The 288,358-nt window shown below is 40.3% G+C and overlaps 5 protein-coding genes and 2 long non-coding RNA genes across 22 annotated transcripts; 4 read left to right on the top strand and 3 right to left on the bottom strand.

The window, feature by feature from the left end:
* The first annotated feature begins 67,270 nt into the window (after positions 1-67,270).
* NDUFV2 (NADH:ubiquinone oxidoreductase core subunit V2) lies at positions 67,271-79,275 on the top strand. The gene is made up of 8 exons (XM_064433750.1): positions 67,271-67,434; positions 68,468-68,530; positions 74,136-74,198; positions 74,285-74,401; positions 75,964-76,132; positions 77,329-77,438; positions 78,165-78,241; positions 79,121-79,275. Exons 1-8 carry the CDS (start codon positions 67,393-67,395, stop codon positions 79,212-79,214), a joined length of 735 nt encoding a protein of 244 aa, XP_064289820.1. The 5' UTR covers positions 67,271-67,392; the 3' UTR covers positions 79,215-79,275.
* Positions 79,276-84,998: 5,723 nt separating this feature from the next.
* ANKRD12 (ankyrin repeat domain 12) lies at positions 84,999-143,648 on the top strand. 4 transcript variants are annotated; one of them, XM_064433599.1, is made up of 12 exons: positions 84,999-85,138; positions 104,173-104,310; positions 109,999-110,146; positions 117,520-117,666; positions 118,709-118,909; positions 122,127-122,269; positions 123,850-123,997; positions 126,368-131,049; positions 137,127-137,225; positions 139,346-139,489; positions 141,952-142,047; positions 142,376-143,648. In XM_064433599.1, the coding sequence occupies exons 2-12, from the start codon at positions 104,224-104,226 to the stop codon at positions 142,559-142,561; spliced, it is 6,081 nt and encodes a 2,026-aa protein (XP_064289669.1). In that variant the 5' UTR covers positions 84,999-85,138; positions 104,173-104,223; the 3' UTR covers positions 142,562-143,648. The 4 variants fall into 4 exon arrangements, with proteins under 4 accessions (XP_064289669.1, XP_064289685.1, XP_064289674.1 ...); XM_064433615.1 differs by lacking the exon at positions 84,999-85,138 and adding an exon at positions 85,811-85,833; XM_064433604.1 differs by lacking the exon at positions 84,999-85,138 and adding an exon at positions 86,244-86,335.
* Positions 143,649-147,834: 4,186 nt separating this feature from the next.
* TWSG1 (twisted gastrulation BMP signaling modulator 1) lies at positions 147,835-168,928 on the top strand. The gene is made up of 4 exons (XM_064433764.1): positions 147,835-147,968; positions 154,937-155,036; positions 158,658-158,924; positions 166,439-168,928. The coding sequence occupies exons 1-4, from the start codon at positions 147,846-147,848 to the stop codon at positions 166,618-166,620; spliced, it is 672 nt and encodes a 223-aa protein (XP_064289834.1). The 5' UTR covers positions 147,835-147,845; the 3' UTR covers positions 166,621-168,928.
* Positions 147,885-172,972, bottom strand: LOC135308604 (uncharacterized). 5 transcript variants are annotated; one of them, XR_010368990.1, is made up of 7 exons: positions 172,447-172,849; positions 169,714-169,874; positions 158,601-169,104; positions 155,948-156,036; positions 152,667-153,020; positions 148,843-151,601; positions 147,885-148,024 (listed from the first exon to the last, which is right to left on the bottom strand). It is a non-coding gene; the product is annotated as an uncharacterized LOC135308604 (long non-coding RNA). The 5 variants fall into 5 exon arrangements; XR_010368995.1 differs by lacking the exon at positions 172,447-172,849 and adding an exon at positions 172,870-172,972 and having other exon boundaries at positions 147,968-151,601; XR_010368987.1 differs by having other exon boundaries at positions 147,968-151,601; positions 172,447-172,846.
* A 193-nt stretch (positions 172,973-173,165) lies between these two features.
* Positions 173,166-206,073, top strand: RALBP1 (ralA binding protein 1). Of its 3 annotated transcripts, none has more exons than XM_064433710.1 (10): positions 173,166-173,343; positions 189,817-190,110; positions 197,205-197,663; positions 199,455-199,804; positions 201,211-201,372; positions 201,855-201,986; positions 202,494-202,601; positions 203,362-203,483; positions 203,895-204,018; positions 204,263-206,073. In XM_064433710.1, the coding sequence occupies exons 2-10, from the start codon at positions 189,867-189,869 to the stop codon at positions 204,524-204,526; spliced, it is 1,965 nt and encodes a 654-aa protein (XP_064289780.1). In that variant the 5' UTR covers positions 173,166-173,343; positions 189,817-189,866; the 3' UTR covers positions 204,527-206,073. The 3 variants fall into 3 exon arrangements, with proteins under 3 accessions (XP_064289780.1, XP_064289789.1, XP_064289794.1); XM_064433719.1 differs by having other exon boundaries at positions 173,192-173,391; XM_064433724.1 differs by lacking the exon at positions 173,166-173,343 and adding an exon at positions 196,848-196,942 and having other exon boundaries at positions 189,970-190,110.
* A 5,858-nt stretch (positions 206,074-211,931) lies between these two features.
* PPP4R1 (protein phosphatase 4 regulatory subunit 1) lies at positions 211,932-274,919 on the bottom strand. 7 transcript variants are annotated; one of them, XM_064433650.1, is made up of 20 exons: positions 274,756-274,919; positions 274,442-274,486; positions 259,806-259,941; positions 254,889-254,995; positions 241,257-241,399; positions 239,733-239,879; positions 238,054-238,161; positions 237,219-237,284; positions 234,987-235,145; positions 233,662-233,792; positions 232,020-232,540; positions 224,661-224,836; positions 219,909-220,004; positions 218,466-218,651; positions 216,827-216,988; positions 216,224-216,324; positions 215,753-215,873; positions 215,517-215,651; positions 214,548-214,689; positions 211,932-213,020 (listed from the first exon to the last, which is right to left on the bottom strand). In XM_064433650.1, the coding sequence occupies exons 1-20, from the start codon at positions 274,760-274,762 to the stop codon at positions 212,857-212,859; spliced, it is 2,853 nt and encodes a 950-aa protein (XP_064289720.1). In that variant the 5' UTR covers positions 274,763-274,919; the 3' UTR covers positions 211,932-212,856. The 7 variants fall into 7 exon arrangements, with proteins under 7 accessions (XP_064289720.1, XP_064289742.1, XP_064289731.1 ...); XM_064433672.1 differs by having other exon boundaries at positions 259,806-259,890; XM_064433661.1 differs by lacking the exons at positions 274,442-274,486; positions 274,756-274,919 and adding an exon at positions 274,235-274,414.
* A 1,869-nt stretch (positions 274,920-276,788) lies between these two features.
* On the bottom strand, positions 276,789-288,132 carry LOC135308616 (uncharacterized). The gene is made up of 6 exons (XR_010369011.1): positions 287,795-288,132; positions 287,236-287,501; positions 284,382-284,513; positions 283,539-283,713; positions 279,352-279,456; positions 276,789-278,511 (listed from the first exon to the last, which is right to left on the bottom strand). It is a non-coding gene; the product is annotated as an uncharacterized LOC135308616 (long non-coding RNA).
* Positions 288,133-288,358: the final 226 nt, after the last annotated feature.

Here is a 288,358-nt window from a genome sequence, read left to right as displayed (position 1 = left end):
ACATGGGTGAGGAATAAAGGAAACACTTCCTTTGCAGTCCAGGATTATCACTACCCATTCTGTGAGCCAGTCCTAAAAAAGACTGACTTTTACCAACTGCTCCCCAGTCCCACTTTTTCTCCAGTACATTAGGAAATCCTACAAGCCATCTTCTTCCTCAACACCCACAGTGGTTTCTAAATCCACTTCATATTTCATCCTTTTTCCTCTCCTCTCCTCTCCTCTCCTCTCCTCTCCTCTCCTCTCCTCTCCTCTCCTCTCCTCTCCTCTCCTCTCCTCTCCTCTCCTCTCCTCTCCTCTCCTCTCCTCTCCTCTCCTCTCCTCTCCTCTCCTCTCCTCTCCTCTCCTCTCCTCTCCTCTCCTCTCCTCTCCTCTCCCACATCCTCATTTTCCTCCTTATCTGCAATGCACAGCTGCAGGCTCACCCCACACTTGTGTTGTACCCAAGTTCACTGCCCCCTCTTCCTTTTCCCCTCCATCTATTCCTGTTCCAGCTCCAACCCATCCCTCCACTGGCAGTGCACACTGGAAGTGACCTTCCCTGCCACCCTCAGCCTCTTTAAAGAGTTGCCTTTTCATTAATCCAGGTTGTGTGTATATTTGTGACACTTTGTGTATCAGTCTAGACCGCTGCAACTTGGCAACCTTGCTGGAAGATCTCCATGGAGTTAGGTTTGTTAGCTGGTGGCCCCTAGTATCCAACAGGAAACAGAAATTTGACCTCAGTAACTAGACAAATGTAGCGTTAATTTCTGAAAGTAAATATTATCCTGCTTTTGTCTCAAATTTTCCTGTGTCACACAGATAAGCATATCATACTCATTATCTTTACAAATCTCATTTGGCCAAAAGATTGGCTTGGGCCTAACAGAGAGGTCCAACTAGGTCACATTTTTATAGGTGGTGCCTCTTATTTCCCCGTTCTGTCTGCACCTAGGCTGTCCCTCTGCTGCTGTCCTTAATTAGATACCAGTTTTCTAGGATAACTCTCACTCTACCTTTCTGGACAAGAGATTTTGATCCCTGACATAAATCCAGACCAAATCTGCATTTAATGCACTTAAATGAATATATTATGAAATTACAATTTTTCCTCTTATTAGACATAAATGAGCTACCATAGGTATCATAAATGGTATTTTGATTTAAGCTATTTCTAGGAAAAAGCATGCATTAAAACCAGAAATTACTTGCACCGATTTATGGAGCTGTGTTTTTAATTCTGTTAAGGAGAAGCAGACAAGAATATATGTCACATTGAAATTCACATGCAACCTCAGTGTACTCTCTGAAAATCCTGGTACCCCTGATTCTTCTTATGCAGGAACTTCAGCAGTTTGGAGAGCCCACAGCGTGTGCCAGCAGCCAAAAAGAAAACAAGGATGAGGGAACGATGCTTCTTTACATGCGAGACTTGGCCGTGCCTTACCAAACACAAACCCAATTCATCATCTTCCAGACGCTATTTCATACCAACAATTCTGCTGTCTCTTTAAAGCATCTGTCTGTTTATCTCTTCTCAAGCACCATCTGCTTGTCCCGCTCTCTCGCACCGCACATGTTCACAGCGAAGACACCTCCAAGGTGACAAATGAGCAGTCGAGCTAATTTCATTGGGATAAACAAGAAAGCAAGAGCCAGATGGAAAGCCATGGAGAGAGCCGATGTCATCTGGGGGGAGGAGAGAGTGTTTGCAGGAAGAATCACCATAACAACGGCAAGCGCAAAGAAGAGGTTTCTATTCTGTCTATTCCACTAATTACTATGAATATTTTATTCTTTCCCTGTGGTTTATCCATGTCCAGATCAATGATTTACTGGCAGATGGCTTATTTTGTTCTGGACCGGTTTTTTTCCCATTAAGTTTGACTGTTTTGATTTTCATGAGGTTTGGATTTCTTTAGTTCTCTTTTAAGAGTTTGGACTGTTTTTATCAGATGCTCACAGGGAAGCAGCACTTGAAGGAGTTTAATGACTTTGTGAATTCTGAAATGAGAGCACCCTTTTATTACAGATTTTAATTACTGTAAAGACAAGTTGCTTGTTGATAATGTTCATTCAGACCCTGCTTTCAGTCTACAGATAGTCTTTTGAGACTGTAGCTTTTCTATATCACCCTTCCAAGCCCTGGCACAGCATAAAGATCTTAAATAATTCTGACTACATTGGCAAAGGTCCAGCTAACTTCAAAGAACCAAGATCTCTCTGCCTGTCAAAACACAAAGATTGTAGCCATTTAACTAAACTGGTTTCAAAACACACTTTAAGGAAAAAAATGCAAAGCTTAAAGTGTGTGTGTGTGCATGCATGTAGCTTTAAAACTCTTTTACATTGCTTTAGCCTGCTTCAGCAAGAGACATATCCAAAAGTGACAGAAGAAAATTTAAAATTGAGCAAAATATATGTGTATAGGCTTTAAGAGGATATGGATTTTTAAAACATTATTTTAGTTCAGTTTTCAGTTCAAATTGTGGCTGGGGCATGTTTATGCAGCACAAAGCACAGCACAGGTACCTGTTAGCTGCTAAATGGAGAGCTAGCTTAGAGATGGAAGCAAAACTCCTTGGTCAGGCTAATAAAGTTTTTCAAAAAAGGCACAGGCCAGTATCTTGCAGAGATATTTGTGCTAGCTGGGCATTCCCACATGGTAAAAGTCAGTGATCTTACTGCAAAGGACAATCTGGTTTATAATTTCTAGTGACTCAAAAATACAGAGCTAAGCCAGCAGGTTGGGAAACCTCTCAAGTTCACTGTCATTGCATTCAATAATGGCTCAATGAATTTACCAGTACAGGCAGAGCAAGCACTTTATTTTCCTAAAATGAACAGACACTTAAAAAATGTCTCTGGTTTTTGTACAATATCAGTATCATTCAGTGTGAATTGGCTCCTATGGCTCAACATGTAATATTGAAAAAAAAAATTGAAACCACCATGATCTAACTAAAACACACCTCTACATGAGCTTCCCAAAGCTCAATTTCAATCCTGGATACACTGAGTGATTTTTTCAAACACTAATCTATCTGCATCAGAAACTCCTATTTCACGCTTTTCAGTGAAATGCCTCTCAGAAAAAAAAAAAATTGCTCCCTCTCCCAGTGAAATATAAACTTTCACTTTGAAGATACATTTTCAAGCAATCTGCTTTAGACCTTTGCTATAAGAAAAGAATCATTCTATATGTAATACAATCGTGTACTACAAGCATTGTCTTTTAAAATCAGTTTTAGACTCTGTAAAATAGGAGGTAGTCTGTCTTCATGAACAGGAGCTATTCTGCTGAATGGTGCAGAATCACACCATGCACTGGAAGACTTCACTCTTTGTCTCCCTTCTCACTAAACACATGATTCTCCATCAGCTTACTCAACCAGTTTGCTTTTGTTATGCTAAACACTCACGCAAAGATTAAGGCTCAGATCCGTCCTATATTCCTGTGTGTTCCAACTGCACTCAATGCTATTTGCATGAGAAGCACTATTTGATTAAATTTTGGGCATGGCATTATGTGGCAAGTTTGCACAATAAAGCAGGGGCCTAGGCTTAATAAACAGAAGGGTTCTTCCTCTTCTATAGCCTAAGATCCTAAGGGAAAGACCACTCATGTGGAAAAAGCCTGTTAATGATTAAATTTTATTCTTAGAATTTTATCTAAGTTTTTTTCTCTAAGTAATGTTTTTCTCCTTGGGAGACAATGCGCTGGTAAATCACATTGTGTGTTCTTCTACTTGTAAATAAACAAATCATATTATATGCCAGGAGAGCACACCCAAAACCTCAAAACCAAGATGTTTTAGGATGGAGAATGTTACATATCTCTATGTGTAAGTAAAAGAAATGTATACAGTTTGCAGATGGAACAAGAAAGAAATAAAACTTGCCATAAATATAGCTCTCACATGAGTGTCTGCTGGTGGACTGGTACTGTAGGAAGAAAGTTCAGGTTCCACTTTTATAGGATGAGTAAATTTTCTCCATAGCAAGGCATTTTCAAGAGAACAGGCACACCTGCCTACACACAAATTATTGCAAAACTTTTCGCCTCCTCAGCAGTCATGAGATGCCCAAAGTCAACAGAACAGAAGACCTTGAAGTACCACAGAACTTTTCCTGAACAAACATCAGGAACTCTGGAAGGCAGCTTCATCCAGGCCCATCCTGACAGGCCTCCTGCAGTCTGCAGGGACAGCAGTACAAGAGGAAAATATTTGGTCATCTCAAATGCAGGAGACTCGCTCTATTTTCAGCAGCACCCTCTCCTTTCTCCTGCCAACAGCACAAACGTCCAGGTGCTTCTGAGGATCAGACCTGGCCTGAGCAGCCCTCAGTATCTTTATAACCCTTTGACCTTTTCTTCTGCCTTTTTTAAGCTCTGTTATTTCTGTGTCAAACACTCTCGTCCATCTGGGGATGGATAGATGGATGGATCTGCAACTGGTGACCTTCCGTTCATTGCCAAGGTGGAAAAAGCCAAAGGCCTCAGTTAGCAATGGACATTTGCCCACCAGTACTGCTTGCAATTATTTTCACATACCTGGATGAAATGTCCATAATCCACATTCTCCCTCTAAATACACAAGACTTTTGGATGAGTAAGCCGCACCCTGAAATCAGTGAAGCAACTGCATAATGTGCAGCTGATCTGGGGAGAATTACTGCTTCCTATGGCTATAAGGATTGTATAATATTTAAAAAGATAAATCCACAGAACAAGGCTTACATAACTTTTTTTTAAAATGTCTCTTTGTCTACCCCTTTGTTAATCTTGCCTTACACTGACTGCACTTTGTTGAGGATCTCACTCCCACTGTACCTGAAATAAAACATGATATGTCTTTTGGCAAGATCAAAGCTGGAAATTTGTAACAGGACAAGAGCCTGGGAAAACCCTTTAAGAAAATTTCCAGTACAAAAATTTCCAGTACAAAAATTCCAATGCAATAGCTTCTATTTAATCATTTTGGAATGCATATTTGACTAAGATTTACATGAACATATAATATTTCAAAATGGTATAGCTCTCAAACCAAAGTACAGTCTTAATAAGCAATAGTCAGCTTTGTTGTTGATTGTAGTGATGGGCAGTAGAAAATCTGCTGCTGCATTTACCAGGTTCTGCAAATGGGTTATACACGTGATAAAGGGGGGAATAAAACAAAAAAACAAATCTGCAGTAAAGCTCTGACCCAAAAAACCACACCTGCTCCTGCAGTTGTACCATCTCAAATCACCTTTATAAGAGCTCTTTGCACAAACTTTACCATCCCACAGCCTGCAAAGCTGCCCATCAGGGAGTTCTGGATTAGGACTGGCAAGTGAAAGAAGGTTACTTTTCTGGTGGGTTCAGTGTCAGGACTAAATGCTTTAACATCACTACTGCTTTTAAATTGTTTGGGACTTTTCAGCTTTGATGCCTGTATCTAGAAATTCTCCCCAGAAGTACTGTCCTTTCTCACAGCAGCTTTGCAGGGTTTAGCAACCTGACACATGCAGAGCATTTTAGGATGCACATTATACACAGCTTTATTATTAACAGCACTGAATGCTCACTTTTCCTACACAAAGGTACCAGGTCTCCTAAATAAAATAATTTTAGGCACTTTATGGAAATAAAATATTAATAGGGCATTAAAGGACTATTTTGGACTGTCTTTTATCTCTGCATGTACACAACGGTCAAGCACAGCTCCATTTAATTCTGCACCAGCCTAATTGCTGGGTACCTTCCACATCCATCTGTGTGCATTGTGGTGAGTACGTGCACTGAGGCCTTAATGAGCCTGACACCTGCTCCAATGAACAAATGGGCTAGAATTATCACTGCTAATATCATCCATACATTTAAGATGCTCTTAATTTAAAAGGAGTGCCAGTGCACTGGCAAATAAATGAACTGGTAAGATTACTCCAGCCAGGATGCATCTGCAGGAACAGTGCCATGTCCCCGGGACCATCCTCTGGCAACGCAGCTGGAGAGACTGCACCCACACACTCCAAGAGTGAGAGCCCTTGAAGCAGGATAGTCCTGTTGGGAATGCTCCTGCCAGAGATACTTAGGAATGGGGGGGTGGGGAATGCTAGCTAGCCTGGATCACCACCATGATAGGGAGTATTTTAAATCTATAATAGCATGAAAGACCAAATCCCACTGACGAGAATGTTCTCTGGCGTTGTTCTGTTCATTGTGACTTAATTACTAGTGAGCCCAGAACAGAAGTGTTACAGTGCACAGAGCAAGGCAAGACGCTTCAGTTCAGTGCCCTTTACACAAAAATGACACTTTGTGTTTTCCATACCATTAATAGAATCCTTATGCAATTTTCTGCTCCCAGAAAGATTTGACTATTAAGTAGATTATACTCTGAGTAACTATAGATACTACTGAGTCAAGCATCTCAAACTGCCTCCCACAGCCAGAAGAGTTGTTATGGTTGTGTTTATGGTGACATTTCAGAAAAAAAATAATGCAGGGAAATAATCAACAGAAGCCCAGATACAACAGGATCATAAAAACCTGCCTCATACTCAGTATGTAAATGTTCTTCCTCAATCTTGTTTTCATGTATGTTACTCTAGTATTTAGCCGGCATTCCTCATGGCTTTTTTCCAAGGCCTGAAAGAACACAGCTTCCAGTAAAAGGTTTTTGTAAAGCAGATTTTGTGGCACTCAGATAATACTCTGTTCTTACCAGCAAGTTACTCCCGATTGCCCTCATTACCCTCAGCTACCAAGACTGTGAAATTCTACCTCCACAAGAGTCCACCTTCTGTCCCTGTTTGCACAGGTAGAAAGGCCCCAGCTGGTAGTTTTAGCTCAGTTCTTGATTATTTTACGTTCCTCTTTCCAGTCATTCCCCCTTTGAAAGCCATGTTCCTGGATTCTACCATTTCATCCCTCCCTTGTGCTCTTCCATAAAATACAAGTGTCTCTTCCTCATAACTCCTCCTCACTCCTCTTCTGCTCTGCTTTCTGAGAGACAGTCCTTTATATCTATTGAATCATCCTCCGGGTTTCCTTCACCTCATCATTATATCAGCCATACCACTGATTGATAATGGGAAAAATTATTAATTTCCCACTAATGTTTGATCATTTTCTTCCACAGTGACTGTGCAGACCCACTCCAGGCACTTCCACCAGAAAATACCTCAACTAATACCAGAATAAAGACTGAGAGGGTCTGCTCCACACCTGGAAGGCTTTTTATATGAAAATAAGAAGATGCTATCAAATTCTTGTTGGTACATGCTCAAGTACAGAATGCATATAGAACCATACAGACACAGAATCAGAGAATCATTTAAGCTAGAAAAGACCTCTAACATCATCAAGTCTGACCATAAACATGGCACTGCTGTGGTCACCACTAAACCAAATTAGCATTTGCATAGAGGTTGGGTGATCTAACATCAAGGTCTCAGTATTTACAGATTTATGAGTCAGTCTTCACATACACACATTTGTATAATTTTAGGATTTAGTGCTCAATAACATTTCTTTTGAATTTTCCCTGAAAGCTTAGGATCAGTTAGAATGATGACACTCTGGGGAAAAAAGGAGTCAGAGCATGCTAAAATATAGGATAAAAAATTCCATGAAGAGATGGTGTGAACACTGCAACGTAAAGTCTGTCCTTCATAGAGGACCACAGAGAAATTTAACCTCTGTCAGTTTAAGCTTCTCTCTTTCCCTTAGTTGTAGCCTCCAGCCCAGGTGGAGACATCCCTGTTCCAGCACCACGAGCTAAACTGGAGACGTGGCAGCCCATTGCTTTTGCTCACAGTGTGTATGCTAATGGCTCAGCTGGATCAATTCCTTCATCTCACAGAATCCTGAAAGGTACTTGTTAGTGCCTCGTTCCATTAGGACAGCACCATTAAAATGCACAAGCCTTTCCTCCAGGGCTATGTATATATTATGTGGCTGGCCGGGGCACCAAGCTGGGATTTATTAGTATGCTGTGCACAATAAGTAGCAATCAATACTTCAGTCTTGGCACAGTTTAACTCTGCAGAACAGTCTGAAGATACAGTTCATGCCAAATAGCAGCATAGGATTTAGTGCAGTACAGATGTATCTGAAATATTTTAGTATGAAGAAGGGTTATGGAAAACATTTGGCAGTTTCTGTAGCATGCAGCAAATACTACATTATATACCATCTATAACAGTATAGCTGAGCATGTACAATGTACTAAAAAGATGTTGCATCCATTTCCTATAAGAAGTTTCATCTTTCTGTAAAAAACATAGTTGTTTTAAGTTTTGGGGGGTTTTTTTACAGTTTCCAGTTAGGCTAGATTTGTTTGGTTTGTAAACAAAATCCTGTTGGTGCTCAGATGAAATTATTTAATATTCTTGAGATAAGACAAAATTTCTTAAGCTCTTTGCAAGACGTTCCATTCAATAGTCTTCAATTTAAAATGTTCTTGCTAGAGTATCCATGAGAAAATTGTATTCTGGACTCCAAAACCCAAATGTTTCTGCTGCTTTCTATTGTGGCAGCAGAAGAAAGCTTTTTATTCCATTACCTGGCTTCCAGATGAGGTAGCATTTCAAGGACTGCCACTACCATGATGAAATCACCTCATGATCTCAGTCATTAAGCTAATGCAACACACAAAGCATACATGTTAGAGAAAAAACCAAACTTATCCCTTAGTGAGCACTCAGAAGGACTCATGTATTAAAGAGTAACCCTTTAAGGTTCATGGCTTCCTTAGTGGTACAAGCAGCTGTAAAGAGATCCACAACTGAGAGAAAAAAGTGCTTCCCCCTGGGCCATTAGGGGTGGAAGAAGACTCTGCTGACCATCACTGCATTCATTCAGACTTGAAATCCTGTTGGTTTCCTCAATCTTTCCAAGAATGTGAGCAACAGTGGAGTAAGTAACATTGTAAAATCCCAAGTAAATATGCAGATGGAAACTTGAGCAAGTATCTTATTTACCAGATTCTGTTACACCCAGTCACAATTCTCTAAATAAAGCTAATCCTTTTCACACCAGACCATTGCTAAATGCTAACAACAGGGGACCATGGAAGAAATATAATTCCTCATGTCCCCTTCTCCTTTGACTTACTGCATCCCTAAATGTGCTGCTCTCACTGTTGCATCACTTCACATATGAACAGGAAGGCTACAGGATCTGTAATCCTTTCCATGTCTGCTCTGGGAGTCATTGGGGCATTGGCAACACATTGACATCTGAAGGAGCAGAGACTGGTGACACATGCACCCAGGAAAGGCACTGAAAAGCAGCAGCTCACTGCCTAAATGATGTATTCCGTAGTGCTTTCTGGATGCACTACAAGGCACAGAAGCAGGCTTGTGTTTCTGAGGTATGAAATGAAGGTGATTATGGCATGGGGATACTTTATCAGGTCTTTTACTGTCTTCTCACTCATTGCAAAATTGTGTCAAAAATACTATTGGGCAACATCTGCTATGTAGGAAGTAGAAAGGTGCAGCTGTTGTAGCCAATGTGGGCAGATATGATGATATTTTAGGTAAAATTGGACTGGCATGGGTCTTTCTATTGATCTAGTGTTCTTTGCTGGTTTTAGTGTCAAATGCTTTGCAGTGTCCATTCAGGGTTGAATCCCCACACATGTGAAGACTATCAGAAGCTGAAAGCCTGTTGGAATGATACTTCATGGTTAAGAGCCTATATTTTACTTCCTTTCTGGCTTACAGGTGTAGCATACTGGCTGGAACAACAATGCCCCATGGTTGTAACTCCATTCAGTTTTGGTCTAAGGATGACTTTTCTTTCTACCACCACGAAAGAGTTGTATGATACAGACATTGGGATTCAGTGCTTCTAAATTAGAGTCATATTTGAAGCAATCTCCTATGGTATTTGCAGAAGGTTATGCTGTGTGATGGATTATGTTCTGGTTTATGTCAAGGTTTTATGGCTGTATAAAAGCCAATGAGAGGTGTAGAAAAAAATAGCTGAAAATTCATTGTCTAAAAGATGACATTCCTCAAAGCAGAGGACTGAATTATTTAATGCATAGTAAGTCAGCAGTATAGATGAGTGAATTCTTTATGGAAACCTAGGAAATAGCTTATCTTTGACCAGTTGTCAGTGCTTTTACTTGTTAAATTTCAGTGTGCAGTGTTCACTCTGCTTTCCAGAACATTCTGTCTCAAAATATTTTTTCTTGAGACCCTGTAACAAATAAAGTGGGGGATTTTAAAGGTGCTTGTTTGGGTTGTTTTCTTTTTTTTGACCATTAGATTAATTTATCATCAATACTAATATTCCCTAAATGCATTATCATGGTAATGATGTCTTATCTAATAGTGAAAGAAACTTTCACGTCTCTTACTGAAATAAGGGAAAAACCTCATTGCTGGGACGTCTTCCATTTCTCCATGTTAACTTAGGACAAATCATTACTACAGACAGTTTTTAAAAAGCTGTGATATAACCTAAGAGGCCCACTGGAACTCCAGTGGCATTGAGACAGATGCTGTTTCTGATTATTAAAGAGAGAAGGATTGCAACATCCACAAATGGAGTGCAACATATAATGGGTTGAAAAGACTTACACTAATAAGTAATAATGCATTTATATATACGTGCATGCATATGTGCCTGCACAGATCTGTTGGGGTAAATTCAGAAAAAAGGCATGAAAAAGCTCAGAGAGATGGAGGACCTCTGCCATGGAGACTTCCTGAGAGACCTGGGGTTGCTCAGCCTGGAGCAGAGAAGGCTCAGGGAAGACCTTACAGACTTTTGAGTACCTGAAGGGGGCCTACAAGAGACCAGGAGAGAGACTTTTTACAAAGGCAGGAAGTGATAGGACAAGGGGAAATGGCTGTAAACTGAAAAAAGGCAGGTTTAGACTGGATATTAGGAAGAAATTATTTACTGTGAAAGTGGTGAGCCACTGGCACAGGTGGGCCTGAGAAGCCTTGGATACTTCATCCCTGGAAATGCTCAAGAGAAACCCAGGTTGGATAAAACTTTGAGCAAACCTTTCCAATGGTAGGAGGGTTGGAATTAAATGATCTTTAAGGTCTCTTCCAACCTAAAACATTTTGTGATTCTATGATCCTCTTAAGCTTAAGACTAAAAGTTATTATCTTGGTTTCATTTCACCCTGAATACTAATGTTCCCCATCTAGTTGTCTGGAGACGTGTTCATTTTGGAGACTTTATTAACACACCTGTATTTTGTCAGAAGACTCAAGGAGAAAAGTCATTAAGTTGGAGTGTGGAAAAAAAGTAGCATGATAGAGGGATTCTTTTCAAGTGAAAATCCTCACTGCAAAATGACTATGCCTTTGAAGAAGCACAGAGTGACTTGCAGAGCCAGCTACTATTCTTCACTAATTACCAAGCAATGATACACTTCAGTAGCACAAATGTTCACTTTCAGTGCCTACTCAGTACCATTTTTAGCTCCATCTACTGAGGAAATGAAACCTATTCTGTATCATTGGGAGGTCTATCTCTTTGTCCAACTCAGCAATACTTGGCTGACTTAAATAAAATCTGACACTTAAAGGCTTAAATAGATAATGGGAGACAATTCAATTGCTCAGAAAAACATCTAGAGCTATTTTAGATGTCCACATGAATCCTCCATCTGCTCCACAGGAGTGCAGGTCTTCAATATATTTTGTATCTTAGCTCCAGTCCCACGTGCAAGCCTCTAGACTAGGATGGCAGTTCTAGGCAATGACATAAATGTCTAGGCACCAAAATCTTGTCCTAAATCCCAACCATTTTTTCTTAATCCATAGCCTGCTGAGCTAATAGTCACAGCATAAAGCTGAACATTTATCTGTCATATTTTCAGTGCCAGTTCAGAGCTGACCACAGCCAGGTACTGCTGTGGGTGGATGGGGAAGGGCCTGGAGATACTGTGGGGAGGCTTAAGATTAAGTGGAGAGGGAACTGCAGGAATGACAGGACGCTCATAAAAGGCTGTGATTATTGCAGTGAGGTCAAGGCTGGAAATTAAGCATGGTCTTAAAGAAAACCAGACTTCCTTACATCCACTGTTTCCCTTGTTTACTGTATAATAAATTGCTTATATGGCCACTCATTAATCTCTCCAGACACAAATAACCCAAAAGGCCCTGATTCATTTTCAGACTTTGCTAACCATCTTTCCTTATAGCTTACCAGTAATGGTTTCCTAATGGCTGCTGAAGAAGCCCCTGCAAGATTGTTCCCACCCCTGGACTTCAGCCAGGGCTGTTACCTGTGCTACACAGACTCACTTCTGAATATCCCTCTCTGGGATGATTACTGTAATGAAGTAGAATATTTGCCCAATTTAAACTGAACTAATATCCAAGGACCCATTTAACCCATTGTTCTGTCTGCCTGGTTCTAATAATGCACAGATTAACTCCCAGAGACTGAAGTGCTTTTTTAAATACCCCTGTAATTAATTGGCCATACCCCAAGATAAACAGACCTTAGAGCTTTGTCAAATATTTCTGGCCTGAATGTTGAATACTGCTGATGGAGGAAAGATTCAGATTTAGTTTATATTAAATGTCTCATTTGTGCCTTACTGGGTCAGCCATATGCATTGTGATGACATTAGAGAACCAAAGAAGTGAAACAGCTTTGTAAGTAACCATGATAAAAAGGATGGAAATGAGGACAGCAAACATCAGAACAACCACTCTGAGAGAGAGGAGACAGAAGTGTGACTTAAAGTGGACATATGGTCCTGTTCTACCCTAAAGTATTATACTGGCTTCCCTGGAAATAACAACAGCCCTGTACCCAAATTCAGATCCCAACATAAGCGACATTCATCATGGGAACAACCAAGAACTGAGACTATTTGAGATCTTTTCATCTTACGACCCTCTTGCTTCTTCTTTACAACACCTTGGAGCAAAAGAACCACTGGAGCATTTACACACCTCCATTACAACACATGAGTTCTTGGAGATCCCTTTTGGAGTCAGGGGTACCAGCAGTATTTTATTTACACTCTGCCATGGAAGGGCAGGCCTGTGATCCCTAATCTCCTAAAACACTGCAGAAAAGTCCCAGACATTACCTGTCTCAGCAGAGAGGTTTAAGTGCCTTCTGCATGTTTTGGTGATCTACTGGACATGGATGTAAGGGTGCTGTGTTACCCTCATTCATTGGCAAGCTAAATAACATCATAACAATATACTCCTTTTTGCATTTGGAAAACTTGGAATAATTTTTGACATTAGGCTGCTTAAGATTGCAAATTTACAAAATAATTTGTCTAATGTGGTATGTTTTACTAACAATATTTTAAAAAATAAGCCTGGCAAGCCTGGCAAGTTATGTAACAGAAATGCTTTCAATGCTTCTTGCTATCTGCAGTTTGCAGTTCCTCCTGGCATTACTGATGGCTAGTCCATCTCTTTCAAAGCCCCAGTGCATTAAATCATTTTGTAAATTAAAAATGTGCTATCCCAGCAGACAAAGAGTGGATAGGAGATCTCCCAGGTTAACGCCAAGCCCTCAAAAAGCTTTTGAAATCTCATTACTCAAGTATCTAATGGACAGAGTAACAGTGAATGCATTATGTTTGCTGAGTATTGTGTATAACTGACATACATCAACCCTCACTGTGTTAGTAAATGGGGTGGATAATCTGCCAGATTTTCATTCCCTTTAATACTCTTTTACATAATATAGGAAATTAATGTTTACATATTATACATATATGTATCTATATATGTGCATGTTCTTGCATTTATCGATATAATTTACGTATACACATATATACCACTTACATATATAGTCATATCTATAAATGTAGTTTAAGAGGACTGCCATTCTGTATGTTAGTGTAGTGGCCCAATAAGTTGAATGTGTGGCCAGAAAGCCTCTTTTTAACCACTTCACTTTATCCATTTCCTAAAGTAACATAAAACATATTCGTAGCAATCTCAACTTCTCCCTCATGTCTTCTCAAAAATCCAAAGCCACTTAATCATGAGTAGGGTTTAGATTCTTTAGTCTCTAATGAAGCACAAGCTGTAGCCTTATACAAACTACAGTGCTGAAAATCACTTTCTTCCTCACCCTTTCCTTTCTCTCTCTTCCCAAATAAAGACTGAATTCACACTGGTATCTTCTTGACTACAGACACCAATATAATCTCCCTCTCCAGCAAATCTCCCCATCCTTAAAAATTAAAAAAAAAATTCAGAACTTAAAAACACTTTACATAAGCTTTTACTTCAGTTATATATGGATTCAAATATTACAGCACATACACAATTATTACTTCCTAAGTTACATTTTCTTTCCAAGTGAGGAGGAAAATCACTCCAGCAAAAATTCTGCCCATTTCTGAAATAACACAGCAGCATTTAGCAGAATATACTAACCAGGAGAAAACTGCATATTCCATAAGTGCCTGGACACGGATATTCTGGAAAAAGCAATGCAAGCATTTTCAAAGGTACATTACACTCATCTCACTCTGTACTACCGAGCCAGTGTGACAAATGATCCCAACAAGGCAAAGAACATTGTCAAGCTCTCCCAACTTCCTTCTGACTTCTGCAGCCTTTTGGCTGCAGAATTTGATTTGAAAAATTGCCAAAAAAAAAAGTTCACCATCCAAACTTTTGCTGAGGATTGGCCATGAAACAACCTTACTTCAATCCCTTTCCTTCTATTTGTGTTTTATTTGCCTTGGGAAGCATGTGAGAGCTGCCCTCTGCTGTGCACCCACCCTGACTCAAAAGCCCCAGTCCCAGTGCTCCAGGCTGCCCATGGACAGCCAGGCTCAGCAAGGGGAAGCTGTGGCCTACGTGGAGAGGTGTGATTCAGATCTGGAAGCCTCTGACACAGAGCAGATGGGATCAGCATGGCATGAGGAAACCAGCCCAATGTAATGGCTGTAGGGAACTACTAAGTATTGCAAATTTTGGCTTTGCTCTGAAGGGAGAATGAACACGTCTATTTGCTACCTCTGTTCAGAGTGAAGGGGATCTCTGTGCAAGCAGACAGAGAGAGCAATTACATCAGTTACTGGCTAATATTTATTGGACAAAATTTAATAACATGATCTTGAGTTATAAAACTCATGACGTGATGTGTCATTAGGACTTCAGCTAATCAAATTCAAATTTCTCTCAGGAATCTGCCTCATGAGCCAGCAGTGGCGTGGTAAAGCAGCTCTCAGCAGCAGTGTGCCACAGTGCAGGACTGCCTCACCACCACTTCCACATCTTCTGTCCTGGAAGCAATAACTTGAGAGGCCCAAAACCCTTCAGCACCCCAGTTCAAGATGAGATAGACTTTTGGATCTATGGAAGACCTCATTCTAGACTATGCCAAGTATGGGGCACCACCATCTGCACATTTGTTTAACAAATGGTTTTGTACGCCTACCTCCTGGGGAGGCATATTGCACTACAAAAATAACCATGTTGTTGGTGTTTGCTGTGTGATTTATTTCTTCATAGAGAATTTCTTCTAAAAATTTTGACAAAATTTATTTCATTTCAAACTGGAACAAACCCAAATGTCAAAATAATTACATGGTTCTCTGAAGAGCACTTTTCTGGGTTTGGCTGGCTCTGATTAAGGTAAACTAAGAATGAATGTCCTCAAACTGTACATCCACGATTTATCTTCCAGCAAGGAATCAGTCTGTTCTGAAAAGCCCAAACAGACGTGCTGAGCAATTCAAGTTGCCTGAACAAAGAGATTAATCAAAAGCTGAACAAAATGTGTACATGGGAGCAGGCACAGCATTGTGGCTTGTGAGCTACATTATCCTGCAATCACAATGTGACAAGCGGGTCCTGTGGCCAGACTGCACTTTAGTTTGGGAAGTATTTTGCATAGTCTGGTTTGCATCTTTCTTTGGGACTAACCAAAAGAAGATGGAGGACAGCCTTTGAAAGGCAGACACATTGATTTGTCATACTATTCAGGTGTCAGATTTCTAATTCAATGGGGAATTTAATTTACTTTAAAAATCCTAAGATTAATTCCCTTTGTTTACTCACTCCTTCAGATCCAGTTCTTGCAACACTTCATTCTTCTTACGTGTTTTTGAAAGCCATATGCATTCTTACTGGGAACAAGAATCATCTTAAATTCCTGAGGGACTGGGTGGCTCACCAAGATTTCTTTATGACTAATGAATTGTTTTCACTCCTTCAAACCTTCATCATTAAGGCCATTGTTTCCCCAAGGAGATGTCCTTGCATATTCAAAAACTGAACTACATTCTTCCCATGTACTTTGTGGCAGATGCAGCTGAGTTCTGAACACCTGTGGAGACTCAGCTCCTCTGTGAGCTGGTATCGGCCATTAGTTGGCAAGCTCTAAGGATAATGTCTGCTCTCATAACTGCACTCTTATTCCTTTCTTCCTGATCTCATTCTGCAAAGTTTATGGCAGGGTTGTATAATTTTTTTAAAAATACCTATGATTTCTCTCCACTAGGAACATGGTGAAATATGCTTATGAAACTGCAAATTGTGACAAAATGAGATTTCTGGATCCTTGTCTCACCCTTCCTCTATTCATCTGTCTCTGAACTCTCTGTGTAGCCTCACCATTCCCACATATTTTAAAGGAACAAACTTCTGGGGGAGGAGTGACAGTGTTAATCACAAAGGTAAAACCAGTCTTTTCTTTTCTGTTCCCTCAGAAATTCTGTTTCCTTTCAACACAGAAAGTTTTCTGTTTATATTTGTTGGGGTGAGGAAGTTAGTGGATATTCAGGCTCATGCAAGTCTTGAGTAATGGCAAGTGAGAGAAAATGTTTTTCTTTTCTTCCGGTTTTACTTGAGCTTCTGTAAAGAGGGAACACAGCCCTTTACTCTGAAAGAAACCCTGCCTGTTTGATGAGATGGCCACAGTAAATGACAGAATGAGATCTGTCTGACCTTTGTGTGTGACAAATTTAACTGATAGCTATAGAAGAATTTTTAAAGTGCCAGGAGAGGAAATGGTTCCCATGTATGTAGGTGTTATACCAGCTGCTCACATAGTCTAGCACCTGGTGGCTGTTACTGGTTGTTTTTGACAACTGTGCTTAAAAGACTCCTCCCTTAACCTTCTTAAAGGTTTTCCCCTTTCTCCACTGAAGAAACCTGTGGGCTTGTACAGCTTCACAACCTGACTTAAATGGCCAGGGCATGGCCTGAAGAAATCCCTGTCTTCTGTATGCAGCAGCCCAGATGAGTGCCATTAGAGCAGTCAGGAGGAACTCCTCAGCTTCTCTTCATTTCACCAACTCCTGCCCATCCAAATCCTTCTCCCCTTCTGTAGAGACAGCTCTGCCTAGTTGGTTTCTCTGACACTGCCCTCCAGATTAAGGTCTTGTCATAAATACACCTGGGAACTGAGACAAAAATTCCTTTGGGCCTTTTTGGTCTCAGCATATGCTTCTGCAAGCCCATCCTCTGCCAGGAAAAGAGGAGGTGTGCCTGACCCCAGGAGAAGATTGGTTGCTGGCAGGACCCAGAGAGACTGATCAGAGTTTCTGATCTCAGCTAACAGATTTGAGGGGGGATATGACTGTATATTTTAGCATATTCAATCTGTTAATCATTAGTGATAGGGGATCAATAGTGTCCTTTCCCAGGGAACAGAAGGGTGAAATCTGTCTTCTTTGAGGATTTTGCAGGGTAAGATGCTGGCTGACAGCTAAGTACAAAAGGGACTATTAAATGAAGCTTGCGTGGGTTTGGGAGAGGAGAGGGCAGAAAGAATCTTCATCAGCATTTATTCCTCCTTCTTTCTTGCCATTGACCCAGCTCTTTAACTACACACAAACATGCACAGCTATTGCACAATGCTGCTGGGGGTGTTTTCAGTGTGGTGGCTGGCAGCAGCCTTGATCTTAGCTTCTTGTCACTGTATTCGTAACTCAGGTCTAAAGAACATTGGCGACACCAGGCAGGATTTTTACAGAAGTCAAGGGCAAAAGCAGCTGAGTCCCCTTCAAGACACTGAAAATATAATGAATGTCAGAATCATACCGTGGCTGTTCAGAAATTGGTGCCATTAGCAGGAAAAAGCACATACTAATCAATAAGTGTTGGCACTTAATGGCTCTGAAGTATTGGTGGGTTGGCAATTTACATCTACTCACAGCACTGCACCGAGTCACAACAATTTACTGTCTGCTCTCCTGCTGAAACCCACCGATATAGATTGTCTGACTGGCACTTGCTAATTCCTCCTTCCAGTCTCATAAATTACTCTGTCTAGAAATCAATAAATCTTGTATGGGAATGGGTAAGGAAGCAGGGTGCTGTTTAATTAATAGCTAATTTTCACAAGGTAACATCACGATTTCCTCACCAGATTTTTTTATGCAACTCTACAGATTTAGTCAGAAGAGCTCTCAAGATACATGCACGTCCTTCTGAACTTCCAGAGATCATTTTTCACTTAATTCAGTCTTTTCTGAGGTTCTTGTGCTTCCCATATCTCTTGAGATCAAGCTTCCTTCCTTTATGAGCAGGATGTGCTAAACTCACAGCGCTCCATAACCTACCCAAATTCCAGGCTGGGAGCCCACCCTGGGGCAGCCCAGTGCCTGCCCTGTGCTTGCACAGGAGAAGGCAGAGCCCATCCCAGCAGGGGACTGGCTCTGCACTGCAGATTGCTCTGGTGGCCTTACACAGAGGCAAAATCCACCAGTGGTGAATTTCAACTTCTCCCACTGAAAACTTCACTCATGGGTTCCAGCTAGCCCACTTCTGAAGAGATGGGACTACTTTCTTTTAAGGAAACTTCCCAGAAAAAGGGCATTTTACAGAGAATTCCCATAAGTTACCACAATTTCTCCCCTAGTTGTGAAGCAAATCAGCAACGGACCCTCAGCAACAGAGAGCAACCAAATAATAATAATAATAAAAATAAAAAGGATTCCTACACAACTGAAAAAGCATTAATGTTCTTCACTGAGAAAATTTTCATATTGACATGGGCTACTTATACAAAAAGATTAATGGAAGGTTCACTGAGTCTCTTACTAATATGAGACAAAGTACAGGATATGTTCACTCACACTTATACTCCAGTATAAAATGGAAATGGGAGAATCACAACACCATTCTGAAATGTAGTGTTTGACACCCTACCTTCTCTTGCTCATCATTGTAAAAAAACACCATAAAAATAATATTTTATTATATTTTTGTTCCTTCCAAACAATACCTGAAATTCTGTCCCTAAGATAAGTTTATTAATTTTTGATAGCCTGTTCCCCAGTGAGTTCAACTTGATCTGGCTTTTGAACAAAATGTAATTATAGAGATGATAGCCAATTTCATGAATAGTTATGGTGTGTAGAACCAATTCTCTGTTTCTCTCAGGACTCTCCTTTATCAGCATATTAGATCACTGTCTCAGACACCTGATGTGGAAGAATGAAATACAGGTGAAACGACAATTAGCCTGAGAGATGGAAAAAGCCCATGACACACCATCAGTGGGGAATGAGACAGGAGACATTTATTTGATCTCTTTCTTCACAACTGAGATTTAAGAAATTGTATCCCATGGATCCTTTATTAAAGCAATTAATATCTGGCATAGAAAATTATTCCCAAGTTCACACACTGGACTGGAATTTACAAGACTTGGTTGTCATCAAGCAGTTCACCTAATCTGCTTGTTCCTGAGCATCCTGTAGAATGTGGACAATAGCAGTGCACTCTGAGGCATTTTGGGGACAACCATATGAAGACTCAGAGTGAGCTCAGAAGTTGTACTGTTAAGGACTTAAACAGAATTTATAAGAGTGGTACATATGTTCTGCAGATTCACGTTTTCACCCATTTAATTCAGCTCTTCTGTTTCATCACAGATGTAATAAGCTACTGAAACAATGTACAAAAATGCATCAGTTACATTGTGGCCAAGATTCTCAGCTCTCCACTGATTTCAAGGTGTTGCAACAGATCTAAGGCACACTGTAGGCCCCTTCAAGTTTCAAATTATTCTAAATATCACAGATCATACATACACAGGGAGGTAAAACAGCTGCAGATAAAACAGCTTCTCATGTTTGAGAAAATATAGCAAAAATGTAAACTATTTTATAATGTCACAAAATTATTTGCAATCTGAAAGTAAATGCCTGCTTAGCTCCAGCTGAACTAACACTTATGTTTGATGCACCCAAACAGTTGCAGATCCCCAGAAGACAGAGGAAAAAACTTAAATGATTGGACAAGAGGTATGAAAGCTCTGAAAATGTTTTGGAAGTGCCTGAACATGAGTACTGAGCAGAGACAGGCACTTGGGGTGGTGTGAGTGAGTCAGGACTCCAGAAAGTGCACCCAGCTATGGAACCGTTCTCATGCTCTGGTTGGATCTCTGACAAACTACTTATGAAAGCCTGAAGCTTCTGGTAGAATTAAATTTCTAAAAAGTGGGCTATTCACTCAAAAAAAAAAAAAAAAACCAAACCAAAAAAAGCCAGTTACAGGTGAGACTCCAGAGGGACAGTATCTCCAGATAGCTGGAGACTTACCTACAGCTCCTGCTTTCTAGACCTCATGTGCTGTGGGAAGCCAGGGTGGAAAATTTTGCCTCACTAGGTAGGAGATACAGAGGGAGAGGGCAAAATATCATGAAAGTTCTTCTGCATTCAGACAGCTCAGAATCACCACCCTATACAAAAGCATCACTCAGGTCTGGGGGAGTTTTTAAAATGCAAACCAGCATGTTCTCAGGCAGGTCTAGATTGTTCCTGCATAAGAAAAAAATACAGATTTCAATTTGACAGTTTCTGTAAGAATATGTGGTTGTAAGAATATGGTCATCCTCAGTGACAAAGGGTTTTGTTTGGTGTCCTGTCCCAGAAATTCATCTTTGTCTGAAACAATACAAGAAGAGAGGCACCTCACTGAGCAGTATGACACCTGTATACACCTACTGCACAGTTTGACTATTTACATATTTTCCTTAACTAAAGATCTGAATTCCTGTCACAGAGTTTAACATCTTGCATTTGGGGGCTTTCTCAGGCTTTTTTGCTTTCTATACATGCACTATACTCTTTTCAATTAGGGTTCTCCTATAGCCTAAATAAAACATTTACTTTAACATTAATTCATAGAGATTAATAAAAACACTAATTGAATACATCAAGCTTGCCTACAATATAGCATTTATTTGGTAATGTTCAAATTGTTTGAGGTCTTCTGGTCCTAGAGGTCACTCTGCTGTAAACTGAGGTAGCCACTTGCTGGCATAGTGCAGCAGGCACCAAATATCTGGCACAGCTCTAGCAACTGCTCCCTAGGGCAGGCACATTGGTGCTGAGGCTGGAGGAGTGGATGGGTTTGCTGCCTCTTGGCATGAAGCTTTTGGTGACCTGAGCAACCTGCCTGAGAGGGATGCACATACTATGTCTCTGCGCCCTACAGAAACTATCAAGATAAAATGTTCAGTGCTGTCAATCATTTGCTTTATTTCCTTCTCAGTGTTCAAATCCAGTATATTAGCTTATTAATAAACACCATTTGTCAGCTGCATCTCCTGTGCATTCACAGTGAAACAAATAAGCTGTGCCAGAGAAGCATTTAATGTTCAGAGTCACTGGTTTAATTTTATCCAGTTGCCACTACTGCCTCATAACTCATCCTACTAACAGATTTATGTCTGGATTTTTTGATCATCCAGAATTTCCTTCGCTATTCGGCGCTTTGCCTTTTTGCCCTTACTTTGAGCAAACGAGTGATGCACACACATCTCTCTCTGGGGCCAAAGACACTTTCAATTCTTCCTCCTGCATTAATAATACATACAGACAACTTGTCTTCTGAGGGTTTTTCACTGAATTTTGTTGCCTCTTATTCTACAGAAGATATACTGCTATGAAAAGACTCATTGCTTTCTTCTGCCTTTATCCTCAGGCTGCTGTCATTGTTATCTATTAGCTACAGAATAGCCTAAGTTTTTCATATCTCTCAATAGTCTTGCTTATTATTTACTGTTCTTTTCAACAGATATCAGCTCATTTCTGCAGTCTGCTGTGTATTACACTTCAACCACTATGATTTTGCATCACTCTTTTACCTCCTCCTATAAAACCACTCAGAGGGGAGAGCCCTTTTGATCCTGTGGCTATGAAAAACGCAACTGTGGCTTGTAGCAAGAGGGACTCCTCAGCATCAAATGAAGAACCTTTCTCAGAATTTGCCATAAACACTCATGTTCACAGGGTTTGCTTTTTTAAGTCTTTTGCTTTGCTTGAGACTGCCCCCCTTTGACAATGTAGTGAAAGTTTTTGACGATGTCTTTAAAGAAAGACCAAGGTTTTCTTCCCTTTTTTTGTCTGTGACTGGAACAGAAGCTCATGGGGTGGGGAGAACTGAAAAGAGGGTTGCTTGGCAGTACACCAGACACAAGGCTCCATGTGAAATCCTGCTTTGTTCACTGTTTAAATTCTTGTTGGTCTTGTTGTTTAGCATAATTCTGCCCCACATAACTATATCCAGCTGCCTCTCACAAGCCCTTCAAAAATGTAAGTATTTACATACTCCTTTTTCAGCAACATATAACAAGTAATAACTTACTGTTAAGCAAGTTTCAACATGTGTAAGTAGCCTGTTAATGTAAATAACTTGCAGGGCTGAAAAAACCTCTTAAGAGCTCCCTTAAAGGACCATTAAGTTTCTCTCAGGATTTTCTCTTCACCAGAATTCACAAACAAACAATGCTTTGCATAACACGGGTCAGAGGGTTTTGTTGTGGTGATGCTCTGTTCTGCTTTGTCAGCCTGACTGACAATAATCCAGCTCTGGGTGCTGCTCCACCCTTGCCAAATGAGACCCTATCAGCAACTCCCACAGCTCCTCCAGGCTTGACTTCAGTTTGGAGATCAGCACAGCTGAACGGGATATTTTTGTAGTTAGGGAAGGGTGGGGAAGAAAAGTACCTTATTATCAAACAGGCTCTTTCTGAAAATGGCAATAAATTGCTTATGGCAAATTTCAGCTAATGGTGGCCTTTCCCCACCAAAATTCTGCATTTCTTATCTCCAGGCTACACCCAAATCCCCATTCTCTGATATTGCTGGTATAAGGCCTTCAGGACGACAGCATCCAGGGAGTCATTGGTGAGTTTATTTATACACATCCTGCCCTAGTGCCTGCCTCCCAGTGCCAGGCATGGCTGGGCACAGACTCAGCAGCAGGAAACCTGGTGTTGGCTCTCCTCAGCTCACAGCCAGGGCATCACTGCTGCCTGCTTCCTAAGAGGCAGTGGGGCATTACAAAATCCTTCAGATAAAGACACAGCTGCCTTCACTCTGCCCCCCAGACTGCCCCTACTGAATTCCTTGCCATATGAAGCATCACACAGCCCCTTCTCCCCTTCACTCCTTCCCTCTTTCCACAGTAGTAATAGATTTTGGAGAAACAGAGGCACAACAGCAAATTCTGCTGCATTTTTACCTAACCTAGCTAAGAGAAGCAAACACAGCAGGGAAGTACAGAGGTTCATTCAGAGTGCTCCTTGGTTTTTGCTTGCAGCAAAAGATTTTGCTAGGCCTTACTTTGCATGTGTTTGAAGGCACGGAAGTGTATCAAGTTGAAGGCTTGTAAAAAAAAGAAAGCTGGGTCTTTTTTTCCCCGCATTTAAATCTCAATAATGTCCTTATACATTATTTATACATATATATGTGTGTGTGTGTACTATACACACATAATGCTGACTGCTTCTTATTCTGCTGCAGTCCAGCGAGCCCATTTCAGCTAACACACCTTTGTGCCACCTTATCACCTGTGTCTCTCTTATTCCACAGGTGAGTCCCAAGAGGACAGGGCAGGCAGGTAACCCACAGATATTTCTGCCACTAAACTCCTCCAAGCCCATACCCTCAGGAGAATTTGCCTCTGGAAGGGGGAAAAACCTCATCCCCTCCTCTTCCTTTTGCAAGTCTGACTCCCAGTCTGCGCAGCCCCCGAGCGGGTGGGCTCTGTGGGACATCCGAGTGCCCCGGGAGAGCCGAGGGGCACGAAACACAGCGCAGGACATCCAAGAGCTCGCTCCTCCCTTTGCCAGCACCCTGACGGCCGCTGCAAGGTGGGGATGTTTGTGTCGCCTGGCTTTGGCACCTTTTCCAGCGGGAAAGCCTCCACCGGCCGCAGCCGCCGCCGCCGGGCAGAGAGCGTCCGGCACCGCGGGGGCTGCGCGCCATCGTGCGACGGCACCGGGACACCGGGACACCGGGACACAGGGACACCAGGACACGGGGACACAGGGACACCGGGACACAGGGACATAGGGACACAGGGACACAGGGACACCGGGACACAGGGACATAGGGACACAGGGACACCAGGACACGGGGACACAGGGACACCGGGACACGGGGACACGGGGACACTGGGACACCGGGACACCGGGACACCGGGACACAGGGACACGGGGACACCGGGACACAGGGACACGGGGACATAGGGACACAGGAACACGGGGACACGGGGACACCGGGACACCGGGACACGGGGACACGGGGACACCGGGACACCGGGACACCGGGACACCGGGACACCGGGACACGGGGACACAGGGACACCGGGACACAGGGACACCGGGACACAGGGACACCGGGACATAGGGACACAGGGCCACAGGGACATGGAGACACGGGGACACCGGGACACCGGGACACCGGGACACAGGGACACGGGGACAGAGGGACACGGGGACACGGGGACAGAGGGACACAGGGACATGGGGACACCGGGACACAGGGACACAGGGACACGGGAACATAGGGACACAGGGACACCGGGACACCGGGACATGGGGACACAGGGACATGGGAACACAGGGACACCGGGACACAGGGACCGCGGGGACACCGGGACATGGGGACATGGGGACACGGGGACATAGGGACACAGGGACACCGGGACATGGGGACACAGGGACACGGGGACACAGGGACACCGGGACACCGGGACATGGGGACACGGGGACACGGGGACAGAGGGACACCGGGACACGGGGACATGGGGACAAGGGGACGCCGGGACACGGGGACACGGGGACATGAAGATGGGGCAATGCCAGGCGGTGGGGCGAGTGTGGGGCCGCGTCTAGGCGCTGAGAGGGAATGGGCTGCCGGCTCTGCAGGAGGGAAGGGCAGAGCCGGGCCCCGCAGCAGCAGGGACAGACCTCGCCGAGGGTCTCTGGATGCAGGCAGGCTGCCCCGTCTGAGTGGCGAGCTCTGCTTTTTTGGGATACCCTCTGATGATGCACTTTGCCCATTTCCCAAAGACCTGGCCAAAGACAGGAGTGTGACTAAAGTGCTCGGGTGAAGACGGAGCCAGGGGAAGTGCAGGGATGGGGACGGAGAGTTTGCTGTGAGGAGGGCTAATTTCCTGAAAACAGTTCCATGTTGTCACTCAATCCAAAAATATGACCCAAGAGATGAACACAGATGCAGGTACCCCATGGAGGTGACAGGCTACTGTGCCCCTATGATACTCCCTATGATCTCTAGCAAGTTATGGATGCTCCATCGGGAGAGCTCTGTGGCACCTCTGCAGTACCCAGGATCAGCACTGGCCCATACCCAGCAAGCTCTTAAGTGCAACAATACCAGAAGCCAGGTATAAGGAACAACATTTTCACTGGAGAGCATTTCTTTCCACCTCTTGCACCTGTTTGGTTCTGTTTAGTTGGGTTTTGTTTTCTCAAAATCTGTTTTTGCTCAGCAGTTTTCATTTGTTGTAAGCAAAACTTCTTCTTTTTTTTTTTTTTTTTTTTTTTTTTTTTTTTTTTTTTTTTTTTTTTCCAGACCACAAGCATCTGCACAAGATTCAAGGCAGAGATGTACTGGGGTCTTCAGGTGGTACAACAAAGAAAGGAAGAATTGAAGTGGGATAGCAGAGTGAAAAGCTACACAGGAAATTAATCACCCTCCAATTGACATTTCCCTCCAGAACTCTGAAAAGTGCTTGTGGGGGAAAAAAAGCAGCACAGGGAAGCAAAAGGTACACTGTTAACCAGTCCATGTAGACTTCTGGTTCTAAGGAACTGAGGAAAGTACTCCTTTGAGCATGGAATTAAATGTCCATTAAATGGAAAAACATTGTAGAGACCAAAAGGAAATGCAGAAAATAAGAAGCTTAGGAGCACAGAAATATCTATAAGACGAAAGAGTTAAAAATGAAAGGGTAAATGACTATCCCACAACAAAGGTGAAGACTTCTTTTAACATGAAAATGCACTTTTGTTGTAACATCATTCTCTCATTTTCACAAGTGATCTCAAAAAACACTTCTTTAATGCCACTAACTTTTGGATGTATTTGTCTCCTACACCCCTCCAAGGGAAGGTCAAAGCAGGTTTGGGAAAGGATGAACAAAAATACACAGAAGGTGAATGAGTATATTCATAATAAACTGATCCTGAGCATCTAATTCCTATGCATTTAAATGCACCTCAGGAGAGTTCATGACATACAACTTCTGTTTTAATTTTCAAACATCTCTGGCACTAAACACTTTGTCAAACACCCATTAATCAGAACTGGATGAGGGGATTTGGGGAATTTATTACCTCAATAAATAATACAGTGTACTTATTTGCACAAAGTATACAATAAAAATGTACACCATTTTATAATGTCCCAGAATTATTTGCAATCTAAAAGTAAATGTCTGCTTGCCTCCAGCTGAACTAACTATTAAATATAAAGTTCACTTGAAAATCTGTATGTTTTTGGATCTTAGGAGAGGGTTTCTCCTTTCCTAATGTTACTGGCTGATAAAACGGAACAATAAATCCACATTCCTCAATAAGTGAACGTGCATTTAGCCTTGTTCCAATACATAATTTCCATTATTATGTGATTCTCTGGTTATGATTATCATGAGTTTCTGCTTTGAAATATATCAAATTTATTTCATGACTTTGTGTTTGGAAAGAAAGAAAAAAAAAGGAGCTGGAACAAGTTAAGAAGCCCAGATGGGTCTTCTTCTTGATGCTCCCCTCACAAGCCAGCATTCCTACCATGAGTGCTCAGTGATCAGACTACTTACATCCAAAGCATTCAGCAGAGATTCAGGTATCAAACCTTAGGGATGATGCTTTGGAAATTGTAGCTCCAGCCAGATTCCTTGCATGGTGATGCAGGAAAGGGCTCTGTGCTTTTCCATCAATCCAGCAGGTGAACGGATTCTGCCTTGGTTCATTGTACTGGGCTGTAATGGCCCATATCAGTGTGCCATAAAATGGGTGCTGAGCTCTTCCCTGAGTGGAAAAACATTATTTGCAGTCATAAATCTCTAACTACCTATTGATGGAATCAGCACAGTCATTGTGAACTCCTTACAACTTTATATAGTATGGTATAATCTTTTATTTTATTATGCACTTTCAAGAGAATGTATTTTGTTCTTGGGCTCATTGATAAAACTCCTGCTGAAAGTAGAGAGGGGTAGTAGCTCTGGCTTAGCTCCACCATCAGCTCTGCAAAATTAATTAACAATTTTATTTGCTCTTCTCACTCCTTACTGTAGCAATTTTGAGCAAGCAGATCCAAATACGTAGTTTTAATGCAAGTGCTAGGGAAAGAATAAAGAGGCAACTCAGTCATAACTCAAGGGAATGTTTGTCACCTATAAAATTGATGTCAGGGAATAAAAATAGAAAGAGTGACAAAATAAATGAAATATGTGATAATGGGTGTCAGCATTGCAGACAAGGCAATGAAGGCAGAGCTTTGCCATAAGTCTAGTGTGAAGAAAAGATCATAGGGGTTGGCCGTGGGTCTTGAACAGCACCCTAAGTGAGAGGCATAGACCAAGTGACTGAATAGGTTAGCATTGAAATCAAAAATATCTTAATTTTGCTAGATTTTTCAAAAATATGAAGCATTAAATGATCATTTGTGATACTTGCACACCCCTGAAGTCTCTTTTTTGCCATCTGCTTTTTATTTGAAAATCTCAAGTTTATGGATCATATCACCTAACAAGAGTGTAACAATGTCTGTTACAATGTCTGATTTTTCCCCTTTCCATATTTCCTGCATACAAATGGAACAATAAATACAAAGAAGCTCAGGCAATGATTGATTTGTCATCAAAATATGTCACTAACTATCTGGGGGCTCATGAAGGTTTTTTGCTTTACATCCTGAGGTCTGTGAATTTCTTTGACTTCAGAGGGCATTTTGGAGACTACTTAGAGGGAACACTGTCTTTATGAGAGAAATGCTGCAGGAACCAGCTTGCAGCATGCTCAGGAGTGAGCTGGCTTGCTGAAACCCATCCCCTGCCAGCTCAGTGTGTGACAGCACAGGTAGACCCCTGCATGTGCCTTCCTCTGTGCAGATGTGTGCGTGCATAAGATGTGCTCATTAATATGTTCTAACTGTTAGAGGAAACAAAATTATAGCAGCTGGTAGGAGATGGCACTTTTATTACAGCTTGCTAATGTTTTCATAGCTTATCACCAAGCATTTTAGAGCAGTGGTCTTGCCAGTAAGTGCCATTTCTTCTTGTTCAGTTCAGTTTAATAGCTTAATAATGCATAATTTGAGTTCTTCGGTACTGGTAGTGAAAGGACACTACACTCCATTAAGTCCAGGATATTTGTTTTGAGAAAAATGAATGAGTGCACAATTTTCTGGGAGCACTAATAGACTTAAATGGATTTCGAAAAGCCTTTTACAATTACAGAATAAGACTCAGCTATGGATCACATGCTCAGCCCCCAGGATTCATCCAGAATGCAGTCTATCACTGACTGTTCAGCACTAAAGAAATTCTGTGAATCTTGCTGGGACTGTCCCTGATTCATTGAACTATGAATGGGATCACAGTCAGCCTTCTTATTTTTAGAACAGGCAGTACTCTTTATATAAAGATATATTATTTTCAGACAACATAATTCAACATTACAGTGGTGATTTGGAAGGCTACCCACTAGATGTTACCCTCCCCTCCCACCCCCCGAAATTCTGGCATAGTCTGATCCATCCACACAAAGGGATGTTGGTCTCAGGATGGTTTAAAGTTCTTTCATTGACTGGTGGGTTTTGTGTTCAGACTTTCAACACCCTCTCTTCCAGAGCTCACGTGTGATGGACTGTAACATGATGTAACCCCTTCCCTGCTGCTTCCTCTGGCCTCAGCACCATGGATTAGGTGGCTACTGGGCTATAGAGGTACTCACATGGACATTTGGAGCTAGTTCAGAGTTTTTCATGTCTGTGGAACATCACACCACACACTTCAGACATCTTAGGTCCTGAGTCTTCAACACAAATATCCACTCAGTAATGTGCAGTGCAGGAGATATTATTTTCTAATATCTGATTAATGTTTCTTTTGTGCCTGTAACATCTCAAGCTTTTCAAACTAGGATGCTACTTTGGCGTTAGAACAAAATTGCTAAGAATAAAAAGAGGAAAACTGGTCCAAAAGATCTGACACACACAATACATCCAGTGTGGCAATGCACAAGGCTTGTCTGTCTTTCTTTCATGTTGCTGGAGGGAAAGGGAAGTTGGGATATTTCCTGTTGCTCAAGCATGGGAACTTTATTTCCTTCTGACCAGGTTGGTTCATCACTTCTCTCTCCAACATCCCTCAGTCTGATACTTTGGTCACCTCTGGTTCACATTCCCATTTGCTAAATATAATGTATTCTCTTGAGGAGATGGGATTATTTTCTCCCAGAATGCCTGGTGTAAATGCCTAAATTAATTCCTGACTGTGTCTTGCTTCAATTTGAACTTGTGTCTCCTTTGCTGCTAGTGGTAGTAAATTTGGAAAATTTATTTGGAAAATCTACCAATTTTGTACCCATATCACTCATCTCATCTCATGTCTCAATAAGAAACAGATAAAATTCATGAGCCTCTATGCTGAGCTAATGCTTGGAATATAAACTATAGAGTATTAAAATATATAAACAATAGTAAAAAACCCTACAATATTTCACACTTCACTTTTTACCACTTCTCATTTTCACTTATCACATACATTTGGAAAAATGTACTATAGCAATATTTTCCTTTCCAATTTAATTTTTATTGACTTCTTTTTTTTTTTTCAATCCCACTCATATAAATATGACAATATGAGTTATGTATGGATGATTCATTTATCTTGCTGACAGCTAGCCAGTCCAATGAATTCGAAACAATCACAGCTCCATGACATCTATTTACACTTCCCCTCTGGTTTTGCTATATTTAAGAGGAAAGTACAGTCTTAATCAGCAATAATGCAGAATTAAAATATTTTCTCTTTTAATTTTGTAATCAGGCTGAAGACACGTTATTTTCTGCAAGGAGTTGCAATATTCTATTGAATGTCACAGTTATGATATAGTGTAATTATTGCATTTCTTATTTCTGGTTATTTCTCTCTCTAGCTCCAGTTTCTTCATATGTGATGGTGCTTGTATTTGAGCACCATAGACCACTTCACCCAGAAAAAGGTTTTTTCCATTCAGAGTTCGGTTTACATTGCTCTCCACAGAGGACCTTTGAGCCCCCTCAGCTCTTAGCACTCTTGACCTGGATTCAACCTCTGTCATATCCATCTCTGATGATTGTAAAAGCAGTGATGCTAGTGATGCTGAAAGAGTTTCCCAAGCATAGTTCCCGAGGTCATATGGAAAGCAGAATTTTTATCCATATTCCGTAACACTTCCAACTGCAGGGGAAGTCCTAAATAGCTTCTTTCATCACCAGCCATACTGAGGACAAAGATATGACTTCTTGTTCACAAGAATGCTTCTGTTGTGAGAACTCTTCCATGTTCAAGGACTTCCTTTGAGAAACAGGATTTACAAGTTTGTGTCTGCAGCTTCTATATGAAGATGATCACCAGAAACTGGAAACGTCGCTGAGCTGGAGCGCGAACAAGAGGATCTGCTCCTCAATTCTTCACCAGGAGGTGACCCACACAGGGCAATGCTTCTCTCTCCTTTGAGAAGTACTTGCTAAAGGAGGGGCTTCTGAAATGCCCAGGAACTTCTCTACTTTTACCTCCTACTGCCCCTTTTTGCATTGAGCACACTGATCACATATTGTCTCCGCTCTAGCTGAGACCCAGGAGGGGAATTGTTTTGCTGTGTTTAGTTACACATTTATACAAATGGAGTTAGTCCTACAAGAGCTTACATTTCAAGCTGGCAAAAAGCCATATAATTTATTTTACCTTACCTCCAGTCTTTGGTGAATGCTGTCATTGACACCAAGGTCATTGTGCCCTTGTAGGTACCGTTGTCATTTTTGCCAGAAGGACTCAGTGTCACCTTCATAGAGAGTTCTCTGAGGTTGGTTTTAATCCAGGTCACCAGGAAAAAAAAAAATCATCCACTGCAGGGTAAAATAATGTACAACAATACAATTGAAGGAAGCCAAGAGGAAAATCTAAAGATTGTCCCAAATCTGCACATGCTTTAAACTTAATAAAGCACCAAGTGTCAATAAAATATCTTGTGGTTGTGAACAGATGAGAAGTTCGAGGCTAGGAGCCATGAAATTATCAAGATTCACAGATATGTTTTGCATGGCTGCTAAACCTCAAAATAATTAGTATTGAATGTCTTTGCTAGTAATCTAAAGCAGATGTTGGAAATCAGAGGCTAAATCAAGTAATCCTGGAAACCAAAAGTTTATCCAAAAGTCCTATTTATGGCACACCATTATTTTGTTGTTTTTTATTTCATCAGTCATTGAAACGTGGTTTAGAACCCTAACTGACAAAACCTCACATTTTAATAACTGCTCTGTGTTTATCTCAATGCACATATGAGCATGCCTATTTGGAAGATTCCTGGCTTTCGTATGCCCATTTTAAAACTGTTACCAACTTTGGCAAACATCCATTTAAAAGCAAACATAAAATTTAAAGGCAAGTTGCTCATAATTAGTCATGTTATAATTTACATTGCAACATGCTCTGGGAGCTTGTTTGTGGGGCTATGGGATGCAGTCATAGGAGGACCTCTAAAAGGGATTTTATAAGTAGACAACAGGCCCAGCTCTGGGAAAACATTTGTTCACTTGCTTCAGTCTGTCTTTAGTCATGATGGTCCCTGCACATATTCTTAGAGGAGCATTTCCAAAATTTGGGCTGAATGAGTTAAAAGGAGAATTTCAGTGGCTTTGCTATGTTATGAAACTCAACGTGGGTTTTAAAAACAGGTACAGCCCAATTAAAAGAGTTATTGTTTTAAAGTCTGAGTACAGTGTCATTTAAATGGGACTTGTAAAGGGTACCTGCAGAAACACCATCTGACAACTTTCACAGTATTAACGTGCCTAAGCTTTAATGGAACTTGGAAGAAAAAGTTGGAAAATTATTTCTAGCATAATGCAAAGAGTATAGAAATACATTTCTTTTTAAAGTTCAGTGAAGGAAAAAACAGGCTTCATTCTAACAGTAAGGCAAACAAGCTCTATTGACAAAAACTTAATAAATAACTTCTTTAAAAAATTAAATATTTTTTTAATGTTTATTACCAGTAATACGTAAATCCCAGGCTCTTCTATCTGTCTATCTGTCTTACAAATCAGGACCACATTTGAGAAGGCAAGTCTTGAAATATTGACCTAAATAATTTGCTTGTGCTGAAATTTTTGGAGTCTGAAATACAGGTCCTGCATTGTTGCAAAAGCTTATCTCCATGATTTGTTCTACTTCAGCATGAAAGAAAATACACCGAGGAATAAATCCAGTGTGTCTTGTCTGTGATTCTTTTTAGCAATCCAGTTACCTAGGATGAGTTTCTTCCAGTCTTATAGGAAAATGGCACAGAGAAAATGTAGTCCTGACTTCTCTCACGTCAGGCTTTGTGCATAACAAAACCCTCATGCAGACAGGAGTCACGTCCTTCTTTTGCCTCAATTTTTTGGTCTCCTCAGCCTGGGAGACTCAGCCTAACCCCTGTGCCTTCAAGCACCAGCTCCCTGCCATTAGGCAAAAATTGCAGCATTTGTGCACAGGGAGCCCAAAACTGTTCCCAGGGGAGACAGCAGTGACCAGACCTTGTCACTGCTCTCTTTATTCCTGTCCCCATTTCTCTGTGGTTGGCTGCTGCCATGCTCCAGCCAGCTGCCCAAAGGTCCTGGGAATTTACACTGTCAGGAAATGCATAAAGCTTTCCCCTTCAGCGTTGAATCTGACCCACATATTAACCTCATTATTCCTACATTTGCATGACAACGAGCAGTTTGCTAGGGAAAAATAAATAAATAAAAAAAGCAAGCCAACAATAAATCTGCGTAAAAACCTCAGGAAAGATAATAACTGCAAGGCTGATGACTACAGTATGAGGACTATTTGCTCTTCTCGTGTAAGGCTCCACCACAGAAACAGCTGAGAAACACAGGAGGTAAGGAGAAATTGTAAACATTATGAAAAATTTGAGAAATTTATGCATTATCCCAGCACAGATACAATGGAATTTACAGATCTTTTCTTTTTTCCCTGTTCAAAAGCAAGAAACTGAAACATTTTTTCAGCACAAGCACTATGTTTTATACCAAACTGCAATTCCAAAAATTTGCAAACTGTATGCACTGGGAAATTCAGATCCTGGATAGTTCTGTTTAAATATTTTTATAAATAATATTGTATTATTTATAAATAAAATTTATAAATAAAAATATTTTACAAAATTATTTATTCCACAAGGAAAATTTTAAAGTTATGGATATGTTAATTGAACATGAAATTTTCAGAATTTCACTTTCACATAAATCATTTTATTTTGTATGCTATTCAGCACAGTGGCTGAAGGAGCTGTTATGTAAGTAATTACAGGACAGCTGCAGGTTGTCCTTTCATCATATTATTCAGATAAGCTCAGAGCCCAAGCACTGATAAAAGTCTTCAAAACTGTGTTCAAAACAAGTCCAGCAGTATTCCATGACAGAATCATCTCCACAACAGAGCAAGTAGTTACAAATATCTCTTGTGAGATGCCTCTAAAAACAGAGTTCCCCACAAAGATATTGCTGACTTGGTTTATGGAGTCTTTTAGACTGGGCTTTTAGTTTAACTGCAAATAATTCCAGCCCCATCTACTGAGTCATTCTAACTTTGCAACAGATCGTATATTTAGAGAAAATACAGAGAAAATATACAATACTTGTTTTCTTCACCTATTTGAGCTGTAAGATTTTCAGAGAAGAGACATTTTCTTTATGATTTTAAAACAAAAAAGGGCCCTACTAGCAGTTAGTCTCAAAACAATAAATAGAAATAATTAATGAAAAAATGTCAAAAAGTTCTAAGGCTCAGTGAGCCAAAAGTCTTTTATGTTTAAGAACAGAATTTCAATACATTTACTTTACTTCAGACTGTTATAACAGACACCTACAGCAACAGGGACAAAATCATTCTGCCTTTTCCAGAACTCACCACAGATATTCCAGTTAGGACAAATTCTGGATTTCTGTGAAGAAGTTCACACATCTTGGCAGTGTACATTTGTGATCTCCTGTCTCTGAGGAATAGTTCAGAACACTAAAAGGGACAGGCTAAAATGAGAATAAATACGCTATGCATTCACTAAGGAAGCATTACATATTGTACCTGGACAAGTCAACAGAAAGGGACAGATTCTGTCACCCAACAAGGCTTTCCTCTGCTCCCTCCATCAACACAAGGCTGCCATAAAGACTTCACAGGTGCCCTTATCTCAGCCCTGCAGAACTCATCTCACAGCTTTGGGTAGCAGACAGTTCCTGCTGCACTCCCCACTGTCTGCAGGCGAGGGGAATGGTACCAGATGCCCACCATCAAAGCCATTCCTTGTAGTCAGACCAGCTTCTGGAGTGTCAGACTGCTGCCAGGGACTGTGCCTGTGTTGGTCACCCAGCTCTGGAGGGTGGCACCGAGGTAGGAAAGCAGTTCCAAGCAGATATTTTATTGGAACAAGTCCTCCTGACTACTGCTAAAGCTCATTAGATCGACTAACTTCATTTTTCTGCTTTGAGAGGGAGCTCAAAGAAATCTCTTGCAGTATTAGGAGGGCCCACATGCCTCTCACAGCACAGGGCCCAAGCTGGAGTGTTCTTGTATACTTGAGCAGTCCCAGGTGTAGCTACAGCTGACCATGAGGTGTTGAGGTGATGGTGATAAACATTTAATCATTTCTCTGCCAATTGATGTTTCTGATAGCTGGAGTGAGTTGCTATGAAAGCTAGCACTTCTCGAAGTGCAGAAAGTTGTGCGGCAACTTTCTCCTTAATCCATGGCAGGCAAGTTCTTCGTGTCACAACAAAAGCCCTTCCCGTCTGTGAGAGATACAAGTTCCTCCAGCAGCAGAAAAAGGGCTTCCCAAAGGCACCACCTACAGCTTTAAGCTGAAATTTGGCTGTCACAGGCTGCGCACTAATGAGAGCAGCTGGGAGATTCAATGTGTGACTGTCCAGCAGATCCTTGGGCATCATCAGGGAAGGAAGCATAGCATGCCAGGTTAGAGAAATCCTTCTGTCACACCTGAATAATAACAATACCTTCAAACATTTTCTAAAAGTTCAAAGAATGTTATTCAACAACTCACATCTCAACATATTATTGCACTGCAAGTTAGTCATCCAAAGCTCTTCCCATTCGTTTGTTTCATTAACTGTGTGGGACAACATGAGGAAAAGGCTGCCTTTTTTTAGCAAGGAGAAATATTTCCTCAATTTCTTTGATAGCAGATAGCTTTCCAATCACACTCTCACAGACTGGCTCTGAGACTCTGTCCCAAACTCCTTCTTGTACTGCCTGTGTGCCTTCATACTGTTCCATGCAGACTGCCAGACTAATGAGATAAAGTGGAGCTCGGCGTGGTTTATATAACACTGGAGCTGCGTGGCTTCTGAAACTGAGATGGAACAGTGAGGTGCTCTAACTAAAGAGGGTGACATGCATTAGTGATGGGATTAGAATCCATTTATAAAATGTGAAGCAGGCACCTAAATTTAGGCGTGAACAGTGTAGTTCTCTATGATGAAGCAGCTGTCTGTGGCACCATTATACACAAAGGAGGTTGAAGGGTCAGTTCAGCTTCCTAAATTATAGGTGTTCTGGCTATCTGAGACTCTCAAGGGCAGCTATCACAGAAAGCTCACAGGGAATTTGTGTCCTGCTACAGGGCAAAGATCCTGCTAGAGACCAGGCAGGATGACCTTGGGCTAGGGGCTGTCTTTACTTGATCACAACTGGGCATGCATGGCCATTTCAGATGCTCCATGAAATCCAAGATTTGGAAAGGATCGGAGATAGGGCAGAGGACATCTGGGGGACATGTGCCCATCTGAAATGACAGACAAACAAGCTTGTGAAGGCAAGACACCCTGGCCATCTCAACTGGCACAAGATAAATATTTGAGGGTGATCAAATAATGATGTGTATGTCCTTGTCCAAGCAAATGGATCGCATCTCTAGTCAATGCAGTTGGGAATGCACATGCATTCAATAATCCTCTAGATCCATCCACTGCAGGGGCAGGTTACCCTGGAGACATGAAGAGGGTTTGTAGACACTGGTCTTGTATTTGCACTGGAGGTATCTTATCTTGCCTGGTGTCCTGCTGCTGTTCCAGTAGATTAAATGTCTCCTGAGGGTCCTGTGTCTTACACACACTGCATGGATGTTCCAGAGACAATAAGACATCTCACGCAGAGCCAGGAGCCCATTTTTAGGCAACTGAATCCTGCAGTAGCCCACATTGGTTATAATAGCATCCTCACCATCAAACACCTACTGATACCTGCCCTGTAGACATCTCATTGTTCATGGCTGTAACATTTCAGTCTACAGGTTGTTCCCTCACTTTGTGTCTACCACTGTGGCACCCTGACCACAGCTCCTTCCCCCAGCTATGCTGAAATAGAACCACTGAACCACAGAATCAAATAACAAAATATACAGAGTAAGAAGAGACCCACAGGGATCATTGAATCCAACTCCTGACTCCACACAGGGCAACCTAGAAGTTAACCATATACATAAAAGTGTTGTCCAAATGTTTCACAAACACAAAGTTTGGGGCCATGACGTCTTCCCTGGGACACTTGTTCCTATGACTTTCTACCCTCCCATTGAAGAACTATTCCTAATATTCACTTCCCCTGATGATTTAAGTTATTTCCATGCATCCTATCAGCAGAGACCAAAGGGAAGAGATCAGCACCTCCCTGTCTTTGTAAAGGAAGTCGTAAACAGCAACCTGTGCTGGCTGGGCCTGATGCCCTGACTGTCCTGCACATGCTGCATGATGGCACTCATGATGATCTGCTCCTGGATCTTCCCTGGTGTGGAGCTCAGACTGACAGGACTGCAGTTCCCTGGATCCTCCTTCCACCCTGGGACACGGACGGGCATCACATTTGCTCACCTCCAGTCAACTGGGACCTCCCTGGTAAGCCAGGACTGCTGACAAATGATGGAAAGTGGCACAGTGAGCACCTCCACCAACCCCCTCAGTGCCCTTGGGTGGATCCCACCCAGACCCAGAAGTTACAATGACTTTCATTACAGGCAGTAACTAAAACATATCTCACTATTGAGAGAATAGCAAGTTTGTTAGTTTGCTTGTTTGAGGCTGAGCAAATCTACCATCAGAGAAACTGCCCCTGAGCAAATTCCTAATTGCTGTGCCAAGTTCCGGGCAGCACCAGGATCACAGTGACACAAAGAGCAGAGACCTTAATGTTTTTCCCCACCCCCAACTCTTTAATGACTTCCAAATCTCTTCAAGAGCCCATGCAAGCCTCTCCAGCTGCAAAATCCCCATGTATTCCCTGCTTTACTAATTCAAACAAGTCTGCCTGAAAATGGATAAAAGGTGGTGAATACCTGGTTCACTGGGTACAGGTTTCAGAGTGTTCTCTGGTCTGGAGAGAGTATCCTGAGATGGAGGCCTCCAAGTGACATTAATTCTGCACCTGCTCAGTGTGCCCATGGTATCATCTGATTTTTTATTTTTGTACAATTTCTAACAATTCTCATTATTACCTTGGCCCCTGGGGACTGTGATTTGCAGGAAGGATCCTTTTCCAGGCCAGGCAGAATCATATTACACTTCCAAGTCTTGTTTGGCAACTGCTAATAGTGGCTGGCTATTTTTAGACACTTTTTCTGTTCTTCTCACAGTTCAGATCTGTCCTATTTACCCCCACCCCCTTTTTTTTTCTTTTTTTCCCCAAAAAACAGAGATTTTAGACTTGTAATAGTTTTCACTGAATTTTTGGAATATATTTTTACTGCTTTTAAAAAGTTTTTCTATTAGATTGCTTCCAGTTTGATTTTTCTAAAACTGTGGTATAATTATTTTGGACCTAACCCTGTATCTCTCCATGGTCTAACAGCATCTCTCAGAAAAAGGACTGAATTCCCATGTAAACCATATGTTCACAGTGGATTTATATATATATATATATCCAGTAATACCTGGTTTTGACATCTGAATATAAGGTTTAAATCTTTTCGAGGGTCCTGCCCCTCAGTCTTTGCTATTGATTTGCATGCTTTCCAATTTGGACTGTTCTAATTCACAAAGCCAAATTTAGTGACCCCCTCAATGTCTGAAAATGCCTGGGGCCATTTGCTGAGCTAAGAGTAACAGAGGAATTGGATTTTGGCACTTCCAGTATCAGTAGAAATAAGAAGAAAAAAAACTGCCTTCTCAGTATTATTTCACCTGAACCCACACAGGCAATTTCCCTATGTGGAGCTAATTTTGTCTGAAACCCATGGTTCTAAAAAATGAAGGGAAAGTGGGGGGAGGGGGAAGATAATTTGGAGGAAAAATGTACAGTGGATTTTCCAAGGCAGCTGCCAAAGTTTTCACACATGCATACACACAGAGGAAAAAATAGTGCAGTACTGATGCTAGATCCTCTCTCGAGACATTTTTAGCATCCTGCTAAGTGATGGCATCCCCAAAGGAAGGGGATGTACTCTTGAGTATACATTAAATGCCCCAACAAAGTACTAATTATATTAATGTGCCATGAAAATTTGCCTTGGCAAAGCCAAAAACAAAGATCTTGTTTACTTTCCATTTCACAGGTATCTCTGCTTTTTGATTACTGCTACAAGCTGATTATGACACTGGGGACATGTAGGCAGGCACCTCACTGCATGATAAATAAAAAAGGATCCATCTGTGACCTGCCATGTATCACACATACCAGAGGAATGTCTTCACAGAATATTTTCCCTGAATTATTTTTAAATCTACCTGTTTTTTTTACTGTCAGAAATACCCATTTTTGGCTGCTGGAATTCTCTTTAGAGTTGCTGTGCATTTGAGCACGACATATGATGAAAAAATCTGAAATGCTTAGTGGAGGGCTTACAGGTGGCACATTAGAAAATGGAACATGCTTTTCTTTTTCTTGGTAGCTCACTACTGGAAGCTTTCCCAATGATGTGAAAACATTATTTTTAAGGACTAATATTGCAACTGCTGCAAGTAAATTTACAGACAGGGAATGAGAAATATAGAATGACAACTTTAATAAAAGGTCTCCATCTGGAAATGTGAGGCTTAGGTCTTGCCTCGGCTGTTCTTGTATAAATCAGGATTATTTTACATTTAAAAGAAAGAACTTACCCCAGTTTTAAAAATGTGAGATCAGACTCCTGATCTGGGTGAATGAGAAAGATCTAGTCAAAAAAGGAACAACTATTATTAGTCTGTATTTACTTAAAATATTAATAAAGTGCCTAAGTACATTAGTTTAAGTAGGCTTGCCTTGCAATAAAACCAGAAAATTTCGTACAAAAGAAAGGATTGGTTTTGCAGTTGTGCTCCATATCCCTGGTAACTCAAGCAGCTTCCTTTTCTGCTCTGCATGGGAGGGCCCATATAGGGCATAAAAATCTGTGTAGGTAACACTCAGCATTTGGAGAGCCCTAATGCTGTCAATGTACTTGAGAGATAATATGAGAGGAAATCCCCATCCCAGCTTTGGCTTTATCTGCTAATCTTGCTTTCCAGCCAAGTGTGATCCTGTTCCTTGTAAGATACATCTCTGGCAAGAAAAGCATTGTATTTCTGCTGAGTTTTCTAACAAGTGGGAACAAGCCAGACAGTAGCTTGCAGACAGGTAAATGCCTAGCCCTGCTGCTTCTTGTTTTAAATATTAGACTATACTGGTGCAGAAACTTTGCAGATGCTGCAACTCCAATATTTGCTAGTTTTGCAAGTTAATTTCCTACTTGGTTCAGGGGAATTTCTGAGAAATTTTGGCTATCTAGAAGGGCTTGGAAATTTTGCCATGAAATAGGATGAGTTTGTATCCTGGTGGTGTTCTGCTAGTGAAATTTATTTATGTAGCTGACATGCCACAGACAGTTGCAACCATTTCCCTGCTATATGTTTGATTTACTTTTTCCAAAATTAGTACTAATCATAACTCAGTCTAGTAAGAATTGCCTTAAGTGTACTGTAAGAATTGCTATCTAATGGTCTGAAGAGAAAAAGCCGAAAGGCTGGAAACTCAACACAAAATGCCACTCACAGCTACCAAAGCCAGCTTCAAAGGCACTGAAACAGCTGAGAAGCATATCCAGGCCATTGGCAAAAAGTATGTAAGTTGTTTGCTACCATATCAGAGCTAATGCAAGAAAAAGATCATCCTTTTTTCCATTTTTCCTTTTTTTAGTTACAGTCTCTCTTCCTAGAGAGACTATTAATGGATGTATGTTGGAGCATAATGGTGCTTCCTGTTTCACTAGTTCTTCCTCCCATAATAAATCCTGTCATTAGATTTGCCTTCTACTTTCCACTAATGTTTTCAAAGCAGTAAATGCAGAGACTGCAGGATGTCTTTCCCTGGTGGTAATAGGTAATTAAAAAACTATCTTTGTACAAGCATAGGTAGGATTCTTTTTCTCTCTTAAAAGCATTACTTTGCTTTCCTCAATTTAATCTAATTTGAACTCATTATGGGTCTTCTTTCTTAGCTCATGGCTCCTGCTTCTTATGTACATATCTGTCTTTCTCTCCTTTTCCAGACACAACTGGCTATAATAACGTTGGCTTTGACACAACTCCCTAACACGGATATTTAAAATACAGGCTTCTTTCCAGCAAAACCAAGGCTTCAGCTGCCACAAATTTCATTGCCAGACTTCTGCCTTCTGCCTTGTGCTCCTGGCAATAGTTTAAAGGACGGGAGTGAGATCCTTGTGAAGACTGCCATCACAAACAGGGTCTTTTTTTGCTCCTGCTTGTACCAGGTGACCAGGCACTGACGTGCAGCATAGCTCAGGCAACGACCAGGGGTGACTGCCTGAACTTTAATGCAACTCTCAAGCCGTGGAAAGGAAGGCCCTTGACAAGGCTGCTCTTGGCTTTCCCACACAGCTCTTTTCACAGCATCCTGGTCCCAGGATACACAGTCACACCACATCAGGGCTGGCCTTCAACACACAGGCCACTAAATCCCTGTGGTGGCAAGGGAAGAGGCTGCAGGGCATCTAAATCCAGCCAGGACCATGAGATTTATATCTTGTTCCTTTACTTCCAAAAGATGCCCCAATGTCACCTGTGCTCCAAAGGTGTCATTTGAATACAAAGCTGCTAATGGATGATGGCAGCTTAGAACAGTCAAGTAAGCACTAGAATGAGTGCTACCAAATTCCTGGGAGAACATAGTCCTTGAATTCTCTGTGTGTCCTCAGGGCCACTGTACATCATTTATTAGTTCAGACAATTGTTATGGATTTCTCATTCCGTCCTGCAGACAGTATAAAATGGGATTCTTGGTATCTGGCCAAAATTTCAGTCATTGTCAGAAGTAATGGAGAAATCTGTGTTCCTCTTTGAATGATCAGAAACTGGTCATTTTAGGAGATAATCTAAGGTAGACATACATTTTCATGGTCATAGAAGTAAAATTCTATATTTTTTTCATTTGTCAAAGACTTAAACAAAAAATACAAGAAGCAAAGAATTTTCATGCTGTGTTAGCAAGGATCCATTCAATTAGTATGATTTCCTAAAGAGAAGGCTTTGAGTTTGCACACAGAAAAAGGTACAGAGTGTTAGTCATAGGAGTAAACTATCAATTGAACTACGCAGTTCACTGGGAATGAGGTGCTTTATATTCATTGAACCAGATGCTTGGATTGCATATGCTGTATCAATTTGCTACATTCTCTCTATTTTAGACACAATTCCTTTTTAACAACACAAATAAGACTTTTGAAGCCAGTGTGAAAAAGGAAGCTGCCCCCATCTCAGAGAGGGGGTTGCTTGGAAGTCTAGATCATTATTTTCATGGTAATGGCTTAATTCTTAATAGCTTAACTATCAGGCAGAGTTCAGAGAGGGCTGAACTCAGAATGCATAGAAGTAATCTAACTGCTTACATGGAAGTGAACCTATTAGAGCTCCCTCAATACCTTTGAAATGGCTAAATTATGCATGGTGTTGGAATGGGTTGTGCTGACTGAAAATCAACAGTGGCACTCTGGAGGAGAATAATAACTACTCTACTCAGTTTATATGTTGGCCTTGCTCTCACAGTGGGAAAGAATGTATGTGCTCCTTGTGAAACTGTATGGAAGGAGTGCAGATGCAGGCTGTTGCAATTTTTTTGGCCAAGATTGTGTCATTTCATGAAATTCCAAAATGAGGTCACAGTAAATTTTCTGCATCCAAGTGCTAGCTTCTTTTTTTTTCCTGCTGCTTCAGTTTGCCAGAAATGTGAGCAGTTGTAAATTTCCACACAAAGTTGAATCCAAAAAGGACAATGCAGATTTTCCCCTGCACCTGTCAGGCAGGCAGTCACATCCACTGGCTTCAAGAGACCAAAAGCTGTAACACCGAGTGCTTTGGGTATTGACTCTGGAAAGAACAGCAGTAAGCCAAGTTTGAGAGTTTCTGACAGTCTCATCTAGAAAGGATAAAAAAGCCAGTGAAAGAAGAGCTGTTTGGAAAGTACTTAAAAAGACACTCTGGAAGAAAGATTTAAATTACAGAAGGAAAAAATATCTGTTCTTATCACACAAGAATTACAAATAAACAATACATTCTGTGCAAGTATTTTGAGTATGGTGAAATCACATTGTTTGAGGTGTTTAAGATGACATGTTTGCACATGGGGCTTTTCACCCTGAAAACTATATTTTGATTTTTAGATTTTCCCTCCAGTGAAAATGAGGTTTACCATGGAAAAATTATGCTTGCTAGTTACAGGGGATTTTTTAGCTTTCATTGGCTTAGATTACAGCCATAACCTTTCAGTGAAATGAAGCCAGAAAAAAAAGACATGATTGCCCTCTATCAAGTGACCTAATCTCTTTATAATTCTCTCTTTATATTTTTCCCTATGGCTAAATGATGAGACTAACAAGCCTCTTTGTTGCTTTTTAAAGGCATGATACATTTTGATGGCCATATTTTTACAGTAAGCACCTGACTTTATTCCCAACTGGTCAAGCTAATGCATGTTACAATTTCTTTGGTATTGCTTGATTTAACACACTTGATTTCAACCAGATTTTAGCAGGAGCTATTTTTTTGAAAAAATACAGGAATAAGACAATGAAAAAATTATGAAAAAAGTATTTTTTACCATTACTTTTTAAGAATTTGTTATCTTTTTTCTCTCCTTGAGCTTTTTTTATAGTGCATATAGTGCAGTTAAGAGTTACAAAAATTAAAATAAGTTATCTTCTCAGATTTCAACAGATCATAGATTTTGATGGAATACCTGATTTAAACACACTCAGAAAATAGGAAATCAAGCTCAGAAAACTACTATTTTCTGAGTAAGAAAGTATTAGAGTTTTGACTTGATGTTCCTGCTCTCTGAAAACTACAAAGATTTTTTTATTAATAATTCAGGAGCATATCAGAGTTGGGAGCAAATTCCAAGTCTAAAAAGTATTTTATTTCCTCAAAAGCTGATTAGGAACCCATGATTATGTGACAGGTTCAAGAGCAGAACCAGAATATTCCTAAATCCATGGGACCTGACGAGATGCATCCCAGGGTACTGAGGGAATTGACTGATGTAGTTGCTGTGCCACTCTCCATCACATTTCAAAAATCATGGTAGTCATGCAAAGTCCCCAGGAATAATGGGTGAAAGGAGGACCCTGGAACTACTGACCCTTCAGACTCACCCCCATGTGCAGTAAGATCATGGACCAGATCCTCCTAGAAGATTTGCTGAAACACATGACATATATAGAAGACAGGGAGTTAATTAAACCCAGACAACATTGTTTCTCCAAGGACAAATCAATGCCTGACTAACTTCATGGCCTTCTCTGATGGGCTGACTGCATCAATGGACAAGGGAAGGGCTACAGATGTCACCCACCTGGACATCTGTAAGGCCTTTGATATGGTCTCTCCCAACACTATTATCTCTGAATTGGAGGTCTGATGCATGGACTGTTAGATGGACAAGGATCTGTCTGGATGGTTGTGTCCAGAGCTCCAGGCAATGCCTGAATGTTCAGGTGAAAACCCGTGATAAGTGATGTTCCTCTGGGGTTCCTACTGGGACTAATGCTATTTAATCTCTTCACCAGTGATATGGACAGTGACACTGAGTGCCCCCTCAGCTAATCTGCAGACAGCACCAGGCTGAGTGGTAAAACTGATGCACTTCAGGAAAGGGATGCCACCCAGAGGGATCTTGACAGGCTTGAGGAGTGGACCAACTTTTTACCAAGACCTACATGATAGAACAAGGGGAAATGGTTTTAAACTGAAAAAGGACAGATTTAGATTGGTCATAAGGAAGAAATTATTTTCTTTAAGGGTGCTAAGATACTGGAAGAGGTTGCCCAGAAAAACTGTGGCTACCCCATCCCTTTAAGTGTTCAAGGCCATGCTGGATAGGGTTTTGAGCAACCAGATCTAGGGAATGGCATCCTTGCCCAAGGCAGGTAGGCTCTCCCAACTAGAGATCTAGTTGATCTCTAAAGATCAACTAGATGATCTTTAGAGATCCCTTCCAGCCAAAGTCCTACTATGATTCTATAATTCTATAAAATATGTGGCTAGACAGATGTCTCCCAAGATTAGCATAACTGACCAAGGGATTAGCTGGGTATCTACCCCATGGATTAATAGCTCAAGGGGAAGGAGCTATTACAGCTCCTAGCCCTTCTTTAGGATGACATTTCAGCTCTTAGCTTGCACATTAGTCTTGATTGTTCCGGTAAAAGGAATAATCAGTTCTTATGTTCCCTGCAGGCTGGCAGCCTGAAATGTGATCTGCAGCCCAAGGGTAAAGATCTCATCTGAGTCACCTTTGTTCAAGATGAAAACCTAAGGAATTTTGTTTTAAAATCTTCTGGGCGAGTTAAGATAATATCTGCAGGACAGCATGACTGTTCAACCACTTTTGCTAATTTCTCAACACTAACTACATCAAACACATGTTTGACATTAAAAACCCCTCGAGAAGAAAAGCAGTGATATGGTTGAGGGGGAGGATTAGGATACCAATTTTGATCCTGAAATAATGATATCTCCCCTCTTCCTCCTCTGCCAGGTCTCTCATTCCCAATTTGGTGTCATGTTGTGATGATGGTTATTCAGGCTGCAGGACCATAATCTCTGCACTGCAGCAGTGTTTACAGCTACACTTGCTAGTCACTCAGGGAGCAGGTCTGTCCCTGCTTCAAGCTGTGCAGAAGGCAGGCTTCTCTCTTTCTGGGTCACAGGTGATAAACAAGTATGGCCACCTCCTCTCCAGGGAACTCGGGATATTTCTGCTTGTGTCTGCATATGCTCTCATTCTGCAGAAAGAATAAAACATCTGTGGAGAGATGAATACCTGAATGCATTTTAAAAAAACACTGGTGACATACTGAAAAAAAAAACAAACAAAAAACCCTGAAACAACAACAACAAAAAAATCAAAACCAAACCAACCAGATTTAATTAACAGTTGTTATAATCAACAGTGTTATGTATGGGCTTCAAAATGTCAATGACACCCTTGGCAGTGACTAAAAAGATGAGATTTATGTTCTACAGTAGAACAATCTATTCTTCAATAGATTCTACATTTACTCTGATTTACAAAGCAAAATAAAATTACTCTCCCTCCATTTCCCTAAGTGTCAGTTGTTAATCTCAGTATTCCAGAGGTTATTAAAGCAGTTAGGTTTTCAGCCTTTACAAAGTACTCCTCATTTACTGATACCACTTATATGAGCAGAACAAATATTAAAAGGGATACTGACCCACCTCTCTGCCCCACCAGCTTCCCACTGTGCATTTCCTACATCTTCTAAGCAGTTGTAGAGTGTGACAGTAGAATTAAATTTGTCTCAGTGGTCAAAAATCTTATCTGATCACCCAGAAGATCCTTAGCATAAACTCAGTCTAAGACCTTCTACAAATCCCAGGCCAGGACCTTGGGGTATACACTGGCTGCTGGCACTTTAGGCTGATGCCTGGTTCTGGGAGCAGCCTTCACAGTCCAAATGTGGATGTTTCTCTCTTCTTCCTTCCCCTGTACTTGGGTGCACATCCCAACCATTATGAAATTCAGTCTACCTCCCTAGACCAGGCTGAGAAAATGAAGGAGCGCTGGTTCTGAGATGTGAATTGGAATAATGAAGGCAATGGGCTGGATAAACCCTCTACAAACCAGGAGCTGCAAAGGACATGGAAAATAATTAGTACGATCTAGAATGTAGAATTTCTTGTAGTGAAATTAAATAAGATAGGGAAGAGTTTGAACTAAAAATAAGGTCAAGGATAGATGTTTAGATGGGAAAGATAACCATGATTCTGCTGCAAGAGAGGAAAGCCAGACTGAAAGTAAGCAAGGAGAAGAGTAAGAAAGTCTGAGTTCAGGTGGAAATCAGGCAAAACCAGTGACCTATCTGCTTTTCACAAAACATCATTCCAGAGACCTAGTGTGCACACTGTATAAAATAGATTAATACTACTCCAAGAATTGCTGTCTTTTGTTTTTATTTGTCAAAGTTAGCTTGGTCCTTAGGTTAACAAATCTGTGGACTTATCTCAGTTTTACCCCAAAATAAGCAAAGTGCTGGCTGTTTTTTTCTCAAACTGAATTCTTTCTCTTCAGGGGAAGCCAGTACCTGCTGCTAAACTCAAAAGCCAGATGGTGCATTTGGATGCATTTAGACACGACCCACTACACAGGAGGGAGTGTTGCCAATATAAGATGATGCCTTTGCCCTATGGATTTTCAAGAGGGACCAAACTTCAGCGGGCTGATAAGGCTGAATGCAGAACGATGCTGAGGCCAGCACTGTTTAGTGCAGGAGATTGATTGGATTAGCAGCTCAGCTGCATGCATCAGGAATTTAATGCCTTCCAAGGGGCAGCTTTTTTCCACCTTAGGAGCTAATAGTTCTTACAAATGAATTAACTGTAAAAGTATCTTCTTGGAGTGTCTTAGGGAAGAAGGGAAAACAGAGACAGAGTGGATGAAAGAAGCCTATCTTTCTTTTCACCCACATTCCTACCCTCAGCCTTTCAGAGCAATTCTTGTTTGGCTCTTGGTTTGGCTCTCCAACCATATAAAAACATCTGCTCTCAGTCTCTCAAAAGGAACTTGCTAATCTGTAATGTTTCATGCACACAACAAAACAAAACCTGTAATCCATCCTACCTATCATATGTAGCTATGTGGAAAGATGCCTGTGAAATTAAGCTGAGCAAGAGGCATGTATTTACTTATTCACAGCAATAAAACACAAATAAAGACTCAAATGTCTGTAAGGGCATTCACATTTCTCAAGCAATGCAAATCACTGGAGTCTGCTCACTTGTAGGTGTTCACTCAGGGGACAGTGTCTTAGAGTCACAGATTGGTCACAAGGGGCATTTAAAGGTCATCTAGTCCAATTCCCCTGCATCAAGCAAGGACATCTTCAACTAGATCAAGTTGCTCAGGACCCCATTCAACCTTACCTTGAACATCTTCAGGGATGAGGCATCCACCCCTGGGCAGCCTGCTCCTGTGTCCCGCTACCCCAATGGTAAAAAAAAAAAAAAACCAAAAACAAACCAAACCAACTTATTTCTTGTTTGTATCTACCTCTTTGAGCCTAAAACCATTACCCTTTGTCATATCACTACAGGTCCTGCTGATAAGTCTGTCCCCATCCTTCCTATAATCTAATCCCCCATTAATTTTGAAAGGCCACAATGAGGTCTCAGCAGAGTCTACTCATCTCTCTTTGTTTGCTTTTAAAGCTGATACCAAATTATTTTACTGAGTATTCTGTATACTTATACATATATATAATATATATATATATATATTTTATACTGTGAGAAATAGTGAACAGCCATTCCTCAACTCCCTTCTTTGTACTACTTGTGGTATTATAAAATTTAACACATCTCTCCCCCTTCCCTCCCACAGAATGTTTTCGAAGTTGGTGATCTTGAGATTGCTTACTCTTTTTCTTGTGGGAGTAGCTCCATTTTGCAGATCAATGTCACTATTCTTATCAGCACCCTTCCCAGCTCAAGTAAAACTCTTTCTTGATCAATGCCAAGAATTTAATTACATGAAAAATGTATTTGTGAAATCAGAATGTTAACTCCTACATGTGTTTCCTATTTTTCACATGATATTCATCCCAAAAAGATCTTCTGGTTTAGCTCATGATAGCTTTGCATGCCTTTGGTAAGGAATATTTTTAGTAGTTTTGAAAATCCATTTGTATGGACAACTTTAATGATCTGCTCATTGACACGTTCAAAAGACTGAAATAAACTTGCAACTGAAAAGAAATTGGAGCTGATGTTTCCCCTATATCTCATATTTACATTTTGCCCATGGTCTGATTTTATTCTCTCCTATAGTTCCTACAAATTTGCTTGATAAAAATGAGATTTACTGCTCTCAAAACAAATTCTGTAGCTTTTTTAAAGACCACTGCAGCATCTGCTTTTATTTTTAATAGAAAAAATAAAGTCCTTCAGTATCCTGGCCACAATTTTCTTACCCTTTTCTATTAATTTAAATAAATATCTCAGATTAAGAATACAAATGATTAATTAATCAGTAATATATACTTCCTGACTGAAAAATAGTTCAAGTAGACACTTTAGAACCAGTAATTTATCAGTCTGGGGAGACTTTCTAGCAGCCTTCCAGTACCTGAAGGGAACCTACGAGACAGAGAGGAACTTTTTACAAGGGCACAGAGGGATAGGACAAGGGGGAATGGCTTTAAACTGAAACAGGACAGGTTTAGATGAAATATTAGGAAGAAATCCTTTACTATGAGAGTGGTGACGCACTGAAAATGTTTCCCAGAGAAGCTCTGGATGCCCCATCCCTGGTAGTGTTCAAGGCCAGGATGGATGGGGCTTTGAGCAACCTGGTCTAGTGGAAGGTGTCCCTGTCCATGGCAGAGAGGTTGTAACTAGATGATCTTTAAGGTCCCTTCCGACCCAAACCAGCCTATGATTCCACGACACGTCTACTTTGCCTTCACTTTCTTTTAGATCTCAAATCTTGTATCGGTAGATAAATACCTTCTCAATAAAGTCTGCACATGGAGATTTCTTTTCCCTTTAACCATTCCAGTCTTGAGCAGAGGGTTCCAAACCATTCTTTTGCATGAGAATCTGAAGCCAAATGCCAATTTTCCCCCATGGAAATTGATAGGACTTAAGTGCAGCACAGTCTTAACATCAATGTTCTGAGGAGCCTGTGTCTTCATTGCTGCATTTACAAAGACCTGACAAGTCCTGGCAACAAAATTCATTATATAAATTAAAAACCCAAACATATACCAAAATCGGATCTAAAAGTAAGGATCTGCTGAGTTACTGATTGAGAAATTAAGAGCTGTTTCCAGGATGCTTGTAAGGATGTACAAACTATGCATGGCTACTTTGTAGTCCTCATTTGGAGGAAAACATACACGGGAGTCTCTAAGCTTGAAAGCACTAAATGGAAAACTGAGAAACCAGGGTGCAATTTTCCTGCTTGCAGGCGTCGATAAAAATCTCTTAAAATCTACATCTGTGAGTTCCCTGAGAGAGGAAAACAAGTGAATAGTGTGAAAATTTGAAAAAAGAAAGGCTATTTTTCTCACCTGAGCCAATATACATACATGTATATCACATGTGTCAATGCCATACCTTGCAGAAACATTTCAGAGTTTGGCAAGAAAGATCCACAATTTTACAAGAGCTTTTACTTAACATTGTCCTGACTCTCAGGAACAAAGAGAGGATGTTTCTCAGGACTACACTGAGGATGAAAGGTGCACCTCCAGTAATAAGACTCATGCAAGTATAAATAAAATCCACTTCTACTTTTACAGAATATTCTACCATCTGACTGATTGGAATAAAAATATCATTGGAGTCCCTGAGATCATCATCTGCAGACTTATGTAACAGCAGAAACTGTTTTTCAGGAAAAATATTAATTGCAGCCTATTATTAGCCATGAAAACATTATTCAGTGTTATGAGTCATGGTTCTTGTCATCAAGCTCAATGCTATTGAAATGTATTTCCTAAGAGCAATACCCTTAACTATACTCAACAGAGTGGTTGTGTTAACATGGTTAAATGCTGGCTCTCCAACATTCTGTTATGAAATAAAATGGGTAAATGTGGAAGGACTTGAATGGCATCACATATATTTGGACTTCTGAAGTGGAGGGCTGATGCTGCCATAGCAACAAAGCCTCTGGACTGTTTAAATTTAAAACCAACACAGTTAAACTCCCTGTTGTGATAGAAAACAGCTGTATTGGTAGCCTGGGGTCACCCTATTCTTGCAACTACAGTTGTTTGCAGTATGATCCATATTTATGTTATTAAGGGCTACATTTCCCTAGGATTTTACAGGCAGACTGGTGCCTCTCTTGTCCTTCCTCCCACCTGACCAAGAATTTTGTCAACACCAGATTTTCAGAAGATAGAGCTCCCTGTATATGTATTTATGTACATAGATACCAAAGCCCTGACTGAAGCTAGATGTCTCAATAGCAACATTGTCTCGATGTTGCTATCATTTGATATTGTAAGGTATAATCCCATGGCTTGTAAATAAACATATTAATATTTTGGAATCTTACTTTATGCAATATATGCATATATGCATAAAGTAATATTTTTACTGCCCCAATCACAAACTTGGGGCAGTAAAATAAGCCTTTTGCCAGACACATTTATCTGATACTTCTGTTCTTTCTGAACTTAGCAGAGGTCTGGTTTAGGAGATTGCCTCTCTGCTTAAAAATTGTGGTGTTTGAAAGTTGATGAGACATTTTTGATTTCTGTCTTTTCTGGAATTAGTGTTTACAATATGATGCTTCAGATTTTCTGGATTTTTTTACAATTCTGGAAGCAGTAATTATATTTATCAAATACTGATTTTTTTCATATGCTCAAGTGTTACATCTATTACAGTTGCCTACCTCACTGGAAATAGCAGTATGAGAATATGTATCAGTTTTTAATCCTTTTAATGTATTGAGTTCAGCTCTTGGGTTAAAACTCTCCATTTCTCAAGTGTTAGTACTTTACCAAGTAGTTCTGTATTTTCTCTATCTGCAACTGTTGCTACTCTGAACTTGGTTCTCCCTACTCTCAAGCTGCTTATGTCACTCTGATGGAGTAAAGGCTCTATCTAAAGGTAGATAATATTTTAATCTACCTATTTTCAGGTATTTTTATGTATAGTAATTGCACTGGGTATCTTTGAGATGAAAGAGAATCAGTTGTTCTGGCGTATTATCCAGCCCCACTGTAATTTGCAACTGTTCACAGCCAGAAATAGTGTATTACAAAAGAGCTGCTACCTATTAAAATATTTCTGGTGGGAATCCATTAGTGAAAATTTATGTTCCATTAGTGAAATTAGTTATGTAGCCAACATAGCTTTCTACTAAGTGCTGGATGAACACTCTTCTCCATCCCCACCTTGTAATTGGGTCACAAGTCATAGCAGAGCTTCCGACCACTGCTACCCCAGGGAAATAAAATGGGAGTATTTTTGGATATAAAGTCATTGCTACAAAGCAGAAACTTTCCTGTGGAGTGAAATTATCCATATAGATAGAGGAACACAGTTAAAGTTACACTGATACTTTTGACAACAGTTTCTGTATGTAGTTTCTCTTGTGATTTGGAATATCTCTTTTCAGCTTAATATATGTCCCTTCAAAAACACTTGAAGCCAAAATAAAAACAAGCTTAAAAGCACATAAAGGTTCACAAGAAGACTAAAATTAACTCACTGTCAGGGATATAATTAAGCTAACATAGATTAAAAACTTCCCCAGAGGAAACAATCTTTATCCAGTAATAAACAAGTTTATTATTTTTTAAAAAGGGTGTGAAACACAAACTCACTATCACATAAGCTATTATATCTCTTGGTACCCCAAGGAATTACATGGGTAGACAGTGGGTATGGCATTCACATGAAAATCCTGAATACAGGCATCTCACAGGAACAGTTACCCACTAGCTCACCTTACTGGGGATTTTTTTTTTAGTTCTGGCTCTGAAACTCTGCTGGTATTTGGGGAGCACTGGGCATTCAGGCTGCTGCATTTTCCCTGTGCTACACCAAAGGTTTCTTGACCTCGGTGCAATAGTGTGGAAAATAGATTATGACGCTCAATCCTCACTCGCGTTTTTAAAAATAAACACCTTTTTATCTTGTGACCAGAGGCTAGCACAGGCTGTTCTACTGTTCTTCATAAATTTCCATTGCCTCTGAAAACTAACCAGCCTGGGAATTCCTAATATATCATCATCATCATCATTACATTTGCCTTTGGTAAATTTACCTAAAATGTCTTTCCAGAAGACTAAATTACAGCATAGCAGGGGAGATGAGAAATTGCTATTCACAAGTTACTGCCTTGCAAAGGTTAGCTTATAAAAACGTGTGCTGACTTAGGCAGTGTTCTTCATTGCCATTTTGGGGATGAAGATTCAGTTACATTAAGATTTCTTAAGATTAAGAGGGTGTCCTCACACATATGTAAAGAAGAGGAATTGCTGAGCTCTGAAAAACTCACTTAGGTTTGCTTGCAGATTTTTAGGAAACTCTAAGGGCTGTGAAGATAGAAAAATTGCACAAAATGCTTCCATTTGTCTTACAAAATGTCACTTTTCAGTACTTTCTCTAAGGCATCTCCCAAGGATAGTCAAGACACAGCAGTGAAGAAACGAGTCAAGTGCCAGTTCTTGGTTGACAAGGTAATTTGGAAAAATCTGATACCCAAGATCTATGTAGAGATCTTGTCCCACCAGTGACTGTTCTTCCATGGACTACAAAGGATTATCAATAATAACAATAATAATAATAATAATAATAATAATAATAATAATCCTTAATAAAGGATTTTGGCAGCAGGTAACATCGAGGTCCTTACTTGGCCAGGTTTTACAGTTTTCTGACAACACTCTGTTTTTCAAAAGATAAAAATCAAGTAGAAAAGAATCTTTGTAAAGTTATAAGTCATTAAGTTGTCTGAACTTGTATGGGTGTATTCAGATGTTATGGAAGTCATTAACATGTTACAATGAAGAAAATGCCTAGGAGTTAATCTGATGATTTAGGACTTACACATGATGACAATTTGTTCCTATTATTTAGCATAATTCAAAATTTTATTATGTGAAGCTGCACATCCCTAGAATTTTACATGCAAATTAGTGCCTCTTAATTCTTCCTCCCATATGAACCAGAGTATTAGCTGCACCACATTTTTAATAAGGGGAGCTCCAAGCTCCATATATACATCTGTGCTTACATGTGCAAATCCCAAGGCTGTCCTTACAGCTGAATGATTTGATATCTGTTATTTGCATGAAAATTGTTGTTACTAAGGGTAAAAACATAAGTATGCTTTGTATCAAATTATAGGCCCCTATTTCCTGGAAAGATTTGTGCACATGAATTAATATCATATCATATCATATCATATCATGTCATATCATATCATATCATATCATATCATATCATATCGTATCATCATATCATATCATATCATATCATATCATATCATATCAATAACATATTACCTGATCTGTTATCTCCTTTAGGCTCATAAAAATGGTAAAAATTTACTCCACATTTGGGAAACTAAGACATCCAAACATCATATGCTGGCCAAAAATATTGCTGCATCATTGCAGTTCCTGAGCCACCAAAGTCATCTTGGATTGTTCAGGCAAGATTGTTCCATCTAAAGTGGAATTGTCCCATAAAATCTCAAATATCCCTTTTGTTGGCTAAGCAGTGTGAAGAAATGCACGTTCTTCCCAAAGAACTGCTGTAAATTCTCTTCCTGGTTACAAGGCAACAAAAGGGAAAGAACATGCTTTACAAACAAACATATATTTGAGGCACAGCACTTCCTTAAGCAGATCAGTTTGTATAAGACCTTACACTTTGCTCTTATCTCTTCTTGAGCATAGAGCTTTGCAGGGTCGGAGCAGCATGAACACATTTTTTTCTTAAAGTTATTCATTTAGTTGTAATACTCAGTGATATTCCTAGCTCTTTTTTAGGGCTCTAATTTCCAAGGGCTGTTTTTGTACTCACTTAATTTACACAATATTTCAGCTGTTGCCCATTGCAGAAAAAGTTATCTCATTGCATTGGTTACAGGACAAGCAAAAAGAGGCCAATTTCCATGGCTCCATTTAACCTGTGTGAATAGCACCTAATTTTTCAGTAGGGTTTTTTTTTCCCTAACATTTCCATTAAATGAACCATTCTAAATAATGAAAATATTTTTGACAAAGGAAGCCACAAGATCAAGCATAGAGTGCCTGGTATCTGTTCCACTTTTTCTTGCATGCTGTCATCAGAGGATAAATTTATAAACAAAGATTTTCCAGGACATATTCCAGATTTGTGAAGAACATTATCTCCTCAGTCTCCATCTTTCCTCTGTGTAATATGTTCTATAGCTTGGGAACGCTGAACACTGTCTACTGCAGGCATGTGTTTTGCATGTCGGGACATGATCTAAAATTTATGTAGGTGGATTTTTGCATTGTGACGATTCTCACCTTTTACCAATCTTTCCTAAGTACAGAGGAATGGATGGCCTGAATGGGGGTCCTTCTCAAAACACTGCTCCAAGTGGCAGAGAATAGAGCCATGTATTAATTGGGAGTTACAGAAATGTCTCCCTTCTGACACTCACAATGCTTTGAGAGCTTATGTGCCACCTTCTGAACACCAGCATTGCTCACAGGTTTTTATTTTGGTAAGTGCCATACTTCACAGATACATTCTTGAGAAGGAAAAGACCTAACTCCCACAGCTCCCAAGTGTGATTCTTTTAGCTATTAAGCACTGTAATCTAGAAAGCCTGTACAGGACTTTCTTCCAAATGTTAGGTAATGTTTGGTCCTCTCTAGTATTTAATTTAGTAGCTACCTAACAAAAATGTAGGGGTAATGTAATAAATTGCAAAATACACAACAGAACTGTCTTCTCCAACATGCTTTATTTATTAAAAAAAATACAAACAATATATTTTACCCGTCTGGACAGTTTATGCTACCATGGTTAAAGTGGAAATACTTTATTACCAATAGTTTAAAAAGACTGTACACAAGACCATAATGAGCCCAAAAACAGAAATCACTGGAGAAAATCACAGATGAATGCAAACAGAATCTTTGCACAGTAACAGCTAGTAGGTACTCTGTGTGATATATTTCATATGAAAATAAGTAGTCCTCAGTTTTTAACCGGGGAAAAAAAAAAAAAAAAACCACACCACACCAAAATAAAAAATGCTCTGCCAGCCTAGTATATTCCTGGTCCCGGATAAGGCATCGGGAGCGCTCGCCAGCCCCCGCTGGGTGGCACTCCATCACCAGGCGTGGAGCGAGCCCCGCTCCGTGTCCTCCCCAAGCCTACGGGGAGCTGCCCGCGGAGCTGCCCCGCTCCTCCTCGCCGTATTCTGAGCCACAGCTCGATGTTTTCCATCAGCTTGGCCTTTACAGCTGGCAAGTGCAGCACTGAATGCTCCTGGCGCAATTGGATGGCAGGATGCAGACAGCAGCTGTGACAGAACAAGGCACTGCCCCAGCAGCAGTCAGCACTTTGCTCATGAGTGTCCATCTCTCATATCAAAGCCTGACCTTTACTTCATCCTTTTGTTTCGTGATAACAAGTCAGAATAAATCAACCTGTCAAACCTTCACGGAGAAGCTCTAATGCAGTTGTGCCCACCATAGAGAAACAAAGAAAAGCAAACTTTATATCTGTTAGCATGCAAGAGTGCAGCCTCACAAATGCCAGCCTTTCAAGATTATGTGCATTCTTCAGGACTCAAACCTAGTCTTTTAACAAACACTAATCTTAAAAAAACTCTCTTTAAATGTTTCTCACTTTTTTTTTGTGAAGTGAACTTGCTTGAAGTGAACCAAATATCTGAAAAAACCTTCACAGGAACTTAGTGCTTACAATTTTCCCTGCTAAAACATGGTATCAGCATAGGCCTTTGTTTTCCACTTGTATGTTAAAAAACATTGTGTGTGAACATGGAATTGGCTGCGGGAGGTCACACTGAAGACCCATCCAGTCCAGCTGTGGCCAGCAGTACATCACTTTTTAATGGAGCAACCAAACACTGATGACATATGTTCCTAGCAGCCTGGAGCTCAGGCATTCACACAAAAGTGGTGCTTGTGCTTCATAGCTTTTGGTATGACTTTTGTTTATTTGGTGCGGGTACAAATAATGAACTTGTTTTATCTCCATTTTCTCAACGTGCATGCAATTTGCCTTTGGACACTCTGCATGGCAATATGTTCCACATTTAAGTACACATTGCTTGAAAAGGGGTTTATTTCTGTTTGTTTTGAACAAAAAGAATATTGCTGGATGTACGTGTTAGACACAAGCAGAGAAGTTTGACAGTTTTAAATCAGATGGGAGGACTCCCTAACCAAACAGACTTACACATGCTATTTGCTATCATATATGATAAAAGGAGTCACAATTATTTTTATATCTTTGAAGTCAGGTGATTACAGTATCTATAAGGCTTGCCTACAAAGCCTACAACCTTCAGTACCAAAGTAGCACAATGTTTATCCAGGCATAAAGATGCTGTGAGTGCAAAGCTCATTATTTCAGGCCTCTCCAGACTGAGAGAAAAGTGTTATATTTATAATGACATATGGGAAGTATGGTGATATAAAGCACTGAGGTGAGATTCTGTGCCATGCTTGAGTCATCTTGCAAGATCTTTAGATGTGAAGATAGTTTTACACCTACCCAGTTCTGAGGCTGTCTGTGCCTGAGGAGCTCTGCCTGTTAACTTACACTGTTTAAAACTCTCTGAGGCACTCAGAGGGTCACAACACTGCCTTGTATCATCTCCTCCTTCTAAAACTTATTTTGTAACACAGAATACATGTTGTATATTTAAAGTCAGCAAAAGGTTCAATCTCTTTGAACTGACTCTAGACTAAATCCATCAAGAAGCTCTGTGGTTCCTCCTTTTGACAACTTAAATCTTAATGTATTGCTTCTTCTAGAAGTTGGGTGAGGGTAATTATGAGTGAACCTGCTCCCTTAAATGGATAGGAAAAAGAACTTTTCTTTGGAAAACAGTTTAAAGACAGGTGGTTGAAAGTTTTTTTTAAAATAGAAAATAAAATTTAAATCTAATGATAAAGACCTGCAAGTTTCTTACATTTATTCACAAGTGTCATTTTTAACAAGTGAAAAAAGGGCCTTGGCATTTACCCATCCTAAGGCTAGCCAGAAGCTAGGTGCAGATCTGGAGAAAAATTAATTTTGAATAAATCTGTAAACAAAACTAACTGGACAACATTCCTTCCAGCTGAACCTACGTGAAGCCTATTGAATTAAGTCAACAGGGAAAAAATCTGACCTATCTTGTTTGTAAAACGTTGCGCAAATACAACAAATACATTGAGTAAACGGTTCCAGAAAGAGTGCAGCATCATCATCCAAAATATGTTCTAGGAAACATAAAGGTAGATGGCGAGCTGAAGACTTGCATCACGGAAAAAAAAGCTAAATAAGGATTCAAATCTGTTCTTACAAATTTAGCCTTGCTGTACTTACTTCTTTCTCTATTTAATTTAGAACAGAAGAAAAAAATCTACTTATCAATCAGACAGAATCAAATTCATCTCTGGTTTAACTCAGCTGAACTTAAGACCAAGACTGAATGAGTATTTTGATTGCCAGAGGATGACATAGAGTGGGCATGGGTAAAGTGCAGGACACAATTCTATCTACATATATTGAGTATCCAAAACCAGTAAGAATACTTAGTGTTCAATACATGGATGAAAACACTTCAGTATTTACTTGCACAGGAGACCTGGTCTACTGGACTCACAGATATCCTGTTCCTGTCCTCAGTTTCTGGGTGGCACTGCATCCCCTAGCAGGCGTTCCTTCTCAGGTCCTGCAAAGCCTGGTAAACTGGTGCTGGTATCAGAATCTGCTTTTTGCTGATGAGCAACTGAGCCTGGGGACCACTGTAATGGAAGAGTTCTGAGAGAGTGAGCCAGTCAATGCTTCAAGAAGGCATCTGTTTGTGCTCAGCTTTTAGGCAAACCTCCTGTTAGCAAACAAAAATCAAGCAATGTTTAAACATACAGACCTAAACACAAAGCCTTAGATCTACAATACTGTGACACTGCTGCTGCATTGTGCTTTCTGATGGTTACATCATTTAACAATTCTCAGCCTCCAAGGCAGTGGTGGCTGAGTTTGACAGCTTTCCAAGGCAAGCCAGAACTAAAGGAGGCATTACTCTCTCTTCCCTCATCTTCACTGTGTGTCACTTCTGTTCACACATAGCTTTTGTGTGGATCAAGACCAGTCTGGTCCTAAGGTTTGCTTCCTCTTTCTGTAGGTCAGAGCCAGTCTGTTCTGTCTGCCAGACAGATTTTACACTTTTCTGTGTGCAGGGCCAGTCCAGCCTCTGCAGGTGGGTGTGTTGCTGACTGCATGCTGACCATCTGATTCAGGTCTTTGCAGTCTGGGTACAATTATCTCAGCTCTACTATTTTTGTGTAACTATGCTGAGCAAACAGGTATTGCACAATATTTCACTTCCTAAGTCAAACAGTCTTGTGATATATCTGGGTACAAGGCAGGCAGGACGCCTCATGTTTCTGCTTTAACTCAAGCAGACTTGTAGCATATTTGGGTGCAACACAAACAAAATATATTTCTCAAAAAGGTCCTCTCACTACAAAGTTTTCCCTACTGAGTCTTGCTTCCTGACATTCTGGAGGTAAACTAGGCCATTCTGCAACTGAGCACAGCATGACTTTCCTTTTTTTTTGTCAAATCACCTTTTACTCAGCATGGATCTACTCACTGACTCATCTGAGAACACCCTCTACTCCTCCTCTACCTGAGCCACTCTAAACTGCCTTCTCCTATCAGTCAAAAGATAAATGTGCATGTAAATATTGGGTTTTCTATAAAAAGAAATAGGTAATTCATATGCCTAAACATTAAGATGACGATTGTGCACTTCTCTGACTTGCAACTTGGTAGCAGTAATGATTACTTGTTTAATGAGGGCTGGATACAAATACTAGAGGGAATTTATAATCTCCTGTTCTTCAACTGTGAACCACAGCAGATGGTTTCAGTCTATGCAGATTAAGAGCACAGTAACACATTTTGTATTTCCATAATAAACAAGAATAACTTAACACCAATTACAGTTAGATTGTGCAAAATAGGAAAGACAGCATTCCAAACAGTGAACATCTACTGATTTGAGCAGATTTGAGATAATAAATATTACATTTGGCAGTTTAGAATCATCCATACCACAAACGGAGGAGAAACTGTGAGAGAAGAGAATGCTTCTGCCAAAACTGGGATTTGGTTCTCCTTTCCTTTACATCACTCTTCCATTCAAGTCTTTACAGTAATTTCCAATATAGCTTTTTTTATGTTAGAAGTAGTTTGGTCACTGGAATAGTTCTCCTGAGTTCCCCTCTCTTACACCCCATGTTGTCTCCAGGAGGTTAAATCAAAGCGTAAACAGGAGAGGACAGATGGGGAAGTGTATGAAAATGACACATCAGTACCCATCAATGTGTCTGCTATCAGTTCCAGCAGCCTTAAGAGTTGTCATCAGAGCAAAGAAGAACTTTAACAAGGAATTTAAAGATTATATTAGATATTCATACACATAGGAAATTTCTTCCTAGTGGGCAGCACAGGGCAAACATGAAACAATTGGGCAACGCATATTGGAACAGATTTTCCACAAACACACCTCAACTAGACCTGCACAAGGGCCTGCCCAGGAAATCCCATGCACTTGGTTTTTGTTCATGCCACCATTCTGTGGCCCAGGTGGCTGAATTGAGGCCAAACATGAGCTGGCAATTTGAAGCCAGGTGATCTCTTGTCACTGCACAAGGACAGTGTCCAAGATGGAGAGGGACATCTGTATGTCTGTATGACAGCATGTGCAGCAGAGACAGGCATTTCTGTTGAGTTAGTGCCAAGGTAGGTCCTTTCTTGTCCTTCAGGAGTGATTGACAGTTAGCAAGCATTGTGCAGATTGAACCATGGATTTAGTCAGGAAGGGTCCAGGATGCAAAATGATACCTGGTGTCTTTGCTGGTCCCATAGTTCATGATGTCACCCAGTTTCTGACACAAAATAGCTAATGTACAATTGAATCAAAATAATTACAGGGGTTAAATAGAAGAAACTGTTCCAAATGCAGCTTGTCTTGAAAGCAAAAGCAATTTTCCTTTGGAGAATAAAGGAAAGTCAGAACTTCCCCATATTTTGTGGCCAAATTTAGGGAAAGTGTTTGCAGCAAAATTCTGAAGGGCTGTGAATGGGGAAAGATTGAAATCACTAGAACATTTGTTCAGGAGGGAGAAAAGAATGTGAGTGACAGAAATGTGCCAGAAAGACATAATAGAAGTCAGCAAAGCACGAGGGCAGAAGCTGCATTAAAGTGGGGAATTTTTTTTTATGAAACCCCAGATAGGAATTGTATGCTGAGACATGTAAAGAGAAAGGATGATAAAGCACTAAACAGAAAAGGCAGGTGAGTTCAAGGGCACTATTTGATGATAGGAGGGGTTAAATCATGCCTGGATCTGTGAAGAAGACAACCCAAAGAAGAGTGACTGCAAGGAATGACAATAATTAAAGACAGTGTGATGAGTGGGCAACAGAAACTAAAAGAAAGGATGCAATTAACTTCTTAGGAACACGATCAGAAGAGGAAGACAAATGGGAAATTTGAAATCTCACTATCTATCATGGAAGGAATAGCATGCTGCAGAAGAGTAAGAGCATATGTATTTTTGGGTCTGGAACACTCCTCTGTCTCTTCTCACACTCTGCAGTGTGAGCATGTACCACTGTGTCAGTTTTCATGAGAAAGCTGGGCCCAGGCTCTGGCAGTCACGCTGTTGGCACCCAGGCTGGGTGCTGGGTCCCAGAAAGGTGTGAGTGTGTAGGGGACACAGCTGTGGGAGGCTCTCGTGTTGCAAGCATGATCTGTGCACCAGGATGCTCCTCTCAGCTTGACAGTGATTTGTTTCACCACAGGTATCAGAAGTGTGGAACAGCTGGTTTCTAACAAATCACTACGGTATCAAATCAGCACGTCTGTTCCCAACACACTTAATTACTCTCCAGGCTTTGGATATAAGACAAACTTAATTCCTGTGTTTGTAATTATTATCCATAGAGCTGTGAAGGTAGGTCTGAGTAGGAAAGCATGTTTTGGTTTACATTAGGTAAAATAGATTCCTTCCCTGAGGATTCACTTTGATGCAAGGGAAAAGCAGATCTGACCTGGTGATAGTGAGAGCTATACCAACAGAAGCATAAAGTCCTGCCAGGACCATCCAAGGTGAACAGATCAAACATTAAAGAACAAATGAAAAACAGCTTCTGGTCATCTAGGATGGTGTCTGTGCAATCACTCAGGAAGAAAAGTTACTATAATACAGTATAATTATTATAATAGACATGCTAGTAGACAAGGAGGGCAGAAACTTACTGTGCCCTAGGATACCTGACAGAACAAGCAGCATTTGATTTTATACAAGATACTAATGCATTAGAAAGTCAGTGCCCTAGAAGTCTTACTAGGGAAAGTAAAAACAACCCTTTAAACTGCATAATAATAACAACAACTGCATAATAATAATTTGACCAGAAGTCAAATTAATTCCTGCTAGAATTTTGCTGCCTTTAGGGGTAAAATGAAAATGTTTTCTCCTTTCATGCACACATTCATTGTGTTGCATTTGTTGTTACTATTTTTTGTAACCTCAACCCCAAGAGGTGTAATGCATTTTAATTTCTCTTTAAGTAGGTCACTGGTTTTCCTTTTCTGCACTGCCCTCTTTCTAAAACAACTGGTAGTCTAAATCTTTATTTATTCTTTTTAAAATGGGGGGCAGGGAAAAAGCTCCACAGAAATTTCAAATCTATTTTGGCAATTCGACTGAATTTGACTTTAACGTCACCCACTCAATACCCACCAGTCTGTTCTCAAGTTCTTGCTTTTCCATCTGCTAGTCCTACATGGAGAAGGATTTGGGGAAGAAGGCATCCCAGAAAGAATAATCTGCATACTGCAGAAAAGAGGAAACTTGTTCTTAAAGACCATGACAAAGCAATGCAACTTGTTACTAAAGCTGTAACCATTCTGGTCATGCAGGGTTTTTGTAAAAAGACAGTGTGTTAGTGACCATCAGAAGCTTAAAAGAAAACTGCCTAAAACCCCATCCAATTATGGTCTCCCCATATTTATCTCCACTGCAAATTAGAGTTAACTGTTCTCCCATCTCTCAGATACCTTTCAGAACTTGGTAATAAAATAACTCACAAAACGTCAAAAAAATCATTTACCCAGCATGAGGTGGGGAGAGAACTCAGTGAGGGATTGACAAGAATTAGAGTACATGCAGGGAGTTGCTGTCTACAGAAGAGTTCATCTTGATTGCTTGCCTGAAAGGTGGAGAGAGATTGCCTCAGTAAATCCTGAGTGTGGGATGCTACAGGCTGCAACATCACTGCCTGCATTAGGTCAGCACCCTGAAGCCCAGATTACAAACCCAGGGCCATGCCACAGGGATTACTGTGTTGCTTGGAGCCTGTGAAAGCAACATTCAGACTCCTATCTCTGCCAACACAAGATGTGAGGTTCACAGGCACTGTGGGAGGAAGATATAAATAATAAATGAGCTATATAATGACAGCTAGCTGTACCTAATTATAGTTCTCGTTGCCCTTTTGAATAAAGAAAGTTCAAAGCTGCTGCAAAGAGAGGCTGATACCTTTTCTGAATGGTGTTTCAACTTCACAGACTATTAACATAAAATGTGAGGAGATGCCAATGGAAGCCACACCAGCCTGTCATAGCCTTGTCGAAGAGAGAAGCAATGTCTCTAACATCAGTTTATTTACACATCAAAACATTCTTCATCTTAAATTAATATTTGGCTTGAATACAGAAGCAATGTAAGAATGAAAATTAAATTGTGTACATTACTGGGAAGATGTTCTTCCTTACAGCTCTTGCTGACTTGGGAGACTAATTTAGGAAAGTAGCTCTGCAGGCTCTGTACACAGGGAGCACAGGGGTCAGCTAACTCCAGAAAGAGTGCAGGTGCCTAGCCTGGGCATTTAAGTATCTAATGCTAAGTGTGTGAATGTATTTCCCTCCCCATTCCTCTCTATCCATTTAGAAGAATTTGTTCCTAGTGCCCTTCCTATGCTGCAAATCAGGGATTATGAATGTCTGATCACTATTAACTTAATTTCTCTCAGATTAGGAGAAAAACACAGCCCATAGAATAGGATGCCCACAGAATTGGTGGCCTTGTGGTCTTTTCCAGCATCCTGGTGACTTCTTGTGGCTTACTGGGGGTCAGTACACATTTTCCTCACATTTTTCTATCTGTAAAATAAATTCAATAATTCCTCCTTACATTCTAAAAGAAATCTTTGGGTAACAAAGTTTTAATTACATACTATGATTATTTTGTTCCCAGCGTAACTATCTATCTGTATGGGTACATTTAAGTTATCATTACATATTTCTAAATAATCTGAGTAGTATCTTAAATTAGGATTATTTTTAAACTTCAAGTGCATTTACACTTTCATACATAATCTGAAATGTACTTTCATCTAAAAGTTAAATTACTACAGTATATTGAAACAACTGCATTTGTAGAAAGTCCAAATACAATTTCAAAGGACTTGTAAAAGTGCACAATGCCTTTGGGCAAATAGTTAACAAAAGTAATTGTGGGTTGTTTTTGTTCCATGTTCTATGTGCCTTCTCATTTTCTTTTCAGTCTCTGCCTTTTGTAGTTATTTCTCTACAGAAAAATCTTCTGTGGAAGTGGTTCCATGTGCAATCTCTACACTACCCATACAGTCATCTTTTGTTGGAGGAGTTCTTCTGTAATGCTAATAAATACCCATTTAAATTTTTAAGTTCTTGGGTGAGTGTGTTAAGCAAGCAGGCAATTTGCCTCTACTTTGCTTACAGAAATGGTCATATTTTACACTAATTTTCCTCTTAGTACATATCATTTTTTTATTAATTAAAGCTGATCTATCAAAAGGGTAACAACAGTTTTTAATCTGAAACACTCCTGGGTATAGAGGTCGGTTTTCTGTAAAGCACTGCAAAATGGAAATTGAAACTGAGAATGCTTTGTTTTCCAATGTTTTATGGTGTTAATTATTTAGTATGATCTCTTGTGTTTGTCCCCTGTGTTTTTACACTTCCTAAAATAGATCTCTGTACTGGTCAAATACAAACACACTAATGTATTAAAAAATATATTTTTTTGAAAGACCAAAGAGATCTTAATAGCCTTTATTTTTTTTCTCTTTTGAGAAAACATAGTTGACAGCAGAGCTCATTAGGTATTTTAATGGGATAAAAAGCCTCTGATACCATTTGATAGAAGTTAGGTTCTCTCCAGATGACTTGCTTTGAAAAGAATCTCTCCAAATGGCTTGCCAACATTCACAGTCCCCACACTGAAAATTACATACTATTTATATTACTTAATGTTAGAGCATGTATCTGTGGATTCCCCACCCCTGGAGGTGTTCCAGGCCAGGCTGGATGGGGCTCTGAGCAACCCAGCCTAGTGAAAGGTGTTTCTGCTCATTGAAGCGGGGTTAGAACTACATGATCTTTAAGGTCTCTTCTAACCATGCTAAGATTCTATGATTCTAAAATAATAAAAAGCTAACATTTTCATGTATGATTGGTTAATATTACTTGTACTGCTGTGGCTAAAAGTACTGCTTTTGAATGTCAGAAAATATACAGTGAATGCCTGTACATGTATACATGAATAATGGATTAAAGATTAATGAAAGCTGATTTGTTTATTTTTGCATTTCAAAATGGAGAGTAATGTAACAGCCCTTAAATATCCCCACTATTATTTACATTTAAGTCAAAAGCCTGAAAGCAATTATTTGGCATAATGCATACTAATAAAGAAATCCAACTACACAGACATTAATTATTTGGTTGTAAGTGAATAAATGACGTTTCTGAGCAAGTAAACAGTAAAAACAAATCAATGAAAATATAAAATACTGGTAGCAGTACTTAAATTACAAATGCTGATAGTATCTGTCAGCACTGAGGAAATGATGAATAAGCAGCAAGAACACAACCACTCACTACAGTGAACCCAAATGTAAAGGGCAGTAATCTAACCAGAGCTAGTACCACATCCTGCCTGATCCCCAGTGCAAATGAAAAATATTCTGCTAAAAGGACATCAATTGCACTAACAGCTCCCAAGCATATCTGTGCACAGATGTACATATACAATATGTGTAGGTACACATACAATTATCTGAAAGAGCAATAAATATCCTAAAATGTCCTAATACATGCAATGTTTCGTGTTTTGTGTTTTCCCTGGAGCTATCTGTTGAGATGGACAGTGGCACTTGTCTCCCCATCCACACAAGTTTCTTTACAGGAAACCTTTCTTTTTTCAGGTGCACTTACACAGGCCTGGCCACCCTGGCTCTCGGTAACCCGGCCTTTTGTCCCAGCAAGTGCCCTGATGGATCCTTTCATCAGTAAAAACTCATACCACAATCATGAAATCTTTTTAATACAATTCAGTTTGCCGTAGCATAGTTAATCCTGCCTTTTTGAAAGTTTATACGAAACAGAAGAGCGTCTCTGAACATAAGTAAGCAGATGAAAAAGAAGTTAATGCTTTGGATGAAGGAAAACACTGTAAGGAAAGCTGAATTTTTGTTCTGCTGTGTACTTCTTAAGAGTAATTGATACTCGCAGTGTCAACTGACAAAACATCAGAGTTTTAGTAAAAAAATAAAATACACATGGATAGATTTTCAGTGTGGAATTAATGAAATTAATAAGGCTGCCCCACTGAAAGCCAGGGTAAATGAGAGGGTGAGGACTATAGGGGAGACTCCTCCTCAGAGAGAAGGAGGATGTGGTAAGGGATGTTGGAACACCAGGTGATGCTTTGCCAGCCTGGAATGCTGAGTACTCATTGGGATAAAAGACTTCCTCCTTGGCTGCTATTTGAAAAACGTGAACTTATTTGACAGCGAAAAGGGTACATTTGCACTCCTCATCACAAAGCCTGAACGATCAAGGATGGACTTGTGAACCACATTCCTAAGAACCAGCTTCACCTAAGGAAGAGCCTGCTAGTCACATCTAGCCCAGAAAAATTGTGGATGCCTCATTCCCGGCAGTGTTCCAGCCCAGCTGGAACAGCCTGGCCCAGTGGGAGGTGTCCCTGCCCATGGCAGGGCTTGGAACCAGACGATGTTTAAGCTCCCTTCCGACCCAAACCATTCTGTGATCCTCAGTTCCAGCACTCGTACTGTATTAACTGGATTAAGGTGTCATACGAGAATGCTCACCACAGGCCAAAAAGACAATCCGTGTTTATCGTTTCTCCTAAAGCAGGACAAAACAAGGTGCAAGCAGTCCAAGCATTAAAACCCCAAACAAGTCGATAGGAAGGCGGGAAACACGGGGCTGAAAAAACCCTCACTAGTTCCCTGCCATTTTCCGCCGTTACAGCTCTTGTTTCTGAAGGAATCTGTTTTCCCCACGCTGGTGCGTGCCACGGGAGGCTGGGACTCCCTCGGACACCCTTGAGGCTGGGTTCCCTGGCGACCCAAGGCTGTTTCGACGGGCCAGGACACCCGTGACACCCTGGACACCACCCGGGACAGCCGGGACACTCGGGATACCCGGGACGGGCCCCGCTTCCAGAGCGGGCACGCGCGCTGCGGGCGCGCCCCGGCGCATGCGCGCTGCGGGTCTCCTTGGCGCGGCGCGGCGGAGGGCGAGCCCGGGCCTCAAGGAGAGGGATCGGGACGAGGAAGAGCAGCGGGAGCGGGGATCGCCGCCGCCGTCGCCATGCTCCTGTGCGCTGCCCTGCGCGCCGCGGCCGCACGCTCGGTAAGGGCTCCGTGCCACCGCCGGCCGCGAGTCGGAGACAGCGGGACAGCGGGGAGGCCGCGGCGGGGCGGGGGAAGCGGGCCTGGGCATAGCCCGGTGCCTGGAATCCCGGTCTGTGGACCGCGGACCCGCAGTCCCGGCTCTCCTGCAAAGAGGGCCGGGTCAGCTCGGTCTCTGTGTCACGCAGGTGCACCCGCAGGGTGGTGTCAAGGATGGTGGCAGCCTGTCCCTGTCACAGGACCTGTCCCATCCCTGGGAGCGTTCAGGGCCGGGTCGGATGGGACTCGGGAAGGTGTCCCCGCCCATGGCAGGGGATTGGAAGGACGTGATCTTTAGGTCCCTTCCACCCTAAACCGTTCTGTGATTCTACTTTAAGAAAGCTCAGAATTGCTCAAGACTTAAGTATAAAAATAAACGTAATTTAACATTAAAATAATTTTAATAGAATAAATAATTGGGGTAAAATTATCAAATCTTACTAATACCGGCCAGAATCTAGAAATCTTGATCTGTTCTGGCGTGTCAGAGAGTACAGAGGGTAGTTGAACAGAACTTGCATATGGGCCTGTGTTCTGTTCATTCAGGTTTGTGTTTACATTTGCCCTCCTGTGCAAATGTAAACACAAAAAAGTTCTCAGCGTTTCATTTGATAAAAGCTGAAGAAGCATGCAGATGCTTACTAGAGAAGAACTTCAGTAGCAGTGATGGTTTCTGCAAACTTTATATCAGATGGGATGTAAAGTCACAAATTGGGAAATTCTTCATTAAATGCTGGATGAGAATTTGTGTTCAAGGCACTTTAATTAAGCAGTAGCAGAGTTAAATCCTTTAATTTCTGCATTGTTTCAGCTGGCCAAGGCGGGAGTGGAGAGATTTGCTCTCCTAATAGTACTTAATAATCTCTTCTTGACTTATTTTAAATGATTAGTGATGGCAGTGGAATTAATGGCTTACAGTTAGGATGGAAGTCAGGCTGGTGCTGCAAGCAGCCACTGGCAGCATGTGCATTGTTAACACTGTACTTTGCTTGTAGGCGAGGCAGATCCGATACTTGCACGGAACAGCAGAGCGCAATGCCACCGGAGCCTTATTTGTGGTAAATAATCTGCTTTCCTCTAAGGGGGATGGGTCAGAAGAGTTTGGCATGTGCTTTTTCAAATCTGCCTAAAAGCTTCTGATGGGCAGAACTTTGCTGTAGAAACCTACTGGCATTTACAAAGAGAGTTTTTTTTCTATAGAACTTTCTATTAGAGTTGTAATGGAGTTTTATTTTATGTTTTATATTAGTTTTTGGCTCTTGTGTTTCTTGTCTTATATAGAGAAAATGCTCCATAATTTGTATGTGATTGCAGATGACACTTTGCTTAAACTTTATTTCATTATAAACCAGTTCTTGTTTCCTTTATTTATTTGAGTTTGTAATTGAATCTCATTAAACTTTTTGCAGGTGCGGTTTCTTGCTTTCTGAAATTTGCTGCAGAATTAGCAATGGGCTCAGGTCCTAGCTGTGTTTACAGGAGTTGAAAAGTACAGTTCTTGTTCATGTTCTTTGTGATGCAGCAGGTTGTACAATGAGTTGTAATTGAGGCCATTAAGCACTGTCATAAAAGGCATAAACAGTAGTAGTAATTGCAAAAAGTAAAAAGCCCTTGAATTTAAGTGTGTAAAGCAGCTGTGTTGTCTGTCTACCTCTGAAGAGAACCTGAAGCATCTCAACAGAGTGTGCCTTTTGTCCCATTCTGCTCCATTCAGAGTTTTAGCTGGTCTGCAGTTTCACAGCTGAATAATTTGGCATCTTCCCAACAGTTGGTAAAAATCAGCCCTTTACTAGAGAGTTGACCACTGTTGAAAACAGGTGCTCAGGATTTTTGGACACGTTGTTGTTATTTCCTTTCTGCAGCTGTCTCTACAGTTTTAATCATAAAATGGAGTTAATAGGATCTCAGTATTATATGCTTTGTGTACTTTTCCAGAAATCTGAGCAGGAATTGGTGATTTACAGGGTGAGAGCTGGTGTTCAAGGAATAGAGGAAATGCTGTAATCTGGCAAGTCTAGGGAACTTCAAGGGTAGTTGGAGGTTGGTGAAGACAGGCAAAAGATGTCTTTGGCACCCTAATTGCTGCTATGTCTGACATATAAAGCTAGATAGCTTTGTAAATTCAAGATTTATGTAATTGTTTAAATTATTTGCTGCAGGGAGGAGCCTGATAACAGAGAAAGGCAAGTAGAAAAGCAGAGTGCTTTGCAGATGTTTATTTAATAGCACCATTGATGACTTATTCCACAGCAGAATTTTTGCTAAAGGAGCATAAGAACTTGGTTCTGTGTGGGTTTAGTTTTTTCCTTGTTGATTTTTTTTCTCAGCTGTTGTTTTTTGGTAAGGTAATATTTGTTCTTCTCTGAAGTAAAAGGTAATGGGAAGAAGACAGGTGGATGTCACTATATGTATGTGTGATTTTTTGCCCTAACTGAATTCCAGATGCTACTTAAAATGGCACATTTCAAGGGAAATTTGTCCTGCTGGGTTGAGACAAAGACATTCTTTTCATCAACACCAGGTGTTCATATACAATCAGAAAATATGGACTCCCCCTGGATTTCTGTAGAGGAAAAAAAAATTAAAGGTTTTTGTTTTTAATTACAAGCAGAAGTGTCAAAAGTTTGTTTAAAAACTGCTTGTGCAGGACTAATGGGAGTAACTCAAAGCTGTTGTGGTGGTTGTCTTAGTATGTCAGTTTACACACAAGTGTCATGGGTTTGTTTTACAAAGTTTACTGCTACTGCTTCTTGCACTTTTCATGTATAAAATCTGTACGTGAGGAAGGTAAATGCATGCAGTGTATTTGTGTTGTAACAGCAGAGGACAGGCTAGCAAGGGACCTGGTTGTCATAAAATCTAGTATTAAAAGGCATTTCTGATTGGCACGGCTGTGCTTCCCTTTGCAAACTTGTTAGCAGAAATACACAGAAATAAGAGAACTACTGCTGAAATACCTTTGTATTCTGAAACACCCAGAAAGAGCTTGATTCTCTCAATCATTAAATTCAACTAAGTGCCATTACAGGCAGCTACATCACACTTCCAGTGAGAGGATATCAAGTACAAAATTAGGTAGATTGTTTGCCCATAGAAATGTAAGAGTGATGCTCCAAATTTCTTATGTTCTGATGGCTAGGGAAGGCCTGATTCCAGAGACATTTATTATGATTACCTTTCTTCATTGAAACATGCATTCTCTGTACTTGACTTTTACCTGATTTTAGCCTTCTTGTCAGCTAAAACTTAGCTCTTGTACTGTAGTGTTTTCAATACATGGACTGAGTTTCCTTAACACATCAACAGCCCTGATGTGGGCTTTGTCATAGGGCTGCACAGGGGATTCAGCACAAAAGGTTGAAGAATTGCTGTATTCGAGGTTTAGTTACTTGTGAAGTTGGTCAGTGAGATACTTGTGTTTGAGACCACTTCTGCCATTCTTAAAGACGGGTTTATATCTTGAGTTCTGCTGGAGTAGAGAATGTAGGGTACTTTCCCTTTAGAGGAGAAGTAATGCATGTTTTTTCAGTGATGATTTGATATGGATTCTGAACAGGTTGTTGCCCTAAACATCGCCCCTGCAGACCACCCAGTTCTGTCACTTTGGTTTACAGTGTTTTGGACTGGTGTTTACCAAAGGGCATAGGTCAAGTTTCAGGCCAGTGTTTTTGCAGTATACGTGGAAACTAAATTATTCTAACTATTCTTTTGTAATTCTTCAGTGCTCTTTAATAATTTTCTGTGTCAAGAAAGACATATGATTGGATCACTGGGAAAAAAGAAAGAATAATAATAAAATGGCCCAGGTCAGTGTAGCAAAAGGAATATGAGGTGACCATTCAGCAGCCTTCATGGCTCCCATGGGAGTGCACTGGAATCTGTGGCTGGGTAGCCTTTGCAGTGAAGGTGTTCCTACTTAAATAGGTTCTGTTTCTGCAGTAGAAATGTGATAAAATCAATGTATGAATGGCATGAAAACTTCACTTATGACTTGGAAAAAGACTTGCATGGGGGGAGGGTGCAAAGAGAACAGAGCCAGGCTCATTTCAGTGGTGCCAGGTAACAAGACCAGAGGAAATGGCCTCAGAGAATATCAGGAAACACTTTTTCACTATGAGGGTGACAGAGCACTGGCACAGGTTGCCCACAGAGGTTGTGGAGTCTCCATTATTGGATAGATTCAGAAGAAGCCATCTGGACACAGTCCTGGGCAAGCAGCTCTGGGTGTCCCGGCTGCAGCAGGGGAGTTTGACCCAGGTGACTTCCAGAGGTTCCTTCCAACTTCAACCACTCTGTAATTTAAAACAGTACTCTTTCCAATACTGTGTTCTTATTTCTGATCTTGCTTTCTAGAATCTGTATCCTAAAAAAACGTGGAAATGCACCCATGTCATTTAGGAGCATGTCAGTGTACGCAAGTATCAGATAAATGGCTCATTGTCACACAAATGTAAGAATAGAGAACATATAAATTTCTGACTGCTCAGCAGTCCTAGAACTGTGTAAGCTCTTGATGAAAACTATCAAACTTTCCATGGCCCAGAAGCCCTTTCAGGAAAAGGGAAAAATATAAAAGGTGGCATGACTTATTTATTGCTCACCTCTGCAATAGCCTTTACAATGTATTGTGAAACCTTGCTACAGCTACACCTGTATTTTCCAGTATAAAGTTTATTTTTCCACTTCACATGTAGGGCATTTAAGGATATCAGTTTAGAGATGATACACTGAAAAGAACAGCTGCTCCAGACAAAGAGGGAAAATTGTATAAATCAAATACATTTATTTGCAAAAACATTTGCAAAAGATGAAGTATGGTGGCTAATTATCAAATAGCTATGGAAGGCAAAATAATAGCAAAATAGGCATGCAGATTTGAGAAGGAAAAGCTAAGTTATGGAAATACCATGAATTGTGGAATTGATCTGTGTAGCTAAGACATAGAAAGGTCTGTAAGGGAAAAAATAATAAAAGTTGTACATTGTTTCCAATCAGTCTTCTCTCCATCAGCCTCTTTTTGAGAGCTTTTTTTACTCTTTTTCTACCAATAAAACTGGTAGAAAACATTCACCAAGACTAAATATGGGCCATCAAATCCTGTATCTGGAAGTGTGAAATAAAGAGAATTGTGTTCCTAAAAGGCCTTTTATGTTGTAAACCACACAATAAGCAAGAAATTAACTCTAAATAAAATATTAGTCTGTTCAAAGGGCATAATTTATCTTTCTGTAATTCCTGTTCTTATAGGAAAGTCGTCCTTGGTGAAGTATTTATCCAGGGTAGTTTTATATTGGACTTGAAACTGTGGTGAGGGCACAATGCTTTGAGACTGATGGTGGCAGTCATACTGTCTGCTTTGGGATATAGACAGGATAAGCAAAGGTAATCCCTGGACAGACCAACAGATGTAATTGAAGCATTTGCCCTTGCAATATTTCCATATTAATTTCTAAATCTGAGAATAGCTGTGGACCACACATGTTCTACGTTTTTCACTGATGATACATACTTCACTGTGCAAGTGTCTTGGCAATGCTGAGGTTTTCATTAAATCCTTTGCTGCTTCCTGAGAAGGGTGTAGTGTGGCAACTGCAAAATTACCCTCGGTTACTGGAGGAAATGATCCAGGTGGAAATCAGTCAAGGGGGCTTCTTTGTTCTAAATACACTTCTAAAGCTTTTATTATTGGCTAGTTGTGGATTACTTTTAACATCAAGCCTCAAGTATAGCTTGTGTTTTCTCACAAACTTTCCCTTTGATTTGAAATTTCCTCAATTTGAAAACCATATGAAGTTTGGAAATAAACTCAGCTATAGGTATTTAAAGGAAACCCAAATGAGCTGCTTAGAGACAGCTAAAAATGCAGGAACATTTTCTGGTGGAAAAGGATTTTAGTCAGAACGAAGATTTTACTACAGGAAAATGTTACTTTTTTTCAAGACCTCCAAATTTATATTTCCTGAATATAGAATAAATAATTAAAATTTGATGTTTCCCTAGAAGACCACCTTAAAATAACTTGTTATAATACCTTATTTTGGAAATACTAATTCAAAATTCTGCTTCTTACATTTTGATTCAGAATTGTTTATAAAATGAAAATGTTGAAATCCATTACAAATCAAAATAATATATTAAAATGGATTAATAGTGTGTTTGAATGTGTAAATGTTTTAATTCTACAGCAAACTTCTTGATGTATTGTGGAGCTTTTTTAAAATTAATGTTTCATGGTAAAGGGAAAAATGAACTGTTGTTTTAGTCTCTTGTTTATTAAGGTATTAACCAGAGCGTTCTTACTCTTTCTATTGTAAATTTGAAGATAATTATCAAACTATATTAACAGTTTTAAAAACTATATTTTGATAACACCACCATACATTTTCGTAATATATAATTTCATGTATTTCTCAGTAAATAATTTCTTTAATAGGAAGTAATAGGAATAGGTTATTATTTTTAAGATCAATATCAATATTTTTGATAACTTTCCCAAATATATTTAATCACTTTAGTACTATGACATTTTTATGTGGAATATATAGTTTTTATTCAAGCAGCTCAACTGTAACTGTGTAATGAGAAGGTCTTTTACAACAGTAAATATGTCCTGAATAATTTTCTAACAACCCATTTTTACACATTTTTCTTCTTTTCTTGAAGCATAGAGATAGTCCTGAAAACAATCCAGATACTCCATTTGAGTTCACACCTGAAAACCTAAAGGTATGCAGACAAAAAAAAAAAGTTCAGTGCACAGACTTTGTCTTTAGAGCAGTACTGATTTGTTTTCCTTCTTTCCCTTTAACAAGCGAATAGAAGCCATCATAAACAACTACCCAGAGGGACACAAGTCTGCAGCTGTCATGGCAGTACTGGATTTGGCCCAAAGACAGCATGGATGGCTGCCCATATCAGCTATGAACAAGGTATTTAGTACTTGATTTTCTTTCAAGCATGATTTTATTGTTTTCTTTCAATATCTTACTAGAATATTAACATTAATTAATGAAAGCTTACTAACATGGGAATTTATATGTGGTGCAGAATTGTGAGAATTCCCTATAAGACTACATTTTTAAAAATAGAAGGGAAAACTAATGCAGAAAAACTCAGGGCTCTGTTTATACAATATTAGCCCATTGCTAGAAACTACAGGCAGAACAAATAAAAAATTAGGTAAAACCTATTCAGATAGGCTCTTCTCCCAGAGTGATCACAGAATTAGGAACAGAGTCTTGATTTTGTTCACTGCTGAATGTGGAGGAAGGAAAAAAAAGGTAATGTCAGTGGAGTTTTCTTTCTCCTAGATTAATGGCATTTCACACATTGCCTGGATTATACTTAATCTCTAGACCTGTAAGGACTCTGCAGAGCAGTGTTAGTGTAGTAGATGTTGGGAGTGTTGAGTAACACCTCACAGCAAGTGCCCGGAACACTTGTCAGGTTAATTATTACAATTGTTTCAAAATAACCAGGCAAACAACTACACTGCTCCAAAGTGAGAGGCTGCATGACAGTAACCAAATACCAAGAAATAAAAAAATCTGGTTTATATTCATATGAATAAATCTGTTGTACTATGTGTTACCATCTGGCATACCATCAATTTTAAAGTGTAAAGTTTTAAATTCAGTTTAAGGTGAGGATTGTGAGCATTAGAGGAATGACTGAAGGAGGTGAATGAGCATTTAAAGAAAGGCAATTTATGGCTGCTACAGTTTCTACAGCATAACATAAAGCCTCAAAGCTCCATTAATGCTGGCAGTGTATATTAGTTTTTTTGAGATTGATATTATGTTTAAAATGATCTTAAGGCTTTTAAGTGAACAAATATTTTCCATGATTTGTTATTTGCCTGCTAGAGAAACTGGAACGTAAAATAGTTACACTATTGAAACCAGAGCCAGTTCTCAGCTTGAGCAGTTTGCCAGGGTTCCATGTTAATGAGATCAGGGATACTTGCACTAGAACCGGCTCCATGGAGATCATGCTCCACTCCCTACTTATTAGCTGAGACAGGAATCTGCAGATGTAGCCCTGGTGTGTCACAGAACCTGAGGGAGACCTGCTCTGTGTGAATTAGATAAGCACAGTACCAGCTTACAAGTATTCCTTACCAAAAGGCTTCCATGGATTAGTGTGAGCAGGCTTGTACAGGTTGATTCATTGACACAGCCCAAGTGCAGTGTGAGCTGGAGCTGACTCCTCCCATCCCCTTGTGTCTGACAAGAGATGCTGGAGGGGAGCTGACTTGAGCTCCTCGCTGTGCTGATCCACAGCTTAGTGGAGTTTGTGCTCAAGCAGGGTGATGCCAGTCAGAGAACTCAGGTCTTGGCACTTGGAATACATTTGTGCTTTGATACCCACTCCCACCCTCCTACTTACCTGTTACTGCAGACAGGACAGGTGCCTTCACTGAAATGGTTTGCTAAACGCCTTTACTGCTGCCCTGTGAGAATTCAATATAGCATGTTTTTGCCTGTCACAGGTTGCTGAAGTTTTAGACATGCCTCCCATGAGAGTCTATGAAGTAGCAACCTTCTACACCATGTACAATCGCAAACCTGTGGGGAAATACCACATCCAGGTGTGCACCACCACACCGTGCATGCTGCGAGACTCTGACAGCATTTTAGAAGCCATTAAGAAGAAACTTGGTATGACACAAATTTCTAATTTACTTCTTATATTTTTTTTACCTTTGCTTAATGATACTGAAGTAAAATTCTTCATATAGTGGAAAATTTGCCTTGTTCAGCTTCATAAGGTTCACACGGGCCCACGTCTTTATCCTGTCAAGGTCCCTCTGGATGGTAACATGATGTTAACATAATTTATGAGTTTTCCATGGAAAAAGTCAATTGAGAATGGTGCATCATGGGATATAAGGAGTTTTCTCAGGGGTTTTCTTTGTAGGTTGGGTTTTTTTCCTCCTTTTTGGGTGGTTATGGGAAGAAGAGAGGGTAAGATCAGCAACTGACAACTCTTCCCCTTCTATGAAAAGCTGTGTTAACTTTTTCTAAGAACGGGTGATAAGAGCTGCAGAACAGCTGCCAATTATCTGTTATTTCATATACTCTGTTGTCTGAAAAAAGCGTATTTAGATGAAATATCTTGTTACTGCATAGATAGCTTAATTTCTACTGAAAATCTTAGCTTGAGAAATCAAAGCAGAATGATTCTGTGATTTCTACTGAGACAGGCCTTACAACTTCCATTATTTCCAACTCCTTCCTAGTAGTAAATGGAGGAAAACAGTTTTTCAGTATTCTTCCTTCCATGGAGTATTTTGTAGAAATTAGACTCTTAAGATGTTATTTGGACTAACTTGCCTCTGGGGAAGGTCTGTATCTCTAGCAGCAGAACAGTAACATGCCATGGATTTTAAGTATGTGTACAGTTCAGTAAATAATCTTTTGTGTAAAAACTTGCAAGTTGTTTATCAATTTGTAGCTAACAATGTTTGGATGTTGGTTAATTTGGGAATATTCAACACTGTACTGAATTTCCTATCAGCACATAAAAGATATGTGTCCCTATTTTTCCATTTTATTGTATTGATTACTAAAAATGTTCTTGAGTAGATCTGTTGTGTTTCTTAGAATTGTCATTTCATGGTTATTTTTCCATGATTCATACCTGTAAACAAGGTCTCAAAAATGTAACTGAAGAAAATGGACTTAATGGTTTATTAGAAACTTCTGTTTTAATGGAATCATTTTGGTCTCATTTAAGGGGGTTTAACTTTGCAAATGCTTTTAAGGTCAAACTACAAGTAATGCAATGTCCATGATTCATGCTTTATTACTCTTGTTCATAACCATTGCTGAGCCTAATTAATTTATTGGTTTAGGTATTAAAGTTGGGGAAACAACACCTGATAAACTCTTCACGCTGATAGAAGTGGAATGTTTAGGTGCTTGTGTAAATGCACCAATGGTACAAATAAATGACAATTACTATGTAAGTACTGCATTCCCTTTTAAAAGATTAAACTTCTTTGCTGGCTTACCTGTATTTCCCAGTTGTTCCAGATTGTGAAGTTGTGGTCAGTTGTCCAATTCCTATTGACAGGAAGAACTCATTTCCTACAGCATCTTTTAGTTTCTTGGCCTCTTGCTAGAACACTTAATTTCTGTCAGGTGTATCAGTGTATTTTTCCTTTCAGTCACTGTCTTGATTATACAAGAGGAGCAATGCATTTTTCTGATTGTGGTCTGCCTGTAAATCTGGAATTTTTAAATAGGTATTTGATAAGCTTTTGAAAGTATTTTAAACCAGTCTGTTAGAAAGTATGGACTAATTCAGTAAGTGTTGTCTTGAACTGTACCCAAAATTATTTTTGTTGCAGCCAACACCATTCTGCATGACACATTATGTGTCATGGCATATGTGTAATGGGTAGGCAGAGATCAGCTCCCTAATATCAGGAAGCTGAAAACACAAATCCTTGGCCTGCATCAACATTGTTTGTTTTAAATTTCTGCAACTACACATGAAATAAAGTCTCAATATTAAAATGACAGTAAACTTTTCAGTTTTCCTAATTCTTTAAGCCACTATGTGTGTTAATGGATAGGATCCAAATTACCTGTGCTAGGGTCACACTGATCTGATAAATTTGAAGTGCTGCATTTTGAGTAACTGATTACTCAGTTTTGTCAATGATTTAATTTTTTTGTTTTACAGGAAGATTTGACACCCAAAGATATTGAAAACATAATTGATGAGCTAAAGGCTGGCAAAGTTCCCAAACCAGGCCCAAGGTATGCTATCTTTATAATAGGCTATAATATATAATTGCCTGTATTTATAAATTATATATATTATATTGGTAACCTACACGAAGGGTGATTCTTCTGAGAAACTAAATTACTTTTCCAGCGATTTGAGTTCACAGCCTACAGCTAAAAAGCATTCATTAATTTACTGAACAGAAGTGCATGCATTCAAAGCCAAAACAAACTGGAAAGAACTGAGAATTTGCATGTTCTTGATGACTGACCAGAGGAGCATGGAATGTGAAAACATGAATTCTGATTTGTCTTAGTACTTAATACGTGAATGATGTCACCTGTTGGAATTTTTGTCTAGATCATTTAAACCAACAAACTCCTGTTGGTTGGCTGGTTTGTTGTTTTTTCCTGATTTCTGATAAAACCCAAAGATTCTAAATTGGTGAGAGGGGTGTTACTGCTGAACTTGTCTAATCTGTTATTTCCCACTGTTCTTTGTTAGCCCACCAAGTTTGTGTCAGTGGGGAAATTAATTTGACGTGGGTGTTACCTATTCCTATTGTTTCTATAAAGATGCTTAGTGACAGTTACACAGGGAAGCACCTATTAAAAAACTGTGATTGATAAAATTTGATGCTGCCTGTCAAACCTGTACATGAATATAAAAGAAAACAAGTGGCCCTAGCTTGCATTTCAGTTACGAATTTTTTTTTTGTCACTACTTGGATTTGGAATCCTTTCACTTTAACAGCTACATCACACTTTTTCTGAACGTTGAAGGGGAAGAACAAAACAAAAAATAGTGGCTTCAGCCTTAAGTCAGATTTGTGACTGTCTTCTATCCAATGATTAAACAGAATCTGAGTTGTTATCAATACTAGCAGTGAATAAACTGCTTTCATTTTTCAGGAGTGGACGTTTTTCTTGTGAGCCAGCTGGTGGCCTTACTTCCCTGACTGAACCACCCAAAGGACCAGGTTTTGGAGTTCGAGATGACCTCTAAGGATTTTTGTAATATAAGATGAACTGTCTGAAAAGAATAAAGTATCTTCAATCTCATAAAATTATGTACATTCTGATGTTTTGGTTTAAAAAAAAAAACCCAGCAATTAGACTATCTAACTTACTGTGTTTTTATCTACACTGCAGTCTAATCATAATTCCAGATTGTAAGAAAAGTGATTCTATAGACTGTGTAAAGTGACTCCCTGAAAGTGTCCACTTACAGTCAACGGGAGATGAAAAGTTGCATCTTTTGATCTGTTATTGAAAATTCTTTCAATGCTTATTGCAGAAGCAACAAACCTAAATTACAAATCTGGCAAATAGACAAGGAACCAAACTGAAAGGAGATTATCTGACAAATTTCATCATGTTACTTTTATTGGCAATTTATAATCAAACAAACACACACAAACAAGAAAGGTTATCTGAGCCATGTTGTATACAAAATCGCGTAGGTTCAGTTAGAAGTGGTTCTTCTTAAAAGCTTAATTCTTCTTAGTATCATTCTGTAACCAGGAAAAATGTAAAGTCCCAAAGAGCAGTAGTATTCTACTAAAAGAATTAATAGCAACAAAAACCAACTAACTTCCTTTGCAAGTTTATTTAGTACAGACAAGGCATGGAGTTGGGGGAAGACAGAACAGTTCAACATGTGCTTACGGGTAATAATATCTGACACTGGATCTTTGATTCACAGATTCTTCTTTGACCTTATTACTGTGCACCAGCTACTTTCAAGAATTAATGTGTGTGAAATTGAGGAATTTCTTTCAATATAAAAAACAGGAACATAATTTTTTTCAAACTTGACTGCATACCTATGCTTGTAAACTGGGCAAATACTTTAGCTATACCAACAGACCTTTCCATGTAAATTAGGAAATGTGGACACAGCAGTCACCTGAGACCATATTGTGTCTGTCTCTTCTCAAATCCGCCATGGAACTTACATTTGTATTACAATTGACAAGATACATGAAGCTTAACTGTATCATTTATAATTTTATTCTGTATTATGGTTACTTTGTTTTGATTATCTGATTAATAGTACTTCACCAAACTATTCAGAGTTAAATTGTGTTTTTACAGATTATCTGCAAAATGGCTATCTCATGAAGTCTATTCATGCACCACCTTTATTTCAACATGTTCTGTGAAGTTCCTTCACACGCCATTAAAAAAGCAGTATTACTGTTGGTATTTCTGGGAACGTAATATATCTGTAAATCATTTGTAGGAGAAACTTGCTATCTCTTCCATATTAATATATTTATAAAATGAAATAATTTAATGGCATACAAATGGAAAACAAAATTCAATAAATACATACAACTCATGAGTGAAGCAGTTTCCAAACAAGCATGAAAAAAAATCCTGTGTAGAAGTAGTACAGAACATAGTGCACAGGAGAAAATAGTACATGGATTGAAATCTTATCTGTCATTTCAAGTCTCTGAATGCTCTTCTGAAAGGTCACTCCATGTTTGTAATAGCCTCAGGCCTTGTAGCAGGCCAGGCATCTGGCACTAGCTAGAGACATGAGATGAGGCAGACAGCATCTCACATCTTGATGCAAAGACAGACTCATTTTAGCATCCCAGTCTGACTACGCTGTTTGTTCCATTTTAACAGCAAAGCTGTATTCTAGTTCATACAACCTCACCTTGTTCTAACCTTTGAAGTGTAAGTAGAATACAAGTGAGGATGTTGCCTGCATTGTGGAACTATACTGTGCTACAGTTATTCATGGTTTTGTATTTAACAGTGAAATCCCATGGGATTGCGTAATTGTGTTGAAGGGAAACATAGTTTTGGACCTGCCAAGGTTGAAACATCCAACTATACAAAAACAAAGCTCTAGAATGTCAGACTCCACCCATTTTTAAAGCCACACAGAATTTGTAGCCTTATCCCACTTTCTCCCCAGTTTATTCCGTCTGCACGTGACAATTTTGATGTCTGTCTCAGGAGCAGAAGATGGAGCTCCACAGTTCCCGTATTTTGGAGATTGTTAGTGATGTTCCACAAACAAGCTGTCAGTCATTTTGATGCAACATGTGAGAATCTGCCAATCACTTGACTAGAATAGGATAATTTATCCCTACTGCACGGCACAAATCTGATACATCACTCTTTAAATTGAGCATTGGAGGGCAGCTACAGGACTGTCAAATGATTGTAGAGAAATAAGAAAATAACTATTACTTTTCTCTCTCATCTTACCCTCTTCATTCATTAATCAATTATATGAGGCTTTATAGTCCTGGTTTCTCCTCAAAAAAATTTGGGCAATCATTGTATTAAATGGTTAAAAAAAATAAATTGCATCTTGTGTTATTTCAGGTTTTGTTGAAATTTGAACATTTCAAACATCTCAAGTAGAAATACATATTTGCATTATTTGTTACACGTAGCTTTTACTATATACAATAAATTATTTTTACAATGCTAACTTATGCAGGATTGTGATGAGAATTAGCAAGGTGATCATTATGAAAGAGTTTCAGAATAGTACAAGAATTGATGCATCCCAGTTCTCGGTTCTGTTTTTCAATAGCTGTAGATAATACCTTGTGCTTGCTTTTACTAGTATTAAAAATGTATATTTTACCATATACATTTGCAGTCAGGCATTTTTGGTAACAAATATTAACGGGACAGAATTGTCATTATCCTCAATAGCAGAGGGTCACTAATATTAATTCTAGGCAGTAGCACTAAGCTGTCAAATAAAGACAATTGCAATTCTGCAGTTTCAATCAAGCAGTTAATATCCTGGATTATAAGAGTACTGGGTGGTGAGTTAAGCAAAAAATGAGTCAACTACTTCATCAGTCCACACATTACTGAAAACACAGAATCAGTTCTTTTGGTGCTGCAGTAACAGTTTCAGGAGCCTTGTTTGCCTCTCCTGAATGAGGCAAACAGAAAAGAAGTCACATACTATATTAAATCTCTAAAAGTGGAAGATAAAGAAGCAATAGAAACTGAGGAAGGAAAAAAAAAAGACTGCCTTGAGAAGATTTTAAAATAGGTAGTCTTGAGAAAGGAAATGTGATTTAAGACACAGAAGCACAAGACACCAAAAGAATCCACTGGACTGCTGCAAGAGTGGGAGATGACAATTCTTTCCATTGATGAAGACGAAAGTGTGGAGTAATGGTAAATTGAACATACCCAATGGAAGTGTGTGATGCTGGATAACAGAAAGGACTTCCATGACCACCACACACTGCTAGAAAAATGTTATCTGGAACAGTGTTCTGTCGTTAAATAGGGAGAAGCAGTGAAATCCCACTCCTCCTGTGCAGGAGGTTTGCTGGCCCCACGGGCTGACCTATCAGTTACCTCCTAGGGGCTGGTGCACATGCTCTCACCTGTGTGGCATCCTGTGAGTTCTTATGGCACATTTTGGTACTGCAGTCTGAAATTTTCAGTCCTTCAGTTACTAGACTGAATTCAGCAATGACACAGTTCAACCAGATGCTGGACCTGTTTGTCCTAAGACCAGCAGTTCACAGGGCTGGTGACACAGGATGGGAAGGTAGATCAAGGGAAGTCCTACACGCACCAACACCATGCAGCTACAAAAGCATCTTGCAGCTGTGCTAGATGTAACAGGGAGGGGCTGCTGGAAACAAGGGCAAAAAACAAATGTAGGGGTAGCAACTAGTGGTCAACCGATGCTTTTCATTAGTCCAAACAGTAGTTTTAGAAATAGCTTAAGGAACAGTATTTTTTCCACTTACTCACAGATATCATTATCAGATCTTAACATCTGCTGCTGCAGATATTGCTCATGAGACTCTTTTTCCCATTACCTCAGCTGCTGGTTATGAACACCTAACACACACCAGACTGGAACTCCACACTACTCGTGCACAAGGACCAAAATGCAGTACCACAATGCAGGCCACACCTGTAGCCTGTCATGTTTTACAGAGTGGATCCATATATAATACTATGAAAACAAAAATTATTTTAAATTGCTCTTACTCCATTTATACTGACATTCCATAGGCTGTCTGCTACTCAATGAGTTCTCCACTTCTAGAGACAGCCTCTGCCATCAACTGAACACAAAAGAATATGAAGGCAACTTGTGACATGGTCACTCAGCTGACAGCTGTTCCTGGCCACCAGACAGTACCCACTGTACACTAACCAACTAATCAAATTAAAGTGAAGGCAGTTGCTTTACAACACAAATTATCTGTAGCAGCATTCGTACAGGAAGATTGTGAAAGCAAATGAGAGAAGTTTGTCTGAACAGTAAAATGTGGAGCATGGGAATATGAGAGATTTTTGATGCTATCCTCTACGGCAAGTCCACACAATAGGTGTCCTCAATCAAAGTTATCATTTGATACTGAAAAAAAAAACCACCCACTTTTCAGATGAGTAAGAAATACTGAAGAATTTCTACCCAGTAACAGATTAAAGCAATCCAGTAGCAGAGTGACCACAGCAATTAAAACTATGCTAAAGGTCTTTGTTTAGCTGCGGTGCCAAAATACACCTGGCACCTCCCAGAAGCGATCTGGAGAGCATTCCTCGAGAACCGACGAGTACAGCACCAGACGCGCTCCCTAAGTCCTGCCACACACTGCTACTGTCACAAGCAGATGCAAAACCTTTCACGAGTGCAGATGAATGACTCCCTTCCAAGGCTGCAACTAGGGCTACATCGTCAGTCAACTCCGGAACCCCTTAGACGTCTTTATATGACGTCTGGATCATTTGTACAAGCCGAACGCCCCCAAAATCCAGTTTGGAAACCTAGAAGTTGTCTTGCCCTGCAGCGGCGGGCGGATGGGAATAGTGCCTGAGTGGGGGGTGGGGGACGCACTGATCCCCAGGCACAGCGGGATCAGCATCCCACAGCCTTTGGCCACCCCGGGCTTTGAGGCACCGCGCCACACGCACCTGCGTCCGGGGGCTTCTCCCAAAACTGCGGGGCCTTTAGCCGCAGCCCCTCCGTACCCGCCAGCGCCCGGTGACGGGATGGAAGACAGGACGGACCGGGATGGGCAGCGCCCGCCGCGCACGCGCACAGCGCCGGATAGTCAAAACTCACTGCGCCATCACCGCCGGAAAAAGCCCTCCCCGGGGAGGGGGCGGCAGCGGCGGGACAGGGCGAGGCGAAGCGGGGCGCGCTGCTGGCTGTAGGTCGGCTCCCGTCCCGCGGCACGGACCGGAAAAGCTCTCGTCCGCCACTTCGCCCCGTGACCAGCCGGAGCCGCCGCCGCCGCCATTTCCAGAAGGTTCCAGCGGCCGCAGCCCAAGAAGATGCGCGGCTGCCCCCCCCCCCCCGCAGCCCCCCCGCCGCGCATGCGCAATGCTCGCGCCCTAGTCCCCGTCCCAGCCCCGTCCGTGTGTGGCATCCCGCGAGCCCGTTATTTCCCGTCGCCCTGCGGGCGTCCGCGCCCGTCTCCTTCGGGATGGGGACGGCACTGGGAATGGCGAGAAGCGGCGCGCTGCCCACCCCGCCCCGAGCGCTCTGTCGTTGGCAGCGGCACCGCTCGCCCGCGTCCCGTGCCCTGCGCGAGGCCCACGTGGGCGGCGCGCGGCCAATGGGAGCGCCGCTGGGAGGGGGGCGGGGGGAGCCGAGCGGCGGCGCGGGGTGTGAGGAAAGGAGGGAGGGAGAGAGGGAAGGAGGGAGAGACGGGGAGAGAAGGAAGGAAGGGAGGAAGGTGAAGGAAAGAAAGAAAGGAAGGAAGGAAGAAAGAAGGAAGGAAAGAAAGGAAAAAGGGCGGGCGGGCTGTTTGCAGTCCCCAGAGCCGCGGCTGAGCCTCAGCCCCTGAGCGCTGCGGGCGGCACTCGCTGCCCTGCCCGATTCCCCGCGGCCGCGCCGTCCACAGACAGCAGCAGGAGGAGGAGGGAGGAGGAGGACGCGTCCCGCTGCCGTGCTCCCGGGATAAGGTAAGGACTGGAGCGCACCTTCCCGGCGCGCGGCGGGGACCCCCGGCCCCACCCGGTGCCCGCGGGGTGCCGCCCCCTTGTCCCTGAGCCCGGGGAGCGCCCGCCCGGTGCCCGCCTCGGCGCTGTCAGCGCTGCCGCCGCGTCCCCCCGGGCAGCGGGCACCGCGCCTCCCGCCCTGCTCCGTCCGGCCGCGCTGTCAGCCCGTCAGCGCCGCGGCGGGGGCCATGGCCGCCGCTGTCACCGCCTGGCCCCTGCCCCGCCGCCCGGCGTGAGGGGCCCGCCGCCCGCGGGAGGTTGCCGCGGGAGGCAGGGCCGGGAACGTGCGGGGAAGGGAGGGAGTGAGGCGGCACGGGCGAGCGGGGCGCGGGTGCCGAGCGCGGCATGGCAGTGTACACACACACACAGCACACAGACACACACGCACACAGCACACACGCCCCGCCTCCGTGTCGGGAATTTCGGCTGCTCCCTGCGGCCTCGGGAGTTGCTCCGTCGGTGGCGGCCCCGCCGGGGCTGCCTGGCAGCTCGGCAGGATAACGCGCTCCCTGCCTTCCCTGCCAGCGCCAGGCAGCCGCCGCTGTGGATGGAGCGCGGCAACTCGCGCTGCACAGGTGACAGCAGGCAACAAAGGAAGGGCACGGAATGAGAGAATGCCAGGCTCAGTTCTTCATTCTAGCTCCTGTCAGACTCTCGAGGTACCATTGATAATATTCAGTCCTGTTTGGTTGGGTTTTTTGTTTTGGTGGAGGGTCTTTGTTTTTTGGGGGTTTTTTTGCCTTTTTTTTTCCCTAAAGGCTGTGTATGCAATAAGAAATTAACGGATTCTTTTTTTTTTTTTTTTTACTTTAAACTCCCAAATAAAATAAATATTTTGAAGAATCATAGAATTTATTAGATTGTAAAAGATCTCTGAGATCGTTGAGTCCAACCTGTGACCAAACACTATCATGTCAAGTAGACCGTGGCGCTAAGTGCTGTGTCCTGTCTTTCTTTAAACCCTTAAACACCTCCAGAGGTGTTGATTTCACCACCTCCCTGAACAGCACATTCCAATATCAATATTATTATTTAATATTGGTATTATGAGGTAGAGCTCCTGTGGAAATCTGGCCAGGACACTGTCACTATGTTCCACGCCTTTCTTCTGCAGCCCATGTGATATGGAAGAAAGGGAATATTATGCCCCTGAATTACAAGGTAACTGATGGGATAAAACAAATCTTTAATGGAGAAAAGTAAGTGAGTGAGTGGTGATGCTTACAAGAACAAAAAGCTATTGGACAGATGTGGAGCAGTCCAAATGTACTTATGTTCCAGGAAAAAAATTGTCTAATTTTGGAATGCTAGGAAAGGGTGAGATCATCAGGTCTATAAGAAATGATTAACTATTATTAAAATAATTCATTGTGACAAATTATTGACAAGCCATGATTTGGAGGTTGGGGGCACTTCCTTCTCTCTTAATTTTGAAACAGCAAGGGTGTGGGTGTTTTCAGTATGCAAGTTGATGGTAGCTTGGTTGTCTTCTAGTCCTGGTTACTGTAGGGACATGGTGAGCTGCTGTGCAGGTGCTGTGTAGCTGCAAGGAGCCTGTGCTTTCTTTTCCTTCTTCTGCAGTAATCCTTTGCTGTAGTTCGCTGGGTAAAGTCCCCAGAGCAACAGATCTTCAGCATTATCTGAGGTGTCAGGGTATTTCAGCTGTTCTTTTTATGTGAGGTTTGTGCAGGTGTTGGGTATCTATTGCTTTTCTTCATTCTTTGAGGTGGAAATTCAGACTCCCTGCTGACCCGGTGACTCGATCAGCTGGGAGCTTAATCTCACCCTCTGTGGATTTAGTAGGTTTCTCTGCAAGCTTGAGAAATGCTCTGTTCAAATAAAATTGTAGGGTTTGAGGTACAGCAGAATATTTCTCTGGGAAGGTAATGGTGAACCCATTGACTGACTGTGTCTTTTTACACTCCATCTTCCCTTTAATTGTTCTGCTTTTCTGTATGTGTTTTGCAAGCTAAAATGTCAGGGAGTACCAATATTTTTCTTGGCACCCAGAGGACCATGATGGCTTTCTTGTGGCAAAGTCAGTGTGTGGTGTGCGAGTCCCTTTTCCTATTTCCTGGTTTTTCTGTAGTAATCACTGAGTGTGGGCAGTTGATCAGAGAGCCTTTGGTTCTTTCACAAAGATGACAGTTCAGTCTTTCAAATATAAATATTTCTGCCTTTCTATTGCCATCTCTTTGTGTGTTCTTCTCCCACCCAGAGGATTATTCAAAATTGTTTGTGAACTCAGAATACTACAGACATTAAAGCTTAGGACAGATGTTGTGTAAGAAAGCAAGCCCCATGCCACAAACTGAAGTCTGTGTGCAGTTTCTTCCAACAGACTTGCACAATTGGTGACTTCTTAGAGGAAAGGGTCTTTTAATAAGCAGGCTAAACGAGTGCTTGTGTGAAGGTTCTGTGTTTGCTTGGCATTAGTTGCAGGAGGTATTGCTATGATACCATTTAACCATAGGAATAAAAGCATACACTGAAAATTGAATATCTGTGTTTACAAATCAGTGGTCACCAGTCATTCTCAGAAAATAGTTTCTTTGCACCCTTAGATGTCTGTTTAAATTGCTAGAAACTCCGTAAGCTGTTGCAGCTTTAACTTAACTAGGTGCAACGTCCTAGATATCCTTTTATTGGAAATATGGGCACCTAGAAATGACTGAGCTAGAACTTCTTCCTCAGTATTAGGCACACAGACAGGAAAACAAATTGTATTTGTTGAACTGATTTACCATGTTTAGACCATCTTAGGCTGATGAAATTGCCTGAAAGACTAGTGCAGTTGGTCCTGTTTAAAACTGGAAAAAACTATTGATCACGAAATACGTAATGATTAACCTGCTACCACACTCAGAACACCCTACTTTTGACATTTTTTGGATCTTACCTTACAAAGTGGTAGGGTGATGGGCTGGGCATGACTGTTTGGTGTTTCTTCTTTTCTGTGTTCTCTTGCAGATGGATTATTATAAATGTTGATTGGTCATTTAGTCTCCAAATCAAACTATTTTTTAACTACATCATTAGACTCTGCTTAGACTCTAGTGACAGATGGTATGAAATAAATATTAGCACAAACTCAGTCTTGCATTTTGTGTTATTACACTGAATGATTTTATTAACAGAATAACAGAAGTCAGAGCTCTGCTAACATCTTTAGGGTTTGGGGCTTTTTTTTTGTCAGTTCATTATTATTCCAGAACATAGAAAAGTCTTAAAAGTTCTTCTGTAAGCTTACAGAGGCAGTTGAGGACCTTTATTGCCACCTTGCTTAAAGACTAAATATTCATGTAGAGACATGAAGCCTTTGAGAGTATGACTTTGCCTTAGTTTATTTTAGATTATTTCCATGGATCTGATGGAGGATCCTTTTGTCTGCTGCAACTGCTTTTGTCTTTCGCAGGCAACATATGAATAAATGCTCTCAGTTCCATGGCTTCTACACAGAGTGCTCTAGGCAGTGATAATGTCACAAGTGGGTTGGTTTCACACTGGTTCATGTTAAGAAAAGCCATTAGCAACATTAGAGACAGAATTAGGGGCTATATTAGAGACAAAAACTAAAAATACACTCTGAGGAGGAAAACTATATCTTCTCTGGTCATCTGCTTTCTACTCTTGAGTAGCTTGCTGGAGACAGAGAGTATTGGAACAACTTTCCTTGCCTTATATCTTACATTCATGAGGCTGGAAAGCATCAGAGGTAGAAAGCACTTTTCCCCCTCCTCTCTGGGCTTCAGAATGTATTTAGTGCAACAAACCCCAAATAACCCTTCCATGTTTCCAAGTGTTCTGTGGTAGATCTTCAAAAGTTCCATTGTTTGATGACAGCAGAAATGAGCTTGTGTGTAATGACATTTCCTATGGTTTCCCTTCTCTTTCCAAGCCTTTTGTATTACTTCTACTTAAGAGATATCTGGCTATCAAACCTTTCAAGCTCTGTTGGCTAGATAACTTTCTTAGCTGGTTCATGGAAATGTCTTCCTCTTGGTAGTTTCCTCAATATTATGTGCAACAAACAGTTAACCCAGAGAAACCCAACTTTCTGTGGTGCTCTGCACTCTTCAGCAATCTACTAATCTGGGTTTTTACTACTAGTTTAATAATGAAGGGAAAATGGGCCTTTCATTAGTGTTATTCTCTTTCATGTGTGGGTAATGCTAATCTATTTATCTTTTGACTTCAAGAAGAAACAGGTGTCTTGACACCCATTTTACCTTTTTTAAGCAAATAAAACAAAATCCTGGTTTTTGTCTTGAAAGTAACTGGTACTTTGCTTTTCAGTCCCTTTGATTCTCCAGATGACACAGTAAAACTTCAATGAAAGTCAACTGCAGTTCTCACTGTAGTTTTACAGCCCTAAGTAGTTATACTTGTCTGCAAACAGTATTCTGCTTGTTCTCTGTTTCCACTCCATCTGTTCCCTTGCTATCTCTTTTCCCCTGAAGAAAGATTATTTCTGTAGGGGAGCTGACAGATGATTTTGTTGTTATTTTTGCGAGATTTGGTGATGGCCAAGAGGTGGCAATAAAGCCTGTTGAATATGTTGCATGTCTTCACAATTTAGCCAGGACAAAAACCTCTGTTATCCATTTGGGAACCCATGAGTAAGCCAAGATTGCTTTCTGTCCTGCATCTACTGCTTTAGATTCTTCTTCTGAATGGTGGCACTCCAGCTACCTGCTGTACCTGTCCTGAACCCTGCTGTAACTGAAGGGCTGTGAGTAGGTGTTGGCAGCTCATCTGTTCTTAGCCTGGGAAGGGCCTTTGTGTGTGTTTTAAGTCATGTCCTTTCTGGCAGTGCTGCAGATAGGTTGTGGTCTTTCTTGGTTTTAGATTGACAAATTATCATTAGTTTATGAAGATTTAAATAGAAATTACTGAGTTTCTAGTAATAACGTATGGCATAGTTATGAAATCTCTTGTCCTGGAGATCTGTAGGTTTCCAGAGGGAAAGTAGATTCCTGTGGAAGGAGTTGAAAATTGTTTGGCAGTAGGTTTGCTTATCTTATGTTTGTCAAAGCACTGATAAAGAGGCTTCTAAGTTTTATTCTGGTAGGTTCTGCATATGCAATAATCTTTCTTAATTGAAAAATATTTATTTAGCTACATCTTTAAGTAATAACCTGTAGATCAAACCTGACGTTTACAACTCCACTTCTCCATGAGTTTAAAGAGTGTATCATATTAAGCTAAACTGTGCAGGTGTTTCCTTTGAACCCATAGCTCATCCTAAAAAAGACGCAAGAGGAAGCACCTGTGAACATTCAAGTTTATAGACTTGTAGATTAAAAGGGAGGACTAATGGATTTTGCAATAAGTATCTTTGGCTCCTAAGAGCCAGAGTTCTTGGGCCAGTGTATTCTTTTATTTCCCTGGAATAGAATTCCTCTGTGTAGAATCAAGGGTCTCCTTTATTTTGAGACGCTATTGAGAATAAAGGGCAATCCCTTCAGGCACTCTGCAAATTTATCTGTGTCTTAATTCTAAGAGATGAGGTTGTTTTTCCATGTAAATGTTTATTTTGACACCTAGGTCTTTCCCACAGTAGGAATAGGATATTTCATTCTGCATGGCTAGAGTAGAACACCCATACTCACAAGATGCACTGGTTCTTCTGGCCAGCTAGGCGAGGATTTGTTGGATTAAGTGTTGTCCTAACTAGGAAGCATAACTTTCTGGAGAATGTAGAAGACACAAACCTTGTCCTATGCTGAACTTGTCAGCAGGAGGATAGAACAGCCTGTAGCCATCCTGCTGCTGAGGTAAAGAACATCTGCATTTCTGATTCCTGGGACAGAATTGTGGACTAGCTGAGGTCAGAAGGTTCCTCTGACCCCTCCATCTGACCCCTCCATCATCTAGTCCCCCCCAGGCTCCCTGCAGGCTCAGCTGGAGCAGTGTGCTTATGGTCATGACCAGCTGAACCTGGAATTTGGCCCAATAGTACAGGGAACATGTTATGTTCTAATTTTAGTTAGTCTGTTGAGATTCCTTGCTTAACTCGTTGTTGAAGGCTTGATAAATTTTCAGCTGTTGTAGTTAATGTGTTTTTCCTGACTAATTTAATTTTTAATAGTCAGAGGATGCATTCTTCTTGTACTGCCTGTGTGTGGTAGTCTTGTAAAGCTGTGGTACGTTCTACCAAGTTCTGCTATCCAGATTCTTAATGAAGTCATTAAAAAAATAGTTAAATTACTGATTAGCTGGTTGCATAAGTAAGACTTCTTTGGACTTCATTTTGCCTGTTAAAAATTCAGTTTCTTATTTTTTTTTCAAAGAAAAACAAATCCATCTATGTCTTCTGTACATTACTTGTGCTAGAACTTAATGGAAAAAGTCTCTTCCAGTCCTTGATTCCGAGTAAGCTTGTGAGTGAGAAACTGAAAGTGAAACAATCTTATTTTCTGTTGCTGAAGGAGAAGTACGAAAAGTAGCTGAAGTATAATTAGCAATAAGACAATTTATTCAGAGATTATTTGAATATTGAGAACATCTGCAAAGGAACTTAGTCCTTTTTTGATCCTTTGGGATTCTTTAAAGAAGAAAAACAATTCTTTATTCAAGCTCTTTTATTTGTTTTTTTCTAATGATTCCTTGCAGAGCAATCGTCCTGTGTAAGAACAATAATGCTAGTATCCTCCATGAAAAGACAAAGGGTTAATTTGAGAATAGAGAAATGCACTTGAGAATAATACAATACTGACAAGTGTCCTTCAGATTCATCTTGAATTCTGGCAGCAGTTCAATTCCTTACTGGCCCACATGAAGGAATGCTGTAGAAATAGCGTAAGTGGTTCAGAAGGAATGACGCCCCTTGTCACTGTGTGGGAGCCACTCCTGCCACACTGAAATGAGGGTTGATGTCTGACTTCTGAAAGGAAGATTTGTCACCATTCTGGGAGAGGTACGTTTGTTGATAATGCCAGGAGATAACCAGAGATAACCCTATTCCTAAATGTTAATTTCTTTTTTACATCTTATCCTTCCTATTTTGTGGTAGGGAATGTGTGTCTATATGCATAAACAGAAGCTTCAACCCAGGTCTCTCAGAATCAGGGAGGAGTTTCTGCCTTTAAATAATTCCTAACCATTCTTTAATGAAAATCTCATCAGGTGTGTGTTACGCAAGTTCCACAAACTTCCAGCTTTTGTACTTTAAGCTGTTCAATTTAAAATCAGGTTTTTTCATAAAATGTAAATGCTTTCCATGCAGCACTTTCCTTGGTTACAGAGAGGAAATGATATGATTGAATGGATAATGGTAATAGAATGGTCTGCCTTTTTGTGCAAGATAATACTGGCTTATTGATAAAGATTCTGCCATTCCTCTGCAGTCTGGGATGCCATTGTGATATCAAACGTCCTGCTGTTTTATTCTTTTCTAGAAAAAGTCACCATTTTCCAAGCCTGTTGTGAAAGTTACTAATTACTTAAGACTAGGGTTTTGCAAGTTCATTTGGAATATATGTATGCAGTCTACCATGCTTCAGCATTAAGCAAGCCCACAGTCCTTCAAAAGCTTCTATGAAATAATGGAGAATTCCATAATCTCAAACTGGTAGAACTGCTGTTCTGAAAGTTTGTCCTGAATATAGACATCTGTACTATTTCTGTATAAATCGGGGAGTATTTATTGTAAAGAGAGTTCCTTGTAGAGTTCCTGTGTGTAGCTTTTACTAAAAAATTAATATTTAGGATATCAGACTTGTGAAACTATTTCTGTTAAAAAATTGTTCCTTCAGGTACCTTCTCATCAGTACTTTCCTTTTTCAACTCTCTGTGTATATAAACTCTTTCTAAGGGGTCCCTGTTGCAAAGCATCATCTTCCCTGCTCACAATTTTTCAAGGTTGTGCTATCCTGTCTGTTCAGGCTGTCTTTGTAACACTGTTTGTTCACCCTAAATAATGTTATGTAAACAGATTAATTCCTAAGGATTTTTTTCTTTCTTTTTCCTTCTTTTTTTTTTTTTTAAGGAAGGAGTTCAGCATCCTAGAAGGGAGCTGTACAAGAGTTATCTGGGAAAAGAATTAATCTTCTCCCTCCTCTTTTGCTTTCTACCTTTTCTCAGCACGTTACAGGGCTTTCTTGGCATTTTCTTGGTGTCTTCTTTTGGATGGGTCTTGTTACAGATGGGTTTATGCAGGTTTAGGGTCCATGAATCTAAATAATTATTTGAGAGTGTCCCATCCTTTCTTTGAAAATGACCTTTTTAGATACTTGGTCTTCAATACTGCTATGAGATGTTAAAGTAGAGACTACCACACTTATTCTCTTTTTTTTTTTTTTTTAGTTCTTTCCTGTTCCGTTATCCATGTGGAAGAATTTTAAAGGTCATTTCTATATATTTGGGATCCTTCTTCTTTTCCTTGGTCATGCTCTGCTAGTAATTTTTAGGTCTTATATGCCAAACAATATGTCAGTTGGTTGACATAGCACCTGCAAGGGTATTTTGACAAAATGTTCGTTTTTATGTGTTTTTTGCAGTGTCTTGCAAAGACATAAACAGTAATTAATTCCATATGAGTTTAGAAGTGTGATACCAACAAACTGCTTTGGTTTTTTTTAATTTTTTTTTCATAATCTTGATGAGTGGAGTGACATTTGCAGTGGGAGGATCTCAGAATCTGTTTGAGACTGGAAACTTCAGAGAAAGTAGAGGAAGGAAATGGGAGGAGTTTGTTGCAAAAGAAGTGAAACAAGTGCTTCTTGTCTGTATTTGCATGACTTCTTGCTGTGTTCTACAGTGTGGCTGACCTTTACCTTTTGCTGTGCCAGAAATGCTGTCTGCTCTGTATTAGAGCAGCACTGCTCATTTGCCCTGCTGCACACAGCAGAATTGCATCATGAGTTGATGGGTTTTTGGATGATATTCCACTTTAAATGATAAACTGTACAAATGTTTGGGGTTAAATGCATTTGTGCAGTCTAGATTATTGCTCTAATAAGAGTTCTGTGGCAAAAGCTGAAATAAATTCTCTAACTTAAGAGAAGGTTACAGGAAGAGAGGGTCCCATGTTGAAGGAAGTTGAATACTGACCCTGAAAATTACCTATTTTCAGTCTGTTTTGGATTTTGTGTGAGCTACAGGTTTTTATGAGCACATGCTAAGTGTTTTCCTCACACAGGGATATCTGCTTTGAGACTGTTTGACCTTTTGCCTTCTGCAGAAAGAGTGGTTGCTTGTAGAAGTTGAAAATTAAGTCAGTAGTAGCTATGGGCTAGCCAGGTATTAACTACTATTTAATGCAAAATAATCTCAAAAATAGTCTTTGGTCAATCTGCCACACTTGTAACATCAATCTCCTCACTTCATTTTTTCTTCTCTTCATTATTTCTGTCAACCTAATTTGCCATCTGTAAAACAAAGGAAATAATGCATTTTCATCTTCCAGCAATATTGTGAAAAGAAATTAATATTTGTGAAGGGAGATGGAGCACTCCTGGTTTTGACTTAGGAATAGTAATTTCTTTGGAGTTGTCTGGGATAGGTGCTGCTTTTTATTTAGGACGTTGGTTTTGGTTTTAGTTTTGGGTTTTTTTAAGGTATAGTAGATGTTTTCTTACCTTTAAGAATGTAGAAATCAAGACAAGCTGAAATAGCAGGAATCATGTTAAGAGTGAGAAAGAGATTATCTTTCTCTAGGAGCAGGTTTAGCCACTTGCTGCAGCTGTTTGTGGTTGTTGATTCCTCAGAACTTCACCAGGTTGTCAGCATGTTGGTTTCATTCTGACAGGTAGATTTTGGAATTTTAGTTGAGAATTTGTAAAGCAGGAAATGTCCAATTTACTCCAGTAAAAGTTTCAGTCCTTGGTTGATATTTAATATTATGTCGTTGCAAGAAAACCTTTGGGAAGATGTGGAGGGGTATTCCTAAAGACAAGCTGTGACATGAAAGAGGAGTTGTCTCTTGCTCAGATACAGCTGTTACTGCAGCATGATCTCTCCAATGAACTGTATGTATGAACCCATAGCACCTTTAAACTTGAAGTCAGTCCATGTAACACATCTCTGAGACGTCCTGGGGTGTGGTGTTTTCAATCAGTGAAGAGTATTTTGTAAATTAAATCTTAGGCCAAAGTTTTTTCTTCTTACGCAGTGTGCTGCTTGTGCAGTGTCACTACGTGATTTATAGGTGCCTACAGTTATGAAGTTTTGTGCTTTTCATGCTTCTTTTACTGTGTTTTCCTGCTCAAGTAACAAACTCAACCTGGTCTGTGTAAAGTTCAACTGAAGTTGAAAATGTGTGACTGACTAGATAACTGAGAGACTTAAATGGACCTCTAAATGTCTCTTCACCTCAGCTATCCTTTGATTCTATGTACAATGAAGTTCTTGTATTCAATGATAAGCTATGTGTTTAGTTAAAATAAAAGAGGAGAAAAATCTTACTAAAGGTTGATTAGAAAGCTATAGATTCAGTCATGCTCTTCATTAGAGAATATTTGTTACAAAGAAGTTGACAAGTCTAGCTGGTACTGCTACCACAGAAATCAGTTGAAGAGTGTTGTGAAATCTGTGGAACTTGATACTTGAAACCAAGCACAGGTAAACTCAGGCTCTTAAAATAGGGATTATCTGTAAGAGCCCAAGAAATCATATAGGCAAGTGCAACAAAACCACTGCAAAGGTTTTGTTTGTCTTCTGCATAGGGAAGAGTTGTATGTCCTCTCTTTTTTTTTTCTCTTCCTAGTAGAAATTCCTAGACTATGAGATACATTCCTTATTTTGGTAGGAAGTAGTGGTGAGTTCCAGCTGAAGTATTGGAAAATCTGTCTTGCTGCCTGAGTGTTGGCTGTTTTTTAGGGCCTTCGTCCTATCCCTGTGTAGCACAGTCTGGCATACGATGAGTAGGTACTTCAGAGTATTTTAAAAGCTGGTCTGGAGATTGTGAGTTGTCACTGCCCATGCCTGTTTTACTGTTACACTTTATTTTACAAAGGTCACCTTTATTAAATACAGAGTTCAGATGAGTAGTTTATTTTGCTTATTGCAGAAAGATTTGTACAATTCTTATATTTGAATCTTGGTATCTCAACATTTCAAGTTAAAATATAGGAATGCTCTCTGATAAGACAATGAGTCTGTTCTGTCTGTTGGCTACTATCTGAGGAGTCTCCAAAATAAATAAATAAATATATCTTAGCACATGGCACATATTTCTGAAATGCATGTTTATTAAGCTGATGCTTTGTTTTATTCAACTTTTTTGATATATCCACTAAAATCTGGTAGGGCCCATTGCTGCAGGGGAGAGGTCAAGCTAAGATTGTGCAATGGGTATAGCAAAAGAGTAGAACTAATCCCAGCATTGCATGTTCTAGCCACAAAGTTGTCTCAAGTGTTGTGCAAATCTTGAAGAAAAAATGTAATAAAAAAGAATTTCTCACTTCTGAACCAAGAATGTTTTGTCATATTTTTATCATCAAATGCTGTAAAATCTGCCAGATTTGTGACTCATGTCCGTGCTGGGTACTGCATTTGCACTTAATACAGCAACAGACTGTTGCCTTAGGCACATTAGTTTGAGACTGTGTTGGAGCTTAGTTCTTTCATCATAACCCTGACACCGGAATGTGCATGCACTGAACCGTCACAATTGTGTGAAAAGACCTTGTGAATATTTTCCAAATAAAAATGTTCTTGTCACCTTTCATCTGCAAAAGCCACTGCATGTATCATTCAGACAGCGTTCTCTCTACAATACTAAATTGCTGTGCTACCTAAAGCAGTAGTGGTTAGTAATTTATTTGCTGGTTACTGCCAGGGAACTGAATTGTGAGTACAATGAGACACCGTGGAGCGCAGGGCAAAAAGAGCCTGGTGAAATGTTCTGTTCGTTGTATTTGAAGGTATTATAATGTGTGCCACATACAGGAAGTTGTGATGGTAAAAATACAATCTCAAATAGTACCGTGTACACAAATAGCCTTTTATTTAATCTTTTCTTACGCAGAATGTGGTTTCCTTTGAGCTTATAAAGAATAATATGGTTGTAGCCTGCAGCAGGAGGCAGGCTTGCCAGTAGGGATGTATTGCAGTGTATATTTAGTCCATTATAGCTGCATATATCTAATGTATTATCAGCTTTTTAGAAAAAATGTTTTACTGTCTAGATTTTGTACCTATTCAACTTTGACTTTTAGCACCCAGGGAGTTAAAATGTTCCCTAATCCTACTTAGCAGTAATATGTGTTGGACTACAGCAGTGCCCTCAGTTGCTAAATGATTGAAAGGAAGTCTTTTTTGGGGGGATCCATGTAACAAAAGAACCTTAAACTGTTTCTGCTCAAATAAAGCCTTTAATGACCTTTTCAGTGTCTTTGTTGTAAAGATCAAATAAACTGCTCTAACAATTAGAGAATAGCTGTGTTGATATAGTTTTCTTCAATTAAGACCTTGGTACAAATGTTTTTCTGGCTGCAGTCACTGAAATTTTGACCTTTCAGAGCACTGTTTTGTATAATGTTCTGATGAGATTTTTAAGTGCTTGCTCTCGGCATTTTCCCATCCTTTACCATCATTTTGACATTTTCATGAGACATCAGCCATGTTTGAGACTTCATTTTTGCAATTCTATCTGTCCAAGGAGGTAGTGGAAAATGGACCACAGGGATAAGCTGGTCATTCTCAATGTAACAAAAAGGATATGGAACACTCATGCTTTTTCACAGTGCACAGGAATGACAAGACTAAAGGCTTCTGGTTTGTGTTCTGTAACACAAAAAAAAAAAGTATTCTTGGGAAAAAATATTTGTGTGTTGATCATGGAGTCCCCTGTGCTTTCCTCCCAGAGACAATCCCTTCTCAGCATTGTCCTGTCAAGTCTCTCTCTCCACTGCCTCCTTGTCACAGTCACATTCTGTCATTTGGCTAATCTGAAACTTTAGACGTATTTCTGTGTGGGAGATGCCAGGTTAAAATGCAGACAGATGTTCTTTTTGTAGACATGGTGCAACCCAGAAAAGCCTGGCCCTGTGCTGCTGGACTTCACTGCCCTCTTACTGTGTGTTGTAACCTGAATGGTCTCTTTCCTCACTGTAGCAAATTGCTGGTCTTGTGCCTCTTAGCACATCCCCAGCCTCTAACTGAAGTATTCTGAATAATTTCTTGTTCTGTCTCAAGCCCTTTTTTCTTACTGGACACTGTAGTTGAAAAGGTAGATGCTGATCTGATTACATGTTAATTTACCAAGAGCCATTTCATTGTGTAGCAGTTGGCTCTGGTTGAGTAACTGTATGTAGAAGGACTGAGTTCCATAAGAAGAATATAATTGGCAGTGCTGCTACATCTCCCATCACACATTTCATTTAGCATTAGTAATTAGCTAACCTCTCTTTTGGAGAGAAATCACTTATCTGAGCTGTTTGCTGAAGGATGCTTTTGTTGTGAAATAAAATAGTGAAGTCATTTGCACTTTCCTGATAAGAAGAAAAAAGAACACAGAGTGTTAAACTTAGTTAAATGAACATCTTTTTGCTAAAACTCTGCTTCTTACAGGATTTGAAAATACCAGTTTTCTCTAGCTTTTTGGTCCTTTGTGCTATACCCATTCCCTTTCTTCCAGTGTGTTAACCTCATCTGTCTTTGACACACTCCCAGCAGAATGCAGATAACATTTGGTATGGCTAGGCGTGAGCTACCTACATACTTCTTAATTAGCCAGTGTGTGCATACGGCTTGGCCAGCTGGCTTTCTCTGAACAGAATATGTAATGTTGGCTTTTGCCTGCCTTTCCCTCAGTTCAGCTGTTCTTAGCCATCTCTCTTGTACTCATCCACTATTTTTTTTTTTCCCTTTGGTAGACTCTTAATAGCTTTGAGATATAGATATCAGTAATTTCAAAATAAACTTGGAAGAGACAAATTTCTAGGGCTCAGAAGGAGGAGATGGCTAAGAGAAAATCAGGTCAGTCTTAGTTTAAATCAGTGACTGTCCTCTCTCCTCACTGTAGTTTAGTTTGCTATGTGTAGTGTTTTCAGAGCTTGATTCCTCCTGCTTTAAGCTGAGACATGTTTAGGAATTTGTTGAATGTGCTCCAAACTTTAATGTGCATTTAATACGTGGAACTGCACTAGAAGTAGTCCAGAGCAAATCTGCTAAATATGACTATTGTAAATTTGGATTTTTGCTACCAGCTGTTCCACTATACCAATCTGCTCTTGATAATTCTTTACTTCTTGCTAATTTAGATGTAGCCATAGTTGTCATTTTCAGAAGTTTAATTTTATAATAACATTCTGAAGCATTCCTGTCAACTATTTATGGCAGAAATTTGGTATAGTTGATTCACTGTTTCCCAGTCTGGAGTAAATCCTTGTTGAGAGAGAGGTGGGTTTTTTTGTTTGTTTGTTTTGTTTGTTTTTTTGGTTTTGTTTTTCTTCTTCCCTGCAGATGAAGATAATTCTTTCCTGTAAGATATGGGAAATATGGAAAAGCAAAGGTAGTTGAGAAGATTTTCTTACTCTAGGCCCCTGCTTTTAAAATGCAGATGCTTTCTAGAGCAGGGGGATAGATGCAGTGTCTTGGAAATTAATTCATCAACTACTGGTATTCTCATGGAAGGCTAATCTTGTGCCCCTTTGCTTTGATGTAGTACTAGCAGGCAGCTAACCTTCAAGTACAGCAGGGCTACCAGAGAAACCTTCCCAAAGCATCCTGTAACATTTTGCTGTAGGTGTTAAAGGGAAGACAGTCTGAACCAAAAAGGAAACAAGTAGTTCAGTGAGCACCAGAACTAATGATGCTTAATTTCTTAGCAGTTTGAGTCTTGTGGTTGACTTGACTCTGGTAATGTGCAGGTCTCAACTGAAACATCCCCCCCAAAACTAAGAGAAAAAAGGAAAGTGGTTTACAAAGGCCATCTCCTGTGGCATTTTCTTACAGGCAGTATGTCATGAAGCTCATATTGAAGCCTTCCCATGTAAAAAATGGTGATGGATTATTATTGTTATTCCTATTATATACTGGCCATCTTTTCCCATGAAATTAGTGAGTGCTTAATATATTTGAAAATTTCTGCTGCTGTCAAATTAAAAGAAAATCCATCTACAGGCTTGGAAGTCATTAGTGAATCATACATATGCATCTAACAGGAACACATGGCCCTTAATTTCTCGGAAGACCAGACTGAAGGATGTAAAGGAGTGAATGACAGTGGCAGCAGCACTGTTGTAGTACTGCTTGAATTCCCTGGTTTTTTACATAGGTAAAGACAAGCTTTTTCATCAGTGCTAGATGTAAGATTATACAAATTAATACAGTGACTTGCTGGCATTAGAGATTTATTATATCGCTAATTTTCTGTAGCTAATTATATCTGAAATTCTGGTTATTGGTGGGATTTTTGGGGATTTTGGTTTTTTATGTCCAGGGTTTTTTATATTAAATAATCCTAGCATTTTTTATCACTGCCCATAGATCTGTCTAAATACTTACCTTTGTTACTTCAAGGAGAAAATAGATTTTTAGTTCCTTAGTTGAAAAATGGCTGAGAGAAGAGTTCACAGCATTTCCAGTAGTATGACTCATGATTGGTAATGAATGTGCAGGAAAGATGTCCAAACATAAAATAATATCTGATTTTGTGACAAACAGAGAAGTTTCTTTAGTAGGAAGCAAATTCTGTTTCATTGAACAGATTGAAATCAGTTTGTTTGAGAGAAAGCACAGCTGTGCCTGTGTGTCAGATGAAAAGTGAGGACACTGCCTGTTGTGACAAAGGAGAATAATTTGAATGTGAAGAGTTTTAACTTTTAATTTAGGGTTCTGGTGATTCAAAATGTGCTATCAAGATTGTCTAATAAGCCAGTAATTGCATTAAGAAATGGCTGTGAGGAAAACTCAAAGTAGACAGATCTAGGTTTCCCTGGAAGACTCTGTTAATGTTCTACATTTTCACTATGAATGCGAACATTTGTGTTTAGAATTTGAGTTGAAATGGCATTGAACTCCAGACAAATGGAAATAAAAGTTGAAATGTCAGTGAAATCACTTCTTCCGCAGAAAATGTTATTGTTATATACACTATGTAATCACCAGTTTAATAGTTTGCCTAATTTCTGGCTACCATAATGATATTTTAATAATTTTTAAAAATATCTACCCTTTATGCAAAGTATTTTCTCTCAAATATGTGATTCATTTTGTGTCTGTTTTAAATTTTACACAGCAAATTGTGCAAGAGCAATCTGGTGCTTGAAGCAGTTCATGGAAATAGTGCTGTGTGTTAGTCTTACAGTGTGGTGGTTCTGCTTTGATAACCCAGTATGTGACACTCAGTTTTAGTGAACTTCCAAAGCAGTTCTTCTTGGATCAAGAATTTCACGAATTCACGTTTACTTTTGATCACAGAATCCGTGGGTCAGGTTGGAAGGGAGCACAGTGGGCCATCCCAGAGTACATCCATGGCACAGGATTGTGTCCAGAGGGTTTCTGAATACCTCCAGTGAGGGAGGCTCCGTGGCCTCTCTGGGTTATCGGTCCCAGTGCTCGGTCACCTGCACAGCAAAGTTCTTCTCATGTTCAGGTGGAGCTTCCTGCACATCTGCTTCTGCCTGTTGATCTTTTGGTAAAGAAAATGGGAACATCCTATGCTTTCTGTTTCCATTTACTTAGATTTGTATATTAAGTTAACTGTGTTATTAAAATACCTTTAATTGAAATCTGTTTTGAAGGTGTGTGCATAATCCTCTTGCCCCTATACAATACTTGAGGCTGGGTTTTTTTGTTCTACCACTTTAAAAAATAAACTGTTGCTGTCCAGGTAAGACATGCAGGGAGCCCTTTTGTGAAGGGCAGCTTCTACTGGTGAGGCAAATGAGACCTAGGGAGCCAAGCCTAAGCTAATAAATCTTAGTAAACTCATTAAATTTGGCTTCTTGCTGTCATACACCAGAGAATGGCGTGTGAAACCAGGAAAGGAAGAGAAGCAAAGCAGGAATGGAGGTGGTTTCAGGGAGCCAGGTAGCAGCAAAAAAGGAAGGAAAGGAAACAGCAGTATATTTCTCATTGCATATTCTGATTAAAATAATAAAGAAAACTTTGACCCGTTGATTTTTTTAAAGTAGTTGTAATCATGATATATACAATGGGAATTGTTACAAGTGAAACTTACAGAGAGGATTGGAGAGGCTAAATGAGCAGAGCAGATTTATGACTTGTCACTTTTTAAACCCATGAGAAGAGATATTTCCTACTGTGGTAATACATTAAGTTTGGTAATCAGCACAGTAGTATTCTGTGAAGATAGTAACTTGTTGTCTTTTGGGATTAAGGAAAGTTTTTTTGTAAATTACAGGAAACTTGACATAATGTTTCTTTCTCTTCTTTGAACTGATAACCATTTTTTGTTCCTGCAACTGTTCTAAAAAGCAACTAAAAAGGCTGATAACCATGTGCTTTGGTGTTCATTAACATTGAACAATCACTCTCTGTATCAGTAAGGCCTCATAAATCCTGTTAACACTCCATAAATGAAGGGAATATACTACTGTTTGTTTTCTCCTAGGTAAGAGCAGAACAGTATGAGTTTCACATATTGTATCATAGATTTTGGTTATGTGAGATTGTTTCTAATTAATCTCTTCCTCTTTTTCATAAGTTTGTGGTTAGTGTTAAAAAAAAAACAACAAAACAAAAAAAATTTCCTCAAATTTCCCCGCTCAGATTTGGGGAAAGGGAGGAAAACAGCAGACCTTAGTGCAACATTTCCTACTTCTCTGTCTCAAGGATTTAGCTTTTTGAACTTTTCTTCCCTTCCTATTCTGGAAGATTAAGAAAGCAGCATGTTACATTGTTGTATACAACAGTATTAATCTTAGACAAATATTCAAATTTTCCATGGTTTTAGCTTTGTGGGGATGGATGTGTGGGCAGGATGTAGAAATTTGTTTGAATATCAATGTCTCGTGTCAGGTGTAGTGTGCAAAATGGTTTTTTCAAAGTGACCTGTACCAGATTTGTTGTCAGTTAACTGTGTCAAACCAAAATAGTGGCCATGGTCCTAAAACAGCAACAAATTCTCTACGTGATGATCTCAAAATCTTAATGGTAAAGCAACAATAGGAGTGTTGCACCTGAAATGATGACTTGATCAGGCATAAACATACAACATCTCAGTAAGACTGTGATCATGTAAATACTTGTAACAAAATACATCAACTCAAAAAGACCCATAAAAAGTCACCAGTTCTAAATGCTGTCAAATGCAGTTTTACCTTTTGTGTGACCTTTCCTCTCAGCCATTCTTACAAAAAGGGTGGCTCTTCCTGCTGTGGAAGAGGCCAGTTGGACCTCTTCCATCATGTGAATCTGTAATGACACTTGTTTGGTATACCATGGAGATGAAACACTACTCAGTTCTTGGAGCTTTATATAGCTGTGTATCTGTCTCTAGAAGTGGCTTATGTAATTGATTTGATAGACAGTGGAAATTAAGGCTTCTAGTTCCAGGTTTAAGCTGTAGAAGATTTTTATTCTAACAGGCTTCTCTTCCTCCAGAAAGAATCATAAATCACAAGATTTGACTTTTTTTTTTTTTCCATACTACTTTAAATATACAGTATTTCAGTTTCCCAGGCTAGGAAGCCTTATTTCTCTTTCCAGTGTTGCTAGAAATCTTGTTCATCTTTCTAAGCCTTAGGACATTGAGCACGAAGTGAGATATTGAACCTATGAACCTGTTAAAATAGCCAAAAATGTTCAGTCTTCCAAAAAGGTAAGCTAGAGGGATGAGTTTAGCAGTTTAGCAGCTGCCTTGGTGCTTTTTTCATGACACTGTCCCCAGCAGCAGCTGTCTTAGACCTTTTGGGGTTTTGCCCCTAGGTTTGAGCTGCATGTGAGGAAGATGCTTGAAGCCAGGTGTTATTATTAGTCATCTTTTTTGGGGTACTATTTGGTTCTGCTACCATCTGCAGTAACATTTGTCCTGAAATGACACTGCAGTGTGTATATTTATGTAATGTTGTTTGTTTGTTTTTCAGACACAGGATGAACCCACTGATACAAGATACAACTAGCTAAACAGCTATAAAATGCCCAAATTTGGGTCTACAAAAACAGTTCAAGTTGAAAATTCTGACAGCAATAGCACCATGGTGGAAAAAACAACTGCAAGAAAGGTAAAATTTATATTAATGCCCATTTAATTTCAGTAAAATTAAGCATGTTTCATGATTTTTGTTGCTGTAATTGCAAGAAATATTCTGATACCTTCAGTATTGAAAGGAGTTATACATTTTTACATTTGTTTAAGTGTAACATAAACTGTGGGACAGAATTTGACTTTTATTGTAATGTGTGAGTTAATTTAAAAGGAGCTGGATGCTTTGGTTTTATCTGATATAAGTTAGTATGTAGTCTCCATATCTTAGCTAACTTGAAGTCTTCATATACTCACAAGAGAAACAACCCATATTTTATTTATTTTACTGTGTATTACTCTCTGTAACAAACACACAAAACAGGTGTGAAGGTCTGTGACAGAACACAGACAAAGAAAAACAGCTGTTTCCAATATTGCTTTATAACAGAAGGACTTACTCCCTCTGTAGGGAGCACTTAAAAGCCAAATGCTGCACAAAGCTTTAGGGTAGCTGCTGTACAAGGGAGTCCCATCTAAAAATTGTACAGTCCATTTTTGAGTGTTGGAGAATGAAGGAATGTCATGTCATGATGAAGGGTGGTTTGTTGTTTATAAATGTGAAGTATCCCATGATTTTCAGAGTTCTGGAGGCAAGTTTCAAATCACCCAGCTCTTCAGTTTGTCTGCCTAGTACCCTTGTACAATAGACCACGCATTTATCTGTGCTACTAATGAATAACAGAAGCTGGAGTAATCCTCTGCATTGACAATGATGAGTGACATGTATAATGCCCTAAGGAGAGAGAATCTGTTTGTTTCCCAGCAATCTACAAAACTGTCTTCTCTAGAAAAGGATTTTGTGTGTGTGTGTGGTCATACTTACTCTTGTGTCAAAACCTGTATTCTCTGCAAGACCATTTGGTGATGAATGGATATAAGACAGGAGGAGGTTAAAAAAAACAGGAGAAGATTAGAAGAGTCAGCATCTACTTGTAACTTTTTATCTTCCAAAAACATTCATAGGAACCTTTAGACCTTTCAGTCTCTTCCTGGTTTATTTCATTGGTCCCAGTAAAGTGAGGCAAAGGTAATTCTTTCTGCTCACTCTGATGAACTACTTAGATAAGACAAGGAAGATAACAGAATAAAATGGGGAAAGGAAATCAGCTTACTAGTAAAGGGATGAAATAATGTTGGGGTTTCTTTTTTTTTTTCCTATTTATTCTGGTCTTTATTTGGGATATTGTCAAGTTAATTGAAGTGTCATTCAGTAATTTAGGGAAAGAGTAGGGAATGGAAGTTCGACAAAGGCTGTGAATATGGAATCCCAGTGATGGACTGATAAAGTTGATACCAAAAAGTAAGTTGATAAACTGCTTGCTTGTTCTATCCAGTGTTGCTCACTGTCCACCCTGGTACAGTGCACTTCTAAATCATTAGAAGTATGAAAAATGTTAGGGATTCGTTAGCTAATGTAATTGATGTTAGGAAGTGCTAAGGCCTCGTGTGAAATAATGTTCATAAAAAACAGTGCCTCTTACAAGTGACAAGTAATGCTAAAGGATACCAGTCCATAAAAAAATCCTCATTCTTCACAAAATAAAAACTGTAGTGACCTAAATGGCATAAGACTATTCCAATGGTTAGCATTAGATAAAAGAAAAAAACATTTACAGGGTTTTGTTTCCATTTCATAGTTTTTACACTGTTTAGCTGGTTCTAATTGTGCACTCTTAGCTGTTGACAGAGAAATGTAGAGAAGTTACTGTTGTTATTATTAGACATAATTTTTCATATTTGTCCAGAAATTAATGCTTATTGTGCAGCCCTAACAACCAGTGAATAGCTATGCGAATCAACTATGTGTTCAGGTCTTCTGAGAGCTCAAAAAACCCCATTATAAATAACATTGTTAACTCAGCTGTTAATAAGCTGAGTTTATATCATGTATACATTATTTCATTAGGGTATACGTATTTTTATTTCAGTTGCTCATCTGGCAAGCATAAAAAATAGTACACGTGTGTATGGCACCTAGACCATCTAGTGTTTGCATGAGATATTTTGTTAACATATGAACATGATGAAATTTTAATTTATCTGAATTCATATTTCACGGACAAACTCAGGAAGTGAACTATGGAGATCTCTTCCAAAGGAGAAGCACATTTGGAGTTTGTAAGAATTTATTCTCTCCTTGGAAGGCTCCAACAATAGTGCCCAAAACCATTTAGTACCATACAGAATATGCTTCAGTATGTAATTATCTTTGATAGGCAGAAAAAGAATGCTTGTTCTCCCAGGGCTTGGTACATCTGCTAGATTATATGGCTCTCTGTTGTCTCCCTTTATGTCTTGTCATTGATTGTAGCAGTACCAGACAATAGAGCTGGAATGGGATATCAAGAAATTGTCCAGACTGCTGTTTGTTAGCCTTCTGAGACAGTTCCTGTTGAACAGATTAAAAATGTGTTCCTCATCATAGCACACTAGTATGGTTTTGTTGACAGAGAAAATTGTTCCTTGTTTCTACATCCTTCAGTGAGGCATGCATTAAATGTTGAGACATGCAGACCCAGTTCATCCATTTGCCCCAGAGTAGAATAAGCTATACTCAGTTCCTGACAGATGTTTGCCAGACCTTTTCTTTAAAGGCTTGCCTGATGGAAATTCCTGTCTCCTTGGGCAGTTTATTCTGATACTTAATTATGCTGACTGGCATAGAGTTAGATACTTAGTAGAAGGATAAATAACCTTTGCTTAGTCTCCTGTTGCAGTTTAAAGCCATTAAATGTTCTCTAGCTGTAGTGGTCATGGAAAGTATGTAATGCTTTTCACTTTGCAGCAGTAGTTTAGTTTTCTGAACATCAACATGTCTTCAGTGTTTTATCTGATTAGCAGTTTTCACTTGAGATTAATTAACCTCTTTAGAAACTCCACAGGATTTACGGATTATTTTATAAAAAATATCAAGTTCATTTTAGGTTGTTTGTATGGGTCACATTAAAGTAATGCAATAGACCTGTTGATGCTGAGTTTTGAACCTTGCCTTGGACCCTGAGAAAGAGATGTCCATGCTGTTGCAGTGACCAGGAAGAATTGGAACAGTGAATGCTCGCTCTTGAAAATGGAATGACTGGTCTAACTTGTAGGGTTTCTACTTCCTCTTCCTACTTCTACTTCCTCTACTCCCTTTACTTGAAGCTGAATCCAGGATGCCATTAAGAGTTTTCTATCTTCTAACACAGCATTTTGTGATGGTACAGTTAATTATTTTTATCAGTTTGTAGGACCTTGGTTTTATCCTGGCTTTTCCTGTTTTGTTTTGTCTTAAGACTGCTTTGCAAATCAGTCATTTTACATTCACCTTGCCAGGGCTCTTTGCTTCTCCCTCTCTTTCAGTTGTGTCTGCACAACAGATTGTATCTCTATTTCAGCATTGTCACCAAAAATAATAAATAGCATCAACTTTGTACAGACTGTTCATTGCATCTTTGGATTGGAAAGTCCACCAGTGAATGCTGAACGCTTATTTCCACATTAGCTAAGGAGCAAAATAGTCTCCTTTTTTTTCAGTTTCTGTGTATTCTATGTATAGCCCTTTTTAAAATTTTCAATGTGTTTTTATTTATCTGAAAGTATGCATTTTGAACTGTGTCTCCTCCTAATTAGATTATCACAAAATTAATTTTCAGTGATTATTAAAAAGCTCATGCATCAGTCATAATATTTAACATAATGCATATAAGCAATTTAAGAATTAATGTAAAGCTAGCAAATTACTTAAGCAGTTTGTGCCTCTTTGTGAGCACCTACTGATGTATTTTACTGAGAAGTGCCCTCAAAAAAGGAATTGTTTTTAAAGATCACCAACTGCAAAAAGTTGTGGGGTTAGGTTTTTTCCTACTGAACAAGTTGAAACCAAGATTTTCTGCTTAAGGATTCCAAATTATTTTTAGTTCATCCTTTCTATTGCATAGTATATAATATTCTAGAAAAAGAAATAAAATTTTGATGCCACTTCATATTGTGGGAAATTCACATACATAGATAGGAGAAATAATTGGTTTGTTTGAAACAACAAATGAGAAAGCTCTTGGTGAGGTTGGGCTCAAGTGGGAAACTTGTGTGTGTGGTGGAAGAGATGGGGAAAGACTTAATGGAGTCTGGATCTGCTCTTGCCAACTTAGAGATGCATTTGGAAATTATGACTTGTGGTAGATGGATTAACTTCTTTCATAACTAATACCACAGACACTGTATGTTCCAAGGGCCTAGGGGAGTCTTAAGGAGCTTGGGTTTTTAGATTTATTTTTTTTTGTTCTAGCATGTAAAAAAAAATAAAAGGGGGAGGGTGTTGTTTCCTTTGGGGTTTTGAAGGAGAGTTGGCTTTGATTCTGGTGTGTGGATTTTACTCTGCATTTTACTTTGGTTTTTTGGGTTTCTAAACTTGGAGTGAAGAAGACAGGTGTTCTTTGAGGACAGCAACCTTTATACCGCAGGAATTCTGTTGATACAGACTGAAGCCTTCTTTGTCATTTCCCTTGTACAGATACTTGTCTTCTGAAGGTTGTAGGGCTTTTTAAAGGTTCTTTTTCTAATCACTTCTGCCTAACGTTTTGGCAACATTTTAAACTCAACATGTCAGATTATGTCTACCTTCCTACCTGAGTTTGATTTCTTTGAGAAAAAAGGAAAGGTGCCTTTGAGAACAGTACCTCTACTTTAAGTTTTTTTTTAGTTTTCCTCAAATCAGAATAAATCTTAAGAAGTACCAAGGACCAGCTTTTTGGTTTTCAGTGATTGGCAAGGTGGTGTATATTCTTCTTCTACCTTTATGAAGCTAATGTGTTAGTAATTTCATCTGATCATGTGTTAAGAATGACATAAAGCTGTAGAGCTGTAATAGCTGACAGAGTGGATAATTGTTTCTGCAGCATGTATTGTACAGAAAAAATGTCTCTGCAACTCGATTGGTAGCTAAAATGTTGGGTTTACAGAGGGTTCTATCAAGCAGTCTTTACACTAACCTAGTATCTTTTGTACTCTTTCCTCCTATATTAGTGAAGTAATCAAGTGTAAGTTAATAGTGAGCCTGTTAAGGTTCTTTTCTGTTTTTTTGAAATGTGGGTTATAAGCCAAAATCTCTAGATTTATACAACTCAAGAGTCCAAATAGCTTGTACCTTTTTTCTTCTAAATTTGGTATCAGTTTAAAACATTTCTTCATAGATTTTTCTCAAATGAAACATTGCACTGTTATTGTTGAAATAGAGAGGGAGTTCTCTATTGAGGGATCACAGGGTGGGAGTGGAGGCAGGGGAGGGTAACTAGAGGGTTTTTTGGGGGTTTACAATTCACAGTCTGAATTACAGTGTGGGCTTTTAATGTGCTTTTAGTGGGATTGTTATGGTCAGGAAAGGAAATTGGGGTGGTCATCAAGACTTAGCAAATTCTTGTTCAGTTTATGTTGTTCCTTTGCTAATTAGTTAAGCCTCTAATTGTGAACAGCATTTCTACAGTGATGTGTCTGAAATTAGAAATAACACAGAAGTTAGTAATTTAAAAAAGAAATGACAATTGATTCTTTGGTTTATTGAATAAATTTTGTAATATACATACACAAGCACATGCATTCTCACATATCAGTCTTTTCAGTCTGCATATATTATAAGACTATCCTGCTTTATGCAAAAATTACTTAGTATACTTTTTATTTATATTAGAGCAAGGACAAGATTGCATCCTACAGCAAAACTCCAAAAGTGGATAGGAGTGATGTGGGGAAGGAGATGAAGGAAAAGTCTTCCATGAAACGTAAACTTCCTTTTACTATTAGTCCATCCAGAAATGAAGATCGCAATTCAGACGCAGGTAGAACCTTTTTATTTCCTTAACTAATTATTTGTTGGTAAAATACATCCTAACTTAATTAATTGTATATTATGTTTTTACATTGATTTTTTTCTCTTTAAAAAGAATACTAAGTATAAAAGTTGCTTGCTTCCTTCTGATTGTTGCATCTCAGTCTGATAGGCTTTCATCCTGTCATTAGCAATGGCCAGCATGCCACCATAGTTGATCTATATTCTCCCGTTGTTTCCTAACCTCATTATTCCCTTCTGTTTCAGTAACAAATCTTTCTTTGTATTGTCATCCCTAGAGGTCCATTTGTTTAAATGAGTAAACAGATGAAAAACCACGTGCATGCCTTGATTTGAGACACAGCTGTCAGCCTTTCATAGCCTTTTTTGGGGGGGGAACGTTGGATACATTGGTAGATGTACTGTCCTTCACAGAAAAGGTTGCTAAGGTTGCTGACTAAACTAGTCATGGAGAGCACACTTTCCTTTCAGTTTAAGTTCCTATGACCTGTACCTTGTCTGCAGAGGCTAAGTAGTTCCCAGCTTAAGCTTATTTATATTAGAACTGATTTCAAGGCTTCAAACTGCCATTCTTAGCACAGTTCTTTTCAAATCAAGATGGAGGAAGCTGGATACATTCCAAGAGGTACAGTTATCTCTGGGTTTAGGTAATTAATTATCTGTGTCACTGTGCAATAATAGTTCAGTAACAGTTTAGTTGATAACCAAATAGTATCCATGGCCAGCAGAACACATTGAAATTCCCCAAATTTCTCAAAGACTCAGTGCTACAGGTTTTTTACATTGGTTATTGTACAGTTGAATATTTTCATGACCAGATAGTTCCCTTAATATACATAGATTTAAATGCAAGGTAGAAGTGTATACCTCAATGTAAGTTAATTTTTCCTCAGGATTGATTTCGTGCAGATTTGCCTCCTTGATAATGCATGCATATTTTTATTACTGTAAGAGGCTAGTATGAAATCCATATTTGAAGTAGTCACATTACAAAACAATGCTCTTGGCTTTAGTTCTGTTCCCAGTGGTTCTGCAGCATTCTTGCACTATTCACGATACCATTTGATTCTGAAAAGACCATGTCTAAATTAGAAGTATGCTCCCAGCACCTCCTGTATTACATTTTTTGCTTGATATTAGACTATAACTATTTTTTTCATAATGCAAGTAAGTGTACTTAGATGTAATACTAAATATTTATTGAAATTTTTCTCTGTTGAAAATCTTTTGTCATGTCTCCCCACCCCCATCAACTTTAAATAAGCCATTGTCCCAAGCGTCTTGTAAAGTAGCAGAATTTTTGTGGTTTTTTTGCTATAGCATGTATTGTTACAGTTGCCACAAACAAGATTGATTACTTGAGACACTTAGACATGCACAAAAAGACAGCGCTCACACTGTAATTTTTTTTTGTCAGAAGTTGTAGCCGGGAGGTGAAGTAGACAGTTCAAGTAGGGGCAAGAAATAGTTAATATAAAAGTAGAAGGCACATGGCTCTTCGGTGCTAGCAAACACCTCAGCTTAGTAAACATTTAATTTCTGCTGAGGTAAGGAGGTTAGAGCAACTGCCCTTTTGCAGGTGGAAAACTTGGTACATAAACCTTCCAAATACTTCAGAGCAGGAGCATTGCTAGGATGAAAAAACTGTTCCTGTAATGCAGATTCTGTGCCTAACCAATTAGATTAGACCACTGGGAATTAGACACTTACACTGGTGCCAAGTTTGTCACTGACATGGATTAGGACTGACATCAGTGATCATGAAATACAGTGCTGCTTCTGGCACAAATGTGACATTATACATGGAAAAGGTTTGCTGTCACTGAGCTAAACTGTTACCTCTGACAGAAGTGTCTCCCTGACAGCTGTGTACAGAGAATGGCAGATGTTGAGAAGGAAGAAAATAAGTTTTTGGAAATGAGAATGTAATCAGACACATAGGGGGAGAAAGAAAAGGAAACAAAAAGCTTCCTGTTAGCTTCAAGGTCTTTAAAACTACGTCTGAGTTTAAAAACCCCAAAACATAAAAGTAGCTAGAAATACTTAAAAATTTTTAATTTAAAAGTTTAATAAATGGTTTATCCCCAAGATACATTGTAGGGTCACTAGATGGTTGTAGAAACTCCATGACAATTGGATTTTGTCCTGTTTAGGCATGTAGATGACTCAAAGAATGGTGTTACCTAATTTTTAGAGCTTTACATCGTTAAGGCTTTCTTGGTTCTAGCTCCAGAGTCTTCTGTAAACTAAAATTTTGTCCTTTTTTTACTGATTTTTATAAAAATTGCTCCTTTTTCTGGTGGGCTATTTTGTTTTGTTTTGTTTCAGGTTTTGTCTAATTAATGCAGGTGATCATGAACATGGACAGCCAAAATGAATGTTGATGTAACACAGAAATGTTTAGGTTTTTTTTTTTTCCCATTTGATTTCTGCAACACGATACACAAAGTACATTTTACACCCAGTCAGTTTTGTCAAGATTGAAACCAAACAGCATTTGTAGCAAAATGTAAGAGTCTGCACAGGTCTGAAAGATAACGTGAGTCCTGGAGAGAGCTGTGGCCCTCTGAAGAGGCCCCTGGGAACAGGACACACCTGGAAGGACACTCTGTCCCTGTCTTTATCAGCAGCATCCTGTTGTGTCACAGCCCTGCACAACAGAAGAAACACTCCCCTGGCTGTGGTGGCTTCCCGAAACTGAGGGCTCTGTTGTGACGTCCCCATTCTTGGTCAGAGCAACCACAAAAAAATGTATACATCCTGCAGGCAAATTCATTTATATGTAGTATAGCTTTAACCTGTTTATAAGTAAATCTTGGGGAGGAGTCTACAAGGAAGCTTTGATTGAAACTGCTGGAATGGAAGATCAAATCAGAATTATTTTTCATATATTTTAAAATAAATTCTCTGATTTTAAGTCTCCCAATCCAAAACTGTAATTTGATTGAAAAGCCATCAGTTATTTAGACTGCTTAAACAGGGTTGCTTAAATTTTCTTAATTTTTTTAAGTAATCTGATGTGGTGATTGGAATAAGAACAATAGACACGTGTTGATTTTGCAGAGGTCAGATTTGTTTGCTTTCTCTACCTTATTAGTCTGAAGAGAGAAATTTGAATTTTTCATAATAATTAAACACAACTGCAGATCCTAAAAATCTTTCAGTTGTAAAGAGAGTCTTATTACAGAGTTGATTATTCAGGAACAATGAGTTACAGTTACACTGAATGTGATAATTCGTTATCTTTGTTGGAAATTATGTTATCCAGATTTACTGTTTATAGCAGGATCTTGGTTTTGTTTTCTGACCCCTTCAATTTCAGTTTTTAAATAGTCCAAACCTGGCACAGTTATACTTCTTTTAGCACTTAGTTATCATCCAGAAGAGCAAAACATGTGACCTCTTCATGTTGCATGGGTACATCACAGTAACACAGTTCCTGTGCTCGTGCTTTCTGTAGTCACAGAGGTTAGGGGGAGTGTTGAAGGGACTGTTCACACACTGCTTGCTGGCTTTGGGCTTATTGTTCAACTATAACAACTTCATTTAACTGTTGTTTGGGCTGCAGGCAGGAAAGTGGAGGTGGTTTTGTGTGTTGTTTATGTGAAATAAATCTGTCATAAACTTGATTAATTAGGTATCACAATAGTACCTTGGAATCTCTGCATTGTTAACTGCACTGTGGGGTCTCTGCATTACATTCTGAGCTTTCTCTTTCCCTGAGGATAGGAAACACAGCCAGTCATGGTGTGTTTCTGTTGGAAGTAACTTCAGTCAGGTTGCAATGATCACGCAGAGCTCTGTAAACTCTGTCTCTGAACTTCAGCATCTGCAGGAGTGGTCTTGACCTAGCAATGAACATATTATTCTTTGGTTGTATATCATTCAGTCTTATGACTTCATAGCATTCATTTCAAGCAGTTCATATTTTAATTTTGCATGGTCCTATTTTTTGATCCTGTTATTTTTTATGATTTATGCTATATTGGGAGTCTTTTACATAAAAACAGAGTATGATGAGCCCTGAAGTTTGAATTTGGGGTGGGGTTTTTTGGCTTAATTTCTTTTATCTACTGAGGTGATTATTTTACCAAATGAAATACTCTGTTAGTTTGACATGATTTTTTTTTGGGAAATCCACATATTACATTACTTAATAATTTAGTTTTCCAAAACATTAAAAATTACTTGAGTGGGTATTTGTAATTTATCCAATTGGGGGAAAAAAAAGCAAGCAAACAAAAAACCAGATAAATTATTGGTTGCCTTGGGACAAAATCTGTCATGTGTAAATTATCCTAAAACAGTCACCAGTGTCTCTGATGTTCCTCGTGCCAGTATGTTTTAAGTACTGTGAGTGGATTTCATTGACCCCTTTTACAAAAAAGTACTCAGATGCTCCTCAATTCCTGTTTCACATAAATTGAGTATTTCAAAACAATTTTTTTAGTGTTCATTGAAAAGCTTGTGTTGCTAAGGGAAAATCTTGAAGATATATAGTCCAGAGGGCTTTGGCTGTGTATTATGATGTTTATTTAATAAAGGTGGTTGAAGCCACTGGAAGAGTTCTAGTTTTTGTTTTTTTAATAAAAAGTGAAAAAATCTGTTATGTTCATTTCCAACTGCTGAAGAACAGCAGCAAGTGATGAGAATGTGAATGTAATAGAAGATATTCATATTACTTAGAATTTGCAAACAAAGTATTAAAAATGTAAAAAATCAACAAAAAAACAAACAAAAAACCAACAAAAAAACAAAACCAACAAACCAAAACAGCCAACAGCAAAAAAAAAAAACCCCGAACCGACTGATTTTCATAGTCAATTTTCTACATTAAATTCTATCTAAATTTAATATTGTTAACTGATTCTGTTCCTTTATTAGGGAAATTGTTGCTGTTCAAATTATAGAAACATCAAGTTCACAGTGGTGAAAGTTTTCTGTTACTGTGAGATAAAAAATAGCTAAGAACTTGAAGTTCCTAAATGTCAAGTTGGTCTCATCCTGTTAAAGTGTAGTATGCTATATGATGGTGTTCTTGGAACACTGATTTATGTTTTGGTGTATAAAACTTTCTATTTTATATGCCCTACTCACTTTCTTCTGGTTTGTTTGTTTGTTTGTTGGGTTTTTTTGGTTTTGTTTTTTTTTGGGGTTTTTTTTGTTTTTTGGGGGGTTTTTTGATTGTTTTTTGTTTTGGGGTTTTTTTTTGTGGTTGTTGTTTGGTTTGGTTTGATTTTTGGGGTTCTTGTTTGTTTGTAGGGTTTTTTTGTTTGATTGTTTAGTTGGTTGGTTTTTTGGTTTTGTTGTGGTTTTTTGGGTTTTTTTTATTTTTGCTTTCTTCCACCCCTCTTGTCAGAACCAGGTCATATCCATGAGATCTTGGGGGGATTGCACCTGCTATAATCTTGAGGTTATTTAGCTTTGTTTTTTTATCATATTGACTTTTGTTTATTAAACTGTTTACATTAACTGACAACATACATGAAGTCTAATACCCATTTTAATAAAATTGTGTTTTCTTTGAGCAGTACGTGCATAATTACAGCATAACTTGGTGAGAACAGTTATGCTCTTATTTGGTGCTTTTAATTTGTAAGAAATAGAAATGCTTTGCAAACACTGTGTTAACAAAGTGTAATAGAAGAATTTACCTCCCCAGTAAAATGGAGCACTGAACATGAGGCAGGAATAAATTGTGCTAATTAAAAAAAAAAAAAAAAAGAACCTGAAAAACTCAGACAATCCCAATGTATAAAAGAGTAAAACCTAGATAATCAAAAACTTTATTTCATTTTTTTTGATACATTATTTTCTTGAGCTGAAAATAGCTATAGAATGGTAAGCAGTAATTCAGAATGAAAATAAGTGTGTTTTTCAAGGAAAGAATCATGAGCAGTAAGTAGCATATGCTAAGAAATATCTGATTATGCTGGTCAATCTGAAATGTGTTATTTCCATGGAAGTACTAAATTAGTCAGTAAAGAGTATGCTGCCCTTTATCTTTGCAGAAAGAACAGCATGCTTGCAGTGAAAAGTTTAAAGCACAATTTTATTGTTAAGGGTTTTTTTTTATTTTCCTATGCAGATGTTTTTACCAATAGGGCTCAATACAAATAGTGTTGATTTGGATATTGAATTAATTTTTTAGATATTCAAGACTCTGAGTTGCCTGCAGTGTAGGAAAAAGGAAAAAAAACATCATTTGATTCTGTAAAAGGGATCTTGTTTCCTTTTTAAGCATGATGGATAAATTTATAGCGGTTTCTAAAATATACACGTGGGTCTGTAGCTTTCCATTCTTCAGTACTCTCACTGGCAATTGTTTAGCCCATAAAATCATGTATTTCTTATGGGTCTGTATGGAATTCAAGGTAAGCACTGTTGATGTGCCTTCCTGTGCCTCAAGAGCACTGCAGTACTAGAGCTTGTGTCTGTAATCAGGCCTAGAAAGTGAGATTTAGGGAAGGCTAGGAAGGCAGAAAATCAGTTGAGAGGAAAAGAATGGTACAAGAAATAAGGCAGAACTATAGAAAGTTAAAAGATAAGTAGGAACCTCAAAGGGACTTAAGATTCTAATTTTTACCTCTGCAGAAGTTCAGTGAAGTTTTCCTCAGTGGAGTCCTCTGTTTTAAGGTCTAATGCTTTTGCAAAAGACAGGGTTTCTTAGTTTTGGTGGGAGTTTTGTTTTGTTTTATTTTTGATGTGTTTACTCAGATGTGTAATTTTAGCTCCTGGTTTAAAACTTGGAGATGAAATATTAAACAGCTTCTGTAAATATTGATAAAAGGAAAGAAGTTATGTATATATAAAATAGCTGTATGTTTTTGAAGGATATGAATTCTAGAGAAGAAATTGCTTTGAGCCAAAATACCAGGATGAGTTTGAGAAAAACAATCTTTTAACCAATTACTTAGCAGATACGAATATTAACTAGTATCTTCCTAATTTTTACCATGGTGTCTTGAGAGAAGTAGAAGAGAGCATAGTCTCAGACGTGTATTCAATGTTGAAAGCTGGCCAGCTGATTTTACAGAAATTTTAAGTTGCTGGCTTTAATCTCTGAGAATTAAAGTTTTGACATACACAGCATTCCTTCTATGAAACAGGTTTTTCATCTGTTAGAATTTTTTGGTAATCCTGCTTACAGCTTTAAGTGCTTTATCTCAGTAGCTTATTATTCTAATATGATTAGAACAGGTAACCAACACTAATCCAAATGCAGTAAGTTAGAGGTGTAATTTCTGTTTTTCATCACCTGTCACCAATCAGAAGTTTACAGGCCTTAAAAGGATGGTTTTATTTTTAGAAAAATACATTAATGGAACTGCAGTTTGAGTCTTGAAATGTTCCTATTTCTAGAGAAGGAAGGTCCGGAGAAAAAGAAAATGAAGAAGGATGCTGGGAATAAGAAATCAGCACCCGTCAGCATTCTCTTTGGTTACCCTCTGTCAGAGCGCAAACAGATGGCACTTCTCATGCAGATGACAGCAAGAGACAACAGCCCAGGTGATCTTACAGAGTTAACAGTTTGCTCCCTCCTGCCTGTTTAATTCTGTCCTAGTCAGAATATTCAGAACACTGATGTTGTTCAGTAATCTTTTGTTTTTTTCAAATACTTTAAATCATTCCTACTTCTGTTAAAATTTATTTCATATGGATAATTAATCTGATGAAAAATTCTTGATCTGCTGTATTTGTGTGAAAAGCTTTGCACTGTGATAGCTGTAAAAACTGAAAATTTTAATTTCTTCCTTTGTTTATTTTTGCCTCTCAGACACTGTTCCATATGGATTATTTAAAGCCTGAAATACTTTCTTTTTTAATTTTTATTGAAGCTTAACTATTATCTCATTTTCTCACTTTGGAGCAGGATTTTAATTTAGGAGGAAATGGGATCATTTCCTTCTGATTTAATGGGAGAGGGTAGACATCTTGTTCTTAATTCACCATTTCAAACTGTCTTTGGTCCAGCTGCATTTTAAAAAAATCTTTACATATGTATATGTTCTACAGGTGTAAAGTTTTTACAACATTGCTATTTCAAAACAAATGGCTGGTTTCCTTAAGGAACTATCCAGTCCACCCAGCTGTGGAACTTAAGGAACTATCCAGCAGTCCAGCTGTGTTGGTACAGCTGATGATTTGTATGTAGTACAATACACAGACTATAATTCTTCAAACTGGCATCCCACTACATGAAAATACAGTGGAATTTTGCTGAAGGAAGGGGAAGCAGGATATATACTGATCTGTATGATTTCACCTTGTCTTGATTCAGGAGAATTTACACCTTGAGTATGTGAACCTTGTTGTTTGGGTAGACTTCGTCTTTCCTAGAAACGTGCTTAAAGTAGTAAGGTTTTGCAAAATGCCTTTTTTCACATTGGAAATCAGCATTGTGCTGACACCTGTGAAGGGTGAAATGTCTTTTATTTAAAAATAATTATTCACTGGTCATTATCATCTTTGAAGGCAAGTGTTGACTATCTTTTTATTTCCTCTCACTTTAATTAACTTAACACTGACTATTTAAAAACTTGTTTTGTAGATTCCACCTTAAATCATTCCTTACAAACAACACCAACACAAAAGAAAACTCCAACCTCTTCTTCAAGACAAAAAGACAAAGTTAACAAGAGAAACGAACGAGGGGAAACTCCTCTACATATGGCAGCAATTCGAGGGGATGTTAAACAGGTCAAGGAGCTAATCAGATTAGGTGCAAATGTAAACGTAAAAGATTTTGCAGGTAAGTTAATATGAGTACTCCTAACTGTATACATTAAAAGTAACACTGAAGTTGTTGACAGAGGTTTCCTTTCAGTTCATGTTGTATGCAAATGAAAAAAGTGTAACTTCATGGAAATTGCCAAAGTTGTGTTTTTCATTTCCTGTGGCAGTGGTAGAGCACTGTAGTACATGGTGTATGATGAGAACAGTGTTTTAACACCAAGGGGTTTCACTTGTGTCCAGGGCCTTGGTGCAGTAGGTATTGACAGAGATCTGTGCACACAGATTCTGTGTTCTTGCTGAACTTGGTAGGATTGTGCTGGGCAGAGGTAAATGGTGAGACTGTGGGCTTTGTGAGGAGATGCAAAGTTCAGTGGTGGTGGAGGTGGTGGCGCTGTGATGTGCACTGTCTTCACTGGGACAGATGATATGCAGCAAGGCAGGGGAGAGTGGTATGTTTGCAGTTGTCATCTAGTCCTGCTGGATTAATGACTGCTTTGATATGTCAGTATTTACTGTGATTTACATAATAGTTGATGAGCTTTGTTAAGTTGTAACATATATCATGTTTTTAAGTTGATGGGTCTGGATTATGTTCTCAGTGGGAATGGTTGAGAGGAGTTGAGGCAGCAGGCCCCCATGGGAGAAGCTAAGGACTATATAGTACAATTAGTTGTCAGCTCAAACTTGACTTCAAGAGAAGATATTAATGAGATGAACTGAAATCTTGACTTTAGGTAAGGAATAGATTGATAATTTCTTGATTTGAAGAAGGTAGCTGAATTTGTATTTGAACATGAAGCTGCCCAGGACTAGCATGTAGAGGAAGAGAAGACAACAAGCAGAAGTAGAACACTATGAGATCTTCAAGGAAGTTGTGAGGGGAGATGAGAAGAACTTGTTGACAAGAGCAATTTTAGAAAAGGAGGGGGAGGTTCAGGGGAAGACAGGCCCATAGAAATCACTGGGAGAATAATAGAAACACTTGAAGAAGAGATGTAGTGGGTTGACCTTGGCAGGCTGCCAGACGCCCACCCAGCTGCTCTCTCACTTCGCTTCCTCAACAAGGTGTGGGGAGAAAATAAGATAGAAAAAAGCTCTTGTAGGTCATGTTAAAGACCATTTAATAAGAACAGTAAAAGCTGCCTGTGCAAGCAAAGGAGGAAGAGGAATTCATTCCCTACTTCCCATCATCAGGCAAATATTCAGTCCCTTCCCAGGAAGCAGGGCCTCAGCAGATGTAACAGGTGCTTGGAAAGAAAGACAAATGCCATTGTGTACAAACTACCCTCTTTCCCTCTCCTTTCAGTGAGCTTCTATAGCATGACATCCTGTGGTATGGAATACACATTTGGGAAGCTGTCCTGGCTGTGTCCCCTCCCAAACTCTGGTGCAGGAGGAGAGAGAGAGAAAACCATGACACTTCACAAGCCCAGTTCAGCAGTAGCCAAAACACCAATATGCCGTGATATGCCCCAAATACAATGCACATTACTGTATGAATTGCTCTGAAGGAAGTTAACTTCACAGCTTCATCCCAGTCTGACCTAGGGCAGATGTTTTATTTTAAAGGAAAGGAATGAAAGGAAAAGCACAATGGCTGAGAACTGGTTCTGAGAATCAGTTGGATTCAAGTTGTTGGAGATTTCGTTCAAAATCTGGAGGAGTTGTTTGGGATCAAGTGAGATTTTTTTTATTGGTGATCTGAAGTGAGAAGCAGAGATGGCTGAACTTCAAAATACTGTGTAGAGGGAGAAGTCAAGAAGAGGGGGAGGATTGAAGCAGTGAGTCATGAGTGGAGAAAAGTAGGAATTTAGGATGCAGTGTAGTTTAGAGAATTAGAGATTTTTTAGCTAAGGATTTGGCAGAACTAAAGGAGCAGAAAATGCATTAGTAATGGAGGAAGTAACCCTGCTCATGGGATATCTGCCAGAATGATACTGCTGTGTGGGAACAAGAGTAAAGGAAACAGATACTGACAGCAAGCCAGCACTAGAGTTGGCAGGCTGGACATTGTGAAAGGATGGAAAAGCAAAGCAGTACAACATGGAGAAAAATTATGAAGATAATTAATACAGAGGATAAAAGACAGGATCAGAGGGCTGAGAGTAGAAGAGCGTTATCATGTTGGGTGAGTGTGAAAAGGGCAAATGGCAAGAAAATGGAAAGATGGAGGTGGTAGCCAGACAGTGCTGGAAGTGAGTAACCCAAGTGATGATTGAAGAGGAAATTTAGTGTATGACGAACAGTAAGAAGTGTTTTGCTTTAGAATAACTTAGAACCTTTTTTCTTTTTTTTCCTTTTTCTTTTTTCCTTTTATTTTTTTAGCTGCTTTTAAAATTTAAATGAGTGGCAGCTTGGAAGTTGAGTGAAGGCTGAAGGTGAGAAATCCCATTACTGAGGGATTAGATAAGTTAGGGGTTTCTTGTACCTCCACTTCATGGATGTACAAGACTGATACTGATAAGCTCATGTGATTAACCTCTTTTACTGGTTATGTTGGAAACAAAAGTTGAATGCCTCCCCAGAACTGGGCTTTGAGAAGGCATCAACAACAGTTCAGGTCAGCTATGAAGGAAGTAATCAAACTGGGGAGAGGAAATTGAGGTAAGGAATATCTCACGTGTGGGCTGTCGTCTTCAATTGACACTCTGCTACAGAAAATGAGCACTGAACTCGAGGAAATCAAAATTGCAAAAAATGTCTAGTGTTCTGGGAAATACCAGAATAAGTTCTCTGCCATTATTTATTAATAGCTTGTTATCTAGCTGCTAAAGTTGTTAATGATTCCTAGTACATGCTCAGTAACACTAAAGGAGCATTGGTTATGCCAATTTGCCACACTTACCATTTCCAATAGTGTGGTTTTCAAATGGTTTCTGTACGTTAGAATATTATTTATATATACACCTACCAGATTTCAAATATTTACTAGTCAGAGAATCTCTGACATGTTTAGCCTGGGGATTTTGTACCAGATTTTGTCTTCTACTATTTGATGTGTGATTCCAGCATTCAGCTTAATCTCAGAAAAACTTGGAATTTGATGTGAGGATTAAAGTTGATGATGATGAGGATAAAGCATATGTTGTTTATCAGATGGATGACATTGCTGTTCTACCAAGTACTGTGTGTGAGAGTGTTTTGAAGTGTTCAGAGGCAATAGAGATCTGTAGCACAGGAATGAAAAACCAAATCTTTGATCTTTGTCTTAAGCCTACCACTCTTCACTCTAGGTTGGACACCCCTGCATGAAGCTTGTAATGTTGGTTACTACGATGTTGCTAAAGTACTGATAGCAGCGGGAGCAGATGTGAACACACAGGGCCTGGATGATGATACCCCACTTCACGATTCTGCTAGCAGTGGACATAGAAACGTGAGTGTTCTGGGAGAGAGGGAGGGGGATTAGCATGTGGTTTGAAATGCTGAAGCTTCAGAACAAATCCTAACTGTCCTCATTGCAGTCATATGGTCTTGTAGTTCAGCTTCTGCTGTTTAGGGAGCATCCTAAAGGTGTTCTGATTGTCTTTGTTTCATCTGACTTCTATTGCCAGATATTTCCTACCAGTATCTGTTTTCTTAAATATTTAAAAGTTTCATCTTTATTTTCTCAGTAAATAAGCACTTGAGTGACTTTTTTTGAGAAACTTTTACTGTATAGAATTCTCAAAAAAAAAAGTCTCCTAAAAGTGTACTGTGGATTCATGTATATTTTACATACATGTTTATAAATACTTAAAGGTATATATCCTATTTTTGTTTTTAAATATTTTAATGGCATTGAAATAGAGAACTGATGTATATACTTAATTTTTTATTTAATTTACCAATCAGCACTTAGTGGAGAAGACAAATTGAGTTCTGTAGGTGCTTTAGATTAACTTTCAAATTTGTTCTTGATTTCTTCAAATAAGACGCAGAAATGACTCTGCTTTCCCTTTATATCTCTTTTATTTCATTACTCTGTATGCAATCTGTTGTATAAAGCAAAAGAGAGAATACATCCTTAAATCAAGTACACCTTGCAGACTAGATGTTCAGTTTGAAAGGCTTTTCTGGAAAAGATAGAGAAATTACTTAAGATAATCTGTTGGGAATGTTTTATTAGCTGTTACGGCTTTTTTAGGTGTGTAAACAAAGATCTTGGGTCTTTAGATCACACTTTCATAGAGCTGTAGTAGAGTGTTGGAGAACGGGAGCTCTTGCTTATCCGGTATTAGTACAGGTACCTGTGGCCATCTCACTGACAATATGTACCAGAATAATTCTGAAGCTTCCTCTTAAGGTATTGCTGTCTGCTGAATCTCTGCATTCTTTTTACACATAGGGGAAAAAAGCAATTGATACTGGACACTGTGCTAATGCAGTGGTCTTAGATTCACTGTAATATTAACAAATTGTTGCCTTTGATGATGGAGAAATTGATGATTTTGATGTATTGCATGCAGTTGCAGGTGGAGGTGCTTTGTTCCTCCAGTAAGATACTTGGATCTCTCTCAGGGCTTTTTGGAACTGCTGGGGAAACCAATAGTACTGTGACTTGTAAAAGCCTATCTGTTCCCTTATTTAAGTGGAATAAAATTTGGAGCAAGAGAGTGAATCAAGTGCAGAGGGATAAAGAGCCTAGTAGGTGGGGAACCAGATAAATTATGTGAAGAAATGCTAGAACTGCAGGAACAAAAGGCCCCTGTTTCTTTCTGTTATAATGGTGCTGTGTCTGTGTAACAGAGGGCAGCTGTCCCTAGGCTTCCCCTTCAGCTCCTTTACAGAGCAGACTACTATGTATGTACTACCTAGACTTTTCATTTTCATGGCTGAAGTCTTGCTTTCCAGTCTCAGTATCACAGATAGGATCACATGTCATGTTGCTGACATTTTGTGTGCAATGGGAGATTTTTATGCTGCCCAGGTAACGTGTTGTGGATATCCTCAAAGTTAATTTATTTAATGCTGCAGATTGTGAAGCTGTTGCTTCGCCATGGTGGAAATCCATTTCAAGCTAATAAGCATGGGGAAAGACCTGTTGATGTTGCTGAAACTGAAGAATTGGAAATGCTGTTGAAAAGAGAGGTGCCCATCTCTGATGATGAGAACAGTTGCTCAGGTAAAAGTAGCTATTTAATTGCAAACTTAATGTATCATTTCACTAAGGTTAAGTGGCCTTAATTTTTTTGCATAGTGTTAGCTATTAAGGCTTGCTGCAGGTAACAATTGGTATTGCTAAGGTTGCCTTCCACTTTTATTTTTAGAGGTAGTTTGTTAAATTTTTCAGCTGAATTATCTGAAATGCATATTCTGATTTTTTTTTTTTCTTTTCTCTCTGTTTTTAGTAAGCCATTCCCACTTTGCAAATCAACTCTATATCAGAATGGTGATTTTACCAGAGAAAGACAGAAAAGAAAATACCATATTTGTTGTAATACAGCATGTTTCTGAGATGGTTTGTTTCATGGTGAAAAACATCCCCAAAGTCTCTTACTTCCCATCTTTAGTAGATTAACCAGGAGTCAGTGTTTCATATGGGTGTAACTTAGTTACTCAGTGGTAGAAAAGTTCCTGCCAGTGGGGGGCCACTGGTTTCTGTGGGTGACTAGGTAAGTAAGTTGCTGAAGTGGAGGCAGTAATTCTTAGTCCCTCCTATGTTTCTGCAGATTGAGGAGCAGGGAATACTTCTTGGAGCACAGAAAGAACTGTTGGCTCCTCAGAGGCAAAAGATTTTTGACCATGAGTAACTTGCTTGAGTGCCAGACAGGAACTTTTCATTTGGCTTTCACAGACTATTCAATGATTCAGAATCTTTTAGGTAAAAGAATTGAGGTGGATTGAAAACTGGCTGAACATCTAGGCCAGAATGGTGGTGATTCTGCACAATGTTTATTTGGAGGTCAGTAACTGCCTCTGTACCTTGGATCAGTACTGTGTCCACTCCTGCTTAACACCTTCATTAATGGTTGGGGTAGAGTGTTCCATCAGGAAGTTTCCTAATGATACAGAACTGGGGGTTCTGAGCAGGAGTGGGTGGTGCATCAGAGAGTTGTGCTGCCATCCAGAGGAATCTTACTGTGTAGGAGAAATGGGCTCGTGGGAATCTCGTGTATTTTCAGCAAGGGGAAGTGCAAAGTCCTGCAGCTGGGCAGGAACAAACATCCAAGCAGCAGTGCAGGCTGGGTTGTGACCAGCTGGGAAAGCAGCTTTGCAGAAAAGGGCCTGGCTCATGCTGAACAACACCAGGTTGATCATGAGCCAGCAAAGTGCCCTTGCTGCAAAGAAGGCCAGTGGTGTCCCAGGCTGCATCAGGAGGAATGTTGCCAGCAGGCTGAGGCAGGTGATCCTCCTCCTCTGCTCAGCACTGGTGAGGCCACAGCTGGAGTGCTGGGTCCAGTTCTGGGCTCCCCAGTACAAGAGAGACATTGACACCATGGAGAGACTCTAGGGAAGGGCCAGGAACACGACAAAGAGCCTGAAATAGCAAAGGTTCAGGGGAATCTTGTTGATGCATAAAAATACCTGAGGAGAGGTTGCAAAGAGGACAGAGCTGGGCTCTTGTAGGTTGTGCACAGTGACAGGACCAGAGGCAGTAGGCACACAGTGAAACACAGGAAGTTCCCTCTGAACAGCAGGAAACATTTTTTTTTTCACTATGAGGATGACCAAGCAGTGGCACAGGTTGTCCAGGGAGGGTGTGGAGTCTCTGTCCTTGGAGATAATTCAAAAGCTGTCTGGGCATGGTCCTGGGCAGCTGGCTCTGGGTGTCCCTGCGTGAGCAGGGTGGGTGACATGGTCTCCAGAGGTCTCTTCCAACCTCAACCATTCTGTGACCTGTGAAAAGCACATGAAGAGCATCATGTCACATCATGGTAAAAGTTGGTTTCTCAACACAACCCCCTAGGAATGTTTCCTAGTCAAACTTTCCGTATACTTCGAGGAAAAAAAGTCATACTGCCCTATGTTCTGATGTAGTGTTCACTTTTTTGGCAATTAGAATAACCTGAAATACAGTGTGTGGTCCCTCTGTTCTAAGGGACAGTTGTGGCATCACTTCACAGAATCAGCTTCAGCTTAGTGAAAGCATTGATCTTCAGACAAATATTTTTATATATGTGTAATAGAAACTTGTTACTATTTAGCAACTGAATCCTCAACAGTCTGTGCAGGGTATTGTCCTTTAGAAAGAGTCAGGTTATACAGGAATTATGCACAATAAATGAGGTTTTCAAAATTTAAACTGCATTACTTTTGTTAGATATAAATGTTAACTAGTGTTTTTACATGCCTAAGTGAGAGCTGTAAAGGGAGGGGAGAACTTTGATTTCATGACCTTTTGTTTCCTCTTAATTCTAGTGAGAAGTTTTGCTGTGCATTTAAGATAGGTTTTATTCTTTTTTAATTTGTAAAGAGGTGACTGCTGAACTGAACACTTTTGTCCTGAAGTGTCCCATCAGTATTCAATTAATTTTCACTTTCCTTACTCTAGATTCTGAAGAAGCTCCATCTGTAAATCCTTCCAGTGTAGATGGGAATGTTGATTCAGAAGCAGAAAAGGACTCTGTAGCCAACAACAGCAAACAAACGGTCCCTAGTAAGGCACCACTTCCATCTGCTCTAGATGAGTATGAATTCAAAGATGATGATGAAGATGAAATGAAAAAAATGGTTGATGACAAACATATTCTTAGAAAAGACCCAAGGAAAGAAGATGAGACTGAAGTTGAAAAGACCAGCTTATTTGTGAAACAAGAAAAAGTTGTCTTTTCAAAATCATTCAAAAACAAAAAGCAGAAACCCTCTAGAGTTCTGTATTCAAGTTCTGAAAGTTCAGATGAAGAAATACTTCAGGACAAGAAAATGGTCGCTCCTTGCTCTGTTTCAGAGACATCAAATTCTGATGTCAGAGTGAAGAAAGAATATATGGTTACAAACGAGCACAAGCAAAAGGGTAAAGTTAAAAGGAAAGTAAAAAATCAAAGCAAAAATAAAGAGAATCAAGAAGTAAAGCAAGAAAAAGAAAATGCTAGAGTAACAAATATAGCTACTTCTGGGTTAGATTCTTTAGATAAAGCTAGAGAGGAAGAAACCTTTAAGAAGTCTTTCACCTCAAAAGAAGATTCTTCTTTACATCTGTTTCATATCACTGCTGGAAAATCTCCAAAGCATCCCTGTGGGTTAAGTGAAAAGCAGTCAACGGCATTAAAGCAAGAAAACACCAAAACTTGCTTATCACCAGGAGGTTCTGAAATAACATTGCAGTCCGAATTGGTTCGGTATGATCACAACACTGATGCTGATTATCTCGTAGAAAGTTCTAGTGGCAAATCTTGCAAGCACAAAGAAAAAAGCAAGCATCATCAAAAGGATTTTCACTTGGAATTAGGTGAAAAATCTAGTCCTAAAATTAAAGAGGAAGATAATAGCTCAACATTTGAAAATTCAGAATATACTTTGAGAAAAATTGACAAGGAAGGTAAAACACTTAAAAAGCATAAATTAAAGCACAAAGAAAGAGAAAAGGAAAAGCACAAAAAGGAACAGGATGGGGAGAGAGAGAAACACAAACATAAAGATAATGTTAAAGAGCTTCAAAGAAGTATTGAGTTTGACAGAGAATTTTGGAAAGAGAACTTTTTCAAAAGTGATGAAAATGATGATACTTTGATAAACACAGAACACGAATCTCTTTCTTCAGACAGAAAATCAAAGCTAGAGAAAACTGTGGCAAAAGAAGATAAGTTAGTTAAGGAGAGACAGTTCCAGAAAGAGAAAAGCATTAAAGATGAGAGAGAAAAAGAGAAGAGCAAAAAGGACAATGAGAAGTTTCTCAAGGATGAAAAAATAAAAGATACAAAAGAAGAAAAAGAAGTTATGCTTGCAGATAAAGAAATTGAATTGTTCTGTTTTGGTGTTAAAGATGAGGCAGCCAGCGTGCATATAGTAGAAAGAGAAACAGATACTGAAAAACAGGAAAAAAATTTAAAGGAAAATAAAGAGAAGGCAGAAAAGCGATTCTCAATCAAAGAAAAAGATTTTGAAAAGATAGAAAGAAAACAAGAGAAAAAGTTAAAGCATGAATATAAAATGGAGAAAGATAAAGCAGAAGTAAATGAAAATGCAGAGAAAGTAAAGGAGAAGTCTGGTTTTCAGCAAGCAGAAAGGTGCCATAAGGAAAATGACAAAGTAAAAAGCGTGGGTGCTCTTAAAAAAGGTGATGACAAGGAAAGAAATAAGGAAAAAACTGATAAGAAGCATGATAAAGAAAAGACTGATAAAGACAGACATTGGGCTGAAAGCAAAGAAAAGCACTGTACTGAAAGAAAAGTCAAACAGTCTGAAAAAGAATCTGAATATACTAAATCAGAAAAAAATAGAACTAAAGAAAAGGAATTTGAAAAAAAAGACAAATCCAAAGACAAGGAGACCTCCTCATCAGCAAGCTCAAAACACATGCAAGAGGAAAGGAGATGCACTATTACTGAAAGTAATAAAACAGTTCATGACAAACTGTCATCTTTGAAAGAAAAACCAAAAGATGATTTGTTGAAAACTCCAGATGGTAGAGAAAAAGATAAAAAAGATAAAGATATAGACAGATACAAAGAGAGGGACAAGCACAAAGATAAACAGCATCAAAGTAGTTTGCTGAAACTAAAACTTGAACATGAGAAACTTAAGCCTAAACCAGCTCCTGCATCGAAAGATGCTCGGCCTAAAGAAAAAAGATTAGTCAATGATGATTTAATGCAAACTAGTTTTGAAAGAATGCTTAGCCTTAAAGATCTGGAAATAGAGCAGTGGCATAGAAAGCATAAAGAAAAAATAAAACAGAAAGAGAAGGAACGTTTGAGAAACCGCACTTGTTCAGAACATAACAAAATGAAGGAAAAACCCAAACACTCATTAGCTGAAGTAAAAGGCAAAGAACTGATTCGTTCAAAAAGTTCTGAGTTGCCAGATGTTTGTATGAAGGAAAAACAGCAGAAAGATGCTACAAGTAATAGATCACAATCACTAGATACAAGAAGTGTCAACGTTGCTAAGGCTTCATTGGTTTTAGATAATTTAAACAGATCCCCCAGATCAGAAAGTGAAAAGATAGGGCTGAGCTCCAGGTCAGTGTCCATGGTTTCTGTTGCGAGTTCTGAGGATTCTTGCCATACCACAGTAACTACTCCAAGGCCTGTAATTGAATATGATTCAGACTTCATGCCAGAAGGTTCTGATTCCCAGATGTCTTTTTCACAGTCACCATTTTTGGCAAGTGCCAAATCACCAGCCCTTGTGGAAAAAGAAGCTGATGGTCTTGCTGAGTTGCCAGATCGCATTAAGCCGCCTTTCACCAACAGGCTCCCTCAAATGTATGTTAGATCAGCATCTGCTGAAGATGTTAAGTTGGTTTTAAATGAGTGTAGGCCTGTTATAGAGGTTCGAAGATGCAGCATGCCTGCTGCAGTTTCTGAACACAGCAAACCGCCTCGAACATCAGAAGAAAACAACCAGAATGCTCTGCCATCAGTTCACACTTACAATAGCACTTCTCCCAAACCAGAACTACTGTGCAGTGCACTTGAAAGAGATTTTCAAAGCAGTGTGGCTGTTCTGCAGTCAAACTTCACATCATCTCCAAATAGAGCTGTTAGCAGCAAGCAGGCAACAACGGGGACAAGTACCATTAAAGATAGTGCTCACATGAGCCCTTCGGAAGACTCTAACATGCATTTAGAACCAGGTAGTCAAAGTGGTGTGACTCAGCAAACCAAACTGTGGGATGTGCCTTTTGACAGACTTAATTCATTAAACAATGACAGCTCAGGTTGTGGTGTACCAGAGCAAGATGCTAAAAGCATTATAACAATGCATAATTCTGAGAGCAGGACGTTAAAAGAGCAACAAGTATCTGAATTTTTGCCTCAGCACCCTGAAATTAAGGGAAGTTCCAGTTCTCAAGAATCTGCATCATTTTTGCCTTCACAGTCGCCTTGTTCTTTACCTATCCAGCCAGTTCCACTTGTGTCAAAACATGTTTCTTTACCAGGCAGTATCAGTCAAGATTCATCATTAGTACAGCAGCAAAATCTAGTTCAGATTGCAACTTCTGCTTTGGAAACAGATGCTACTAATACCAGAGAGCTGGAAAATGCTTTCTTCCCTTCAAACATTAAAAAAACTGATGCACCCATGGTTGTATATTCTGAGAGCTGTGCAAAAGATGTTTCACAGAGCTATGAAAAGGTGAATGATTTACCAGTGATACCATTAGAGAAGGATACTCCTGAAAGTGATAGCAGTTCACAGTTAAATGTGAATTCATGCTCATTCAGTAAAATTGTTTGTAAGAATGCCCTGAATGAAGTGGATGGTAATACAGCAGATACTTCAGATATTAGAAATGAAAAAGACCAACAAGAAAAATTGGTCTCTGTGCATGTTGTTGATAATAAAGCCAATTCTGATCTCTGTGAACTAAGTTCAGGAATGTCAAAGGGAATTACAAATGAATTGGTTAATAAAAGCCCCTGCACTGTAGACAGAGAAAATGTGTTGGGAGATGATCCACCACAGTACTCTTCTACATCTAATTTGGAAAATAGTTCACAACAGATTACCCAGGAAGAGGTGCATAAATACAGCCAAATAGTTAAAGTAGAAGAAGAAGTTGCTGAGGATCAGAAGATGGAACAGCTAGAAGTACCGCAAAGAATTACAAGGAACAGAGCAAATTTGCTTGCTAACCAGGGCAAGCAGAATCCTCTTGGCTGTACACAAACATCAGAAAAAGAGTCTGAATCATCAGCATCTATGAAAGCAAGAATTAGATTAACTGAAGATGATGATGCTCAGGTACATCATCCACGTAAAAGGAAGGTGTCACGTGTGCCTCAGCCTGTGCAAGCAAACCCTTCTTTGCTGCAGGCCAAGGAGAAAACCCAGCAGTCACTGGCAGCTATTGTTGATTCTTTGAAACTTGAGGAGATTCAGCCATACAGTTCTGAGAGAGCAAACCCTTACTTTGAATACTTGCACATAAGGAAGAAAATAGAAGAGAAGCGTAAATTGCTGTGCAGTGTCATTCCTCAGGCACCTCAATATTACGATGAATATGTCACCTTCAATGGCTCCTACCTGCTGGATGGCAATCCCCTGAGCAAGATATGCATCCCAACTGTAAGTAACATGGTATTTCAATATACAGTGCAATAAAAGGCATGTTTTGGTTTTATTTTTTTAACTTCCATATTCTTCCTAACTTGCTTCTGAATATTCTGCTGGAAGCAATAAGTTGACATATGCCAAATTAATATTGATTAGTAGCATCATATTTAAAAGCCCCATTCACTGGAAATACAAACCATGGTTTCACAGTCACTGTAAGACAAACCATGTATGACACCTGTCAAGGGCACACAGACACTCTATTTCAAAGTAAAGCCTTCTCTTTCAGAAGTGAAATAATTATTGAGAGTTTCTCTGAATTTCTGCTGTCAATAATTTTGTTAAAACTAATTAGTCAAAGCTGTTTCATTTGGAGGGGGGTGGACGTGCAGTGCTTCAAAATACCAAATCCATTGCCAAATGTTTTAAGCAGGAGAGTGCCTGCCAGCTATCTCAAAAGCAGCAGATGTAATCTGCTGTGTCCTGGCTTTGTAATCCATCAATCTAAAGTGTTCATAATTTTATTAAATAATGTCAAGGTCTTTTTTTCTTTGTACTGGAGAACATCTGTAGTTCAGAGATACTTGTTTAGGTCTAAGCTCTCAATTTTTGAATGGACAAGTTATGTCAGCTCATCTAAGACAACTCACCTTTACATGAGAGTAAAAAGCTTTAGCTTTTTCCAGTAGAGTTGAGGATTTTTCTGATGAAGAAGTGGACAGAGGTTTAATGTGTAAATTTTAAAATGTTTGCTTCATTATGCAGCTAGTCTTAATTCCCTGTACAAGCTGTTGTTCTCGTTTTTGGGAATGACTAGGCCAGTTACTGTCTGAGGAAAGGTGTGGATAAGATGACCCTTTTGCAAGGTCTGTAGGTGAAGCAGGGTGTATGGTAAGCTTCAGCATGATGTACCAGGCTGTCAGCCTTCCCAAGTCTACAAGTCTTTCTCAGTAGCTGTTGCAGCTTCTGTAACATCTTTATCACAGATAAAGAGGCACAGATTTCTTTTTTTTTTTTTTTAATCTGCCTCTAGTCAAGTACATACTGTTTCCAAGCTACAGCTTACTGCTTTGGCATCACACTTCAGTGCTTAATTTGGGATAAGTGGAAAGTCAAGAAGCATGGAATATATTTTTCCCTGGCTCATCTACTTACTACCTGAGCAATAGAATTCCCAATCATAAATAGCAATGTGTGTGTAGACACCATAAGGAGGACAGAGTTTTTGACTTGATATTAAAGCGCTGCCTTATAGTTACTTCCTGTCTCTATTGCTGTGTATAATAGGAACTCTGCAGTTAATGAAAATAAATTTAGGTGTTGGAGAGCAAAATTTCAGGTAACAGGTTCAGAAAACACCAGAGATGGATGTGTACTTCCTATTCTCAATGGCTTTTAATTAATTGTTGAAAAGAGAAGCCTCTTTTAAAAACGTTGATTAAAATGTAAGTATGTAATTGAAGGATTACAGTTACTGATTTTTGTCTCATTTAGATTTCTGGTTTGCTTCCTTGCGTGTACATGTTCTGATGGTAATTATGTTCTAAACAGTTAATTGTTTTGTACATACTTTGATGGTCCTGAGAGAGAACAGGTAGAACTTTTTATTTCAAGTTCCTAGAAACAAAAAGGAGGAAGATAAATTTTGAGAAGCCAAAATACATTATTAGGAAATTGGAGATTATTTTCATTAGAATTAAAGTGTAAGAAAAAGCATGAGTTTTGCTCTAAATAAGAAGGCACTCTAGGCAATTGAGTTTTGTTTATGTGAAAAATCTCAAATGCAACTAAATACTTTATTTAAATACTGTCACTTGTGTAAATGGACAATCTTGATAAAACTTCTCAGGTTTCTTTTCAGAAAAAAAAATGTTATTTAAACAATCAGTAATATTTCAGATTTAACTTATTGGCAGAATTTGCTTGTATAACAATCTAATGATTTTATTTAGTCACCATTGAAAATCACAGTCATAATAATTCCTGTTACAAATACATAAAAAGGAGGATTGTTAAACCAAGGATAATTTCATTCTCAGAAATGAGTGTTTGTTTCTTGTACACATTGTCCAACAAAGTGAAAATAAAGACTAGGCGTAGTCTCTCTGAAGTGGTGAAATATTAATAAACATGTTGTTACACCTGTAATGCAGAATTTAATAAGCAACTCTAAAATTACCTTTTTGTCGTGTTTGTTTTGCAATTTTTTCCTTCAGTTCTCTAATGCTACTCTGTTAACCAAATTTTTGCCTCATCAATTTACATAGAGAGAAAGTAGATACTCTTTCTTTAATTATTCCTGTGTTACAGATACCCTTTGTGTAGGTCTGTGTGGAGACAGTATATTTAGTCTGACACTCTGAAACTCGGAGTGGTTGGTGTATGGAACAGTGTGTTTACTGTTCTCTGCATTGGAATTTTAATGATGCACTGTAGTTTATCTGATGAACTTCAAACATGCTGTAGGTGGGAACCGGGAGGTAGTGTGCTAAAACCTTGTTTCCACAGCCTTGTATTGTTATTTATAGCCTGGATCACCTAAGGCTGTGAGGATATTCGTGTGTGAATTATGGCTTCCCTCTCACCAGTACAAATACAAAATATAAGGTAGGAGACATCAGGTCAGTTCAAAATAAGAGGAAACAAATCTGAATCTTCTGACAGAGAAATTTCAGTTGTACTTGGCTCTTTTGGCTTTCAGATTGTTCCAAATTCGACAGGGTTCAGTCACCTTTATCTGTATTGTCTCCTGAGAGGAGGTGCCAGGATGATTCACTGCCAGCCTCCAATGGCTATCAGCAGATGTGTTTCTAATAAAGGGGATTCTGTCTGGTCTCCCTGGCATTGCTGTAGAAACTCAAGTAGTAAGATCTAATTTTAGGGGTATTACCAGAAACTTGTTTTCAAAATGCATGAAATAGAGCATTAGAGCAGGCCAGTTGTTTGGATGACACAGAAGAGTGGAGGCACAAATGGGGATTGAAGGTTTATAGAGTGAGGAGTTGATGCTGTAGTTGTAGTTGTTCTGATGCATGCAAGGTCTTGCAGGAAAGTTGCTGATGGATTTTGATGTGTTGGAGATGGGAAGGGCATGCCTTGAACATGAGCTCTGGCCAATCAAACCTGCTCTGATGGCTGGCTCCAGGTGAGGTGGAGCAGAGGCACAAGGCCAAGTTCTGTCTGGCTTTTCTGGGTGAATTCTCAGACTGGGAACAGAGAATTCTCTAAAGCAGGCAGAGCCCCTTTGTTTCCCTCTCTTCTGTATGAAGCCTGGGCCCTTAAGAAAATAGTTTGATGTTTTGGTTATGCAAAAAACAGAGGACCTTTTTTCTGTGGCATTCAGGGTCATGCTCTGTTCTTGCAAGTCCAACTTACATGTTTGTATTTTCCCTACACAGTTTTTTGTGCTCTCTTTAGTAATAGTTTCTTTGATTAGAAGGTCCAAGAGTCTCCTCTAGCTGTTCCTGCCACAAAGCCTTTATGTCAGACTTTTTGGTCTCAAAGAAACCAATTTCCTTTGTCTGAGTCCAGTGCTGTTTCACAAGCTGGGATTTCCAGCAGGTGGTGTGTGACTGCCCGAATCCTGTGTTCAGACTCGTAAGGATCTGAGGCTCACTCTTCCCAAGTTTCCAAGAAGAGAGGAAAAAACAGATAATTCCATAAATAACTGTAACCAAACCTAGTATTTAGCTGTACATTTTGGCAGGTGGTGCTGGGCTGGGCGGGAGTGAAGAGTTTATGAATGTATCCAGTGGCAGTAGGGATCTCTGGAGTCATGGAGACCTGTCAGTGTCGCACAAGTCTGAACATAATCTGTGTTCAGGGCTGAACATAATCTGCTGAAACAGTGTTCTACACATTTAGATAGAAGTCCACACAGCTCTGCTGTCTAGATGATCAGCTGCTTGTCAGGTTATTTCTGTGATGTTGATTCTTATTTCTGTTGCACAATTAAACTGTCTGTAAACTTAAGGGAATAACATTTTTAAATATTTGAAATGTAGTAACATTACAAGAGTGAATGGCTTCAAACTGAGAGGGCAGGTTTAGATTAGGTAGTAGGAAAAAAATCTTCACTGTGAGAGTGGTGAGACGCTGGAGCAGGTTGCCAAGAGAAACTGTGGATGCCTCATCCCTGGAAGTCTTCAGTGCCAGATTGGATGGGGCCTTGAGTAACCTGGTCTAGTGGGTGGCATCCCTGCACATGGCAGGGGGCTTGGAACTCGATGACCCCTGAGGTCCCTTCCTACCCAGACCATTCTGTGATTCTGTGAAATTGTTCAAGTGATATGGATGCTTGCCAGCTCTGAAATTTTTATTTCTGGAAAATCCAGGTGCGTAAACCCAAAGCTTATTTAGGTACTCTGACTTGCTTCTTATCTGTGCTTTTCTGTAAGCAAAATAATGGAGACTTTGGGAGACTTTTGGGTTTATTAAAATTAAAGCTTGATAGTATTTACAAGCATCTTGTCTTATTTTATTGAAAGATGTGACAGCACTATTGTACTCTACCATGAATGCAAAGTGTTCAGGAAAAACTAGACTATAGGGGTGTATTTGTTTTTAATACTGATGTTTTACACACAATGGCATATGCCATAAACATTACACAAAATGGCATATGCCATAAACATTACTGGTTTGAGAGCCAAACTGTTTTCACTAAGAAAAATTAAGTGTATCTTGTTCTGTAGTTTGAAATGTGAAGGAGTTGAATGTCATTTTATACTATATAATAATTTAAGGAATGAACTGCAATCAGTTATTCTGTAATTCCAGAGACACTGGCTAACTTCCTGTTGGGAAAAAAAATGTCCTGAAGTAATTTTCCAATATAATGCTAATTGAAGTATTTCTGGTAGATAAATCACTTCATTACTGGAATGTATAGGTGCAAGATTGATACTAATAATCTAGTTCAACCTACACTGTGTCTGTATTCCATAACATAACAGGTTTATTGCTTCTTAACAGTTGAAAGATATATTTTATTGAAAAGAGCTATTTATCTTTCTGCTTGTGTTAGGTATGAGGTAGGGTATAGTAACTGCAGGTACTCAGAGTTGTGGTTTTTGGGTATCAGTGGTAGTGGGCAGTGTTTCATGTAGTTTGAGTGGGTCTTTGCAGAGCAGTATCAGTGCTCTTGCATCTGTCAGGTGTGAAAACCCATGCTGAACTGTCATATAGAACTGGCATAAAGGAAAATAAACTTTGGGTGGGTTCTTAAAACTCCCAAGATGTTTACTAGTTATTTCTCAAATGGTGTCTGATTTCTGCAGTTGCCAGGAGGGCTCCAGGTGCCTTGTCAGTGTTTTTGGTACAGCTCAGACCAGACAGTAATTCTGGCTGTTTACTATAATTGGCTGAAGATGCAAAATGTTTATAGTATAGCAAATCAGTAACAGCATTGATATGTCACTCAAGTCTATTTGATTTTTTTTTAATTATTTTATTTTTAAGGAATAAGTTTTAAAAAAAATTATTTGAATAACTGACAGGAAGGAAAACTTTTTCAAGCTACTGTCTGGGTCACTAGTCTACTTTTTGTGCTTTCTTGTGTTCTGTGTGATTGCAAGATTAGGAGTATGGTTGGTTATCTTTTGTGCAGTGTTAAATGCTGTTGCCATTGTGTGACTATATCAGGTGGTTTGGGGTTTTTCTAGCAATACTTTTCTTTTTTTTACTTTTTTCTTGCATTTTGCTAGGCAGTTTTTATCTTCTCAAAATGAACAGCTGTGCTTTAAAGGATCTTCAAAACAGGAAGCAAGCTGTATTCCTACTGTATTCTACAGTGTAGCCTTTTTTAAAAAAGCAGCTATGGAATGCTGATAATGACTGGTTAAAAGCTCTAAACAGCTTGAAACGCTGTTTTCACTTGTGTTTATTAATTTTATGGTATGGAATCCTTAAAACCTTTTACTGCAAACACATTGAATTCACATAATTAATGGAGAGTAAAAAGTAAAATTATTTTTCTTTAAAAATGTCTCACTTATTGTTTCTTGGGGTTTTTTTTGATAGATTGCATAAGCAATGCTAAACATGTTAAATACACACTCACTATATTATTTATAAAACTTTTTCCACAGATTACACCACCTCCATCACTGTCAGACCCACTTAAGGAGCTGTTTAAACAACAGGAGGTTGTAAGGATGAAACTACGTTTGCAGCACAGTATTGAAAGGGTGAGACTAATTTATTTTTTATGTCCTGGATTTAAGCTTTAGGATTTTTTGCCTTTTCAATGAACAGACTACATTTTTCTTAATTTAACAATGTTTAGAAGTAATCTTCTTTCTATCCAAATTTATTAATTGGAGAAACTTGGAAGCAGGGTGGGGAAATGGTTTGAGCAGCTGTTTGCAGAACTCTCAAGTTGGTGAGACAACAGCTTTTTCCTGTTAATTGCTCTGAGTTGTGTCCCAGATTTATCTTAGAGGCAGAAGCTTCACACTGTAGTTTAGAAAGCTAATGATGATTGTAGACTTCAGAACCAAATTGACTGAGTTAAAAGAATTGAAGATATAGTAAATTCTGTATTGAGAGGAGACACGTGTGGCTCTAAGACTGAAACATGTTTGGCAATATTCTGCTCAGAAACTACGTAAAATTATATTAGAGCTGCACCTGTAGGCATCACTGATTTTGAATACAGAAATAGAGAAAATATTCCTGGTTTAGGAGTATTCTTTAGTTTTAGGTTGCCCCTTTTCCTTGGTAACGTAGCTTTAGATGCCAGTATCATGAGCCAGATAGCTTGTGGGCACAGGCAGGGCCCCTTTCTGACATGGATGTATCATAAGGATTTCCACATTGTTATACTGCCACATCAAACCCAGTGTGATACTTTTTCAATTGACAATTTCAATGTGACTTAACAAACCCAGCTGAGGGAGGGGTTTTACTTGAATTTAGTATTTCAGGGAAGAGTATAAAATAAGAAGCACAGAAATTGTAAACATGGTTCAAGTTCTGAGTGAAAAGAAATCAGTTGCAACTAAAAATATTGTGGCCAGCAGAGTGAAGAAGGAGATTCTGTCCCTCTGCTCTGGTGAGACCACCCCCATCCCCAAGTGCTGCATCCAGCCTTGGGGTCCCCAGAAGAAGAAGGACATGGACCTGTTGGAGTGAGTCCAGAGCAGGGCCAGGAAACTGATGAGAGAGGTGGAGCACCTCTTCTTTGGAGAACAGACTGGGAAGGCTGGACCTGTTCAGCCTGGAGAAGAGAAGGCTCCAGGGAGACTCCATTGGGGCTTTTCAGTATTTAAAGGGGCTTATAAAAAAGAGGGAGAGTGACTTTTAACACAGGCAGATAGTGATAAGACAAGGGGAGGTACAGCTGCAAACCAAAAGAAGAGAAATTTATATTAGATATTAAGAAGAAATTCTTTTTTGTGAGGTGAAGAGGCACTGGAACAGGTTGCCCAGAGCTGTGGATGTCACATCCCTGGCAGTGTTCAGTGCCAAGGCTGTGTGGAGCCTGAGCAAACTGGTCTAGTGGAGGATGTTCTTGCCCACAGCTGGGGTTTGTAGATAGATAATCTTTAAGGTCCATTCCAGCACAGACTCTGATTCTAACCAAAGAAAAGGTGGTCCTTTTGTCTGAAAAACAGGAAATATATTATAATATGATAATGTGCCTTCTTTTATTTTGGTAAAAATTAGAGTAATTTTATTGTAGAGCGGTAAACACATACAAACATTCTTCTGTGTCTTAAAAAATTGTGCATATTCCTGGTTATTTTGTTCATATAAGCTGTTCTTCAAATGAAATCCACTTTATACAACTGTAAGTCAAATTTTGTCAAGTGAGTTGTATTTTTCTTGTCTCCCTTTAGGAAATAATAATGCAGATGTGAATTTAGGGAGTTACTGCATGTTGTTTTTAAAAGAATTATCCTGCAAATAATGTATTTCAGCTTTCATTTGCTTGGCCACTGTGCCTGGAGTAAAAGGCTTCATACAGTTAACATTCACAAATCTGTATCCCAACCCTGTGCTCCTCCTACCTTTAATCTTTCACCACCCTCATTAACCAGGACTTGGCTCAGTAAGTGGAAACATTCAGCCATCACTGGAGGCTGGAGCTAAGGAGAAGGTGTTTGCAGTTCTGACATCCATGGGACACTCTTTGCATCATCAAATTGAAATTTCGTATTTGATTAGAAGAACAACCTCTCCTACCTTCAGCAGCTCATTTCTCACAGTGTTCAAAAGTGTAAGCCCTGAAATGTTTAAATTAGTGGACATTTTTATGAGTGTTTGACTTACTAAATGTATATCTGTATGTTGATGTCTTAACTAGGAAAAGCTTATTGTGTCTAATGAGCAAGAGGTTTTACGTGTTCACTACCGAGCAGCCAGGACCTTGGCTAATCAAACTCTGCCCTTCAGTGCCTGCACTGTGCTGCTGGATGCTGAGGTGTACAACGTGCCTCTGGATGCTCAGGTAAAGATCTGTCCTTCACAGCTTCAGACCAAAAGGGTCTTGCTAGCCTGGCTCCCTCATTCAGAGGGAATTCTGTTCCCACAGCAAAATTGTCATTGATTTGCCTGGAATTAAAATTATACCTGCTTTAAATTGTTGCTTGTATTTGGCCTCATTTGGGTAATGGGAGGATATGTGGTTTTTCTGGTTTGTGGTATGTCTGGTTTGCTTTCACCTCCAGGAATTATGAGATGCATAAAATAAGAAAATTCCTCTGCTGATTTTTTTACAAAAAACAGATTTCAGTCATAAACAGAACATGTTTTTGAAGCTTACGAATACAGCTTAAACAAGAGCAAAGAAATTATCAGCATAGAAGATGACATCTATCAGTAATCCAGATAATTGGAATGCAGTAGTGTGTGAAGAGATGAAATTGGTTTATGAAAACGTATCCACATTATACTTTGCTCCTCTGTACAAGGTAGTCACTAGAACTGTACCATAAAAAACAGGTGATCAACAGTGAAATGTTGAATGCTGCCAGATGAAATAACCTTTTTCAAAATTACTTCAGGCTGTATTTGACTTTCTTGTGCCCTGTTATTTACCTGTTCAATGTGAGTATTTAGTCCTGATTAAAACATACAAAAATAAGAAATGTGCTTCACAATCTGTGTATGTTGTATGGACTGTCACTCAAAAGTTGGCTGCAGCTGTATCTCTGAGAGAAAATAATCTCATGGTGTTGGTATGTTGTGGACAGTTTTTCCAAGTAACAATCACAGAACCAGCCTTTGACACCTGTTAGAGTGGCTGTGAGAAGCACATAATGCAAGGAGGAAATGTTGATGTTTTGGGTGTAATAAAAGTGTTGATGCATTGGATGTTGGGCATTTTAAAATGAAACACATACATTTCCATCATGTGAGAGATTTCACATTAGTTCTGCAGCCCTTTATGGAATTATTGGAGTTTCCAGTGTTTCTTCAGTCAGTTCTTCAGTCAGCTACTTTTTTCCCCAGTTTTTAAAGAACTAGACCTATGCCCAACGAGGTGATTCAGCAGGAGATAGCAGTTTATGGAGACTGTATTGTTGTCTCATTTTAAGCTTCATGCAGATAAATTTTTAAAGCATCATTTCCTTATTACTTCTAACTGATAGGGAAAACATTTTTCTCTTCCAAAATTTGGAATATCCTTTTCTTTATTTCTGCTCCAGTTCATAGGCCTTGAGCTTTTCAGAGATGAGGAGTAAATGAGTTGTGCACAAAACTGCATTTTTGTACTTAACATTTTGCAATTCATTTTAAGTAAGCTGATTCCCTATTTTAATTTTGTGAAACAAAAGGAATCTTTGTTGTTGGGGGAGAAGTTGAGGTGTGGTGCATGCTCCCCAAGTATTGCCATTTTTTTGACCATCTATATAATAAGAGCAGTAATAAAATGCCTCTCCTTCCCCCTCACTACTTCAACAGCTTTGTGTTTCAGTCTGTGGCGATTTTTCTTAGGAAATTACATTGCATATAATGTTCAGCAAATTATGATATAAATTTTTATATCATTGAAATCAATGACATAAAACTACCAGCTTGATGGTTTGATTAAAATTTGTTTAATGGGAAGAATGTAGATGCATAAGAAAACATTGTCTTGTAATGCATCCTGCCATTTTCCTGTTACCTCATTAACAAATACTGATTTTGTTATCCAGAAAGGTCAATCTTTGCACATTTGGTTGGGCTTCTTTTTGTTCCTTCTGCTACAGTGTACAAATTCCTGCAGTGTCTTCTCTCTGAAAGAGGAACAGCAGCTTCTTGTATTTAGTGGTTATCATTTAAATGTTAGATTGGCATAGTCTGGCTTTAGGACTATGCATAGTGTATATCTAGTTTTTCACAGTGGGCAGATGTGACATTCCAAATCCTTTTGAAAAAGTCGGAATTAAAAAAAAAAACCTATTTCATTAAGCAGGACGTAATTAGGTCTGCTCAATTTTTTAATCTCCTTTTGGGGATTCTGATGGCAGAAATATTTTTTAATGGCTTTCAATACTTGTGTAGTCAGTTAAATGAGGCTGCTTAATTTTTCTTTATTAATGTTTTTGCTTTTCCCTGAGGGATATTGATTTGATTTGTTACTGAATTTTAAAGAGGAAAAAAGAGAGACAGTAATTTTGTGGAAGGATCTTTTATTAGTTAAGACTTTAAGGTGTAAATCCTTAAGCTTCCCATTCTAAATTTCAAAACCAGAGCAGAGTAAATAGCTTGAGGAAATCTGAAAGTACCCATTTTTAGTGAGCAGCTGGGTCACAGTGGAAGTGTTGGTCAACATACTTTCATATACCTTTGTACTTTTAATCTGTTTTTCCGTGGAAAGCAGTGTTTGTGGGATTGTTTACTGTTTATGTCCCACAGAGTAGGTTTTGTGTTTTGTGTTTCAGATTGAATCATCAACTCTGAATAAATTTTTGTTTTTTGCAGACTGATGACAGCAAAACATCGGTGAGGGATCGATTTAATGCAAGACAGTTCATGTCTTGGCTGCAGGACGTTGATGATAAATTTGACAAATTAAAGGTACAGTTCTTGGTTTTGCCACTTTAAGAAAAAAAGAAAAAAAACAAAATTAATGTCAGCATAAAGATGAGATTAATAAAGAGTAGATTTGTGTGCAGTATCACGGGTTTCTGTGGAGGCAACACAAAGGAAGGTATATCAGTATAGAAAAAACCTAACTTTTGTTGCTGTGTAGTATAAGGGAATATTCTGAAAATTTCTAAACATATACTGGGGGAATTATTTACTATCACCAGAGAGGCTCTTAGAGATATTTCCTGTGTTCAAACTTGTTGCAATAATATTTTTTTCAAATACTTCAATAACTTCTTTCTTGATTTTAAACCAGACGTGCCTTTTGATGAGGCAGCAGCACGAAGCAGCAGCGCTGAACGCGGTGCAGAGACTGGAGTGGCAGCTGAAACTGCAAGAGCTTGATCCTGCTACGTACAAGTCCATCAGCATTTATGAAATCCAGGAGTTTTATGTTCCTCTTGTTGATGTTAATGATGACTTTGAACTGACACCCATATGACAGCCAGCACTGTCTGGCTCGCCCCTCCCCGTGGACAGCTAGAGACTGAGGTGCAGTGATGCACAAAGGTTTTTTTTCTTTTGAGACAGAGCACTTAATTCTGTGGAATACTACCTCTCTCCATAATTGAGGTGTTCCTGCAGAGAAGTGTGGCACAGACACTTGTTCAAACACAGAAGATGGATGCTGATTTTAAATTCAGATTCCCAGTAACTGCTGTTATCTGTGTTTTAAAATTGCCTGTAGCTTTAGGGCTTATTGCTGAAAAATATGACAAAAGCTGGTGAGTTTACAGCGCTGGAAGCTGTTAATAACTAAAACATCCACCAAAAAGCAAGCGATACTTAAAATCTGCTATAAAGCTTTGTATTATGATACTTCAGTAACAGTTGAACTCCCACAGAAAAATGATGAGAAAGCCTGTGGAAGAAAGTATAAGACTTGGAGGAAAAGAATCAATCTTATTATGTTTTGTAAATTACTGTACAGATTTCTTTTTGGAAAAAGATGTAATATTGTCTTCATTTTTAAATAATTTATTTTATACATATTGTGCAAATGTAAATAGTCTTGTAATTAATGTTCAAACCTGTATAAAATAGATATTTTAACTGTAAAACTGTTTTTGTCTAATGTTTTATTGGACCAAAGTTGTCGTTTCTATTGAGTGTAGTGTGTTCCTGGTTGGCAGTTCCTTTTTGTAAGGCATGCGTTTCATTTAGCTGCTTGTTCCATCACCATAACTGTAAGAGGATTGAACTGTATTGCATGCTCCACAGGACTCTGAACTCCTTCCCTTCAATAACTGATACCTAAACTGTTGTAATATTTACAGAATCATACTTCATATTAGTCTGCTGTTGTAATGCCATACCTATGACTTCCTATACTGAAAATATTTTTGTGTAAAACAAAAAAACCCTTTTGCTCTTATATGGTGGTCTCGTAATAGAGCCTATTTTTTCCAACAAAATGCCTTTGAATTAAAATTCTTAAATTGTATATTGTCTATTTTAATATTAATCTATGGAAGGGATATGTAAATAGTTGTAAATATAATACTTAATAAATTTTATTGGTCATGTTATTAGTTGGAATTTCTTAGTTTTGGAACACTTGATACATGAAACCTTAGCATTCCTGGAATCTATAAAAAGACTCAATGGAAAAGGTAAAAAAATTGCTCCATGTTGTGAAATTTAATGCTTTTTTATTCTTAGCACTGTTAATGAGCAGACAGTTAATTATTTATTAGTAGGAGGTTACAGATATTCATGAAAAAGATTTGTTACCCTCCAGGCCATAAATTATTCAAGAATGTTTGAGATCTGATGTCTGTGAAATTATTTCTGAAGGAAATGAGGCTTGGACAGGACAGCTGGTTACTCAGAGTAAGAGATTTAAAATCCTTGGTTTTGAACTGATTTTTAATGACTAGGTGAGCTGCCACAGAGAACTGATATTCCTGGTGCTTGTGTGAATGTCCAGGGAGCATTTCCTGGGGCAGAGGGCAGACGGGCAGTGAACAAGAGCCGCTGTGGGCAGCAGACTCCTTCCATCTGCACATCACTGCTAGTGCCAGTTTAGAATGGACAGTAACTCAAGCACAGTAAAGCCAATTCATATGTAGTTCCTGCCCTGTAACTTTTTTTTTTTCACTTTTAATTTGTTTTAATACCTGTGGAAGGAGAAGTTGTTCCTGCTTTTATTAAAGGAATATCTTCCTGACCTCATTCAAAATTGAAACTGTTGAGGAAAAAGCAGATTTCTTCTCAAAGTTAAATACTCTTCTGAACACAGCTGTAAAATCTTAAAATGCAGCAGAAATTTGTTTTATCTGCTTGAAAAGATGAGGGAAAATGTATAAAGGTGCAAGGTGTTAACTAGTAAGTGGGGACAAGTTACTTCTATCAGACACTTGATAGAGTAGTAAAAAGTAATAGATGACTGGAAGTGGCAGAAATACATGATAAAAGTAATTAAGAGGCTGGCAAAAAGAACAGAAACTAAACTGGGTTTTAGAAGTCTTGGCTGTGTTAGAAAAAAAGTGTGTGACAAAAATACTTGGTGTGCAGGAGACAAGAAAAATATTTTGGCAGTATCTTGTAAGGAGATCTGAAGACAGATGTTTCTTAGCATTAGCCTGGCTCTTCTTTATAAGAAGAAACAATTTCCCAGTCTGTGCAAGTTTTTACAATTGCAACTTCTTAGTAAGTTTTATTGCTCCAAGTTGTTTCAGTCCCATAGATAATGGTCTCTTGGCTTCTCTGATTTGAATCCAAGGTTTGTTCCGATTGGGGTTTTTTTTGTTGTTGTTTTGGTTTTTTCCCGACTTTACTCTGTGGCGTGATATCTCGTGTGTTGTTTAAGGACACCGGCCTGTGGATTTACCTCCACAGAGTGGCGGGAGCTGGGAAGAAGGGATGAGACGGAACACGGCAGTAACGCGTTGGTGCAATGGCCCTGTTTTCCTCGCCGGGGTCTCGCTGCTCCTGGGAAGCCCGAGAGCTACTCTGAGTTTCTGGGTACCCAGCCAGGATCCTCTTGTGTTTATCTTCTAGGGACCAAACTTGTTACCTTGGTCCCTTGGAGCTTGGCACGTGGGAGGATGAAGCCGCCGTCCAGCCGTGTTTTAGAGGTCCTGGGAGAGGTTGTCGGGAAGCCCAGGGTCCCTTCCCGATGCCAGCTGCCCCTGCCGTCCCCCGGGCACCTGCACCTTCTCAGCCAGCGGGGAAGTGCATCGCGTTCCTGCTGGCGCTTCCAGCGGCGCTGCCCCCAGTTCCTTTTCTCCCGTCTCCCTCCGGCACGGCAGCGCTGCCCCGTGGCCCTCTGCTCCCCGCAGCCCCCACTCGGCGAGACCCCCGCTGCTCCCGCCCGGCTGCCTCTCCTGCCCGCACAACCCCGGGTTTCGCACCCGGCTTGCCGGGGGATATTCCCTCGTCCTGCCCTGAAGAAGCCCCTCCGGAGGCAGTGGCGGCAGCTTTTGTCCCGTCCCGCTAGGCAGGGTCCGGCGGCAGCTCCCGTTCCCCGGCCCCTGCCTCCTCCTCCTCCTCCTCCTCCTCCTCCCGCCCCGCTCCGCGCAGCCGCCGCCCGCCGGGGCGGAGGGTCCCGGGGGGAGGGTCCCGGCGCCTGACGGTGCCCCGAGGCGGGGCGATGATGCGAGGCCGCCGCCTCCGCGCTGCCTGCGGCCGAGGGGGGAGCAGTGGGACGAGGCGCGGGGTTGCTGCCGCTGCCGCCGCCGCCTCCGGAGCAGCGAGAGCCGCCTGCGGAGCGCGGGGTGCCCGGCCCGGGGCCGCCCGGTGAGCGCCGCCGGGGGGGGCGCGGGGGGCGGCCGGGATGGAGCCGGTGCCTGGGGAGGAGGAGGTGGAGAAGGCGGAGGAGCCGTGGCTGCTTCTTTGTGGCAGGAAAGTTTCGGTGCGGCTCGGCGCGGCCGCCCCGCTGCCTGCGTGCCTGCCCGAGGAGGAGGAGGAGGAGGAGGAGACCCGCTCCCCGTGCGGGGCCCCGCCTGCCCCGGGCCGCTTCGGCGGGGGGTGTTCTCCCACATCTCCCTCCTTGTCACCGGCCTCCCGGCCCCTGGCAGTGCCATCTTTGGGGCCCGGCCCTCTCGGGAGCTGCGGCGGGGACGCGGAGCCGAGCGCGGGTCGATCGGCTGGAGGGGTTTTTGGGGAGTTTTCCCCCCGAGTGCGATCCCGGCGGAGCGATGCTGAGCCGGTGCCGCCGGGTGGGCTGCGGGAGAGGGGGGGCGGCGGGCGGGGGTCCTGCTCCGGGGGGCGCCGCGCCGGATAAAATCTGGGAAAGCAGCGGCGGTGAATCGGACCTGGAGCGGCGGGAAGGGGCACCCGGACCCCGTGCGCGCCCCAGGGGTGCCCGTGGAGGCGGCATCGCTGGGCGCCGCTGCTCGGGACCCTTTATGTAAGGCAGCCCCGCGGCCGAGCCGTGCGGGAGCACGCCCGGATCGCTCCCCTCGCAGGCAGCGTGCTCGCCCGGCTCCCGCGCCCGGGATGCGGCGCCGCTGGAAGGAAGCGTTCTGGGCTCCGGATGGCAGGGAGGGAAGCGGTGAGGGAAGAGATCCCGTGTTCTCCGTGCGTGCCCCCGCGCCTTGCAGGGGGGTCTCCCCAGCAAAACTTGGTTCAGATGGCGGCGTGCCCAGCGCAGCGAGATTCGGAGGCATTTAACAAGCATTGTAAGAAGGACTAATCGGACACAGACTTTCAATGGCCAGAGCGTGCCTTCGTTTTCCACTTCTTTGCTCATTGAGGGTGCTGGGTTTTGTAGTTCATAAAACAGAAAAACATTTCTAGATACCAAAAGAAAGCAATCCAGTGCTCCATTAGCATTCTTTCTCTCTTAGGAGAACAATACAGGCTGACTGTAAGCTTGCCCAAACATGGGCTGCCTTTTATTATATATTGGTACAGTGCCTGGTGCAATAGGTCCTCTTTTGGCCGGGCTCACATGCGAAGCACAAGTAAAAACTGAGTGGCACGCTGCTAATCGTGATATATTTGTCGCAAATACCACCTGCCGACAGGCTGGATTTTCACAAAGGGAGAAAGGTGGAATGCTTTGAACAAACCCGCTTCCTGTCTGTTTGATGTAGCAGATGCTTGTCGTCTCTGGTTGACCTCAGAAACTTGCTTGGTTCTTGAAAGTTACTTTGTTCAAAGTGTCTGGTACTTTTTTTTTTTTTAAATGTCGGTGTCTGTATATTTTTAAAAAATAAGTGAACAGCTTTGTGATTGGGTTGATAGCCTGTGTGACATCTAAGGGTCCATGTGAAAACAGCTGCCTGTCTGCATTAAAGATGAGAGGGGCAACTTACCTTGTTGTAAAAGGTTCCTGTATGGCCTTGGTCCTGCAGACCTGTGTGTACCTTAGCCTGAGGAGTCACCACACAAAACCCATCTTTCTGCTTTGGACATTTACAAAATTAGGCCTCTTTTGCTGGGTTTTCTCATCCAAGGCATTTTTTATCATCTCTGCTTATAGGATGTCATATTTGATACTGCAGACTTGAGATTGCTCACCTCAAGTTTATTGCAGTTTTAATCCAAAGGTGCAATAGCAGAAAGCTTTGTACAAATAAGTTAGCTGGAGGAGGAGGGGTTGGGTTTGCTGTTAAGTACCCCAATTTGCATTTTTAAAAAATATTCATATTTATTGAAGGAATTGAAAGGGGGGAATGGAATGGAATTTAATTTGTGTTCCAACAGCCTTTTCAGTCGCTGTTTTTTGTTTCAGTGCTGGTTGAAGTACTTGTGAAAATTGCTCACCTGCAGGAAACATGAGGTCACAGTACATCACGGCGCCCACAGTCACTGTCCTTCTGTTCCTGCTGTGGATCCCATCATCAACAGGCTGCAACAAGGCTCTGTGTGCCAGCGACGTCAGCAAATGCCTGATACAGGTACTGTGTCCTCCATCTGCTTTCGAGTGTTCAGAAAACTGTCCTGAAACTGCATCCTGAAAGATACAAATAACTGGTATTTTATGTTAAGTGGTGTCTCTGTACAGAGGTTGGTTTGATCTCCTACCCATATAAGTGCAGATTAACAGCCAATTTATAGACAGAGAATACCAAGTGCACGTTTATATGGGCATGTTTTTGGGTTGTTTTAATTGAAACTTGTTCAAGCCAAGGATTATGTCTGTCTGAGATGTTCCCCTTAACTTTCATTTTTCCAGTTCCTTAAATCTCAAGCAGAGGGTCAGGAGTTGGCGCCTGATGCTCTCCATAGCATCAGGTTTGTACAGTGAATTAAAAGATGCCTAAAACCCAAACCAAATACCTATGAGCTGAACTGGTAGGAAAAGGATGTTAAATTCAGATGCTGCTTTTGACTCGCTGCATGTCTGTACAGTGAAAGAAATAGAGTGAGAGCAGGTTGCTCTTCTTAGGGCAGGAGTTAAGAGATGTGGTGTGCAGCAGAACAAAAGGGCCTTTTCTAGCAAAAAGACAGCAGTTCTGGTAGCTAGCAAGTATTTTTTTTAGTCGTGGTAAACAGAGCATGCTTCTTGACTCCAGACTGAGAAAGGAGGCTTCATGTGGTCAGCTGCAGCTTTTTTAAAAGCAACTGTTTCCTACTGCCTCTTTGTAGATTGGAAAGACAATAACAGAGAGCACCAACGTCATATGGCAGTAAGATGTGAGTGTGCTTACTGTAAATGCATGGTCACAGCCTGAAAAGAGCTGCAGAAGTGGCCTCAAGCATTTCCATGTTTACTTCATTTTGCTGACTTCTGTCTAAAATTTGTCTGGGTTACAAATAAAAAATACTTGCCAGATTCACAAATCCGTCCTGTGGAGTGAAGACTGACTGTAGGCTCAACCATCTTCTTTCTGGGTTCTGCACTGCCTTTGCTTTAAAAGTAAAGTAAAGAAAAGAAATTGCTGCTTCTTCCAGCCCCACCACAGTCTGTGGAGTTGTCAAATAGGGGAGCAAGAACGAGGCTTCTGATTTTTGCCTTTTCAAACAGAACTCCAGTGGTTTTGCTGGCATGTTGGACATTGTGCACTGTGACAAACTGATGCACTTATAAGCCCCTTCTCTTGCATTTTTTTTAAATCAGCTCCAGGATTGAAACCTGTAAGAAGTAACATGCTAATTGTGGCATTGGATGTACGTGGCATTTAAATGGTAAATCCAGTGGTACAGATTTGTTGATTCAGGGGAAAATTATTGGTCCAGGTGCTGGATTTCAGTCCTGGAAGCTGTTGATCTGCTGCTTGTTTCTCTGTAAGCGAAGGGGACAACAGGGAAGATGTGTCTCCCTTTCTGGTGCCACTGATGGAGTCCAGCATCTGTGAAAGATCAAATATTCTCCTCCTTGAGAAATCACCTCTTATCGAGTCCAGCTTGACACAGCAAGCATTTAAACTTTATTTTTATGAGCTTGTCTGAATAGAGCACAGCCCAGGAGGGGTGGAGTTAACGCTACCAGAGTCCTTACTCAGCTGGCAATAAATGGCTGAGGTTCAGCAGTGCATGGAAATGGCTCATACAACTGTGCTTTCCTTGGATTATTTTGGCATCTCTGTAGCAACACAGCCCTGTGCATACAGAGAAACAACTGAACTGCTTTACTTGTGGTAGGTGTGTTTTCTCTTGCTTTGTACACGTGATGTGGAGTCCCTTTTTAAAGCATTTCCCTAAAATCCAAATCATATGCAATTCTCTGAGACCCTAAATAGCCTAGGCCATGTGAGTTGTGTGCAGTTGTAAGGAATTACACTGTTTGTTTTCACCATCTGCCTGCTGTCTTCCTGCACACAGGCCTGATTTACCAGTCAGTATTCATTCTTTATAGAAGAACAGATCAGGTCAGACTAGTCTGATTGTGGACAGGAAGATATCCTAAAGCTTTGACTTAAAGCAATTGTCATCTTTCTTCCTGGCATTTTTGTTTGTTTTAAAATTTCAGTGCTTTTGTGGCAGAAGTGCTGCACTGGTATATGAAATCCATGTTCTTTCCTGGATAGATATGCAAGTAGAGCATATCCATGTACTTTCTTCCCCTCTAAACTCTTCTGGAGGAATCTGAACTTAAAAACAAGATACCATACTGAGGGAGGTTGCTTGACTATCACATGATATTTTTCCCTCACCGACTTTTATCGCTGTTCAAGTTTGGCACAATCCCTATCTTGAAACCAAGATAATGTCACTCGGAGACAACCGGGGGAGCAAACAGATTGTGTTTGTCATCTGCATCTGTGTGCAGAAAGCGAGGCTGCCTGTCCTGGGGACACAGAGACAAGAGACCTGCTGGCTCAAAAAGCATACGGTTAATATAAATATTTTTGCCAGCATGGCTAGAAGTCAGTACAGTCATGACTGCCACTCCTTAGGAGCTCCTCTGCTTTAGGGTGGTCCCTACATAAATATTTATTTTGTTAGATCCAGAACAGTGCATGCAATCAACAACTCCCATGGATCCAGCTTTCCCTTTGCATCCTGGGCTCTAGCTTTATTGGTGCTCCTCTTTTTTCCATAAGCAAAGGCCTGGAAGAAAATAGCTTGAGGCATCTCTCTGCATAAGCTCAGCCTTCGCTAAGAAACTTTGTGGCTTCCTGTAGTTGTTGAGAGGGTTGTGGGTAAGACTTGGGAGTGTAGAGAGCGAGTCCACAAAATTAGTTTGGGCCATAGCTGCTTCCCATGTCCCTGGGACTGGGGATTGGAGTCCATGAGCCACTGCTGCCGTGCGTTCCAGGTGGAGCCCTGGGCGCACAGGAGCGTGTGCTGCAGTGTTTACTGAGCACATCTGCTGTTGCCTTGGCCGCGTGGGTTGTTTTGATGTTTCCATGTGTGGAGGAGATGAAAAGGCCAGTTACGCTCACTGGGTGGGGGGAGGCACATATTGTGTCCTTGCAACATGGAGGAAATCCTTGAAGGCAGAAACCTTGAGGATGAGACGTTCCCACAATTGTTCATTCCAAAAGGGTTTGAGGCGAGTCCCAGGTTGGCTCTTGAGGTGCAGAGCTCCTAGCAGGAGACAGGCTCGGGTGGAATGTCAGTGTTGGGCTGGAAGCTGAGCTTTGCTGCCTCATCTGCAGCAGTGCTTTAAATTGTTGCTGTGCATAGGAAACAAGTGGTGTTATAATTCAGGCATGGTTTTACCATCCTTCTAAAGAGAGGTTGTTTTGTGGAGAAAACAGGATTTTCTTTCCTGGACTCTGCAGACCTGCAGCCACCTCAGCTGGTGTGGTATCGTTCCAATTAAAATCTCTTTTCGTTTGTCTTTTTTGCCTCCTGTTAATCTTGTGTACAAACTTGTCAGCCTGAAAGGATTTCCAAGACATTTTAGCCCTGTGGTATGAAATAAATGCCACTCCTTAACTTCAGGGCTTCAGCATCTAAAAATTAATTCCAGTGTGTGTTTTAGCTGCAGCACATAACCCGGTTGGGTTAACAAAACATTTCTGGTTGGTTCACTTCCAGGAGATTTTCTGTTATTAAACTGTTCTAGGAAAAAAAGTGCTCTTTCACTCCCACTTCCAGTTTGCAGAGAGGTTTCCAATGCCTTCAGGTCCTGCTTCTCCCTGCACCAAGGAAATAGTCTCTGGAATTTCAAAAAAATCTTTGGAAAAAACTCAGATGTTAAACATCTAAAATTTTTTGCTTGCTCTCTGGAGTAGGAGTATCTTTATTGTACAAACATGCCTACTTCCTACTTAATACTGTATTTTTAAACTGTGAGGCTTATTTCTTGCCTAGCAAAATACATTCTCTGGTGCACCTTCAGGAGTTCAGCTTGGGAAGTTGCCAAGTTGACTTATGAGTAATATTTTCTTCCACTGACGCCTCACCACCCCCAGCTATCAACAAGGAACGTTGCTTATTCTGCCTTCCTTTCACCCACGTCTCATGCAAGCATTCTTTTAAAAAGATGTATCCTGTACCAGTATCCAGTGTGAATGAGTCAGGCAGGAGGACTCAGAACTGGTTAAGGAAACCATGGATGTGCAAACATATATATGGAAAAACATACAGTTATTGCCCCAAAGTGGCAGAAGACTAATTAATTAGGTTGTTCTTTCTTCCTTACTCTCCCTCCAACTTTAAAATAAAGAAATAGTAATAACAAACCAACCAAACAAACAAAAACCCCCAAACAGCAACAAAAAAAAACCAAACCCTTAAATATTACACTGTTCATGAGCCCTTCCTGTAAAAACAAACTTGTTACAATACTGGTAGGTGTAATGGTGCTGGCCCCAAGTCAATACTTACACTTATAGATGCTAAGCAGAATTTTTTGTTAACAGGTTGCAAGTGCAGAATTTAAGGTTACATTTAATTCTCTGAGAATACTCTTCCATAAAGCCAAAAGAATTTTAGTTTAGTGAACTTTCTGGCTTCTATTCATGCATTACATTTAATAGTTCAGTGAGAATTGCCTCCTCCCACATGCTGGCCTGTTGGTGTCTTTAAAATGTAAAAGTTGTTTGCCTGGTTTTACTGTTGAAGAATAAATTGGATATTTTTAATGCTAAACTCGTGGTTATTTTTAAAGTTGTTCTATTCAGGCTTTTTATTCTAAAGGCTGACAAAATCTGTTTATCAAATGGTAAGATAAATATTTTAGAAATGCATCATTAACTCACGTAAGTCATCTTTCTAAGTTTGTGGTGTCTCCTGTAGTGGAAAAATGTACATATTTTGTTAATCAGCCTTTTACTTGGAAACAGCATAGTCTGTGCAGTGATAGGTGCCATTCATAAATTTTGAGGATGAAAAAGTAATGAATCGTAGTAGTTTTCCCCTCCGTAAACAAAAATTCAATACTTGCAAGGGCTGCCTATTGCAGAAATGTGTGTGGAGCAGGGTTTCACTCTCCATCAGTCAGTGGGGCAAACAGGTCACAAGAAACTGCAGGCGACCGCATTTCTCAGCATTATGTATCACAAGCAATAGTTGGTGAATTTTGTTTCTTTGGTGGATACAAGATGACTTGTGACCTGGGATGAAGTGAATGAAAAAATAAGGAATCAGTGGATTTATATTTATGGGTTAGTACATTGTAGCTTGTCTGTAGCACATTCTAGGGCTTGTTCAGTTTTAGTGCAGGCCTGGGAGCCTTGCAGCCCCATTTGCTGTGTTCTGGAGGCCTGTCCCTACACAGACTTTGCTCTGGCCTCCCTCTCTGAAGTGCACTCCTTGGTCTCCTGTGTGCCCACCTGAGTTGGTGGGAGCGAGGGGTGGCCACTGTGCAGCTCAACATGCTGTGGATATTTGCAGTTGCCAGTTTTGCAAAGTAAAGAGAGAACAGGGGTCTTACACAATCAGGTGCAAGACAGCACCCTGCTGTGCCTTGCAAACGTGTTCCTGATATTTACTATAAAAATGCCTTTCTCCCCTACCTCGTGCTTCTTAACAATAGCAAGCAAAGGATTATTTAAACAGTGGAATTTTGCCCCATGAGCTTTTCCCAAGGTGCTTCAGAAAAAAACCTCACTTTGCAGGTGACACTGGTGCCTGCCACCAGTGTAAGGAGAGATGCCCCTGACCCAGCTGGGCTGGAACCATGGGTGGAGACTCCAGGATAGAGAATTTCAAACCAAACCACCCTCCTGCCCTTCTCTCCTGTCCATGACCATCTCCTGCAGTGTGTCCCTCCTCTGCCTCTGGATAATGGGATCAAAGAGTGAGGATGGGCATAATCTTCCCCCTGGCCTGGCGTGTGACAGATTTGCTGATGGCCTTTCCTGTAAAGCCAGGGTGGAAAGTGTTCAGTGGTCAGTGTTTCCAGTAACGGGATTTTGTTTTCTCCCCAGTTGTGTGTAATGTGATAGTTGGACAGACGTCATCAAAACCAAATTCTTAGACACGACAACCAAAGGGACTTCTTGGCTTAAGGTTTTGCACTATGATGTAATTCTAGGCTGTGAATTATTGTCATGCAGCCACAGTCTTTTGGCCAAACTGGAGTTACTAGTATGGATTTGAGTTAGAGGGAAGGAGACCGCCTGGTTTTTAGATTTTCTTCACCCATGTCTGCTTTTTCCATGCTTTGAGTCCACAAGTGTGTGTCTCCAGCAGGACTGCTAAACCAGAGCTTTTGGGTTTAGGTAGTATGAAGAGAAATATTTGCCTTTATTCTTCCACGCCTTTTCCATCTTTTTAGGTTATTAATGGTTAAAGAAAAGTACTTGTGTAGGTCATTTCACTTTCTAGAGGCTCTAGAAGCCTTGTAGGTATCCCAAGGTGTCAATTTGGGCATAAAGTTGTTTTGATAATAGCAAAAATGAATCATGTAGACCTGGGGTGGGTGGGAAGGGGGGAAAATCTGGTCACTAAGGTTGCAAACAGAGAGCAATGTGCAACAAGTGTTTGGAGATGCAGAAAATCCTGTGGTCAGATGACTTAAATAGGTAAATTCCTCTTAGAATCCAGGGATAGGTGTGATGGTAGACACCATGCATGTCTTGAGTGGGCACATGTGGCTTATAGTAGCTTTCTTTTTTAGCTAAATTATAATGTACGGTCACTATTTATATATAAAGAAGCATCTGTCTCCAAGTTTCCTGTTGTGATGGGAAAACATTCAAAGAACTTGTAGATTTAGGAATGCACATGCACAGAAGTGCACACACCTTTTCCATGAATAGGAGTTTTTGTCTTTTAGATGCTTGCTTAACAGATTTCTCTTCAGAATGTCACCTTTAAGGGAAAAAAAAAGCAAACTTGCAAAAGATCCTTTTGTAAACTTGGATCGGTTTTTGGCCGGAGTTGTTTCACCGTTTACTCACTGTATTAGTGTACTAAGCTTTTTTAATGCCCTAATTTGAGTTGTGGCTTGAGGAAAAATCACTGTGCTGTGTAGTTATTTTACATCTGGGATTGCTGCAGTGTAATGAGTGTCTGTTGATTCCAGGAGCTGTGTCAGTGCCGCCCTGGGGAAGGGAACTGTTCCTGCTGTAAGGAGTGCATGCTCTGCCTGGGCACACTTTGGGATGAGTGCTGTGACTGTGTTGGTAAGTTTGCACTTTTGGGGGGACTTCCTGCTTTTTTTACGTTGCTTTCTGTTGCCACATGCTGAGCTCACAGTCTTAAAATAGAAGTAAAACACCTGGACAGAATCTGTGCTTTAGGCAGCTTACAGCTCGTTTGTGGGGTATGGAATAAATTACTGTGGAGACCCAAACATCTGAAGTCTGTGTCTGCTCTGTGGAGCTGGGGGTGGCAGTAGTCCAGGTATTGCTTGTTAAATGCCATCATAGCTGATTATTTTGTCTCTCATACATAAAACTCCTGTTTGAATTGTCATCTTGAGGAAACTCCACAGTGCCTGCTTTGTGGGGTTGGATGCTGTGTTTCTGTCTCTGTGTTTCTAAAGGTTTCTACCTGTGAAGGGTGCATTGACAGGTACAGCACTGGGACACCTTTAGGACTGAGTTGGGACTACTAGTAAATATGCATGGCCCAGTGTTTCCACTGTTCTTTTATTTACAAAAATAGCTCTTTGTGAAGGGTGAGAAAGAAATAGACAAGGTCTTCCCATAGGACTAGATGACAGTCTTAAAAAGAACACATTGCTGCTGACAGGTGGTGTTCAGAATGCCCAAATCTTTGCAAGTGAGTGCTGTCCCAGCTTAAGAAGGTTGCATTTTAGTTCTGTTTCTTGCTTTATATGTAACAAAAGCTTAATCTTCCTGTGGTTGTTGTCCCTGTGCTGCCATCCAAAACCCTAGCTTCCATGGAAGGCATGCATCTTGAGTGTTGTACCTGCTCTCAGCTTTTCTAGATCAGTTTTCTCTGAATTAATGAAGGTGATTAGTGTCAAAATGCCCATTTTCAGTGCAGGTTATTTCCCTAGTTTAGAACCATTATATGCTGTAGAAAGCAAGGCATAGTGTACTGATCTCTAGGGAGAAGAAGGACCTACCTCTTGGGATTGTGAAGTCCACACACAAGCTTCTTTTCATAAATCTGCAGGTGACTCACTGTTCTGCTGCTCTTTCCCATACTGTTTTCCTGAAGAGGAGTTAACAAGGTTTTAGGTTCAGTTTCCCAGTATTGAGTAAACCAAAACTTCTCCTGATGGTTCTAGGGTGCCTCAGGTCTTTTTGGATTCTATGGCACGATCCTATTCATGTCTTCAGTGTAGGATCATCCTTGCTGTAGGCTTATTCAAATGAGAGAACAGGAATACATGCCTTACCTGACTCCCTAGACACAGTTCTTTGCTGATACCTGAGCTGATATTTTAAGTTTCTTTATAAGCTGATCATGTCTAATGTAAAAGCAGATAGATTGTTGTGTCTTAAAGATCATGTCTGTCTCGAGGGCAGGAATTACCTCCTGTCCTCCACCCCTAACTGTACTAGTGCTCAGTTGATGCCCCCATGTTTTGTGTATGTTCTCTGCCTTCTCTGACAGGGAAAAACATGCTGGAGGAGGGAGAACAGCAAAAAGTCCCCCATTCCCTTTGAGTTAAGCTCTTCTAGTCCCTTGTGTGAAGGCTTATCTGCTTCCATCATTTTAATAGCCCATTTCTGCATCTTCTCATCCGTTCCAAAGCAGTAGTGTAGATATGTTTGATCCTTACATGCTGCTCATAAGTTAAGCTTTTTAATTTTCTTTTTAACCAAAGCTGCCATTTTATAATATTTACTATATAAAAATATTTTTATAATTCAAATGCTTTTAAAAACAGCAAGAGTGAAGAATCTTTGTGGATGAGCATTTACCCATTAAACTATAAGCAATGATTTTTTGGTACCACCTTAAGGTAATATTTTCATACTGCATTGATATGCACAAAAACTTGCAGGATTTTGGTAAACAATCTTGATGTTATTTTTTTCCCTTGTGTGTCTTTTTTATCAGTGAATTTTTTTTCAGAATCCTACCTGGCAGAGGTCTGGTCTGACAGGTCTAGAAAGGCCCACTGGTTTCTGTTTCACAACATTAATACAATGACATCAACTAAAGCATACATCCCTTGATGTATCTGTACAAAACTCTTACCTGGTTTGATATCTTCTTAACTGATTTTCATGTGGTTATCCTTTACTGCAATTGTATGGTTAATACACTGCTTGTTAAAGCGTTGTTAACATTAGTGCTTATTAAAGGGTGGTAAGGAAGGGATAGAAATGTTTTATTAAAGCAGTGAGTCTAGAAAGGTCTGCGAAGAACAAAACTAATTGAGAGGAGTAGGAAAACAATCGTGTACAGTAGGGTGCTTGTGTAAGTGGAATTATTTTTTAGTATGACCTGATGTTGTTTGGAAAAGAGGCTTATTTTTTTCCTACTCTGTACTTGGCTCACCTTTAGGAGCAGACTGTCATGCAGTGTTCCTATTACCTTTAGCTGGTAATGCTAACCACTTGCTTGAGATTTGCTAGATCTCATGCTAATCACCATGGACAAACTTCCTCTGCTTTGTTCACTATGGTAATCCACCTACTTAAGTTGAGAAGATTATGGGTTTGTATAAAGCTTTAGTTAAACACAATTATTTGTGAAGCCAGAGTCCTAGTGGATCTGTGGGGCAGGAGAAAGTTCTCTGGTTGTGTGAGGCAGGTAGACTTTGGACATTTATGTCTCTTTATCACTTTAATACTTCAGGAATTGCTGTGCTTTGCAGCTGTAGCTGTCTAACCCTGTGTCTGTGAAACTGTCCAAAATTATATCCACGTGCACATGAGGAAAATGGATTTGCCTGTCTCTTGACAGGTGACTTCTAACAGTGTTTTATCACTCCTGAGTTTAAAATACCTAAGCAGTAACAAATTTTCTTTTTAATCTTGGTAGTTTCCAGAGATTGGACTTAAATTGAAATACACTTTGGTTTAATAGCTAGTAATAAATTTTAGTGTTTAAATGGTTAATGAAAGACTGGAACTGGCAATGCATAGCACAAAAAAAACATTTTGTAGGAATTGGCAACGTGAAAAAAGATTACAAGGTTACAAAAAAGATACTGCAAAAGATGTTGAAAAATAAGGAAGAGGTAACCTAGAAATGAGTATTTTGCCTGTTGTGGCCCCTCCAGCTAAGTAGCAAAATGAGGTTCATCTTGGCTGTCTCTACACAAGTAAAGTAATTCAGACTCATGCTCTGTCCTGACAGTGATCTTTGTATCTCTGGCAGATGACTAAAAAGATCTAGTGCACTGCTGCAGCAGATGAGATGGAATACTTGAATTGTGATCAAAAGTTTCACATATCTCAGACTTATCAAGATACTCCCTGTGTTTAGTCCTAACCTTGCATTCCAGGTTTATGCTCCTATCGATTATACTGTGCTTTGTATAATCTCTTCTCTCAGGGAAAACAAACCTTCCACTGAACCCTCCATTTTCTAAGCTGTGACACTGACAGGGAAGCAAAGTGCTGTTTAGATGAGGTTTTTCTTTCCACTAGTCACAGGTGTGTTTTGTAAAAATCTGAATGATCCAAAACCTGCTGTTAAGGAAAACTTGTCCTGCTGTATTCAATAGCACTTCTGCTATTGGGCTGAGAGTGGGATAGATATGGAAGAGTTCTGTTCAGCAAAAAAAGAAGCAATTTTAATTCTCCAAACATTCCTACCTGTTTCAAGAGGAGCTTAGGGAGTTCTGTGTAATTTACTGTTTGTTTCCTCTGCAGGTATGTGCAATCCTCGCAATTACAGTGACACACCTCCGACGTCGAAGAGCACTGTTGAGGAGTTGCATGAACCAATTCCTTCCCTTTTCCGGGCACTGACAGAAGGGGATACTCAGCTGAACTGGAATATTGTTTCCTTCCCTGTGGCAGAAGAACTATCACACCATGAGAACCTCGTCTCCTTTTTAGAAACAGTGAACCAGCCACAGCATCAGAACGTCTCTGTTCCAAACAACAATGTCCACACACCTTACTCTAGTGACAAAGGTAATGAGTGTAGTGTCTAAATCCTAGCATCTCCTCTTGTCTCTCCCAGGAGTCTTCTCAGTGCATATCCTCTGCTTCTCTATGCTTGCTTCTTCTTTTTCCATAAGAATATGTGAAAGGTTCAGCCTAATTTTGAGCATGACAAAACAGAAGGAGTGAGGCAAAGGTGTTGAGGAACGTGGAAGATGTTGTTAAAATGACTGATGTTCTTAGGAGACACTGAACCACGTGAGTTTGTCTCTGTAATTACTCCTGTGGCATGAGGCAGTTTCTTCATGTTGTTTCATGTGCACTGGCACGGTGTGTTCTCTGACCTAGAAACAGTTACCTCTAGCTTAGGAGACAGGACAGGCCAGAAACTGAATCCAAATTATGTATCTGTGCAGAAGTGGGCAACCAAAACATGGCTTAAGAGGTCTGAGAAAACCATGTGCCATAAACTCTTGTATCTGGAACAGTTGTTTATTTATTTCATCTGAGCTGGCATAACTTGAAATCTTTAGAGGGATGTTTTGTATGAAATTCAGGATTAATAGGAAACCTAAACAAGATTAGAAGGACTGATGAAGGAAGGATATGTGACAGACTGTCTTCAAAACAAGTAACTTGGTGGTAGGGGTTCAACTTACAGATTCATTCCTCCTATTTCATATTAAGTTCTTTATATTCCTACCTTCAGTTTAGAGGACAGACTTCAGGATACTGTTTGCTGTGGTTGGGTGGGGGAAAGATGAGAAGTTTGAGGTAGTGTCGACAGTGGTATAAAAAAATACTGTTTCTTGGTTTCCATACTAAACCTGAAACACTTTTTCCTGCAAATCATTACGTCAGACTTTAAAGAATCCCATAAACAGTTCATAGTGGAATTGCTGCTTAATAGGGGAAAAAGAGCATCTGATTTATTAGTGCAATTAATGCTTTGCTTCCTTCCCAACATGCACTTTAAATATTCGTAACCCCATATGTTGCTGTTGTGATGGCCCTTTTATCTTATCAATAAAAGATACCCTAATTGATGGACATGCTGCTCTTCCATACCAGTGTGAACCATTGACCTAGTTGTGTTTCTGAGTAGGACTGCTGCTGATTAAATGGAACCATAATGGCAACTTTTCTAATTTCCTTTGGCTAAGGCACATTAGAAAAATAAATTAATTCCAGAACTAAGAAACCAGATGGGCAGAAAGCATCTCATTCATATGTCTTTGATGTTATTAAAATGCTTGCTTGCCGTTATGAGAAAAATGTACAAAGTCATGTAAAATGGAAAGCCACAAAAAGCCCTGTGTACAAAGACTACAGTACTTACAATTATAAATTAAACTCAGGGGGAAAAAAAAATATGTTTAGTACAGCCTTGAATATATCCCACTTTACTTAGGTACTACAATCCAGATGGCTTTTCCCTGCCAGTCCTTTACTACCGTACCAACAGGATGGGCTAATGATAGTTTTGGATTAAACTTAGAATTTTAAATTGCATCTCAAGGGTGTGGAGCAGTTTTGAGTTCAACAACACAGACAAACACATAACACTGCCATTTTTTCTGAGTCAAAAGTCCCCTTCATTTCTTTTACTAGGAACATATTAGAGATTAGGCTGAGAGAGCTCTTACTGGAATGATGACAGTCCAAAAACAACAGTTATATTTGGAAATAGTTACCAAATGCCACTGGCTTTCAGGCCTCAGCAGACACTTAAAACAGAAATAAATGTCAGAGCCTGATCTTGTAATCATTTGCTATGCCTTCTCCATCTTAGTGACCAGTGAAGAACTGGAAAAGATAGAAAATTACTTTCCACATCCTATTCCTATACTTTTACGTGTCTAAATACGTAAGCCTGCCAATGAGTCTCTTTTCTTGGTCGCAGTGTAGATAACTTTGTAGTGCTCTTCTTTATCAAAAGTCATATTAAATTTTGCTTATAAAAACATTGATTATTTGAGCATTGAGAACAGAGGAGTTGGAAATAAAAATTAACATCTGGCCTTGGTCAGTTGATGTTTATTATGGTGGAAGCAGGACAGCCAGACATCCAAGAGTGCTGAATGCTGTGTGAGCCATAGGGTAGCATTGTTTCTAATACTGTTTTGCTGTGTTCATTGGGGAAGCCACAATCAAAAGATGGAGGGGCAGGAGGTTGGAACTGAAGAGCCTTGTGAGCATGGGCACAGTGAGGCAGCTGAGGAAATTCCTGGAGCCTGATGGCTTCTGGCCATGCAAAGTTCAGTCACACAATTGGGTCACTGCTTTAACAAGTTGGCAAGTGTTAGAGCCACTGAAAAAGAGGGAGGGTTTGTGAAGGTGTATGTGTGTGCTCAGTGGCAGTAAACACAAGCTGAGCCTGCAGTGGGAGAAATAGACCATGTCTTTACCCTTTCCTTCTCCCCAGAAATGCTGCTGGGCTTGAAGGCAGGTATTGCAAACGGAGATACCCTTAAGGTGACTTGCTAAACGGTTGTCTTCAAGGCTGTGACAATCAGGGATTTGAAAGAATATTTGTGAGCAGGAACACGGATGCTTTAGGTTTCCTTTACAGTGCTGTGCCTCCTCCATTTTGTGGTTCTTCTGTGGCTCCTTGCATGCTTCCCTCCAACATGGTGTGCTGGCAGCAGCCGATGGCATGGCCTGTTAAGGGAGAGGGGCTAATGAGAAGTACACTTTGTAGGGGGACAGTGGTCTCTGTGCTGTCTTCCGGAATACATTCCAAAATTTGGAAAGGCTCTGCTTACCAATACCCCGTGTCACGTAGTGTAACCCAGCTCTGATCTCAGCTTTCCTGCACGTTCTCTCAGGCATCGCTGTTAAGCTGGCCCAGGGTGCCAGATCTGCTTGATGCAGCTCTGGGTGAGTGCCAGGAAAAGCAGCACCAGCCACAGGAACCATGAGCTTTGTGCCTGAGTGGCGTGGAGCCACCACCAGGGAGGGCGGCTGTGGATCCGGGAGGAGGTGGGGTGCGGTGGGATATAAAGCATTCCTTTCTCACCCCAGCCTACTCTGAACCCAGCCACCAGACCTTGAACTTCCCCATTATTTTCCTAATGAGTGTCTTCCCTTTCCTCCTGTGAACTGACTTGTAATGATTTAGCTGCCAAAGTTATGCATGCACTGCTGGAGTTGCTGTAATTCTCTGTATCAGTTGTTTCTGGCACTTGAACCTCTACTTCAGAGAGCATTGTGATGGTTATTAATCTGGAACTACATTTGTACTTCATTCTCTTTGCTGTACTTGTAGCTGATACCCTCAGAGCTCTGAACTGTGAGTTCAGAGATTTAAATAAGCTTAGTTGTTTCAGATGATGACAGGATGTTGGCAAGAGGGAGAGGGGAACTAGATAATTTTTGGCAATTGATAAAACGAAATCTGTGCTGTAGTTAAGGGTTTCTGATTTACACTGCTTGTGACACAGGGGATGGTGTTTGGTCAGCTAGAATTCCAGTGAAGAAACATCTACCTCTGTAGGTAGTCTAGAAAGATTTTAAAAAAAAACAAAACCAAAACCACAGGTTTTTTTATAAATTGATTGACATAAAATTGACTTGTCCAAAAGTAGTAGATTATGTAAATGCTTGTGTACATGCTCACGTAAATTGTTCATAATCAGTTGCATGTTAATCTCCTTGTTCTTGTTTCCTCTCTTCTCACTACTGCACTAGACTAGTGTTTTTCTAGTGGAAGGTGTATCCCTGCCAACAGAAGAGGGGTTGGAACTAGATGAACTTTAAGGTCCCTTCCAACCCAGGCTGTTCTGTGATAAACTGGTATGACTGCTGGATGGACAGTTACCTTTTCAAAGAACTTTTAGAGCTACCAGTAAAGTGGCCAGCAGACAGCTGAAGTTACATAGCACATATAACTTCAAAGATCCCGTACAGCAAATTGTCATTAATGGGAAGATTCTCTGAGTTGCTAAATTTTTCTGTATTATACAAATACAGATAATTTTATAGCAAAGCCTGGTAGTTTCTTCTGTTCACTTTTAATTTAGACTTGGTTGTTGTTTCTCCTACACAATTTTCACCGAGTATGAAGTGTGAGGGGGAAAAAGGTGAGAAATAATGTTTTGGGAAAAAAGTTTACTGCTGCATCCTTCTCCCTCCCTGCATCTGCAGTCTGTCATCCTTAGGGTGTGAAAATTGGCAAAATGCAAATGAGAAAGCTGTTACTGCACTAAGTAATATTGTTTTTATCTACACTGAGGGAGCCAAGTGATGACTCGGTAATTAGCTTTGTGAAACAGTTCAAGTACTCTCCCAGATCCCAGCTGAGCCTGTAGGTATTTTTTTCCCCTGTGTAACTCTCTTTCTGCAGTTTATAGAGCAGAATTTAGTGCTTGAGGGGAGGAACTCTCCTGCTTTCAGTAATTCAGCCTGTACATGAGCACAGAGGCATTGCTGAGGAGGGGACCAGGAGTGCCCTGTGACAAACAAAGTGCACCCTGGACAATCTGACTTGTTCAGACCTGGCAAGTCTTTCAGTGAGCAAGACGTCAGAAACAATTTGGTAACATATACACGGAGCACATCCTCCAGCTGCTTGCAAGAGCTGCTTGGGACCAGACAGATCTGCTGTTGGCTCTGGCCTGTCACATGCATTCTGCTCTCTCCCCTTTGCAGCATTTTTGTGCTTGTCCTCGAGAATCTAATCCTCTTGACTTGTGTGCAGGTGAAAATAAACTTTCTTCTCTACTCTCCAGTCAGATAAGATAAATGTCATTGGTTGTCGCTGCCACCATAATAAGGTTGAATTTTGGCTTTGGTCCTGGGAGAGTGATTCAGGAGACCAGTCTGCACTCTCACAGGAGCTGACTGATGCCACCTAGTTTTGCCAGAGTTATAGGCCAGGTGCTGCTGCTCCTCTGGTCTCCTTTATCCAGAGAGATGATTCCCATGTCATTGATCTTTACATCCTAAAAATCACAGGCTTTCCTTCCCCAGGAAGTTTATTTCATTTCTGCAGGCATTAGCTGATAGGCTTCAGCAGGACTTGTGAAGCAGTACTAATAGTGCTGAGGCTGTCAGAGATGAGGTTATCATGAAGGTGAGCACAGATATCTCCTTACACAGAAGGGACTGGACATTCTCTGGTGTGAATTCAGCCTGTAAGTACTGGGAGCAGTTAGCACACCTCAGAGTGTGCACAGCTTTCCTGACAACTTCCCTGACCTACCTTAGGCTTTCCTTTGTGTACTGCAAGTTGGAGTGCCTTGATCAACAGATAGTGAGCACTTCTGGAAACCCCTTGGATGGTTGCTTCCTTTGAAGAGCTGTTTCACTCCAGTCTGGAGATAGCCATGAATCATTTTGCTTTCTCAGGCTTATCCAGAGACTAAGTCAGTCAGCTGGAGATGGCATCACCAAAAGGTGATTTTGCAGGAAGAAATCTTTCTAGATTAGCCAGGATTGCCAGTTTCAAGGGAGAGGCTCTGTGCCTCCAGGTGACACCTTCTAAGACTATGGAATTTAAGATCAAACTTAATGTAGTAACACTTCAGTAGAAAACTACTAAAAAGGCATCAAAGGACACAATAGAGATTAAGCAAAAGAGTATGAGTAATGTGCAACAAAGGCTTCTGTAAGGTTCATGTGCTTGAATCCCAGCACTGACTTGGATGACTGATGGGACATGAGAATACTGTCTGGAGACTTGCTCCTACTTTCTCATCCCTACCCTTCCACTAAAAACTTCCTGTGAAGAGTGGAGGGAACAGATACCTGGGGCTATCTGGGCCTTCTGGGAATGGATGGTGTGTGCTTCTTCTTGGGACTATGGCAATCTGAACTTTTTGTCACTGGTGATGAAATGTTGCCAAGTCCTTGTGCATTCCCCATAGAAGGTCGAGCTGCTGTCTGGCCTTTGCCTTCTTGCCTTTGAGGCTGGGGTGGCTGCATCTCCCTACCACTTTTCAGCTTTGGCTGAGCACTTTAGGTGTACACCTATCACTCTGCACATGGTACCATACTTCTGTTCAGCTCTTTCCTCTTCCTCTCTGTGAATCAAACATCCTTGTTGAAGCTGTAGATATGTTGGTTGTTTTCAGGTAGAGATTTTGTTCTCTGAGAACTCTTTTCCTCTGGTTGCTTTGTATTATAAGGGCTTATAGAAATAGAAATGCCAAGAATGGGACACAACTTACACAGCCACAGTGGACTTTGTTGATGTTTCCAGCAGTACTTCCAGGTACTGCAAGATTTTTTTTGACAACTGCAGCACAGCTTTTCTGGGGGCAGAAACTGCTTCAGCTCTGGGTCTGCCTCTCCTACACAAGATCCCTATTGCCTGTTGCACTGTATCTGATGTCTGCAAGGCATGTACATCAGTTTGGAGTCTGACCAAGGCAGTGAATACTCTGTTGCTTTCAGTGGGCAGGCTCTGACCTTCTTGTAGCTGTAGTAGCATAATAATTTGACAGTGGTCAAAATCAGTCATTAAAAAAAACAAACGACACCCACTGTCTTTAAGTCTGTATTACTTTTTTCTGATCCACATTGGAATGTATATAGTGGGTTTCTCCTAGGTGCACCATGAGTAGTAGTAATAGGCTAGAAAGCCCTTTGACATCTCCTGCTCACAAGTTGGTTTGATCTGTGTGAGGGAGACATTCCTGTTTGCAGACAGCTGCCAGTTGTGCTTTCCCCAAGGTCTGCCAAGTTATGCTCTGGGTAAATGTTATGTAAGTGTGGTCCTTTGGAGGTTGAACCAAGTTTTATGCTATAATCACCTGGTCAGTACAGAAGAAAGATGGTGGAATCTGACAGCTTGGAGGATTGGAAGTGGACTGAGGGGGGAATGGTCTTATTTATAGTTGTGGTGAATGCCTTAGCTCCATTTTGATGTTGCAGCACTAAACTTCATGGCATTTCAAGTAATTGCATGGGTGTTAGAAGCACGAAGTCAACACTTAGGCAGAAAGGGTTTCTTAAGATTAGTAGTAAAGCTGGTGGTGTTGCTAAAAAAAAGAAGAGGAAAAAAGTGTGCAGTTTCATGCTGATGAGAAAAGGATTCTTTAGGTCTGTGATTTAATCTGGCTGAAGATTATTGTGGAGTTTGGGGCGAGGCGGTAAAAGAAACATTTGCATCCAAATAAGTGGGTTTTGATGTTTGGTTTTTTTTTTTAATAACTTCTCTAAACCTGAAGTTTTTTTGTGGTAGCATATTACCTTCAGAGGACATATTCCTGCTTGTAATTTTGGCATAGCTCATCCTTACGCTCTTGTAACTGGGGGACAAAACTTAAAAACATTCTTGCCTGTGAATAGAGAAATAAATTAATCCAGGAGGAGATCAGAGAACAGGTTGAGTTGTAGATGCTGAAAATATGAAGTTGATAGATTTTACCTTGTCTCTCTGCCTTGCCTCTCTGCTTTCACTGTCACCTTTTTTCCTTATGCCTCATAATCCTGTCAGTTTACAATCACACTTCTAAAGCTGCTCATTTAACTAATTTCTAACTAACCTTTAAAAACACTTTAAGACCTTTTAAACCAATTTTTTTTCCCTCTTGGTTTAGAACACATGTGTACTGTGGTGTATTTTGATGACTGCATGTCAATACATCAGTGCAAGATCTCTTGCGAGTCCATGGGAGCTTCCAAATACCGATGGTTTCACAACGCCTGCTGCGAGTGCATTGGGCCAGAATGCATCGACTACGGCAGTAAAACTGTCAAATGTATGAACTGCATGTTCTGAAGCAGGAAAATTGTAATGTAGCATACTGAGGCCAAAGTAATCTCTCTCGGTTAAAGAGACTGGGATTGCAAATACTGAGTTTTGGTGGAGTGCCTGCTGGTTGCAGTTAAATGTACCTGGTTGAGAAGAGGATGTATAAAATCAGAGAACTTTTTTCCTTTTTTTTTTTTTAATTCATATAAGCGAGGCTAACTAGTAGATGTTTAAACACTATGTTTTAAACTTGTTTATCTTTATTTCTGCTCAAATGGTACAGTCATGCTCATCATTGCTGTTCTGATTGTTTTCCTTTGATTTGAAAATATTTGCTATACTGGTTTTCAGAACATAATACTTTATCTTGTAGTTTAGAGTAGGGAAACTCTTAGAATATGGTGATGAGATTTCCATTATCTAAATTCAACAAATAAATGGCTGCTAGGTTGGAGGGAGGGTGGATGTTGTTTAGGGGCAGGGTTTTTGGGATTTGGTTTCTGGTGTTGTTTTTTAACTTTATTACCTTCCAGTTTTTAAGGTTAGCTTTTATTGTGGAAGTGATATTTGGAGAAAAATTAAAATTCACGCTTTCTCTTCAAGTTCAAAGAATGGGCTGTCATGGATAAAATCCTAACTTCTTAGAAGGGCTGCCCAGCAAAACACCATGTATGGGACACTTTTCCTCCAAGTGTCGTTTGCCCTGCTCTCTTTTCATGGGGGCCTATGATGCATAATTTATGTGTTACACAAATTAATCTTTTCAGCCTTCTCTTAGATCCCAAGATAAAGCTGTTCAGTGCTGTTGCATTTCCCACCTTTTGCACTGTTCTCTGGGGTTGCAACCCCCTGAACATTTCGTCCAGTAAAGGAAACATGAAAGGCTATGATGGATTTAATGACTAAAGGAATAAAGAATGAAATGACGGGAACAGGCAAGTGGTACAGGTCTACCAGCTGAGAAGCTGGCAGCAAGCATATTCCCATTTAGTAATTTCCTGTGAATATTTATTCCAAAACATTTTTATTATTATTAAATTTTTTTCCCCATAAATTTTTGTCAGTGAAGAAGGGAATATGTGTCTGCAAAGGCAAAGTGCTCTGAGTTTAGAACATTGTCCATTTTTCTAAGTAAGAGTTTTTTTATGTTGACTGTTACATAGCAATTACTATGACAAATTTAAGGTGTCCACTGGTAATGGTACTAAGTACAAGAATAAAGTGTATGAGTAATTAATGTCAGCTTTTTGTATTTATAATAATGTAGGTTTTAATTCCTTCAACTTTTTATGAATATATGCATATGCAAACACAAAAAGGAACTTGACTATTCATTTTTCTCTCATTAACCTCAGCTAGAGGGATTAAACTGTTTTCTAGTTACACCTGTCTATCTGTACCATGTACACATGAAAGCAGTCATATTACATTTATTTTGTTGAAAAATTTGCCTGAATGTTTTTTCTATTTTTTTTTTTTCTCATGATACAGTTCTTTCAATAAGATGGAATAATAATAATGATAATAATAATAAAAGAAAAATCTACTCTTGTTAAATAATGTTACTTCCTTCAGTGTCTTTTTCAGCTATAAAGATGTACTTGAAAGATGAATGTTATTGTTTTGAACTAGTGGATAATGGAATGTCTTCATACTTTAAACTTACAGTTAAGTGATAAAAGATCATAGACAAAAATAGAAAAACTCAGCTTATAATGGAGGAGTTCTTCCTATATTTTGCAACTCACATTATATTTTCTTCTGCTAGAATTTCTTCAAATGAATGGAGAGGAAGAATAGGTTAAGAGTAGTTGTGGCTGCTTGTAGCTGGAGGGTGATGCATCCATGTTCCTGACAGAGACAGGAGACACGTAGCAATCAATCAAGCAGGTCATTAGCATGCTTCGAATTTTTGCAGTCTTAAATTATTGGAAAGATGAGGGTGGCTCAGAATCTTCTTGGGGGACAAAGAGGGCTTATGTTTCTGGTCAGGCACCTGCTACCCCATGGATCTGTGACATTGTCTCCATTTGCATCCTCAGAATTTCACTGTGAGGTCAAATCAAGTGGGGGAAGTAGGGATGGGGGAGCGGCCTAAGAGGTGTCCAGGAAATGTTGTGGGGAATGGCATAAAAATGTAAACACAGTTGTCTGTAGTGGCCTGAGAGAAGGTAGTGCACACCTTCTGGGGCTTGCCTTACTTTTTGTAATTCCTGATGCCGTCTAGAGTTTGCTGAAAGTGTTGTGTGTACACAAATGTCATGCAGCAACGCCCAGTGTATTTTATGATGATGAGTGTTTTAAGAGGTATTTTAATAAAAAGACATTACTGGTTCTTGTGTGTTCTTTCTCAAGAGTTTCTCGGGGAAATATTACCAGGAAACATAGTACAAAAGTTACTGACCTAGATGGATAGAATAATACTGAGAATTAACTCTTCAGCAGTTTTTTTCCATACCTGAAAGTGTTGCTTTGAAGTATTTTCCTGTACATAAATGATTAATGTTCTTTCTGAAAAACATAACCATTTTAGGAAGTTGTTTATTTAATCTTATTAATTTTGCAGGAAAAATCATAATTTATTTTGGGGTCTCTTGTTTCACCCTATGTCTGGATAACCAGCAAAACATCACCTACATAAGAACATGATTTTAAAAAGTCTTTCAGTTAGGAATGTTCTCCAGGTAAAGCACTGGCCACTTTTATCACCGTCCTTTAGGACAGAATTGTAAATCACTGAACGTAAAGGGAAGCAAAGAGGGAATTCATGCAGTAAGAAATTATACAAATCCCTGGTGTGTTGGGGGTCTGACTGAAAAAGGGTGGAGGTCCTATTGTTATTCTTTCTTTAAGAGTAAAAAAAGGTTTTGTTTAGTTGCTTTGGGGTTTGGGTTTGTTTTGTTCAGGTTTTTAGTTTGTTTTTCCTTACAGACACTTGAGTACAAAGGTCATATTGTGACACTGCTTTCCTGTCATTTCTTAAAGTGCCTGGCTTGATGTATGCTTAATGGATTTCACATCTAATTCCAAAAACTAAATATAAGAACACCTGCTTGTATCTTTAATAATATATCTATGGTCACTCCAGTGTCCCTCCCAAAATTATGGCTATTCTGATACCTTGTTCCCAAGCCCCTCATCCTGCTGGCTGGAGTGACTTGAAGTTTGCTGGTGGTTGCACAGTGACACACAGTCCCACACAACACGGATACACTCCGGTCTCTCCATCCCTGTGACCCATGGCTGGCACACCTTCATGGGCAAAGCTGGAGACTTGGAGCCTGGGAGGAGTTTAATGAGAAGAGAGGACAGACTGTGCTATGGGATACCTGCAGAGCACAGCCAAACAACAACCTAACATTTTCCTGTTGGATGGTAATGTCTGTTGGGCTTGGCAAAAGGAACACCTTTACCAAGATTTCACACATTCCCTTGCCACGAGATCTTTCACCAAATTACCAGTATATCATTAAAATTTGTGCTACTCACATGGGAAAACATACCTAGATACAAAATCTTCCTAGAAACAGAGCAAACCTGATTCAGACAAATGCATCTAGGATGTAAAGGTGGCCAAGGCTCAAGTTTTCTTATACCCTTTTCATTGCTTAAGTATTTATAAATTTTCTTCCTACTGCAGAAAACTTGGAATTATTTGGCTTTGAGCAACCTGTTCTAGGGGAAGATGTTCCTGCCCAGGTCAGAGGGGTTAGAAAGAGATGGTGTTTAAGGGCCCTTCCATCCCAAACCATTCTGTGATTCTATGGCTCCATGATACTGCTCATAGGAGCTGCTTAGGCAGAGTTCAGCATCCCACACCTTTATGGGCTCTGTTCTCCTGCTCTGTGGTAATTTCTGTGAACAACATACTTTCTCCCTCAAAGGCATTAACTAATTTACTACTTCCAGGTTTTCTTGTTGTATCTTCAGGCTCTCATTGTTTCACTTGTTTGTTTCAGTATGTGGCTAACTAGTTTATTTCCTAACCTTAATCTTTTTATGTTTGCTGCATATTCCTTTATTGCTAAGGAGAATTACACAGCATGTCTGAAGTTGTCCCAGAATGGTACAGCCCATGTAGACTCCCATCTGTCCAAGATAACTCAACTCCAGAACTGGCTTTCTTGAAGTAGTAGTGGGAGGAAGGAATTATTCATTAACACAGCTATGCCTTTCCCCTTTTCTTTCCCTGACCAAATGCTTTCTGAAGCTCCCCTCCATTATTATTTTATTACTTTTATGAAGCTCAGGTACATCAGTGAGACTGATTTTCCAAGCAGAGAGCTTGCCACCTCAGAATCCTTGCTTCACTTTGTCTTTAAAGCAGTAAGAATTTACTGAGTGAATGTGGGGCAAGCTGAGGGTGTAAGAAAGTGCCTCAGTCCGTGTAAGTTGGCCCCAGACCACAGTGAATTTTGCAAGTCAGAAATCATCCAAATCTGTTTCACATGGCAGTAAATTGGTACAGTCAGCACTGCACACAATCCCTTGCTTGTCCTCAAAATCTGGGAGAAAATTCATTCCGGGTTCATTAGCTGATGAGCCCATTGTGCATGAACTTTTGCTGGCAGTGCCCTCTAATAATACACATTCTTCAGAGCTGAGAGCCTCTGGCCACTGTCACTTAAAGTGGTGATCCTCATGGGCAGCCATCTCCAATTACTACTGGATGTCACAGAACCAACCCTTCTCTCTTCTTTTGCCAGGAGTAAGGTGGCCTTTATGTGTAACAAAAAAAGAAGCACATTAGCTGTGATGTTAAGTTAAATAGCCTGGTGAGCCCTTGCTGTTTCTTCTGGAGAGGAGGAGGGAGGCTGGAAGTTGCGAGGTTATGTAATAGGTGGTGGAGACAATATCCCTGTGCTCCAACACTAATCGGAGTGTTTACAACCCTCCCTTTTGTAGCTGCCACTGAATAGCACAAATTCCTGTGGGGGACCTTTTACATTACCGCAGGAGGTGGCACAAAGAGCTCATTCGACAGGGACTAAGCAGCATTGAGTCTCCAGTGAATAAATGGAGCAGGTGGCACGCTGCCACAGTATTAATGTGTCCAATAGGCCGGGGATTATGCTGGAGGCTGTGGGAATGAATCGGCCCTGCTTCTGACTGAAACAAATTCCCCTGTTGATGAGCAATCCTGAAAGGGATTCAAGTTACGCAGGTGCTCAACGTAACAGAAACTTGCATTGTAAGAGGCAAAAAAACCTCCACAAAATTCCTTATAACATCACTGTAAACAGGATGCATCTTGAGATGGGGATGTGTTCCTTGGCACAGGTCACCTCAAGCAGCATCCAGAGCCTTTCTCCACTTTCCCTTCCAGAAAGCGGTAGAAAGAAGTGAGTAATTCCTTTCAGGAGGTGAGATTTATTATGTGGGATGAAGCTGAAGCTTCATGTTCTCATATGAACTGAGGAAGAGGAATTCTGTCAGCAGTAACATCACATGGAAGGTGGCCCAGGTGCCCCACGTGTGGGGCTGTGTCAGCTCCCACACTGATGGCTTGTGGTGTTTGTGACCTCCCACTCTGACTAGTGTAATCTCACAACTCATTTGGCCATGCCCCTCTTTAATCCCTGCCAAAAGAATCTCAGAATCACAGAATGGGTCAGGCTGGAAGGGACCACCGTGGGTCACCTGGTCCAACCTCTCTGCTCAAGAAGGAACATTCCAGAGCACACATCTGTGTCCAGACGGTGCTTGAATATCTCCAGCAAGGGAGACTCCACAACCTCTCTGGGCAATCTGCACTCTACCAGTGCATGGTCACCTGCACGGTAAAGTTCTTCCACATATCCAAATATCCAAGTAGAACTTCCTGTGAATCAGTTTCTGCCTGTTGCCTCTTACCCTACTGCCTGACACCACTGACAAGAGCCTGGCTCCATCCTCTTGGCATCCTCCCTCCTTCAGGTACTCATTGATGAAGTCCCCTTCCAGTGGTCTCTTCCCAAGGCTGAACAGGTCCAGCTCCCTCAGTCTTCCCTCAAAAAGAGATGCTCCAGCCCCTTAATTATCTTTGTTGCCCTCCACTGGATCTGCTCCAGGAGCTCCATGTCTCTCTTGTACTGAGGAGCCCAAATCCGGACCCAGCACTCCGGATGCGGCCTCGCCAGTGCTGAGCAGAGGGGCAGGATCACCTCCCCTGACCTGCTGGCAACGCTCTTCCTACTGCAGCCCAGAACATCCTCGGCGTTCCTGGCCACAAGGGCCACTGCCAGCTCACGGCTCAGGGACGCTTACGTTCCTTGTGTTCCCAGAGGAGCCATGGACCTGCTGCCTGCCGGCTCTCGGCGGCTGCTGAGGGAGCTTCCCATATATCTCGCTGGGGTCTCCGGCCGGGACGGAGGCCCGGGTCCCCTGAGGCAGCCGGACCCCGCTCCCACGGACCGGGGGGCAGAGCAGCTAGAACCCCTCCCCGCGGAGTGCGGGCCGCTGGGAGCTGTAGTGCGGCGGCCGGCAATGACCTGTAGTGTCCTTGCCGGCAGCACCCCCAGAGGAAACTACAACTCCCGTCGTGCTCCGCGCGGCGGAGAGACCCTGCCCGCCCGCCCTACCTCCCCGCCCTCGCGGCCGCGCGGAGCGAGGCAGCGGCGCGTGCGCGGTGGCGTGAGCTCGCGCCGCTCCCCGCCCGTCCCTGCGAGCGCCGGGCGGCGGCGGCGGCGGGATGGGGCGCGAGGCGGGGCGTGCCCGCCGCGCGTGAGGCCGAGGTGGAGCCGCTGCGAGGGCGAGCAGGACCCCCCGACGGTCAGTGCGGGAGCGCGGGGGCGGGCGGCCGGTCCGGCCCGACACCCGGTGAGGGCCGCGGGGCCGTTCCGGGTCCGGGCAGGGGCGGAGGAAGGAGGTGGGGGGGGCGCACAACTGGCGGCGCGAGGCGCCACCGCCCCGCGGCGCGCGCGGCTGCCGGGTGGGGGAGGGGCCGGCGCGAGCTGCCTGAGCGGGAGGGGCGGGGCCTGGGGAGGCTCCGCCCATTTTCCCTCGGGTCGCTGCTCGCCCTCCCTCGCTCCCTGTCCGCTGCCTTCCCGGCCTCCTTCCTTCCCTCTCTCCTTTCTTTCCTTGCTTCTTTCCTTGCTTCTTTCCTTCCCTGCCTTTCCTCCCTCCCCTCCGTGCCCCGCTCGGGCGGGTGTCCGGCCCGTGTGCGACACTTACGGGCCGTGCTGTCCCCGCTGCCCTTAGGGCTCCTTGTGCGCCCTGTTTCCGTTTGCTCCCTTTGGGTCGTGCGGGGTTCGCTGCTGCTCAGTCTGGGCTGTGGGTTGGCTCTTTGCAAGGTCGTTTTTGGTTTGATTTTTTTTTTTTTTTTTTCTGTGGGGAGGGAGAAGTCAGGGATTTTTATTCTTCTACCTTCACCTAGAGGTCTCATCTGAAAACCCAGAAAATTTACTGTTACTTTAATTTTTCTGCACCTAGTGTGATTAGCAGGTGGTGAGGATGTCTTGTTTCCTACCTGAGAGTGTTGTTTAGAAAATGTGTGTTACTGTTCCTCATATAATGACAGAATGGTTTGGAAGGCACCTCAGAGACCATCTAGTTCCAACCCTTCTGCCAGGATCAGGGACACCTCTCATTAGACCAGGTTGCTAAGAGCCCCATCCCAGATGGCCTCGAACACTTCCAAGGATAAGTTAGTGGGTGATGTATGAGCAAATGAATCTTATTTTTAAGTGCTAACAGATGTTCAAACAAGTGACAAAGAAAATGCCAGCAATCCACACCGAAAGTATCTGTTAATGGGAATGGTGTGGTTTGGTTTTCCTCCACCCCAATGTCCCTAAGGTTAATGACAATTGTTGACAGAAAATAATAATTTAAAAAACTAGGCTAAGGTCTTTTTGCCAGTGGCATTAACCAGGATGATTCGTGCAAGTCCCTTGTTTCAGCACAGCAAAACAGCCCTAACTGTGCCCTTAAACAGGTCTCTGATCTGGAAACATCTTGAGGTGCTTGCCATGAGTGCTGGGCACTGCCATAACATAACACCCACCCTGTCAGGGCTGGTGTTGGATATGATGCGGGATGGTAGTGGATGTAAATTTATTAATGAGCTTGCAGGGGAATGGTAGAGGAATCCCTTAGATCCCTTAGATTTAGGTTTTGTTGTTACTTGAGGTGTTGCATACAGCTTGTGGTGAATGGTGCTGTGCTTCAGTTCATTTCAGCTCAGTCTGGGTATAACCACTACTGTCAGTGTGACAAGCTCTTGGGGGGCTCTTTTCTACAGAGAAATAAAAAAGCCCTTCCAAACTGTTGTTATTTTGAACATTTAGTACTTCTGAGTGTGTGAAATTTATTAACCCTTTTGCTGTGATGTTCTAGCTAACTATATCAAGAAAGAATAGAGTGTCTATTATGTTGAAGTCGGGAACTTTACATTCTCTGTCCTATGGATCTCATTTTTTAGTTTGGAGAAAGAGTTTTCTTTAGTCTTCCCACATCTGAAATGCCTTAATACTCCATGTGCAACTTTGGCATTGTTCTGTCTTAGTTCAAGTGTATTCAGGGTAGGAGGGCATATTCTGTAGTTTGGGTTGGTGGGGCTTTTCCCCAAAGTAAGGATTTCACAGTGAAATCACTGGTGTGATTGTAGTTATGTGGGGAAGAAAGTTATTTTCTGTAGGGTAAATTATTTCCATTTCTGTATGTGCATGTCTACGCTGCAATATATTGTCCTAAATTGCAATAACTGAATTCCTGCTTCAGAGCTGCACAGCTCGGTTCTGTGATGTCCTTAAAGCAAAGCTGACGTCCACAAGAACTCTTTAGGGTTCTCATCTCCACTGCACTCTTCAGGCACTCTTCCCAGTAAGTTTTAGCTGTATTTTCTGACAGAAAAGGTTTGATATTTCCTGAGTAAACACTGATGTGTCTTATGGACAGTTCTTGGATTCATATGGAAGATGCTGCTGTTCAGCAATAAATACCACAAATGCTAATTTACTTTCCTTCTGTAAAGATTGGTGTCACGTAGCTAACCTCAAAATGCCAAAATATAGTATGCTATTTACCTTCAGGTTATAGTAGTTGCATAATCTACCAAGCTTGTGTCTGAACTAATGTATCTGATTGTGTTGAGTCAGTGAGTGATTTGCTACCCCTACAACTAGCCATGGTTTGCTATGTGCATGGTTTGCTATCCTTCATCAACTCCTTCTGCTGTTCCCCAGAGCCTCATGGATTGTAGTTTTCAAATTGTTGCTCAGTAAAAAAAAAAGAAAGAATGTCAAATGGGCCCACAGTTGGGCTGGAAGTACCTTATGGAGTAGGAAGTTTTACTTAGGCTGCATCCCCAGAGGTGGTGGTGTTGAGGGGTGACTGCTGTCCAGATAAGGTTTACCTCTTCTGCTTGCCATGGCCAAAACCAGAAGGGTAAGGATGCAGGCTGGGTTTAGAAAGAGGAAGGGTATGACTCCATTCCTGTCCATACTTAGCCTTCTCATCCCAACCATCCCTCACCCTTTGGGCTTCACATCAGGGAATACAAACTTGGTTGAAGGTGTGGAGGCATAGTAGAGTGAAACAGACTTTGATGGTGGCAGCAACAGCAGGTCTGCAAAGCTGAATAGCAGCAGGGATCCAGTGCTCCTTGCTTCCAGTTTTTCTTTAGGCTGCAGTAAAAACTGGGGAGTGACAGCTCACTTGGGGCAGCTGCTGGGAAGTTGGGGATTTGTATGGTATTATCCAAGTAAGGAGTGATGATCCAGTAAGTTGGCTCACACAGTAAGTTGCCTCAAATATGTCCAAAGAATTTCTAGTTTATTCTGTCCTGTTACTAGCAGAAAATGTACTAGGAAAAAATTATTTAGGTTTCATCAGTAAAGTGCTGTGACAATTTTGAACTAGTAGGGAAGAATTTGTGAAAAAGATAAATATGAGGTACAGTGACTTCAGTGGATGATAAGAAGGTAAAAACAACACTTAATACCTTAATGAAGTATGTCTGACCAAAAATATTTGGAATTTGTAATGGGTCCTTAGTGGTTTTTTATTATTATCTGTGCATTAAAAAAACACAGAAAGCATCTCTTTTTCTTATCTAATAATGAGTTCCACATATACATCAGAGACCTAGATTTGCAAATTCAAAGCCATGAGATCACAGCATTTAGAGCAATCAGTTCACCACCTACAAGCAGTATTTCCTTTGATAACTAATTAAGGTGTGTTTAAATAGAGAACATGATTTGGTATTTTTTCCATGTCTAGTTCCTGTGATGCTCAATAAACAAAAGTACAGATAATGAAGATGTCCTAGTTTCTTCCAGAAGCAGCTTGGTGTAGGATCCTTCCTAAAAAATAGCAACTAATTATTTACTAACCATGTAATTTTATAATAATAAAGAAAAAGTGCTTGCCAGATGCTAAAACAGTAATAATATAAATCAGTAAATACAGTGAATTGTTAATGTGTGTTAATAGTAATGTGATATTTAGCCCAGTTTAAAAAAAATATAGAGAAAATATATTTTAAATATGCAAATTTAGTATTGTTTTCTACAGAAATAGGAAATAGTGCAGAATAAAATAATGCAATTATTTTGATATAATACTGATAATTGAAGAATATGATGTAAGTCACTTCATCTATCCTTAGGTATGCCCTTAATTGCTAATAGCTTGCTGTCTGTCCATTTGTTGTAAGTGCTGGGAAGGTAGGCACAAACACAGACCTTATGCAATCAATGCAAAGAGAAGATTTCTTTAAAAGAAGGATTATGATCCTTGGTGGTACACATTAATTTATGGTGTGACCTTGTAGGTGATCCCTGCCTTGCTTCCGTCCAGGCTGTGTCTTCGCTGGCGGAAGGGGGAATGGTCAATGATCCGAGCCAGCTGCAGCTGACAGGAGCGCAGCGCGGGGCAGGCCCTGGGTGCAGGGGCACGGATGCCCTGTTTTGGCTGCTGGGGGCTATGCTTTTCATAGGGAGAGGTCCACCCTTAGTGCTGTGGAGGGGTCAGCTTCCCACACAGTGGGAGCAGATTCTCATATCCACTCTGCCATCTTTATTCTCTTTCTCGCCCACAAGGAACAGAGCTTTTTTAGACTGGCTATTCTGGTCTCTGGAGGCACACAAGGAAAGCAAGGGATGAGTGATGGCTGTTTGCATGAGGTGGGAACAGCCAGATGGTTGCTGCAGAGGAAGAAAGAGGAGTAGTGCTGGGTGGTAAGGTTTGACATTCCAAATCAGAATGCAGGGTTGGACAACTCTGAAATTTATTTTAAGGAAAATAAATTTAGTTTCATGTTCGTTGTTTTGTACATTTCTTAGCAGTGACTAATTCTTGAGTCAATTCCAATAGTTATGTATAGATCAAATGTATTTTTGTACATTTTTGTCTTCTCTAGTATGAAAATTTCACAGGTTTCTGTTATCTAGGTGAAGGCAGCTCATGAAGTTTTCTTCCTGTTTCACAGTTCAGTAGGATCTCTGGGGTTTTCCAGTTACTAAAAGACAAGACATCTGGCAGAAAGGAGCTCTTGGAACTGATCATAGGACTCTACTACCAGAGCTCAAAGAATGATTTTTGAAAACACAACATATGATGATAATTGTTAACTCGACACTAGTGGAAAAAATGCAGCTGCTCTATCTCATAAAATAATAAGTAAGAAAATTTCCAGGGTATTATTCTCTTTAAAATCATATCTAACTCATAAAATAGAACTATGAGTTTGAAGCTATAATTTAATGTTTATCCTCTAATGGCTTTTGTGAAATTTAACATTTAGCTTACCCTGGTGGTGAAGTTTGTTGCTACTTTAACAATTCTAGCCTGCCCTGTTGTGTTTTGTAAATACAAGGATCAGCAGTCAGGTGCAGAATTTTTCTGGATGTTGCCATGAAAATAAACTTTCAGTGAGTTTTATTAGCATGAATTAAATTGAGTGCTAAATGTAAATTCTGGTGCTAAACATGCCAGCAATTAAACTCTCTCATTTTATTGTAGTAGTAGTGGTTTTCTGCCATGAGTACTGTGGAAATTCATAATTCTCAGTTACTGTTTTCCTACATCCTATATACTTCTTTTGCATACTTAATACTGAGTATATTAATGTAGTGTATAATTACTGATAGAAGGTAATTAAGTTGACAGATATTTACTATATCCGTACTACTCCAGTGGATTTTAATGTTGTGAACCAAATGCTGTATATAAAAGTGTAATGCTAATGTGTACACACCCAAACCCAAAATACCTTTTTTTTTTAAACTGGATTCAAAGAAGAGTGTAATTTCCTTTCTGAGTTTCAGCTCTGGTGGCTTCAAAGGAGATGCCATTCTTTTAAGACAGCCTAAAGAGCTTCTCATATTTTATGGGATATTTTTAATTGATTGAATGGACTAAAACCTTTGTGGGGGGGAAATACCAAGTGATTGAACAGATTTACTCAGAAACCCCTTGGATTATTTCAGTCCAGTGGTTTGGACTGAAAAAAAAGAAAGCTTTTCTTGTTCTTTAGGTGTTTTAATCTTGACAAATTCTCTTAAGTTTTCTCCGTCCTGGCCACTTGCTAATTCTAGGTGTAGAGATCTTTCACAGGTCATGCTTCTGAAGTTTTCATCCTGAAATTTGAGGTTGCAGTTCTCCAAAATTCATGTGGTGTGTACCACTGGGGAGCAGATACGTTTTAAGCAGTCAGGTTTTGAAACATTATTGGAGGAAACAAATTTCAACTTTGCAGCTGAAAGAGGAAGTGAGGAACCTGTGAAGTTCTTTGCTGGTTCAGTATATTAGTGTGACTGATATACCAGGATGTATATTTAAATGCGTGTTCCTTCACAAAGATAAATAAGAACTAATTTTCTGGCAATGGCTTTCACAAATGTAACCTTTGAATATGTCAGAACCTGTATACACCCCCAAAAGCAGTGGAGAAGGCACATCAGTTTTACCTACATCATTCATTTTGTGTGCTAAAATTTATGATATTTTATTTGGTCTGTTATCAAATTTCTTTGCAGTTTTCTATGGGCTTCTATTGGTTGCTTATTTTTGATAAATCCTTTAGGTAGTTAGGTTATAATGGTATTTCAAACTTGAAAGACATCTAAAAGATACGCAAACATGTAAAAGAAGTTTGCAGTTAGTGTGTATCATTAGTCAGTTGTTGGTGGGTTTCTTACATTTGGTAGGTTTTAGTACTTATGTGCAAGGATTTCACCACTCTTAAAATTGCCTTACACTGATGGAGGCAGTTTATCTTCTTTTGAGGGAGGGATAGGACAAAGGCATCTTTGGTCTTGTGTGTATTGGGGCTTCCATTAAACTATCTGCTCTCATTTTGATTAAAGCAGCATGACTTGTGTTTAGACAAGGCAACACAACAGATTTGGGAATGGCAATCAGGATTTGTTTGGTCCTGTGCTACCAAATACTATACTAATACTAATTTCCTCCATCTCTAAGCATACAGTTACAGTATTTTTAATGTTGTATGTTATTATTCAGTTAATTTTTATTATATTTGACAAGTAGGTTGAAAACATCAATCAGTGAATTTCTTAAGGTGTGGGGGTTTTTTTTGTGATATTCTCAAGACGTAGGATTGCTGAAAATTGCTGCAGTAGATGCTACAAACTGAGCTAAATGAAACCTGTTTTAGAAAGTACATGTGAATTTAATTTTAAATTCTAAGGATGTTTATACATTTTTCTAGAAGGCAGGTGTTTGATATAAGCTTTCTTCTAAGGCTGACTAGGTAAATTGGCATGGAGGACAAGGCAAATACTGTGAACTTGTGTGTCCTGCTGCTGTCCCAGTAATTGGCATTTTAATGGATGACAGATTCCTGCTTTCTCTGCAGAGACCAGCAGCTGCCCCATGGTGGGTGGTGCCACACCTTGCCTTTCATGTATTTCTGAATGTCTTCTGTGTTCACATGCGTGACATTTTGCAACATCTCAGCCCTGGAGGTGGTGATGTTAATCATAATTAATAATCTGCTGAGCCGGTAAATATTTAAATTGACTTTCCCCTTGGCTATTGAGTGAATCTGGGGCAGACATGGAAAACAGAACTTGTTAATCCCATGTCTACATATGGTACTGAAAAAAACCCCTAAAAATTCAGAAATTTGCTGAAAGGCTAAATCCTTCATGTGGTGTTGATGAAGAGTTGTCACTGGCATTAATGGGAATATGCCTGGGAAGAAGAGATGGTGTAGCCCTACTCTTGTACGGAAACGTAACATACCATGCTAAATTTTATTTATTTTTTTAATATATAACGTGAGTTTGAAAGACATTGACATCAATTCCCCGCAGGTTCCTGCTGCAGACATAACATGGATCAGGAAAACAATTATTTTGTTGGCATGTCTCAAAACAGATCTCAAAATAAAACAAGCTACATCAGAAAAAACGTTTTGGTGGGTAGAACTGCATCTACAATAAGGCTGTACTAAAAACTGCGTTGGGAGCACAGAAATGTTGCATGTCAATCCATTATTGTTAAGTTGGGAAAATGTTTGTGTGCAGCCCAGTCTCAGTCTGTGCTTGATTTTACTCAAATTTGGCTTAATAAAGCAACCAGTGAAGGCTGATTTCCAGGTCAATAGCCATTGATGCTAGCTTGATAGTAAACAAAACTCTTAAGCCAAAAGCAAAGGTGATAAACATAGACAGACTAAAAATAATCAACTGATAGGCACAGTTATTAAATAATCACTAAAAATAAACACTGTTTCTGAATCAAAGTCTTCTTTTACTTTTCCTTTCTGCTGTTCTGGTAGAATGGTTTTACCTCAACCACCATAGTTCCATTTAATATTCACTAGAAGCTGAACATGTTTTGCCATTGTTGCACTGGAACATGCGGGGTTTTAAACATGAAAAGAATCATACATGGAAATTGATCATCTGTGTTGTGTATCACACTATGAAGAGGTCCAAGCAAAGCTGTTCTTTGCTTCCTCCTCTGCTACAGAGTTGTCAATTCAAGTGATATCCTGTAATTGATAGATCTTTTCATCTGTGTTCAATAGATGGTGGCAAAAATTCAATGTAAAGCATAAGAAAGTTAATTTTCACAGTTCAAGCCCTAAAGGTTTGTGCACCATTAATATACTTTCAGAAATTGCTCCTTTCTGGGTATGATAAGGCCACAGAATTGAATATTCTTTGCCTTTGGTAAGGTAAACTGGATTGTTTGTACTGACCTCCCAGTTAAAGGATTATGAAGTGACTTCTGCAAAGTTTGCTGTTTGAAAATTCTACGAATAAAATAGTGATCACAATTCACCCAATTCAGTGAAGAAGAATGATCCTTCTAAACGATTTTTTTCCTATGTCCAGTCTGAAAGATGATAGCTGAATAGTGGATAAAAAGCCACACTGGCTGGACTCAATGTGCAGTTCTCCGTGCAGCCCCCGTGCTCTGCCATTCCCTCTATGTGTTAAGCAGGTTTATGCAGTCACCACAGCATGGCAAGGCTCTCTGTGGCATTCTGTGTTTGAGGGTGGCAGCAGGTGGCACTCAAAGGACAAACCAGCAGACACACCAGTGAAGTGATGTTGGTAGAGGGGCACACGCCATCCTGGTTTCCTTGTAATTGGCACAGTACGGTGATGCAGCAGCAGTGGCACCTGCCTACACATGCCAGCTGAGTGTGTTCCCAAGGGTTCCAGAGATCCTGAACTCTGCTGCTGGCAGGAGCCTCACAACCCCTTACTGCCTCTCCACTGCTGCTGTTGAATTTGCCAGGTGAATTACTGCTGTTAGAGAAAAGCCAGTGCATTATAGTGCGCATTTCTGGTGTGACGGCATTCCCAGATTTGTTGCCACTGTTAAATCCAAAGCAAAGAATCTTTGGTAATTGCTGTTTACCCTTTCCATTTCTAGTATGTTAGCTTGTGTTTGCTAAGACTCTCTTTAAAAAAACCCCACAAAACCCAAAAATAGAGGTTTTATAGGCTTAATTGTTTTTTACTTGGTGTTTGAACTGAGTGTGTGGAGCTCTGGCCTCTCTGGAAAACTAGATTCTGTTCTCTGTTTGATCTGTCACAGGTAGTCTGCAGATGCTGTTGAAAGAACAGCAAAAATGCTTAAAACTCCTGTAAAATATTTTATGCTAAATCCATTGGTTTTTATTCTGCTTCATTTTGCATTTTTTACTCCGAATAGCACTTGCTTTTTAAATGTCATTTGTAGTACATTCAGCTCAACCAGTCATGGGTTTAGGATGTATGGTTTTTTCCCCTGACTCCACTAAATTGACAGCTGTTCTCAAGCTGGCTGCATTCAGGTACTGGAGTGTGACTGAGCAATGCTGTAGTTCAAATCTCTGATCAGGGGAATTTGTCATTAAAGAGATCCAGCCCAGGAACTGATTAAAGTATAACAATTAGTATTAGTTTGCAATATCATAATCTCTGTACAACTTTCTGCAGACCTTTGGGGACTAGACTACTCTTTGAAGGGCTTGTCAGAAAATGTGAATTGTAAAAAGACTTGGATACAGTTTCAAGGGCAGACAAAACTCATGGTGATACTCTGTGTATAGTGATTGTTAAGAAAGTAAACTGCACACCTTTTGTTGTATTTTTCTGCCTTCCTTTGTTAAGTAGTAAAAGTAAAACTTTCTGTTTTCTTGGTGGTACAAGTGGGAATTTGGAGACAAACTGGGACAAGAGAGAAGGGGCAGGATTGTCACACCAGGAATCATTCTAAAGCCAGTCTAAGCAATAATGGATATTACATATGTTGCACAGTAGTGGTTTTCAGAAGTATAGGCCATCAGAGGCCATCTAAGAAGTGTTCAAATAAAAACAGTGATTTGTATTAAGCTTTTAAGTATGTTGTAAAAAATGCAATAGATATGGAACTTAGATGTGATACAGACCTTGTATAGTCTTGGTAAATAAATTCTAATTCAGTATGTTAGCAGGACAGTTGTAGTGTTCAATTCAGCTCTCAGTAATTCGGGTCTTATCAAAAGCTACCATATTTTAATTTGGGCTGAAAAGTTTTGTTCAGAGGCTGTTACTTAAAATTTTATTTTTTTTAAAAGCACTAACCAAGTTTCTCAAACTGTTTCTGAGAATTCAACTAGCAAGAAAATCTCTATTTTCTGTAATACTGAATATTTTGGTAATCAGGCAAACCTTTTTTGTGCTATTTGTAATTTAGAGGGGGAACCTACATTTGGCTGGAGAAGACCTCCCAGATTGCCTTGCTTATGTGTGGCCCATAATTTGCAGAAGTTTTAATGAGAACTGAGTGTGGGAGAAATAGAAGGTGGTGAGGGAAATCTGGGAAATAGTGAGCAGCCAAGAGGTGAGGTTAGATGAGACACTGGGTGTGGAGAACAGGAATGGTGAAATTGGTGTTGCACAGGTCTATGTTGTGAACACCTGCTTGGTGAGGAAAAGATTGTGAGATAGATGAGGTGCAGTCCTGATTGTGGAGGAACTGGACAGCTGGAAAGGGGATGAGGAAGCAAATGGAGAGGGCCTGGGGAAGAGTGTGACTAAACCATGGAGTGGGAAACTAATGTACTGGGCTTGAGTACTGTTACTGGAGGATTGGATTACTTTGTGCTGACAAGACCATGGGAACCAAGAGCAAGATTTGCTGGGGTTAAAAACAGATGATCCTGAACAGCAGAGTAGCACATTGCCAAGAAGTTTGGAGAATGAGAAATGATTCTCAGGGTGGGCAGCAGCAGTTGCAGTGCAGGTCAAGATTCTCCTGCAGAAGTCTGGTCTGGGTGCAGCGCCCATCTGCCTCATGGTGCGGAGTTCAGGCCTTCTGCTTGTTCCTTCACGAAGCTGCCATGCAAAGCAATTAAACAGCTTGTTAGCTGCACAGTTATTTGCAAGAATGCCTCTTAAATATTTGGTTGTGATTGTAATGTAGTGCAGTGCTTTGAAACTGCTTCCATGGCCGTTGGTTCAGCTGGGGAAAGACAAGTGGGAGGACTTGCTGTGATATCCCTGAAGGATGGAATGAGCCACATGGCGGGAAGCCACATGTGGGGCATAGTTTGTGTACCCTCTGTACAGGGCTTTGGTTGTTACCCTGTAACAAAGATCTGTGCCCAGACTTTCCTTGTAGACTGTTTGCTTTGGAGAGTTAGTGGGATAGAAATTGTCACAGCCTGCCTCTCCAGGGAAGTAGGATGTTACAGTAAAATAGGAGTGTGACAGTGTAGCCAGTGCAGGAGGCAGCACCATGGGACAGGGGCTTTTCCTAGGCAGTTCTGGTCCAGCTCTTTCCAATGCTCTCTCCTGGAGCAAAGCATTCAACCATTGATGGTTGGATCCCTTCCAGGGATCACATTTTTGTTTTTTCCAAAATGTGTGTCTTGGAGACAGCCTGTGAATTGCATCCTGATGGAGCTCTACAGAATTTTGTAGGCTAGGGGCTGTAATACTGTTTTCCCTGAAGTGAAACAAACTGGAAAACACGTGCTTCCACATATCTGGAGATTTTATCTTCATGTGATTGCAAGACTTTGTCATAATGGGAGTGGAAACCTTATTTTTGATATTTCTGAAATGTCTAGGGTATTATTTAATTATTTATTTGAAGACTGGCTCCCAACTGATTAGATTATTGAAGAGCTGGAATACCCTCAATAATAGGGAGTATTCTGGATACAGCTACATGTTCTAAATGTGAGCTGGCTCCTCCAAGTGCCCACTCAGATATGGATGTGGTCTGTAGCTCACTGATTGCTGAGAGCTAAGTAGTTTTGTCTGTTTGTATATCACTCCTGAGCTGGAATGGACTCTCAGAGCCAAACTTGAAATGCCTTGGATGGTGCTGTAACTGGCAGACTTTATCCATCTACAGGTAAATGAGAGACCACACAAAAGCTGGGTTTGCTACTCTTAGAGTTTGAAAAATGTACAGCTTGCTCCTATGTAACTTCAACTGTATGATTATACACCCTCCTTTGAAGTAAATTTTCCAATTCTCATGGCATCACATATCCTGTAAAGTAATCTGAGGTTGAGGAGCTGAATTCTGCTGAACTGTTTGTATTTTAGTCTATCAAAAAAATTCTGTGAAGTCCCTTCTTGAGGCTTTAATTTTTGCCAATTATGAAGAGTGTGTGACTCACAGGGGAGTTACTTAATGCTGTGTTTGTCTGATTACTTGTGACTTGTGAAATTTTAAACTTGCTTTGCCTGTCTACATGAAGTACTTCCTTATTCCTTCTCCTTTCATGGCTGTGTTGCCTTATTAAAGAAAGGAAAAGGCACTGATTTTATACCTGGCCACTGCTTATTAAATGAAAGACTGAAATGCTGCCATGCAGTCCAAATGTCAAGGTTACATCAGAGGCCATCTAAGAAGTGTTCAAATAAAAACAGTGATTCGTATTAAGCTTTTCAGTATGTTGTAAAAAAATGCAGTAGATACAAAACTTAGATGTGATACAGACCTTGTATAGTGTTGGTAAATAAATTCTAATTCAATCTTCTCATCTTATTCCAAAGTCTCAACAGTTATAGGAGTACCACTCATGGTTTCTGAAGTGTTTTGACATACTTAGCCCACAAGTGATAGTTTTTATTCTTCTTATGGTTCATTGCTTTCCAAAATGGAGCTGTGTTTGTCACTAGGATATTTTGTCCAAAAATGGTGTGCCTCATTTCTGCAAGAATCAGGTCCTTCACACATGTGCAGATATTTTGGACTGAAGGTCTGTGGTGATGAGTGAGGTACTGCTGTGCTCTGTGTCTGGCTTTTGGATAACTGTGATAGAGCAGGTACTGGAAGCTGAGTGAGTCTCCTCTCTCTGCCTCCATCCTTTGATTAGTGACTTCTTGGGACTATTTTCAATGTAACACCCAGGTATTTAGAGGGTGTCTGTTTGTGGCAAAATGGAATGACCAGGGGACACCCACTGTGCTTCAGATGTGGTCTTGCATAATACTTGTTGCAGAAAAAAATCCACATCCTTCATTCCACCCAGAAGCTTTACAAAATAACATCTGTGCATGCAATCACCTGCTCTAATTTGCTTCTGCTGTTGCAATTGGTTACAAAGCACAAAGTCTCAGTACAGACTCCGTGCAAAACAGAAATAATGGAGCCTTCTGTACTGAGTGAAAGAGCTGTGAATTTGGTCTTTCATACTGTGCCTCTCTTTAATGTGTTCATACCGACTTAGATGATACACTGTTGAAAGTGAGATCTCTTAAAGCTGGCTGTCATGTCTCTGTCTTCCCTTTTCGATGGTTTTTCCAAACCTCATCTTTACTTACTAAATAAGCAGCTCAGACTGAATTTTTTTTAGGAAAGAGTTTGGTTATTTTCAAAAATGAGACTTGAAAAAACACATTATTTTGCTTGTGCAGGCATCTTCCTTCTTTTCCCCAACCCACTTTCCTGTGCTTAGTCTATGGTCTAGAAAGGTGGTGATGGCATGAAGGCTAGGGTATTTTGTGTTAATGATGTACCTTCTTTCCACGTTTAAAATCTCCTATAATTTACTCTTTCCTTGGGGGATAGAGGAAAGGTCACAATTCTGCCCATGTTCAGTGAAGGCTTCTGTTTGACATTTAGTTATTCTGAAGGCTCGACTCAGTGTTGAGCAGGAAGGTGGTTCAAGAAACTGCATTTTGGGAGTACAGAAAAAAGTAGCTAGGTCTGAGAAGGTGCCTGAAGTGCGAGAAGTTCTCTGATCCTGTCAGGTAACAGCGTTTGTGGCTCCTGTGGAAGAAGAGTCAAATGTCAAGTGAATGAGAAGTGGTGGGAGTCAAGGAGCCTGCTGTTGTTTAGGGAGGTAAGAAGGGACTTCTTGTGGTACTGGGAGAGTCTGAGAACCAGTGGGAGAAATGGGGACAAGGTGAAAAGATGAGGTAGATAATCATGAGGTAACAAAAAACAGCAGCAGAGAGCATTCAGGAAGAAGTGGAGACTGGTAACTAATCAGGTAGAAGAAACAGAGGAAGAAGGGAGAGAACTTTATCTGCAAGGAAATGGTGTGCAGAAGGAAAGTAGGAACTGTTCAAATAAAAAAACAAGATGAGGGAAAAGTTGGAAACTGAGCTTGAGTCACAGAGACCAAAGCAGATGAAGATCAGATTGTCTATGATACACTGAAGGTGAAACAGAGTGCTAAGTCAAGACAAGAGCTATGGGAGTACTGACACTTGGTGGAAATCAAAGTTTTAAGTTATAAATACTAAGAAATAACTGAAATCTGAGGAGATGAAGCTGTGTGTGCTGTATGACAAAGCAGAGGTGCCCAAAGAGAGAGGCTGCAGTCCTGTCATGGTGGTTCTGCCACTTCTCTGTTTTTCACTGTTAGTGCTTGCTGAGCTCTTCCACAAGCCAGCTCAGCAGCAGAGGCCCATTGGAGCAGCTAGCAACTTGAATAATCTCAAAAAGAGCAAACTGCTGCAATTGGAGGCAGAGGAGAGTTAATGGGGGGAGTAGCGTGACCTTCCTCATGTGGCAGCAGTGAGTTATTGAATGTCCTGACACATGAGAGCTGCACAGGTGAAGAGAAGCAGTCGGAGGGAAGGGATCTGCTGCAGAGGGGAGGCAGGACTGAAGCAGTAACAGATTGGGAAGAAAAAGTCTGAGAGAGAGAAATTGGCAGAAGAGCAAGCCTGTTAGAAATGTTCCTTCTCAAAATCCCTAGAAGGTCCATGATTTTTTCTGTCTTCTATTGCTGTCAGAAGAAAATGGTAAAAGCCAAAGAAAATGTAAGGATTTATACAGCAGTAGAACATTAGCATCCATTAATAAAGTGAAAGAGGTTTTTTCAGTAGGCTTAAAAACTCTCTTCTGCTGATAAGTCTTGACATAATTTGAGCATCATAAAATTTCTCCCTTATTTAAAGGCCTAGGCAATGTTGCATATAGGAAAGTAATGCTTTCTTGAAGCTGTAAAATAAAAAAATAAGAAACATAAGTACAGTCTCAATTTGTTGCATTTGCAAAAACACCCCATTGTCTTAATTTTTAGCCAGTGCCTCTGCTTTAGCTGGAATAAGGAATGAACAGTATTAAATAAAGATTTCATTAATATTTTCTCATCACAATTCTGTGTCTTACTGTGCCCTGTTCAAATTCTGATCTGAGTAACTGGTAATTTCCATAAGCACTGTGAGTGAGTTCCTGTAGGGAGATACTGTTGCATACGTACTCTAAAATTTCACTCTGATCTGCATACAGAGAGCAGAAAGATGAGAATTTAAAAAAAAATAATAATTTGAACTCCAAAAAAGTGAACAAATCACCCTCCACAAAACCCACTTAGCTGGACTCATCTATAATTATTAACTGGGCAGAATACAACACCAAGTCGTATTTTTTCTGTATGCTACCAATCTGTAAATAAAAGCCCTGGAGTTGAGTGGTACTGCTGAAGAGTGTTGTGGAATGTGTCCTTTGTGACCATTTAGACACAAGAGGCCAAATCCCGCCAAGTGGTCTCCAGAGGTGCAGTGTCCCATACAGCACATCCATTCTGTGGAATTTCTGAAATTTATCTGTGCTATGAAGAGATTTTGCTTATGAGTTCCACTGCTGAGAATTTAGGCATTGGCTTCCTTTAGCAATTGTTGTATAAGCTTTTATTTGACCGTAACTCCCAAGCAAACAATGTACCAGCATCTGGGTGCAGATGACGTGATACAGCCTCTTCAGAGGGGAAAGTGTTGTATACCACAAAAGCAGAATCATTTTTTTACCTTCTTTAATTTGCAGCAGCATAATTAAAAGATGGATTTGCTTTAGCTGTATTTATTTTATTTTCCCCCCTTATTGCAACAGGCTAGGCAAGTTCTTATTTGCATCTATAAAATATGCTTGGGAAAGAAGAAAATGATCTTTGCCTTAAGGGCAGTGCTCACAAACACTCTGAGCTTCCAGGCAAATCTATTTGATGTCAAAAAAAATTAAAGTTACCAAACTAATTTTTAGTAAATACTACCAATCAGTATGCAAGCTGCCTATGAATTTTGTAAGATTTCAACAGTTAAAATATTCAGATACTTAATATATATATTTTACACATCATAGAGTAGAAATGGCTAAAATGGCAAATCTCATGTTAATATGGCTCAGGAGTTAATGAACAAATTCTGCAAACACTGAACTGAAGACCTGATGTTGTGTTACTGTGTCTTGACAGAAGTTGGAACTCTTGTTGTAGAAGGTATTGCTGTTTATGATTTCAGGGTAAAGCTCTAAGCAAGGTGTTCTGAAACCCACTGCTTAAAATTGTGTGGGTTTGATTTTTGTTTTCTTCTGATGCAGGTGTGATGGACAGGTAGCAGAAGATTTCACTTTGATATCTGGGTATCAGAATGACCGAGTGCTTCCTGCCTCCCACGAGCAGCCCCAGTGAACACCGTCGGGTAGAGCACAGTGGGGGACTTGCTCGTACTCCCAGCTCTGAAGAAATCAGTCCTACAAAATTCCCTGGATTGTACCGCACCGGTGAGCCTTCACCACCTCACGACAGCTTACATGAGCCTCCAGATATAGTGTCTGATGATGAAAAGGAGCATGGGAAGAAGAAAGGAAAATTTAAGAAAAAAGAAAAAAGAAGTGAGTAGACAATGTCTCTTTTTAATTCAATGCTTTCAAGTTCTCTTTCCTTTTTTCTCTCTCAAAATTGCTAAGTATTCCCAGTGGGATCTTTTAAATTTGTTTCAATGTGGAGGAAGTTAATTCAGACTTCTACAAGCAGACTTTGTGCAGCACCTGTTTCTCTTGCCAAAAACTCCATACCTTAATTTTTTTTTGTTGTTGTTTTGTAATACAGGTGCCAAGGATGTGCCCAGAATTAATAATGAGTGCATTTATCCAAAACCTTTCATGATGCTTTGGTAAATCCTGGCATGGAGTGGTTCTTCATGTTCTAAGTGGAGGTTTTCAAACGTGTTTCCAAACACATCAATTTTTAAACATCGCTGAATAAAACTGTATGTCTGATCTTAATGGCAGACTTGTGCATTTGGAAGAAGCAGTTTGAACAACTGTAGCTCTTTTCCCATGTGTCTCCCTTATTCAGTGTCTCCCTTATTCAGTGTACCATCCCAAGTTTTCATGTGCACGCTGCACCATTATTAGAGCAGTCATAATATCTGTCCATTTTTTTTCCTCTAGCTTCTCAGTTTAGTCTGATCATGCAGTTTCCTCCAGCAGTGCCAAAGTATTATTGCGGAGGTCAAAAATGTGAAAACCAGCACTGAGATCTGAATTTTCCAGAACTCACTGAGCAAATGTTAGAAGAAGGTAAAGCTTTGAATATAGAATCCTTTGTCAGTGTATCAGTATCCAGAGTGGAAATTTCTTAAATGCTTACCCCTCTTCCAAAACAACAGAACTATTACTTCCCACCTTTAGATTTGTGCAGAAAATGTTTGAAACATGAGATAGCTTTTATTCAAGAAAGTTTTTCTACATATTCTGAAAGAACAAAGCCCTTGGAAATAGTAAGCTGATACTGAGCACTCTCAGTACCAGAATGACCCTTCCTGTCCAAGTCTCTGAAACCTAAATATCCCAGCCCAAGTGCTAGTACTTTGTTATATTTGTTTTAGCAAAATTTCAAAATGTCTGTATCTCTGATGCCAGTGTATCCTGCTACTTCTTAGATGTGGAATTTGGAAGATCAGAAACAGCGAGACAGTATTCTGTTAGAATTAATATGGTGACTATTTGTAATATGCATGCACATATTTAAATAATCATTCCTTAAGAATCTGCTGTCACTGCACTGCTTTTAATCAAACCAGTTTCCTGGAATGCAGGAATTGTTTCTACCACAGTTAAGAAGGACTATGGCTATTTTAACTAAAAACTGTGTACCTAAAAAATACTGTAACTCAAAGATGCATCCTCAGGTTAAAACCAACAGTTGAAATTCCTACAGGTTTTTAGAAGAGTGATTCCTTAGTGATTTTCTGTAATGTAAACCATATTGACCTAATACAGATTATTGAATTGGCAATGAAAATTTGGTATTGATTGGATAGGTCTAAATTCAGGCTATCAGTAGTTGCTTTTTTACTGTCCAGCTTTCTGTTAGAACTCTGTATTGCACATGTCTAAATCTGGAACTGGTAGATGCCAACTTTTTTCATTGTGCGGATTTCTTTGTATGGAATTCAGGATGTCTCCTGGTGATAGTGTAGCTGAAGGCTGTTGTTTAGGAGGAAAAATGCTATTTCAGCAAATTCACACAGGTCTGTGCACATTGGCACTGCTACTGTTTTTTCCCCACAAGAGATTGCAACACATTTTATAGCTGATGTAAAGCAATTTTTGTTACTTAAAAGAAATATTAAATGTATGAAAAAGTCCTCAAAGAACACAAAAATTCAAAATATGGGAAGAACAAAATCATCTCTTGCAGCACTAATGTAAAGGGCATTCAGCATTTCTTGGCCCTAATACATGTTTGTCATACAATTACCAGTCAGATAGAAGAGTAAGTTACATACCAAGCTTTCAGTACATCTCATACGCTCCAAAAATAATTCATATTGTAAATATACCCTCAACAGACACTTTACCCCTCTCAATTACAAGTGTTCTGTACAGTTGTTTATCATGGCAGATTTTAAGAGTTTTCCTTCTAGATTTGGCCTTTGTTGGTCCTTCCATCCTTTTGATTTTTCATTTTATTTCACCTTTTCAATTCTGTTGTATGTCTTCAGATTGTTTATTTTCATTTTTTCTCACTACCTGCTTTGTTTTTGAGCAGTGCATACCCTGCCATGATCATGCAGTTTGGGCTATAAACAAATATAACTGAACATGTCAGTGAAAAAAGACAAGTTAACACTACATTATGACAGAGTGTTTGTTGATCTTCAATATTAGTGAATTAATGACAAAGTCATTCTAACAACTGAAATTGTATCTAAGTTTAATCCCACAAAAATCTTGAGCTGTTTTGATAATACTCTAAATGTAAACTTCAGAAGTACTTGAAGAGCAGCAGGGAAGGGAAGGTTAAATACCCCAAAGTTACTCAGTTTGGTTTTTCAGGTAAATCATTTCTGCAAGAGTAATGTACTCTTAGCTTCATTATTATCACCTATATCACAAAAGCATTTTTGTGTGGTAGCAAAATATCCTTTTCCATATCTTTGTATATAGATACAGTTATTCAATGATTTGATTTTTTCATGTTAGTGTCAGTAACCTAACAATGCACAGCAATTATTCTGGGGGAAAAGTGCTAAAAATGTTTTGGAGGTAATAGAAAACTAGAAATTTTTATGTGGAATATTGGCTACTGGAAAAATGTTTCAGCCACTAATTTTTATTCTCCCCTCTCTTGTGATAGACTGGATGTTGGTTGGCTGTAGAGTGAGTTAGATTAGGAGACTTAGTAGGGATTAAAAAGAATTTTCTTTTTACTGGCATAGTTTTAAATCAGATCCGTTTCCTGACTCAAACAGAACTTGTCCTTTGACAGCAGGAGAGCAAAAATGGATCTGTGTTAAGCAGTAATGGATTATCTGAAACAGCAACCACTGTAATTGATTTTTGAAAATGTTTAACCAGCTGTCACTAATCACATGTTGATAAAGCCATAAAATATGCAGTTGCTTGCAGAAGAAAAATGTTATGGTAAAATACTTCTGAAGAAGCTCTTCTACCTATTAGAATTTCTATAGATAAAGAGTGTGTATGTAGTAGATCTTACTCTGCTTATTCATTTTATTACTGAGATTGATGCTGGTGGGCAGAATGGGTTCAATATGCAGCTAGGATTTTTTTTTTTGTTTACAAGAATCTTTATTTTCTTTGTACAATTCTCAAGAAAATGGGAGCATTGTTTGAATTGTACTAAACTATCACATCAAAGGTTAGGAGGATCATTGGTATGAACTCTTCTGAAAAATTTCGGGAAATATTTTTGATGGACAGATCCTTAACATATTGGACAGGGTGTCCTCTGTGTTCTTTTGGAATGTAGATGAGGACTGAAACCAAACCACTTCTATTGCAAAGAAAACATTATTTTTACTGTCTGGTGTGTGGAGAAGCTCTGAATACCATTTTCAGATCTACAGACTAAAAAGTTATCAGCATTTTCTACACCTGATAAAGATTTGAGGCTCTTCATGTCATGGTTTATCTTTGGGATAAACAGGGTGTGTTGCTACATCCTGTTCTGCTGACAAATCACTGTATTTCTACATACCACTGTGTTTATCTAGCAAAGCACCATTTGCAGATAGTTTAAAAGTCTGCCTTTCAATGCCAGTGATTATTGTAAATGAAAAAAAATGTCAGACAAATTTCTTATTTCAGCTTTATTTGCTCTGCTGGCATGGTGCTGCAGAGTAATCTGAATGCAGAGTTTGTTTGGGAGTGCTGTGCTGACATCAGTGAGTCAAGTGAATACTAAAGACAAACTGATCTAATTGAAAGTTGGATAGTGAGTGCTGGTAGTGTCTGTAAGGTAGAAGTTTCTGTTGATAATAAAAATGTATCTTATGGGCAAAGAGAAGAAGTAGAAACCATCTATCCAAGCTCATTGTGTATTTGTGTGTCTTAGTTTTACTTAGAAATGCTGTACAATCTGATGACAATCCCTGTGACAAACTGACATTAGGTAACTAATGCTTGCATTGCTCTTCAGTCATATTTGACCTACTAATTCTTCTGTATGTAAAAGCCATCCATGTTTTCTTTCAGTGAATTAATTACAGATGCTGCAGATTTCCCTAGGGAGCCAAATCATCTGTAGAGTATTAAATTACTTAAAAACCCATCAGAGACTTGATGGACAAAATGTCTCTTGCAGTAGGTTTGATAAGTGGTAGTTCTGAATAATGCCACCCTTGGAGTTAACAATAAATACTACAGCATAATTTTAGTGCTTTGTTATGAGAACACAGTATTCCCGAGTATGCAGATTGATAGAGACAGTGGACTTGCTGCATGACAAAGATTATAAGCCTGTAAACTACATTTTCTAGAGTAACACTGGAATTTTATCATTATTTTTTAAAGGGTTTTTCATAATTCTCAGTAACATAAGGGCTGTACTTGAAGCATTACATTTAAAATAACTGCAATGAAGGCATGCTTATGGAAGGAAGGTCTAACAAAAGGAACTGGCAGATTATGCTGTGTCATTATGCTGGTGAAATTGGAGTATTTATTACATTAGTACTGTTCTCATATAGATGGAGGAAAATGTCAGTGACATAGAGTAGAGTGATGGGAAAATGGGGACTATTGGTACTGGAAGTCTTGAGGAAACAGTGAACAGAAATACCAGTTTACTATACCCTAGGTAATACTCTTTCCATATTTAAAATTACCTGATTTTTAAAGCACTTTTGGTAATTTTGCTTCTGTATAAATGTAAATTGTTTATATTTCAATATATTGTAACACCAGTGAAAAGGATACAGCAATTTTTTAACCAAAAGTATAGTAAAGAAAATCAGGCTGATTGAGTGACGTGCAAATCCTCTCTTGGTATGGGTGGGATATTCTGTGTGAATCTGTATTAGTGTATGTTTCTAGACTTTGACTTATGTTACTGAGACAAATTTTAAAAGGCAGAGTTTGTATTTAACTTGCTCCTTCATGTCTTCTCATGAATTCAAGAAATACCAGTTTCAGTAATGTTCTCTTGCTGGTGTTACATTACCACAGATCTAGGAAGGCACTGGGGCTTGCAGAGTGCAATGTTGGGACATAGGAGCAGTGCTCTGTTGGTGGCATCGACCTCCCAGCCTGTGTTCCAGTGCTGACACTTCCTGGTGTGCGTGTGGGAGCCCCAGGCTGTGTGACTGGGACCTGTCACAGCTACCCAGGAGGAAAGACTGAGGGCAGATTGTTCTGGGGCTCTCTCTGGGGGACATCTGGCTCTCTGTTTGGAAATTACATCTCTGAAGTTCATCTTGAACCTTGGTGCCAGCCCTGTCTCATTCTCATAAAACACAGTGAAGATGTGTGCTCCTGCTTTGTCCTGTAGCTGGTAGATCTGCAGTTGCTTCTGTACCAGAGTGAAATTTGAATCCTTGCCCATTTCTGGGTTTAGTTTACAAAAACCAGTTAGTGACATAAGCAAGGAGACCTGGCTGCTGGTTGGCCTTCAGTTAATGTTTGCATTTTTATGTTAAAATCCACTTGGACAGGAACAGTTCCACAGTCTTTTGCAGGCTTCTAGGAAAGTGTGTTTGGTAGTCCTAGGGAAGAGTATCAGCTGCAAAGACTGAGCTGATTCAACAAAGGTAATTATCTTATGGTAGTTCCATGCTTTAATACATTTCTTATATTTGTTTGACTATTACAAGCTGTCTTCTACAGAGCAGTCAAGGAGGCTTCAAAATAGAGAGAGTTTTTATATGCTGATAAAATGCTGAGAAACTTTGCGGTCTGGTGTAGTTCAGAATTGGAAAGAGGAAAGACTAAATGCCCCCCGGTTCTTCTGCAGATATTGGAAAAAATGATAGCCTGCAGTCTCGTGCGTGATATGCTCGCATATTATCAATGGGGTAATTTTCCTCTGCCCAAAACTATTCCGGTAGCAAGAGCACTTGGCTGTCAGTGCTGCCTCTGACACTGAGGCTCTGCCTGTAGGTCGTGGAAGAGTCTCAAAGGACTCTTAATGGGGGCTTGCTGCCCACTGCCTTGGGGCACCTGGCTGGTGCAGATGGCATGTCAAATGTCACCTTTGTTGACCAGGATTCAGGCTTACTTTTCTTGTATAGTGTACTATGTATGTAAAATTAAAATTAGTGGACTTGAAAGTTGTGTTGGATTGCATGTTGCTGGGTTTGTGGGTTGTTTTTTTTTTTTTTTTTGTTGGTGTGTTTGTTGGGGTTTTTTTGTAATCCAGCATTAAAGACTTTTGTGTTCTTGCCTGAAGGTGAGGCAGGGCCAGCTGCAGAGGCGTAGTGACTTAAAAGCACCTGGTGCATGTTTTAGACAGCACTTGGATGTTTGCTGCTGGAATGGTGTGCTCAGCCCAGGGACTTGTTTGAATCTCTCCCATGTGCTTTTTAAGGCAAATCTGCACTTTCATGGGCAGGTATTGTTCTAGTGTTACTGGAATTGTGTTATTCATCCAGTGAAAAGTAAGTGCTAGTGCTTTTTTGGTTTATGTTTGGTGTGGGTTTTTTGTATTTTATTTGGGGCTGAAACTTTATTAACTTCATACTTGTCTTTAAATTCATAATATTCTAGAAAAGGATTGGGGCTTTAAGTGGCTAAAGTTTAGTTTGTTGTTAATTGAAATTTGTTAGACTTCTGTGTATGCAGTAGATGATCCTTAACAGCAACTCTTATACTGTTGATTGCAGGAACATAGAGAAGTTGCCAGACAGTTGTTTTTATTTTGCATTTCCTTCACTATTAGATGGGAATCTAGCCCATAAGATGGACATAGCCATTATGAGTAAGTATATAAAGTATTCATTGTTTAGATCGTGCAGGAGCTCTGTGGCTTATCTTTGATGTAATTATACAACTTGATTTAATCCTTGTCCACTCAAAGTGTGTAACAACTAAAGAAAACCTTCTGAGGAGTCAGATGGCACTGTTTTTTAATTCATGTTGCTTCTCCCCTCTCCTCCTTACATGCAATTTCTTGTTGTTGATGTCTGGAAAGTAAACAGACTCACAGCTGTCCCCTTCCCTTCTCCTGCTTTGCCCAACAGCGGAAGGTTACGCTGCGTTTCAAGAGGACAGTTCCGGTGATGAAGCTGAAAGTCCTTCCAAGTTGAAGCGGTCCAAGGGAATACATGTCTTCAAAAAACCCAGCTTTTCCAAAAAGAAGGAGAAGGATTTTAAAATAAAAGAGAAACCCAAAGATGAAAAACACAAGGAAGAAAAACATAAGGAAGACAAACACAAAGAGAAAAAGTCAAAAGACTTAACTGCAGCAGATGTTGTAAAACAGTGGAAAGAGAAGAAGAAAAAGAAAAAGCCAATTCAAGAGACAGAGATACCTCAAGTGGATGTTCCAAGTCACAGACCCGTGTTTGGCATTCCTTTGTCTGATGCAGTAGACAGGACCATGATGTATGATGGCATCCGCCTGCCAGCAGTTTTCCGTGAATGTATAGATTACGTAGAGAAGTATGGCATGAAATGTGAAGGCATCTACAGAGTTTCAGGTACTCTGAGCACACTGACATGCAGGTTCCTAAAGTCTTTACTTGCAAATTTCTTATTATTTTATCACTTCCAACGTCTAGGTACACTGCTTGTAGCTCCATTAATTATCCAGAAGGCAATCAGGTAGCCAAAGTGAAGCAAATTTGTAGGTCTGATGTACCAGAAAAAATTGATAATGTGGTGGTACTACTTAATGGCAGTAAAAACACACCTATTTTGGCCTTTTGTCGTGGGATGGTAGCAATGAATAAAATGTGTTAGTATGGCCAACTTGTATACTTTCTTCTGCTTTAGAAATACAATGGTAGCTGATTGCAAAAGCAAACATGAGCCAAAACTATTTCATTGCTTATGCTTCCCACTAAGTTACTTTTTCCAGTTACTCCCATTGTATTTTTTTTCTGGTAAACTTCTTTTCTTTCAGCAAATTTGCTAATAAGCAGAAAATGCAAGTTTCATTAAGGTTAGCAACAGCAGCTAATTAACTGTTGTAGTTGTGTAACACCAGCTTACATAAGTGAAACCTCAGTTTTAGTCAGGTTAGACAAAACAGTCCCTTTATTTGTGAGCTGCACCAGAAATGCAGCTCCTGTAAGTATTTCTGTGGGTACATTGGAGGGGACAAGAACAAGCAAGGAAAGGAATTTCAGGAAAAGCATTTTGAGTCAAGTTACCCAGCACTGCAAACCAGTAATGAAATTATTTTAAAGACTTCATTAACTGTCTTCATGCTGTCCATCTGCATGGTGTTTGGTGGGCATGCAGGAATACTGCAGCACCTTCAGCAGTTGTTTAGTCCTGCCTAGTGACACATTTTGGTTGCTTGTCTTTTTACACATGTTGTGTTGGGAGTTTTCACAGGTGTGTTTTCCTTAATTTCTGGTGTGTCCTTTGTGCATGTTCTCCAGTGCAACAGCTCCCTCTTGTGCATGTAGGATTGTTTAGATTGAGAGCTCAGAGCGAGCATTGCCGTGCCTTAGTGGCCTGCAGCTGTTGTGAGCTAGTGCTTATTTTGGCCATGAAACCGAGCATGTTTTCCTGGCATTTTCCAGGGGCTGAATGTGCCCAGTTGTGCTCATTGAGTATGAGCCCAGGCCAGGGCTGTGCACCAAGTTGGTGTAACTCAAGTGGGTGTTGGAGCTGCAAGAATGAAATTTCCCTAAGCTTAGGAAGATTGGAATGTCACTGAGTTTATACAAACACCTTGTAGAAAATCTTGGCTGGTTTGAAAAATTGTGAGCACAGTTTTAAATCATGTGGTGCCTCAAATCAAGGTCTTGCATGAGATTCCTCTTCTGAGGAGAGCCAGCTGGAAATCTGGAAACTAAAAAGTGTGGGGTTTGTTTTGACAAAGGAAAGCTGTTATAGGTAGAACTTGTTGCACAGCATCTGAACTAAAAACATATTTGCTGCCTGGATCAGGGATGGATAATTGACCAGCCAGAAAGAAGCTTAATGCAAATACACAATTGATCTTGAGTTCCCAGCATTTGCTCACTCTATTTTATGTTCTTTGATGAAAGGGAATGCTGGCACCAGTTCTAATTCAGAGCTCTGTCAGTGCTTTGGTTTGGCTTCATAGGAGTAGTCAGTGCTTTTAGAACCAGTGACCATGTAATTTTGAGTCACGATTTTCACTTTGTCACATGGGATAACTTTTAAGAGGTGTTTCTCAACTATCTTAAATTGTAAGGAGAGGCGAAATAAAGGCATCTCCAAAAGTAGAAGTTGAAATATAACTATTAGACACTTACAGGCAAATTTTTTCTTAATTCTTGATCTATTTTAAGGAATAAAATCAAAAGTTGACGAGCTGAAGGCAGCCTATGATCGCGAAGAATCTCCAAACCTGGAAGAATATGAGCCCAATACAGTCGCCAGCTTGCTCAAACAGTACCTACGGGAACTGCCCGAAAATCTGCTTACCAAAGAGCTCATGCCCCGCTTTGAAGATGCTTGTGGAAAGAGCACAGAAGCTGAGAAAGTCCAGGAGTGCCAGAAGCTGCTCAAAGAGCTGCCAGAGTGTAACCATCTCCTGATTTCTTGGCTGATTGTGCATATGGACCATGTTATTGCAAAGGAACTGGAAACAAAAATGAACATCCAGAATATTTCTATAGTGCTCAGCCCTACTGTTCAGGTACGTGCACCACACAGCAAGGCTCGGAGCAGAACTGCAGCCCAAGAAAGATTTCTTTGTAGGAGTTCTTTTGCAGGTGGGAAGTGGGTATTGTCTGATACAGTTTAGCTAAATTACAGCTCCTCTTTATGCCTCAGGAACCCAAAATGCTGGGAAAGGGGGAACAAAAGACTTTCTGCGTGTGGGCTTGCATACTGTGGGTCTGATATTTGGGTTATCATCAGAGTATTACAAAGACTGCTGTCTTTCAATTCTGTCATGAGGAAGTAATTTAATGTTGATTTTGTTCAATAATTCATACAGATACACAATTTCTGTGGGGTTTTCATTTAGTGATAGTTTAGTTAAATATTGTTGCTTAATTTTAATATCAAGCTGATGAACCCTGTCCTGCACGTAGATCTTCCTGGTGCAGTAGTGACTTAGGTAAAATGGCTTTGTTGTCTGTAGCCAAATGGCTGGGGAATAACAACTGTCTTGGTTTTCCAGTAAGATTTTGTGGTTTCTGGATTGCTTGATTCCATAATAGACATCTTGGAAATATGTAATTAAATACAGCTCAGAATTAGTCCTGTGCATGATGAAAACGTGGCATTATTGGGTGTGGATCTTCTAGAGCAAACTCCACAAGTTAGAAAAGCCTGACTTTATAATTAAGAGTCCAGGTGGAGGCCCAGTAGCAGAAGGGCCAGCTGTTACTCCTGGGTTTTTTGCTATGCCAGATACCTCTCTAGTTAGGAAAAGAAGTAACAATTAGGGTAAAACAATGCAGGCCCAATCACATTTTGTTGGTAACTAGATCTTAGCAATTGAAGTGCAGGTAATGACACTAATATTTATTTCAGGATAATTCTTTAGATGCCAATGGAAGATAAAATATCAAAATAATTATAATTGCTTCTGTCTCAGGTTAAAACAAGGAATATAGTGATATTTGCATACTACCTTTTTCTACTATATTAAGTCATCTGAGAGAGAAGCTGTAGAGAATACTTAAAGGTTGGGGGAAGAGAGAGAAGGTATAGCCAGCCATCAGGTATAACACAGTAGGGTTGATGTTCCCTCTAACTGTCTGTCTTTATGTGAGTAAAAGAGATTTAATGCATTTCTATGTCTACCAGTGGTGGAAATAATGCTGGTAGGTTAAGAGATGTGAAGATGCCGAGTTTAGTATGAAAATGCCTCACATGCACAGCTAAGAGAAACAGTGGATTGATCCCTTGAGGCAGCACTGCATTGTTGAAAGTAAAGATCTTGTTCAATCCAGATTTTAATCTCAAGACAGACTGATATGACTGTAGCTCACTGAAAGGTTTACTAAAGGCTGCTGTTTCTGGAGGACACTGTGTTTTGCAGATAAAGATGATGTGAATAAATCATCTTAACCAATATCCTCCTCTTTTCAGATCAGCAACCGTGTCCTGTATGTGTTTTTTACACATGTTCAGGAGTTCTTTGGAAATGTGACCCTCAAGCAGGTGACAAAACCTCTTCGCTGGTCAAATATGGCAACAATGCCAGCACTTCCAGAAACACAAGAGAGCATCAAAGAAGAAATCAGGCGACAGGTTGGCAATAACTTGAGTGTTTTTCTGTTTATCTTTGCCCTGGCTTTATACATTCAGCAGAAAATTCTCCTAGGTTTGTAACATGCACTTTAAGTCAATCACGATTATCCTATTGTGGTCTCATCCTATCAGTGAGACCACTGGGAAGAGCCTGATGATTTTCTTTCCTTTTTCATATGTGGAAGTCGTTGTGCTCTTGTGAGGCTCATAGCTGTGTCATCCATGGAGTGCTTTGCTATGTAGGTCAATACTTTGGTTGTGGGAGGAGGGTCAGGAGAGCCATGAGGGAGGGTGGTTTCTTTAGTACTGCTCTTCAGCTGGCTCTGCATCCATGCTGGGTGTGTGTTAACACTTGTTCATGGACATGTCAAGGTTTGAAAACCAGAACTCCCAGCCCATTGCTACAGAGCAAGAAAGATCTTCCTTTTCTATCTGCCCTGCTACAATATATTTAAAGACTATTTCTTTGGCAATCTTTCTAGGAGTTCCTTCTGAACTGTTTACACAGAGACTTGCAGGCAGGGATAAAAGACTTATCCAAAGAAGAGAGACTCTGGGAGGTGCAGAGAATCTTAACAGCTCTTAAAAGGAAATTAAGAGAAGCTAAGAGACAGGTGGGTAATTTTCCTGTTTATTGGCCAGACAGCTAAATCATGGATCCTAATCCATAGCAGTGCAGAGGCACCCAGTTAGATCATAACACCTTTCAATCCTCTTTGCTGCAGATTTTCCCATTTTAACTTTACATGCCTGATGAGCAATTGTGTTTTCTCCTTGGCTGGCTCTCCCTAGAGACAGGGAGATCTTCACAGCTGCTCACAAAAAAATGTGTGTGATGAAAACCTCAGTGTTTGCTAGGGCACGTGCTCATGACATGCTTAAAAATCAAGTCCTGGAGTACCAAGAGGAATTACTGGAAGACTTGAGGTTAACAAATCTGAGAAGTGTTTTTTAAACTATTGTATGTCCCACAGATGGGACAGACCATGCTCAAAATTTGGAAGACAACTGTGATGGTGGTTCTAAATTTGGAAAATAATGCATTCAAAAAAATATTTTTTAGAGTAAATACAGTGACCAGGGAAGCTGTCCTTTTAAATGTTGTTTTCTTTCTCTGGCAGGAGTGTGAAACAAAGATTGCACAAGAAATTGCTAGCCTTTCAAAGGAGGATGTCTCCAAAGAAGAAATGAATGAGAATGAAGAAGTTATAAATATTCTGCTTGCACAGGTAGCTGGCAGGCACTTACCTGTTTGCCTGGTAATGGTATTTTATATTTCAGATCTGTTAAACAATCCTTTGTCCCTTCTGATGCCGAGGGGACATTGCAGGCTCAGAGGGGTCTCTGTGTCCATTAAAACCACAAGGATTTGTTTTAATGGCCAGTGAAGCAGGGAAGGAAAGCTGACTGCAAGAGTGAGCCCAGAGCTGAGGAGACTCTTGTTAACAGCAGGCAGGAGACACTGAGAAAGAAAAAAGTGGCCTTTGTTGTTCATGTACATAAAAAGCACCACTTCCCAATGTAGCCAGGTTCAGTACTGTTAGCTGCTTTCCTGCCAGTCAAAGGAGATAAGGCAACTGTTTTGGCTTTTTTGCCTTCTGTTGCTTCCCCCAGTAGCTTTGAAAATTAATATAAGGAGGAAAGTACAGAGGGGAGAAGATCAAAGACATGTAATTCAGTTTTTCTAGTTATTTTATGGGTTGGCTAGAGCTTTCCCCTGTGATTTAAGGAAAGGCAGCCAAACATGCCAGGATTTGGTGTGTCATCTCCACAACTATTCAGTGTGGTGATTATCTTGAGGATTTAGAACAGACATTGTTGGGTTGGAACTTTTTATTTGCTTTGAGGTCTTGATGGATCAAAGTTCAAAGCAGACATGCTAACCACTGCCACTGAAAGTATTTCAGAGAACAGCATCATCTCATACTTATTGTATGTTCCTGTAGGAAATAAAGTCAAGGCTTTAAGTGAACTAACTGATCATTGCAGGAGAATGAGATTTTAACAGAACAAGAAGAGCTGCTGGCCATGGAGCAGTTTCTGCGCAGACAGATCGCCTCCGAGAAGGAAGAAATAGATCGGCTCCGAGCAGAAATCGCTGAAATACAAAGGTAAAGGGGACAGCTCACAGCAGAGCCCGGCCAGGACAGCAGCTGTGATGAAAAGGACATAAATGCTTTGCTGAAAGAGTACTCCAAACCACACTTAAAAGCTCACCCAGTGAACATCGCAGTTGAAAGCCACTTGTTTTTATTGAAGTCTTGACAAATTTGAATCTTGCAGGATATTTTCTGTTGTTTTAACAATGGAATTTTAATCTAAAGGAAACTTGACCCTGCACACTAAAAAAATCCCCCTATGAAATCACTGCTTTATTAAATTAAGCTTTGAAGGGGAAGTCTGATTTTGCTGTTTAAACCATTGGCAGAGGATTGAGGGCATGAAAGTTAAGTCTCTTGTGTTGCCACAGTTCTGGCAGACTCAAGGAGTGTTTAAAGTGGAATTTGCCCTTGGTCTTTCAGTCGCCAGCAGCATGGCCGCAGTGAAACCGAGGAATACTCTTCCGAGAGTGAAAGTGAGAGTGAAGATGAGGAGGAGCTGCAGGTCATCCTGGAGGATCTGCAAAGACAGAATGAGGAACTGGAGGTAGGATTTGGTTCTTAGCATTCCCTGGTTTTGTCCTGTGGTGGTTGTGTGATTGCACAGGTGCAGACTGGTTGTGTGCATCACTTTTCCCCAGGCTTGTGACGCACAGAGCTTTTAAATCACCGCTGTGTGTGAGTCCCTGTTGCTGCCTGGGCCAGCAGTGCTAAAAACCCCTGAGCTACAGCACTGCTGTGTCAGAGGAACATACTGTCATTCCCTGACGTTTGTTTCCCTTTGTTAAAAGATCAAGAACAATCACCTGAACCAAGCGATTCACGAGGAGCGTGAGGCCATCATCGAGCTGCGGGTGCAGCTCCGCCTGCTGCAGCGCGCAAAATCCGAGCAGCAGGGGCAGGAGGAAGAGGAGCCGGAAAAGCGCGGCGGCGTTTCTCAGCAGCAGAGGGACACTGTCCTGGAGACAAAAGCAGCCAAAGAGCAGCCAAAAGCAAGCAAGGAGCAGCAAGTCAAGCCATCGCCAAGTAAGGACAGGAAAGAAACTCCGATTTGATCCGGCTCCTTGGCTATGCACAAAATCAACCGAACTGTGCAAATTACTGTAATTTGAGTCAAACTGCACAAATTATTGGTGGCTGTGTACATTCTGTAAAGAAACTTTTCTTTTAAGCCCTGGAGACTTTTGTCTCTAATACTTGTGGCTTCTACTCATCAGACTCAGGTGAGTTTGGAGAGGCCAGAAGAGTTTTCCAGTTAGTATCAGATTATTTCAAGACTGGTTTCTTTCAGGTGATTTAAAATAATTCAGTAACAGTTTTATTTCAAACCAAAATCATTATTTACATTCACTGGAGCAGAATTGGAAGATCTCCTTTTCAGTAAACAAACAAAACCCACCCACACTTACTAATGATTTGCCTTGTGGATCTGTTCATCCTCATTCACCATTATTTCTGCTTATTAACCTAGTCACTTCTTGCTTGTGCCTTTGATACCTTTCTGATGCAGATTATATACAAGGGAGCTTTAAATTTATTCTGGGTTGGTTGAAACAGTGGGAGACTGTGGGGTATCATGTTTACCTAACATGCCCTTAAGCTTCATTTCTGTTCTGAGATGTACTGAATAAGTGTAAAAACTTGAGAGATGTTATTTATGTCCCCGTGTGATGGAAATGTCCATGTCCTTTAGCGGTGTAGGTAATCACTGACTCCTCATTAACCGCCCTCATCACACCTGTTTGAGACAGGCCCTGTTCACACTGCTGCCATGTAGCCAAGCGCTTTGTCTTCATCCATTTTAAATGTTTCCATCTCTTGGAAAAAGCCACTGCTTGTAGGCAGGGATGGGAGTGGTTCTGTCTTTGGGACGTATCTGCCTGACCAAGCAATACAGCATTTCCCTGCACAAATGCCAGTCACTTGGGATTCCAAACGAGCCTGAAGAGCAACACCAACAGGAGGTACTGGGGCTTCAGCAATAGCCTCTTTTTGTTGGTGTTCAACAAACCAACCACTGCTACCTGGGACTTGGTTTTGGTTTGGCTGTTTTTAGTGCTTCTACCCTCCCAAATCCTCCACCCACACTGGCATTTAAGGGCCCTTTAATGTTTTGGATACACTCATTGGGCTCAGCCCTCAATCCATATATAGACAGAAACTCCACAGAGTGCATATAGGCTATCTTATTTTTTAATCTGGATATTTATTTTCAGCACCTGTTGGATATGGTTGTATTCTTTATCTATTGCACTGTTGTGAATCATTGGCCATGATTTGATTTTTGTACAAATAATGCTTTGATATGTTATAGAAAAAAACAGCATAGTATTTTTTTAAAATTTGGAAAAAAGTTTATAAACACAGAAAATGTGATCAGATTACAAATGTAAACTAAAGCATTCTCCCTTGCCTTCGTTACATACATTTTATATTTGCTGGCAATATTTAAACTTTTGTTTGTTTGTTTAATTCACACTAATTCCTATTGAATTATCATGGATTTTTCTAATGTTCTTCAGACAAATCTCTTAATATTGGTTAACTTTTATTTTGTTAGGATTGTATTTATCAAGCAAATAAATTCAACAGCCATTTGAAAGTAGTGTCTCCTTTATCTACTTCATAATGCAGCTCACAGTGACTCTTCTTGGGTGGGTGCCTGCAGCTGAGAAGTTTCTATGAAAAATTACTCAGAGTAAGGCCTGAAGCAGAGGTGGAGCTGCTGCCCCTGCAGCAGAAACTTGGTGTCAGAGCACCTGAGAGATGTTTCATTGAATTGTCCTGTGCCTCAGCACAGGTGAGGCGGGGCTGGGCACCTGCTCCTCCTCTGCAGAGGGGCCTGACTGCCCCAAGCATGGAAGTGGCTTCCTCACCCCGATGCCTGCAGGGAAGGAGGCACAGAGCAGCAGCCCTTTGAAAGTCTGCACGTGGCAGCTGTGAATCATTAGCAAAAAAAGCTGGAGCTAATTTCAAATAAAGTGGAAAGTAACTACAGCACAATAATCTGAGTGTGCTGTTCAGATCCCATTATAGACTTCTCAATCCCAAGGGCCACAGAAAAATACCTGAGCAGCCTGGTCGTCTGCATGAAGCACATCCATGTCCTGAAGGAGCACGTTGTCTAAATCAGAGCATCCGTTGAGCTGACTTAAAATAAGCCTCTTTGCAACACCTTCGAGCCTGTGTGTGCCAAGTGCAGCACAGAATCCCTGCCAAACCCTTTGGACAAAACACCACTGATTTACATTTACTGAATGAGGGAGGAACAGGCTCACTACGTTATTCCGCTGTTCTGGGCCTAACATTTGTGAGAGTGATTGGCTCGTTGGCTTCCTTTTTGAAATGTGAGCACGTCCACTAGAGGTGCCCAGGTGATGGGACAGGTGACAGTGACCCACCTGGCTTGTTTTGACAGCCCTTTCCAACACAGGCCTGGAACAGATTGGTCACATCAGCCCAAGGGATCGGGAAGCCTGTATGAACAAATCATTGGGATTCCTGTGCCAGTATGAGCCAGGACACAAAGCAGGAGTTTGCCCACAGGTTACTGAAATCATGACAGCTTTTACAGCCATTGAAATACTGCAGCTGTGCTTGGAACAGCCTCAGACATCTGCACACCAAGCAGAATTTTTCCCTCTCTCTTTTTACCTGAAAAAAGCAGCCTGAAGTGAACTGGTATTGTCTGAACAGCTGAAAACAACTGGGGTTGTTTATTTTATTTACTCAAAGATTACAAAAAATAAAATGTTAGATGGGCCTCCAGAAATTCAGTGTCCTGTACCATGGACATAAAGGACTCCTGTACAGAAGGTTTCCACCTCTATTCACTGTACCTACACTAGCACTGGGGGCACTTCTATTTCTCTGTCCCCTCAGATTAATGAGTTATGTAGTAATTTTTAAAATTAATGTACTGAAGTCAAGAATTTGATACCTGACCATGTAAAGCTAATTTCTTTCAATTAAAATTAGATAACAATTAAAGCCTCAACCCGAACTGCTGCCAAAAAGGTCTGACCAAGTTTCATCTGTCAAGGTTTTAATTTCTCAGCAAGAGCTCTTACTCCCAATGTTTCATCTGCACAGGGAAAAATGCCTCATCCAGACCAAACATGGCTTATATCCAACAGCACAAGTTCTCCACTCTGTTCTTTAAAACACACTCCAACAGCAGAAGCCACAGCACAGCCCCCTGTGCCAGAGCATGGCTGTCTGTCCTTCCTGTCCTTCGGAGGAGCCCTCGGCTGCTGCCCCACCCTCTCACAGAGGTGGAGACCCACAGAACCTGCCAGGCCAGGCCCCTCCCGGGGCACTCTGCCTCGGCACTGTCCCTGCTGGCACAAGGGACTTGCTGCCACGTTTCCTCTGGAGTTTCTTGTGCCGCTGCCTTAACAGCGTGAGCTAAAAGGTCTGCCAAAGGATTACACTGCACAAACATATGATTTTAAACCAAACAACCCCACTCCCACAGCCTGGAAAAATTCCCCATCTGAACGGCAAGAGTTCTCAGACCAACCCTGCAAACCTTCTCTTCCCAAATCCCTCTTCTCTCTGAACTCCCTAGTCCAGGAGAGGAACCACAGCTGGTCCTTGGAGGGGAAGGGCGCCTTGAGCACAGCCAGAGCCTCGTTCATCTAAATCCCAGCAGATCATCATGCAAGTCTGCAATCCCAGCATTTTGATTTGAGAGCTGGGAATACTGCATCCCAGATTTCTGCACCAATGAACACCTCTTGCAGACACACAGATGTGCCTGAGAGTCCCAAGGAGCTCCTGCTGTGGCACACTCCTACTGAGAGTCACTGCCTGGTGTTATCCCAGTGCAGGACCTTGAGGAAGATGGGGCAGGACATTCCTGCTAACAGCACTGCCTGTAGGAAACAGTGCCAGGCACAAAGATCTAGGAGGTGACTGGAAAAAACTAAAAAAACCCAAAACTGTCAGCTAAGAGACCAGAAGAAGAAACCATGAGATCAATCAATGACCGGTACAAGAAAAATGGCCTGGTCCCCACTTGTGCCTTTGTTGGTACCTTACTCAAATTTGGTTTATTTAGGTTTTTCTTACACTGCAAACCCAGACTGACTGAAAAATAAATGAAATTCCTTTTGATGTTCAAACAGTGCATCTCTCCTCTTCTCAGCCTTGCAAGAAAACATGCAGAGAAGTGTGCTCAGTGCCTTCAGTTGTCACAGGCACAATCCCAAAGCACCTGCAGGTAATCCCTTTAAAGCATTTCCCACACAGAAACATTACTACATGTCTGCAGAAATGGGTCACGGAATTTCAAGCAGACAATGATCAGAGAGCTGTAAGATGTTTAAATATTTGGTTATTTATCTCTGCTAAGTGACAGTGTATTCTGATCAGCTAGATGTAGCCCTCAACAGAACTGAACCCTAAAATAATTCCATTTACTTGGGCTCTTTATTTTTCTGACCTAAACAGAATGTCAATTAAAACTAACAGGCAGAATCTGAAGGCACTCAGGCAGGGGGAGAAAATCATGCAAAATGAGGTTTTCTGTCATACTTTCATTTTTAAGGCAGTCTCTCAGTAAGTCCTAACTCTGCACATAAAGAAATGATCTAATCACTTGATATATCCTTTCCATGCTGGCACAGACAGGGAGACAAACCCTTCCCATCAGTATCAGGGAGGACAGAGTGAGTGGAATACAGAACCAGCTTTTGCCCACCTGCCTGCCTCAGACTTCTCATCCTTCACAACAAAGGGCTGAAACCAGGTCAGAAAACGTGAGCTGCACACCAGCTTCCCCAGCAAATGACACGGGACTAACAGGAGCCTTTGCCAGCAGGAGGGAAGTCAATCAGAGTGCCTGAGCCGTGGGACAGACTTGGCCCTCCTGCCCCTCCACCAGCAATTCCAATCCTCCACCTCTGCAGCCTGACCTCTGGCAGTGCAGGGACAAGGGGCCGAGCACTAACAAGGCTGGAACAAGTACCCTGCTGTTCTGTTGTCCTAATGAACCCACGGGGCCAGGAACTTGTGCAGCAGCCATCTGGGACATTCAGAGCAGAAAAAAAACCAGTTTCCAAGCCTTGCTCATGTCTTGGTTATAAACAACCCCCCCCTTTACAGAGCTGCAGACATTTGCCAGTTTTATTGCCATGAAATCTGCAGGCAAGTGTGGCAAGGAAATGGCCATACAAAATCCTAATGGATCCCTGGGGGAGAAACAACTGAAGGGAGAGAACCTGCTGTGGAAAAAAGCAAGCAGGAGAAAGGCAGTGCTGCAACCAGAACATGGGAATAAAAGGAGTTTCCTGTGAAGAATTCTCATGAAGATTCAAGATGAGTGAGCCAAAATATTAAATGACAAACAATGAAAACTGCCTGTGAAGAACCAATCTGGTATTCTACCACACAGATGAAGGCTGAGTGATGATACAGCTTTTTAAAACCATGAACCAACAGATGACAACTTGGGAGCCACTTCTGCTCAGGAAATCCTGACCAAAACAAATGAACTGAGGTACAGAGCTCAAATCTTTCCTTGGGAAAGGCACCCAGGAGGTAATTGAGCAGGATCTCTGGTGGCATCCCCAGACACTGCTCCAGAAAAGAAACAACACCCTTTAACAGTGCTCAGAACAAGGATGCACACTTCCCCAAACCCCATCTCCTCAGGCACACGATGAAGATTGAATTATTGGCACTGCTGACACTGCTGGCATGAGAAAATCCCCTATCAGAGTTCAGCAATAGAGTCCACATCCCTCAGGCTGCAGATCAAATGCTCTAGAGAAATACTGACAATAAAGCAAGTCTTTCCTTCCCCTCTGCTTCCTGGGAATCATCAAACAGAGCAGAAAAGGGATGGATCCATGACACGCTGGGTGGAGGAGAAAAGATTACCTTCAATGAAGAGAAGTGGCTTTGTCCTAAGTTGTTACATGGAAATGGGATGCAGGCACTCTGAAACTGAAAACACTCAAGTCTCCCTTAGGAAAAGCTTCAAACTCTCCCTCGAATTCCTAGACTTGCACCACTACTGCATAAATAAAGCATCCGGAAGTTCTGTCTCATTTTTCAACATAGAAGTGTTTTACCCTGAAGTCACTAGAAAATACCAAAGGGATCAGATATAATCCTTCATTTCACTGGACTTGTGGAAGAATACAGTGATGGAATTAGGTTGGGCCACATTAATTTCAGACTCCAAATACTGGGATTTAAACCCCAATACTCTTCCAGTGAATACTGTGCTCCATTCACAGTCAAGAGGATGATCTGGACCATCCTCTGGTCTCAACAGCCCTCTTCACCTCAGGAACTGCACACAGGATTCAACTCCAATTTAATTATCATTACAGACAGGCAGAAAACCCCTCAGATGATGGGATTTATGTTCTCTGAACAAAATGCAGAAATCAACCGGACTTTGCATATTTGCAAATTTTTTTGGGGTAAAATGGGAATCGTTGGTCTGGGAGAAGATGAGTCACTTCCAGGTGCTCTCCTTAGGGCAGCAGGGAGAGCTGCACTGCTCCCTGCTTCCACACAATCTGCTGTCACCCTGCCTAGTCCTCCAGGGATTTTGCCAAATTTGAAAAGAAAAAGGGACATGCATAGAAAAAAAAAAGTATTTACATATTAAAAATCCACACCAAAAAAGCAGATGAAAAACACACACCTACAAAAAGTAATAAAGAAATCCCACAAAAATCCTCAAGCCTAAAAGAAAAAACCCTACAATTTAGAAAATCAAACCTACCCCAAAAAAACCCCAAACCCACCATACTTCAAAGCAGACAGAGATGACTCTGCATCTTAATCACCTCCATGGCTGTGCTAAGGAGTACAAAAGCAGCCTCTGGGGAGTAAATAGCAACTTTCTGTTTACAAGAGAAGAAACTGCAGAATAATCTATTTTCAAAAAAAAAAAAGAGGAGGTGAAAAAAAGATATCCTCCTAAGGCTCAGCTGCCAGGGCATCAGGTACCTGACTGATAAGTGAAAATGTTCTGCTAAAATACATCAAAGATAAGCTGCCACAGCCATTTCTACTTCCTCAGGGAAAAAAAAGACTTCACACACTTTGGGTTCTGCAGGCTGGAAGAAAGGTGATTTAAGGAAGCTGTCCCTGGAAGACAGAAGGAGATACTGGATCAGTAATTTTAAATGAGAGGAAAGGAAAGCAGTTAGTGGACTGCAGGCAGGTTAAGGGCAGTTTGAACTCACAGTTTTCTGTACGTCTGACTGAGGTGGATGTTCAGACTTCCAGCCACTATGGCATTTCAGGCTGGAGGCAACAGGTTCCCAAGCAAAACAGACACTTGGAAGAATCCAGCAAAACCTCAACAATATGGTCAAAGTACTTCTGTGCTGTAGCATATTCCATCTCAAAATGCAGAATTCTTCATTATCATTAAGCAAACCCCTTGCCCCTGAAATAGCCACCAAAGTGTAGAAAACAGAAGAAAAAGTCCACTTAAATTTCAAACTTGTTTTTTAATGTCTTAAAAAGGTCACAAGATTTCTTTCCATCTTATTAATAAATTTTATTTGGACAAGTAGAGAACAACTTGTATCACAACAGCTTTTAAACAACATGATTAGACTGCAGCACTCCAAGGAGGCTCACAGATATGTACAGTATATGAAAAAAAAAAGTTGCACCTTCAGAGCTGATCATGATCAAGTTAAAAATACCTGACTTAAAGTACATGTGCTAATAAATTTCCTTTAGGTCATGACCAGCATGAAAATAATTAGGACACAGGTACTCAGCAAAGTTTTCTGCTAATGGATACAGCAATATGCTGCATTTAAGGATTAAAATCAGATTCTAGTTTAGTGTTAGCACTGAGCCCTTAAGAGAAATCCAAATTTCTACTTTTCCCATTTACAAACATCAAAGCTATTCCCACTTAAGGGTGTGCCCAGCTGCACACAAATCAAGTCCTTGACTGATAAAATCTTTAGCTCTAATACTGGAGGTCTCAGTCTCTGTACAAACTTGCCTCTCTGGCCATCCCGCCCATCAGCTGCTACAGAAAATACTTGCTAAGTTAACTCCTCAGGAGAAACAATGCAGGTGTCTGGAAATCATCACATCCTTTCTACAATGAAAATGATCTGCCAATTCAAGTTTCATTTGTTCAGGAAGACAGAAGATTTAAGGCTTCGGTGGCAAAAATAATCCTCTGAGCAGTGTTTGTCTAAAGTCAAGCTGACACAGGTATGTTTACTTTGCCTTGACTTAAAATCCCTGGTTATCAGGTTTAGATAACATCCACCTGTTAAATCTGGCAAGAAATCCCTCCTTCCAAACAGGTTGCTCTGAATCAACCATTTTAGAAGCATTTGAGGATAGTTGGTTTAATTTTTTTTTTAATTATAGCAACATTCAGAACTTAGTAAGTTGATGAAGCAGTGCTCATGGCATCATCTGCAATTTTGGTACTGGCAGGGTGGATGCTCGCAAAATACTTGACATCACTGTCACCATCCATTTGAAGAGCCATAATTGTCTGTTCCACAGCTTCTTGGTGAGAGTTGGCAGAATTCAGGAAATACTCTGTAAGAGAAAATGCACAAAACTTATGGGAGGAAAGGACAGCCAACCTCAATGCCAACCTCAGTGTACCCCAAGATACAAAATTTCAGAGGACAGTGCACTCTTACAGTCTAACTGGAATATCTCAGTAGGCACAAAAGACACTTCCAAATATATCTATTAATTAGTCTTAAAAAAAAAATTCATGTTTCAGAGTACAGTTATCCTAATGATGCTGTTCAAGCACAGGATTTCTACAGCCCTTCAGTATAAAAGGGTGACAAAACTCCATGGCCAAAGAGGAAGGAAAAGCCTGGAAGTAACCCCAGATGAGAGCACTTGTATTTGTGACAGAGGAAAGATACCATCCACCCATGGCCATGCCACTCCACTTCCCTGCCAGCCTTGCCAAGTAATTATCAAATGACAGACCTAAGATAACATGAAATAAGAGTGGAAGAAATTCCAACATTCGACACAAGGTGCATAAAAGCAGTGTAGCTACAAATGGCTCACAGGAAGATTAGTTGAAATCTGAGGTTTAAAAACTCCTGAACTGACTTTTAAAATCTGCATTTCCCAATCTATCCACCCTCCCTAATCATATACAGAACAGTTCTGAGGCAGAGACCACCTGCCATAAATTTACATAGTGGCAATGCAGAATGGAAGTGCACTATCCATGCGGGGGACACAAAACCACCAATGCCACATGACAGCAGGAAGAACAGTGACATCCTTGGCACAGTTAACAGGAGATAAATCTGCCCATCAGCTGATCCATCTCAGCTGTCTCCATATGCTTCCTCAGCCAGCATGCACAAGTGCTCAGCAGTCATCAAGCCAGTGTATGGTGTTGAGAGTGGAAGTGACCAAAAATGGATTAAGTATTCCAAGTGCTGTTTTAGAGAATAACCTAATACTTCTCATGCTGCTTTCCTTTAGAGTGCTTTGGACTCTGAGCACTCTGAGCTGACTCTTCTGGCACCTGCAACGCACCAGGGATGCTTTCCTAAGCACACTCTGCAATTTGAGAGTTGCATGTTTTATTTCCCTAAAGAGAATCCACAGAAGCTTTCTTCCCACTGCTACCATAAAATATAAAGCCCAAACAACAGCCATTTCTTCTCCCCCAGAGAGAAAACAAATGGTGGTTTATATTTGTGTATATTTTTCTTTCTTATTCTTATTACGCAGAATATCAACTTTTTTTTAAACTAAATAAAGGGCACTGTTCAACAACTTCACAGATGCTAGCTGCTCACTTGTGCTTTCTGGTGACACCTCTACCAAGCAGCTCATTCATGGAAAATGACACCAAAGGAACAGGCTGGCATATGAGCAAAAACTCATTTCCTCAGCAGGCTGGACACCACAACAGGGTCATAGCTTCATGTCAGCCAAGGTAACATCTCACACCAAAGAGATGGTAAAAGCAACAACAGCCCACATCTGATGTTGCTTCTTCCTTCCCAGGTGAATTTAGGAAAACTGAGGGACAAAAAACCCCTATGCAGTCAGCCCACTGCAACTCCTTCTGCCACTAACCTTTCTCTAAAAGGGTTTGCTTCAATGTTTTTGCGAGCAGGACTCGAACATTTGGAACCTTGTCAGATGCCAAGTGTAGTAAGTGTGGCAACAGATGCACAGCAAACTGGTCCATGGGCAGGCAGTCATCTTCACTGATAGTCTGGCAGGAACACAGAGGCAATGACATTAAATTTCAGCACAGGGAGGATGAAATCTCAACACATAATCAGAAACCTGGAACTCCCTTTTTTCCCTTTTATTTTTTTTAAAATCACTGTACCACTTGAAAACAGGAAAGAAAAGCAGAAGACCTTTACAATCCTTCTCACAGTTAATTTAGTCTTTGTTTGAACTAGATACTATATTGAGACAAAAATGGTTAATATCAATAAACACCTCTTATACCGAAACATTTCTCTAAATAAGCTCAAAGCTCACATTTCTCCAAACACTTCAAAGAACTGTCCACCTGGGCAGCAGCCACAGTGGCTCCCAGCCTACACCTCTGCTACAGCCTCCAAATTTGACCATTTCCTTGGGATCCCAGCTAGTTTCAACTCCTGTTTGCTCTGCTGAGAATGCACTGGTTTTTGACCAAGCTGCACAAGCTGGTTGAAGAGGTACAGGCAGCAGCTATTGATTAATTTCTAAAGATTTATTATACAAATCTCACTTCATACTGAGCAACAAAGCAACAAGTCAGAGATTATTTTGCTACACTTGTGCTCTTATATTCAATATCAGATTTGATGAGCTGGTGCCAATATACTAAGCTAAAGATGCAGTCAAGCTGATCTATGGAGAAACAGAAAAAAACCATTAAACTATTCCCTTGGAAACAAAGTTCTCAAATATTCACCAATATAGTGTCAATGGACAGCTGCAGAGTTCTAGTCCCCTTAATTCTGATCACCACCACCCCTCAAACAAAAACAAACAAATCAACCTCCCCAAAACCCCCAGAATATAAATGAAAAGACATTTCACCTGGCAAATAAAGACAAAAGTCTGCCGACCAGACCATTTGTGGCATCTACAGAACTTTTCAACAAGTTCATTCATGAGGTCTACCACGAAGGTTGGTGTTGAAGCCATGTACAGCTTTTTGACCATTTCACTAACCTTCAAGAAATGAGAAGAAAAAAACAAGTAAATAAAAAAATTGCCTCCCGACCACCAACCCTGAGAAGTCTGACATCCCAAATTTATTGAGATTGCTTTACCAGCTTGTAGGAAATCCAGCGGACAGAGGACACCTTGTCTGCACAGAGGCTGAAAGCAATGGGCCGCAGGTAGTCATAGATGTCCCTGGCACTGTACAGGTCTAGGAGCAAAATCAGCTGCCTACAAGATGGAAGAAGAACCAAAAGAGTATACCACAGTAAGAAAAAAGGCAGCTTGACTGAGTATCATCATTTATATGACAACACCCATCAAACAGGCAGTGTGGCCATAATGAAGTTACTGGGAAGCAAAATCTATTTTTCAGTTGTCATCATCTGGACTGTGGGTCACTTACAACAATGACAATATAACTACTGGGAATTTTTAAGCAAGGGGGATGTGGAGGAGGAGAAGGACCATCTACTAATCAAAAATTGAATTAGGAATAACACTGCAAAACATCTATTATATGATTTTCACATTTTTAAATATCCACAACAATGAAAATAATCATTCTGAAAACCACATACTCAGCCAGCTCAGCACGGAAACGCCAGTTCCTGCTGTTATCAGTCACCAGGAATTCCTGAAGCTGATAAAGATACTCTCGTCTTTTGTCAACATGCAGGAGCTGAAACAGTAAATACAAACTTACATAAAGACCTACAGGCTACAATCAGCAGACAGAACAAGAGCTTTAAATACAACTAATGAAACACTCTTTTTACTTAAAAACCTTAAATTTTTAGCAACAATGTTGCTTTCCTGGGCTAAGCCCTGTTATGCTTACGACTGTAAAATCACATGGGCCCTACTTGAAAGGAAAATGTGACAAGTCTCTTCTTTTACTCTAAGAAAGGAGGCGTAAACAGTAAAGATAGTTTTAGGATTTGTGTCTCTCAGCTCCAGAAATGAGGTAGTTACAGAGAAACCTCTACAGAAATTTGACAAGTAAGCCGTGTAGGCAGATTAGAGTCCCCCAAAAAAAAATCATATACTGAATAAACATGAACAAAGCTCTTCAGAGAAAATAAAGCAGCAGCAACACAGATCACTTGCAACATATATTCCAGTATTCAACAGATATCTGCAGAGATTGCCACAGAGTTACACGGGCAGGATCACAGACATACCTTCAGGAAGTCATGCAAGTGCTTAAGCACACCTATCCTCACTTCATCTAGGTCCTTCAAAAAGCCATTGAAGACAGGAACTAAATCTCCAGCTGTAAGCTGGTCTCCAAGGATGACAGCAAGTTCATGTATAGAAAATGCCAGTGTCCGCCGAACCTTCCACTGCAACATAAATAAAACAATGTTATTGATCCAAAGTGCTCCAGTCAAACCTGAGGGTCGGTATCCAAGCTGGGCTCCCAGCAAATTCCACTACTTACAAATATCTTTACAGTGTCTCATGTAAAAATTGAAAATTACACTGGGAATTTGAAATGAAATAAAAAAGGAAAATGGAAGAGAAGACAAATGACAAGGTATCATTTCTTCCACCTGAATATCAAGGAACTGTTCAAATATAAGTCATCAAAATATTTTCATTTTCCAGGTGCTAGGAAGCAAAATAGTATACCTGACATCAGTGCTCTTGCACACATTACTTTTTCCTTTAAAGTCTTCAGCATAAATTAGTTTCATGCTACTACTCTCTCATTCTGTTTTTAAAATTAAATGAGTAATACATATATATATATCCCACAATATTTCAGCTGGGATATTTTTGCTTCCATAATAGGTAAAGTTTCTTTCACACTCAGTGCTTAGCAGCCCAAGGACCAGTGGAGCTTTCAGACACCCTAAATTGAGGGCACATTGTTTAATCTGAGTAATTATTTCAAGAAAGTCTTTTAAAAATAAAATAGCATCTATTCTTTAACCAGCACTTTCCAATTAGCATGGGCACTGTTCTTTTGCCCTGGTTTGGTGATCCAATCTTAATTCAGATTAGACTGGTGATAAGCTTTGGACACTTCTGAACATGGGGCAATTTGTTTATACTTGTGTTTTAAATTTATTAGCTGGCTGGTTTTAATGGCTGCAAAGGAGCCTGGAAAACATGAGCAATAGCCATGTATAAAATTACTCACAATGTATCACTGAGAAATGCTGCTCTGACAGAGCAAGAAGCAAGTTCAACAGAGGTGAAGCAGTCTGAGAATATTTAAAAAAATAAAAAGAGCATCTCCAAAAAAGGAAACAAAGGAGGTCTGGGAAACAACTGTTAACCACAAAATGCAAAAAGCCACCTCCTTACCACCTGACGACAAGGAAAATGCTGCTATTTCCAGGATTTGTTTTTAAAGCAGCAGTGCTGCTGCATGGTGATAGCGATGTTATTCCTGTATGACTAACTGGATGTGGCACCAAGGCCTGGTGTGAGGCTGACTCACTGAGCTCCAGACATGCCTGCAGGGCCATGTCTGCTCACACACAGCACAGCCCGAACTCTCAAACCTAGGAGGCTCCCAGACACTGCCATAAGATCTCAAGCATGCACAGGAAATCGGAAACTTGTCCTCATTTTCCTACTGGAGATCCATCTCCCACTTTAACCAACCCATTTCTTTACTGCCTGAGCACCACACACCCCCGCCTTGTTTCCTCTGAAACATCATTCCTTATAGGATAATCCCAGGGATGGAAAGCTCTGTGTAAAAAGCACAGCATCCCAATATCCAGTGAACCAGAGACATCATTACAGAGGTTCCAACTAGTCTTTGTCACATCTCAGCATTTCAGACTGCTCACTGCTTGAGCTCACCTGCATGTCAGATGCCAGAGTCTCGTAGGTGTCCTTCAGGCAGTGCCAGTTCTGCCTGCCCAGGGTCAGTGCCACGCCGGGCAGGCTGTAGGCGCAGTGCTTGGCGATCTCCGTGTCCACCGTTTGTGCGCGGGACGGATCAGTCATGGATAAATACTGATCCAGCAAGGCCTGAGGTACAACATCCTACAGCAAGACAAAGGCACAGCATCCACGCTATTTCCACTGCCTCCTCATAAGGCTCACTGTAATTCCTGGGCAATCTTTTCCCATTTTTTTCCCCACAACTACAGAATATTATTTAATTACAGTGTCTTAATAAGAGCGTAACAGTTTTGTATCTGCTAAGTTCCACCAAAAGGTTCCAAAGAAACAATAACATGACTGGGGGCTATTTGGAAATATGCAGACCAACTCAAGAGAAGAGCAAATGGACAAGTCTCTTTAGGGAGTCTAGGAAATGGAAAGACTGCATTCTACCCTTTGCAAACATTCAGGCTCACATGTTGTGCAAATTGGCCATTTTATGTCATCCATGAAGACAGGTAAAACAGCAAATGATGTGATTTGCTCAAAAAACCTTTCCTAATTCTCTCAAAATCTTAGAAGGTGGAGAAAGAAAACTAAATTAAAATGCCTTGGGGAGCAGGGAAGGGAGGGAGCAGAGTACATTGTGTTCAACTGCTTCCAGACTCCCTGAACAGTCAACAGGGAGAAAAAGGCTTCTCCAGAGACAAAGAGATCTCTGGTGAAGAACTATCCTTCTGTCCACTGAGGAATCAAAGCATCTGAACCAAAATTCTGTGAAAACCTCTTTACTACTGCCTTTGCTTCAGCTGTGTCAGGGACTGACTCTATTAAGGGGTGCACAAGAGCATTTGCCTAACACAGCTGCTGAATAGCTCCACTGACAAGAACAAGCAGGGACTGAGGTTCCCAGTCAAGGAGTCACACTGATGCACACTACAGAACAACAAACATTTGATTCCATTTGGAAAAAATATCAGAGGCAGTTCCAGCTTAATGAAACACTCCCAAAACTGCTCTGCAAAAAGCTATCAAGGGGTGGGGGTGGTTCCTCTCAAAACATGCAATAAAAAACCCCATCCTGTTTCCTCAATAACTTAATTCCCATTACAGCATGGTTCCCAACAAAAACTAAACCAAATGAAACAGAGCCTGAAAATCTATGACAAGTGTTATCTCATGTCAAAATAATATTGTCATCTCTCATGCATAAATGTAACAGAAGCAACTGCTAAATGAAGCCATTGACTCTGAAAACAAGGACTATTTTAAAACTACTTAAGAGATATTTAACAGAAACTAGATCATGTCAGAAATGACTGAATGAAAAAGGGGATAAAGGAAATACCCATATATATTAAAAAAAATTCCACTTATCTGCTACACATAGGAAAACCAGAAGTCACTGTCATTTACCTGTACTTTGGATTTTCTTTCTTCTTCAGGGCTGAAACTACTGTTGGTACTCAAATCTGAATCATTATGAATATAGTGAAGTGTAGAATCCATACTCTGTGAAAAAAAAGAAAATAAAAGGTCACATAAAACACACTCTAAGATTAAACACAAAACAAATACCAACATAAAGAAGTGCTTTATGCCTTGCCTCAGAGTCTATTTCTTAGATTAAAGGAATATATGCATTAATATCAAATACCATTTTGCTGCAGCCCAAAATCAAAAGGTCTGCAAGATAAATCTGATTTCAATTTCAAACAGAAGCTCCTCTTACTCTGCTCCATTTTGGTTCTTATGGAATGAAAATCACAGGAGAGGAGTACTTTTGAGACGGCATTAAGGAAAATATAACTAACATATGGGCCCTTTGCTTCTCCCCTGAATGGAAAGTAAGAAACCACCTGCAGCTGATTTTGATGGATTTGTTGCTTTGGATCTGTGCTAGAAAATGGTCATAACAAAGCCACCCTCACAATGAAGAGTAGAACCTGATAAGACTCATGCTGTTGCACCTTTCCTGGAGGTGATTATTCTATAATCTTCTCTGGACAAGCTTCACCTTATAAAACTGAGTCCTACTTGGCCACAGCTGCTGACAAGAGTAGTAACTTCTCTCAGCAGCCCTATTAAAATCCTTTTCAGCAATCATTTTAGCACCCTGGCTACACATCTGGGCCTTGAGGAGTGGCAGAGGTGTGATGGGCTGCAGTGAGCTGTGCTGCTGGGGGGATGCAGTATCAACACTTTCAGTACAAGTGCAGCTCCCCAGATACAATGGGCTTTGCTAACAAACCATGGATCTCAAGCAGAATGCAATGAATATCTGAAAAGCAGATCAGGCTGCTGTGTGCTGGAACAGGACAAAAGCATTTTTGCTAGATTTGAGCCAAGGTCTATCTATTCACAAATGCTGCAGGGTGAGCTCCTAGGGTCAACACAAGCAATCAGAACATGCCTACTTCCACCAGCTGCTCAGATTTTGACAACGAGAATTTTCCAGCAAACTACAAACTTCTTCCAAAAAAAAAGCCTCCAGGATATAATCTGTCTTCCTTGGTTTGACTTCAGACAGTTGCTTTTTCCTTCTCCACGAGCTGCTTTCATCTAAGCACTGGGCTGTAATTTTAGCTGCTGAGGTATAATTACAGGTGATAAAGAACAGGCAGAGCTGTGAGGCAATTGCATATCTCTGCCACAGCAGCCCATGTCACCTGTCAGGCTTAGGAAGCAGCAGCAAGGAGGTGTTAAAGACCCAAGGGGAGAACAGATTTGCAAGCAACTCCATAACTAAATGTGTCCAGCAGCACACAGCTCCAACTGTAAAACCTCCAGAGGCTTGGAAAACTATCTCTGCAGGATTTTTAGTCTGACAGTTAATTCCTCCTTCACTCTTTTTTAGCCTTTTGTTTGTTTGGGTTTTTTCCCCCCGGAAAAAGAGATTATTTTCAGCATTGCTAGTCACCAGTTTTGATGTCTTGCAAATCAAGGAATTATGAGGCAGCCAGTACACCTAGCCACAGTGCCTTCCATGAGCTGCCAGTTTGCATGGATGCAGAGGTTAGTCATCCACTCTGTTAGAATAAAAGTGAAAATACTCCATCTTACATTCCCTGCTCAGTTCCAAAAGCTTAAGCTTTAATAAAATCACACTTTATGGATTGAACCAGTCAAACAACTGAATATAATGGAGGGTGTCACAGATGGGAACATTTTCACTCAGCCACTTTCAAAATCAAATATGCATTCCAGAGAGGAAGAGCTTCAGCAGAGAAGAACAACAGCCATCAGTCAGTATTTAGGTTATGCATTATCTCCACCCCTGAAGTTCCATCTTTATCCATGCACACACCAAACTGAGCACTGCACAGAGCCAGGACATGAAAATTCAGCAGGGTTTAGCCTGAAAGCTTCTTGTGTACCAAATGCAAAATCTTTGCCACGGCCTTAGAGATCTCTAAGGCTAAGCTTCCCCTGGCTGTGTAACAAGAGCTCTGGGGTTGTGCTCCAAAGATCTCTGCTCTGTGTCAAGGGCTGCACACCAGGACAGGCAGTGCTGGTGCTTCCTGATGGAGCAGCTGGCCCAAACAAAGAAGTGGCCAGTGTCAGGGGTCCCCCTCCTCCTGGCATTCATCCTATTCTTACTAGAGAGAGGTACTTGTGCCAGACAGGAGTGGGAAGGTTTTAGCCCAGTTTCCATTCTCCCTCTACCTCCAAATAAAAACAGACTCCAACATTCATCCCCTTATAAAGAACATATAACCTAAAGAAAATAAAAACAGTGCCTCTTGAGAAAAAATAAACAGCTGCCCTCAACAAACAAACTTCATCATATCCCAAAAATCTTACTGGTCCACTCTATTACATCATTTATTTTCATTTGAATAGAGAATCTCTCTTTAACATGCAGCAGTAACTCCTTTATGAGCCAATACAGCTGCCAAAGGACAAGCAGCCTGTGGTTTTGCTTAGTGGTGTATGGGCAGAACCGTGCAGGCTGCATTCAAATACAAAATGCTGGAGTTTGATTTCTCTCAAGTGTCCAGTACCCTACTGACACACTGCTATGCTGAGACTTAAAAAACTCAAGAAAAGACAAGAAGAAACAAATCAACAAAACCCTGACTAAACTAAAAAATCCCATCAACCACCTGTGAAAATCAGAGGTCTCTTCACTGCTAGGGGCAACAGTCTACTTGCTCAACAGATCACAGCTTGATTCCCAGAATTCTAGGTCACCTCTATAATATCTGCTCACTTGTAAAATGAGGACTTGATTCAGTGCCAGTAACAAACAAGAAACTGACAGATTAAGAGCATCCTTTTAAAGCGTAAAACTGAAACATGCAAAATCAACATATACCAGCAATGTGGCTGGTTCTTAAACTTTCTGTTAGCACTATACTCTGTATACAAAAACACAAAACACAGGACAGGTCCCTCTGCACAAACACCACCCTCACCATCCCCCAAAATTCTTAAGAATGGAGAATAAATGTACACTGTAATTTTAGGTTAGCATTAGAAAGAAGAAATCCTATAATAAAAAAAAAAGCATTTTGAGCCTGACATAAAGAAATTGGAGGCAGGCTGGTATTTTTGAAACAAACCACATTTGTAGAGTTAAATTACAATTGTGTATCACCAGCAGTATCCAAGTAAATGTCACATTCCTGAACTCCTCGTATATTTTTGGTCTAGATGGTAGTCCAACAGCTTAGAGAAAAAGTTAATTAAATGCCATCAAGAAACACCACTCTAATTAAAGAAGGTATTAACTGGTATGAACTGGTATTAACTCCTAGACGTTTCAAAGATACTTGTCTAAATTTCATCTGGAAAACACAATTTCAGTAGTATGATTCAACAAATTACTTGCTCTGGTTTTATGGAGCCTATTTTGGAACCATTGCTTTCTGCAACAGCAACAGCATTTAATACCACCTGAGCTTGTGGCATTATATACAGTGAATGTAGTGGGTTTGGCCTGAGAGAGCAAAGAACAGAAAAGAGTATCAAATACCAGTCAGGCAGGGAACAGGGAGAAGGGCTGAAGAAGTAAATGAAAAAAACTTCAAAATGTTACTGACTGCTAAAGTAACTTTCTCTTTCAGCAGTGTGCCCTGGTGGCCAAGAAGGCCAATGGCATCCGGGCCTGTATCAGAAATAGTGTGGCCAGCAGGAGCAGGGAGGTCATTCTCCCCCTGTACTGGGCACTGGTGAGGTCACACCTTGAGTGCTGTGTCCTGTTGTGGGCCCCTCACTTTGGGAAGGATGTTGAGACGCGTGACTGCGTCCAGAGGAGGCAACGAGGCTGGTGAGGGGCTTGGAACACAAGCCCTGTGAGGAACTCCCTGTGAGGGAGCTGGGGGTGTTTAGCCTGGAGAAAAGGAGACTCAGGGGTGACCTTACCACTCTCTACAACTTCCTGAAAGGTGGCTGTAGTCAAGTGGGGGTTGGTCTCTTTCTCCAGGCAGCAACTGACAGAATGGGAGGACACAGTCACAAGCTGCGTCAAGGGAAATATAGGTTGGATATTAGGAAAAGGTTTTTCACACAAAGGGTGATAAAGTACTGGAATTGTCTGCCTGGGGAGGTGGTGGAGTCACCATCCCTGGATGAGTTTAAAAAAGACTGGATGTGGCACTTGGAGCCATGGTTTAGTTGAGGTGTTAGGGCATGGGTTGGACTCAATGATCTTGAAGGTCTCTTCCAACCTTGTGATTCTGTGATTCAGTCCACACAACATCTCAGCTGCAGGTCCTGAACTTCTCTCATGCAGACCAGTAAACAATTATAAATAAATTCACAGGCAACAAAGTATCTCATTCTCCAGGTTCAGGGAGGGGCACTGGAGAAGAATATTCACTCATTATCAGTACAGGATCTATTTTAATCAAGGCACTTTCCCATTAATAAAATGTGGTAGCATTAAAACATCTCCAAATGCAACAGTCACAACAGAGATTTTAACAGAAACAGTTGAAAGAATTTACATGGACAGGCACAGAACTGGCAAAAACAAAGGCACCCAACACAAGTCATTTCATTTTAGTATAGCACTTCAATACCATCCAACAAAAGGGAATGCCACACCAGCCAAAAGTAGAAAGCATTTGGCTGCAATCATCACATGAATGCAAATCACAGCTCTGTTACTGGAGCCCTGGAAATCCTAATGGGAAAACATAAAGTACAAAACTCTCTTCTTACCTCTACAGTGTCACCAATTAAAGGCACAATATCACCCAGTATAGGTTTAAAACTTTGTTGGTCATTGATGGTTAGTTCAGTCTGTGAATCTGTTCCCTTGCCAACACTGGCCATTGTCTCTTCTTGAGGGTGCAAACTGGATGCTCTGAGTGCAGCAGACAACACCTCCACTTGTGCTGCAGTACATGAAAGAGAAATACATGAGAGACTAAACCGCAGTAAAACTTTTAGCAAGTCCACAGATTCACCTTTTAGACAGAGACTAATTAACTGAACGATGGCAGAGGAACTACAGGAGAGGTACACCAACTTAAGATCATATTGGTAAATCCCAAACTAGGGACCAATTAAGCGCTACATTAACACCCCACTCTTTTTCTAGGGTACTCAACCAAACCACAGTCCAGTGAAATTTGTCCCTCAAGCTGAAATAAACAAACAAACCCCGTAATTCGAGATGAATAAGGAGACTGCTGTAATGGCAGGATCGGCTCTTTAACAATTTTAGTAAATATTAATGGTGCAAACAGGTTTTTTGGGACAGAACAGCCCATGAATATTAACTTACAGACTGGGCCATTTGTGGGAGGTGAGACTAAGAAAAAGGGACAAAGTAATTCAAATAAAGATTGAGAACAGGTTTCGTAATACACAAAGGATTTCAGTTCTGAGAGATTGTTCCTCCCTATATATATCTTCATTAAATTCTTACGTTTTAATAGCAACTCTAAAGCAAAATCTGTATAGAAAGATGCCAGACCAAATACTTCAGCCTTCTTGGATCCTCCAAACAAATAAGAAGGTTGCACTGTATGATGTTCTCTTATTCATCTAAAGAAGGCATTAGCACTTCATACTGTGCTATCCACTCTTTTGGAAAACATCAGCAGGTCTGAGGGTGCTTTGCTTTCCATCCCTCTTGTTTACTGGCAATTAGAAAAAGCTTTGCTGAGCAATGCTCCTTGGATATCAGATATCAGAGGCAATCTCAGCTGCAAGTGACAGAATTCAGTGCAGATTGATCTACCCAGCCACTCTCCTCCTCCACTTCTTTCCAAGAAGACAGGAAGGAATAATCTCCTCACTTATTAAATTTATCCAGCCATCCAGAAGATCTGTTCCTCATAGATTTTTGTCTTTTCTAAGGTTTCTTAAATGTTCACTGTGAAATTACACGACAGCCCATATGCTTCTCTTTAATCCCATATTGCCATACTAAACTACAGAATTCTGAATTTCTCCCTCCAGCATTTTGAATATGGTTGTTATCAAGTACTAAACAAAGTTGGATTCATTTGTAGATAGAAGAAACAGATATGATATACAACTGTTACAAGAAACAAAAATTGTTAACTCGGCAAAATCTTACATTAGAAGCCTTAGCTACATCTAGCAAAAAGTGGGTTCACTGGTTTGTTGGTAGAGTCTGATGAGCAGGAATAAAGACAATTCTTTACAATACACAATGCTAACTCTCTAACTCTGTCCAATTTCTGATAAAATAACCCAAGGATATTCTCACTGTATTACTGTATTCCTCAACAACAGGAAAAACAAAATGTGAAAAACTTAAAGTGTAACCAACATAATACTAATACTTCCACTATAAAACACATGAAAACTAGTTTAAATATATGTATTATAATTTACATATAAACATATAAAAATAAGGAATTTTACCGTTTCTAATATTAATAAAACTGCTACAACCTTACCCTTTAAGTATTACTTCACTGACAATTAACTTGTGTATTCTAAGACCCATGAGGATAAAAAAGATCAAGGTTAATACATTTTCCCAAAACTTAGATGTTAAATAAACCACCCTCAAAACCAGGCAAAATAAGTGGCTATGCTACAGCAAGAAATGCCTGGCTTATTTTCAAACTATTTTAATTTAGAGAAATCAAACAAGGAAATGAAAAATAATTCTGCTGTACATTGAGATATTTTTCTTGAAGACCCCTTTCATGAAGGACAACTTCATGAAAAATGTTCATTCCTCTCACCTTCACTTTGAAGAAAGCTTACCCTACTAGGTGAACACATACTGCTTCAACACTGTTTATGTATTTTCTGAAAAATCCACACAGAGCACCAAATATTACTTACAGTAACAAAAGTATCTACGGCAGTAATTGGGAATTTTCCAAGACATATTCCCCACCCATGCCCCACTGTCAGCCTGCACACCTGGACCACCCTTGCTTAGGGGTTGCTTTAACAGGATGGAGGCAACACCAATCCTGATTTCCTCTGCCTGCCCTAGAAGGAATATGACAAAAATGTGCATTTCCTCAGCTTCTTGTCAATTCTACAATCCCACGATGTGGGGATGAAGGACAGGAGAAGCCAAACTCCCAAGGATTTCACTGACTGGCAAGTGCCTTCTTTCTTCTTTCAGTGCTTATTTGTGACTTAAGTGCTGCCACTCACTGAAAGGTGAATGTCCTTAATCCACAGACACCTTCAGGTCCTAGCTAAAAGAAGAGCCAAGCATTACCGCTGCTTCTCATCTCTCATGAAGAGATTTCCTACTGACATGAGACAGGCAGTGGTTTGCAGAAAATAATTTCAAATTCAAGTAAAGGATAAGGCTCCCCTTTCAGGAATTCCCCTTCAAGAAGGGAATTCTGGCTAACCAGCCTTCACAACTACCATCAGTAAAAACGGGAGTGTAAAGGCCAGTTTTGCACATAGCACCGAACTCAGGTAACTGCTTTGCTCAGATAAAGGCAATGTTCACTGGATCTTAGACCATTAACTCTTTCTTCAACTTTTGCTTCAGGTGAGATGTATTTTTAAACAAAAAAATATTTAGTCTTGGCTACTGTACCTGCATCCTAAAATAACTGGTACAATCTGTAAATTCAAAGCCACATTTTTATCTGGTCTTACTGAATTTCTCAGTTTTCAGGAATTTCTGTTCTTTCAATAAACCTTATTGTTGTTTTCTGTTTTTCCTGATGTTTCACTAGAAGACATTGATGTTTCTTTTTTTTTATTTTTCCTTTCTTTCTTTTTTCTAAAGGATCTGCCTTCCTTAGCCTTACTTCTTACTCAGAGGCAAAAGCTATGGGCTGCAATAATGGGTACAGAGATGATGTAATTAAAAGAGAAGAACAGAGTTTCTTCTCCACTTACTCCTCACCTGTTCCATTAACAACATATTTTAGACTTTTATTGCAGGCAGTGCCAGTAACCTAACTTATAAACATAGTTCTTATAAGGGAATGGGATCAATTGACCCCACATTTGGGCTGGTTTGTCCATATTAGGTCTCCTTTTGGTAAAGCAGCTTGTAACTAACTGGCTTAGGCCACAGTTAGCCTCAGTAGCCTGCAAGCCAGGCTTCCCCTATCCCCCCTAATAATATTAAGGAAAGCTGACATTACATGATTTAGCCCTTTCTATGCAGACTGTAAGATAAAGCCAGTTGAAGAAAGCATCTGTGGAAAGAAAAATAAAGAATAAAAACATCTGAGGAAAGAAAAGCGAACTCTGAAGGAAGTGAAGACAGCAGCAGTCTCAGGGAACTGGAAGAACGTGACCTGAAAAAAGACCCTGTTATAATTTTTAAAAAGCTGGCATACTTCACAGGAACGTGCAAGTTCCCATTCTCCCAGTCTGAGACCTTCCAGATGTCTGGCCAGTGGATTGGAAAGGTCCTTTCGAGAGGGATTACAATAGCAGTGCTTCACTTTGCACAGCCCATGTAGCTCTGCTAGCCAGCAGTTGCCCGTGAGAAGACAGGCTCTCTATCTTGGTTGCTTACTGCTCAACCACCTATTACTCAGATTTATCACTTTGGCAATAATCTAGCTCTGGAAGGAAAGCCCCAAGGTGAAGAGTGAGATTCAGGTGAAGCAGTTTATCCTTTTCTTTAGAACGAGATTAGGGAAAAAAATATTCTATGATGGTTACTGATTACTGTTAAAGAACTGTTTTTGCTGGAGTCTCCATGCCTTGAAGCAAAGGCTTGAAACAGAAACTGCTCTACTGAGGTGCATTGCAGAAAACCCCAAACAAACCAATACCACCCCCCCAAAAAAAAAACCCCAACACAAAACACCAAACCAAAACCACACAACCATGACCAGTGTGTATGTAAACAGTGACCCCTTAGTGTTTGGCATCCAAGACATCTGGAAGATGGGGATATGCACTGAACATGCCATACTCTGGGCTGCACAACCTGGTGATGCCTTTCCTTTGACTCTTCCCATTGGCAGGGTACACTCAGGTACTCCTCAGATAAAAACGGAGTTATTCTTTCTCAACACTTCTGCTGTAATGATGCAAGCAGGTGAGGGGAGAAGCAACTCACACAACACAGAAGGGTGAATGGGGACATGTGAAGCAGAGGAATGCCAAACCCAGAAAGAAAGAGAAAGAAAAATAAAAAAAGGAAATAGGAAGGGGAATACAAGTGAAGGGAAGGGGATAGGGGTACAAAGGTATAGTAGCTGCTAGAGATGAAAATCCAGTGCAAAGCAGAGGGTGATGGGAGGAAGGAACAACAAAAAAAAACCACTAAGAAAACCCAAAAAACCTCCTATTTTTCTGACTCAGAAAAAATAATTGCTGGCCAAACTCCAGCACCAAATCACATCTGCCTCAGCTGTCAGGGATGGGGTCTGAAACCAACTAGCAAAATAGAAATAATCAACCTCCTCTGATTGACCTAGTGAAGAACAGCACCTTATTACCACCATTAGATATCCTATAAAGTCAAATAATAAAAATTCACTATGATCTTAAGAAACTTTAAAAACCCTGTGCCATTATGATTCTACACAACAGGAATTAATTTTCTTCTTCTCATAAATTTCTAAAACATAAAAAAAAAAAAAAAAGAAAAAAGAAATAACCAAATACCCATGTCAAAAGAAGGCTACTGAATTTGCACAGTCAAGCATAGATAGGCAAGGTACAGCCAGAGACAAGGTCATCTGAACAGCTTTATCTTACTGATACATGCAAAACATCATACACTGCAGTCTCATTCCCAAACCACGCTTCATCTTGTCATGCCTTCAGGATCCTTGGCCAATTTGCTATAGAAGCCAGAAGATGTGTACCCATGGAAGCTCTCCAGTATGGCAGGCCTCCACTTACCCACCACAGAGAACACAGCATCTTCCACTCCCATCCCTTGGCTGGGAATGCAGCAATAAAGACAGGAGCACAGCATGGAAGCAGGAGTCCAGGACTTAGGTGACAGCAAGCCAATGAAGAAAATAAGTGCAAGAAAAAGATCACAGGAATTTAAAAAGAAATAAAGAGAGGAAAAAAAACCCTCCTAGCTTGCTCAGTCATTGCTGTCAAAGCAAAGCCTACTCACAGTACAAGACTCAAAAACATAATGGCCAGCTTTGCAGAGAGGGGAAGTGCAGGCAGGGTAAGACCCTACAGACCATTTGGGACCAAAGCTGTTTGGCATACATTGTAAGCCATGTATACTGGAGACAGAATTATCTGTGAAATTAGGTAGTTTCATAAAATTTCCAGGAAAACAAACTAAGACAAGCTTTTGACTGAATATTTATAGCATCAGTTTGCAACAACAGTTTTAGATTATATTGCCACGAGCAAAGAGACAGGGCTCTGATCTTCTGGATCACCCCCAGAGCAAGCCTACCTTTTGTCACAATTTGGCAAGTGTAAGATTCAAAACACAGGCATTAAGTCAGCTACTCAGAGACTACAGTATGGATCTCTACCACTTCTATGTGTGCCACAGTGTTTGAGACAAGCATGTAAAATTAATACTACTTGCACTTTGTGCAAAATTAAAATTGCAATGTTACTAAATTGAAACTGGCATGTTGTTAAATTCCAGCTTCTCAAGTACTTGGACTGAATAACAAGAGCACAGGCAAGAGGAAAAAGAGTAGAAGATTTAGGAGGAATGTTTTATGGGGTTTCACTACACAGCCTTGACCAAGTCAGAGTGGGGGAACCCATGGTGTTGACAACCTAGTAACAGTTTTCTTACACTTAAATGTGCAAATGTTGGTCAATAACTCCACAGAATATCTCCTGACACCCAGTCAAGAGGCCAACAAACAAACAAAAAGAATTCCAAAAACCTGCTCCAAAACAAGACATGAACACATGATAAACAAACTCGTAACACAGGACGATTCTGGATGTACAACTACATGCTTACATAAACCACTGTAATTTATGCACTAAGGTATGTTCTCTAACTATAGGCACAACAGCTTTATAAAGTAAACCTGAACAGCACTGCAAGCTTCTGCAGCTGGCTTCAGAGATGGGTTATATGAAGACTGAAGTCATTAGCAAGGGTGAAATTTTTTCTTACCTCTTTCCTTAGTGCCCAAAGCACTCCTAAAGCAAAGTTTTATCTGCCGACTTAATAAGTTATTAAATAAAAGTACAAAATGGATTTAAGAAAAGTTATTAGCATATCAACCTACTAACAATAAAACGAAGTTGAAAGCAGTATCAGTTTATTCTAAAATATTTTTCCCCAACTTGCCCCTTCTTTTCCTCCTACTTTTTCTGGTATAGAGGCATGCTTCCCTCCTAGAGATTCTTCAGCTCCAAAACAACATGGCTTCCTCCTTAGTGGCACCTCCAGACTTTTTGACAGCAACACTCAAGCCCAATATGTCTTAGAATTTATTCAGCATATGAATACCAAGAAAAACCTATTTCCAGTAAGTATCTGTAGAAGAGCCAAGTCCTTTTAGCTGAGGAGGTGTCTCTGAAGAGCTGCTCCACCACCTTGTCACACTTATGAAACCCTTCTCCATTCTTCAAGAGCTTTTAAAATGGAGAATGTGTGTTCACTTCAAGAACTCAGCTTGGATCAATAATCAGCCTGATCTGACAAACTTGTCTCATTAAAGCTATATACATGTGACTGCAATAAAAAAGCCCTTGCAGAAAAAAATGGAGACTATTTCATCCAAATCAAACGGATAATGTGTGAAAAGAAAACCATAATTCACACTGATAATTAAAAAAAATAAAACCCTCTTAATCTGCCTCATTTTGCATGTATGCTAATTAGAAATAAACTTGCTTATCAACAGCTTATGCCTTTGAACCATCTATTTGATTATAATGTCAAAACAGGCAGTCAGAACTTTATACTGCTAACTGCACATGCATTCAGTTTATAAAAGGAATTATACTCCTTTTAAACATCTTTACACAAATGCAAATTCCGTTTTAGTTGACTACCAATTTTCCCCAGTCTCTTTGAGGACCAGGAGAAAACAGTACTTCTGACTTTTAGAACAACTAAGAGGTTAAAGCAGAAACTACTGAAGCAACATACACATATCTCCAAACATTAAAAATGCTTCAGTATCTTCACCATACCTTTAACATCTGGATCATCTATATGGGGTTCCAAATTTTCTATCATTTCTTCTAATTCCTTCTTTGTTGCCATAGGAATGCTTGGAGACACTGGCATAGTGAGTTCCTGAATTTCTCTATCGAGTTTTATATCAGAAGTCTGCTGAAGCTCAAAGTCAATATCTATTTCAGGAAGTGGAGTCCTCCAGAAATGGAAAGAGTTGTATAACTCCTGCTCTGAAAGAGAGGTTTCCTGTGAATTCAGCCCAGCCTCCTGCACATCTGTTGTACAGCAATGAGAACTTTGCTCGTTCTCATCTGCCATTTCCCCACAAGATTCTGAAGGCAAAGTGCAATGGAAGGATGATTCAGTCTGGAAATCACTTTCCCTCTTGGAATTATTTGACACTGTATTTTGATCTTCTATGACATTTTCAAGTTTTGTTGCAAAATCATCGCTATCATCACAATGTGAAGACAGATCCTCTGTCCTGTTGTGCTCTTCATCCGTTGTGCCATCTTCTGTGGTCCTGACTTGCTCACTGTTGAATGCCAAACAAAATGGACATTAAAAAACCAAAATAGACTTGTTATGGTCTTGAAAATTCACACACATGCTCTCAACCTGTTATTTGTCAAAGTAAATTTATTTACACCATAGCAAAACAGAAGTCATAGAACCACAACAGGGTGAAGATTGGAAGGGACCTCTAGAAGCCACCTGGGCCAACCTCCTTGTTCCAAGTAGGGGCAACCAGAACCACTTGCCCAGGACTTGTGTCCAGACAGGTTTTGAGGCAGTATCCATCAGAGGACGGATACTCCACAGCCCTTATGGACAACCTTTGCCAGTGCTTAGTCATCCTCACAGTACAAAAAAAATGGGTTTTGATGTTCAGAAGGGACCTCCTCTGTTTGGGGTTGTGGCCATTGACTCTGGTTATGCCACTGAGCACCACTGAAGAGTCCAGCTTCATTCTCTTTTCACTCTCCCCTCAGGTGTTTATGAACATTGGTAAGACCCCCCAGTGAGCCCTCTCTTCTCCAGGCTGAAGTCCCAGCTCCCTCAGACTCTCCTGATAGGAGAGATGCCACAGCCTGTCATTTTGTGGCCCTTCACTGCACCCTCTCCAGTGTGCCTCTCCAGGTCTCCCTCTGGATGGCAGCACGACCCTGTGGGTGAAGCAGCCACTCCTCCTGGTTCTGTGTCATCAGCAGACCTGTGAGGCTACACCCTGCTCCACCATTCAGATCCCTAAAGAGGATGCTAAACAGGACAGGATCCATCTCATACATGATCAGTCAGTGACCTCCAACTACGCGCTGCTGACCAGCGCCCGTGGGCCCAGCCCGGCAGGCAGGCCTCAGCCCACCTCACTATCTCCTTATCTGACCCAAACTTCAGCAGCTTCTCCACAAGGATCTTACAGGGGACCATGTCAAAAAAAAATCCAGGTACACAGTACACACTGCTCTCCCTTGTCTATCAAGTCAGTCATCTCACCACAGAACATATATCCTAATTCTGGTCTGTGAAGATGAGAAGATCCGGATCTTTCCATTTACCAAATATTCAATTCATCCAGGAAAGTTAGAAAAACTAACAGTTCATGGAGAAGAAGAACACAGAGGCAAAAATAATTTGTAGATTTAGCAAATTTACCTGTTTTCCTGTGCAGAATCACAATCTTCTGGGTTTTTACCATCTTCTTCTTTAAAGTACTGGCTACTGCTGGATGGATTAGCAAAAGTTGATATAAAAGGCCCCAGAGACTGAAAAGCTGCTTGGCGAACCTAGGGGAAAGGGCCCAAGGTGAAAAAACAAAATTGTATATATAAATCTTGCTGTCCTGTAAAACATAAAATGCCTGCTACTAGGAATTGAAAGGGTCGTAAGCCTACTACGGAAATCAAGAGCAGAGGCTCTTGTCTGGAAGGAATCAGCCAGATGTCTACAGAGTGCCAAGTTTGAAAAAAAATGTTAAGAAAAATGAAAAAGCAAGGTGAAACCAGTTAAATCACAGGTTACTAAACTGACAGGCTTATTCCCCACAACCAAAGGAGGAAGAATCTGTTTAGATAATAGAAGCAAGTAAATTTGAGAGCTCAGCTCAGAATTTTAACAACCTAAAAGGAAAAAAACATCATGTACAGTAAACAGACATTTCACTTTCAGAAATTTGACTGATAAGCATTATATTTATTTCCCTTTCCTATTTGGCTATGCAGTGCATTTGCTCCTCCTTTCTCTTACTATTTATTCTCCTCTTCTCAAGAATTCTCTATCTCAATTTTGATTAATTCTGCTGGACTAAAACTTGCATGACTTTCCAAGATCCATGAGCTCATGCTTCTGTGAAGATGATCCTTTGCTCTTGGAAGCTGTCTGCTTAGTAACAAACTTAAGGTTTAAGAGTAAATCTTCAAGATGGCAAATAAAAAACCCCCGAACAAACAAAAAACCAACCTTCCCCCCCTCCCAACAACAAAAAATCCCACCCAACCTCCCTAAAAAAACCACAAACAAAAACCCATCACTTAAGAAACAATAAAAATTTCATTGATAACAAACTCCCCACCATTCCTACCCCAACATCCAAAACACCCACAAAACCCAAAACCAATTAACATCCAAACCAACTGCAAACTCCACCACACCCTCCCTCAATAAACAACATGGTAGGGAACCTGAAGAAGAACAAGTATATCATAATTATTTTTTCAGTTTTGTTAATGATTCTCAGCAATGTTAAGACACAGGCAATTCTGTAGCTAAAAAAAGCTACTCCACTGACAGAGTTTTTCTTACATGCTGCTGTAAAAATGTGAGGGACTCTCTACACCTATCAATGAACTAACCAGTTTAAGAACAATTTTGCTGGAGGTGTATGGAATAGGTTAGATTACCCATGAGAAGTTCCATATAGAGTATTGCAGTAAAATCCTTCAAATATGACAGCTATTCAAAAAATAAAAAGCAATTCTTACCCATCGTGAAGGATCACTAATCAAATTAATAAAAAGGGTTGACAATTTTGTCCTCCGGACTTCCTGTGACGTTGCACAAGAAACTGCCATGAAGCACTCAGCACAGGCTTTCCTAACTCCCCACACATTATCAGAGCAGAGCTGGAAAAACCTTGGCAGCTGTTAGGAATACAGTGAGTGAGTTTGCAAGTCTTAATAAGCAGCACTTGTTTCAAAACAAGTTCTCTTTTCACATTCATTTTCTTCACCTGGTTGTCCACCTTCATACTCAGATGCACAAGTTAAAATTTGCAAGACAAAGAGCACACATTCAGTAGCACCATGCTGCTAATCTGCTGCTTTCATATTACTTATAGATACAGATAAGAAAAATTCACCTGTCTAAAGAATAGCAAGGAAGTACTAACTCTTAAACCTGATTTATAACCCCAAAAAGTCCGACTTCAAATATACCTCCAAGACCAACAAACCTATCATAAGACAAGACCTCAGGTCTACACCATTCTTTTAAAGCAGGCACAAGAAAAATAATACTGGTGCATTATTAGGAAGCAATTCTTTACTGCAAGGGTGGTAAAGCACTGGAACACACTGCCCAGGTAGATCGTGGATGCCCCAAACCTGGAAGTGTTCAAGGCCAGGTGGATAAAGTCTCGAATAACTTGATCAAGTGGAAGCCATCTCTGCCAATGACAGGGGAGGCTGGAACTAGATGATCTTTACGGTCTCTTCCAAACCTTAACATTTTTTGATTCTATGATTAACATTTTACCTGCGAGAGACCATTTCAGATTTTTTTTGTAAGATTCTTACTGAAATGCAAAGGAACAGCATCTTCAGAAAGAAAAAAACTTCCTTTTCTACCTACACTTTTCATTGTTAGATTTATCAACACCCTCTCTCCTACAATGCCGGAAATTAACTGCAAAGAGGAACGGGGGAATGAGAGAAAGACTGCATTTGCTCAAGAGAAAACATGTTTGAACAGAGCAGTGGTTTTACTAATAAAACTGAAGCATTTTGAAGGTGCTCAGGTGATTGGGCTTTTTGGATACAGTAACGGTAAGGGTGGACAGAGTGCAGGTGAGGCACAGACATGCAGAGCTGCCTTGGCTTTGCAACAGGCACAGTGACAAAATCTAACTGATCCTACAGCCTTGTTCACAGTTATTGATGTTCAGCTGTTCCTGCTCTCTGCAGCCAAGTATTCTGGACTTTGCCTCTAATAAAAAAAAGCTTTTAGATTAGAAAATGAAGCTTTATCATTCAGCTTTTTACATCCCTCTTTTTTCCTAACAATAATCCAAGAAGAGCAGAAATTGGCATTTTCTGTTATAGAAAGAGAAGCCCAGCTGTCCTGCCACACTTTACTGCTTTCAGATGAAATAATAATCACTTTTTATTTCATAGTAATGCACCCTCTGCAAAGTTTTAATCCAAATTCATTACACTAATCACTACAAAGGCAGTTGTGTGAGAGAAATCAGTTCACAGCCCAAATCAGGAAGCATATGGGATGCAAATCCACACAACTAAACTTCACTACAAATGACTTAAATCACTCTATAGCTAGAGAAAAATGCAGCAAATGCTTTAAGAGCATAAAAAATGGCCTGAGAGCCACAACAGGCCTACCTGTCTCAACACTGCCAACCGCAAAAAGTTGCAGAGCCTCTGGCTGAAGTCATGCCTGCATTTACACTCTGTCCATGTAAGTCCCTTGCTAATTCAGGGCCTCTGCTGGCCCTCAACAAGCTCACTGTCCACATTCCCAAGAGGAGAAAGCTTTAAGAGGGATCCCAGAGCCTGCCAAACTGATTTCTGCTCCCTAGCATTGTCATGTCTCCAAATCTATCAACATCTACTAGCTTCCCGGACCCACCACAGGAATGTGTGCACAGTTCTCACCCTGTTCTCATCACTCCATCCACTTCCCTGCTTTTCCATTTTGAATTTGTCTGTCTCTCCTTTATTTCATTTGTTATTTCTGACATTTGCTTACTTCCTTTACCTTTCTTTCTCTTTCCTTCCTTTCCAGCAGGCTGTTTGAGGCACGAAAAGTGACTTGAAAAGATTATACCAATACACAAGCCTCACCACTCCCGGCACTTTATCCCCCCTGCCATGCTCCCCTGTATCTGCAATCTCTCATGAACTGCCCTTCTTCTGTAGCTTGTCTGGCTCCACTTCTGAATTGTATTAAGAAGAAAAACCCCTTAAGAAATGGCTTACCAGCATTTCTTCAGTGGCTTGCTGTCCAACCACACTGCAGATATCTCCAAAATTGGCTGCACATACCTTGCAGACACAATGCAAAAAATAAAGACTAAGATCACAGTTTTAATACAGCAAAATCCAAAGGGGAAAAAGCCCCCACAACTCTTAAAATCAGAAAAACGTGTTTTGGTGCAAACTCATTATGAGCTATTTCCCCATTCCATCAATTTCCATAGCTTTTCAAAAATAAATAATTTTCTTCAAAATTAGTCAGCCTTTTTTTAATCATAGAAGAACCTCACAACTTAAATGAAAATAAAAGAGTATAAAATGTATTTGAGGTGCTGTCACATTAAAGAACACATGCAGCTATCAAGAGAAATAAGCTATTCAATGGCAGGGTGAGACCAAAGTGCAGCCTCCACACCTAAACATCGTGATGGAATACTGGTTTACTTCATCTGTGATGAAGATGAGCATCTTTAATTCCATCTGTGCACAGAGATATGAGCTCAGGTGGCTGATGCTGTATCAGCCACAGATGCTTCACATTTTCCTGATTACCAACACAACCATAAGGACAAATGCCCAATCACACAGCAGCTATCTATAGCATAAGGACAAGCAGATTCTTCCTTTGTTTCTAGTAATAAAGGTAGTGATTCTGGAAAAACATCTCAGTGTCAAATATTAAAACTTGTGGAAATGAGAGATACAAAAACCCTCACAGCTTTCACTTACACATGTCACAAATGAGATCTACCAGGAAAGTTTCTTAGTCACATGCAAGTTCCAAGCACATGACACATTTTTTCACAGATAATCTAGACCAGATGCTCATAATTCATACCTTACGAACATGAAACATCCTGCAGTCACAGCACATCTCACAGAACCTGGGAAGCACAAGTCTTTCCGTGATGTCCTTTCCAACCATGGAGGCCATTTTGCACATAATCTAATGACAAGACAGACACTAATCAGAGATGCTTGCATAACACAGCATTCTGTGCCAACTAAGCAAAGGCTTTTTACATCTACTCTCTACTCTGATGAACATAATTTTACTGAAAACTGAAAAATATTGAAAACACAATCCCATTTGAATTCAAAAGGTTTGGCCACTTTTGCAAAGAACTGCGTTTCCCATTTCCTTGTCATTACACGACACAGGTGTAGAAGATGACATTGATCTTCCAATAAAATGAATCAAATTCCCAACTAACAAAGGTAACTGGACTCTTAAAAATTATTCCATGTTACCCAACAGACCTTAAAGAAAAAAAAAGTACATGATTCTTTTATTTTTTCAATACAAAATGTATATATGTACAGTCAACAGAAAATTATTGACAATTACTATGCTTAAGAGACTTCTGAGTCCTGTATGGTTTAAAATTAATTACAACACTACACTGCATATATGCAACTCCCAAACATAAAACTCCCAAAGAAATGTATCACACCAAAAAAAGAACTCTTCCCTATAATTGCTTTCATTCTAATCTGTACTGAAACTTAAAAAAAAAAGCTTTAAAAAGCAAAAAGAATTTTACGTTTACCATTCCTCATCATGTCAGCAGAACTATTTACATACACTCCCCTATAACAAATGATGGCTTTTCTAACCTGCAGGGGGTTGATGAGGTACAAAAATTTCTGTCAAGTTTCAATACCTTCAATACCATGAAGACAGATAAAACTAATCTGCTTATACTTTATTCCCTTATGTAGTTGTAAACTCCACCAAGAAGCACTAGAAATTTGGTGCCAAATGCAACAGTGCTGGTGCCTTTTTATTGTTTATCAGTCCAGCCACTGTAGGAAAGTAAAATATTAAATGAGGTCTATCTCAAGCAAAAAGAACAGAAAAAAAATTCACCCAGCAGAAAGCATCAATATAAATTGCAATAAAAAAAAAGAAACAAAAGGGCCTACATCTGCCATTTCTCCATTATAAATTAACTAATCTGCTTACTATTTTAATTCAACACATACATTTTAATTACAAAGGTTGTGTCTAATGCAAAAAAAACACCACCAACCAACCAACCATGAGTTAATCAACTCAGATGCTTATTACTTTGTCCAATGAAACACAACGAAGTCAATAAAGAGAATAGACATACAGCAAGTAGCAACAGAACTGAGGCATTAAAGCTTTTGAACTGATGGAAATTTTCCACAGAGGCAATTTAAACTTCCATAAAATAAACAGACAAACATTCAAAAAAACTAAAAAGCAAACACAGCAGATGCTTTAGGTGTCAATAAAATGAATCCCCTGCACTGTCTTGTCCAGCTGGTTTTTTTTTTTAATGTAAATTATGGAATTTAAATCTTAACTTGACCAGTGTGTACAGCACTGACACAGCACAGTAGAAGTTACAGATTTGTTATGGACAGGGAATATAACGGGGTTTTTTTTGGTAATGGTTGTGCAACTTGGAAACACACCACCACCACCAGTGCACCATCAAGCATTCAGGCAAACTTTTGGCTGTGTGATTTGGCACTGCTGTTACTTACAGCCACAGCTTCTGTCTTCACATCGTCGTTGCTGTCTGGAGCTGTCAGGTCTATCAGCACAGGGCACACTTTGGTCTCCACATCGTATCTCTCAATGAGCTCTTGCTCCAACAGCACTAACAACGCTGCCTGGCTTGTTTTCCTGACCTGCCATAAAAAGGCAAAAATTGAACCAAGCAATTCCAAGACAGTTTTATTTTTTGAAATACATGTGTCCTGTATTTTGGAAGCTGTACCTATATACCAACACACAGCAGTACTAATTGCACACAATGAGAGGACAAGTGCTCCACAAGTGCTTTTGCAAGCACTTCATATTTGCTGTCCTGTGTTTTGGGAAGTATGGAGGTGGATACCTGCTTTAGTTGACAATGTGCAGGTGTTTCTTGGGTTCACACACTATTTGTTTTAATGTCAAAAAGAGCAGTCATGGCAAATCTCATGCAAATGTGTGAAAAAAAGCAGTACAATTAATGGAGAGTAACAAATTTCTAAGGAAGATGAATTTTACAAAACAAATGCTGTTTTTCTGAGATTAACAAGAAACAGCCTGGCAAGGAGAAACTGTATTTCTAATGCTTTTAAATTCTGAGACACAATTCTGCTTAGTCTCATAAAAAAAAAAAAAATTCTGTAAAAATAAGATACCCATTGTTGACGTCATAGCTTGCTAAGCCCTACCTCCAAAAGGAGTAATTTCACCAGAAGAGAAAACATTACATACAGCAAGAGACTACATATACTGCAATGCAGCAATTTTGGAAACACCTTTGAGAGCTCTTTGATTTCAGAGATCCACAGCCCAATGAACTATTCAACAGAGGTTAACACAATGAAAACAATCACAGAATCTTCTAGCAGGAGAACATCAAACAGAAAAGTAGAGTTGTTGTATTATACATGAATTAGCAAAACAACTACTAATAAAAATAGGTTTGGGTAGTTATTTTTAACTATATAAATTTTGAAAAGGGCAAGGAAAAAAGTGACAAACTCCAGAGGCCTAAAATATTGAAAATAATGTCTCAACTAGCATTAGTCTAGTCTGAATGACTGGACGAGCCTCAAGAAAGCTTTGGACGAGCTAACTTATACATGCAGAGAAACAAACCACATGAGTTCAATCTAAAACATTTATTGGATTGAAATACAAATAACTGGTAATGAACATACACCATGATGTTAAAAAACTGAATTATACAAAGGACTCAGTTGTTTATTACTACTATTCCTTTTTTCCAGAATTTAAATTATGTAAGCCTGTCTAAATGACTAATTTTGTCCATATGAATGCAATTTCAGATAAAAGCCCCCAAATCAGAACAGATCATGTTAGATGTAAAAACCTGTCATTTCACTTCCTTTAATATTTTCTTTAAATAAATTTATGGTACCATGTATTTCATGTCCATTACAAATCCTTATATCCCAAAATATAGCACACTTGTACCATGCTAAATTTAAATAATTTGGCATCACAACAGTATTTCACCAGCTAGTAAACTACTCCTCCAGGAAACTTACCTGGTTATTCTGGTCGGCGAGGTATCGCACCACGATGGGCAGCAGGTATTTGGAAAAAGCATAAGGGATTGAAGGTCTGTTTTCTTGACAGAACATAGCAATGTGAGGCACCTGTTCCATCAGTTCTGCCCGCACTGTCGGCTCTGTAAGGATCAAAACAAAACCAGAACAATGGCACAATGTATGTTTACAAGCCAGCTCCCAAATCCTGTAAGAGAAAGCTTCTTACAGTGCCCTACATACAAAGTATGGTCTCAAGTGTTCATGTCAGTGTGTTTGTCAAGTTCCATTTTGACATCTTTTTAAAAAACCAGATAAAACTACACTCTGTGCTGCCGACCTACTAAGTCACGTCTCACACTCTTCGTAATAAAAAAAGAAGAGGTGTAAGACAGCCAGCCATCAAACATAAGGAGTACAGAATTGTCCAAACTCCCTACAAGCATCACCTACTTCTCAGAAACCTCCTAAATTGAAAGTCAGCCCAGAACTGGCACTGTGAGAAGAAAGGAACTGAGGGGGCGTCTGGGCCACGGCCTCTCAGATGGGAAAGATCCCACGGAGCAGGACAACCAGCCATAACCACAGATGCTGTTCTTCATTCTTTGCTTTTTAAGGCTACTGATGTAATTGTCAGATGGAAAAGGTCCTGCATCTTCCCAGCTGCTTCTGTTAAACCTTTGAGATGTGTTTCTCACCAAAGCTGGTGATTATTTAAGAAATATTTAATTATATTTTTAAATTCAAGAAATGGCGCACTGCCTGGATGAATCCTAATCCCCACAGAATATGCACATATATCTGGGGGATGAGAGAAGAAGCAAAAGAAACAATACAGACGTAGATTCAATTTCAACTATTAGAAAAACAGATTCAATTTAAGAAGTAGGACCTTATTATGTGCCTAAATTTTCCATGGGGATAAAAAAAAAATCTGAACTAAGTACTTCTGCCCTTTCAGGATTTGCTGATATATGCAGTTACCAATAGTCTCTGATTACCTACAAGACATAACATCAGTTACTCTCAAACATGACAATGTTTTAAATAATAAGATATATATGTCACAGGATAGATATATATGCCTTACTGAATTTTACCTAAAAGTTGTCCAGGTAAAAGTTAATGGTATAAACCGAACCATCTTCCTTGGAATACTTGTAATTAACATGATTCATTAAAAATACAACCTTTTGTTAAGCAGAAGAATGCAACATGCATTTGTATTTAACATGGCGAAAAGTGTGCAGCACTTGGCATTCTTGAATGCTGGCTACAAGTGTAAGCTCAGGTTTGAATAAAACATAACAAAGACAAAGCAAGTCCCCTGCTGTGTGCAGTCTTTTCTTCACTGAGGACAATGAGAACAGAAAAGATCACTGCACACAAAGTAATTAAATGCCTATGGGCTACAGTTCTTTCATTATAGACTTGAATTACTTTTCCTATAGAAATACACACCAAAATCAGAGTTGAAGGGGACCTTATAGATCATCTAGTTCCAACCCCTGGGGGTTGGGGTTCCACTAGACAGGTTGCTCAAAGCCCCATCCAACCTGGCCTTGAACACTTCCAGGGATGCTATGGAAAGTTTATGAGTTGCTGACCAAGTTGCAGAATACAAAATGAAGTCTCAAACAAATCAATATTGTATAGGTTTGCTGTTCATGACCATAAAGTAAAAAAATGTCTTCCAATCTGCTCTGTACCTCTTCCCAAATGTTATCAGGAGCACACAGGAGAAAAATATTTTTATTTAAACTTCAGATGTTCTGAAACATGTGCAGGTTGAACTCCATAAGCAGTACCGGCATCCTGAGGCTTGTATTGAAGAAGTCAGATCTCGAAGAACACTATACAAACTATGTGCAAGTTTTAGCAGATCTAACAAAAATTCACACCTTAAGAAAATGCTGAACTCTAGTCTCATGATCAAACACTCCACTTGCAGCACTAAATGCAACAGCTGACCAAAAGATGCACCTGTAACTAGGACAAACTAATAGTTAATGAGATCATTAATTCTGAAAGTTGGAGTCTCCATATCATATTAATGCAAAGAAAGAAAATATTCCTATTGTAGTAACTCATCTTTTGCTTCCTTATAAAAATTTGCCAGAGCAGTCCTTAGAACACAAGGAAGAGAAGGTGTAATTGTTCATTAGGATGAGGTGGTGTAGGGGGTTCAAGCAAAGTAGACTGGGTGCTTTCAAGAGTCAAGTCAGCAAAAAATATTTATTTTCTTCCTACATTTAATTCAGTTCTGGTCCTTTTATCTGACAAGGTCGGGCTTCTTCAGTTCTGGAAAAGGGGCTTGAAATGTGCCTAAGAAAAGAGTCCTTACACATGCCAACTTTGACACATCAATGTGGTTTTTTTTCACCTGTGTGACAACCTGTCCAAAGGTGGCTGAGTTAAAGAAGCCTTGTACCCTCCATTTGCAACTGCCCAGTATCCACTGAAAGCAGAGCAGCTACAAATGGAAGAGACCTTCCTTGCTGAGTATAATTTCTTTCTTTATCACAAAATATCTCTGAAAACAGGCTGTACACAGCCCCTCTCCCAAGAGCAATTTGTTTGAAAAGGGTGAAGATGGCAAACAGAGCAAGATGAGGAACCATCAGGCTTGGCAAGGAGGATGGGAACTTAATGGACAAGAAATAGGAACCAGTGCCCAAAGCCAGGGCTGGAGGAACTCATGCCCAGCTTTCCCAGAAGACTGTTATTTCAAGACATGCCCAGGACATGATCAAGCGGCACAAGAGACTTCTGTAACAACACTTATCCCTAGGGTCTTGCTCTCCCATCTTAGGACTCATGCCTTGTTTCTTGTGGCAGACAGAAGATGACTGGGGGAAGGGAGGGAGAGAGGGTAGAGGTTAAAGGGGATGGAGAGTAAGCAAAATCAATCTGACTGAGGCTGCATGCTTGGCAGCAGCGCTTCTTAAATGGCTTCTAAATTTGCTTTGGGCAGTTCCCACCCTCCCAGACACAAAACCTGCAGCTTCCATTTATGCCAATGCTACTGTTCATGCAGCCAGACAATAAATCCTATCAAAGAACTGATCTAGCTGATGCAGCTTTTGCCTCACCACAGCAGCATAATTAAACAGCAAGAACTGGCACTTAATATTGATCTCCCTGTGCAATCACGCAATTCCCTCAAGTAGCAGAACTGTCTGATGATGGAAGCAAGCAATGGTAAAAGAAGGTGCTAGAACTGAGGGGAAGAATCAAAATACTGAGAAAGCCAATTTATTCCTCTGCCTAGTGTGAACATGAGCAAAATGTTCAAGCCAGGCTCTTCACAGAGTAATTGCACACTACTCATTTGATTGCAGTCTGAACTCTGTCTTGATGCTGAAGAAATAGGTCTGCAATCAAAGTCAACAAGAACTCTGTATTAAGCATATCAAGAGCTGTGTACATACTTTGGACACCAGGCACTCAAAACAGGGAGACTGTTTCCATACCTCTTAGACACCTCTACAGTTTGCCCACCCACTGATAAAGCAATGGCAACACTCCCTTTCCCTAAATTGACAAGGTTTGCTGTGAAACTGGATTTATACATTTCTTTATGAAGCACTCCAGTAAGAGTGCAGGATGTACCAAAACCATGAGATCCTTTTCCTTCAGAACAGGGTTCATCTATTATGCAGCACTTATGTCAGCTGCCTAACAATACTAACGACCTGCAGATGTAAAGTGAGCCCCTTTCTTCCTGAGCTACCAACTCACCTCTGGCTTTGTGAAGAACACAGGCAGATGAGACAATGCAATTAAAGATTTGAAACATTCATGCCCAGGAGTGAACTGTAAAGTCACCTGAGTTCTTACATTCCCTAACTTTTAAGTACACGGCTCTGGGATCTTTGTAAGGTCGATTCAAAGCAACAAACAAGGAGTGCTGTGTAGGGAACTGGCTGTGTAACACAACACCGTAATTCGCCATCAAAAGGCGTTTGTGCTGTTCTGGGGAATTACTGCTGCTATGCAAGAACCTGAACCTTAAGCTTACCAATTTAGATAAGAGCTCAATTCTTCCAAAGGCTGAAGCATACGTTCCAGTGTGTACTGAATAGAGCCTAATCTTGCAGTCTGATGCAGTTACAGTAGAGCTTTCTTTTGCATTATGTTTCCTTAAGATCCAAGCAACAATGCCAAAAAAGTCCACTCAAGTCAGAGAGCTTTCTCATTCCCTTCATCTACTCCTCAGCTTTGTCTTTAGCTTGAACAGTTGGCAGCTCCAAGCAGGGATTCCAGGAGGCTTCAATACATAACAGTGTCTGCCATTTCAGTTTAAACTTCCCTGTTGTTTAAAACCAAATTTACAGCTTGGTCATTGTGTTAGTTTTGGCCAGGACAGAATTAATCTTCTTCATGGTAGCTGGTATGGGGCCATGTTTTTGATTTTTGCAGGAAACAGGGTTGATAAGGGATGTTTTAGTTATTGCTGAGCAACACTTACACAGAGCCAGGGCCTCTTCTGCCTTTCACCCCACCTCACCAGCAGTTGGCAGGGGATACACAAGGAGGGGAAGCAGCCAGGACAGCTGATCCCACCTAACCACAGGGACAACCCAGACCATGGTGTCATGCTGATCATATAGAGCTGAGGGAAGAAGGAGGAATGGGAGGAAGTTTGGAATGGTGGTGTTTATGGTCCCAAGTTACTGTCAGGTGTGAGGGAGCCCTGCTCTCCTGGGGATGGCTGAACAGCTCTCTGCCCATGGGAAGTGGTCTATCAGCTCCTCCCACATTCCCAGTGAAGAAGGCAACTTAAACACGGTTTCCAGCACAAATACAAAACATGGCCCAGCATTAGTCACCATGAAGAAAATTAACTCTGCCTCTGCCAAAACCAGCAGTTATCAACACTGTGAACAGTGCACAGCAGTTACAAGTGGCTTTGCAAAGCATAAGCTCATCCAGCTGGGGAATAAGTCTGCATTCTGGTTTTTTTGCACTGTACAATATAGTCAAGGACCAGGCTTTCACACAGTATAAACAAACCAGGAGGAGAATTTTGCTTCACATCAAGTTTCTATTTTAGGCAGTCTGGAAAAATCTCTGTGTACAGCTAGGTTCTACATAACATTTGCCTGGAACAGAATTTTTCTGTTTAGCAGAGGAAGTATTTTTAAATGCTGATCTTTTCAAATTACCTCTTGAAAGTACAGATTCTATCTATTCCTTAAAGCAGCAATCTACTAAAAAGAAACCTTTGAAAAGAAATATTAATATAAAAGACGAGATTTCCTTACTCATTAGCATTTTATTTCATTCTATCATATTTTGTGTATTATCTACATACAGATTTGCACTGAACTGAGTTTTAGGAATCAAGCAAAAGAGAATGACAGAAGACAGAAAATAGCTTCCATTTTTTCTGTTCATTAAATAATTTGGAAAAGAACTTTCCAGAATAAAATGACATAGCTCTACCTCTCTTCATTTCCAAATCACACAAAACCATCAATATGTTCAAATCAGCATCTACAGAACCTGGGTGGACTTTTTTCTGCATCAACAAACCCTCAGTTTCAGCTATTTCACAAATGACCTTTCAAATCAATATGACTAAACTGACTCCAAAATCATAGAAGTAATTAACTATTTCTTTGTCATCTACGAAAAAAAACATTTCCCCTAAAATCTGACACCATCTCTCATGTAAAGTGCCCGCAAGCTCACTTGGCTACTCCTAGCACATACACTCCATTTGGATATATAAATGTGTAATGTTTATTTCAACCCTGCTGAGGCTTCAGTTCACTCTCTATTCCACTTCAGCTATGAGGAAGTAAAGCACCACCATCAGCTGCATACTGGAAATTAAAAAGGGATTATTTTAGAACTGCACAGAGCAATACCAACTAATTGCTTCAGACCAGCTATTTATAAATGAAGTCATTACTCAGAGCCACCCCACAACTAGATTTATTTCACAATGCTTTATTCTGCAGCAACGTACAGTATTAAAAAAAGTCTGCAGTGCTTTCATTATCCCACTATGACCATTCTGAAATACAAGCAGCAAATTTCCACTAGATTTGTGAGGAGTTGTAAGGTTTTTGTGTTGTAAATCTGTATATGAAGAACAACCACTGATGATGTTAAAGCTGCTTTAACTGACAATTTTTATGGATGTTTTAAGTACATCTGAATATTAATAATATTGCCCTTTGTTCTTATTAAGGGTTGCAAGCAACAGGGAAAGGTGTAAGTGCATGGCTTTGCATTAACACTTCAATTAAATAAAAGAGTAATTCATAGAATCACAGAATATCCTGAGTTGGAAGGGACCCAGAAGGATCATTAAAGTCCACCTCCTGGCCCAGCAGAGGACCACCCCAAGAGTCACACCATGTGCCTGAGAAAATTGTCCAAATGCTTCTTGAACTCTGTCAGGCTGCTGCAGTGACCACTTCCCTGGAGAACCTGTTCGAGTGCCCAACCACCCTCAGGGTGAAGAACCTTTTATTAACATACAACCTAAACCTCCCCTGACACAACTTCATCTATCCTCTTCTTTCCCCAAAGATAACCTTCCATTTCACTCTTTTTTTCCTTCTACAAACATATGTATTTTCCCTTTTGATTTCTACCATATCCCATTGGATCCCTCCCTACCTCTTTTGAAGATAAAATAAAAGCTAGACAAGTGGAAATACACTGCAACCAGAGCCCATCCCTTTTAGCTTAGGAGTCCAGCAGAAAGGCTGATGTGTCTGATGCATGTGCTGCTTCAGTAGTCAAGCTCTTTTCTCCTACTAACCAGAAATGGATTTAATTACTGACTGGCAGAGCAAGGAGTGAAACACAGAGTAATGAGGGAGGGTAAAGTCACTGTTAATCACTCATCAGATGCACAGGGAGGCAAAAGAAGTTTACATCAAGCACAGGAGAAAATTTTTAGCATAGCACAAGGTGGGAGATGAGACATGAAAAAATCCTGAAAAATTAAGATGGGGAAGGGAAGAAAATACAGATGGAGATACTGGTAGCTGGGAAAGGCAAATATTAGCATTCCCATTAATACTGCTTACATATGAAGATTTTTGTTACATGAAATGCTGCAGTATGTGCTGTTTGACAGGTAATGTTGGCATGTCTCAAAATACCAACAGCAGTAATTGAACCTACATTAATAAAGCCATTTAAACACACTATTAAGTAATTAGGGTTGTGAGGCCATCCACATTAAGAAGCCTGATTATAGAGCTTCAAAATTTAATGACCAATTAGCCTAATAATTGTTTTCAAAATCAGGTTGTTTTGGACACTGCATTTACAACTGATTCTTTGCAGTAAAGAGATTACTTTTCGTTCAGAAGAAAAACATCCTAGCTGGCTATATTCAGACAAAGAAGCACCAGCCCTTCAGGATGCCATTTTATTTTCCCCATCATAATTTCTTAAAAAGATATCTATGTGTATCTATTTCACAGTAAGCTACATTACATATGTATTTTAAAAACGAAGACACAGACTTTCACTTTTAAAGAAACAACAGAAAATAACATTTAAAGCTTCTGGAGCCTTTTGCACACTAAGCAAAATGCCAATAATTCAGTAATTCTGGCTGGGGATAACTTTCAAAGCCAGTTAATTGTACTTCAGCATACAATGATGAAATCTTGTGTCATCTAAGCCACTCACAAGCTGGTACCAAAAAAAAAAAGTTTGAATTATACTTATTTACTTAAGTCAATAACTCAGACACGAGGCCCTTGTTCAAGCTCTCACAAGCCTGTGGCAAGTGTACATTTGAAAATGAAGAGGACCCAGCTATCTTAATACAAAGATAAGCATTTTTAATCTAACAAAGGTTTTTATGGGGGATAACTTTACATTTGCCAAGCTTATATGCCAAACTACTTCTGAGCTTGTATAGATTCAAAGACACCATAAAAACATCTAAGTGGGAAGTCATACCTAAAATCCCTAAAGAAACAGAGAAATTACCAAGTGACTGAACAGCAGATTCAAGAGCAGTACAAGGTACCTTTCTTAGCAGTCACTGTTCTAGCAAACTTGGTACCAAAGACAGCAGGGAAGTCCAGTTTAGGACTGGAAAATACCCAAATTCCACAGCAGAATTACAGATTTAACATCAACACCCAACTACAGCAATGAAAACAAACACTGAAGCCTTACAAATAACTCAGATTCAGAGAATAACTTTCTTCAGCAAGGAAGGGCCTTGGGGGCAGGGGATTATTCCCCAAGTGCCACTTGTTTCCTCCATGGAACAGCTGTTCTGTGCTGCCATATGCATACAACAGCAGCACATGACACCAGGGCAGAGCAAATCCTGTGTTCTGCCAGCACTGGGAGCAGCTCATGTCCAGTACCACCTGAAGTGGGCATTTTTTGCCAGTAGAAACACAACATTTTGAAGTTGTGATTGACTTTAAGGCTACGAGTGTAAACTGCAACTAATTCATTACCAAGAGTCCAAACTACCCTATCAGTAGAAGGCACACTTTATATCATTTGTATGTGCAGACATAATGGCAATCAAAACTCTCTTTGACAAAATACAATTCACTACAACTCTACTCAAAGGGTCCAAATGAGTTTCCATCAAAAGCTATTTCTTTCAGATTTTTTTTTTTTTTTACAAAAAGCTTTTATAAAACCAGTTTTAGAGCTGACATTTGCTTTTACTCTGATGCCTCAAAAAATGTGTCTTGGCTAGCGAGTTGGTATCTCAATATATGTATCAATCACAGCAAACCATACTCTCATAATTTTCTTCCATCCTACTATCATATTTGGACCCAGGTATTTTTCTTGTAAAGACTATTTTTATTACATGTGAAAACAGTATTTAGTGCAACCAAGATGACATTTAGGTTCTTAAAGTTTTATCACAGTAGATGAAGAACAAAAATTATTAGAAATTCCCCTGCTTTTAAACACAGAAACGTGGCCCCAGCTTATTGAAAGGTATTAAAAACAACCAAAACAAACCTGAAAAAAGCTAAAAATAAAAAAAAAAAAAACCAAACCAACAAACCACAAACGCAAAGAACTGAAAAAAACCCTTGAGACTGATTCTTTTTCAAGCAGAGACCATGTCTGAAAAACATCAACCCCACTACAAGACTTCTGAAATTGCAAGGTATTAACAGGACAGAGGACTCCCTGGGCAACTTTAGGATAGCTGGTATTTTTAGTTCACTGCTGCACCTCTCTTTTCGAAGTCAGCATCAGTAGTAGCCCAGAAAGAGAACAGATATTGTGTATCCTGGGTATATCCTCCAATTCCAACCTCATTATATCAACTACTGAAAAAAAAAGGAAAAGTACCTCACTTTCTATGACTTGATTTGACAAGAGAAGACAAAGAGCTCCAAATTTAAAAGAACTGGCAAAAGACTAACAAGCATCAACAATTAGAAATGCAGTGACTTGTACTTAGTCATAGTTCAGTTTGACTTCCAAGTTTGTTCTCACTTTTATTTATTTAAATGTGAAGGTTTGACTCCAGAATGGTTCTACCCATATAAATATCTTGCCCATACCAAGCAAGTTAAAACACACAGGCACTTTTACAATGTTTTCTTATTCCAAATTCAGGGGCTTTTATGTTTTATGGACAAAATGGGGGAAAAATACTGTAAATGGAAAGAAGCAAGACAAAAATTAAAAAGTCTAATAGTAACAACCTTAAACATACACAAAAAACCCAAAACCCCTGCAACAAAACAAAAAAACAAACAAACAAACAAAACCCAAACAAAACAAAAAAAACCAAAACCCACTGTGCTGCAGTATGAGTAACAGTCAAGCCCATATATTAAGAAGATACAAAGCAGATCTAGTTCCCTAATGAATTTTCACATGGTTTAAAGCACAAGGCTATTCTAATAACCTGTCTTACCGAAACCAGCCAAGTCCAATACTGCAACTGCTCGAGGCACAAGACTCACAGTTAAGTTTGCAGAAATTTAATTTGTGGGGCAGCTGCAGAATCCAGCACTACTAGTTTGGCAGATCTGAGACAACTTCTACAATGCAGGAAAAGCCTGAACTGCCGCTTTTACTGACGCTGAGAAAATATCAGCCCTGACTAAAAATGTACCCCACCCTCGTTAAAGGCAACAAATTGATTTGAGCTCAACTCTTGGCTTCCACTACACTTCTGCCTAAATAAACTTCAATTTGACACACTTAGTTGGTCACCAATGAAAAGCCTAAGGCTACAAGTTGCTTCAAGAGGACATTTTTCCCTTGGACACATCTGTCCTATTTTCTAAACTGAAGTGGAGCTTCAGAAAGTGTCTGATGCTCAAAACCATTCACAGGGCCACACAAACAGGCAACTGTACATGCAGATTTCAGAAGCAGAGCTTTGCTAGGAAAGCACTCTATAAACAGTAGCATGTCACTGTTCCCAATTGAAGACACATTTTATTGTAAGTGAATAGTGACTCTTTTCCTTTTTAAAGAATCCTTGGAGGGGTACTCAATACAATTGTGTAATGCTTACAACAGGCTACTTTTCCTGGCTAAACAAGGACATTCCCTCAGAAAAATAAAACCATGCATTTTAAATTAAGACAACAGTGACAGAATAACAGAAATCAGCAGAATATATTTTTACCCTTGGGAAGCATTATCTTTTGCAGCTCCAGAAGAAGGGAGAAAAACTACACACATTAAACAGAAGAAACATTTTCTTCTCACTCAAGATTTAATACAGATTTATCTTCATAGCACACCAACAATAACAAAAGAATGACCAGATCTTTTCTGATGTTCTGCTGCTGGACTTTCTTCCTTCTGGTATGTCAGCTGTATCTAGCTATGTTGAAATCAAACCCTTAATTCTTTCTAGATAATTTTTAAGCCAGAATTCTGGCACAGATCTGTCCACATAATTTTTCCCTTTATCCACTTCCCCATGACTTTTTAAGCACTCCTTTTCTTTCACATTTGTTTTTAATTTTTCTCTTGCTTTTGCCTTTCATTCCAAATACTCAGCAGTCCCAATGTATTGATTAGCAACAGACACACTGGATCTACAGAGCCCTCCTACTCATAGCAAAGAGGGTGCACAAGCAAGCTCACTACACTGGCCTTAAAGAGCAGACTTTTGGCATCTTCAGGGGTCTGCTTGGTGGAGGTACTATGGGATACAGTCTGAGGGAACAGGTGCCCAGCAAAGTTAGTTAATATTCAAGGATCACCTCATCCAAGTGCAGGACCAATACATCCCAACAAAGAAGTAGTCAGGCAAAAACACTGGGAGGCCTGCATGGATGTACAAGGAGCTCCTGGACAATCTGAAGCAAAAAAGAGGAAGCCTACAGAGGGTGCAAGCAAGGACTGGTAGCCTAGGAGGAATACAGAAAAATTGTCTAAGCTGCCAGGGACTGGGTTAGGAAAGCTAAAGCCTCAAAGAATTAAAACTGGTGAGGGATGTTAAGAGCAACATGAAAAGGTTCTATACGTACATCAGTGATAAAACAAAGACTAGGGAAAATACGAGCCCTCTCTAGAAGAAAGAGGGAAACCTGGTTACCCCAAACAACGAGCAGGCTGAGGTACTCAGTGACAGTTTTCCCTCAGTCTTCAGTGACAAGTTCTCCGAGTCCCAGAAGGCAAAGGTGAGGATTGGGAGAATGAAGAACTGCCCACAGAAGATCAGGTTCAAGATCAACTAAGGAACCTGAAGGTGCACAAGTCCACAGGACCTGATGCAGCGCATCCGCAGGTCCTGAGGGAACTGCTAGAAGAAGTGGCTAAGCCACTATCCACTGTATTTGAGAATTGTGGCAGTCCAGTGAAGTTCCCACCAACCTGAAAAGGGAAAACAAACCCCTCATTTTCAAAAAGAGAAAAAAGAAGACACAGGGACCTTACCTCGGTGCCTTAGCAAGACCATGGTGCAGCTGCTCCTGGAAACTGTGAGAAGGCACGTGGGCAATAACGAGTGTAAGAGCTAATAATGTGTAAGAGCTAACACAACTTCACTAAGGCCAAACCACTCCTGGCAGATTTGTTGGCTTTTTACAATGGGGTTAAAGTGTTGGTGGATAAGGGAAGAGCAACTGACATCATGTACCTGGACTCATGCAAAACATTTGACACTAGCTCATTAAGTCCTTGTTTTTAAATCAGAGAGACACAGATTTGAGAGAGAGCCACTCAGTGGATAAACAGCTGGCTAGATGGTTGCACTCAAACAGTTTTGGTCAACAGCTTGATATCCACAGGGAGACCAATGACATCTGGAGCTCCTTAGGGGTCAATACTGGGACCACCACTGCTCAACATCCTGGTGGGTGACATGGACAGTGGGATGGAGAGCACCCTCAGCAAGTCTGCCCACTACACCAAGCTCTGTGGTGGGATTGACATGCTGCAGGGAAGGCACAGCAGCCACAGGGACCTTTATGTACCTGAGAAGTGGGCACATGTGAATCTCATGAATTTCAAAAAGGCCTGCACCAGGGTTGGGACAAACATTGGTACCAATGCAGGGTTAGTAGAGAATAGACTGAGAACAGCTCTGAGGAGGAAGATTTGGAGGTGTTGGTTGATGAGAAGCTCAACATGACCCAGCAACTTGCAGCTCAGAATGCCAAACACATCCTGAGCTGCATCAAAAGCAGCATCAGCCAGCAGGGCAAGGGAGGGGATTCTGCTCCTCTGCTCTGGTGAGACCCCATATGGAGTCCCGCATTCAGCTCTGGAGACCCCAAGATAAGAAGGATGTAGACCTGTAGCAGCGAGTCCAGAGGAGGGTAATGAAACTGATCAGAGAGACAGAGAATCTGTCCTATGAGAGAAGACTGATAGAGCTGGGGCTGTTCAGCCTGGAGAAGAGAAGGCTCTTGGGAGACCTTACTGCAGCCTTCCAGTACCTAAGGAGGCCTGAAAGAGAGCTGGAGAGGGACCTTTTACAAAGCCATGTAGTGACTTGATAAGCAGTAATGGCTTCAAGCTGAAAGAGGGCAGGTAGCAGAAAGTCTTCACTATGAGAATGGTGAGGCACAGGAAGAGGTTACCCAGAAGCTGTGGACGCCTCAGCCCTGGAAGTGTTCAAGATCAGGCTGGATGGGGCTTTGAACAACCTGGTTTTGTGGAAGGTGTCCCTGTCCACTGCAGGTCCCTTCCAACCTAAACCATTCTTTGATTCTGTATTTGCACCTTTACCAATTCTTGCTGCTTCTTACCGTCACACCTGGTTGCCCAAAAAGGTGTAAATTAACAACTTCAGCATTTAAATTTTATCAAAACTTACGACAGTGTTGCACAGATGGTTTCCAAGTTTATTTTCAAGCCAAGAAACTAATCTTGATCTACAAATCTAAAATAATCATGTAGATCTTTTGAGCAGCAAAAGTAAATAATAACAGTTACTAAGAAATATACTGTTGGAAAGCTGCAGTCCTACATTTTGAAGGAGTGTAAATCTTTTGATGAAAATAGTATGGAAAAAAGTAATCTTTGGGGGATGATTAAGAAAAATTAAATTGCACACTATTTTATTGAATTTGCAGAAGCCTAGTTTGAATATTAGAGAAAGAACATACTGCTCCTGTGCTAAACACAGGTTTAGCACCTCTGATTTTCCCACACCAACCCAGTAAAATGTTCAGAGCTACCTACCTGAATCATCAGCTAATCTGCTGATTCTCTCCAACACAGCAATACAATCTCTCTCATCATCACTGACTTCCTTCAAAGTGTCCAGCAAACTTCGAGCCACCATTTGCCTAGTTTACAAGAAAGATTAAAAACCAGCATTATTTGTGTCCAGAAATACAGCTAAATCAAAAAGTTGTGAATCATAGAAGTTTCTTACACCAAATAGAATTTTACATATATTCACTTAAAATTTAATTTATAAATAATAGTAAGTTTAGTTAGCCCTGCTTTGGGAATTCTTGCTTTGATACCTGGCAAAATCTTGAAGAACTGTAAGCTTTGAATATAACATTAAAAGTATCCCTTTTATTTACAAGGATAAGAGAAAGCAGCCACCAAGACCAGAAATAGTAATCATCAGCTAAGTGGGCAAATAGGAGCTGAATGTTAGGAAGTCAGAATCAGCCTTCCATCCATCCTCATCTATGAAGTACCTAACTTGTTCCATACAAAGCAAAGTAACACTAGTATCATTAAAATGTTTTTATACAGAATTCTGAATTTATTTCACAAGAGCATGAACAGTCAAGCCAAAGATTTTCATACCAATGGTGTTACAGTTGACATTTAAACCAATGGTGCTTGGCATTTAAAAGTCAAACTTCATTCAAATGCTATGGGTACATACTCTGAGTGGTGGGTACATACTGGGAAAATAACTTGTACTACCCAAACCATATGTACCTGAGACATACATTACACAAAGGAGAAACATTAAGAAAATATGAAATAAATCATAATCAACTCAGTTACTATTTCTAATGCACAGTACAATTTTCTATCGATTAATTTATGAGTGATGAGACATAGTCAGATTTGGGATTTTGTCATCCAAGGTTCTGTTGCAGCCTATGCTACGAAGTCATACCCATCAGGTACCTAAATAGCCCTAAATGCAGCTGGGAATGTGTGGCAATCAACCTTTCTCCTCAAAAACAGCCGGCAATGGCATAACTTTTCTCACCCTACTGGATAACGTGGGTTACATGTCAATTCAGAGAGCTAGCAGAATTATCCCAGGATAATGGAATGGGCCAAGGAACAGCGTCCAAGACACTGGGAGATCTGGTAACTCAACAAAACACTGAAGTAGCAAGTGTCAAGTATTTCCAGAACTGAAGGACAGTAACACTGCTAGGATACAGCCTAGGTAAAAGCACTGTTGACAAACAGCACTGCTCTAGACAAGAGCAGATGCATACCTAACCTTCATTATGTTCACTACAAGCAGTGAACTTGAGCAGTGGTCAACAACTGAAAAGAGAACAGGTGGTTACATTCCTAGTGCACAAGGGAAGCTCAAGAACTTCACAATTCCATGCAATCAGAGAAAGGCAGGAGATTTCCATGAATTCCCAAAGCTAAGCACACATCTTCTCCTACTGAAAATCAGTAATTTAAATATTTCACATTGGCCACTTGCAGAACTATTTTAAATTAAACTGTTTTGACATACAGATGTATAAAATCTTCTAAAAAAACAAACTGAAGAAACCATTTGCCTTTAACAAATTTCTTCTCCCTCATTCTTTTCAACTCTCAGTACATCTCTCAGCAGAGATCTTGGTGTACACAGTTAAAATTCAGCCATAAAAACCCTAACAGAGGGAAACAGACTGCATGACACACTAACCTAGAAGCAGAGTTCACTTGGTCTTTTCAAAGGGCTGGACACCTCTGAAAAGAGAAGAGGAACAGATGAAGCAATTTCATAAACCAGCCTGTGTGGACACGTGTCTCCTACATATTAAATGTAGTCTTGGAGAGTGAGAGACAAGTCAACTAACCCACTGAGTCCCAGCAAGTAAGGAACCACAGTAAACAGTGCTACTGCCAACATGTGCCTTGGTCTGAAGAGAAAAAGCAGCAATAATTCCTCATAGGCTTATGAAAAGAAGGATCTGTGTTCAGGAACTGCCTCACTATGAGTGTTCTACACTTCTGAGCCTTCTTAATGAGGAATGGAAGCAATTTCATGGCAATAAAGATTAGAAAAACCCACAAGGGATTTTAAGACAAAAAAAAACCCAAAAGAGCTATGCTCCAAACTGCACCAGCAACTAGCAACTGGTTTTTAAAGCCAGTAGGAAAAGAGAATCATCATCCTTGTATGCATGTACACACACCAGTGCTACCAGACACAAGAAAACTCTGGTTTAGGGTGATGGCTTTGGCTTTCTGCTCAATATCTACTCTTGCCCAATGTGATGTTGGATTATTAAGGCAGATCCTTGTGATGTTTGATTATTAAGGCATATCCTAGTGATGCTTCTCAAATCTGAACTGAAGGCTGCCTCTTCAATAATCACACCACAGCCAGCCTTATTTTGCAGACAAACAGGGGTAATTTATTGTAATATTTGTCAGGTTCCCCTCCATTCTCGTAGGCAACATCTGTGGTGCTTATGAGCAACACCTAAACCAGTAAAAATGTAAACCATAACATACCAAAAGCTGTCACAAAGCAACACTTTCCACCACTTGGGAAGCTGTTAAAGGATTCCCTACTTCTCTCTTTTTCAGTTATTACTATCAGAAATCTCACCTATTTAAACAAAGAAGACATTCCTATTTCCAAGCCTCATCTCCTGAAATTTTTTTGAACACAGACCAGATTTATTTCTATCTCAGAACAAGTGGCTGAGAAATCATGAGTGCTCAAGGAGTCCAATTAAAGGAGACTAGACTTTTGCAGCAGTTGTTAAAAATCCCTTCACTTTAATCATTCAATACAATCACAGACTGCAAATATGCTGCACGGGTAGATGATTAACCAGATAGAAAAGGATAATAAAACCAAATGCAAAGAGAAGTAATACCTAAAATGAAATTTAAAGATTAAAACCTGCCAAACTAAAAGCAAATTCATCCAATTAAAGGGAAAAGAAACATCTTACCCTAATTTACCCAGATTCAATGATTATGTTTCAAGAATTTGGAATGTGTAATATGAAGCTTCCACAGAAATGCAGGTTCCAGGTCACAGAAACAACTGAAACATTATTAACTCAATCACAGTATTTTAAAACTTTTAAACTACTCATTAGTAATTGGATGTGCTGATACCATACTAAGACATAGGAATAAACAAATGTAATTTAATTGATCTTTTTCATATTAAATGCTCCAGTTCCTCTGCTTAGCAGAAATCCCTATTATTCTGAGACTGACTAATGCTGAATCATCATAAACTGACTGCAGTAGTCACTATCATTTATTGTGATCTAAGTGCTACTCGGTTATGCCACTAATAATTATCATTTGCTATTTCCTGTATTTTCTTATGCTACATAACACAATAGGCCTACAAAGAGAGCTAGGATTAAAAAATGTGTGTACCAGCAAAAATAATCCAAACAAGCAAACACAGGGAGGAAAAAAAATCAGGAAAAACTAGTTACTCTGACCACCTTTCCCTGCAGGAAAGCACAGGATGCATAAAGCTGGACAGAGCAATTAAAAGGATTCCCAGTTTATGCATGCCCATATCCAATGTAATCCATACTGAGAAATCAGACACAGTTTTTTCCTAGGCAGGCATTTCCTAGGAACAGCATTGTTGGTTAAAATTCAAGATACACAACTTGAGTTCCTGAGTTTGTTCTCCTCCCTACTGGCTTTTATTATGGAATTGTCACCTGGAGCCTGAAAGCTCCTCTTCCCTCCCTCCCCATGGAAAATGAAAACATGCAAAAATTCTCTCCTGGTAATATAAGAGCCAATTTCATCTTAAATTGTAATATACAGCAAATTTGGATTTCAGGAAAAAACAAAAATTGAAAATGACATGTATTTCAGAACTTATATGTGCATACAGGTTTACGCAGGTTATAACAAGAGAAACCATTCTGCAATTTTCAGCTTCGATTCAATGGTATGTTCACACACGTAGTGTGGAATTTTAAGTACAGTTCACGTGACTAAAGTTAAGAACAGGGCTAAATCCTTTCCAAACCCAGGCCATGAACAACAAAACAGAGGCTATCCTATTGGGCGGCTGATCATAGACTTTGCTTCTGCACATTACTGTATTAAAATTCAACATTAAAGCAAACACACTACATTAAAAGCTTACTTGAAGCCCAAACTAAACCCTGTTCAAATAAAATACCAGAAAATCTCAATGTTAACGTATTTTATACATTTCTGTGATCACATTACTGTTTACAGCTCCAATTAAAATAAACTATGGGTTTGAATTTCTCCATTTGAGTGCAGATCATATGAGTGCAAGAGGATGGGATAGAGTGGGGTGGGATGTGTGTCTGTCTGAAGTATGCTACAATACCTGTGCTTTTAAATGAAACAACCATCTCAGTGGCATTACAAAAATAAAAAGGGGAAAATGCAGAACACAGTATTAACTGGGCAAGTCCACTTCCAATAACCAGAAGCACCAATACTCAAGCTGTAAACTACAGAGGACATTGCCGGGAGAAAGCCAAGAACTTTATTTTAGAATCAATCTCTTGGCTGTTCATTATGCTCTCCTGACCGTTCATGAAGTATTTTCTTAAACTTACTTTCACACAGAGTTATGGATGGAGTTTACTATTACCTTACAGTCCTGTGCCAACAGGAATGCCAGCATCTGCAAAAAAACCTAAATTATGTTCTCCAGTTAAGGAAGAAGTTCAAGAAGTCGTTTACTACAGTTGCTTAAAAGGTGAACTAATGTTTTTCTCTTACCATTAATATTTTGCTCTCTCTAAGTAGGAGGCACATGAGCAAAAAGAAGGAGGGATGGAAACTGGAGTTTCATAAAGGTGTTGGGTTTTTTGAAATTATTTGTATTCCATGCAAATTAACTTCAGTCAGATTTGAACCAGATGAACAGTTTGCATACCATTAGCCAGACAAGACATTTAAAAAGCATACCTGTTAAATATGTTCTCACTTGCAGCGTACTTGTCCAATCTTCCCAAAGGCGTCAACATCTCATCTTGTGAGACAAAGTCCAGGGCTGAAGGTATAATAATCACATCAGACTCTGAGCTGTAGTCATCCACACCAACTATCAGAGACATCAGAAATATTCCTTATAATCACAGTAGTTTGACACTAAATGATGTCTGTTGTTGGTCTGAAATATAAAAGTCTAGGCAAGGTCCCATTGACAACATACTTAGTAACTGCATCACATTGTTCCCACCAGCTTCCCCAGCCCCATAAAGTATTTTCTATAAAAGTGTGACTGATGATGTACAAATGGATTTTTAGTAATTTTCTCTAAGTTTCCAAGTAAGATTCATCACTAAACTTCCTGAGTATTTTTATACCTTACAATTTTCTCAAGCAAATTACTTTTATCGAATTACAAAGTCAGCTTTTTGAAGACACATACTCAAATCATAGCTGCAGGTAGCCCAAAGTTTATACAACATGATCTAACAGACCAAAAAGACTTTGTTCTAGAACAGAAAAATCTAAACTAGGCATGTAAAAAAAAATCGGTGTATTGCTATCTGACTACTAAATAAAATGGGCACAAGTCACTTCAATTACTGCATAATTATTAACCAACAAATCATCAGGGAACTTCATATACAACATAGAACCAAAGAAGTGGAAAGAAGTCAAATCATGTTTTGCAGAGCTGCTTAAGAATTAAGATTTGAATTACCACCTTTTTAGTTTCTGTATGCCCTCAAAACTGCTCCAAAACTCAGCCCCATAGCAAACACACAGTTCTGGCTGCAAATGAGATCACCTGTCGGAAAGGTCACCTCCATTAGTCCTGAAAACACAACACTACAGTACACTGACCCTACTCTTCAGTCTATCCAAATCTCTCTGAAATGCCTTTTCAGAACTTGCAAATAGATCAGAAGGCAGACCTACAAGTCCAGCAATTACTTTTTTAAAATAAACTCCAAAAAAAGGAAGAAAAAAATATTATTGTCCTCTATCTTCCACGCAATTATGCTGTGCTATATAAATTGCTTACCAAATAGTGTGTCATTATTTTCAACATTCAGAATACATAAACAGCTACCACTGCCTGAACATCTTCCTTACCGTACTTCAAATGTCAAAAGACAAACACTGAGCCCTGGAAGACTTATATTTTTAGACATAAAATAAGGTAATAGCACCCTTTTACAAAGTAATTCTCCCATTTTATACAGAGGGAATCCACGGACATCAACTGATCCCGTCCTTGCATAAAAGACCAGATTTTGCAGTTGCTGATAGGACATGAAATTCTTGCCAGAAATCAAATGAAAAAGTGATGGGGGAAGAGCAAGTGTGTAAGAACAATCTGAGAGATGGGAGAAAGGAAGAAAGTGTACTGAGTCAAAGGAAAGAGAAGAGCAATCTGAGAAGGGGAATTAGTTGTGTTAGATATTTGTAAGGTAGAGGATAGAATAACAAACTGCAGGGGGAGGAAGGGAAGGCTGAAAAGAAAGATCAGCTGCAAAAAGCTATTGCAACACAAAGGGAAAGTGTTTAGCAACTCCAGGTTTACATAACTGTTTGAACTTCTGTTTGGTTTGGGTTTGTGGGTTTGTTTGGGTTTAATTTTTGTTGTTTAGTTTGGGCTTTTTGCAAGAATCTGTTTTATTTTCACAGGAAGTGGGAGGCGAGTAAAAATGAACTCCGAGTGCAAGCTAGGACTGACTTTATGCCAGGTTAAGTTAACAAGAAACAGGCTACATCCTTTCACAGGCTCATAGGCCTTTAATTCAACCCACAAATCCAACTGAAAGCAGGGATTTTTCTGTGTTTTTAGTTCTGCCATCTCACACCTAGACTACTTCAGTGGAAGAGATCTTTAGCTAGCATCCAGTCCAGCTGCCCAACCACCTCAGGTCTGACCAAAACTTAAATCACTTCCCTCTCCACTTCCCATTCTCAGGAATCTGCAGAAAGTAATGAAGTCACCTCTCAGCCTCTTTCTCTCCAAACCAGACAGTGAAATTACTTTGATGACAGAGTCCTATTTTATTATTTCAGTGTCTGTTGATCATATACTGTAAATTTAAAAACAGAAAGAAACTATGTCAAAATACCTATACTGCTGACAAGCTGACAATAATTATTTAGCTATCAAACTCATGAATGCAAAAAAATAAAATGCTGACCATTACATGCACCACCAATTTTACTCACCCAATTTCCCTGTTCTCAACCTCAGCCTTGTTCTATGATCTTCTTTGTACCCTCTACATTTATTTTTCTACAATTTTTGCCTCATGAAACCAGTTAAGTCAACCCAACTGCTAAATCCACTCTATATCAGATGTAAATACCAATGATAAAAATACGAGCATCTGCTTACAATTTATCTGTTTGATGTCTCCTACTAGTTCAAACTCTGAGTTGTGTGGATTTAGCTCTGCTGAGTTTACGAACTGCAAAATTAGGCTTAGCACTACATTGAGTTTGATGTGCCTCTGCTACCAAACAGCATTTATTATTTAAATAATTCCAGCGTCTCAACTCATAGTCACAGAAGAGATCATTCAAATGACAGCATCTTGATTAACACAACTATCATACAGGGAAGAAATCAATCAGCACATGAAGCATTATAGTTCTAGCAAAGTGCTGTTACATTACATACTTATTTTCACTTCCACAACATCTGTCCAAGTCAAGAGACAGTCCATTCTAACAAAGAACTCCCATTCCAACAAAGCCCCTCAAGTGGATATTTGTCTTCAACTTGCCACAAACACGAATCACCAACATCTGATCACTCCTCATCTAAAATGCATAAAGCACATACTTTGCATTATTCAATTAACCAAGTCACTGTGCTATTCCCTCCACCTTACACCAAAACAGTGACCCAAAAAGGCTGTTAACTGAATATTGCCACCCAGCTTTGAGCACTTGGCTAAGTACCACAGGACCTTCTGGGAATTTTACAAATGCAACCCACACCCCTAGACAACACAAATGTACTGGTTTTGGCTGGGACAGCATTAAAGTTCCCCAAGGCAGCTTATATGGGGATACTTTGCACATTTCCAACCTATTCACGGGGAGGACATCATGAGGAATAAAAAAGGCCAGACAGTGTTTAAGCCCTGTCTTCAACAGTAACTAACACATCAGTGTGTTATCAACACTAGTTTCAGCACAAATCCGAAACATTGTCCCAGATAAGGTATTATAGAGAAATTGAGCTCTATGCTGGTCAAAACCAGTACAAATTCTGGCTAATTCAAATGCAGAACACACAAATTTCTTCCTGCTTCAGAATGCAGACCAGGTGACAGGGCCATGTATTACTTATCTACTGCAGAAAAGCCAGGGATCGATTTTCTTATTTTTCTTCACATTTTCAAACGGGTACAAGTATGGACCAAATCCACAGAAAGCATATAAGCTACAAGACACCACTGAAAACTACTGCTAGCGCAGAGCCTTTACTGCCTTCTAATCTGGTCTTACATGTTCACACATAAGCATGCAAAAGTAGAGCTAGAGAAAACAGGAGCTTCCATAAGAACACACTGTCCCAGGAGCTCAAAGTCACTAGTGGTGTCAGGAGGAGAAACAGCAATTGCATGATGATATCAAATGCAAACACAGTGCTTCTATTTCCATATATTCAAGTACCAAAGCAGAGCAAAATGAATACATTCATAATTTATCCAGACAAAAGTCTTGAAGTTTCTCTTCAAAACTCTACACAATGACTGCCAAACACAAGGAAGCATCACATAACAAGGCAGGCACTGCCTTTTGCTTCCATGTCTGACTGCCATTAACTTCTGTTAAGAAGCCAAGGAACTTCTCTGTGTACCTTCATTTTCCTACCAAAACATTTGAATGTTTTTTGTAGAAGTTGCTCAAGCTTGTCTATCTATCTTGCACCCGATCCATATTGTGCTGTGTGAAAATATACATTAACACTCCCTGCTTTAAGCTCTGCTGTTTCCCTTAAGCTGTCCTCTGTTTTATGGCAAGGATACAACAATAACATGACACAGTTATTAACTAATGTGAACTATATAGCAATCTTGCTGAGGCAGACTACATTTAGGGGTGCTTAGTCAACCAATGCCAAGCTTGGCTGAGCATACAACAACAAAACAGAGGTCCATTTAAAACTCAGTCCCCTATAAAACCACAGCCTCTAGGCCAATTTTCAAGGGAGTTGGTTTTTCTACTACGTATCTCACCTTCACAGGATCTTTCACAAAGGTCTCTCATACTGAATATTTTACAGAGAGGTGCACAGAATCACTTTTGAAAAACATAACTACTGTTTTTTCTTATTTAATAATGCAGGAACAATTCTCTGCCATAGACTGTTCAGTAACGAGGCCTATATGTATTCTTCTTGTTCTTCTGTATTTCCTATGAGCCTCATGGCAGAAACATATTCTTCTTTGTTTTGGCACAGAAACTCAGTGAGAAGAAGTCTATTAAAAAAAAATAAGCAATTTTCAATTCTGAAAGCTGAACAACAAACATCTTTAAGGATTCAATATTTCCAGCTAATATTAGCAGTTCTCTCACTTTATCTTCTGCCTTTGGGGATGCAGAAGATAAAATGAGAGAACTGCTAATATTAGATCTATTGCAAAAACTATGTGGCAGATATATCTACTAAAATGGACAAATTTTTATTCAATTTTAGTATAAGCTACTTATTACACCCTACATCAATTGTTATCACATGGATATTCAGGATAACACAGCACTTATATGCAGAAAGAACTGAGTTCTGTTCTGCTGTTCAGGCAAGTAATTTTTCTGCGTAACTGTAAAGCAAGAATTGTAATCTTATGAGCCCAGACATTTGATATCATGACCACAAAATAACAGCAGAAGGTTTTGTTTTAAATTATTGCCCTTCATGCTAAAGAGAATAAACCCACCTAAGGTTCAGACTTTCACGGAACACAAGTAGTATTCTCAGCCCTTCAATATTGTAAACACATTCATTTCTATGTAACTTGCTGTAAGAAACATCACTTTGCATCTGATGTGCTGCAAAGAGAAATTCACCTCAGCATGAGCACTGATGCTTAAGCATCTGCATTTGCTCACAGCTGAACTCACTACTCTTAACCCTTTCCTACTGCACAATGCCCCAGCTATTTTCTGTGGTGACAACACAGATGAAAGCTCCAGTGACATTATTTCAGATTAATCTGCTACCACATATTTACTGCACTGCTTCAGTAACATTAACCTACAGCTACTGCAATGGCAATCACAGAAATTTTACAAAATGTGCTTGTCATGCTTGAATTCTACCACCCTGCCTGCCCCATCCAGGCATCATTCACTGGTCATCACAGAATCCACCATCAGAAAGCTGTTTTTTCCATGAGACACTTAAAACCTACTTTCTCTCTTTTCCTCCTGCTGTAGTCTGAGACTGAAAATGCAACTGAGAAGCCTCAAGATGTGTGATTCTACTCGGCAAAAGTCATCACGGCAAGTGATAACGTTAGATTCCAGCCCACCTACCATATTAGCAGAAACAAGAACCACCCTTCTCCTCCTGTGTTTCTCCCCTAAACTGGCCCGTCAAACCATGGAGCACTATCAGAATTAAGCCTCTTATGAATGTCAAGTTACCACACCTGTATGCACAGACTTTGTTGTCTGAACTCCAAGTTTGGCGGGACTGGGTTTGGGGGTTGGGCAGAAGGAGTAGAGAGGAAGGAGCAAGGAAGAAGATAAGAAAGGTGGAAATGCAAAGCAGCTCTGATGCAATTACCACATCAGCCCCTATGCAGCACTTTGACAGCAGAGCTTACTAACAGCTAGAAGCACAGACACAGCAAACTCTTTAAAATAAAGCTTCAGTACAGGTTTGGGGGGCTAGGGACGGGGAACACTTAGCAGATGAAAGACACAGGAATCAAAAAATCAGCATCTGCTTTCACACAAAACTGATGCAAGCATGGCACAGCAAATTTCAAAGACCCAGTCGTCTAAATGTAACAGGCCATGAGCAAATTTTTATTTAGCAAAGGCCTTCACAAAAAGATAGCTATCAAGCTGCCACAGGAGCTGCATTTTGCATCAAGAGAAAACAAGGAGCAGTACAAAATTTTTTAAGCAAGGAGAAGAGGTGGAGCTACACACAAGTTTGCTTCTTTCAGGCATACGCAAGCAACATTGAAAATCCTGATTTGCTCTGAAAAAAAAAAGGAATAGTTCTGTCTCATATTGCTCACTAGTCATTTATTTGCACAACAGCTGAATGCAGCTTCTACCGATTAACAGTTTGACCTGTAACAAAAGCTGCTCCAGAGGAAACTGAAACAAAGAGAAGGACATCCAAGCTACCAGTTAAAACAATCAACAGTTTATATTCTGTCTGCCTATTTCCTGTAGGGAGCATGTCACGCCCATCACCAAGGCACTCAAGTTCCCTGCGATCCAAGTTCCTGTCTTCTACCCCTTCCAAACAACTGCATGCACTTAAGAATTGTGGGATGAGGTTGGAGTGAAGCAAAAGCCAGCTACTGCAAGTAGGAAGCTCCTCTAAGTAGTTTTTTCTCCTCTACAAGGTCGTTACTGTCAATAAAAGGTATCCCTTTTCTCTCTGCAGAGCACTGCTGTTCATGGGATTTTTAACTGACCTTATGACTGACCAAGAATTTTGTAGCACTGGGAGGAAAATCCTACTTCCATCTTCAACCAACATGTTCTCTCTGGTCCTACCACAATAGGACACATTCATCCACTGTGCTTGGGGCCATGCTCAAATTCTGCCACACAACTGGGTATCTGGTACACACAAAACCACCAAGTTCAAACTCTATGTGCCTTAACACTGGACTAACTAGAAGGAAGAGAGACATGAAGCAAGCAGCTGAAGCTCAAACACTCCAAAGACTTGTGCAAGCTTAGCAGTGCTTAATGTGACACCATGAGTTACGATGTGTTGTTCCACTGTGCAGGGACTTTGACAGCATCATCACAGTAACTAAAATACACTTACTTGGGCTAAACTCTGCAGAGAGAGCAAGCTCTACAACCAGTACATCCATATGCTATAAAACATGGCTTTGCAACATAAATCCATTTCAACTTCCTAACTGCACTTTTCCTCTCTCCGCCTAAGTCCCAGACAATGTTCTTGAGACACTGCTTGACAGCTTTCACAACTCTAGGTGGGACAAACCTCTCTGTTTTCTGGGCATATAGATAAATTCTTGTTGCAACTCTCCACACTCTTCCTCTCTGTGCTGAGTCTGAAGTCTAAAACTGGTCTATGGGAGAAGGTTGAGCAGGACAGAACGCGGTGGATTCACTCTTTGAAAAAAAGTATGAACATGGTTGGGGTGTTCATTTCAATGCAATTTAATGTTTACATTACTTGCACAAGAATCCATCCCTACAGACTAATCAAGCTGTTCCTCCTGTAGGCTAGAGGAAGGAAAAGGTAGTCCTCTCTTCCATTCAAATATCTGGGAACTGTTCAGGCACTATGGTAACAACACAAAAAATATTCCCTAAGCGGATTTGTTTATCAGAGAAAAATGTTTCAACAGCCTGCAATATCACTCATATACCACGTCCATTTTATACATTAATCTATTTAGCTTTTCCAGAAACTGTACAGAGAATAACGCATACTTATGCTACTATTTCCCTCTCTATTTTCTTTACCTTGAAAACAGTAAGAAAAACCCACCAAACCAGTGGTCTCAACCATCAGTGCAGTTGCTCTGCTGTTGCAAACAAACACCCTTCACAAACATATTCTGACACTCTTTAAACACCCTACTGCCAGAAAGAAATGCAGCATCCCTCTCAAACCAAGCAACAGCCACATTCATTTCTCTTATACTGTACCTTCTAAAGCAGACAGAGGAGCACTGATATTCTGGGAACCTTTAGGGGCAGCTGTCCCTGCCTCGCTCTTCCAAAGAGGGAACTGCTCCTGCAGCTCTCAAAGCAGAAGCTATCCTTTCATCCAGTTCTGCTCATGGTATAACTCTTGCAATGAAAACCTCCTGCCCACACAGAGGGAAAGTCTTAGCAGCAAAAGGCACACACAGGAAAGAAAAGCATTTCAGCTTCGACACACTGCAGTCTGCCAGCTCCACAATAGGTCAGCAGTCAGAAATAACTGCAAGCACCAAGGCTTCACTATCTTAAGCCCAGGATTTTGAACATTTCCAGCTCCTTCATGACTCTTTCACTCCCTCTGTTTTTTAGCTGCAAGTGGGAGAGAAAGGGAGAAGGAGGAGAATATCCAAAGCCCTGGAAGATAAATCATAAGAAAAAAAAAAAAATCAAAAAAAACCTGGCAACCTTAACTGAGGATCCCTGCCAGAGATGGAATAATAAAAGCTGGCTGGTGAAAAGCACATTCCCACATCAGAAGTGATGCTAGTGGCCTCAGAAAGCTGAAAGCCTAGAAAATTACTTCTTTTTCAAACCTCTACTAGGTGTAATGAAGAAAAAATGTGCAGCTGCATGAGAAAGGTTCATTAGCCCACACCAAATCAAGCACAATCCTTTCCTCACATCATCTTCTTTTCTCTAGGATCTTAAGCGGTTGCTGGAGAAAGAGAGACTAACCATTACCCACCTGAGACCACTAAAACCAGAATTCCATGGGGACACTGCCATCCACCTGAGTCTCCCAGTTTCTATGAGGGTCAATCACCACAATAAAAGACAAAGAAATGAACCCAAGTGTTGGGAGAATTAAACCCTGATCTCTAGGGAAAACAATGGACTTAACAAGTGTGCTTCATTAGCATTAAGGAACAGTTATTGGATTCCCAAAGGAGCAGAATCTCAGTCACACCAGAGAACTGATTCCAATCAGTACAGAAAGTCTGCCATTAATTTCTGTTATTACTTTTTTGCAATGCTTAAATGCCAATCCAGTAACTCAAACTATCTCAGCACTCTTTCACCAGAGCTCAGAATGTGATGGGACCAAAAGGTCAGTACTGCAAAAGGGCATCTGAACCTCATGTTGGAAATTTAGCTGTACTCAAAGCTGGAATTAAGTCTAAGAGTGACACAATGTGCAGCCTATACAAAACAACTACCAGCATAACAAAATCTGCTAATTCTTATTCTATGGTGAAGGAACAAAGAAACCACAGTGCAAAAGCTTCTGATATTACTATGTACAGCTGTGGGAAAGGGAAGGTGAATTTTAATATACTGAATGCATGTTATGCCAGCATAATTCACTGCCAGAGAATAAAAACTACAACACAGCATCAAGCTGTGACTGTGATTTGACACCACAGGGAAATACAGACTGATTTTATAAAAACAAAACAACAACAAAGAAAAAACCCAACATTTTTAAAACTTAAAATATAGTTTTAAAATGTATTTTTTTATTAGCTTCCATTTGGAAAGAGACTTGTGCCCTACCCAAAGTCTAAGAGAATAATTTAATTAAGAGCATTCAACCAACACAAGCTCACTGCTAATGCCAGATGATTTGCTCATCACCTGGAAAAAGAACATAGCATCAATGATAAAACAGCTTTTGACATCTGCAGATGCACAAAGAGAATTTTCCTCAGCTCAGCTAAAAAAGTGTTTCACTCACTGAGAAGCCTGCTGGGAGAAAAGGCTAGGAAGACCTGTCCTCCCTTTTTAATCAATGGAAAAGAACTCAATAATAAAAATAGAGCTATGCTGGATCATCACTACTCTGATTTTAGTTTTTAGAACTGTTTCATCCACAGTACCATTAGATTTGCCAATTGCAAAAACTACCTTACTGCTAAAGAAATAAAGCAGTAAGTGCTATAGAAAACAAGTTTACACATAGGATGTGTATATATCTATATGTGTAAAAACCCATTTAACAGTTCTAAACTAGAACTGTCTTAAACAATGTGTAGATATTAAAACTCCATTTCCTGCATTTATAGTTAAAACATCTGGAAACTAAGTGTACAGAAAGAGGAAACACAACATGGTCAGCATGACAAAAGGTAAAGTTTCACAATCTGAGTAAGCTACATAACCACCAAAGCATGCATGTATACTTGCAACTACCAGAAGTCCTGACATTGCATGCAAATGCAGCTGTCAGCTATCACTAACAAAGACTTTTTCCATAAACAAATGTAAAACAGTATTAGAACCAGTTATCAGCCCAAAATTTCTTTTGTCTCCTGATTGAAATCACAATTAAAATAACGAGTTGAATACAGCTATCCCCTTCCCAAATGTGAATTCTAATTGCAGATGGCTCTGTTTTTTAGAGCACACATCCTGCACACATCAGTGGTCAGACTGAAAGACGTCAGCATCATGGTACGTCTCATTTCATCTATCTGGACTGATCAGCTCAGCCTTCAGAAACAGCCAGGGGAGGGGGGAGCACAAACTGTCTGGCAAGACTCATAAAGAACACTTCATTTTCCACAAGCCCACGTTTGCTTTTCAACCATTTTTGCTGCCTGTTTTCTTTTCTTTTCTGTACTTATCTTAGACAGTTACACTACTCTGTTTTGATTTTGTAGGCACGAATGAATAAAAGCCAAATTTTCCCTGGCTTTTTGTATATTGTGCAAGATTTCAGACAGAAGAGCAAGGAAATCAACAATCCAAGTAGTGGGATGGAGATTCTTCTTCAGGCTTCCACTTTGATTTTTTTAATTTTCACTCGCTTGTCTTTAGAGTGAGGTGCCTTTATTCTTTTTTTCCTTTAATGGATGATATCACACAAGGATTCTTCTTAGTTTTATCTTCACATAAATGAAATACAATTGTATGTTCCTTATGTGGGGGGGTTAGAGTCAATTAAGTTGTCTTTCACGATAAGAACACACATCTAGGAATTAATTTTTCTTTTCTAGCCTTCTGTACGTTCAGCCAGGGTATACTCACTGTCTTGGTTTTGAGTTATTTTTCCTTTTACTTCAAACAAGCAAACAAGGAAAAGCCAGTGCCTAAAGAATTCTGGAAGAACCAGAATTTTTTCAATCATTATCGCCGGCTTGACATCAGTAGCTGTATCTACAGAAGTGAAATATCAGCTAAAATCAAAATACTGAAATGCCATTTCACTTGCAAGCTATGTAACTACTTCAAGCAATCATCTGTTTAATGTACCAGGTGTAAAGTATGCATTCACCTCAAGGAAAAAAAAATCAGAGCTTTCCAGTGGTTACCAAGCAACCAAGAGCAGAAAAATAATCCCAAGCTTTCAAAATAGAAATGCAAACCAAAGCTGAAATTAATTATTTAAAAGTCAATCCAGCTGGTTTATCAACCACTCTCTGAAAGCCTTTCTTAGAACAGCTCTTGTTTAATCTCTGACCTCTTAAACAAATCAACAAAGGGAAGGCTGTTTTTTTTTTTAAATAGATGCCTTCCACGGCATATATTTTGATATACTACTCCAACAGCAGATTTACTGCTCCCTGTTGAAATCTAAGAATGTTTCATTAACCTAAATATTTATCAAGTTTTCTTCAGAGAAAAGGTAAACTTTGTTTCACAAGCAGCTACTAAAACAGTACTCCAAAGAGATAATATTTTACTGTTCAATATTTCAGGTTAATTAGCTTCCAACAAGTTGGCATAATGAATGAGGAGAAGAACAAATTGTACAGTTGTACAAGTTGTTGATTAAACTCCAACTTTCCAGTAAAACACTTGAGTCCAGAAACCTTAAAAGACAAAGATTATAAAACAGCTGTTCTTCACTCTGCCTATCTAAAAGATGCACAGATATTTGGTTCATTACTTTCAGCAGGAACTGGGCAGGGTTGTTTGCTCAGCTCCAGGAATTTCTCCTATTGCTTTAGAACATGACCAACAAAAGGTAGCTCTTAAGTCACCTTAATGATTCCTTCTTTAGGAGGAAACACTGGAAATTCTCATTACCAAAGGGAAATAAAACAATACAACAACAACAAATTTTCATGATTCAGACTCAAACCTAGGCTCACTGATGAGCTACAGATGAATACCCAATCTAGTGAAATGTCCTGAGCCATACGCATAGAGACTCAGCTTCAGATGTCCAAACCAGACCTTGACACACACATCCAGTCTTAAACACTCCTGATTTCTCCAGCACACCCTCACAGACATCTTGCTATTGCTTGATATCAGATCAGTTAAAAGCCCAAAAATTTACTGAAAACATAGTTCACTTTTGAAAATAGCCAGTCAATTAATCAGACTATTTTACATTCATCTGATTCCTCCTCCTAAATTATACAACCAGGACTACAGGTATGCTTGCAACTATTTCTCTCTTATTTAAGTATAGCTTAGCACACTTTTAGCAAGAATGCAGCTGGCAGAATCACACAGACACAAAAGCTGCCAGCACTTCCAGTTTTATCACTATTGCATTCTACTACTCCAGTAATACACCTCTAAACCAGTGTCTAACTCTGCTACTTGAAAGAGCTGCAAACATTTGAAATATTTACAACAGAGGAATAGTGTAGGGTGGGGTTCAGGCAGGAGTTGCAACTTTGTGTCTTATTTTTTTAATTGTCTCTTTCATATGTGCAACCAACCAACTGGAAACACTTCCACAATTGTGTAAAACATGTCATATATGGGTACAAAACACAGCTATTTCAAATAATACTGCACAAGAAACAGTACTTTAGACTAGGTATGTACAGTCTCCTTGATCTGTATTATTTTTCTTTGGCACACAGACACCACCCAAGAACAAAATAATGTAAAATTTAGAACCATAAAAGCCACTGTGTGACTGAACTACACCCAAATAGCACATATTGATTCATAGAGAGTCCTGTTTTTTTCTCCAAAAATATCATGCATAAGTTTGAGACATTTGCTTTTATCTACTTCCATCAAAACCTCAGTAATTTTTAATGAGGTTTCAAATCTTTATATTTCTATGGTTTCTGCCTTCAGGATGCTCTCATCTGGACTGAGTCATATCTCCCAGCATTTTTTTTCCATTTTTGAAGACCATAAATAACAGTAAGACCAGCACCAGGAACCTCAGCTTCTGTCACCCCTCCAATGACTACAGATAATTTCAATTCCTGTCTTACAGTCAACTAAAAACATAATCTAAGTGGAAACTTAAGAATACACTTTATATTTTTGTTAAGTGTGCCCCTTCTGAAAAAGTCCTCTGTAATCACAGAGAGTTTTCAAACAGCAACTTATCACACTGCATTAAAAAAAAAAAGCCTGAAGGAAAGGCTCCCTCTTTGTGCCAGCAAAGCACAATAGGAGCCTTCTAAATGTCAGCTGACAAAAGTGAAAAAGAAGATGTATCAGTTAAATCCCAAAAAGTTTAAATAGCTCTCCTCTAAAAATGTCAGCCACAAAACACAAGGTTTTTTTTTTTCCTGTGCTCCAGCCCTGGTGAGAGGATGCCCTGCAGACTGCACAGCACACACAACACCTTCAGGCAGCAACCAGGGGCTCTGGCAGGCACCTGCCTCTACTTCCATTTTCACTTTCCACCCAAAATTCATCCTCCTCTACTTCCAAAAACCTCCCTCAATATCTACATGATCAACAGGCACCTTCTCACCTGAGCAGCATCTCAGTCTGCCATGCTAAGGCTTCTCAGCCCCGAGTTAGTACCAATTTTGCACAGCCCCAGACACAACTCTGTGACTTTGCACCCTGACATTAACTCTTCTCCACAGACCTCTCCAGCGGGGTCAGGACTCACAGAATCAGGTGTGGAAAGACTTCTGAGATCGTCTCTCCAACCTGTGACCAAACACCACCCTGTCAACTGGACCATGCCACTGAGTGCCACGTCCGCTTACGGGGACAGTGACTCCACGGCCTCCTGGCCAGTCAATTCCAATATCTTGGCACCCTTTCTGATAACAAATCCCTGCTGGTGTCCAGCCTGAGCCTCCCCTGAGCACCTCCCTCAGGTGCAGCCTGAGGCCATGGCCTCTCTCCCGTCGCTGGCTGCCTGGGAGAAGAGACCGACCCCCACCCGGGCACAGCCCCCGCTCAGGAGCTGGGCAGAGCAGTTCGGTCCCTGCTTGAGCCTCTCTTCTCCAGCCTGAGCACCCCCAGCTCCCACAGCCGCTCCTCACAGGACATGTGCTCCAGACACCTCACAAGGAAGAGGAAGCCTGAGGGGGAGGGGTGGAGAGGGGGAAGCATGGGGGACACAAAACAAAAAAAAAATAGATATATACAAAACACAGAACTATAAAAGGAACGAGCAACCCACACGCTGCTGCAGATGCAGCAGCCTTAGCCTCCTCCTGCTCCTCCCCGCCGGCGCCCTGCCGTGCCCGGGCCATGAGGGGACGCCGCCCCGCAGGCAGAGCCTCCCCTGCTTCCATCCCTCGTTCCCCCCTCCCTCGCTCCCTCCGGGGCGGCCGCTAACGGCGCCCCCGCCCCGCCCAACGCACCCCGCGGGACCGCCCGGCGCAGCCCCACGCGCGACCGGGACCGGGTCATGGACACCGGGAAGCGCGGAGCATGGCCATGGCTGCTGCTTCCTCCTCCTCCTCCTCCTCCTCCCCGCCGCCTCCCACAATGCACCCTGGGCGCTCCCCCGCGGAAGCCACTTCCTCGCCCGAAAGCCGCCCCGCCGCTCCCCCCCCGTCCCCACTCACATCCGTCGATCTCCTCCTGCAGGTCCTCCTGGAGCAGCGACAGATCTGCGGTGGGGGAGACACACACACACACGCACCATGTGCCACTGCGCCCGCCGACCCTCCGTGCCACGCGTGACCCTGCCCCGCCCGCGGGCTGCGCCCCCCCGACGCGACCCGCCCCGCAGCCCCTGCGTTCCGAGCCCGGACAGCGGCGGGCAGCGCTCCCGAAGCCGGGGCGGGGGAGAGGAGAAGGAGGGGGGATAGAGGAGGGAGGGCTGGCGCCTCGCCGGGGAGGCGGCGTGTGCGGGAAGGGGGAGGGGGGCGATGCCTACCCGCCATCTTGCTGCTGCAGCCCCCGCGGGGCGCCCGGCTACATCCAGCCCGCGGCCGGGCGGTGGGAGCGGCGGTGGGAGAGGGCGGGCACCCGTGCGGTCCAGGCCCCGGGCCCGGCGGCGCCTCTCCGCGTCCCCGGGAGAGCCGCGCAGGGAGGGAGGGAGGGAGGAGGGAGCGGGCGGAGGAAGGCGGGAGGAGGGGTCTGGGCCGGACACGCTGCCCCCGCCTCCGCCCGGCGGAGCCGCTCTCGCTCGCTCGCTGCTCGCTCGCTCAGGCGGCCGCGCCTCCCCTTGCCGCGCTCTGACTCACGGCCGGAGCCGCCCGGGCTCGGCCGTACGCCCCGGCCCGCTCACCTGTCCTACACGCTCCTCCGCCAGCTCGGGGCTCGGGCTCCTCCTGCCGCCCGCCGACGGGCTGAGGCGAGGCCACGGAGCTTCCCCTGCCGTGAAGTTTGCGGGGTCACTTGCAGGAAGGGTCCCGAAGGTGCTCCTGGCCGTGGTCACCTTCCAGACGCCGTAACGCCGTGGGGTTGCCTGGGGAGGAAGGTTCCGTGACCTACCGGAGAGCAGAGTGTGGCCAGCAGGTCCAGAGAGGTGATCCTCCTCCTCGGCTTGGCACTGGTGGGGCCACATCTGCAGTGCTGTGTCCAGCTCTGGGCTCCTCAGTAAGGAAAGACAAGGAGCTACTAGAGAGGGTTCAGTGGAGGGCCACAAAGATTATTAGGAGTCTGGAGCCTTTCTCATAGGAGAGGCTGTGGGAGCTGGGCAATGTTTAGTCTAAAAACGAGAACACTGAGGGGGGTTCTCATTAATGCATATAAATATCACAAAGGTGGGTGGTAAGAAGATGGTTCCAGACTCTTTTTGGTGGTTCCCAGTGACAGGGTGAGGAGCAATGGCCATAAACGAAAACACAAGAAGTTTCACCTCTACATGAGGAAGAACTTCACGCTGAGCGTGGCAGAGCAGTGGAACAAGCTGTCCTGGCAGGTCATGGAGTCTCCTTCTCTGGAGACATTCAAACCCCACCTGGATGTGTTCCTCACCTGCTCTAGGAGACCTTGCCTTGGCAGGGGGTTTGGACCAGATGATCTCCAGAGGTCCCTTCCAACCCTAATGGTTCTGTGACAGGCAGCCGTGCCACCACCAGCACCGTGTTGCCCGCAAGCATCCTCCTTATGTCAATTGCCAAGTTTCTGCAGCTGGGATCCCATGGCTTAAACACACAGGATATCACCCCACTGCGCCGCTGTGCCTTCCGACTTCTGCTTTAAAAACAGAGAGGTTAGGTGTACATAGACACAAAGGTGCACATGGTTTTCTGCTTTTTTGGCTGCACCTTTTGGTCACTGCTGATGGTTCTCATTTCAACTGTTCCAATAGATTTTTTTTTTCCACTGTAAATTGGAATATTACATGTGTTGGATGAAACAAATTCTGTATCCCATCGACAACCAGGGCACCTGATAGAGGAAAGGACCATTACTGGTACTAGTGCTACCTGGGCATATTACGTGAGTTCCACAGTCTCTTTTTAAACCTCCATAATAACTGATGAAGTTGTTAATACACAGAAAAGCAAAATGAATTTTTTTTTGCTTGCAAAAAAATATGCAATTTCATAAGCACTATTTTTAACTGTGTGTTTGATAGTATGTCTTGTAAGTTGCTTTTTAACAATTTTTGGTTTTATTTGGTGAATTGTACAAGGATTAAATCTCCATAGTAATTAATTCTCTTTGCCATGATGAATGAAAATGTGTAATCTTCTTTTAAAAACCATACATCCCTTTCCTTACAATCCTGTAGAACAAGCTCTGTCCTGTTTGACACCTGTTCAATCTTTGGATGAGCCACTAAGGCCTACTGGATACTGATTATCTAACATTTTCTTTTGTTCAGATATATAACCTCAAAATCTGAGTAAATCAAGTAAATTCACCATGACTAAGTTGTATGAACCATGCTATTCTCTGCCAGTGTAATTTAAGATGAGATTCAGGGGAAATACTTGACATCACAAATCTCTGGCAATGCTGGATCTGATAGCAATAGACTTAGAATAGAAATTAGATGTACTTCAAGACCTCATTTTATTATCTTTATTACTGCAAGTTATTTCCAGGAGTTTTCTCACATCTCCTCTGCATCATTCCCCACAATCAGTTTTGCTCCCACTGAATTAATTAGAAGTGAATCTAAGAATCTCTCTCACAGCTAAAATTTGATGTACTTCATTTTACTGAATGGATCAAGGGGTCTGACTCCTTTTTCCAACCATTTAGGAAAAGGCACTAATGCTCACAAGCCATAGATTACTAGAGTATTTAGGATTTTTTTTAAATTTCTATGTGTATTTGTTTAAAGAGAGGATGTATAATTTATTGAATAAAGCAATGACAATTGCAAGCTGTCATACTGAACATATCATATAAATTAATTTTGGATCTTCCCATGTTCTTGTGATCTTCAGTGGTTGTTGGTTCTTTCTCTGTAGGCAGGACCATGTGGTATTTACATAGCACAGATAACAAGGACCAGTGTGCTACAATTGTTCAGGAATTGCAGGGGGTTTTGTGCTTGGTGTTACCTCTGGAACATCAGGCTTTGCTCCTCAGGTGCAGTTGGGTCCAGCACCATCACTAAGAGCCATCAGGAAAGGTCTCTTCCTCCATGAGCAGGAACTCTGGCAAAACCTTTGGCTCATACAGTGACAACACTCATGATATGATAGGGGGGGAAATTATTTAAAACAAACAAACAAAAAAGGGTTATTGCCAACACGCAATGAAAAATCCCATTTAATGAATAAGTAACCAGGTAGTTCTAAACTTGTTGGCCTCAGTAAATCCAGAGGGCCCTTCAGGGTCTGATCCAAAGTTCAAGTTGATGATAAGATTCCCTGCCACTGGTCACGGATGAGGCAGATAGAGCTTTGTAAGTGTAGGACAGATGCTGACTCTTGCACATGAGTGGCCATTCCAAACCAGCACAACTCATTAGGGAAGAAAATTTTCATGACAGCTTTGTTTTATTAGACGAGACCTGTTAAGGAGCAAGTAATATAACACCTACCTAAACATTCTAGCAGATTTTGTGCTGGAGTTCTCATAGTCACCTTAAGTACCCTTACAGGCACCGGGAACTAAAGAACTGCAGAATGATAGACTCACATTCTCACACTCTATCTCATGGAAAAAACACACTACACCACTGCTTCAGCCTAGGCATGGAAGGATACAAATGGAAGACTCCTTGACAAGATCCTTTGCACATGATAAAAGACACCTGCATTGTTATCTCCAGGATGTATCTCAAAAAAGTTCATAGCAATCAGCAAGACATTTCCATAAAGTAAAAGTGTAGTATTTACATAAAGTACTACATAAATCCTTTCAAGATACCTGACATCCACCGAGACATACTTGCAACAAGTTATTCTACAGTTTGATTGGTGACATCTTTTCATTTAAAACTGTTCTGGGTCTAAGGACCTCAGGCTCAAAAACACTGCTGCACATGGAACTCACCCATGTTATTTTATTTATTATCTAAGGTATTATTATCTTTTTTCGCTGATTTGCTTGAAGAAGCAGGTCTGATCAGATAGTGTCAGCTTTCAATGTCCATATATGAACTTGCTTTGCATTTCTCCCAGGCTACCTTCATGTGTGGGAAGAACTTCCCATAAATATCTGCAGCCATCTCTCTATCCTCCTTTGGATTCTTCTGTGAAACTCTCTTTTCCTGTGAAGCCTATCAAGAAATGGATCAGGGTTAGACTGCTGGTGCACCAAGGCAACTGCTTATCCTCTTGAGTAATCCTGACTCATTGTCTTCTTGGCCACCCCCTGGATTCCTTCTGCCTTCGTGTGTTGTCCTTGATGGATCAACCATTCACTCTTTGCTTTCTGGACCATTGCTTTGTTCTTTACGGAGTGTTTAACCAAATTTGGCCCAAAAGTAAATATACAGATTAAGAAACATATACATACAGAAGCACACATACCTTTAATATGTATGGATACATGTGAAAACCCAGGGGATGAAGTCTGGGATTTACAGTCAATTTGCATTTGAAAATATAGTAAAGCATTTCTGCTAAAAAGATGTGTTCATCCTAAAATGTTTCCTTTCTTCTCCTTTCCCTTTTCCTTCTCTTCTTCCCTTACCTACTCCTGTTCTTTTTCCCCCCTCCAATAAAAATACTGGAGAGGGGTGGAGTTTTGTTTGTTTTGGGTTGGGTTTTTTTATATATCTGTACTCCTTGTGGTTGCAAAAGTTTTTAACTGTGCATCACTCAGTTTTATTTAATTTTTGCTATTTCCTGGGCAAGAGTCTGAGCTGGTGACTACTGGCAAACCGGTGACTTTAGCATTAAAGTTCAGCTACCACTGCTCTCAGTGAAGGCCTTACAGAAGGATTTTAAACACACAATATGCCAACCATGAATAAATTAACACCTAAACTTGCTGAGAAAGAGCCTGGTTAATATAAAGTTTGCCTTGTGGGTTCCTCATGTCATTCCAGGTCACCAGCAAACTCTGTGGCAAGTTCAAGTGACGCTCAAACCTCTTATAACTAGGAAATACCCACCTGAGGTACATCCCAGTGTGGAATTAAGGTGCACCTGGAGCAGCCAGTGGCTCTTGGCATTAATTTTCAAGTAAATCTCTTGCACTGGTGACATGGAGATGGCAGCTGTGTGGGCAAAAGGAAGAGAGGCATCCAAGTCAGGAGACAAGTCCTGATGTCTCATTTTTCAATTCAGACCATGATCAGTGGTGATATCCACAACTCCTTTGGCCAAAGACCAAAGAAAGAGGGGTCTGTCATCTCAATAGCAGTGAAGTGAAAGTCTCTGTCTGTATCTGACCCTTCAGCTGCTAAAGTTGATGGTGAAAGAGCACAAAGAATTACTGCATCAGGGGCTGTTTCGAGGAGATGGGTCTCAGAGTTTGACTGCAGCATATGTGCAGGATTCCTCTTTTAGTAGCCCTCACCTGGACACAGGTTTTCCTTTAAGAGCACTTAAAGTTTTCCTTTAAGAGCACTTAAAATGCTGCAGCTCTGAGATGTTCTGCTTCAGGACCCACAATGTCATGCATAAGTGTGCTACAGGAAGACTGAATCACTGATCAAACAATGCAGAGTTCAGGTTGTACTGCTGTACCTTAGCTCTGGATTTCCTGGTTCTCAGAGGTGTCTATCTGTTATATCAGAAGGGAACAAGACTGAGCAATAAGAAACTCAATCTTCTCCTCACTGAATTGCCTGGGGGGGGGAATTTGTTGAATTTTTTTTTTGGGGGGGGAGAGGGAAGCATTTGTTTGTTTGTGTTTGTTTTGTTACTTTGGTGTTGTTTGCTTTGATAGGGGAAAAAAAGGGTGAATTTTGGCTATTTCAAGAAATTCCAGCAACCACCAATATGTGCAGCTGGGATATCATTGTAGTAGATACATTTATCTCCCAACCTTTCATCCTAGATCTCCAAATCATTTTGAAAGGAAACAAATTATTGTCATCTTACGGGTAAAGAAACAGAGAACAAAAGAAGCAAAGTGATGTGCTTGATACTGCTTGAGGCCTGAGATGACAATTAGTGCATAAAATAAAATGCACACACACACAAAAAAATCTTCTGTGGTATTTTTTGCTATCTGGTGCCATTAGATATATGACAAGTAGCAGTTTAATGCATGGTTCCTACTGTGCCAGCTCAGTTGTATGCCAGGCCAGACCCTCCCTGTTAGATTAGCCCTTGGGCCATCCAGGCTCTCCAGCCTTTCCTCAGCCCACGCAGTCTCCCCTCCCCACCCAACCAGTCCCTGCCTGGAAATACCTAACCCAATATTCAGATTAATATATTTGCATTTATTCACTCCTTTGCTTCCTGGTTTACTGAGTTTGAATTTGCATCTTGTTAGATCTACTTAGATATTGGCACATGTAAGCTGATGGCTTGCATTCTTCTGAACCAGACATGAGTTACCAAAATCCCAGAACCTATCTCAAAGGGACAAATGGGATTGAATGATTACTACTCCCAAACCTTCTTTTCCATGAGTTTCACATCTCTCCAACTGGTCCCTTCCTAAGATCCTTTCTCTTCTTACTTCAGCACCAGCTCTCTCCACTCTCCTCCATTCCAAGCTCCTCTCAGCAAGCTGCTGTATGCAGCACATTTAATTCTGCTCTCATTGACAGTTTTTGAACCTTCTTGCTTATTTTCTTATACTCACATTGCATTTTTCCAAAATAAAACAGAAGCAAAACCGAAATCCTGGCAAAAGTGTAGTCTGGCATCTTGTCTGCAGACCTTTGTCATATTTTAACTGGACTTAGGTTGGACTCAGGAGTAGCACTCTTTCATAACCCACATGAATACGAGCTGGCTGGAAGTCTCCTTGGCACCCTACTCCGCCAGCAAGTGTGTAATCCATTTAGTCAGGGAGGCCTGGGTACATGCCTATGCAGGCAGCCAAGCTCTTTTTTTGCTGATCTGAAGGGAGGTAGGTGCCAGTGGGAAGCATGTCAGGAGAAGGATTGTTGTGGGACACGGCTTGTTATCCTGGTCTGTGCAAGTGCTAGGACCTGTCAGTCCTTAAAAATGTGAGGGGTGGAGAAGTCAAGAGGTTACTTCCTAAGAACCCTTTGTTTAGATAACCCTGGCTCTTGCAGGAAGAGCACTGAATTTCAGGGTCAGTTACACACGTGTATTTTAGACCTCTGGAGGAGGCAGCCTTCAGATGTGTGTGCTTGTTCAGTCTCCTGACGTGAGCTCATTCTGCTCCCGGTCCACCTCAATCAGCAACTGTGTAATTACACTTCATGTAGCACTGAGCCCAGACAGAGGTATGGACAGACTGTGCCACAACACTTGGAGACTAGGCAAATATATGCAAAATATAGCAGAGGTCCTTTCACTGAAGAATTAATTAAAACTGGAACTATTGTTGCTCTCAAAGTGAAGGCTGACAATATCCAAAAAGACTCAATGCTTATCTTTTTTGTAATGTTAGGAAAAGGATTACAGACTATGAGGAAAGAATTATATAACTGAGGAAACAACCACCAAAAAGCTACCCAAAATAAAGAGAAGAACTCAGTGATGGTTCTTGACATGTGCTGATTCCTACACTGAAATTTTCAGCTATTGAACTAGGAGGGAATCCAAAGAATTAAGTTTTTTTATCTGAAATAAATGTACACAGAACAATAGGGGATACAAATACACACAAAACCCCATGTATAACTTCTGAAGAAGACAGTGATAAAGTATGAGTTAAGAAATCTGACTACGTACAGGGCCAGATGGTTTGTAATAGAAGGTACCAAAAGTTTGAAGACCTGTCTAGTCCAAAAATAATTTCCTAGTTTAATTAAATTAGCTAAGATGTGAAAGAGCAATTACAGCCCTAAAGCAGCTCCTGACTAGGCTGATTCTTACAATAATTTCCAAATCAGCTTTGCTTACTTGATATAAAAATGATTATTTCCTTTTCTTTTACCATCATATAGGGCTTGACCTCCTGGGTGCCTTGTTGAGGTACAAATGTAAGCTGTCATATTTTTTAACTGTGGGAACAGTTGAAGGGTGTCAGGTATATTAAGAAGCTTTACATTATGCATTTCAAATTCTTCTTGGATTCAAGCACTGGAAACATTCCAGGTTCCAAGGTTTCTGTTTAAAATGAGATTTAATGTACATACACTGTAACATTGCCAATAATATCTTAAACTGGGTGTGTTTTATTGAGTGATTCATAAAGTAAGACAGACAAAGTATGCACAGTGGTATTGGAATTTGGGTGGGATCAAAGTACTGATTTAGTGTAATATGTTTGTCAAGCACAGCATACAGGAAATCTTCTTTCTGAATGAAGATGGATTTAGCCCATGAGAACCTCAGTATATTCCAGCTGTCATTCACTCCAGTGAACCCCCCTTTGAAAATATTAAAGTAAAAACTAAAAAAGCTGCAGCACTCACCCTCAGATATTCCATTGGCAATGAGACTACAGTCAGACTTGTTGGAAGTAAAAGACAGGAAAAGTATTAATATTAATAAAAATAACATTGATTTAAAGGGACACTGCATGCACTTGCAACACAGAAGAAAATTCTATCTGTTCCCTAATGGAGTGGCTGCAACATTTTTATTTAAATGCAATTTTGCTGTTAATTTGGCATCCATAAGCATACTGAGCTGGGTATGCTGTGATTGTACATTTGCATGCATGTACCTCACCCTCTCTGCACTCTTCCTGTTTGCATCTCCTTCCAGGCAGTATTTTGAAAACCACAGTGCTGATTTTGTTTCTGAGACTAAGAAGCCACTCGTACTGAGAACAAGGAGCTCTAACACTGAGAAACTGAGCCCTGCTTAGAGGGCTTCATCCTGGCAGGAGGGATAATCCTGTCCTGAGTTCCATTATTAAAAATCAAGCTGTTACATTTATGAAACCCCTGTTTAAATACATTATGTTTGATTCTTCTTTGACTCCTGATCAAGAATTACATCTTTTTTTCTTTTTAATCAGGTACTGCTTGCTACAGTGTAGGAACAGAGTATTCTGCCTTTATCCCTGCTTTCTCCACTCTGATGCACTTGGAGGCCATAACCACCTTGTTAGTCTGGCCCTGCCTAGTCCTAACTGCTCCCTTGGCAAAGTTCATGCATTTGTGAGGTGGGACAGCTTACTGAAATAAAAGCGAAGGCTGTGGATGCCCTGTTTCAAGAGGAAGAGTTTTTTGGAGGAGAAGGAGCTTGCATGACTCACATTCGTACAAAACGGACAGAAGGGAGAAGGTGAACTCTCCTGCTACCAGGAGCTAAAAGGGCTCCAGGTCTGCCCCTAGCGCTGGAAAGGATTCGGTACAGGAATCGGCGCAGACAATGTTTTCAGAGGGCTTTCCACCTATTCCTTTGAAAAGTACTCTGCTGTTTCTCAAGACCTGTGCATAGAGAGATAATATTCCAAAGGTGTTACTTAGTTCTCAGAATTTCCTATCAACTGTGATTTTTTTTAAGGGTATGAATGCTATTAACCTATAGGTTAATGGATTAGCTTCAAATAATGTATTACATCCTTTCCCTCAATTGTATTTTAAGATTTATATTAGATTAAATACACAGGGAAGATTTCAGTTTGTAATTTGCCTCAGTGAGAAATAGATTAAATAGAAGGCTGCACTTGCTGTGGTGTCCTTCAGCTACCCATGAAAAGTTGATCTGTCAAGTTCTCAGAACAGTCATGGAACAAAACTTCAGGATATTAAGATCTTGAAAATAAAGGAAAACTTCTTTCTCCTGGAAAGCTCTGGGTTATATGCATTAATTATCTCATGATACCTTTTGATAAGCAAACACAAAAGCAAGCAGTGTACAGCATGCCAGTACAAGTTAGAGGAGAGGCAGTGAAAAAAGAAGCTGTAGCCTGATTTTGTTTCTTTGATCTGCAGACAGATCCTTCATGAAGATAAGAGCAGGGAGCCGCATGTCTTGCTTTAAGGCAGGATTTAGGTAATCTTATCTTCAAAAATCTCTGCATTCCTTTTTCTTCCACATTTTACTCCTGATATGCCACTAACACAGCATACAGACATTGAGCCTGATTACTCACCTATCACACTTCTTCCCTTGGACTAGGTAAACCAGTCAACCAGCCCTCGGTGTGAGCTTTTTTTTGGGTGACAAGTCCAAAAATAGGTGTGCCATAGGTGTCCTCCTCAAAGACATCTCCATGTCTTCGCTCCTGTGATGGAATAAATAAGACATTATTAACTTTCTGGTGTTGTGGGATAATACGCCCAGGCAGGTCTGCATCTGGATGGAATTCTTTGAACTCCCACAGTATTGTTAACCTTCCCTTCCTGCAGGATAAAGCCAGAGAGTAGTTCAATTTTTTCCTCATCCTCTGTGCAAATCATTTGGGACCCAGCTTCCCAGATCCTTTCTTATTTCCAGTGGTCTGATTTCCTTACTTTTCAGGCTATTGGAAATTGCTGTGACCTAAGTCACCCAGATGCCCAAGTGCTCCCATTCTCTGTGTAGGAGCCAAAGGGATATTCCCACCAAGATGCAGTTCATCTGAGCTTTTTTAGAAGAGGAATTACAGTCAAGTCACATGCCCAGAAGTGAAGTCAACAGCAGTGGCTCACATAAAGTCCAAATTGCTCACAGGCTAGGCTCTTCCCTTGCTAATGACTGCATGAACACTTGGATCAGGGGGTCAGGGACCACATCGCCATTCCAGCCACCTGTCTTACTGAAAGGAATTACTTGGCACCACTAGCTCAAACTCACTTCAACCAAGGCTTGAAGATTGAATTAGAATTTTTTAATATGTTCTAACACCCGAATGAGACTTCTGACTCTTTCTGGGTTTTGGTGAAATGATATTTTGTCTCTGCCAAAGCATCAGATTTATTTTCTAATCCATGTTACCACCCTTCTGATATCATAAAATAGATTATGACAATGGTAGCTTCTCTTTAAGGTTGCTGTGCAGATAGGCCTTCACTTTGCTGATTCCTTTGCTGACATAACTAGTGCTAGTTCTCTTTAAGCTATACCTTCACAAGTTACTACTCTATTACTTTTTTATTCTCACCTATTCTTAAAACTTTTCTAACTGCGAAAATGAGAGATATGATTCCATAATCTATGTGTGACAAAGGTAAGTCTGCAGACCCTTAGAGTGCAGACCTAGTATAGAAGTTTTCTTTTGCATTTAATTGCCCTAAAAATAACATTTAAAGCCTCCTAATGTACTTCAGGATTTTTGGACCTAATGTACCCATCATCTTTAAAGAAACCACAAGAACTGATTGAGAAGGAGGGTAAAATAGCTGGACTGATAAAACAGGCTGCATTGAGCATATTTCCAGTTCCTGCTCCTCCAGATAGTTTCTTAGCTATTAGTTGTGTCAGGGTAATGTCTCCTTGTGTAGTTAAGGTCCTGACATGTTATTGCTTATTTGAAGAGATTACTATGTTATTACTCCTCATCAGAAAATTAAAGCTATTGATCAAGTAATGAATTATTTTCCCCCATGTAAAATATTTTATTAATATATATTAAAAAACCCTACAAAATAAAGCACACTAACTTGTTATTTACTTTTAGGTTTGCAGAAACTGAGATTATCTGTGTTGGAGCCAGATTCTGAGGTCCATAAACAGGCGATACTACCACTGCTGTACAAGGAAATTGAAATAAACATTAAGCAAGGAGTTTTCCTGAAATGAAAAATGCCAACATCATTACAAGCAATAATTATAAATTGTGTCAAAACTTTGCAAAACTGCTGGTTTCTTTAATGGGTTAATTCATCTTCATGAAGGACATAGACCTAAAAAGGGAATTTTGGATTTACATAAAAATCCTTTGCATTTCAGGGCTGTTTAGACTAGTGGTGGGAAGAGGGGAGGTCACACTCCCAAACTCAGACTTAAGCTCATTTCAACACACAAAAACGTTATTCATAGCAGAAACAAAACAAAAGGGGAAAAAAAAGTAACTCTGTCTTTTATTCTGTAGATTTTATGGATTGATGAGAATCTCTTTCTCATCATCAAAATGATCAGATTTTTCTCCTTCTGAAATTCCTTTCTCATATTGTTTTCCTGTCTTCTATTGGGAGTGCAAAGATCCCTTTCACTGTTAAATCTAAACAGAGGAATCAACTGTAGTATGTAAGAGTAAGGACTAAGACATAAGATAAATCTCCTCTTACACCACCTGGCTTACAATTGGGTTTTAATTTCTCCTTTGCAGTTGCCTCATGATTGTTCCTAATGAACACCCAGTTCCACTTATGCAGAAAAAAAGGTAAGAGCGACACCACAAGCTGCCTACAGACACCCTTCTCACTGCCTAAACTACCGTGAGGTCAGGATGGATAGATGCATTCTCATTTGAAAATTCTCATTTGAGCCTTGTTTGGAAGGTCCCTGTTTGGGTCTTCTATAACCAGAGGAAGAACCCATCAATGTACATTCACTGCCTGCAGATTTAATGAGAAAAATCATTGTAAGTTCAAACCTGCTCTGGCTGGCAGCACATGCTGGGTATGTTTTAGACAAACCTGATGCTCACTTGGCAGGACAAATTTCTGAAGTACAAGAGCCCTCTTATCTCCCCTTGGCAGTATGCACAATAGAAGCCTGCTTACTTGACAATAAAACTTTGGCCTTAATATAAAACCCTTTTCATAGTTTATAAGGCTAAGCTTAATTAAAAGGAGAATTGTGTATGCTCTCCTTTCATTTGGTAGTAAACACAGGCTCCTTCACCTCATACAAAGCTAATGGTGGTAAACCAGATACTGCACCACTCTATACAAGAATAGTGTACTGTGGAATGTACTGCTAGAAGGAAACAGCATGTCTATTCAGTGAATCCAGTTGTAATTTATGAGAACCTGACTGGGCTGCTCCTGCAGTGAGCTGGAAGGCAAGAAGGTATCACCCACCTGCTGCAAAGACTGCCTGAATTTTGAAGTAGAGATCTCCAGTTATCACTCCAACCAGACAACCAATAATTGACCTTCACATTCCCTTTCCAAGCAGCAAGTAACAGGTGTCACCTAGGCCAGAAGCATGAAAGGAGCCCAGCAAACCAATATCAGCACCACCAAAAGAAAACTGGACATGTCTTTTCATCTCCAGAGATTCATTCAGGACAACTGTCACACCATCTTTACAAACTGTTCTCAAAACTGGCAGCCCAAATGAGGACCTGCAAAACAGAGCATGTTACAAGAGCTACAGACATGACAAAACTGAAACCTTGAATATCCGCCAGATAGTGAGCCCCTGTTTTGAACTGTGCCTTGTACAGGAAATCACAACAGCCTTTTGTTTGGGTTGGTGTTGACACTGCAAACACCTGCATGCTCAGGCATGGTTTTGTATGGAATGATACACGACAAAGGATTTGTGCAGCCTTGTGAGCTCACATCAGTGTTTTCATAAGGTTCATGTGGAAAATGAGTTTGATAAAAAGATACAGAGCTTTCATCAAGAACTTACTGTAAGAATTCACACAGTAACAAGAATTTCCAGGATGCAGCAACTGGATTGACTTGGCTGGACTGATTCCATAAAATCACATAGATTATTTCAGTCTCAGCAGAAAGAGCTCTAACTTGATTCCTTTGTGACCTGATGTCCAGCCTCAACAGCTGGTGTTGACTGGCTGTCATGGTTTAACCCCAGCCAGCAACCAAGCCCCAGGCAGCCACTCACTCTCCACCAGTTGGATTGAGGAGAGAATCAGAAGGGTAAAAGCTGGAAAACTCATGAGTTCCCATAAAGACCACTTAATAGGCAAAGCAAAAGCTGCACAGGCAAGCAAAGCAAAAAGGGGAGTAAATTCACTGGTTCCCATGGGCAGGCAGGTGTTCAGCCACTCCAGGAGAGCAAGGCCCCATTACACATGGCAGAGACTTGGGAAGAGAGCCTCCATCACTCCAAATGTCCCCCCCTTCTTCCTTATTCCCACACTTTATAAATGGAGCATGATGTCAAATAAGCATTCCTTTGGTCAGTTGGTGTCAGCTGCCCCAGATGTGTCTCCTCCCAGTTTCCCACATG

Source organism: Passer domesticus, chromosome 1 (genome assembly GCF_036417665.1).
Source record: "Passer domesticus isolate bPasDom1 chromosome 1, bPasDom1.hap1, whole genome shotgun sequence".
NCBI lineage: Eukaryota > Metazoa > Chordata > Aves > Passeriformes > Passeridae > Passer > Passer domesticus.
This window is presented reverse-complemented; position numbering and strand designations above follow the sequence as displayed.

What these genes read in the sequence shown, in the direction of transcription:
- NDUFV2 (XM_064433750.1), top strand. Translation starts at nt 67,393, where the DNA reads ATGCTCCTGTGCGCTGCCCTGCGCGCCGCGGCCGCACGCTCG. An exon ending in AGCCATTAAGAAGAAACTTG is followed by an intron (nt 76,133 to 77,328) that starts GTATGACACAAA and finishes TTATTGGTTTAG; the next exon opens with GTATTAAAGTTGGGGAAACA. An exon ending in GTTCCCAAACCAGGCCCAAG is followed by an intron (nt 78,242 to 79,120) that starts GTATGCTATCTT and finishes TTCATTTTTCAG; the next exon opens with GAGTGGACGTTTTTCTTGTG.
- ANKRD12 (XM_064433599.1), top strand. Translation starts at nt 104,224, where the DNA reads ATGCCCAAATTTGGGTCTACAAAAACAGTTCAAGTTGAAAATTCTGAC. An exon ending in AAAAAACAACTGCAAGAAAG is followed by an intron (nt 104,311 to 109,998) that starts GTAAAATTTATA and finishes TATTTATATTAG; the next exon opens with AGCAAGGACAAGATTGCATC. An exon ending in AAACGTAAAAGATTTTGCAG is followed by an intron (nt 118,910 to 122,126) that starts GTAAGTTAATAT and finishes TCTTCACTCTAG; the next exon opens with GTTGGACACCCCTGCATGAA.
- TWSG1 (XM_064433764.1), top strand. Translation starts at nt 147,846, where the DNA reads ATGAGGTCACAGTACATCACGGCGCCCACAGTCACTGTCCTTCTGTTC. An exon ending in TGAGTGCTGTGACTGTGTTG is followed by an intron (nt 155,037 to 158,657) that starts GTAAGTTTGCAC and finishes TTTCCTCTGCAG; the next exon opens with GTATGTGCAATCCTCGCAAT. An exon ending in ACCTTACTCTAGTGACAAAG is followed by an intron (nt 158,925 to 166,438) that starts GTAATGAGTGTA and finishes CTCTTGGTTTAG; the next exon opens with AACACATGTGTACTGTGGTG.
- RALBP1 (XM_064433710.1), top strand. Translation starts at nt 189,867, where the DNA reads ATGACCGAGTGCTTCCTGCCTCCCACGAGCAGCCCCAGTGAACACCGT. An exon ending in TAAATATTCTGCTTGCACAG is followed by an intron (nt 202,602 to 203,361) that starts GTAGCTGGCAGG and finishes TGATCATTGCAG; the next exon opens with GAGAATGAGATTTTAACAGA. An exon ending in GAAATCGCTGAAATACAAAG is followed by an intron (nt 203,484 to 203,894) that starts GTAAAGGGGACA and finishes TTGGTCTTTCAG; the next exon opens with TCGCCAGCAGCATGGCCGCA.
- PPP4R1 (XM_064433630.1), bottom strand. Translation starts at nt 274,165, where the DNA reads ATGGAAGCAGGGGAGGCTCTGCCTGCGGGGCGGCGTCCCCTCATGGCC. An exon ending in TCGCCGACCAGAATAACCAG is followed by an intron (nt 239,880 to 241,256) that starts GTAAGTTTCCTG and finishes TTTTTATGGCAG; the next exon opens with GTCAGGAAAACAAGCCAGGC. An exon ending in ACTTGCATGACTTCCTGAAG is followed by an intron (nt 216,325 to 216,826) that starts GTATGTCTGTGA and finishes TTACTGTTTCAG; the next exon opens with CTCCTGCATGTTGACAAAAG.